The following is a 288,358-nucleotide window of genomic DNA, read 5'->3' as shown; positions in this document are numbered from 1 at the left end:
AGATATTAAGGGGGTGTTTATTTCGCTGTCGCTACAAATTGTCTAATAAAATCTGGTTTTCTTAAAGTGTCAATTGTCAATATTACCTATTTTTAAGTACATTTTTACGTCATCCGCTTAGCTATTGCAATTTTTGTTACATCATCAATAAAAATATTAAACATCCGCGGGCCCAATACTGAACCTTGTGGTACACCAAATGATCCATAGTGCAAGAGCTCGGAAAGGTATGAATTGAAGGTTCCAGCATGCTTTTTTACCATTTTTTTTCTCTAGGCGGAATTTAAAGAAATATACGAGGTGTAAGATGCCATGCGAATACCCCATAACACCACAGAAGAGCTTTGTAAAACTTACTTAGAGGCGATGGGCACCAGAGTCCAGTCGTACCCCTGCAGCACCTTGGTGACGGCGTCATTGATCTCACTTTTATCTAACTGCTGGACCTGGTCCGAAGAACTAGCACTTTGGGACGCCTGTTGCTCCTGGAGCACCGTGACGGCGCTGGCGGCGACGCTGGCCGCAGCCGACGGCGAGATCGTCACTGCGGAAGGCCGCGGTACCGAACCGGACATCATCGTATCGCAGGATTATTGAAAAAAGAATCCGCGGGTCGCGTAGGACGGACAGTCGGTGTTTGTGAACCCGACGGAACCCTCCAAGTTAAACAAAGAAACTCTTGGATGCACACTGATTACGCTCGGACGTCTTCTACTGCGACGCAAATCAAAGAGTGCTTTGAGATGTCTGAGACGGTTTCCATATACCACGCGTACCTCGCTGAGTAACTCTGCCAGCTCGCGCGTCGCTCTCTGTCGCACCGTTTTGCTGGTGAATGGCGCGAGGAGAGAGAGCCGAGTTGAGTCAGTTTGGTCTTGCGGTGGTAGCGAGGCCAATGGGAGTTGCTGCGGCCGGCTTGAGTCCGCCTTTGACGTCGGATTGGTCTGCGGCTATCGGATTTTTAATCGATTCCGTTTTGACTTTTCGAAGACATGTGACTGGGAGATCGCGTTTGACATTTGATCTTTTCAATTAAATGGATGGGCATCGCACAGAAATTCGCGCCATTGGAAGGTTCCGATAGTGGTGTTATCGTAATTGGGTTATGGGAGTAGATAAGACGAGATTATTATTTTTTTACTCACATATAAACATAAAAAATAGTTATTTACACCATAAAGGAGGTAACTGTTATTTACCAGTCGAGGACGATTTTGCGCCCGAGCAGAGCGAGGGCTGGCAATAGAGTCCGAGACTGGTAAATTATACTTGACTGCTGCGTGGTGTATAACATTTTATCTGCTCCCACAGTCCTTTATGGTTCATGAAATAGAGATTAGGTAATATTTTTTGACTTTTCTTAATCAATTCATTTTCACATTATTCGAAATAAGATTTCCTAATAAGATTTCACAGGTTTTGAAACTAGAACGTCCTGAAACATATACGGGCCATTTATTCCGAAGAACATCGGCAACGTTACTGGCTAATACATCAAAAGACATGGTGGACGGAAATCAGCCACATAGCAGAAAGTTATGTTGCTGACAGTTTAAGTAACAAAAATTAAATAGCCCACAGGACGCCACTGGTTTTGATGCCTAATGATCAGAGATGTTTCTAAGCGTACTATTGTACAAAATTCGTACAATTCACATTCAAAAAGTACGACAGTAGTTTTTTCTTCCACCAGGGATAGAAAATGGAAACTGTACAATTTTTTTCAACAAGGAACTGTATCCTACGGATATAACAATTAGTCGTGAATTTGGACAGAGCGTTGGGCGATCTAAACAAAGACATTTGTGGGTTGTAGTGCCACTTATTTGAAGTAGCAACATCATTCATTAAACACCCATGAAAAAGACTAAATCATTAATATAAGAAACAATGGACTGATTATGAACTAGAAACTAACAATTTGATCTTCGATCGGGTCTCTGAAGGTGGGTTGAAAAATTATACATAAGAATTGGAAGAAGATCGATCTAGAAGAACTTTCAAATACGTCATGTTTGAAAATATTGAAATGTTCTAGTTTTTAGGTAGGTATTCCTCAACTGTGTGCTTTAGGGAAAAAGTCCAATGAATTTATAGCAGTTTTTGTCGAGAATTAGAAACCATAATATGTTCAGAGTAAAAGACAGCTTACAAGCTTTTAGAACAAGAAAAAATATTTTAAAAATAAGCTTTTATTAAAATGCACAAAAAGAAAAAAATAAACCCAAAAAGATCATAAAACCCATAATGTTGTGTAAACCCCAAACCCAGAAAAGGGTTGAATACGGCTGCTTTATAGACGTGTGATTGGTTTTTTTCCCATAACTCGTTTAGTTTTTATGCTATCAAGAACTTCAAAAAACCATTTTGTAGGTTTTTTTTCAAGGGCTATTAGATCAAATAAGTTAAAATTTCTTTCACCACTTATTTTTGTAAGGGTTTGAGCTGAAAGGGCTTGAACAAGTTGCTATTTAGGAACATACACAAACTTCAAACTTAATCTTACTTAATTTTTATCCTACAGAAAAAAAAAACAAAATTTTCAAAAAAGCAAAACTTACAATATTGTACTCTACAAAATTTTGGGTATCATTAATAGTGTTTGAGTTATTTTGAAGAAAAGACAATCTTTTCTAAAAATACAAAAATTCTCTTTTCACTTCAAGCTCAACTTTTTTCAGAACTAAGCACTTTAAACCGGTCAAACTTCTAGAGCATATTACAAGTACAAAAATAAAGAAAATTGTAAAGTGGTAACGATTATTTTCAATTGGGGTTTTTTCAAGCACTTTGAAAATGGTTCTATGAGTATTCCCTGAAAATGCATTGGTTTTTGGTTATTTCACGTTCAATCTTTCAATTTTGGAGTTTGACGAATAAGACCCAACCTTCAACAAGCTATTCCTCCGCTTGTATTGGGTCTACAGACACTATAAACACACCATTCTTTTTGTTTTTTTATAAGCCACATTTTTTATAAGAATGATTTTTATGATAAAATGCTTAGTTTTTGAGTTATTCGCTAAAAACCGTCTAAAAAAATGGTTTTCTCGGTTAAAAAATTTCACTCGCGAATAAGTCGAAAAATATTGACTTTCAGAAAAAACCTTATAGAACAAAAGTTGCTTAGAATTAGTCAATATATCCATTCTCCGAGGAGTTTTTTTCAATTAAACATTTTTCACCCCCAAAAAGGGGTGGCATCCACCCCCAGGGTAAAAGCAACCCCCGGTACAAGGTCAACTTTGAAGTAGAGGGTAAGTAGAACCTAAATCCAAAATTTTTATGAAAATAGGTACTGTTTGGCGAAATTATACGGGAAAATGGTCATTGGACTGGACTATTTGACAAATATCGCGACCCAAGTCTAATTTTACATGCGACCGCCACTAAATCTACGCTTCTTTTCGCCTCGGGATCGTTTAATTACCCGTTCGGGGTGCTAATTTGGCAACGGTCTCGCCGAGATCCACGGATACGACCAGATTAATCCTCCAGATGATATCGCAGATTAAGCGCGTTCTATTTAAATAGCAATTAGCGGAGTAGATGCAGGTAGATAGCTGCCCGACGACATGCGTCACGACGCACGTTCCGCCCCATAAACGTCACATGCGGCGGTCCTACAGATCCCGTCCATTTATTTCAGGTTGTACGTTTGTCAGCCGTACGAGGAGGGATGGCTACCGTGTGACTCCAGAATTCCCTTCTGTCTTCCTTCACGTGATGTATGCGCTCAAGTGCCACGTCGAGTTTCACTCTGCCGCCCTGATTATGATTAATACTCGAAACGGGGGACTGTATCTGAAATGGGATTTAAGTGGAGTAAACATGTGATAGCGTCGCGCCACATCGAAGGCTTGAAACCTCTTTACCAGGTGATTGTGTAATTACCATGTTTTACTAATTGCAGTCCTTCACAGGGAAATTTATGTGTGAAAGCTAAGGATGAAGTACAAGTACGTTGGAATTGTTTGAGCGACAATTTGGAAACCATTCTTCAAAGTAAGAAACCAAAAACCAACCTATAGTTTCTAGTATTACTGCCTGGTTTACTCAAGAGCTTGTCACTGTGAGAGAAAAATTAAATTTCTTAAGAGACGTGCATTGTCAGCATCCAACCCCCACGACCAGGGAAACCTTTTATTCCTATCGCAATAAGTATCGTCTTGAATTATCTAAAGCCAAAAAAAGCGCCAACGACAACTATCCAACAAGTTACCTTCCGAGTTTTTGACTGCCCCGAGATCACAAACGACTTTTAAATTCAGAGAGTTGTCTTTTAATGAAGGAAGAACTATTTTAAATAACTTAAAAGTAAAAAAAAGCAAAGATGCCTACAATTTGAATGTTCCAATCTTGTAAACTCTTAAAAACATTATAATTTTTCCACTATTTAAAATAATTAATCAATGTATTGGCTCCAACGTATTTCCTACAGCTTTCAAGTTATCCAGGGTTATTCCTGTTTTTAAGAAAGGTGAGAAAGATGATGTATCTATCTGTAACTACCGACCAATATCTCTTGTTCCCGTTCTGGCGAAAGTTTTCGAAACTGCCTTAAAATTGCAAATTGCAGAGTATTTTGAAAACAATAATTTATTCCAATCTAGTCAATACGGTTTTACGAACAAAAGCTCAACAACTTTAGCTATTAACCAGTTGACTACGGTTATTTTAAACAATTTCGAATCAAACAATGTTGTCAGTGAAAATTTTTATGATTTGACCAAGGCATTTGACTGTGTGTCCCATAGAATCCTCTTAAATAAACTAAAATTTTACAATTTTGATGACAATAGCGTGTCCCTTATTAAGTCTTATCTATCGAACAGAACTCAGTATGTTTCTTATAATTCTTGTTCTTTACACCTAACAAAAATAGTTCATGGAGTTCCCCAAAGCTCAGTATTGGGCCCTATTCTATTTCTTATCTATATCAATGATTTCCCAAATTGTGATATAACTACTGATTTTATTTTATTTGCCGATGATACTACCGCTTTAAAGTCAAATAATAACTTAATTAAACTCACAGAGGATTCAGTGGATACGCTGCCGCTGATAAAGGACTGGTTTATTGCTAATAATAACTTAAATGTTGACAAAACTCAATATTTGCTTTTTTACACTTCGCCATATCAATACTTGTGATAACTCAAATAGCATTAAATTTCTTGGAGTTTTGGAGAAAAGTTTTTATTTTACTTTTATGATTTTTTTAGGTTAACTCGTCGTTTATGCGTCACAGGAAAAACACACTACCTTTCCTAGAATTTTTTTCCTATGTCACCATATTTTTTGTTTCCAGGTGGTATTTTTTGAAAATTTAACATTAGGCCGTGACAGGTCGATTGAACTGAACCCATGACATTCATTCAATATTTTTTTGAGATTCAAGATAACCATTTTTTTGCGATATTGCAATTATTCTTTAACAGACTAATGATTTAATTTCGACTCGATAAATTTTATGAGAACACTTGATCCAATCTAGAAAACCTCTTTCTAATTTTCTCTCTCATTAATATGATTTTTTGTGTGAGGTTACAGTTAATAGAGACACACTTTCGAATTTTTTTGCGCTCAATAACGTGATTTTCGGTGATTTTACACTATTTATTATTATTATTATTATTATTATTATTATTATTTATTTATTTTATTCACCACCATCACAAGTAGTTGCATCGACAAAGACTACCAGGTAACTTTACCGAAACCAGCCAAACGCTACTTACAAAGTGGCGAATATTAAGAAAAGTCGTCCATCCCCAAGAACTTCAGCCGATAAAACAATTTGCCTAATTGGCCTGCCCACACCGAAACCCTGCAACTAATTATCTCGATTTCAGGAAACAACAAATGTGCGAAGTTCCCGATAGTGGTAAATCACGGACGTAGGGGAACCCACACGACGGTATTTGTCACTTGCGGGCGGTTTCTCTCCTTTGTCGGCGTCTTCTGCCGGTCCCCCAGGTGTAAACAGTCAGGCACGGGTCACCGTCGCCGGAGGAATGCGCATTTGTTTCTCGTATCATTTATATTTCGAGCGTTGACGTCGTGACAGAATGCCAACTCATCGCTCTGAGTATTTAAAATTAATAAAACTCATCGGTATGTTCAGTTCTTGGGCGGTAAACTCGTACTCCACTTCCTATTTTGGTACTTTGGAAATTATTTATGAAAGCGGCTGCACACGATTTATGTCATACGTTTGATTTCTATTCCCATAGCAGTTCCGATACCGCCAGGTGATAGTGCGAGATTTCAATTGCCGTCTGCATGAAAATATATTGAGGTCAAAGATTCATTAGCACTCATTAAATATAATTTTGTTATGTAGGCATTTTATTGTATATTCGAATTTGCCGCTCGTTGTTATGTTGGTAACGAGGTTGGCAGAAATGTAATTCGGGAAGTTGAGACGAAGAGGAAGAGAACAAGGTTATTCAGAGAGAGGTTAACACTGAGATTCCTGTAGTGGATTTAAAAGACTTTATAAGAAGTCATATATTAATTCAGAAATACTAAAACAAAAAATTTCACCTAACTCAACCTCATATTTTATTTGTTTACATTAATCTGCACGTATACGTATATATATTACTAAACTCTGAGGCAAATGTACAAGAGTATAGAGAAAAGACACATATCATAGTTATCAGTCAAATGAAAGCCTCTGTTCTGTTATCAAAAAAAATCTTTATCGATATTGGGGAGAAAACTTTTAAGTACCCCTCGTACATAATCAAACAAACTATGCTAAATGGACTTAGACAGGTCTTACACTAAACTAGGAATATTTATATTATTTAAAATAATTAGCAGGTTGCTTTTAAATAACTTTAAGCATTTGGCGACAGCGCAGATTGAGATTATGTTGACCTCAAAAGTTAGGTTTAAAATTTCGATTGTAACGTCATAATACTAGTCTAAATAATAATCGGTAACCAAGTCTACATCGCTAAAAATTGCCTCAAATGGTGGTGACGTCGCACAATTCAAGTTTAGCAGACTACATTAATTATTGCTGGGGACGTTTTGATGCGCATGCGTATTGCGTTGATATCCGCAGAAAGGCGGGAAAGGACGGCGTCGCCTAAATATGTTTATGTACCTATTTGAGGTTTGGGTTTAACATTAGAACATTTATTTGAAGGTGTTGTAATTAAAGCCATTTAAAACTGTTCGTTAGAACAATAGTTATAATAAAATTATACCTAAGTGAAAATATAGTGTTAATTTTCTTGTCAAACAAGAAGAAAATAACTATATAATTGAATTATTTTTGGCGAAAGAAAATAATTGATATTTAGTTTATGTACATATAAACTAACAGAAGTAATCATAATCTATGGACGTAATGGATCATTCTACCGAAATTTTACCAGGAACTTGTTTCCTCTGTAATAAAAAATTTGCTGACCGCAAATTGAGGAATAGGCATATCAAGCGAGTACATAAAATAGCTGTCTCATTATCCAGGAAAAATAACATTTTATGTCCATTTTGCAAGGAAGAAAATGATGAAATCAACACATATCAAAGTTTGAGAAATCATCTTGAAATAAATCATGAGATAACTATTGAAAAGATTAATTTTGAGTTTTCGAGCACACATGAGTATGAGTTGTGGAAAAATACGGAAAAAATCGAGACCATGTATGCAGTTGATAGAAATAACCAGTATAAGGACCACAAGGAAGTACATTACGTGTGTAACAGAAACAGTACTAGAGGTAGGTATACTTGCTTGAACATCAGATATTACTTTTGTAATATCATTATTTTACCACTGTGATATAATGATAAAATTATTATCTACTGGCATTTTATAAACTGTTGTATCTACTTATATACCTATTGTTTATTAATAGTGCCCGATATTATTAATAATAACTTTTTAAGGGTATCAAGCCAAACAGTTCAAAAGAACTGAGAAAGCAGGAGGGACAATAAAAATACATGGAGTTTGCCCCTCTAAGTTAATTGTTAAAATTTACAGTACAGGAAAAAGTATTGTCAATTTTTGGAAAACACATGCTGGCCATGACGAGAAAGAATTAAGAAGCAAACATTTATCAACAACAGAAAAGAATACGGTGATTGAGAAATTGAAGTGTGGTCTTTCAAAAGCTAGAATTTTAGAAGATGCGAGAAAATTGGAAAAGTCAGAACTGGAAAGGATTAATTTATTGAGCAGTAACGATGTAAATTATTTAGCAAGAAAACACAACATTGAAAAGAAAAGAGACAACAATGACATGGTAGCAGTGGCGTTAAAAGTTGAGGAGTGGAATGCAAATGGCAAAAATTTTGCATTTTTTTTTAAACAGGAGGGTAAGATGGTCAGTTAAGGTTTTTATCTTAATGTTTGTAAAGTATAGGTACTTATAAATTTTTTGAGTTTTTTTTATGCCGCTTATATGTACTTAAATGTTTGTGAGGGTTTGCCTAGGTTTTAGTGTAACTGGTTATTTAGTATACCTACTTATTATATATTTTTCCCTGTAAGGCTTTTAAAGGGGGTTTTATTATGGTGGTGGTTGTATTATTTACGTGGTGATGGTTTTATTGTAGGAGAGACTCATAATGTATTGAAGAAAGAAGATTTTGCTTTAGGTTTTATGAATTCAGTAATGGAAGAAAAACTTCGAAAATTTCAAACGATTATTTGTGTGGATGGCACACACGGTACTAATAGAAAAGGAATGGATTTAACAATTATGCTCATCAAAGACGATAAAAACGCAGGGTTTCCAGTGGCTTTCTTTTTGTCAAATCGTTTAGATCAGCAAGTACAGGAGGTGTTTTTAGATGCGCTGAAGAAAAAGATTCAACAAGAGATAGTGCCAGAATATTTTATGAGTGATGACGATCCAAAATATTACAATGCATGGGTAAAAACGATGGCCAATAAACCAAGGAGACTTCTGTGCACATGGCATGTAGTAAAAAATTGGAATATTCAGGGGAAGAAAAAAATTAAGGATGCCGATTTAAAGAAACAGATGAAATACGAGATGAAGAGGATACTAAATGAAACTAATGAACAGAGATTTTTACAAGTAACTAATACCTATTTTGGAAAAGCTTCAAAAATCAAATGAAGTCGATTTTGTAAATTATCTTTTAAAGTATGTGTGGGTTAATATTTATAATAAAGTTAATTATTGTTGTAATAAGTTATATTAATGTGTTTTGTTTTAAGATATTATTATCAAGATAAAGAGAGAATTCAAATGTGGGCCCATTGCTACAGGAAAAATTCTGGAATTAATACTCCCACTAAACACGAAACGTAAATGAAACGTTGCAAATGAGATGTTTTACTAAACATTTGAAACATTAACTAGAAACGTTTCTGTTAACGTTGCGTTAAACTTTTAGCAAATCGGAAACATAAATAAGAACAAATTTATACTTTATAGACTAATGCCATACAAAGATATAAAAACTATTATCATTTCACTTGCTAACCACAAGTAACATTCTATTATGTGTTTGACAAAATGTAATTATACCTCATATAGCTAGAAGTAATTTTTCTAACATGTCAACATCTTTTTTGAAAACTTTTAAATTGAATTTAGAATTTCCCGCGGATATCAACGCATGCGCATAAAAACGTCCCCAGCAATAATTAGTGTAGTCTAAGGTTAGCTGCGTTGAAGTTTGCGTTTGACGTGTTGATGATAAAAATGTATAAATATGGATTTTTCAATTTTATATTAATATTTAAGAGTTAAATTTACCGAAAAAAGTACAAAATGAGCAGCCGCTACAAATCTACAAATCCTTGGAATAAGAACGTTCAGCAGAAAAAAGCGAAACCGAATGCTTATAACCTAGAAAACTCTTCACCAACCCCTTCTGAAATTAAATTCAAAGAGGCTCATTCGAAATTACAGGCAACAGTTAAAAAACATGTAAAAGATTACGAATCTTCTTCTGAGGAAGAAGAATTAGAATCAAGTGATTTAATTGGTGAGTATACTAGAAAAATAATACCTAGATTATAGTAAAATAATTTGATAAATATTTTAAGAGGATATTTTGAAAAATTATAAGAATACCGGAGCAGAAAATGAGAACCTAGTCCGCACTCAAACTTTTATTGAAGAAGCTTTTCTCTCGGGCGCAGCCACTTGCCTTATCTGCATTTCAAGAGTTAAAAGAGACGATGCGGTTTGTAAAACCAACTGTTCGTTTTCACGTGATATTCACTTTATTCTTTATTGTAGATATGGAGTTGCACAAGTTGTTATGGATTCTTCCATATAATGTGTATCCAAAGATGGTCCAAAGACACGATAACTCAACAGAAACAAGCCTTAGAAATCCCTCTCTTGGACCAGCAGGCTAAACTTTGTTGGTGCTGCCCAAAATGCCGATACGAATACAAGTCGGAAGACATTCCAACTAAATATTTGTGTTTTTGTAAGAAAACCGAAAACCCTAAATTTCAACCGTTCCTGGTCCCTCATTCGTGTGGGGAAATATGCAAAAAGGATCTGATTCCTACTTGTGGACATCAGTGCTTGCTTCTCTGCCATCCAGGTATAAAATACTCTACTCAGGTTTATTAATTAATTAATATTCATCCTCACTTCTAGGCCCGTGCCCACCATGTCCCGTTACCGTAAATGTTTCGTGTTACTGTGGTTCGCAACCGCCTAGAACTCAAAGATGTAGTAAGAAGGAATGGTCCTGCGGTAGTGCATGTGGGAAAACTTTGGGGTGCGGGAAGCACTCTTGTACCGAGCCCTGTCATCCCGGTGAATGTAAACCGTGCCCGAAGAAGAGCATACAGAGATGTTTGTGCAAGTCCCAGCAGAAATTGAGGGACTGCGCCACTCCAACGTGGCAATGTGACAAGGTAAACGATAAAACATAATTATTTTTTAAAATCGGTTCAAGTTTTTATTAGTTTTTTAAAGTACTGTGTTTAGTTTGTGAATTTGGTTTAGACGAACTAAAAAAATAATTACGTCCAGTATTCTATGAAATAAAGTTATTCTAGAAGTCCACGCTCTAGTAATTATCCTGTACCGATATTCTTGAGGGGTTAATGTTGCCATTGTTACACTTTTGCATCACGGTCTTATCTGACATATTCGTACTTGCTAGTCAATTTACTGTACTTTACTAACAACAAAACAGTTGAGAATGTCGACATACACTTGACGAGTAGCGCTTTATAATTTTTCTCTGTCTATGGGCTACATATTTTTTTAAATATCACATTTTTAGGTATGTAATAAACCATTACAGTGCGGGAATCACAAATGTCAAGAAGTGTGCCACGCTGGAAAATGTGACAGCTGCGTTTTAAACAAACCAAGGTCTTGCCCGTGCGGTAAGACAACGTACCAGATGCCTTGCACAGAGGACACCCCGACTTGTCCTGATACGTGCGATAAACTCCTCGAGTGTGGCATACATAAATGTAGTCAGAGATGCCACAAGGACAAATGCGGAGTGGTAAGTTTTTTATTCGTTTGTATTTTTTTTGTAATGTTTAAAATTATATGAATTTTCGCACAAGGGGTTCGACTTCCATTGGACGACAAAACTTGAATAATTAACCCAATTTGACAACTTGCATTACAGTATACAAATTTTTATACAATTTCTGCGTTTCCCTTGAGAAAAGTACGCAATAAAAATTTATTTTCAGTGTCTGGAGACCGTAATAAAATATTGTAGATGCGCCCTACACTCCAAAGAGGTGCAGTGCTACAAGCCGTTTTTCTGCGAGACGAAGTGTAAGAACATGAAGGACTGCAACAAGCACCCCTGCAACAGAAAGGTACTGCCGCCGAAAAAACGGTACAATAATTTAACGGTTATGTTTTTATCATTTCAGTGCTGCGACGGTAACTGTCCGCCGTGCGAGAAACCGTGCGGTCGCACCCTGAACTGCGGCAATCACAAATGCAATTCGGTTTGCCACAGGGGGCCTTGTTATCCGTGCGCCCAGACCGAAGAAGTATTCTGCAGGTGTGGGGCCACCAAAATTACAGTGCCTTGCGGACGGAAAAATAAGACGAAGCCTCCGAAGTGCAACAAGATTTGTTCGTGAGTATCCTTTCGTCTTGAAAATTGGGTCGTTCTTTTGCCTCAATGCAATGGTAGATTTTGAAGTTAAATTTTTTTTTCCTCCTCGTTTAGAAAAGGTTCTCCGTGAAAACTGACGAAATCAAGAGCATTCGTTAGTAGAACCACCAGACGTATACCAATTTCGAACGATTTGGTGGTTTTATTAACACATGGTCTTAGGTATTTAATGTCGGTCAGGGCATTAGTCAGCAGAGTAGTTGTTTCTCGCGATATCATTAGATACATTTTTTTTCCTTATCTGTAGCACGTAGAGTTGACGAAATAGCGATTATAAAAATTTGAATCATTAAAACTCAGTAAAAAGCCCTTGCTACTCTCTTTAACCTGACTATTACTGTACAACTACCTTTTACCAGTGCCAAAAAGGTCCATTCTAAATATCAGGCGCCGTGTTACTCCCCAATAACGCATTTGCTTCCTCCGTGCAGCATCCCGCCGGACTGCCACCACGAAAAGAGAGAAAACCACAAATGCCACTTCGGGGACTGTCCCCCGTGCCGCCAGGTGTGCGACAAGCAGAGATCGACCTGTCCGCATAAGTGCAGCGCTTCGTGTCACTCTGCCGTTCTCGTGAAAATCGAAGCACAGCGAGCCTCCATGCCTTGGGAACAAACCAAACCGCAGGTGGAGAAGAGGGCTCTACCCTGCCCGGACTGCGTGGTTCCGGTGCCCGTAACGTGTTTAGGTGATTAATTTCGGCCTGGTAGGTTTGTACGTTGCGTGAAACGGAAAAAATGTGTTTTAGGTGAACATGAAACTGCCAATTGGCCGTGTCACTTAGCTAAACCATCGAGTTGTCACCGTCCGTGTGGGAGAATGCTTGGATGTGAGAATCATACCTGTTCGTTGCCGTGTCACACCGTCGAATCGGCGCCGGACAAAATAAAGGTGCGTAAATACAATTCTGCTTACCGCGTACATAAAATCCAAATCGCAACTTTAATTTTTGTTGGAAATAGTTCTAAATGTTGTGTGGAATGATAATTGCGATATGCGCCCGCTGGAAAAGTTGTGTGTAATTGTTAGCGCAAGAAAATGTGAAAAAAATTTAAAAAGGTGCATTTTTCTCCCTTCGTTCATGTATAATTCGGAGAATATTGACATTAGAGAAAACAGTCAAAGGAAAAAACGTTTCGTTTTGAGATTCTCTTCAAAATAAAAGTGGTCTGAAATTTTTATGTGCATTATTGTTGCTGCAATACAGTATACACCGAAAAAAAATTCGTGAAAAAATATCGTTTTTTCATGAATTTATTTCGGACCTTGACTTTAGAGCAGCCATATAAAAAATATGGTTCTGAGTATTTCATGATGTGGTAGTATTGCAGAAATTTTTTCATCGAAATCGGCCAGGTAGATTTCGCACAATTGATTTGTTAATTCTTCGAAAAAATACTTATAAACATTTAGAGCTGGAGCTACCATATTTGCATATTCTTCAGTAATTATAGGATGAAGCAGAGGAAGGATTGACGATCAAAATGCACTTTTTTATGAATCGTCATCAAGATATGAATTATTTTAATGAATATGTATCGATATATTTTACTTATTACCTACCTTTAGACTTTTTTATAAACTGGTTTCTAATTTCCTCCGGACAGCCAATACACTTATTTAAATGTTTTTCCATCCCACTGGAATTCTTAAAAATTGTTTTTGAACAGAAGCTGCATTTATAATGATTGTCTCAGTTCAGAAAAATATAACCAAATTGATTATGGCGTCATACTTCATTTACAAACTATTTGCGTTTTAAATATTATATTAAGAATCAACTGATTACTATTTACTAATCGTTAACTTTGCCAAAAAGAATAAAATATGCACATATAAAAGAGAATGAAGTTATATTTTTAAAATGTCAGTTTCAGTTAAACAATTGCCAACAAAATTACAAGAAAATGGCTAAATATCTTTAATTTTATGTGTACCAACCTCAAAAATTTTTTGCGGGAATTATGAATGCGTCAATTAATCAAATCAATTTCAATCTTGAAGTGTCGTTAGGACATGTCCGAAAACGATTTTTTTTTTTAATCGATAGAAGAAAGCAAGACTATTCGAATTTTACAATGTCAATTCAAAAAAATCTTTAAATTTAAATTTATATGCAAAATAAAAAACATTTAAATTTTCAAATTAAAAAAAAAATACAAAGCCTCTATTTTTCAAAAACTACATAGTTTTCGTTGATAAATGACCAAATACGGTTGTTCATATGAAACATTATTCATTAATAATATTAACTGTTATTTTAAATACATACATTGAATATATAAAACTATGTAATTTTTGAAAAATAGAGGCTTTGAATTTTTTTTTAAATTTGAAAATTTAAATGTTTTTTAGTTTGCATATAAATTTAAATTGAAATATTTTTTTTAACCGACATTGTAAGATTCAAATAAATCTCGCTTTCCTCTATCGATTAAAAAAAATCATCTATTTAGCTGTTGTAGAAACTGAAAAAAAGTCGATTGAAGTTGCACGAGTGAATTATCATGAACAAATGAATCAATCAAACACACGATGGGCAAAAAGAAGTTAACAACTACTCTGTGAACTATATGCCCTGTCGAGCATTGAATTATACCCCAATATCAAGTAAACAACTAAAATCTTGGCTATTTACTTGATATTGAGGATATACAATGCTGGTCAAGGTATGTAGTTCCAAGAGTAGTTATTTCCCACGATATCATCAGTTAAAAAATAGAAAATATGTCGCATGATTGTTGAAGCTTCCACTGCTCACCGCGTGTGTTTCTAATGAAGCAAAATTTAACCTCAGGCCGGCACCAACTGCGAACAGTGCGAAAACGACTGCACCAAAGAGAGGCCCGAGGGTTGCCAACATTCCTGCCCCAAGCCCTGCCATCCGGGGCCGTGCCCGCCGTGTAAAAATATGCTGCGCGTCAAATGCCACTGCGGGCTCAATCAGCCTTACATCCGGTGTAGCGACTGGATCGATCCTAAGAAGAGGGAGGAACTGCAGAGCTGCGGCAACCAGTGCCCCAAAAATGTAAGTGCAGAACTCAATATTTTTCAAACTAAAATAAATCGATTTCCCTTTACAGTTTGACTGCGGCCACCGATGTAAAGCCATCTGCCACGCAGGGCCTTGCCCGAACCCGGAACAATGCAAGAAGAAAGTCAAAGTCACTTGTAAATGCAGGAGGATCAAGAAGGAGTTTTCTTGCGAGAGCGTGCGTAAGAATACCGCGGTCGTGGAGTGCGACGAAGCGTGCAAGCAGAAACAAGAAGAGGAGAAGAAAGCGAGGGACTCTCTGAACGAGCAGAAGAAACTGGAAGAGGAGCTGAGAAACAAGAAGGAACTGGAGAAGTACCAGAAGATGTTCGAGGGGAAAAAGAAGGGTAGGGCTAGGAAAGTGTACGAGGAAGAGGACGAGGCCGGTTTTATTACGAAGTACCGGTTTGTTTTGTTGCCTGTTTTCGTTTCGCTTATCGCTTTGCTAGCGTATTTTATCTTTAATTAAGGTAGGGAGAGCATGGTAGTTTAGGAGCAGTGTATTTATTACGACAGGGAAAAATCACGTTTTAGGATGTAAGAAATAGGAAATAAATCCGTTTTGCACCGTAATTTTGGGTTTTAATTCCACGAAACGGGATCATTGCCATTTTGGAGGGCGATTATTGTAGCCCGAGGTTCACACTTCGTTTGAAGACAATTAAAATCAAATGCACAAAACAAATGGGCTACAGCTGTCGTACTGGGTATTTTTATTACATGACCCAATTTTTATGTTCAGTGTGTCTAATATTCTGATATATGTGGCAGATAATGAACAATTTTGATTATTTTGGCAGAAATATGTATCTCAATGGTTCATGTTTTGTTTAGTGTCTAGTAGGCATTGATACGAGCCGCTACGTCTAAAGAAACTTAAAAATGTCTGCAAAGAATAGTAATAAAATGTTTTTGAAACAGTTTTATTGGGCTGGAGAATAAAAGACACATTAAAAATCAAATGCGTAAAACAAATGTACTCCTACAGCTGTCGTACTGGGTATTTTTATTACATAACCCAATTTTTACGTTTGGTGTGACTAATATTCCGATATATGTGGCAGATAATGAGCAATTTTGATTATTTTTGCAGAAATATGTATATCAATGGTTGGTGTTTCGTTTGGTGTCTTAGTAGGCATTGATACGAGCCACTATGTCTAAAGAAAGTTAGAAACGTATTGCAAAGAACAGTAATAAAATGTTTTTGAAACAGTTTTATTGGGCTGGAGAATAAAAGACACATTAAAAATCGAATGCATAGAACAAATGTACTCCTACAGCTGTCGTACTGGGTATTTTTATTACATAACCCAATTTTTATGTTCCGTGTGACTAATATTCCGATATATGTGGCAGATAATGAACAATTTTAATTATTTTTGCAGAAATATGTATATCACTGGTTCGTGTTTCGTTTGGTGTCTAGTAGGCATTGATACGAGCCACTATGTCTAAAGAAAGTTAGAAACGTATTGCAAAGAACAGTAATAAAATATTTTTGAAACAGTTTTATTGGGCTTTAGAATAAAAGACACATTAAAAATCAAATGCATAGAACAAATGTACTCCTACAGCTGTCGTACTGGGTATTTTTATTACATGACCCAATTTTTATGTTCAGTGTGACTAATATTCCGATATATGTGGCAGATAATGAACAATTTTTATTATTTTGGCAGAAATAAGTATCTCAATGGTTCGTGTTTCATTTAGTGTCTAGTAGGCATTGATACGAGCCCCTACGTCTAAAAAAACTTAGAAACGTCTTGCAAAGAACAATAACAAAATGTTTTTGAAACAGTTTTATTGGGCTGAAGAATAAAAGACACATTAAAAGTCAAATGCATAAAACAAATGTACTCCTACAGCTGTCGTACTGGGTATTTTTATTATACGACCCAATTTTTATGTTCATAGAGTCTAATATTCCGATATATGTGGCAGATAATGTATAATTTTTATTATTTTGGCTGAAATATGTATCTCAATGGTTCGTGTTTCATTTAGTGTCTAGTAGGCATTGATACGAGCCTCTACGTCTAAAAAAACTTAGAAACGTCTTGCAAAGAACAATAACAAAATGTTTTTGAAACAGTTTTATTGGGCTGGAGAATAAGACACATTAAAAATTGAATGCATAAAACAAAATGTACTCCTACAGCTGTCGTACTGGGTATTTTTATTAAACGACCCAATTTTTATGTTCAGTGTGTCTAATATTCCGAAATATGTGGCAGATAATGAACAACTTTGATTATTTTGGTAGAAATAAGTATCTCAATGGTTCGTGTTTCATTTAGTGTCTAGTAGGCATTGATACGAGCCCCTACGTCTAAAAAAACTTAGAAACGTCTTGCAAAGAACAGTAATAAAATGTTTTTGAAACAGTTTTATTGGGCTGGAGAATAAAAGACACATTAAAAGTCAAATGCATAAAACAAATGTACTCCTACAGCTGTCGTACTGGGTATTTTTATTATACGACCCAATTTTTATGTTCGGTGTGACTAATATTCCGATATATGTGGCAGATAATGAACAATTTTGATTATTTTGGCAGAAATATGTATCTCCATGGTTCGTGTTTTGTTCAGTGTGTAGTAGGCATTGATACGAGCCACTGCGTCTAAAGAAACTTAGAAATGTCTTGCAAAGAACAGTAATAAAATGTTTTTGAAACAGTTTTATTGGGCTGGAGAATAAAAGACACATTAAAAGTCAAATGAATAAAACAAATGTACTCCTACAGCTGTCGTACTGGGTATTTTTATTATATGGCCCAATTTTTATGTTCGGTGTGACTAATATTCCGATATATGTGGCAGATAATGAACAATTTTTATTATTTTGGTGGAAATATGTATCATAATGGTTCGTATTTATATATTTAGTGTCTAGTAAGCATCGATTCGAGCCAATGCGTCTTAAAAAATTTAGAAATGCCATGTGAGAACAGTAAAAAAGTGTGTTCATAAAATAAATTCATTGTTCATCAAAAGTTCATTAAAACAAATAAATTACAGCTATCGTACTGGGTATCTTTATTACATGATCTAATTTTTATGTTCAATGTGTCATAATATTGCAATAAATGTGACAGATAATGAACAATTTTGATTATTTTGACAGAAATATGTATCTCCATGATTTTTGTTTTGTTTAGTGTCTTGTAGGCATCAATACGAGCCACTACGTCTAAATAAATTTAGAAATTACTTACGAGAACAGTAATAAAATGTATTTTTGAAATGGTTTTATTGGAGCGTAAAACAGCGAAAAAAACATGTTGAAAATCAAATGCATAAAACAAATAGACTCCTACAGCTGTCATACTGGATATTTTTATTAAATGACCTAATTTATATATTCAGTATTGTTGATTGAAATATTCTGAAATTATTTTTGATCCAAACTGAACCGTAACATTTTCTCCACTGAATTAAAAGCAGGCCCCGTACATGCATTTCACTGTGTATGTAAAACGAAAGTAAAAGATATAATCAACAAAAATGTTTATTGTTAGTGCAATAGTACCGCTTAATTTGTGATAATTTTATCAGTTTATCAGGAGACATTGACCTAGAACTTATTTTCTAGTACATCGTTATAAATGTGTATGTTTTTAATATTTTTCACAACTTCAAAAGAAAATGAAAAAATTATAAGATAAGTTAAAAATTTTCTCAAAACAAATTTTAAGGATATGTGTTTGACTAAACCTGTTTCAAATTAGGTAATGTTAACGCATTCCAGAGATAAACAAGATATCGTTTCAAGTGTTTTCTATTTAACTTCCTCGAATTTACTGTGAATTGGTTAGGTATGGAGTAAATTTTAAAGCAGTTAAATAAAAAATAAATAAAATAAAATGGCATATGAGGACTTATTGACTCCAGGAACAGAACTTAGCGAACTCAAATTCACTGGGGTAAGTTAAAGGATCAGTAGATCGTATAAAGCCTTAACTTATGTTATTTAACAATATTTTAGTTCTGGGACTGGTTTATTAACGTGTCCGATATCAGAATCCACTGGAAACACGAACCGACCTACGTAATATCCCAATTTGCTTACTTATTCGGCGGTATAGCCACGTTCGTACACGGTACGTGTTCATTCCAAGTTTTATAAGAAAATATCGATAATAACTCGATTGTAAATTTTCAGCACGCATATGGAAAGGGCGTCTTCCGTACCTGTGGATTTCTGTAGTGCTTCACGGCCTTGTCGTAGAAAGCTTGTCTTACTTCCTGCGTCCACATGTGGACAACTTTTGGCACTCCCAAACCCCCGTAATGTTTTTGGGAGGACGACTGCCGTTGCACATTATATTTCTGTGTAAGTGTAAAATCCGAACGCAAACTTTGAGTGAAGTATATTACTTGTATGAACGTTTTTTTATATACACTTTCAAAAATTGAATTCGGATGGTCAAAATAAGAACATATGTAAAGAGAACCCAAGCCCTTTGCCCAAGTTTCATCACTCTGTACCAGACATCTTCAGAGATATTTCAGGAAACGAGAATTTTGTGCAAACAAAGCGTTTTCGTACCGATTCTTATTTCGACCAACTTAAATTTTTAAATGTAGCCTATAACTACTACTATGTACATTTTCAGATGCTTGTTTTCTGTATAACAGTTCCGTCGCCGTGGCAAAAATGCGTTTGCCGAAATGGTCGGAACCATTCGCCGTGGGTCTAGGCGTGGTACTGATAGATATACCCTACGACATAATATCCGTAAACTTTCTTCACTGGACGTGGCACGATACCGACCCCAACATTTACGACAGACATTATTGGGTACCGTGGAATTCGTATTACTTCCACGCTTGTTTCGCTGCCAGTTTCACGTTTTGGTTTCATTACACAAGAGAGAAGTTGTGCAATAGCGAAGGAAAATGGCTGGCCGATAAACGGTATGCACTCCTCCAACATCAACATCAATTTCTCAATTTTTTTCTAACAAAATTTTTGTTTAGTGTTTCGAGAGAACTACTTTGTTCCGTAATAGCGGCTCTTCTAGGGACACCTGGGGGCGTGCTTCTATTTATACCAATCTACCACCCCCTCCACGATGTTTTCAAAATACACAGCGAAGTAACATTCTCTATACTGTTCGCCATATTTCTGTTGCTTATTTGGTCCGGAGACCGAAAACCGAAAGATAAAGTTTCAAATACGGCAGTTCACAAAACGCATTGGTCAACGTGGATTTTAATCGTTCACTTAATAATACACTACGCTGCTTTTATGATAATGCCGATATTTTTCAATCCCGAGGATGAAATTTCAACTGGTTTAAAAGAGCCGATCGGGCCTTGCGACCAATACGAAGACGTGAAAACTGCATTTGGAATGGTAGGTTGGCATAAAAAGTTTTGTTTATTTTTTAAATGAAAACTGTATATTATTGCATTTTCGGACCCCCCCATCCATTTTACTTGTCTGCGATTTCACCGATATAACGAAGTCTAACAACGATTTTATTCCGCAGACTTTACAGAAAAGGAAATATTTGTGCTCCTCGGACTACGACGAAAAATATTTTGACTGGCATTGCTTGCCCGATGGGAGACCCCCGTCCAGTGGCTCCATCTGGTATACCGCCTGTGGCGTCCCGTTTCCTAATAGAGCGGAATATATCTCGATAACCGCTCTATTTTGCCTGATTGCTGCGGTGGTTTTCAGAAATTTGCACTTCAAATCCTATGGGGACGCAGTTTTTACACAGAAATACGAAAACGTTAAAGATAAAAGTAAAAAAAAGGTTTAGATGATTTAATAAAAGAAGTTTTGTGAAAAAGTTATAAATTTTATAAAATGTTACATAATAAAGTTGTTTTATTTTACTTTAAATTTTCTGTCGATTTACCATGGAAAAGTATCAGGTAAGTGTACAAAAAATGCTTAAGAGGGTCCATCTGGTTGCCGCATACATACTACTATGGTGTCACCGTCTACCATTTCAACATCAGCAGGTGTATCCGTTTCTTTTAACCAGTTCCCGTCATAACGGAATTGGATAACATCCGCACTCAGGCCCTACGAGAGATGGAGACCAAAATTATATCTGCATTTCACATTTTCGGTATTAAACTACCTGCTAAACAAAGCTCCTTTTATACAGATTATCCAGTATCGCACATGCCAAAGTTTACCTTGTTATAAAACTCCACAAAAGAAGAAAAGTGAACTTTTGCCTTTAGTAGATTAAATTATTAGAACAAAATAATAGCCTGGATTTTTCACATATCTTTTGACAAAAGTTTTGGAGCTTCAGCTATTTTTACATAGAAGAAAGGTAAATACCTAGTCTTGAGTACCTCCACTATTTGTACATGTTTAAAATTAAGTAAGTAAGAACACAATATCCTTTCTCTTTAGAAGAAAAAACATTAATTTCCATTTTAACCATTTATTAAATTTTATAGTTTTTCAAATTGCAATTCCAATCTAGTGACCATTGATCAGAGATACAACATAACAAAGAAAAAATTACTCAAATCTTGAGGTAACTGGTACTAGTTAATTAGACCGATTCTAGGCCATGTACTCCAAATTTTTATAAATGAACAAATACAAACAACACGTACTTGTGGGGAAAATATAAATACGTTCGTATTTGTTCTTGCAATTTTATTTAATTGTATTAGTGAAAAAAATCTCTGTATAGGTTTAATTTTAGCACTGAATATATGCACAACATATCAATAACAAAGGGGAAAAATAACACCATACCGCTCAATCATGCACATGCACATTAGCCGTGCTAATCTTCCCTGCTTTTTAATTTATTTTAATATGTATGTAGTGTGCTGTGTGTGCGATGTGGATTTTATTAAACTTATTGATGAAGTCCAATTCACAAGTTCCTTAAGCGTTTTTTAGATCTATCTCTTTCTATATGTACTGCCAAGTACCAACGTAAAATTTTGCTTCCCCTATGTAACATAATTTTTATTTATATTTATTTATTCTAAGCCCTTGCTTTTTTTTTAATTACTTGTAGGGTTGACAATAGCCATCTATTATTCTGTTCATGTTACGACGAATTAAAATCTTTCAATCAAGGTAGGTAGGTACTTGAAAACCAAATATAAAATTTTCAAATAAGCCCAAAATATATAATCAAACGAGAATTTTAATAAATATTTGAAATATAATAAAAAATATATAAAAGTACTACTCACGGCGTGCTGACAGTACACTGCCACCAATTTCCTTAGGGGCGTGTGCCTTTTTATTTTAAATTGCACGACAACATTGTTTTGCCCCAGTAGTTTAAGATTAATATGTTCGGTTTGGTTTGACTGAAGGAAAAATAATTGGGTTAATAAGTAAAATGCGTAAAAAATAGGAAGGATGGTGTACTGTGGTTCATTAGACATTTAAAATTCATGTTTACCTTTGTCTCATCACCCATTTTACTAAAATTGGTGCAAATTTCTTTTTACCAACAATTTGTCTGCGAAACAAAACAAAACCAGTTGTAACGAATGAAATGCCACAGCTGTGATGGCCATCTGTTTTAATTTGTATCATTCATTCATAAGGACATCAAAGACGGTCTACATAAGTGAGATCTGCGAATGCATCGAGAATATCAAGATTCAAGAGATCGTTGACCACAGAATAAAGTAAAAAGTAACAATTATTGTGTCGTTGACGTTAATGGTCGTAGTGCTCATAGACTAGAGCAATCCAGCAGGCTCACTCTCCCGATGTTGACAGATCTACATTTTAGTAAGAGAACGCGTCGTATGGCGCGCTTAAGATTTAATAATTCAAACACAAAATACAATTTAACCTGAACCTGCTTTCAATGTTCAATAATCAAAAGAAAGCTTTGCATTGTTCATACGTGAATCGACGAATTAGTACTATAGATTGCGTTTAATAAAAATAATTTTATTTTTTTTTGCTATCAATCCAGCATAAGTTTCCATCCAGATAGATCTTATTTTAAAATTTCTCAGGAACTATGATTACCTGGCAGGCTTCGATGCGCTTTGAAAAGGATTGACGATTAAGTTTAATAGAAAGAAAATTTTGAATAATTAATCATCACCACTTAACATGAAAAAAAGTTGCAAGCGCTTTTATTTTTGAAGTTATCAACAAATCTGCTTGAAATGACTATCCCGGACACCACTGACTTTTAGCAAAACGTTTATAATACAAAAAATTTTTTGTGTGCTATCTACGAGGTTCATTCGAGAAGTCCTGGGCCTAATGAAGGTGGCACAAGTATAACGATGGCGATTTGATATTTAGATTTTAATTAAGGAAGATATTAGCCAAAAATATGATTATATGCATTGTCATAAGTTTCCTTCCCTCGTTTCTAAGATCGCTGCCAGAAAAATCGTTCGTTCTACTCAACGTTTCGACAGAGAACTTTTTGCAAACCCTTGTATATGGATATGAAACACATTTTAAAGTTAGGTATTTCTTTTTCCAAGATATAAGCGGGAGAGTTTTAACAGAACACTCTGTAAATAAAAGAAGTCGTTACTCACTTACGTTTACACTTACCTGCACCTTCTTTTGTAAAATTAGACGATTTAATAAAAGAAGTATTACGAAAAAAGTTTTATATTTTAAATTGTTACAAAATCAGACCTAACAAAAAGGTGAATTTTGATACAAGAAACAAAATTTACATTTAGTCCTTCCTGTTTAATAGCCTAAAAATAAAAAAAATAATATTAGAGTTAACTTAGGTTTATTTTACATAAAACTACTTTAATTTTATATTGACGATATTATGGAGTAATTAATATTAGGGTAGTGTACATTTTAAAAATAACGCTTAACAAAATCCACCAGTCTGCTGCTGGTATACTTCAATGGTGTCACCTTCTTCCATGTCTAGGGTAGTGGGTGTGTCTGTTTCGTTTATGGGATTCCCGTCAAAGCGGAATCTGACAACCTGCGTACTGATACCCTGAGAGAGAAAGAGAGAAAAATTATGCCTGCACTTCAACTTTTTAGTCGTTAACTACGTGCTAAATTTGACAAGGATTCGGAAACTTACAAACTAAATTCATCCTATCTAAATTCCTCTTCGTCTAGGAAACTTTTAGATAATAGCCAAATCCAAAAAGATATCTCTTATTTTAATCCCAAAATCAATTTCAAGTCATTTTCTTTTATCTCAAATAAGCTTCATAAACAAATTTTAGAAATTCTTTGTTCAAAACATGTACCCTTATAAATTTTACTCTGAAACCACATATTTGCATTTAGGGCTTGTGCAAGATATTGCAACTTTTTTAAATATGTTAAATTTAGCTCAAATTAAATATCACTGATGATGACCATTTCCATTTTATTCAGCAAATTGAAAAAAATAACGACTCAAATCTTTCATGTCACACAAAAAGTGTACCGACTTAAGACCGAAATATGTGCTAAATTTCAAATAAATATATCTACAATCACCACAGCTATAAATAAAAATCATTTTCTAAATTTTAATTTTGACACCCTATATTTTGAAAATGGGGATCAAAATTAAAAGTGGCATAAAAAAACTCCCATTATATTAGTCCAAAGAATATGTGGTTAACTGCTTGACCTATTAATTTATAACACCCTGTATGTAAAAATCAATGTTAGTGTGTGACGGTTATAGACATACAGAACATCACTCGATCGATTGAACTTAAATCTACGGATTATATGAGAAAGTAGTTTGAGAAATTTTCAATAGGTGGCGCTGTGTATTTTTACAGACTTCTAACATGTAGATTTATTCAACTTCTTTCAAATTAAAAATAACTGGAAAATGGTTCATGTTTCAGGTGATACGATGTCATGGAAATACTATTTGGAGTTAAAAGCATTTATCCGTTTCCAAAATATTCAGTGGCGTAGAAATTCTATGGTTATTAGTGATAGTTATATTCAACGTTACTTCTAGACTTAGCGGGTAGAGTTTAGTTGCAGAGTTAAAACGTGATTATGTACTTTTACAGTAGAAATTAGAGAAAAAATGACCTCTTAATAAAAAAGATACTATTGGAAATGCGATAGCGTAGCCTTTGGTTTTATAAGCCAAGTTATTGTAAATTTGATAGAATTTTTTATAAGGGGTACACAAATAATCGACCATTACATTTATTCAACATTAGCTTCATTACTTTTTATGACAAAACAATTTGCTGCATCATTGTCACCCATTATAATACTAAATGTTAACGCAAAATGAGGGCAAAGAAAGTTATCAATACCACAAAACTAAAAGTCCACCATATCTTTTAACGATTTATATAAATATTCAAAAAAAGTTTATTTATCTCGTTATTACTCTAATCTTGCCGATAAAACACTCACTGTAATTCGTAACAATCAAAATCTTAACACCATATCAAAATAACACTTATTTCGTTAATAGACGGATATTACATCTCTTGTTACGAAAATCAATAAATACATTTTTTATAACAGAACAAATTATTTTAATTAAAAACATATGAACGTCACAGTTCGCTTTGGTTTCGAGATACCAGGTGTTGAAATTAGGAAAAAAATCATTTTCTCAATATGACTGAGGATTTTTGATGTATTCTAAACGTGAACCACCGATTTATATAACTAGAAGTAAAAATTCGCTAAATTCAGAACTCAGAACTCAACGCCAATTTTGTAAGTTTGATTAATTCAGATAAACAATAACAAGAACAATTATTACTGAATACGGTAAACAAACTTGAAATATTGATATGACTCGGTTCATTCAATGTAATATATTCGAATTTATGATTCATGTTACGTAGAATAAGAACATTTCAATGATTACAACTCGACTACATTCACAAAAATTCTATTAGAACTATTACGATAGTCAAAATAATAATTTTTTTTATAAAAAATTCTTTAAATACACGCAGTCACTAATTATTTTCGTAAACAAATTTAGAAAATAAAACAATTTCTCATTTTATCAAAACAAGGCTTTTCGATAATGCATATACTCAAAAAACACAATACAAACTTACAAACGAACTAAAAATATACAAACAAATGAGGTACTAAACTGGGACACTTCACACGTAAATAACGAAAAATGTACAAAAACTTACAGCACGCTCGCAGTACGCCGTCATCAATTTCCTTAGGGGTGTGTGCCTTTTTATTTTAAATTGTACGACAGCGTTGTCTTGGCCCAGTACTTTGAGATTAATGTGTTCGGCTTCGTTTGACTGAAAATCGGGGAAACATAAGTACATGGGTAAAATATAGCGAAGATGCTATGTCACTATGGTTAGAAATCTAAAATTAATGTTTACCTTTTTTTCATCGCCCATTTTACTGAAATTTGTTGAAACTACTTTTCGTCAACAACAATTTGCTATCTGCTATCACGGCAGCGTCACAAAAGAAAACTAGTTCTAAGGACAACGTCTTTACAAACACCACAGCTTACCGCTGCAAAATAATGATGGCCGGCTCGTTAAAGTAGCGGCAAAGCGGCATAGGAAGGTACCGCGCTAGTCATATCATGAGCGGACAATTACACTTCCGGTTCGCGTACAAAGTTCTATGTATAATTAACGCTACGATGAAATGTATTTTGTAGAAAAAGTTGATGTGGTAGTGATAAAAAAGTTGATAATCTATTTATCATTCACCTTCTTAATACGACACGATTCATATTTTTATTAATTTGAAATTTTGTTGCTAACTTCATGAAATTCGATTGAAAAGCGATAACATAAGGAAGGTTTAATTTTTGGTATTCTATTTTGGAAACTACATGGTACTAATTTAATTATCATCTGTATTTACATATTCGTACTACTATTAAATTTATCGTTTTAAATTAAATTTTAAAACGTCAGTTTATGAGAAAATTAGTTGTCCGCTTCTAAGTTCTATTCTATTCTAGTCTATTCTATCTGGGAAAAAAACTTGCGTAGATATTATCATTATGTATTCTCATTGTTTAAATATTATACAATATTTGAACGATGGTATTATTATAATATAGGTATGCGAATATGCAATATAGATTTTTTTCTTAGTGGTAGTATTGTTAGTTAAAAATGTTTATAGATGTTTACACTTCTTTCTCTAGATGTTCTGTGGTCAGTAATGTCTCAAAAATGTCGATTGTCTATTGTCAATTTACTAAAGTGTCGTGATTTTGGACAAGTTGTGGCGGCTAAAAAATTTAAGTTTCTAGAAAATATAATTTATTTTGTACATTCATATCTTTTGAATTGAGCTTGTTACAAATAGCAGGTATAATACGTACCTCATCTGTAAGTAATTTATTAACAGTTTACATTTTTCAGCCAACAATGATCATTCCAGTCCGCTGTTTTACATGTGGAAAAGTGATTGGAAATAAATGGGAGGCGTATTTAGGTCTTCTACAAGCAGAATATACGGAGGGTGATGCTTTAGATGCTCTCGGACTTAAACGATATTGTTGTCGGAGAATGCTCTTAGGACATGTCGATCTCATCGAGAAACTTCTCAATTATGCTCCTCTGGAGAAATAATTCGCAAATGTGGTTGTCACTATTGAAGTAATAGTTCGATGTTTTATGTAAGTTTAGATTTAACATAATGAGGTTTTAGTGTTTATTGATTGGTACTATATTAAATTAGTGTTTCATATATTTTTTTTTTTTCACCCTTTGCAGTATTGGTTTATTTGTAAAACGCATTGAAGTAGAAAACTTTTTCATCACTTTAAAAGAGATTTAAAATGAAACTGATTTATAAAAATGAAGTTTATTATACATATAAATTGAATATCTTCATTTTCATGTAAATAATTTTTACAGATTTAAGACAAGTGAACCCAATTAGTAAGATATTAATTAACCAGTCTTCGCACTCTAAGTTAACGGATTAGAATTATTAAAGTTATACTTTGTTAATAAAACCACCAACTAGTAGGACGTAAGTAAAAATATTTTAATTTGTTATAATTTAAATTTGATAATAGTAACTATGAGAAATATAGCAGCCTATAATTACACAAAATCGTAAATATATGTATATCACAATGCACGAGAAGCACAACAAATCAATCGTAGGGGAAGGCAACTACAAGGAGAAGAACTTTAGAAACGCCGAGGGTGGTACGGGGCTGGGGGGAGTTATTCCCCCGGCTTCCTGGAGCCTTGCCCGATACTCCGGACACTGATCCGCGATGCAGGGGTGTCCTAGCGACCGCCAGAACAGGCAGCGGCAGTAGCGACACAGCGATAGCATCTCCGCGTATTGTCTGTCTTCGTTTAATCCAAAAGTCCTGAGAACAGAAAACGTTTTATCAAACCAATAAGTATTTCAAAATCTTCTAAAAATGCACTTAAAACTGTTAAGGCTTTGGATATGGATAATGCGCCGAGGTCCACATTGCATTTTGCGAGGGTTGTATTATCCTATAGCACCCTTGCAGCCTTCAACGTTTAATGTGCTATTAATCACAATTTAATTTAAATTTTTTTACATATAGCTGATATGTTTCTAGTAATTTATAAAAGACTAAACGACATTTATCGAATAAAATAGATAACTTACTTTTTCAACGTGTGATATATATTTTTCCAGTCAATTTTCTCATTATCCTTTGGTAACACTAAGTCTATTTGTTGAGGAGTAAAATGGAATTTAGTCAGCTCTCTCCATACCCTCTGTTCTCCGACAATGGACGCCATCTGTTCGCAGCTTTGAGCGCTCGAGATAAGATCTCTGTGGTCGGACAGACGCAGGATTATTTCGCGTATGCACTCTTCGGGCAACTGCAACAATTTCGGCTGCATGTCCGGACTGGGTTCCCGGATTTGCATCTGAGCGGCCATATTTAATATCCTCTCGATTTTAACCGTATGCTGGTGCCACAGCAACTGAGACCCTAGCGGACCTCCCCAACATGCGGATCTTTCCGCCGCCCTTAAGGCCCTCAGATTGTTAAGTAGCTGCCGGAAACCTCTCGGATTGTGTTGACTAGTCGTCGCGTGACTCGCGACCTCTTCTAACATAGCTAGGAGTACTTTTTGGGCACAGCCCGATAGTGCCGTCATTTGCTGGCCTATCAGGAGGTCTAGCAGAGCACATATGTAATTAAACCTACGGACGTCTCTTACGGCGCTCCTGAAATCTAGTCGTTTCACGGCTTCGTCTAATTCGTTAAAGCCGGCAATCTGTAACATAGATTTCAGAAATTGAAATCCAAATAGAGTGTCAAAGTTAAATAGTCTGCAGAGCTTTGCATTGTGGGAAAGACATAACCTATAAAGTTAGTGTCATGTCACTGGTGGTCAATGCCTACTGGTACAAAGTACCTACTGTCAAATAGTGACCTACTGTAGATGCTATGAAAAAATGAGTTATTTTGATGCTAGGCGAAAATTTAACTAAGGAAAATAGCTATTCTGTTTTGTACTGTTCTAATTTGTATTATTTCATTTACCTCTTTCGTGGATTTTATCGTTATATGACAGTGAGGCTGGATGGCAGTCTCTGAATTTTCAGTTTCTTCACAGTTATCGCTTCTTTCTCTGGAAAAAAAATATTAACAAATTAACAACAAAAACAAAGTTTAATTTTTTTAAATAAACCCTAAAGTGCTCTTCAAAATTGCAAGTCCTAAACTCGGCCACAATCTTTGTAGGCATTATTTTCTGAAAAATGCTCTTTCACACAAATGATGAAACTGGATAAATAGACCAGGCAAAAAAAAACTTTAGAGTTTAATAAAACAACACACCAAATTTCATTAAAACCGGTTCTGTAGTTATCGCAAAATAATTTTTTGAAAAAGATTTTGAAAAAAATTTTTGAATTTTCAAAATGTTGCACAGCCTCAAATAAAGCATCTAGATACTTGAAACTTTTTTCCCATAGAAAAGACCGCTCAGCCTTTCAAATGGTTTTTGAAAAATTGAAATCGGTTGATTAGGACGGCTGCAGTAAATTTTTAAAGTTAACACTCTTTTTTTAATTTTTAAACAATTAGATCACATTTATGAATTTGCAATTTAGTTTTTTCAAAAATTATAATTTTAAAGCACTATTTTTTCTTAATTGTATCTGTATTTAACAAAAAAATTAATTTCCAAATAATTTTTTTTTAAATTTGTTTAAAGAAACGTCTTTCGGAGTACTTTAAAATTATAATTTTTGAAAAAAACTAAATTGCAAATTCATAAATGTGAACTAATTGTTTAAAAATTAAAAAAAGAGTGTTAACTTTAAAAATTTACTGCAGCCGTCTTAATCAACCGATTTCAATTTTTCAAAAATCATTTGAAAGGCTAAGCGGTCTTTTCTATGTGAAAAAATTTGCAAGTATCTAGATGCTTTATTTGAGGCTGTGCAATATTTTCAAAATTCGAAAAACATTTTTCAAAATTAAAAAAAAAATAAATTGTTTTGAAAAAACTATCTAACCGATTTTAATAAAATTTCGTGTGTTGTTTTATTATACTCTAAAGTTTTTTTTTACCAAAATTAGAATGCCCTCGGAACAATCAAAATATTTTTAAAAAATTATCCAAAAAAACGTGATTATTTTGCCTTTTTTCATCAATTATTGCTATTTTGCAACATCGGTAATAAATTTAAACAATTTTAACTTCCAGTATATCGTGTAAAATTCAATTCTAAAACTTTTTCTCCTCTTCAATATTCTTCCAAAATGCAAAGGTTCCAAGATATAAGTAAAAAACTTCCAGCAAAAATGAGCTTGCCCCCTCTTACATCCAAGAGTGGGATATTTCAGATGTATGTGGCGTAGAATTAGGATTTAAATTTTCTAAAAATCGCAACAAGCTTATAAATGTATTCTTGGCGTCTATTTCATCAATAATACTTGACCTTCGTTTATTACGTTAATAGCCAAGTTTCTCATTATTTTTAATAATGTTCGGAAAATTAAATTTAACTGATATAATGAATGGTATGAATGCATAGAAGTAATCGTTAAAATATTTCGAGCTACAGCAGAATATATACAATTCTCTTGGAAACAGCATAAATATATATAAACATATATCAACCGCGTATTTTTCACTTTGTCAAATTACTGAATTATTTATCGAAAAAGCATTGTCTTTCTATGAATTATTAAAACTCCGATAATGGCTTGATTGAACGCCGTACCTAAATATATTGTGTACACACTAAAGTAAATGTTTAAGTGGAGTTATTTATTATCGTTAGTTTTGATGTAAATATATTTGTCTCTCTAGCAACTACCACATTAATTTTGAAAGAGAACTTTTGCAGGAGGTAATTATAGTTTGGGATCCGAGTAAGAAACAGGATGAACCAAATAAAGGTTGCGTTAAAGTCAAGTATAAAATCATGCGATTCTTTGAGAAACCGCTAAGTGATATCTGATGAAACGACTGTTTTGGTTATATTTTTTTCTACTATGAAGCTATGAATTCTGGTATCAAAAAATCTCACGATTTTGAGATTCCATTTATTAAAAAAAGTTAAATACTTGAATTACACATTTAAATTTTTATTAAGAGTGGACTCGATTGTATAAATCCAAAACTTGAAGGGTTTCCATCAAGACAATTTACCAGTAAAGCTTTGCAAGAGACACTCTGTTTGTGATATAAAACTACCCACATTTTTTTAATTATTTACTTTATTATTACCCTTTCCATATCCAGCGACAGTAAAGGTATTATTAAATATGTCATTTAAAAAATTATTCTTTTAAATATTTAATAGGCAACATTAACTTTGACTGACAAATCACGTACACGTACAAAATTATAAAATCTTTAATAAAGCGACGATACCTGTAGTGAAACTGGTTTTACCATGCTTCCTGGTTATTTGGTGGTGACTGCTGTTTTAATAATCAGTTTTCAAAACTCGCATCAACTACCGGCCTTCTCTAACACACCTGAATGTTTTCCTAATGCGGATATATGGAAAATTTACTCGAAACATTTCACTTTTGCTACCACCATTACGCTAAAAATCCTGACCGTCCGCAATCACAAAAAAAGCGAAATTAAAGACGCAACAACTGACATTATAAACGGCCTTGTATCGTTTACAGCAAAAACTGTAGAGGTTCAAAACAGAGATATAGAAGCAAATGCCAATGTTAATTGGACGACTATGCCTTGTGAGATTCAAAGGAACGAAGTGGTACATAATTTACCCCCGTCAAATACGTATAAAATCCTACGGTCTTTCTCAGATCCAGAGGAAGTATATTTGATAGTCGCATGGAATCAACAAGTTATTTACCAACACCTACAAGAAAATCACAAATTTGTGTTTCCCAAGTCCAGAGCACTGTATGTGGTTTTGTTGATGTTTGAACAAGCTTGTGGTGACGAAGAAATCGGGTACATGCTGAAGATGATGTGGGAAAAATTTGACACGCTCAATATTATTGTGCAGGTACCGTGCTCCAGCAACTCGGACGATATATACATTTACAAACCTTTCAAAGTAATGGGAGGATTGGTGAAAATTAGTAAAATAGAGGAAGTATTAGCTAACGAGTATCTGATAATCAACCAGTTGCGAAGCATGAACGGTGCTCCTCTCAAAATTTCTTTATTTGAAAGGCAGCTAACTTCGACATCGGTGGTACCGAAAAGCATGGAAGACTATTCGATTTATAAATTCGTGAAAAATACCACAGGTATGTAAAGTATTTAGAAGCAAAATAAAAAAGGTTAAAAAAAATAGTTTTCACGACAGAATTTAAGCAAACAAACTTCTTGTTTCTAAAGATCGTAAGTAATCTTCGTGTAAATATGACCCTCGTTCAAATATACACCCTGTATAATACAATTTTTGTTGAAATAGTATTATCAACACATTTATTGCATAAAACCGATATTTTAGGTTACTACGGTTTTGATGCCAGTGTTCTAGCCGAGATGTCGAATATTCTGAATTTCAAAATTAAACTGGTCCACGGACAATACAGCGACTACGGAAGAGTCTTAAAAAATGGCTATGTAACGGGCAGTTTAGGAAAAGTGGTGCGTAGAGAAACCCATCTTTCTGCCAACGGCAGATTTATTAGTGATTATGGCACCCACCATATAGAATTCACCAGGCCTTTTAAAAGTGAACAAATATGCTTTATTGTGCCGAAGTCAAAGATGAAACCTCATTGGATGTCCATTCTTTACTGCTTGAAAATGTCGGTCTGGTTACTCATAATGGCGGTACTATTATTTGCGATTAGCGTTTGGTATTTGTACCAGATGAGTGTTACTAGAAAACAGGACTTGTCCAAGATTTGCTTACAAATATGTTCGATATGTTTCTCGGTTCCAATTAAAATTTCTACCAACGGAGCAGGAAGGTTGTTCTTGGGATCATTAATGATATTTAATATAGTTTTTAACGGTATATTTCAAGGCAATCTAGTCATGTCCTTCAGCAAATCCGTTTATTTTCCTGATATCAACAGTCTCGAACAGCTCGCAGATAGCAATTTGAAAATTTCGACCAGTTTAAGTCTGTTTGAAGACACCACGTTTAAACTATTCAAGGTGCTTCAAGAGAAAGTTGTGCAGCCTAAAGACGATGACATGACCTCTATGGACAAAACTGCTTACTTGAGAATCTGGGCTGCTGTAGAGAGAAAATCGGAAGCGAGAGTGATTTTGGAAACAAAATATACGAATGAAGAAGGAGAGCCCCTCTTGCATATGATTAACGATTGTCCACGTGTTGAATTTCTCGCTTACATAGTACCAAAAGGGTCGCCGCTTTTGCCAAAATTTAATTCCATCATACAAATGTTCTTAGAAGCGGGATTTATAGAAAAATGGAATGTAGACATTGCGGATGCCGTTATTGTTCAGAAACGCTTAAACACGAAAAGCAGACAAAATATACCGAGAAAACTTACTGTGACCGATTTTCAAGCGGCTTTTTTCATATTAATCGGTGGTTATGCTGTGGCATCAATTATTTTTTCCATTGAAATTTCTTTACATATGTATAGGAGGAAATACTTAGAAGCCACGGAGACAAAATTATGTTTTACATAAAGATGAGCAACTTTTAAAAAATTGAGTACCTAATTCTTCAATTTTTGTGCACTTCGGGCACAGCTATGCTCTAATTTGCAGATCATTGACACATACATTAATTAGCTTGAAAATATGTCTACCACTGATAAGAAACGAGACAGATATGTTTTAATCGATATGGTTGCAATTTTGAAGGCATATATACTTACGTTTGTCTTTTGCTGATATTTTTAAAATAAAGTTTTTGTGCGTCTTCAGTTTTTTTGTTTAAAATCAAGAAAACTCTATTTCAGCATTGTGGTTTTATTAACGATTTATCGTTGTGTCCAGATTTAGACATCTTAATCGACCTTAACTATTTTGTAGCTTATAAAAACAAAAACAATGCTTTAGACCAGGGCGAGATCTGGGCGAGGTCCGGAACATTTTCAAAATTGCAAAACTGTTTAAAAAATTAAAAAAATACATATTTTATCTGAGTTTTTTACTTATATCTTGGAAAGTATGCATTTTGGAAGAATATTGAAGAGGAAAAAAAGGTTTAGAATTGATAATTTATTATTTTTATTTTGTAATAAAACAACACACCAAATTTCATTAAAATCACCAAATTTCATTTATTGTGGCCGTTCTAATCAACCGATTTAAATTTTTCAAAAACTATTTGAAAGGTTGAGCGGTCTTTTCTATGAGAAAACATTTTTAAATATCTAGATGCTTTATTTGAGATTGTGCAACATTTTGAAAATTCGAAATTCTTTTGAGCGGTCTTTTCTATGCGAAAACATTTTTAAATATCTAGATGCTTTATTTGAGATTGTGCAAAATTTTGAAAATTCGAAATTTTTTTCAAAAAATTATTTTGCGAAAACTATAGAACCTATTTTAAGTTATATTAGTTTAGTTTAGTAGATATTAGTTTATATTTCGGAATTATGTGCTCCAATAACCAAGTATTAACCCGAACTAAAAATACCAACAAAAATTCCTTTTAACAAAAGATTTTCCTATATTTTGGGAGATTTCTAAGAAGTTAACAGATGAGAGCGATGTACCCGCACACACCACTTAAATTTAGTCCGAACCCAGTTAAAGTTTGTTGAATTTATACTATAAATACTTCTTGACTCAAACATACAAGTACTTCTAAATTTAAATACATTTTTCAACAAGAACAAATCAGGCAAACGGTATGTAATCAGGGACGTACTAGGGGGGCCAGGGCAGGTTGTGACCTGTTTAAGAGAACATTTTTTTAGTCTAGATGCCTGCAGGCGATACAAGGAAATATACATCCACAAATATTACGCGATCAAAATATACCAAAGATCCAGGTAACAATCACGTTTTTTTTTACCTAAATTTATTTTGTAATGTCCAAGTCATATATGCCTTAAAAACATGAGCGCCGTTAACTCGAAATCCAAGGGTAAATTTAGGCAAATTTAAAATATCAACAAACGACAATGAAATACACGACCAACCTCCCTCAGCAAAAAAAGACAGGACAGGCATTGGGATGCCGCTAGATCGTGTTCGAATAAATTGATCGATGCGAAGCTTCCTCTAGTAATAATAAATACTGTTTAAATTTAGTTAGATTGAAAAATGACTTGGTTTTATCGCAGTTATCACGGTACAGACATATCTGGATCAGGATACAAGATATCAGTGGCGTTTTTTATTTGTTGTACTTCCCGTAAGGACGCCACTGGCGACAAAAAATACTTTTTAATAAATAAATAAACGCGCGAATATCTCACCTTATCAGTATCGTAGGTCTCACTTAAATAACAAAAATAATGATTCATATTCAGGTAATGTGATTACTTTGTGAATTTAATATTAAGATTTAGACAGAGATAAAGCGTTTATCAGTCTTTTTCCTAAAAATGTCTACTATTACGCAGAGAAAAAAATCGCCTTACATATAAAAAATTAGCCTACCTACTTAAAACACTGGAATAATTATTAAAATGCATTAGAAAACTTCGATAAAAATCTGTATAGTGAAAGATTAAAAAAGTTGCAAGCCTTGACATATGAAACGATGCGTATCTGAAATATATTAACGTAATAAATAAATAACAATTAATTTATTAATCTATTTGGATCACGGATTTGATTTTTTTTTTTTATACATGTATATTTAATAAGGTGTTATCTGAAGTTTTGATGAATTTAAATTTAGATAAATGATTTTGTCTGTAATTATCTAAATAGATGAGTAGACACTTAAAATTGGTTTTTGTAAAGGATCCCAATACAACAAAAAAGGGGGAGTTTACATATAAAATTATGGAAAGGGCAGGTTTATATGAATCTCGAGATGAACTCGATCTCAAATAAATATTTTATTTTTTACAGAAAATCTAATCCAGAAATTTGAAAACTTAACATATCGTTAACATATAACCTAAACAATAAAGGCCCCAGAATAGTCCTTTGTGGTAATCCATATTGTTTTCTACCTATATAATCCTTTATTTCAAATCTGATACTAACTTATAGTGTCTTACGAATTTCAATTTCGATTTTCAACAACTTTTCGAAAACATTGTACAGTAAAGGCATTCGTTTTTCAAAATCTACGTCAATTTATTTCACCACATACCGTTGACTCATTTTTTAGTATAAAATTCCCAGAAAATAAGTATTTATTGTAATTAAATAAGCTCTTTAGCAACGTGATGATTAAAAATATAAAAATGCAAGTCTTACAGACTTACTGGTTTATCTGCAGAAAACATCTTTTATCTCTGCTGATAAATTTTGTGTACCTGTTCCACAGGTTCAATGCGGTTATTTTTAAAACGATTTTAAAAATATTAATCGACCTTGCTTGCATTCAGCCTTGCAAGCTTGAAAATGTTATGCCCGTTATTTCCTGAAACCGAATAGCCGCTATTTTAAACATTTACATTGTCTTTTTTTTGTACATATATCTAAAATTTAATCTATTACAGTGGTACAGACAGTAATCATGACTATCATGATATGCAATATTCCCAAAGTGTTAAATAGAGCGCGAGGAAACTCACTTTCGCCAGCAATTAAACAGTATTGCGTTGCAATTTAATTTTTATGAAAACACATTAATCTTGAAGAGGATCTTCTAAAATTGATCACTTAAAAATATGTTTCTAATGTTTGTAAACAACAAAAAAAATGTTTCGCAATAGTCACTTATTATAAGTAGGTCGCAATTAATTATTCCTCGCTTTCCGTTGCTGTGAGGTTTCGAATTAATAAATACACAGCACTACCGAATAATCGTGTACCTCGTTAAGAATTAAGACTGAAATAACAGGACATACGAGAACAAAGAAACCACATCGACATCGCGATCGATCGCTGCGTTATAACGTGGAAATATTTAATTAGGTACTCACTTAATGGTTCTGCAATGTTCGAGCACCTTCTTCTTCTGCCAGCCCTCCTGGGTCTTGACCCAAGCCTCCCCCGGTGATCGCCAGTCTTTGGAGATGAAGGGCATTCTTCGGAGACGAGTTTCAAATAAACAGCTGATATAAACATACACAGAAATCGTAATCGTACGCACTTCCCTGCTCGGTAGACAGGCGGCGCAATCGCAGTCAGCTGATTGGGACCCCATGGCCGTAGGCGAGGGGCTACGTACGCGGATATTCACATGTCGAGAATTTTAAGGAGAATCTAAAATCTCAGTGCCTGTATCCGATTATTTTTAAACTATGAAAGTAGTACAACTCGCATAATAAAAGTAAAAGTGTAGATCCCTAGATCTGGGCGAGGTCCGGAACATTTTCAAAATTGCAGAAATGTTTAAAAAATTTAAAGAGATACCTATTTTAACTGAGTTTTTTACTTATCTGGGAATTTATGCATTTTGGAAGAATATTGAAGAGGAAAAAAGTTTTAGAATTGAATTTTGCACAATATACTGTAAGTTAAAAATGTTTAAATTTATTACCGATGTTGCACAATAGCAATAATTGATGAAAAAAAGGTAAAATAATCAAACATTTTTAACTTACAGTATATTATGCAAAATTCAATTTTAAAACTTTTTTCCTCTTAAATATTCTTCAAAAATGCATTGGTTCCAAGATATCAGTAAAAACTCAGATAAAATATGTATTTTTTAAATGTTTTAAACATTTTTGCAAATTTGGGATATTTTTGTTGGTATACATATTCAATTTCGTCCAAAAAAACAACGCACATCCGAGATTATTCATATTATTTGAAAATAATAAATGAGCTACCCTATTCGAATGCATTAAATAGGAAATAGTCCTTCCAATATGTGATGATCTAAAATTACCACAGCAGTGCCACTAATTGCCAAATTTTTCATATGAAGACATTTTCAATCTTAGAAACGAGTCGATTTGCATAATATCTGACTTTTTTAATAATAAAACGCGTTTACAGTTAAGTAAATCTAAAACAACTTGAAACTGTTCTATAAAAAATGTATGGAAATATACTTTTAAACACAATGTTATGTTAAAAAAATCCTTGTTTTAGAAATTTTTAAGTTTCTAAGGGTCCTAAAATAATATCAAATCTCTGCTCGATGCGATACACCAACTAAACTACATTTTTTGTCGGTTAATTTTCCTTCATTCCCCTTTACCGACGTTCATGGACTACGTCGCGCATGTACCATTTACAAAACTGTTCCGTTCCATGTGTTTCATGTTTTGATTGCGTCTTGTTGGATCCAAACAGCGAAACCCAAGTTCATTTACCTTCATTTTTGTATGTTGGTTGAGGAGTTATTTTCGTAATATATCAAGTAGTCGTGTTGGAAATTTTTTTTGCTGCGATTAAGGACTACTTCTCAGTGATGATGGTTTGTCGCCTGTATGCAAGATGATGTCTGTAAGTAGTGTGATCAAAACTCAAAACGATTCTAATCTGTGATTTTCATAGATTGTCTAAACTAAATTGAGTTCCTCAAATATTATTAGATAAGTATCATTAAATCAACTAATTTGTATAGAGTTGAGTGAACTTAAAGAACCAGTATGTGAAATCACCAACACACTCAACTCCTACGTTTTACAATATAACGCAGCTAATTAAAATTAAAATAATTTGAAAATTTGTCTTTGTAATTTTGTTGATAATTTGAAATATGATTTTATCAAGGTATCAATCGAAATAAACTGTTATGTCTCATGTTATTTTTTCCAACTAAATTTAGTAGATACTGGCTAACTTGATTTGCATAGGATATATGCTTAAAGATAGCCGGCAAACATTGTCAAATTTGTCATCAAATATTGTGATAAAAAGATACCTTTTCTTAAATTATATGACCAAAAACAAATTCTCAAAATATTACTATATGAAACAAGTTTAAAAACTAAATACAAATTAAATTTTTGACTACGTGAGCAACATATTTGCAGTTTTCAATCATTTCTGGCGAGGTTTATTACATCAATGAACTTTAAGCTTTGGCATCCTTCTGAGAGATGGCGCCTCTACTGCTTAATATTGATGTTAAAAATTCTCGTTACAGTAAACTGTAAAATGTGATGTGTATGTACAAAGCAGCCCAAAGAGAAGAAAATAGATGTCCCGATAAACACTAATGTAGAGGACGATTTCAGCTCTCTAAATGAGGCTAGCGTCTAAACAGTAAGAGTTAAAAACCTGTTCATTTTGGCATAAATTACTCTTATCAACTTTTTTTTTTTTCAAATGACCCATATTAATTGTCATGGGTGAATGCAAAATTGAAAAAAGTTTTTCAACACGTAAGATTATTATTAAACGTAGGTCTCAGTATTTCCGAGTCTGAATAACGTAAAAGTTTTGCTTACAGATGACAAGATAGGGTAATTTATGCCCAAACGAACTGTTAAACATTTAAAAAAACATGTACATTTAATAAACTCTACCTAATATTAACCAAGGAATTAAAAAACGCAATAATATAAATAACAAAGTTATGTAGCGCCCCCGCGAAATGGAACACCCTGTAAAGCTGAAAATATTTTCTTTACATGGCCCATATGATTCCAGCCAACGTTTATCAAAACCATTTTTTTATAGATTGTACAGTTGCTGAGTTACAGAAGAATCCCTCTTGGGATGAACATCCTGTATTATATCCAATAGGACAAACAGTAATAAATCGAGAAACTATTTAGATTTTTTTTTTATATTCACACACTTGGCATTTATAACACATGTTTACACAGTTCATTGAAATTGATATTTAGTCTTGAATAACGTAGTCAGAGTTTTCCTCGATCCAGTCCAGGAAGCTGGTAACCCTGACGAACACCGTTGGGAACCCAGGTGGGCAACCTGCGCGTCCGTAAGACACGATACCGATTTGAAGGTTGCCATGAACCAGAGGACCGCCAGAGTCTCCATTGCAGGCCCCCACACCCCCAGCCCCTGAGGTACAAATCTCGTTTTCTCGGAAGATATTGAAAACCGCCCTGCAATTGGGGTTGGGGAGGACGGTGCTGTTGACTGCCAATAAGACGTTTGATCTGCTACCGCCGCCAACTGTCAGACCCCATCCGCTCACCCTGGAGTTTGCATCTGCCAGAAAATAAATGACTTGTATAAACTGATCTAAATGTTCGAAATAGTAAGTTAGCAACAGTACTTTTTTATTAATCTACAGTGGCGATGAATGGATTGACGCGGCATTAGTATACGGGGAATGTTAACAAAACGCTGATGCAGCATCGCATTTGTTTGCCGATTAAGGATAAATGGAAGATGATCAGTATTTTATATGAGCAGATCGATCACTGGCTTAGATTCATATTCAAGAAGTTCATAATCCATGAGGTGGAAGAATTTAGACTAACATTATTCATAACATACCTTCAAATAATTCACCCACGTATTTACGACCTGGTAATTTGATTACATCGACGAAATTACTCAGTTCCACTTCCTGTTCAAGGTCAATGAGACCAATGTCTTGGGAAATAGTGCCAGAGTCATAGTCTGGGTGATTGATTAATCTTGTGGCTACCAATATAATTCTTCCTGGTTCTTCAACTGAAATGTCGTGGGCTCCAATGTATACCTCGACTAGTCCAGCCCTGGAAATTTAAAATCTCGTCAAATCCCATAACCGATGGCGAATTACTCAGATTTACATTTTTCTTCTGTAAGTGATAAGTGTTATAAGCATATGAACTCACCCAGCATTACAATGCGCAGCAGTAAGGACGAATCTCTTGGTGATCAGAGTACCACCGCAGGTCCAACCACCAGATCCAGGGAACAGCCTGAAGATTAGCCATACTTGGGAGGGTATCGAGTTGGGTTCCACTTCCCGTCCGTTTATAATCCTGGGTCCAACTCCTGGGTTGTAACTTGAATCGTCAACGACTCCGTTGCCATCTACGGACATGCGTCTCATTGGGAAATCTTCCCAGTTGATCTGAAAGATCGGAACGAACATTACAGAAATGTGAAATCAATTTTTTTCTTATAGAACAATTGTGTGTTGTTGTGCCATGCCACTACAGATTTGTAGGTCGCTCTGTGCCAGCAATGCTTTATAAGTAAGTAATAAGAAGTAGTAGTAATGACATATGACATTGCTTTATAGGTTATATCTTGCCCACACTAATACGTTCATATTGAGTATAGATTTAAAACTGTATGGGATGACAGAAATAACAGGAAATTAGTTGGTATGGTACAATATTTGTCACCTAATAAAGTTAAGCTTAGGTAACTAGGAAACTAGGGTCTGGTACTAAAATATTTTACCTTAGACAGGCCGGCCTGTGGCAAAGCCCACACCGCTGCGAAAAGTGCCACGAATACGAATGCTGCTCGCATTTTGCAGGAAGCAACTACTAACTGATTTTTCTATCGGAATTAACCAATTTATATATATTGTAAGGGAGGGGACACTACTTTATCAGTAGTGCTTGCCATAAATATAAGACTTTTCTGACAGTGGAAATTAATTTATCTATTAAGGAATTATCTGAATAATGGTTTTATTACTAGTTTCCTTGTTTTGGTTATAACTGAACATTTTGCCTAAATAAAATTTAATTTCACTTGCAGGTATGTTAGTTGGAAGTAATAATTATCTAAATAATTTTAAACTTTTAAAATATTTCCACATATGAAGTTGTGATCGATGATTCGATGGTGATAACTAGGCGAAATGTTTGTCAAAATTAAAAATAGTTCCCTTGAATTGCTTAATTCTATTATTGATATATAAATTAATATTTTGTAAGCAATTGTACCAGTCATTGCAGCAGCTTTGAATATTTTCATAATGAAATTCGTGATGCTAAGCGAGTGTGATACAATACTGCGCATATCTTCGGTCACGCTATGACGTCACTTGGAGAGTAAATAGCGACTTGTGGATATTGTCCGTGTGGCAGTACCAATCAAAGCCATTATAGGTAGAAATAGGTACAGTGAATTAATTTTTTTTTAGAAATATTTTCAATAAAACCTAAAAAAACAGGAAAAAATATAAATAACTAAAAAAATAAGGAAATTCAACGAAAATTATGAAATATATAAAATTGGTGCGTTGCATAATATGTATAGCTTTATAGTCCAATCAATAGGTAGAAGAACTTACAAAAAATACCACCTAGAAACAAAAAAATATGGTGATATAGGAAAAAAATTCTAAGAAAGATAATGTTTTTTCCTGTGGCGCATAATCGGTGAAGTTATTCTAAAAAATGTATAAAATTAAAAAAAAACGGTTTTTCACTAATAAAAAAACCTTGAACTCGATTTGAAAAAAGTTAAATAAGAAAGTTATAGCTATTTAAAAAACCTATCGATTCATACTTTTAAAAATCGACTTTTTTTAATTTTTGCAGTATCTCTTGCATATTAAGGTTTTGAAACTTGTTACTTGCTGTAAATGTAGACCTCGGCAAGCAAAAAAGTGCCTTTTTTAAAATTAAAAAATATTACAAATTTTTCGAAAAGGTCATCTCGAAAATGGGCTCTTCTTGCTCGACGAATAGTCGCGGAGAAACGAATCAGGGCTCATTTTTTTCCTTAAGAATTGTACAATAATGGTAAAAAAGAGTGATAACGATTTTATTCATGTCAAGTGTCCAAAAAATTACTGAAAAAAGCAAAACATTTTTTGGTCGCGTTTTTCTTGAATATCTTTTTCAATTTTCATTTCTCGATAATGTCTATTACAGGAATCGATTGCTGGCATTTTTACATTAATTAAAAAATGCTACAGCATCCATTCTTACAGAGATTGAAGTTGATAATAAGGATATTCATTTATTTATTATTTCCTTTGCGAATTAATACACTTTTTCGTGAAATTTGTTTATTATATGGAGATTTAGAAACTGCTAATCAGACAGTGGCAAAATTTTACAAAATCTATTTAATCTTTATTACACGAAAAATCAAACAATAAAAGTATTGAGGTTATATTTCGAAATATCGGGATTTACGGTGAGTATAAAGATGAAGCAATATAAAACCATTCGATATGAATTTTTGATTCCTTATTACAAATTTAATCTTAAGTTTTCCAGGTAAGATAAAGTAGGTAATAACGTTTTTACGCCAACTAATTAGATCATGTCCTTTAAATTAAAATGGCTGTGTTTATCATTTCTTAAATATCTACCTTTAAAAGATTATGTTAGTTGTAAAAACGAAACATAATTTCAGGAACATTTACTTTTGGCATTTAATTCGGTTAAGTCCAGTAGGCTTTAGATGTCTAGAGACGATCCCGATATTTTTCTCTTATAAGCTAATCAAATAAAGTGACCCCATCTTGACAACAATGAGAATTCCCACATTTTATTGTTGATCCCATTATTTTAATCCTTTAAATTTAATACGTAATTGCGCAAGTATTATTTCTAGTAGGAATTAGTGGCTAGGATTATATCAAATTTGAAAAAGCTGCTTAATATATTTTTTATTAGCCTTCTTTTCTACCTTGAGTTCTTTTATAAATATGGAAAAGAAACTCAAACTGATCTCTCTTTGTAGAGTAGAAAAACATAAGGTCAGTGACGACAAGAAGCATAAATTATCAGGTATCAATTTGCTATAATTATTATAAATCATTTCCTGTTTAAAATATTTCTATAAAGCCGATAATGTACTTTACTGTAATTTATTATCCAACAATATTTATTTGTTTGTCCTGTAATCCTTAAGGGCTTAATAATACTTGGCTTTTTCAAGAGCATAAGAGACTGATAAGACCATGAGATAACTATGTCTCAAGTTTTTAATCCTAATTTATGGAAAATCGTTATAGCCGGAGTTAAAAGTGACTTTTTTAAATGAGTGTCAACATAATTTGTTGAATATTAGAAACCATGGATTAAAATATAATAAAACATGTTATTTTTTATCGTATAACGTCTAGATATTTGTGATGAAGCAGTCGTATAGGCGGAAGTCCGGATTTATAGTCTTACGAGAAAATTTAAATTTAGCAACAGTCTTTTTCTTGAGAATCAGATGTGTTGTTATTTATACACTATGCACAGAATTTAAGGGATATTAAAAAAATTCCAAAATTTGGGTGATTTTCAAAGAGCTGTAACTTGGAGCGAAATGGTCGTAGAGATGATAAAAAAAAGGAAATTGAAGCTTCAAGTGGCTAGTTTTCGGATCTGGAGTTTAAAATTTTCTAGCGTCAGCAGTTTTTAAGTAATCATAAGAAAATCAACGAAAAAAAATTCTTTAAAAAGGCACATGGACTTCAAAAATTTTTTTTGGTAATTTCACCATAAAGCTCTTAGATAATCTAATTCTCTTCAATTTGAGCGGTTTCGGGACCTTGTACGGTAATTTGTCGCTGATTTATCATCCATCAAAGCAAAAAAATCATTTTTGACTTTGGCAATAAACTACTCGGGAAATAATGGTCGTACAGAAAATCCAAGCAGGGTTTTGAAAATTGCGACGTATTCTCTACAAGTCGTAATTATTGGTATTGATAAAAAAAATTTTTTGTGAAAGTGAAAATGTTGGTTAGAAAAAAGGTAAAAAATTGTATAATTAGGGATATTTGAATAACTTGGCATTACTTTGCAAATAACGAATAAACTAAATATATTGACTGTAACTATTCAACCTCAAAGTGTTTTAAAGAAACCCTGATAATTTCAAAACGCGCAATAGACTGTCAACTTTGAAAGCCCATAACTCCGCTGTTTATTAACGAATCGTGAGGAATTTTTTTTCAAATTTTTTTATGCTCTTTTAGTATACGTAATAAAATACTAAAAAATATATAAATTAAGGGCGTGTTTGATTTTGCAAGTAAGGACATTTTTTAAATAATTTCCCTTCGCTATAAAAATGCATTTTTTTGAGAAAAAACAATGGAACTCGATAGCTTTTTGTTAAATGTACCAACAAAAAAATTGGCGCGACCGGGTTAATTTGTTTATAACTCGCGAAATAATCCGCTTACGGATTTCAGTTTTCGCATAAATTATTTGTCTGCAGTGAGCAATGATTGAATGTTATTCGAAGAAGCCTCTGTGATAATATCGCGATTTGTTATTGTTTATTTAAAATGGCATAATTGGCGGTTTTTTGCCAGTAACTTTTGATCGGATTGATATTCTTTGACGCTTAAAACGTGGTTTTGTAGATCTTTTAAAGACGAACAAAAAAGTATTTTACCATTTCTCTGTAGGAAAAAAGTCAGAAAAAACGTTACAGGCGAAAAACGCGAATTTCTAATGGTTGATCAACTTTTAAACAATGTCGCCATTTTCGGTTTAGATTTCCTGGTCTAATATATCAATATTTGTGGTAGAAACAATACGGGAAACAATTAATAAAATGGATTCGATGAGACAAACAACATAATAAAACGAAAAACTACGTAGTCATTTATATTTATTCATTTTTTTGTGTTGAATACATATATATTCGCACAGTTCAATGATAATGAAATTTAGTCTTCAATAACGTAATCGGAGTTGCTTGCGATCCACTCCAGGAAGCTGGTGACTCTGGCGAACACCGATGGGGATCCAGGGGGGCAACCCGAAAAGCCATAGGACACGATACCGATTTCGACGTCTCCGTAGATTAAAGGACCTCCAGAGTCTCCGTTACAAGAACCTACGCCTCCTTCCCCTGATATGCAAATCTCGGATTCCTCGAATATACTAATTACTGATCTGCACACTGCATTGCCTAGGACAGTGCTGTTGACTGCCAATAGGACGTTGGATAAGCTGCCTCCGCCGCTGGTAAGACCCCACCCGCTTACCCTGGAGTTCGCACCTGTAAGAAAATAAAATAAATTAATGGAAATTTAATAAATCAGGTGCAAATGACACTAAATGGTATGGATTATAATGTTGTGACCAAGCAGTCATACTATTCAGATGATGGCCTTTGCTGAAGACAGTGTCATATTGACGAGGACAAAAGGTAATTTACTGCAAAATATATGATGACCAGGACCAGGTAAATTAGATGGATGATGCTGGAGTTACAGTAACTGATAACGGTGAACGGAAAAATGAAATTCATAACTGATAGTAGCAGTAGCAGTAGTAGTAGTAAGGTACAAAGAATAAGGTGGTTGGGGCATGTGCAAGATTACCGGGTTAGGCCGTCAAAACTAGTTTTCACAAGGTGAATAGTAGGTAGAAGGAAAAGAGGTTTCAGAAGGTGGACGGAAGTCTAGAACAAATGGACGTAAGGAGAAGAAGAACAAGAAATATAACAGAATGGAGAAGAATATGCAACCAAGCTAAGTGTTCCAACTTCTGACACCACTAGTTGCCACACGAATAACAAATTGCGTATAAAATTGTGTTGTTTGTGGGTAACTAAGTCAGTTGTTAGTAGTTAAACAGTGAGAGAATGAAGCCACTTCAAGGTCACTCCAGGCTGCCACCGGGCTGCCGCCATCCGGAGCTGGCACCAGGTCTCCAGCAGCAGCTCCAAGGTCACGCTGAAGAAGTGTCAGTGGGGTGCGGGGGTGAGGGATCTGGATTGCAGAAGAAGAAGCCGGGGTCCGTCATCGGCAATGACCACCAGGAGGTCTGCATCGAGGAGCGTGACGTCAGAGGCGGCACCAGGTGCGTGCATGAGCAGCGGCGGGGGGCAGCGGGGTGCAGGTGCGGAATGCAGAAGAAGAAGCCGGGGTCCGTCATCGGCAATGACCACCAAGAGGCCGTCACCGTTGCCACCGCCGCCCCCGCAGCCCGCTGCCGGCTTCCAGCATCGTAGGCCGTATCTGACCGCCTGCTCCCCCCTATGACGCGGGCATCCCGCTGCCGGAAGCCGGCATCACGCTGCTACCCCACACGCCGGCACCCCGCTGCCGCCCCAGGCGCCTGCCCCCCGCTGCCCACCCGCCGCTGCTCATGCATGCACCTGCTGCCGCCTCTGACGTCACGCTCCTCGATGCCGACCTCCTGGTGGTCATTGCCGATGACGGACCCCGGCTTCTTCTTCTGCATTCCGCACCTGCACCCCGCTGCCCCCCGCCGCTGCTCATGCACACACCTGGTGCCGCCTCTGACGTCACGCTCCTCGATGCAGACCTCCTTGTGGTCATTGCCGATGACGGACCCCGGCTTCTTCTTCTGCAATCCAGATCCCCCACCCCCGCACCCCACTGACACTTCTTCAGCGTGACCTTGGAGCTGATGCTGGAGACCTGGTGCCAGCTCCGGATGGCGGCAGCCCGGTGGCAGCCTGGAGTGACCTTGAAGTGGCTTAATTCTCTCACTGTTTAACTACTGTTGTTCAGAAAATTGTACTCTCTTCAAATTAATTGTTACGTTTAACATTACTTTCTGCAGCTAGGGACATTCACAATACTATTAACGCATAAAGCGCAAAGACATACCTTCAAATAGTTGGCCTAGGTACCTGCGACTTGGGAGTTTGATTACGTTGATGAACTCGCTGAGCTTTACTTCTTGTTCGAGGTCGATGAGACCGACGTCGTTAGAGATAGTGCCAGAATTGTAGTTTGGATGAGCGATGAGCTTTGTGGCTACCAATATAATTCTGCCGGGCTCTTCAACAGTACGGTCGTGAGCTCCAAGGTACACTTCAGCTAGTCCAGCCCTGTAAAAATAGAGCAATAGCAATTGATTTGTCTGTACTAATCAACAAAAAAGTTCTTATAATGTGTGTTGTATAAGGGTAACTTACCCGACTACACAATGCGCAGCAGTGAGAACGAATGTTTTGGTGATCAAAGTACCTCCACAACTCCAACCGCTGGATCCTGGGAAGAGCCTGAGGATCAGCCAGGCTTGGGAGGGTATCGAGTGGGGTTCGACTTCATGTCCATTTAATATCCTGGATCCAACGCCAGGGCTCAATGTCGAATCGACGACGACGCCATTGTCGTCCACGTACATGCGCTTCATCGGGAAGTCCTCCCAATTAACCTAAAAGAAAGGAGTAAACATTGCAAATCAAAGATATTGGGAGTATAATTCAATGCTGGACGGGGCATGCGTCCGCAGAGTAGTTTCCCATAATTTTCTTAGTTAACCCCTAGTCCATCAGAACTCTTTGTGTCAATTTTAACCAAGAAAGATCCTATGGAAGAATAGTAATAAGTTTTTTCTAACACACTTTTTCTACAATTATAACTCATTCACTTTTCTATCCGTATCTGTAAAAATTGTGTAAAATATTACCCGAGGAAAGATACTTGTGGAATTGTTTAAAAAAAATTAACTAATATTGTTTCAAACAACTGCTCTGCGGACTACAGTTCCGTCCAGCATTGATTTACACACGCAGCGTCAAAACTCCACACTCAAAAAATGTATTCCTTTTGAACTATAAAAAGGGCATATTTTTTTGTTTGGCACCTTGAAATACAACAAAGTAATGGTTGTATGTTATCAGATGGCTTATCATAAAGTTAAAATTGTTACAAATCTAAAATAATTGACCTGTAAAAGCTAAACTATTGCAGTTATCGGCATAGATGCATATTATTTTGAACATATATAATATTCAAACAAAAACGTTTTCGTAGACATATTTTTTTTTTAACTGTATGAAACAAGTATAAATATAAAAATATGTTACTTTGGATGGTTGGTTCGTTTGTGGTACACCCCACACTGCCGCGAGAAACGCCACAAATACCAGAGCTACCTTCATTTTGTAGCAAGTATTTACTAACTGATTTTTTCAGTTAGACTTGGCCAATTTATATATCTTCCAAGGGACGGAACATTTTATCATCGGTAATACTTATGTCAGAATAAAGCTTCTCTGACAGTAGGAATTACATTATCTTTATCCAGGCATAATTTTACTGTGTAGTCGAAATAAAGTTTGTACAAAAAATATTCACTTTGTACGTCCAATCGAATAAAATGACGCTGCGTATGTGGTGGATGCCTTATAATTTTAGGGGAAGGTGTTGTTTTCAAAATAGAGCTATTACTATCAGTGAAAAGTTGCTTTCCTTTTGAACAAACCAAAGAAAGTACAATTTAGATTTTAAAACTCTATTGAAGGAAATATTACTTTAATTTCTTTAGTCATCTTAACATACTTTTACATCGGTTAAATAAAGGAAAAAATGAGATCGTCATTGATAACTTTTAGCTCAAATAGTTTGAAATATTAAATATCATTTCCTGCTTAACGTGTCTGATAAAAATGCTGTTGCATTACATTGTCTACAAATATTATATTTATTTGTTTTTTAATCTTTGAGGTATTATAGTTTCACTGGAAAGATACTATTTTATTTACTTGGCTTTTTTGGAACATGTTCATAATTTTAAACGGATTATCTGTTTGGAAAGATTATCAGATAATTTTACGTTGTTGAACTATGGACAAAATACAACGAGAAATATGAATTGTCATTGCATGTGTCTACGACAATTTGCCAGAGAACGCAGTCATATAGCCAGGCCCAATTTAGCTTTGTCTGATGATTCTGAGTGATGATTTTAAATGCCAAATAGAATTTGCTAGACACTTTCGGGTTTGGTATTTTCACTGTGTTGCAAAACTACTTCTCTGTCCACATGTCCATTTTATTTATATTACTGAACTACATAATCCGAATTTTCCACAATCCAGTCCAAAAAACTGGTAACTCTGGCGAAGAACGATGGATACCCGTAGACACAGTCCCTTGTCCCGTAGGACACGACACCGATTTGGACATCTCCTGCTACGAGGGGGCCACCTGAATCTCCGTCGCAAATACCCTCGCCCCCAGATCCCAAAATGCAGATTTCACTGTCCTGGAAGATGCTAAAGACGGCTTTACAGTCGGTGTTGGCAAGCACAGTACCGTTGACTGCCAAAAGGACGTCAGAACTGTTGCCGTCTCCAGCGGTTTTACCCCATCCACTCACTCTGGCGTTCTCACCTATTCAAGGAAATATACTTCCAGAGAAATATGAACATAGAAACGTACGTACTCGTATGAGAAAACAGAAAAAAAGTACCTTCGTACAATTCATTTAAATCTCCTAGACCGGGCAATTTGACTACGTCGATGAATTTGTTGAGTTCAATTTCTTGTTCAAGGTCAATAACGCCCACGTCGTTGGTGATATTGGTAGGATTGTAGTCCGGATGACCAGTGAGTTTTTTAGTGGTTACTATGATCCTGTTAGTTTCGTCACTTGAAATGTTGTGGACGCCGAGGTACACTTCTGCTAGCCCAGCCCTGTAACACGCCAACGAAAGTATAATCCAAAAGCTGGACTCAAAAGACCATCGACTTGATGAGACTATAAATATAATCTGCAATCAAAAGCAATAGAAGACATAAGTACAAGTCTCTGGGGAAACACTGGGAAAGTTTCCATCCAATGTGTTCTTAAACCAAGCTTACCAAAGTATACAATGTGCGGCAGTAAGAACAAATCTTCTTGTAATCAAGGAACCTCCACAACCCCAACCGCCAGCTCCTGGAGTCATTCTGAAAATTATCCAGACTTGATAGGGTATTTGGTGAGGGCTAACCTCGTACCCATTTACTATCCTAAGACCTGGATCAAATTTTGGGCTGTCAAGGTTATCGGGTTCTATGAATATCCGTCTCAAAGAGAAGTCCTGCCAATCGCTCTGAAATAGCTAAATAAAAGTAATGACAGACGAAAATTATAATTCACTTTTTGTATCTGTACCATTTCCTCTAATAAAGTTAAACTCAAATGAATTTGTCCGTTGCGAATGCGTCATTTTTTACTTTTATGAACTTTAAATTAAAACTACTGACTCGTGCTTTGAGGATAAGTGTATGTTTGGTTAATTTTATTTTTTTTATAGATGGGGAAATAATAAGTAGACAATATTCAAATACGACGACATAAATTGGGAAAGTAAAGGACCCAAGACCGATCCCTGTGGAACACCATATCTAACTTCTAAGGTATTTGATTTTATATTATCGTTTCTAGTTTCTTATTAAGATTATGAACCAAAAATATTCACAGTACGTGAACAGAAAAGTTATCTATTTATATTTAAAACTGATAAGTTTTGAAAAGTTTCTTTTATATACGATGACTTTTTGTTGTTGCTATTAACTGTTCATAACGTTCCATTAGGGACAATGAAAAACTATTTTATGGTAAAGTAAAAATGTACCTTAGTCTGTGGATAAGCCCATATCACAGCAGGTAATGCGAGGAAAACGAAAATTGGTTTCATTTTGGAAAAAAGACTACCATTCATTTCAAACATACAATAGTCTTAATATGTAGATGGATGGATTGAAGATAATCAGCTATCAAGCGCTAGAAATCTTTTCAGATAGCACGTATCTATTTTTATATACTTATCTGATTTGCGAATGGAGACGGGAAAGTATCTAATTATTCGTATTTCGTTTTACTTCAAAATTATGACTTTATCTCTGATAATCTGAAGGATTGTTGGTTTGGAAATGAGATAATTTCTAATGTTTAAAATTATATATATTCTACACTAGAATCAGTACAGTATTTGAGAGATTTTGAACTTATATCTATTATAGTTGGTGGAATATGATTTTTTAACTCTCGATTTCACTAACTCCCTGATGTAAATAACTAAACATCGGATGATGCGGAAAATGACAGCTATTGTCAGCAATGTATTATTATTGCAACTCCTTGAGGATTTAAAAAAGAAAAGAATGTGGGGAAATATAAATAATGAAGTATGAACATTTTGGGACATAGTTGGGGATAATTGAGGGGGATAATTGAGGGGGATAATTGAGGAGGATAATTTGGGGTAAGGAATTCAGATCACAGGAAATAATTCATCAGACACTGTAGAATTTAATCATTGATGTATTGAACATTCATAAATAATTTATTACAAATACATGGCATTCGATAACCCTATATAATTCAATACATATACACAAAACGACATTCTGTAACGCTCATATAATATTTACATTCAGTCCATCGAACATACAACGACATAAAGTGTATCAATAAATCTGATATGCAGTTATTTCAGATCCATTAGAGTTATATGTCATGTAGGTAATTCAATAATTACATAGAAATATATAAAAATGTTGAATATATAAAAAACTTTGTATTCTTACGTTAAATTATACATAAATAAACGATCTACGGTATGCTTAGCTTAAAACGAGGGCAAACGATAAACATGCGCGCTACTCAAAAAAACATTGTAATGCCATTGTGTCGACTTCGATGATAAAGAGTACAATCGATAAGTAAACAAAAGTTATATACAGCTATTTGGTATTCTGATTACATAAAAAATTTTTACAAACAAAATGCACAACGATGCCTTATACTTATGTTATGACACATAAAAGGTCTATGACTTTTACGACTATGGATGGAACAATAATAATTCACTAAAGCTAAATACTCAATGAATGGAATTAAGAAGACTGTGGTATTCTTCTTCCGTGAGAAGGGCATCTTCAGCTCTGCAAATGAAAGATTACTGTTTAGTTTACTGTCAAACAGTTGTCAAAGTGCTTTTTTACATGTTGCAATAAACCGACCAGTTTTTACAATTAATTACTAAAAAATTTATAATAAAAATGAATAATTAGTTGATTTATTGGGGGAAACATTGGTAAATGTTCTTTCAGCAAAACAAACGTCTCGATATGTTAAAAAAATGACTACTTTGTTTCAATGGAAAGCTGTGGATTCAAACGTTTCCTGTGATGTTAACAGTTTTCTTTCCATTTGTATAATCATTCGAGCAAGCCAGCGCTACGTGGGACATCAGACACCTAAGGACAAATCGGTTAAATATTAACCGAAGTGCAATCTCGTTGAGGGGGTTCGCAACGTAAAGCGTGCGTAAAGACCGATCAAAAGAGGTAATTTCGCATGCATACCTTAATCACCTGCTAGTTATCCCAGATCTTTAGTTTCTACACAGACAGCTACGGGCCTTTTCGAGTGGCTCACACTCGGCTACGTCAGATTTGAATTATACAGAGCAAGCGGGATGTCATTAATGCCGATTCAAAACTTGTGTAACATCGCACGGTTGTTCTAAAACTATCTAATGCGCTTATCGTTTTACTATTATAAAGAATCAAACGCGATCTATGACACATAAGTGGCTACATCGAAGGGCAAGCTCGGGATGTTCTGGGCGTTCGGAGTTTTAAACTTTAAAATTATAGTTGTTCCAAAGTTGGGGTGATTATATGACGAGGTTTAAGTAGTTGTTGGAAGATATTAAAGAAAGTTTTCTGTGCCTTTTACTTAATCATCTGCAAAACTTAGGACTTCGATTCAACTAAAGTCGGTAAAGGACTTGGCGGATTTTTTTTCGAAAACTTGGGTTTTAATACACCGAAATGGCGTACTTTGCCGTTTGCTTCCAGTAAAAACACGTTCTCATTGTTAACACTTCTGTTTTCGTGCCAATGTTTAAAATCTTTGTATCTTTAATAATTGCGCTGGGCGCAGGAGTGGTCCGATCGGAGATTTGAGATTTTGGTGAGTTGGTGATAATTTAAGAGTCAATATAAATAACATTTAAACGATTTCTTTAACTTTTGAACAATGAAAAACATTTTCGCCAAAGATGCAATAATAACGAACTTGAGGACGTGATTTTAATTTATGTACAAGCAAGAAAAATGGTCAAATTCACGACCACTGCAACTTTCTTGATCTTTAGTAATCGCGATCGCTGGGCGCAGGAGTGGTTCGATCGGAGTGATTTTGGGGTTGTTGTGTAGGTTGGACCTTTCTGCTAATATACATAGTTACCTGGTATCCAAATTCCTCCGTCTCCTCTGAACAAACAGCTCGCTGGTGGCCTCGATACACAGCAGTATGAGGCGCTTGTCGCACGTATGAGGCGACTGTTCCAACAGCGTCGGCCCCCTCAGGCTGCCCGCCAGTCCCACCTTGTCCCGCGAGGAGGCGTGCCAGGCGTCGCAAGACGTGTCCAGCGCCCTCTCGCCGTTCACCAGGGCGCCGTGCCACACGGCCTTGTGAGGCCACGAGAGGTCCGTGAGGACGTTCTTGCCGTTGAAGGAGTAGATACGCGGGGGGTGCGGGAACGGGGCTCCGTCGCCGTTGAACATCTCAGCCCAGGAGTTGAACAGCACCTCGCCCCTCAAGTTGGACACAGGCAGCTTGCGGTCGGCCATGCGGACTATGGAGTCGACGTTCTGGACACGCGAGGAGAGGAAGGCGCGGAAGGTGCCCCGCAGGCCAGCTCGTCGCGCTTCCCTGTAGCAGGCGTAGTCGGCCCCGCGGACTCCGTGTACGTCGCCGGTGTAGGCCTCGTTCAGGGCCGCCATACGGAGCTAAAAAGAATAACACCTTTAATGAAACACACCAAAAATGATTGAGGGGTCCAAGTGTCCAAATAAGGACAAAAATAAACTAGATTTTGCCCTGACTTCACGCAGAAAAAGGCAGAATTCTAAACGCCAAGGGGGATCCGGACCCCCTAAACCCCCCCTCATATACCCCCATGGGTAACACAACAAGAAATTGGAAAAAATTAAATCCAGTAAAACTGTTACGAATTCACTTTTTTATATACATTATAATGAACTTATTTTCTTATTTTTATGGGTAGAATAATTTCTCTAAATAGTGAAGCATAATTGTTGAACACCCTGTATTTCTTTCCTATACAGGCTTTTACAAATTCGCTTCTCACTAGAGAGATCTCGGAAACGGTAAGAGTACTAGCTTAAATGGGGGCAAAGTTGCGTAATCAGGGGACCAACGTTATGCCCCTAAAAAATCAAGGCTAATATGGTTAGTTTTCGAAATATTTGAAAAAAAACGAAATTTTGGAAATCCATTTTTGTTTAATTTCAGTTTGAGGTAAAAAAGAAGAACACTTTCTCATTGCCACTTTTTGCCCTCTATCGAATGGCATAATCAATTTTTATGTATGTACCGTTTCGTTCCTCCAGGACCATCATCAACTTCATTTTTTTAAATACGACCCTGTAAATTTTATTACATTTTTTGCAAGCCTTCATGACCCCCAAGACTGTACTGCCTCAGCCCGAACCAGATTCAGACGTTTTGTGCTTAATTATGCCTGTACTTGATAGTAATAATTTCGAATCCGACCAAACCAAATGATAGTTAGGCCACGTTAAGTAAAGGCATTTTTTTCCTCGTAAAAGGATATAGCTTTAATATTACGGTATACCAAGCTCATTCTCCAGATTATATTGGTCGTAATTTCTAAACTATCTACTTGCATTTCTTCAGTGGGCCATTAAAATGATTTATTGTGATGGTTAAATTTAATTCGGCCATAATAATATATAATACGTTAAACAAAATGGAGTATTAAAGATATGTTATAAAACTAGATGTTTTAAGTTAACGTTGTTTTTAGAACTAATTTGCTGCTGTAACTGGTACGGATACTTTTTTAACATAGTTTTATTTTCAACATAAAATATTAATGTTAACTATAAAAAAATTAACTAGTTCCGGTTAGTTTTCAAAATATTTCATTCCTTTAAATTTGGCCTCATTGAATAAGACAGTAAAAGTTGCATTAAACAAAAAACTAATATTTCAAATTTAATTACAAATAACTGCTAGCAGTCTATGATTGCATATCAGCATCAGTTAGAAAAATCCTCGGAAAAATCGTTAATAATATCATAATTATCAAAAATGCAGACATAAATAAAAATAAATGACCTTTTGCAGTTAAGGTAAGTTATTTATTACAAAAGTTATAAAGAGATAAAGAGGTATACAGTTTTCACGTCAAGGCAAGTGTTTCTTTTCATTTTGAAATTTGAAATTTAAATCGCTTTATTACGCAATAAATCGCTAATAAATCTCAATTAAAGTTATCCTATATCTATACAATCTTCTTTCGATCTGTGCTACAGGTTGAATATGTTCTGTAAATGTAAAGTTTTTCTGTATTGTAAAATTCTAGTCTTTAAAGTTTAAAGTAAAACTCCTCCTAAAACAATTTAATTATATTAATAAAAGTTAGCGCTATAAATAACTTCACTAATTAATGCAATTCTTGATTAGGACTATGTAACGAGCGTTCAAATAAAAACGTGGTCAAGTTGGTTCTGAAAATTTGGACGTAGGGCGTAGCGTATAGCAAATGAACTTAAACGTAATCTGTCAAAGCGCTGTATCGCCGCTTTGTTATTGAAACTGACAGCTGCTATACAGCTCGTTGAGAAATGAGGTTAAGTTGGTCGCTATAAGCTACGCCCTACGTCCAATGTGTCAAAGCCAACTTCGACCACGTTTTTATTTGAACGCTTGTTATAACCAACAGCAATCCTTTTGTAAATTTTATTATATTTTTATCATGAGTGAGAGCTGGCAAACTTTGAAATATTCGGTACGGTTCCGCAACCAGTGATACTACACTGCGTGTTGAGAGTTCTCTAACGTGTTGCTCCGCAAACTAGCAAATGAGGTTTTCCAGTTAAGAACTATAGTTTCTGAGTCATTGTGGGCGCCCATCCTATTGAATTTTTCACATCCTGCTTATCTGTCTCATAACTGTTAATCTTACGCCTCTGTAATATATATTTCTTTTGTTCATTTATGGTTAACTCATGCTGAAGTAATGGCAGTCAAACCTCTTCCACCCTGTAGACAGAATACCTCCCGAGACGTCAGAATTTTTTTGAATATACCAAATGCCTTCTCGTGCATGAAAAATGCACGGACGTTATAATAGATTTTCCGGGGGATTACAATTGCTTTGAAGTGTTGTGGTGAATTGCGCGCTCCGTTATATTTCGCGATTTTCTATTGCTTTTCGGTATAAATTGGAACCGGTGAAATATAATGTGCAAGTAGCAGGGAAACGCCATTGAAAACGAAATAGATATCGTGCGTGGAACTTGTCACTTACACAATTGTAAATTCATATGTTTTTCAGTCATTCTCTTAAGTCTATGATTGTGCTTTACCTACAGACAAAAAAACTCGAATGAAACAAAGTATACATGTCTGTAACTGCGCCACTGAACCGTTGTACATTCCCGAGGCATCAATATAGAGCTATCTCAATCATCCCTGAACTTGCACTAGAGTTACCGCCCACGTATAGACTCTTGTAACTATTATTCAAAACATTTTATAAGTATGTCGGAGTCCTGCCAGGAATTTTTATATTCCGGTACAAGAGATATTTTTGCGAGATATGAAAAGTTCGTAAATATCGCCACAACGCGCTTTATTGCAAATAATACTGCGCCACAATTTATTGTTGATATTGAAGACGTTTCAGGTTGCTTACTAGTTTATATACTTACCATTTTTGGGTACCACTGTAACAAAAAGAAATATACGTTAGAAATTAATTACAAACTATTAAGTTAAGTTTTAATTTCTAAAGCTGCTTCTTATAAAAATGAACTAGGTCCAAATAAAGTAGTATCACTTACTTTCAATGTTATACAATTTGTAATATTAGTCCAATCAATATATTTAAAAATAGGAATCGATAGGTTTTTTTAATAGCTACAACCTTCTCATTTAACTTTTTTCGATTGCAGTTCAAGTATTTTTTATTAGCGAAACACCGTCTTTTTTGACTTTTATGAATTTTTTAAGTTAACTTCTTTTTTAGATTTTTTTCCTCTATCACCATTTTTTGTTTCCAGGTGGTATTTTTTGTAAGCGCTTCTGCCTATTGATTGAACTATACTTCGGGAAATAAAAAAATACAAATGAATTCTTTTATGTAGTAAATAAAGTATTGCACAGACAATAAATTTTTATACGACTGTCGGGTTCATATAGTCCATAAAATAAAATGTCCTCCCTGCTTTGCTTATACGGCGGAAAAGGAAGTAGTTTGTTAAAAATAAAAGGAATGTCCAACGTAAAAATAAAAATAAAGTGTCGATAAACCAAAGGGAAGCTCAGGAAATTTGCAGTTGTGCGAACTTCGTTGGGGTGACTGAAAAATGATGCTTTAAAAATTTGCAATGGAGAATTCAAGTTTTCTTTTTGGGTTTATCATTTGAATTGATTCAAAAATCATTTAATCCGCCGTAGAAAAATTCTGAAAGGATTTGAAGAATAAAACTGAACGGCAAATTGTGGGGAATAAATTTGACATATTGGATATTGTTTGGAGCCAGATGAGACATGAAATTATTATTTTTTTACAGTACATTTTAGGAAGAACAGTTCACTTAAATCACCCATATCGAATGAAATTCAATAATATACTGATATTTATTTTTAAGGAACTTTCTATCGAATAAGTAAAAGCAAACATGTTTCCCATATTTTTTTATGCTGATTTATCCAAATGCTCAAAGATAAACAACAACATGAACTTGTGTATATAACTCGGAATCATTCTGGATATTTGCTTTGACAACAAAAACAGGAAGTGTACTCAAAGCCAAACTGAAAATTATATGTTTACAACACAAAATTATTTATTTAGTTTTTTGCGAATAGAAGCCCGAAATTATGTAATTCAAAGTATTTGCAAGCAATTTCTATTTGCACTGTACATTCAGATCCAATTTTAAAATTTTCTCTACACAGAACGTTTGGTACCAAGTTGAACAGCAAATATAAACATTTAAATAAAAATGTTTATTTTGAGATACTGTTTCGAATTATAACGGACTTGAAGGACCTTAAACATTGAAGGTATCACGGGTGTTATAGGATAATAATGACCTCGGTATCAAGGGTGTTGTAGGGTAATAACCTCGGTCTAAACACACTGTTGACATTTTCCGAAAATACAAGAATCTGATATGTACAGTACAATTTTGTCGTATAGAGTAGAAATTCATAATTAATATTTTAATTACGGTGATATATAGAATCTCCCCTATAACTTTTAATATCTGGCGGACTTGGTAGTTTCGTTGCAACCAGTAAAGTACGATTTCCGTTCGGTTGTCGAAAAACCATGACAGACCCGGAGAAATCGACCGATTGGTAACCCTGGCCGGATCATATCCATTTAACTTAATGACTTCGACTTAATGCACACACAGTTGGAGGGTCAGAGATAGTATGTACTTACATTGGAAACATCAGCAGGTTTGGATATGTGATTAATAAGATTGCTCGATTCGAACGGCGGTCTCAATTGCTGTGGGCTGCTCGTCGTAGGTGGCGCTGGAGTCGTCACTGGTAATAGCGATCCCAACTGGAAAGGATAATACATCTTTTATTTTCATTACAACCGCAAAGTCCAACGCGAAGTATAAAAAGCAAATTGGTTTTGTGACGCTATCATTGAATGAAAATTTGAAAACATTAATGCAGGAATAAGTTAATGATGCGCAGTGGCAACGGCAGAGCACATTTTCTGCCTTGCAGTTAAGTTGAGTTTGGTCAAGCGAAATATAATACACATATACAGAGTGATTGGTCTTTGTGATTTATCACCGAATTAGATATATTTTTTGTCGATGTTCTGTCTTTATTAGGCCTTCTTTGTACGTGGTTAAAATGAATGACATGACTGAATCATTCAAATGGAAGCATTCAAGACTGCATTCAATTTAACCATCACCGGTGATTAGCGGCTACGACCTAGACAAAAAAAAAAACATTCCCCGACCCTCGTTACCCGGCAATGGTATGCAAACGTCTCAGCAATTAGCTGGATCGGCCTGACAGCATAAACGTACACTAACTTTGTTAACAATACACGTAGGAGGCCGTGGAACTCACCGCAATGTACTGCCAGCCATTGTTAACCCTCACAAGAAGGGCTTCTTCCTCGATGACGTAGGCCAGCGTCCCCACGGGACTTGCGGACGACATTTTCGTCATGGCATCGCGATCTTGGAAAGTTACCGCTCCCGGCACAATACGGGCCGTGGAAAGTTCTTGCTCCGGAGCTGACGGAATAGGCGGGCTCGTGGTGGCTCTTCCTGGAATTAGATTGAATTAGTCTGGCGGTAGTTCGGACTAGTTGGGTTGGTATTCGTGGGTTTTTGCGGGGGTTCTATTAAGGGTCAGCGTGTTTTTGGTGTGTGAATGTGGGGGGCGGGGGAGTGTCTCCAGAAAGTGCGAAGAACAGGTTCTCTTGTTCCCGACGTCCAACAATGGGCTCGTTCGGTGATATTTAATTTATATCTTGCTCCTATATTCGCTATAAGAACCCCGTGAATATATGGTGAAAAAATCAGGTCGATATCTTTAATATTAATCGAGAATTCGTAATATGTTTGACTACCAAAACTTGACTCACCCTGTATATACTTTTTTACAGCAATTAGTAAAAGTCAAAAACCCACTTAACTATTTTTAAACAATTCTTTGGGAAGTCCTACAAAAATCCAAAGGATACAAATGTTAAAGTTGGAAATAGTTTAACTATATAAAAAAGTTTCCCTCCTACATCAGTTGGCCTTTTTTGCAATTTAAATATTTAATTCACTTCTAACTTCAGTCTCACTAGGTATCTACAATTTATTCAAATTTTACAAGACCGACACTGTAAAAAAATCGGTGTGAGTGAATACACTGAGTGAAATTATTGAATACATTTCCACTCAATCAAAATGCTCAATATTTTAATAATTTTACTAATTTGTGACAATATTTGAACTAAAACTGAGGTAACCGTTAAATAAATTCTGCAGATAAACTCGTATTTCATACACTTGTAGCTAAATCGAAGTAAATGTCCTCATTGAGTGACCCCACCCCATTCTATGGTTGTCGTGCGTTGTCTTTGTTTATCCCCATCCTCCCCATCATCTCGTAAATCCGGTTATTTTGGTGAAAATTATGTTTAAATGCAGTGGTTTGATATTTCAAATTTTTGTTTTGTTTTCATCAATTTAAACGTTATTAGTAAAAATGTGAGAAAAACTCAAACAAATTTTTTTTTCGCGCTATTTAGAATTGCATTCTAAAAAATTTCTACCGATAGATCTAAAAACTAGAATCTTAGAGCTTCAAAACGCTTTTTTTAATTCCCAATGCGGCCATTTTTTACCTAAATACAATCTGTCAAAAATAATGGAAAAATTTTGGAAATTTTTTTGATCCTTTATTTTTTGCATTAGTTTATGTCAACCAATGTTCTTTTTTGAGAAAAGATATTTGAATTCAAATACTGCACACAAATTTTTAGTGTTTTATCATAATAACTTATCGAAATTGAACTATTTTCGAGGGAAGAAAAAATGCAAGCGAAAATTGCTTTAGTTTACCCCTCGAACTACACCCTGTAGATAAGAAACTATGGAAGATATGTAACACGGTCGTGGGCAATTAAAAAATGAGGCTAAGTGCCAAATTTGAATTAAATTTCTTCAGTTGTTTTCCTGAAATTAAAAAAAAAGATTTTCATAAACTGTAACATTTGAAAAAAACTCATGTTTCTAGAAACACTTTTCGTTAATTTGTTACATAAAGACCACCTATAGAGTTTGGGCAAGCATTTTAATTGCTAATATACAGGGTGTCCCGGTACTTGATACAAAAAAGTCGCATACAAATGGATGCGGTCAAAATAATATTATTAACCGATATTATTTTGACCTCGTCTTTTTTGTATCAAGTACCGGGACACCTTGTATATATAAGACTTATTTACATATTACTTGGAATTTTTTTTTATGTATTTTAACAATTTAGAAGATTTTCTTCAATTTGTCTAGATGTATAATGCATAAATCTAATGTGGTGCTCTTTAGAAACAAAATAGCAGCAGTTGTGTTTTGGAAATCAACTTCTCTGCTCCCAGAACAAATTTTCACAATTCGTTGTTCATCCGGATCCTTACATATCGTTTATTAAAGGTATGTTAATTAACATGGTTTTCCTTTCGTCAAATCATTTCTAATCTCACCACATTTCAAATGTCGAGAAATTTCAAGTCAGTGAAGTCAGAGACTTAAAACAACCCTTTGTTGTCTTCATGGAAATAGATTTCGTGTATTTAATAATACAAATCTTGAATGCTTTACATCCACGTAAAATATGCTTTTTGTCGATTTTTAGTAATTATATTTTAATTTCCATGCTCTTGATTAATTTTTTTGTAACAGTTAAACATTCGTTATTTTTTTGTACTGCCTGAAACTTGCTCGAAACTCCAGAATATCCGAATGAACCAGCAGAAATAGGACCTTCCTGAAATAGGACTGAATAACTTGTAGAAGTTCAACTTTTCAGTTGGTTTTTTAAGTTTTACTCGAAAATCAGGCTTTTTTAAAAAAACATAAGAGAGTAGATTTGTAGAAAATAGAAAGACAAATCCGAAAATATCATGGTTGTTACCATAAAGCAGTGGCGTACTATTTTATTTAGAAAAAATATGCACCGACGATGGAGCATGTAAATTTTAGGATAGCCCTCAGATTTTGGACAATGTTTACATAAATACATGTGCCCAATTTCAAATTATTTCACTCACTAGTTTTTAATTATTTAAAAAAATTAAAAATATCTTTTGAAGTTTAACTTTATAGGAAAGACTCTCCTTAAAATTCACCAAAGAATACGAGGTTTCATTTTTGGTCACCATTTCTGAATCACCCTGTATACTACTGAGTTTTTTACGTAAGTATCCTTTTATTATCTTTGAGGAAACATGCAAATTTGTATGCTATAAGACTTTTATTACCTCGAAACTATAAATCTAAGTATTTGGATATAAAAGTAGGCATTATCGTCTGTGGATATTAAAGCTGAAGTGGTCCGTACCCTGAATTAAATCTTATTTTATGTGAACCGTAAATAAAATATTTTTTCAACTTTCATCCCCATTAGCTTTACTGCAGAATTTCATCGTAGATTAAATATATTTTAAAAGTTCAAATATAACCAGGCGCTTTGCACTAACAGCAAAATATTTTTCGATGGATTTTGTCCGAGGTAGTTTTTTGCAGCGTTTTAGTTTTTAAATTAAAACGCTATTACGTAAATCCTTTTTTTTAATGGAAGTATAGACAACAAAAAACATATTTTCATGAAAAGCCCTGTTTGAAACAATCAAAATATAGCATTTTCAATTACTCCAAAAAGAAAAAAAGCGAATGGGTATTGATTCTAGCTCTCGGTTGTTATGGTTCACGACAATTTTTTCCAGAGCAGGGGTTATATTTGTGAGAAAACAAAAGAAATATAGTGGGACAGGTGCAGTGCGTACGAGAAAAATTATGGAAAACGTGAAGCGCTCTTATACGATACTGGGGGTTGTGAATAGGAAAGGAAATATCGAGAATAAGGATTAATATACATCTACATTTACAAGACGGCGACGCGACGCTAGTAAAATGATGCATGTGGATTTATATTGAGATTTAGTGTATTTAGAAGCGAATGAAAGGCAACAAATAATAATTTTGGTTCATTTATAGGTATATCAAGTAATTTTTTTATCGCTAGCTAGGGTTAAGGAGATGAAATGTAAAATTAGTACTTGACGACACCCATCGACCCCTCTACTTCCTTCCCCACGTGATTAATAAATAACTACGTTACACAAAGCAGTTGGTATTTGTATACATTACCTGTTTTTAAATCCTTTAGTTCTTTTAATTCCTTCAAAGCCTTCTGTTCCTCCGAGCTGCTTTTCGTTCCTTTTCCGCAGCAGGAAAACATAATGAATTATTTACACACAACACAATTTTTAATTAAAGAGGATTAGGAAATGCCGTCGCCGTGATTTCCTGCAGGCATGAAGGTAAATAAATGAGGGGAAATAACATCATCGAACTGTCGCGAGACGATAGGTGAACATTTCAATATTTAATATGGAGGTGGGCAAGCAAACCTCCATCGGATTTTTTTACATTTGAATGCAAAAAAAACAACCGCAGTGATTTATTAATCTAAAGTTTGGGATCGTTCAACAGGGTGAGTCACGTTAAACAAATCAGCATCCTTGGGTCAAAACTAAGCATGTACAGGGTGTTGGAAGCTTGACTGCCTCAATTTTAACAGACGACAGAATACATTAAAATAAACAAAAAACTTTATATAACATGTTATGTGAAGTTATTTTCAAAAATATCTATTTTTTTTTGGATTTAAAAATATTTTTTTCAATCAAAACGTGTAATATTTGCAATAATATGCATTCTAAACCGCTTAATCTTGTATACTATATCGTTAGCACATAAAAAATGTAAATTGTAGAAGGATTACCTTTAATTTTAAATCTCGTGAGAAATTCATCAGTTTTTGTACTGATTTTTGTTTTGGAAAAAGCGAATTAACAGTTTTATTTTGATCATAACTGTTAATTTTTATGCTAATGACTTAAAATAAAATTCATTTTAAAGATTTTTTAAAGTACTTTAAAAAATGTTCTGTGCATTTTCTTGAAAAATTGATTTTTTTTAGTTATTTTACGTTAACTGCTTCCAATTTAATTTCTGGCGGACATGAAATTGTCTTCAACCAGCTGTATCTTACCACCTATTGAGGATTATTTTCCAGCATCATGAAATACACAAAATCTAACTCATGTCTCTGGTACAGAAATTATTTTGTGGGGCTGCGTTATCTGTGACTGTTAATTAAGATGCATTATCCTCATCAAAGAGGATTAAACTAGAGAAGACACTCGATCCTGGTTGGTATAATTCCTCCTCTTTGTATTTTCCAAACAGATATTTGATGTATGAATTAAATCACGGATTTGCCAACGCCAATCATATTTGGCATTTATTGGTACGTATTTCATAACGAATTTATTAATGTTTCACAGAAAACAGCATTGTGTGCACAAGGGTATTTAAGCTACTGTAATAATCTGATTAGGATAGAATAGAGGATAAATCAATATTCAGAATATGATTATGAAATACAGAATCCGATAATAATTGGTTTTTCATAAATCGCTTAAATTTAGTTGCCATTTTGTTATTTACAAAAATATATCATTGAACATTTATTTTAAAGAGTACTATTATTACTATGATTACTATACTATATACAAGCAATATTCAGATTTCCCGTTTATAAAAGAACCTTTGACTTCTTCTAACCCATTACTGTCGTGCAGAAAAGAAAATAATGTAATATTTTCAATCACTAGGTAATTAAATTCATTGCTTTTTAAGGAAACAGGGGTGCTGAGTATATTTTTTTATTGTATTGGATTGTTGAGATTCGTCTTCACCTTACAGTGGCATTTTAATTTGATATTTTTCGACTGAAAATTAATTTATTTAGGTCTCTTTCTTCAGCTCGGTTGTTGTTTGAAGGAAACTGATCGAATCCCGATTTATTTGTAAATGTAGAGCATCTCAAGAGATGTTTAAATTTATCTCGTAAAAGCGCAGTATTTTATCAGAGGTAAAAATTGTATCATTTTTCTATACGGAGTTTTTTTAAAAAGTTATAAACATTATTCCATACATATTTGGCACCCTGTATTTTTTTGCCAATACGCTCAATCCCGAACTCATAAACCTTAAGCAAAAAACCCTAAGCCCATAAACCTATAAACCAGTACCAGAGGCAATCGAGAAATTTGGACCACGGACTCGGATTTCAGCGCACCAAAATCCTTTTGGAAAAGTATACTCGCGCTGTTGTCTTAAAATCCTGCGAGCTTGCGTAATTATTTAAAGTTCCCGGGATATTTTAAAGAAAACGGAAACTTCCCGTCTCCATGCGCAATATTCAAGCGCGGATTGGAACGAGGCATGTACGGCCCTAACGAAATGTAAACTGCCAAACCGAAATAACACGGTTAGGGGGGATTTGTCAACACTTACCTGGTCGGAGATAGCGCGTCTCGCCGTAGGCCACGGGGTTGCCGGGCTCCCCTTTGGGTCCTGTTATGGACAGCCCTGGCATGCCCGGGGGACCGGGCGGTCCAGGGGGGCCAGGCACCGGGATGTAGCGCACTGTCTCTTCGGCGGAAATCTTGGGCCCCGGAGGACCCGGTTGGCCGTCTCGGCCAGGGGTGCCGTCGTGGCCTCGGTCGCCCCTGTCGCCCTTGTCGCCTTTGTCGCCTGGAAGCTGAAACAACACATGAGAAGTTGTGACGTAATTTCGTTGTTTCATTAAAGTTGCATCAATTTGTTTTATTCGCAGTGTACGGGGTGGCCCGCGTGCAAACTAAATTTAATTTTAAGATTTTTTTTTTAATTCTAGTCAAAAATCTCAAGTAGGCGTATGTATAGTCCAGTCATTAAAGGTAAAATACGGCGTTACCAAGGACATTTAAAATAAAGGGGACTATGCATGTCACTGTCTATCTCATATGTTGGGTGAAGCTAGACAAGGGGAAAGCAGAGGGCTTTATTTTCATCCAACTAATGTGCGCGATTACATCTCCATTGCCGTACATTTTGGATGGGTCAAAATAAAATATTTTATAGTCCTAAGTCAATATATTTCAACAGTTACTCAGTATTTTTATAATAAATATATATAATATTTTTATAACTTCTTGGAATCCCAATAACTGTAACCATTTCTTTCTTGTTGCACCATCCCCAAGCATCCTAAAAACGTTCACATTTCACTTTTAGAATACTGAGGCAAATTTTCAGTGAGACATAAAAATATATTCCCAAAGGAGAACATCAAATGGTTGAATGAATGCAACTTTCAGTTGATTGCATCTTCGGTATTTTTATGTATAAGTGAACCACCACCATATTTTTGCTGTTGTATTTATTCAGTTTTTATGCTCGTGCATTTAGTAAAATTGTAAATATATTTTTGAAAAGGTTTTTGTCGTAGAGGAAAATGAAAATGATGAATGATTAAAATTTGTAATGTTGGGTATAAGGGATAACATTGAAATACCTATAAATATATTAAATATAAATAATGTCTGTAACTTATTTGTGGTGCAGCATTTTCCTTTGATTTTAATGGCCAAACGTGGTTCATATTATTGTTTTCTTACTATTTCAGCAAAAATTTTAAAAAAATACCAAGTCAGTTTTATAAAATTTTACCGTTATTCAAATAAAAGTTACCCACACGCACGACAATGGCCACAGTTGCATATACATTCCAAAGTCACCTTCAAGCACGCTTACCTGTGGAAGGATAGCTGATGTGGATGTTTATAATCCAATTTCTTACAAATTCTGCACTGTCTAACCATATTCACACCTTAAAAGTTTATCCAAAATACATGTATAAACACTAATCACGTTTCACTTACTAAAATCACAACTATTTTCTAACAAGAGACGCCATATTCTGCCAACCACGGCAGAACGAACGAGGAACACGCTACAAATTATTGCGTAGTTGCCAAGTCTTCAAACATGGCAAATATGAAAAATGAAAAATAGTTTAATATGTACAGAATTTAACAATATTGTATGCATAACTTAATAATACTATCCTATAATAATAATTTTCACAATTGTGATGAAAATTGCGATAAAAATATTAAGTACATTTCCAGTATAATTATACAGCTGACAACAATGATACAATTAGACTGTGAATAGACCAGGCTTCATCTAGAAATGTAAATAAATAAGTCCCCTTTATTTAAATGTCCTTGGGCGTTGCTGTATAATTTTCCCAAACAGCACCGATTTGCACCAAAATTTGGATTTAGGTTCTTACTTACCCTCTACTTCAAAGTTGACCCTGTGCCGGGGGTTGCTTTTTATTTTGTAGGGGTGAAAACTTCCCCTATTCGAAAATAATTGTAGAATTGTATATTCGAGCGTGTAATAGGTTGAAATCATCTTTAAATAGGTTATTATGACGAATTGAAAATCGTCAATCCCTAAAAACCACCCCCTATGACAGTAATTATTAAAAAATAATGTTGAAAAATATTGTTCAGCAACTTGAAATAATTTAATCGTATAGTGATATTAAATTAAGACTTCTTTACTGTTTTAATTTTTTATTAATTATTTATTTATAAGTTTCAACCCTTATAAAAACCACCCCTGCAAAAAAAGTCGAACAATTGGGGTAAATCTAGGAGAGATGACGCACATTTTTTAAAATAATTATAAAACATATGTGAAATTGAAAATAAAGAGCAAAACTTCAGATTGCGTTAAAAGAGCTTAATAAGTTATAATATATGACTTCAAATATGTCAAAATGTCAGAGATTTTGGTAAAAACTAACTTTTTTTTTCTTATGACTGCGTCATCTCACCTTAGGTATCGAGCAGAGATAACGCAGTATGTTAAACGATCGCACATTTTTATTTTTTTCATAAATTTGTATTAAAACTTCATATAATTTACTTTTGATTCATTTTGAAATAATATTAAATATAAATACTCATTTATTATTGTGGTTAGACAAAGAAGCATATATTCTGAACGAAAACGTAATTATTTTCGTATTGTTCTTTATTTCTTCTTAAAAAAAAAATCTAACCATGCATACATAGCCTGCCTTGCTCTCGTCTTCCTTTTCTATTCTATATCTAAAATTCCTATTTCTATTCCTAAAATATAGCTATAATGTGTATTCATCAATGCTTCAATATACATGTTCTGATATCTGCAAAAATATGTGATTGGTTTTTTACCCATAACTCGCTTAGTTTTTATGCTATCAAGCCCTTCAAAAAAAACATTTTGTAGATTTTTTTTCAAGGGCTATACGATCAAAAAAGTTAAATTTTCTTTCAGCCCTTATTTTTGTAAGGGTTTGAGCTGAAAGGGCTTGAACAAGTTGCTGTTTACGAACATATGCAAACTCTAAACGGCATATCTTACTTAATTTTTATCCTACAGAAAAAAAACAAAATTTTCAAAAAACTGAAACTTACAATTTTGTACTCTACAAAATTTTGCGTATCATTAATAGTTTTTGAGTTATTTCGAGGAAAAGACAATCTTTTCCAAAAATACAAAAATTCTCTTTCCACTTCAAGCTCAACTTTTTTCAAAACTAAGCACTTTAAACCGGTCAAACTTCTAGAGCATACAAGTACATAAATAAAGTAAATTGTAAAGTGGTAAAGATTATTTTCAATTGGGGTGGTAGTTAGGGGGTGATTTACACGTTTTTGTCGTCGAAAAAAATACGGACCAACTTTATTTTCATCATTAACTCGCTTAGATTTGATACTAGGGACTTTTATAAAAAAAATATAAATACAGGTTTTTTGAAGCACTTTAAAAAAGGTTCTATGAGTATTCCCTGAAAATGCATTGGTTTTTGGTTATTTCACGATCAAACTTTCAATTTTGGCGTTTGACGAATAGGAACCAACGTTCAACAAGCTATTATTCCGCTTGTGTTGGGTCTACAGACACCATAAACACAATTCTTTTTGTTTTTTATAAGCTAAATTTTTTATAAAAATGATTTTTTTTTTTGATAAAATACCTTTTGAATTATTCGCGAAAAACCGTCTGAAAAGGTTAAAAAATTTTCACTCGCGAATAAGTCGAAAAGTATTTTATCAAAAAAAAAAATCTTTATAGAACAAAAGTTGCTTAGAATCAGTCAATATATCTATTCCCATAGAAAATCGTCAAATAAACAAAAAATAAAGAATTATTTAGGGCTAACTTTCAACGTTACAGGGAAAACTATGTTGAAAAACTGGTCATTTTCGTTCTTTTTTGTATGTTTGTTGTTCCCCTGAATTTAGCAATGTTTTTTTGGAATAGACAAACTCGGATTCTTATTCTACATAATATTTGGGATTTTTCTGTACAACAAAATAGATGACTTCAAGCACAAACCCCAAAGCCTACTTTTACTGGTCTGTCGCCTGGACTATAAAGCGCAGCGCCGAAGCAAGTATACGGCGTAGCACACGTCGCAAGGAATAAGTAACTGCTGAGATTTTACGACGCCTAAACTGCTCAATTTGCACGTTAATCCACTCCACGATTGGAAGACAATAGGCGTTTTGGAACTATTAATCAAGACGCGTTTCAACTAAGTTGTAAAGGGTAACTAAAACTCACGAGCCGACTGATATTTGAATAGCACGTAGCTGATTTGCACTTCTAGTTTACTTGTTCCCGCTCCAGATTTGGGGTAGGTCGTGCATTGTAGCGGCTTATAACGGACCTGCCGGTTTGGTCGTGCTTGCTTAATAAGGGTTGGAAAGTTTATAGTTACGCTGGCGCTTCTGCTACGAAAAATCAGGTCCTTATATCGTTAAGAAATGGATCCGAGCATTTATGTTTCCCTTAAAGACGGGGAAATGTCCGATTGGACCGATTTCTTCTTGAGTGTATTTGGTAGATGATATCAATTTTTGTTGTGTTATTCTAGCAAAGCTTTTACACACTTGCAAAATCAATCACTTTTTCGGTCTACAGTTTACATTTTCTTTTAATCTTGAACTTGTTTCATAAAAATAAATATTTTGTCGCAAAAGCTGATTATAAAGTGGTTGTTGATAAACTAGGAAAAAATAATCTTACTATTGTTAAATTTTTCAAAGAAAATTGTACAAAATAAAACTTACCCCTCCAAAATCTCCCTTTTCTCCTTTCACCCCTGGAACGCCTGGTATGCCTGGTCGACCCTGTGAAAAATTAAAAACTTGTAGCATATTATTTCACTCAAGTTTTGATGTATTTTTTTAGAATTAAGATTGTTTTTTTAAAGCATAAAAACAGTTTTTGTTATGTATAGCGTAACAAAAGTCCCAAATTTCAAATTAAATAATGGTTCATCCACACATTGTGGCACTACAGAAACAAGTATCTTTTCCAGGATTTGATCTAATTAGTAAAGTAATGAACTGCAAAACCTCATAAATTACAAGATATTTCATTAAGAATCACATGTAATAAACATGTTACAGTTAGAGAGATGAACGAGTGAAGAATGTGAAAATTTATTACAAATACGGAGAGTGTGTAGCTGAGATTGGGCGCAAAGTATGTGGAAATTTCGGTGGAAGAACATCTGTGGAAAGATTAGTTGCAGACAATAAAAAAACAAGCAAAAAACAAGAATTATTTGTTGTTATAATCCATAATGATATAGTTTAATAAGTTAAGAAGTTAAAGAACATTTTTAACCAATTAGAAAATTTGTACCAAGAGCTTTATTGAAACACCGAAACATCTCGCAGCTTTGAAAAACCTCATGCGATCTTCATTCCGATAAAAGTAATATACCCGAATCGAACCGTAATTTTCGTGACATACTGATTTCAATAACACCCACTTCTGTATTTTTATCCAGATGAATGTGTGCCGCATATAGCTCGAGCCCAGAGATACAAAAAAATTAATAGTGAACCTCGGTTATATTGGCTGCAAATCCGACAGTTATCTTAAAAAAAAACACTCGCGGTTCGTCAACAAATATTGATTTCGGCGGTATAGAAAAGGTTCACAAGTTAAATACACATGTTTACGTTGTTTGCTCAAGGAAATTCAAATTTATATTGATACGACTCGACAAATACAACTGGAATCGATTTTGTCTGTAAACTTTGTTTGTGCTTGTACAGGTTAACTTTTAATAAACAGTATCGAGAGTTGAAGTTTGGCAAACGATGCTAAATTTGTAATCGACGCTGTTAAAAATCTTTGCTGTCATGAAAGTAAATCAAAGTTTCTAAGAGATATACGAGGTTTGAAAAAAAGTAACGGGAATTTGTCCATTTTTTCTGGACTTGAATTTCTTAAATAGGACGGTATATTAAATTTGACAGACAGAATTGTCCTTTCATTTTATTAACGTATATTAGAGTCCATTTTTTATAGTTCGCGAGATATTTTTTTTTGTTATTAACTTTTACATTAAATAATGACTAAACAACATTTTCAGTTTATTTTCTATTGAAAATTCCATTGTTATGTGGCATTCATGTGTTAATGAGGAAATATATAAAAAACTGCCGATCACTCGCAAATTCCATTAAAAAAATTAAAGTAGCCCACAAGGTAACTAATGGAAATAGACATTGAATAAATTTAAATTTACATGTACCAGTTTGTTGGTTCTAATTAAATAATAAATGGAAAATTTTGCTTAATTCTCATCAATTAAATTGTACATTTTATAGTGTATGTTCAATAATACATAATAGGACAATTGTTTCACGAAATTTTAATATAACATTTACAAATATTCGAATAATTTAAACATTTTATGAATATCAATGTATGGCTATGACATATGAAAATATATTTAAAATAAATCGATATACATAGTTTCTATTTTACTTGAACATATTTTTCTGTCATGCAGCTAGAGTGGCCCGATTATTCTGAGGTCCATGTACACCGTTTGTATACAAGGCGGGTCAGGTAAATCGTGAAATACATAAAATGTAATGGAAATAGAAAAAGTCTATAAAGGAACAGTGAGACTTTATTTGTTAGTATAAAAGTTCGCTACTACTGGTTGTCCAAGTTTTTTTTTACTTTATTTTAGTTTCCTTATTATAACTATTCACTTTTCATGCGACAATGTTTGATGTTTTCATCATTCTAAGAACAACCTTACAACAATACAGATCGATTACGTTATGTTTTAAGAACAATCGAAAATAAAACTTTCCCGTGGCTTCGGATATCGCCTCATATATCGCGTCATAATGGAGTACTTGGACCCGAGAGACGCACAGACTTTTTAAACCCCCTGGTGGTCTCATTTACTTCACGCTGGACTTTTTGTCGGTTTTCCTCGGCCATACTTTCATAAATCAGTCTCGTAAAACAAACTGCCGTCTATTTAATACACAGCAAATTAGGTTTTTAAACTTTTTTTTGGACCTCTGCGTCGCAGTTTGCGGATTATCTTTTCTGCGTTCAGATTACGAAATTAATAGTCGGAATATTCCGTATTCCCTAGGTAGCCACAGGTTACAGTCCAGGCGATAGAGCAGTAAAAATAGGTTTTGGCGTTTGTGTTTGAAGTAATCTATTTTGTTGTCCACAAATATCCCAAATATGTAGAATAAGAATCCGAGTTTGCCTATTTCAAAAAACTATTGCTAAATTCAGGGGAACAACAAACATACCCGTTTTTCGACATATATTTCCCTGTAACATAGAAAGTAAGCTCTAAATTTGGGACCATTAACGACCAACAAATTTAGAACAAAACTTCGTAATCTTTTTAAAGATTAGTGTACGGACAAGTAATTAAAAAGTAAAAGTTAAACAAGCGTAATATAATTTATGAAAGCATGTTGACGTTATGAGTTGAAAATATAAAACAGCAAAGACAGGGCCTCTCTTATTTTATCTTTATCATGTCTGACCTGGAACATTTACTTCTTTTACGAACTAAAATTATTTACGAAATAAACATGTTTCTCTCGCAGCTGTCCTGTTCCAGTACATTATCGAGTTTAACGTCTCAGGTTTATCTGTGCAACAGATTTGTTCGTTTTTATTCAACCTCTTGGAAAAAGGGCGCTGCTTCTCATTTAGCTCGAGAAGGGATTATCTGAATGGTATTAAAATTTTATAAGGTCAGAAGGCTCCAGATGTTTTCTGCTAAAAGATAACAGAAATGTTTTAACTGATAAAAGAAAGATATATTTTAAATTTTTTTATTCAAAATACAACTGCAAACGTTTTTGTTGACACACGAATGATGAAATATTGATAAACTTTGTCGCTTGTGGCAGTGTTGGGAACAACTTCGTTCTACAATGAAAATGAGAGACTCAACGAAAAAATCTCTTACTGATTAAGGCCTTAAAAAAATTAACGAAAGTTGAAAGGAACTCGGCACTGTAAAAAGGGAGATACTTCATTTGTGTACAGACGTGACATTATTAAGGAATAATACCGACTCTTCAACGAGATCTGAGGGCTTTCAAAGAATTATTCCCATTTTGCTTTGTAACCTTTCCATTCGACTTGTGAGCAACCGGGAAACTCCACCATATTTTTGCGGAACACGGTGTTTTTGTTTCTGGTGCACTGTGGAGTCGTTAATGTTTTGTTTGAAATTTAAATAAGTTTCATGGGTACTTGCGTTTACAGGAAAGCTTGTTCCAAAATTTACCCATTCCCCGTTAAAAAAATGTACGCGTTGGACTGTTTAAAAGGGGATTTTAATTCAGACGATTTTTTGCTTTTGTCTAGGACAAAGATGCGCATGGAAGTACAATTTTTTTCTTCACTCGTTGTTTGTTGAGTGTTCACCTATGTATAGTGTTTTGTTATGTGGAAAAGTTTGTTGTATTTTCGTAGAATAGGTACTAATTCTTTTACAAATATCTTAAAAGCATATCTCTCTTTAACAAAAAGGTACAACCAGAATAAGGCTTTCGTAGTTTTTATTAAATTTAAAAACACTATTGCCATTACAAATTAGAAATAATCACACTGTCAAACTGAGATTAAAAGTGTGTTAGTGTCATTCACAAAACACAAAGTTATAATCATAATCAAAGTGTAAGGTTTTCTTGCACAGACTGTGTCAAAAATTAATACCAAATTTTTAACCCTGGTAATTATGTAAAATACTGCAAATTTTGACATAGTTGATAATAGTTGATATTGCAAGGAAAATCCAAGGAAATTATAGCTGTTCCTTACAAGAAGAGACATCTGTAACTTGTGCAAATTCTTCACAAACTTCGACAGATGTTATGCCTTCCGAAAAGATGGCAATAATTCTACAAGGGTTGTTATTAACAGAAAGGAAGTTAAATGTGATAAAACCAAAAACGAAATGTCTATTACTATAAAATGTAAATGTTAATGTTAATAAATAAATTAATTAAATTAGATTTATTATAGGTTTATTATTTTTTCATTATTCAACTAGTGAAATAAAGTTACTTTATTCCACTAGTGGATAAAGTATCACTTTATACGTTTCATATGTGTGGATAAAAGTCCGGTTATAAGGTGGTTGTGGATAAATTTGTTTTAATCAACGATTACTTTATTAAGGTTGATTAATTCATTTGGGTATAAATATTAATATCAATTTTATGGATATAGACAAAATAAATATTGGGATTGTCATCATAGAAATGTCAAACTCAAAGAAATAATGCATTGCCTTTATAAAAAAAAAATCACTCAAAACAGGTCAAAAGTGTCTTACCTTAGTGTTCTGCTTCCGAAAAGTAATGGAAAAAGATATTGCGTTAGTTTTAATTATACAGGGCGATCGTAATTGTTTCTTGATATCTCCAGGGTACATAATACATATAAAAAATAAGGATATCTTTTTCTATAAACTACAAAAGTTTATACGAAAAGGTATCCTTAAATTTTTGCGATTTATTCGCCCTGAAAATTACAAGAGAAAAAAGGGAACTTGCATGAAACTTTAACTTCTTTTATCACTGCATACGTTTACAATTTATAACCGACAACAACTAACGGTGTACAAGTTAATTATAGATGTTTAAAATTGTGTAAAAATTAAAATTCCTCATTGTGACGTCATTTAGTGTGATCGAGGACACAACCAGCTTCTCGACCGTCCAGAAACGCACAAGAAAGTGTTTCCAGACTATTGTTACTTACTGAAACCGTCCTCTCTCTATATCTCGATCGCACTAAATGACGTCACGAATTCGCGCGGCAGCAAACACTCGTTTAAAACACTTATTGTGCTTGCTAAACTTTAATAATTAATTAATTAATTAATTAATTTTTAATACAACGTAAGGTTATATGTAGATTATTTCTAGACATTTATAATAAGGATAAGAGAAACATACCCTCCAACCAGGTAATCCTATCTCGCCGCCTTTCCCCGGCGGTCCTGGCGGTCCCATTGGCCCAGGTTTTCCCCTCCTACCTCTTTTACCCATGTCACCTTTCTCGCCCTGCGAACAAATCAAACGTACTGTTAAACAAATCGCGATGTTCCTCAACGCATCCACTGTCAATGTCTTACCTTCACCGTTACTATGTGCTCGCTGCCTTCTGGCATGATCACGGCACCTGGTGGGCCTCTTTCGCCGCGTTCTCCTTTAGATCCTGGAGGACCGACGGGACCAATCGCTCCTTCTGTACCCAAATCACCCTTTTCACCTTTGGCGCCCGGTGTACCCGGCGTACCCGGCACTCCTGGGATGCCTGGCTCGCCATCTACGCCTCTGTCTCCTAAGAGAAAGAAATTGTTTGAAATTGACTTAAAATAATTCGAATAATTCGTTATACTTATTTTCTACAAACGTTATTCAATCATTTTTGTATTTGTATCGTATAATTTGATTCAGTATCTTTAAATTTTGAGTAGTTGCATATTGTATTTAGACAGGCGTGCATAGTTATTAGCTATTTGATTTATTGATAATTAAAAGCGTAAATTTGAATCAATTTGAAGATAAGTAGAGTAAATGATGCGTCAGTCTCTCAAAATATGACCTCATTGCCTTGACATAGACCTAGAGTCTATGTGAACTGTACTACGATCACTTTACATATTCCAACGAAGTAAACAATTACATGTTGTCACGGTTTGATCATAATATTAGACAGGGACACATTTAGGAAAGTTAAAACGGGTACTACTATAAAGTTTTAAAATTCTAAACAAAATACAATATATTTTTTTATTCAACCACTTCATGAACTTAATCGTTGCTAGGCATCTTAAATTAATCCAATTCTGTGCTGTTCTTATGAAACTAATTTGTACTGTTAATCACTGTATATTACTATACGCTTTTATACGCAAATATCGTTAGGAAACTGTAGTTTAATTTTTATAAATTATACACGCAGCACCCTGTATAGCGCGTTCGAGCCGTAGACACCAATTTTGCTGACAACAGTCACTTGATACGCCATATCCACGGGCGGGAATGTGTAAAGGGATACTTGTTCTAAACCTTTTATCTGCCGGTTATAAATTTCGGAGCCCCTAGTGTTTGCCGGTACGCGTGATACATTGGAAATGCTACGGGCGACTCCTGCGTAGGAAACGCGAGTCCACGCTTCCATTCCATTCGAGTCCTTTAAATAATATCTAAGGATGTCACGTATTTTTTCCGTGACCCAAAACATTGAGCCTTATTCTTTCGAGGATGAGTATTTCCTAAATGCAGCCCTCATCTGAATAACTTCCCCAACGAAATATTGCCGGATGCGGGGAATATCTGATCAGGTTTCTGTTATCCTGCCTGTCTTTATGGGCATTCGCGAGGTAAGAGTTGAAATGGTTTAAATGTAAGCTGGTCACTTGTAAAATAACGTTAAAGTTTAGTTAAAAATAACGTGGAGTAACGGGACAGTTCAGTGATTATTTAACTGAAAGTAAAAGTATTAAAAAACGTTAAACTCTATCAATAAAACTGAAGAAACAGCATGGATTCACCATTATCTCCAGATTTAAGAGTTCAAGAAGAAGATCTTGGAGATAATAACTCTAAAGTCAAAGCTTTAGGTGACGTTCATGATATATTTTTCGTATAGTCTAATGAATGTAACAGAAGGATTCCTGAACCACATTAGTGGAATATATCCGGAAATCGGATTCTCATGAAGTTGTCTATTATTCTACGACCTTCTGGATGTGATATCATTACTATCCTGTAAAAAAAGAGGTCACGCTCAATGAACATAGATATGTATGAATATTTTAAAAGGTCGGTTTCTAAAGCTTCGTTTCAATAGAATTTACTATCTTACTGAAGGAGCAGCCAAGCAACATGCTTTTCGAGTCTACTTGCAAGTACAAAAATGGTTAAGAAACGACAATGACGTAACTATATGGGGATGCAAACTGATGAAAAATGCTCATACCAGTATATACTGAGGAACCGTTAATACCAGGGGAAATATTAAAAAATATATCATGTAACTGCGTCAAAGGTTGCAAAAATAAAGTCTGTGGTTGTAAAAAAATTGTTTGAAATGTATAAAATATAGGAAACGAAACCATGGAAGAAGAAGAAAATGAANATTGATGGGTCGAATTATGTGGAAAATTAAGTTGATTGCGTGGAAAATACAGAAAACGAAACGATGGAAGAAGAAAATGAATCACAATCGAGTGAATTGAAGAGAAGTAGAATTCAAACATAAGCTGTGAAAATAAAAAATGTAATCGACGAATATTTTCATACCACGTAATTTTCTGTACGATAATAATAATAATTAAATAAATATTTTGTAATCTTTTATAATAAAAAGATATAATTACCATGAAACGCTGTGTTACTTTATTTCATAAATAATTATTAAATATTTATTGAAATGTTAACAAGAGGTGATAGAATTTTAGACTAAAGGAAAATTACATTTCTCAAAGGTAATTACACTTTTGAGGCCGTCGTAAAAGTCATGTTTTGGTTTATCTCGTCGAGCTACCCCAGATAGAAATACAAAAGGATTTTTGTACGTGGTCCAGAAGTCGAGATAATGAAGATTTTGAGAGTAAGGGCGTTTTTGAACGCGTGAATTCAGTTTTCGGAGCGGCCGAGTAGTGTTACCCCCACTCCGCCACCCGCTACAGTTAGCTCGCGCCGCGCTCGAATGCCTCGGTTTGACGCACAATTAAAAATATGGCTAAAACAAACCACAGTATTTTTTTGTTGAAAATATAAGTCTTCAACTTCAATCTCTGTAAAAATGGACGCTGTAGCACTTAAATAGTGGCTTGTGGAATTAAAAAAAAAATAAAAAATTCTCGGCTCCAAAAAGTCGTAGAGCAACGTTTCCTTTATTTAAGTTCGCGTAAAAATGCCAGCAATCGATTCCTGTAATAGACATTATCCAGAAATGAAAATCGAAAACGATATTCAAGAAAGACGCGACAAAAAAATTTTTACTTTTTTCAAGGTCATTTTTGGACACTTAAAATGAATAAAATCGTTATCACTCTTTTTTACCATGAAAGTACAACACTTTAGGAAAAAAATGAGCCCTAATTCGTTTCTCTACGACTATTCGTCGAGCAAGAAGAGCCAATTTTCGAAATGACCTTTTTCTCGAAAAATCGATATAACTAGAAAATGTTTTAATGTTTTTTAAATTAAAAAAAAGAGACACTTTTTTGCTTGCCGAGGGCTACATTTACAGCAAGTAACAAGTTTAAAAACCTTAATTTGCAAGAGATACAACAAAAACAAAAAAATGACGATTTTTGACTGCTTTTTCGATATATCTCGAAAAGTAATATAGCAATAGATATATTGAAAAATACAAATCGATAGATTTTTGTAATGGCTACAACTTTCTCATTTAAATTTTTTCGATTGGAGTTCAATTTTTTTTTTATTAGCGAAAAACCATTTTTTACATTTATAAATTTTTTTAGGTTAACAGGAAAAAAACTATCTTTCTTAGAATTTTTTCCCTATATCACCATATTTTTTGTTTCCAGTTGGTATTTCTTCTTCTTCTGCTTCTCCTCCTCCTCCTCCTCCTCCTCCTCCCTCTTCTTCTTCTTCTTCTTCTACCTATTAATTGGACTCACCTTTCGGTCCCTTATCTCCGGGTTCCCCCTTCTGCCCCGGAACTCCCGGCAGGAAATCCGCCCCCTCGTTGGTGGCACTAACAGCCATTCCAGGAGGCCCGGGAAGACCCGGCACACCCGCGTCCCCCTTCTCCCCTCTGTCCCCTTGCTTCCCAAAAACTCCCGGTGTTCCAGGGATACCATCGAGTCCGGGTGTTCCTGTTTCACCTTTCGTGCCCTGAGCGCCTTTCTCGCCGGGCAAACCTCTGTCTCCACGTTCGCCCTTGGTCCCGGCATCGCCCAGGGACCCCTTCGGGCCTGCAGGGCCCCGTTCTCCCCTGGGACCGGAGGGGCCTTGTTTTCCGGGTTCGCCTTTGGGGCCCGGCACTCCTGGGCGTACCATCGAACCGCCCAGAACTGTGTCCTGGAAAATTTTGAACTGGTTTATTTAAGCTTGTGGCTAAATAGGGTTGATTTTAGTGTTACTTTATATTGTTATAGGATGATTCACGCAAATCTTCAAAGTGACAACAAATTTATGGATAAACGTGTTTATACAGGATGTTTACAAACTTGGAGAGGATTTTTTCATAGTAGGTATCAGTAACAAACGTTTTCAATAATCAGAACCTTGAAACCACAAAATGGTATCTACTTAAAATTCATAATAATCAAAATTGTTTAAACTTATTGAGGACTTCTGGAATCGTTCCCTACTTACATACTACATAAAAAGTGGTCAATAGTTGTGGTCGCAGATAACGCGCCGCTTGCTTTGTGTTTATTACTGAACAAATGTTTAAATTTTAAAACAGTTTGTCTAGGGTGTATTTGTTTGTGTTTAATAAGTGCTAATAAACATATTAACATGGCTCGAGATTACAATGTAAACAGTTTAGAGCCTGCAGGGCTATCGGTTGAGTCAGTGGTTCCAAAAATGTTTTATTTTCATCTAACTTTTATAAAACAGAAAATAAATGGCTTTTCCGTGAGCTTACAGTTTCGTATAAGCGGATGTAACTGAATTCTAGACAGACTACTAATGAAACTGAGTGGAGCAAGGTTTTAATTGGACACCCAGTCTACCGGCAGAGGCAAATCGCAATCAAAATCCAATTCAGCTATAAGATGGCAAGTAGTGCAACCAAACCTCGCCTCTTGTGAATTGCAACACATCTAAATCTACTCGTAGACGGCCTTTGTAAGCGTTGGATTATATTCAACCCTGATCTTTGATGCCCCTCGACCTGATATTGGCGTTTTCACAAGGGCTCATATGGTTAAGTACAATGAAACAGATTCTAACACAAGTGTTTTTCATTGTTTTATTTCCATTTTTTTTTAAACTTAATTTTACATTCCTCAGAAATCCAGAATAACGATTTACAACTGACAATTTGCGTTAGCAGTTTTAAAAATATAACCACCCTATGGAATTTAAATCGGTACGGAATAGTTTCCGTGACTGACCAACGAAAGAGATCAGAGGCACGCAGGAGGTTGCTTTTCAGCCAAATTATAATTTGACGTGTGACGACGGTATCGGAACTAACTTCTTCGATTGATTACATCATTTCCCTATTACTATATAAGTTCTAGGACTCTCGAAAACTTTTAGGAATGCTGAAATTCGAACCAAGCTACGGAATGAATTTTGTTAAATTGCGCTTTAGTAAAATTCTAATGCATTTATTAAATAAATAAAGGTATTTACAAACTTAGACAGTAAATACATCGATGTACCAAAACTTGATTGGCAGGAATATTTCTTGCAAATACAATATTTCGTTTCAATAACTACTGCCTTACCACAATAATACAAAGAAACATTTTTGGAACCGCTTCGAGTCCATTGACTGGTAGAAATATTTTTTGCAAATAGAATATTTTATTTTAATATCTACCGCCTTTTCACATTAATAAGGAGAAACATTTTTGGAACCGCTGATTCCCTCGACAGCTCACGTGTTTGTACAAATCGCTTTACATAAAAAGGTCCATTAATTCATTTTTACATGCACATTTCCTAGATAAACTTTCATTTCATATAAGTCAACCACTGTTAACAATAAAGATCCAGAAAAAAAAATTACATACATATTTTCACTCATCTAGTAATTACACTTTCATTTTTTTTGCTTAATGTTTTTGAGAACTTGTCGGAAATATTTGTAGCATTTAATTCACTTCAAATTGAAAGTTTTACAAAACTGTTTTTTTTTTAATTTGATACCCGCACACTATGTTAGGCATCTACGTGATAGATTAACGTTTTTAGTGAGACATCTAAAAGGTTGGATTAACCTTTCCCAGAAGCAACTGCTACATATGACAAAATCATTCCCATTATCAGTCCAATGAGAAAAATTGGCACACTTACGGAAAAAGGCGTCGCGATTTGTTTTATTGAAACAGTTCCATATGTTTAGAAAGGCGGCTATATTTCAAACGAATCACTCAATATCGCCAGGAAAAACTGGGAATAAGCTGAAAGTGTGTAATAATTGTAACAGTTTTGATGTATTGCTCAATCATTAAACAGGATTTTTTAAGAACTGATTTAATTTCTTGTATCTAAAACATACTGAACAGATCACCGGGAAATCTATCCGTACAATGACGTTTATTGGAAGCTAACGACATAAAGCAAATCAATTAAGCTTATTAGCAAATAAAGGCTTTATCCTGAGCCGATATCTTCCCGAATAGATTTCCCGGCAATCCATTAATTAACTTGGACGACTTGGTCTGATACATCAAACGACCTTTCTTTATAAAATACGCTTTTGAAATACTTCCAGGACGTTTCAGGGACCTACCACCATAACATCCTTGCAGAAAGAAGGATTTTGTTTGTAGAGATGTTGAATAAGCGAGATGAAACAAAATTTAAATGAAATTAAAATTAATTCTTGACTATTCAGCTAGAAGTGTGGTACGGACTTAATAAAATTTCATTTTAGTTCCACATTGCAAAATATGAAAAAAGAGACAGTAACTAATGTTGGAGTTTTTCGTTTCTATTTGAATATAGTACTGTATTTTCATACCACGACTATGAAAGAGAATTGCAAGGCCTATAATTAAAACCACGAAAATTTGATGGACGGGATCGATCGTGAGACATAATTGTTGTATTTATTACCATCTGCCTTCGTGTAGGAAGCTACTGAGCTATAAAAGTGTAGGTTTATAAATATACCCGGAGCTAGAGGAATGTTTGAAGCTATTTATCTTTGAGCTTTATTTGAATGTAAATAAGATAGTCCTTTAATATCAAGTTAGAGCTTCAGGTTATGCTAAACGTAGGTCGAGCTCCGACAGTTTAATGAAAAAACTGCTTCGTGTCTTATTAACGTTAAAAATATACGTACAGTGTCAATAAGGAATGTAATCTTAAACATAATTACTGCTCGGGAAACTTGGACCAAAAAATGAATTATACCTGGTATTTATCAAAAGAAATTAAATGATGATACAAAATTAAATTGCAGCGATCAACAATATTTAACTTTTGAGAATCTCAGTTTTATTTTGATGTCTATTTGCAGTTGATTTGAAAAACAGATGCTGTTGTCCAAAAAATAAGGTGAATTTGTCTAAAAAATAAATAGTTATTTATTGTATAAGTGTTTTAGTAGCATTTTATACATAATCACATCACAATCATATTTGTGGAGTCAGAATTACTGGAATTTAATAAAAAACATTGGCACGACTTGATATTTCTTACTAGTATCCAATGAAACGTTTTTTCCAACTCTCGAAACAGTCTGAAAAATCCTTTTCCGGTATGCCTGTTCGTCCTTAACGCTTTATCTGCCTTCTTTAAAGTCTTTGCACCGCTTGTAAATATTTTTTTTGCGACATAACCTCGTCATTAAAGGCCTTCTGCAACATCCACCTTATTTTTTGGACAAAGTAGATCTAATGTTATTATAATTAATTACTCAGAGTTCTAACAAAGGTCAACTGCATATAGATAAACAGATTTCATTAAAAAGAATTAAGCCTTCTTTATGTTTTAGTCACTCAAGTTAATGTATATTAATCTTTTCGTAAACAAATGAAGCTTCTAGAAAACAGTGCTTTTAAATTTAGTAAATTTAGTAGTTGGTTAGTAAAAAATATGTCATAAAACAAGGAATACCTTTCTATATGATCTTTTGATGGTAACTGGAATACCTACATAATTCGACTCCGTCCGTACCTTGCAAAGTATCGTTAATTCCTGAGGTGCAAAGTGTGCAAAATTTGATAAATAATGAAGGGCTTGGGTCCCCGACCCTCAGCGATCAATCAATGGATAGTCTTTAATATATATATTTAATATTTTTCCGACATTGCTATGGAAATATATTTCATTTGCGTATTCGAAATACATTCTTAATTACTAATTCATTAGCGAATGAATAATTTGTAGAAATTGTTACATACTTCAGAGCTAAATGGATACGTAGCACGTTTTACAATTCAACACTTTAAATAAAACAGAATATGCACAGATTAGACGTACGTATTTGTGCATTAAACAACAATGTATAACATTGTGACAATATCCGCGAGTCTGCCGAACGCCACCTTTATCAAAACGTTGGAAAACTTTAAATTCGCTTCCATGCATATTTATAGGTCTATAAATTTTAATAGCAATAAAGAAGACGCGGCCTATATAAAGTACAAACTCTGTTTTAAGTCGCAATCTGGTGATTTATGTACTAATGTATCAGCAAATTTTCGTCACAGCCGCTCCAGGGATAGCTTGCGGGTGTTGGACGACCGCTTTGGTATTATTTATAGCGGTGAAAGAATTGCTGCGGATTTATTATATTTTGTGTACAGGAGAAAGAGTTGTCGAGATGTTTCGGGTTCGATTTTCGAGAAAAATCGATAAGCGAAAACCGCATCTCGATATCTTGATTGGCTTTTTTATTTTTGGTTGTTTTTTTTTATGACGTTGCATAACTTTTTTCTAACAATTACAAAGAAATAATTTTTGTAGTTATGCCGTCAATATTTTTTGTATGTACTAATATTGAGGGCATTCCATTTAAAAAAGACATAAGTTTGGGTATAACTCGAAAGTAAATTTAAAAAAAACGTAAATAAAAAGTTGTTGGGTAAAACAAAAGGTGGCCAAATGTGAAAAACGCCCTGTACATTTTTTAACCTCTGTGTATCTTCTACAGAAAGACAATAAGGCCCTCAAAAATGCAGAATTTGTTACATCTGGCACATATTTACCTTGAAATAACAAATTAACTTTTTAAATTTTTTAAATATTTTTCTTTTTTCTATAGTTTTTACTTAAATATATTGCTAAGTGCTTAGAACGCATAGACCAACTGAAACGGGAAGAAACGCAGAAAAAACGCATTCGATTAGAAGGAATAAGACGTGAGCCTTTTTTGGGGTAGCGGATATACGAATACACTAACTGGAGCCTTTCCGGTCGTACTTGCGAGCGGAGTTACTCAGACGCAAACTTAATTGTTTTGTATCTCTCAAACTTAACAGTTTCTTCAGATGACAGCGGTAGTATTACTACTAATTTTTTTCAATTTATAAAATATTTTCTGAAAATTAAACACAAACATGTACAGCGAGTGAAGCAATATTGTTCATTTAATTAATTACCTTAAATTGTCCTCTGGGTTTCCAGCTAGGCTATAAAGCAGCAGCATTAAACATAAAGTATTAATATTAAATTCTAGTCAGATTTTTATCAATGTACGTTTTACGTTAATGCTTCAGTTTAAATGACAAAGAACGATGGTCGAATACTGTGTTTTATATAAACTAATGCATTGGGATGTGTGGACTTGTAAAACAGTGTATCCTAACAATAAAAAGCAGTACTGTATCACCGATTTAGTTTTCTAAATGGAAAACACATTTCTTGTAGTCTCTGAAAAACAGTTTTCGTTTTCATCGTATAAATATCAAAAAAGAAAAGGACACTATGAAAATCATTTAAAAATATACCTACTGGAATTTGATGAACTAATATAGTCGATTAAATGAAAAAGATTTAATTCCCCCTATTGCTACATGACTTAAAACAAATGTTAATTATATCTCACAGTGTTCGACCAAAGAATTTGAACATTTTCCACGTTTAGTTATGTTTTTCTTTTGAACAAGGTTTGAAAACTGCAGTCATAGTTTTTTTTTTTTAAATTCTACTTTGCATTATTACGTATCGCAAAAAGATACCCAGTACTTTAGAGGTAACGAAAATATCAACCATTAACCCCAATAACTTAAAAAGGGTGAGAAAAATACAAACAGTGCAATCCAAATCGCATAGGAAACGTCTCGACGTACACTCGTGACGCTATGGCAGCATTTTGATAACATTCCCTGTATACTAAACGACGAAATTATCAGAGCATTGTTTAAAATCCAGATCACCATTTCTCCTCGCTACAAGACTTGGCTACCGGTACAAGACAAAAAAGAAAATACAAGACCTTAATTTATTGTTGGACTTTCAGCTGTAATATAGAAATTGAGTATAGTGATAACACTTTTCACATGCATGTATTGGAAACCTACATTTAGCGAGAATCAGGAAAGAACGACATCCACGTAGCAGGATTCTGTTCTCTTTAAAGTGCTTGGTTAACGTGAGTTCTCACGATTTATTGTTTGATCAACGTGAGTGGGGGACTCACTCAACCAAAAGGAAATTAGAATGCAAGAGAAACTCTTTAGTCAAAGTATACAGTATTGAGTGTTAATAAGATGAGTGACAACCTCACATGTATGCAAAAATTCCTTTTTTGCGCTTCTGAAGGTTCTGACGTGGTAAGATTCGGATTCAGGACGAAAAAATAGATTAGCAAATACTATTAGACTCAAAACAGCCGAATAGTGTTGTGTAGTGTACTCAGTCTCACAAATTTTCAAAAAATGTCACCACTGCAGGTTCCAAACCTTTCAATGAACCCATTTGTGTGAATCATCCTGTGGAGGGAGACGAATATGTCCCTACTTACGTCTACGTTTTCGAATTCTACCGGCCCGGGGGGTCCCGATGGGCCGGGAGGTCCTGGTTGTCCCGGTAGACCGTCCTTTCCCGGCTCCCCTCTAGGCCCCTGCAGTCCAGTAGGGCCCATGGGACCCCTTTCCCCTCTCTCCCCCTTGTCCCCTCTTGGCCCAATGGGCCCCCTCTCCCCCGAGGGGCCTGGTTGTCCGGGTATTCCCGGAAGTCCTGTTTTACCCTCAACGCCATGGGCGGGCGTAAAGGGGAAGTTGTTGTTTGCTCCCAAGGAACTTAAGATCGAGGTAAGGTTGCAAGTGCATACGGCCTGGAAATAAAAAAACAGTTTTATTGGGATGATTACATACTATGTGTTATTTAAATTTAAAAAAAAATCCTTTTTTCCTTTAATAGCGTAAAGACGCGTAAGGTTTTTAATAGAATTGTTGCTTCGTGTTACAAGTATTTGTAACAAAAGAGGTCTGGAAACCTTTCAACAGGAAACGGATATGCTAATATTAAAAAAAACTGTGGTAGGTTAAATATGGCAAAAGAAATAAATATTTTGCTTGAAAATTGAAAAATGATACATGTGTAAGTTCAGAAATACATTTTTCAGGACTTTAGGAATTAATATTTATGAGACTTTCAAAACTGTGTGAATAGAATCAAATTGTAGCGGTAGGCGTATGAATTTGTTTGTTGCTCAGTGTGTTACAACTGTTACAAGTATTTATAACAGAATAGCTCTTCGGTACTATGGGAATAACATTATAAATAATATGATTATATTTACTGTCAAACACATATAAATGCCTATTTTTATCTTATCCATTACTTAATCTTTACTTTAATTTAAGACATATGAGGCTCTTAATAAAATTATTGCTTCATGTATTAAAGTATTTGTAACATAATAGCTCTTCGGAACTATAGGAATAACATTATAAATAATATGATTATATTTACTGTGAAACACATGTAAATGCCTATTTTTATCTTATCCATTACTTAATCTTTACTTTCATTTAAGGCTCTTAATAAAATTATTGCTTCATGTATTACAAGCATTTGTAACAAAATAGCTCTGGGAAACTCTGGGAATAATATAAATTATTTTGTCTCTCTTTCACAACTGTTATTTGAATGATCCCAATACTCATTTTAGGACTTGGAAAGCGGCATTGTTTTGATGAAATACCGTTTTGAAGTATATCACGATACGTATAACAAAAGGAACTTATTCGTAACTCGTTTTATTAAAAAATATAATAAAATTAATCTAATTAAAAATTATTTAAATTACATTTTGAACACATAAAATTCTTAGTAAATGTACAATCTTTATACACAAATAAAACCGCCGATCGATAAAGATAATTGTTCCATTGTACGAGTACTTTTACGTTGTAATTTACTTGGATGACTGGTATGTACTGTGTTTGAAATCGTCCTGTTTAATTATGTAAATTTCCTTTTATTTAAATTTCCGACAATGACGGAAGATATTGCTTTAACTAATTTTCAAATAGCATTCTAAACAAACTCACTTGGGGGCTCCCTATCTATTTCACTTGAAAGAAGTAAAAGTTACATGTAGGAAATTATTAAATACCTACTTATTTTTGTATTTTTTTTATAAATGGTAAAAGCTTTGCAAATTAAATAAGCAATGGTAAAAGTATGTCACAATTGTTTTGTAACAAGATCAAAGATAGAACTAGCTTCTAAAAACAAACTTATAGAACTGTTTTATATACTTTTACTTAGGTTAGTTATTTTGTGCACTGTATTTGTAAATTTTAGCTATTATCTAGCATGCCTCTACAGTTTCATTCGAAGAGTGCTCTTACTTTTAACAAAGGAAAAAGTCAAGTATTCATGTAACACAAGAAATAATGACTCGTGTGCCTAACTTGAAAATTTCCTTTATAGAATTTTGCGTATTGTTCTACTAACCTTTAAAATTTTCTATCACTATGTCGATCTTTAAAATAAATTTTCCAAAGGAGTACCTAAGTAAAAGTACATATTTGAAGAACAGTCATCTACGTAAAGTATATTATTTTACACTTACTAGCATTTTAAAACTTACAACATGAAATTTACTATAATTACAGAGAATTACTATAATTACAAGAATTTTCTAATTACATTAATATTTACAATAAGTTGTATTTCTTTCAGCGCAATATCAACTTCAAACAATACAGGAGCCTATTGCTTTCTAGTGTATGAAATATTCATATATTTTTTCTAAAATGGAGCGAGCTATTTCATCAAGTTCCCAATCGCCCTAATAATTGGAAAAAGAATTACAAATTCATAGAATTTTACCTCCGAAAAGATTTTCTATGGAGGAAAGTTCCTACAATTAATTAAAAGTTTTTACCCAGCTCCACAGCAAAAAATTTACATGTAGAAGTTCGTGAAATATATAACTACCAGTACCACAAAAAACTTAAGCTTTAGCAAAATGTAAAAGTTGGGTAAGGTACGACAAATTAGTGGCTTGAAAAAGTGTCATAAGCCTTGATTAAAGTAATAATGCTAGCTAGTTATTTATTACTGCTGAGGGTAATTTAATTTAATGTAACAGGAATAGCACAACTCCAACTGCTATTAAAATATTTATTTTTTAAATGATGAATAAAATCAAACGGGAACGAATTCGTCCATTCTGGTTTCTACATAACCAGAATTAACATCGTATCTGTGCGTATCAATCGCGGTTCAATTTTGTGTCGTGTTATGTTGGTTTGGATTAATCTAAGATATGTAGGCATAGATTCGATTGATGAAGAAAATAAGAAGAAAACAAGTAGAGGCAATTTATTTTGTGTGGAATTTTATAAAAAATAGTAACAAATACTTTCTAGGTATTAAAAATTCGAATTTTTATATTTTAATTTAACAGTGGAGTGAAAAATAGTATAGGAAAATATTTCATACACAGGAACCAACTTTATTGATGTACCTGTTTCATTAAATATGTATTTCTGTGAAAAGATAAATGTGTTCTATTGTTTTCCGTAAGAATTTACCGGCACCCTCGTCATTTTGTTCAATTGCAAACGTGAACGTTTCTGACATATAATAACACACATACAGCTATCTGAATGTAATACATATAAATTGAAATTATACCCTTGAATACAGTTGAATATATTAGTTGCCCCGTTCTTAGCAATATAATATAGAACCGTTGTTCTGCTGACATTATGCACGATACCTAAAACGTACGTACGAATGTATAACTGATATCATTTTGAATTCGCGCGGATGAATATGTTACTTCGGCATTTAATATCGAAATATATTCAAGAAAGACTCATTTCTGTTCAGTAAACAAGACACAAAAAACAATACCGAATATCTGATAGGGTTAATCAAAAATCAGTTTACCGAAACTGCTTTGAATTCGTTTTGTCTGCAAACTTGGATACCCCCCGGAGAAAAATGGGAGAAAGTTAGAATCCGATTTGTTTTTTATTGGCAATAGAATTGATTTTGTATCGTATTAAGTTAAAGTTCTGTATTGAATTAATGGTAAAGTTTTCTGTTAGCGTTTTTTAAGACTACGTTAATTTCTCAATATATCTGTTGCCAAACATATTTTTTAATGAAAAATACACTTTCTTGTGTTCCAAATAGAACATTTGGCAATGGAAAGTTATTACTGTAAAATGGAATATTGTTGCTGAAACATATGGTGTGTTTTATATTATTTAGTATAGTTATATACAATACGGCGTCCGTATATCCGATAAATGATATTTTTTTGGGAGTATATTACTCTACGAAGCTTAGGTCTTTTTCTTCAGAATCTTTAGTGTTTAAAGATTTAGAAATGGAGGTTTTTCTGGTTGTTATGACGTAAAAATTTTTTATATACCTAACTTGTCCGTGTTTTATATTATTTACATAGCTATATACAATACGGCGTCCGTATATTCGATAAATGATATTTTTTTAGGAGTATATATATATATACGAAGCTTAGGTCTTTTTCCTCAGAATCTTTTGTGTTTAAAGATTTAGAGATGGGTGTTTTTCTGGTTGTTATGGCGTGCAAATTTTTTATATTTCTTCTCTGTGTTGGTATAAAACTTATACCTAAGTACATAAGTCTGTCTTGAATTTCTACTTGTTATATATTTGCCCTATTAGATTTAGATGTCTACTTTGACAGGTGATTGAAGCAATATAAAATATTTATATTTACAGTTAGATAAATAAACATAAACACGTTGATTGAAGTACTGGTGTGCATTGTATTTCAAGTTTTGAACTTCAGACACCGAGTTCCATGCACTCCACTACCTTCGAACGACATATCTGAATTAGTGAACCATAGAACATCAATAGCAGTTACGTATAATCGGAGCAACGTCACTTTTCGACCTTATTTATTGCTTTTCTAAGCACAGCATTATTAGACTACGTAGAATTCCCCCAACGTTTATTTAACCGTATTTGTACGATATTATGTAGTTCTCCGTTTTTATTTCTACCCGGATTTCGACAATGGCGAATGCCACTGGTTATTTCAATAACGCCGAACCGAACTCCTTTTTATTATTGCGATATGAATAGGACGCCGCGGTGGATCATTAATCCTCTACACAATGTTATTGACTGAAGTGCAGCCTTGACCCAAAAGGCCCCACTGTAGTCTGTACAGGTCAATATGTCGATATCAGCGTCGGATGAGAATGTTTGTCTCGAGAATATTAATTTTCCGTCAGTAAAGTTATTAATGATATTGTGGGGAACAGCTACTCTGCGGACTAATGCCCCGACCAGCATTGAACTACACTGGTGATTGTGGATAAAAGTGATTTTATTTTGTTCGTGGGAATAAAATGTCACTTTTCACACTTATATCATAAATAACTGTTCCGTTCAAACTGACTGAGCGACTCGTGAAACATATTTAAAATGTCAATACTCAATTATTGCTTTGGAAATAACTGCATCTTGTTATTTTTGGGAGTTGCAGTGGGTGTATCTTACATTAAGTCGAATGACGCACGTTTTTATTGTAAAACATCCCCTACAAAGATGATCCGGATTATATTCGTTAAAGAATTAAATTTGTTGCCCTAAACAGCTCACAGAAACGTAAATTGTGTAACAAACTAAAGTTTGTTCCCAGAGCGTACCAGTTGTCGAGCTTCCTCTTTCGGAGGTACGCGATAATATTATCTTTACATACATCTGAATATTGCAGAAACTTCCAGACGTTTTCATTGTGCGACTAAGCTAGACTATGAGTGGAAATAACGACCTTTTTGGAACTGTATAGGTATACACGCGTTTAAAATCGTCGACTGCCGACTCTAATACCAATGTAGGTTTCGTCTCATTCTCTCGTAAGAGCATTATCAGGGTTTATGAAGAATTTGTATAATTTATATGTCTTTCGTGTTTGTAGGAGGAAATCTAATTCTGCAACATTTTTATGAGGTGGGATACTCGGAAACCACGCACAAATAAATCGGTTCCAGCTTGTGGAAAACAGTGTGGAAGACTAAAATAAGATCAAATAAACGCCCTACTCATTTTTGCGTTAATTATTAAATTAGAAACGACAAAATCCAAACAACCAAGGCGACTTTGCAAGATTTCGAATAATGTCAAACTGAATTGATTAAGAAATGTCAAAAAATAAAACCTAATCTTTATTTCATGAATCATAAACAACTGTGGGAGCAGATAAAATGTTATGCACCACGCAGCAGTTAAGTATAATTTACCAGTCTCGGACTCTATTGCCAACCCTCGCTCCGCTCGGGCGCAAAAGATTGGGACAATTAAGATATAAATATCTACGTTTTCTTTCTATTTAAAATTATCAAATTATTAGCGACATTTTTTTTTACTTACCTCTGGAGCAGCTGCACCTGGAAGTCCTGGTGGGCCCGGAGGTCCAGGGGGGCCCCTTATAGATTCTCCTGGTGGTCCCTGTGAACCAATAAAATTTAAATGATTTACATTTAAGACGTTATTTTTTACTTATAATATTGCGGGGAAAAACTACTCTGCGGACTAATGCCCTGACCAGCATTTAATTCCACCCACTGTAGTATATTTGTGATTCTTTCCTTAATATTACTCTATATTAATAGTATATCTAGTAGTCGTAACTGAAAACAAAGTTCGGAAAAAAGAAGTACAAGAACTAGTTTTGTTTTATTTTAACATATGTTTAGGAATAAAACAATATTTTTATGTGTATTTTTTGAAATTCTAACGAAAAATGAGCTTTTTGTTTGTAAGTCACATAACTTATTTTGTTGTGCATATACAGTGATTTACAGATTATCGAAAAAACTTTGGTGATATATATTCTCGCAATAAAAAAAAAGAATCCATGAAGCCATTGATTTTTTTTAATTATAATTTTTAAAGTATCTGATATACTTTTTTTATTATACCTAATCCCAAATTAAGTGACCAATACTCTTTCGAAATTGTGACAAATCGCCCTGTCCGGTATTTTAATAAGAGCTAGTTGTGTGAGATCCCAAGAATTCATGGAGTCTATAATGCATCGAAACCGATTCTGTGTGTGTTTTATGCATCCGGATCTCCACATTATTCCCCATTCCGGACATGCGAAATAAATGATTCAGCGGAAATTTAAATTGGTTGTAATATATTTGTTCTCGTTTAAAATTCTGAAGACGCCAGCCAAATCTCTTAGACTTGGAAAGAGAAATAAATGTATTAAGCTCGTTCATTATAGGCTGAGGTGTCGACGTTTCGGTTTATTCTTAATCGTTAGGGCTTATAGCAGTTTTACATCAAAAGTTTGGTTCAAAAGATATATTTTTGAAAACTTAACACCCTACATTTCCTGAAAATATGTATTTATGACATTTCTTAAATAGTTTTTCTTTTTTTTATTTATTTATATAAAAAATACACATAGGTCGTCACATTAGTACAGAGAAAAGTATAATTTAAAGTTTGTACGATAGAGAAACATTAATTTATTCCAGAAATGAAATTCTTGTTATTTATAATTCAAATCTATCAGTCTTAGAAGATAATAAGGGAAACCCGACTAAAATTCCATATACAGGGTGTGAGACTACAACGCGTCAAAAATGTTTGTGAAATTGCTAATTTGTACTAAAACAGTAAAAGTTATGCAAACAAGTCAATAAATAATTTTTATTCAAAACAGAATTGGCTTTTCAAAAATGTGGAAAAAGTATAGTAGCATGCCATAACTTTTGAAAATTTCGTGGAACATCTTTATTTGTTGAACATCCTTATTTGTTTAGAAAATATTTAGTCCAGAACATATAATTTTCTAGAAAACCCTATATCTCAAAAATGAAAGATTTAAGGGCAAATGATTTACAAGAAATTGTTCTTAAATTAGGACATCCTTCATATTTGACATGTTGCATGTTTGCATTTTCTGAAAAAATTATTTGTGACATTTCTTGCGATAGCAAATAAAATAAAAACTTTTTAACACCCGATATCGCAACAACTACTTCCACACCGTGCTACGCCTTGTATGTATGACCAATTTTTTTTTTATTTTAACAACATTTTACTTACCCGCTGACCACGATCTCCCTTCTCGCCTCTGTACCGTCCAGCAGCTTGTTCGGCGTCAGAAATAAAATTACAACAATTCTCTTTACCACAAAAGCAAGTCTTACCATCGGGAGGGGGTGGTGGTGGGGGGAACGCCCCCAAGTCGTCCGCACCGCTGCCTTCCCTTAAAGACCCGTCGTAATCCGTCCTCTCCACCTGCGAAGGAAATCGGATCATTAATAATTGTTGTACCCTCTTACACAAGACGAACTAATGAATAGGATGATTAGTTTTATTTAGTAATAGCCAAGAACAAAACCCTCACCCTCTGTAAAAATGTTTTTCGAAAAAATGTAGCGCAACCATATGCTAGTAGTTGTAATTTTACATTCAAATTACACTTACGGATATAAATTTAATAATACAAATGTGATGTAATTTTTTTTTTGATGCCATGTCTGCTTGCCATTACAGTTAGGTTACAGATATAAATATTGACTGTACAATTGTAGTGTAACTTTACAATGTAATTTTACACTGAGTGCTTTGACTAGTTGATTTTTGATTTGAAGGTCTAAATGTAAATAAATAAATGTAATGTAACCTATCATGCACTGGTTCTCCGATTGCTGTGACTAGTTTTTGTAATTTTACATTTAACTTATGTAATTATAAATACAAATGTAATTCTTCCGATTGTTATGATTAGTTGTTGTAATTTTACATTCAAGTAACAGGTATAAATGAAATTATACAAATGTAATGTAACGTTCTTTATATTGTAATTTTACATTAACAATTACTCTTTAGCTTAACAGTTTAATTTTACACTGAGTAACTGCTTTGATTCTCTGATTGCTATGACTAGTTGTTTTTGTTACATTTGGGTACATAAATGTAATTATATAAATGTGCTTTCGGTTAACACTAATTTTACACTGGCAACTGCTTTAATTCTCTGATTGCCGTGATTAGTTGATTTTGTTACACCTGGGTTGCAGCTATAAATGTAATTATACAAATGTAATGTAATCTTACACTGTAATTTTACACTGACGACTACTCTGATTCGCTGATTGCGATCTAAAGCAACACTTGAACTAAATGTATTTTTCCGTTATCGTTAATTTTTAAAACAAACTTGAAAACGAAATTTTTTGCTACTCTCTGTAGACATCTGAGATTGAAAATTATTTCCAGCGTTCTTCAGTTCTCTAGTACACATTCAATCAAAACCCGGTGACGGTAAAATATATGTTTTTTAATATAAAAGCACAAAATGAATACTCTTTTTTTTTTCATATCAGTTCTGAAGTTCTTTCCTCGTGCGTAGAACCCGTCACATATGAACTGTATTCATCTTAAGTGATGGAAGGTAACAGATGAAAATAAATGAAACAATATACATGCGAGGTTTTGAAGGATAAGCGTTTTAAATCGTAATATGAGTAAAATTTTTCTTTCATAAGAAAATTCACGCTTTATCTACGTAAAAGATTCCTCAGTTTCCACCTGACGGGAGCCAGTGCGTGTCATAAGCGTACAAGCGTTTACAAGTTTTGTGTAACAACACAACAAATAGATTTTCTTTAAAGTGATATAAGCGGGAGATTCCAAAGCAATACAAAAGGGCCGTGCCCATAAAACATAACCGTTATAATAATGGGAAGGGACGGCGGAGGAGCATCGTTTAAAAAAATATGCCCTTTATGGCCTCTTCAAGTGTACATAAACGTTACTATTTAATTCGACGTCGCAAAATTGTCCCTCGGGACGAGATAAAGATTACTTTAAGCAATTTGGCCTGTACTGTAACACAAATAACGAATTTGAGAGATCCTTAGGGCTCCTCGGGGCAATAAGGCAGTTTTATGTAAATCGGTGCAAGCGGTTATATGTTTCGAAAACTACACGCTAGGGTGCCCTGAATTTCCGCCGAATGTAGAAAGTTACAGGTAAAGACAATGGGAAAAACTTTTTATTGACAGTTAATTTTACGGGTCCGAGGTGGCATGGGATTATTCCTAACTGGTTTGGGACCTCTGAATTTTAATTATTACAAGCCCATTTTAATGGGATACTTATCTTAAAAAGTCCGATTATTGTCGTAAGTAATTTGTGGTTAACAGTTTGATCTACAAATCTGCGATAATCTATACATTTTTTTAAATATAGCGTTGACCAATGACTTATATAGAAACTGCAAGTAGGTACTTTACCTTGGAATTAATTGGCAGTTAAGTACACAACTCCATATCAAATACGGCTCAATTTTTTTATAAATTGATGAACAATGCAATTTCTGGAAAAATGATGGAAAATATTAGAAAATATAAAGACGTAAAGTTAGTCACTACCTGATCATGTAGATACGATGCAAACCATTATATTTTAGAGCCAGATTTTCACAGTTGTACAATTTTTGATACAGATACAGTTATAATTGAAATGAAACGATTAAACATTACGTTTAATAAACCTATATATGTAGGATTTACCATATTAAATATTTCGAAAATAATTGTGTGTTAATCCTTTCATTAACACATTATTTTTTAATGTCAACTAAAATAACTGTCTCAGTATTGCTGTTACATATAAATGTTGGTTTGGTGAAGATTCCGTATTAACTGACAAATCTCTTATGGAAATAAATAACACCCAGAAAACTCTAAAACCCATCTATTACAAGCATAAAACATGCAAGGTGGACATTTTTCATACAACGTTCTTAGAATATTTTCAATTTGTGTCGTGGGAATTTCCAAATTAATTACATTTTAATGGCACTTCCGTTAGCCTGGACTAAATTTAGATTTCACACGTTGACGTCGATATATTAGGGTACATTTTTCCCTCGAATATTAGCTAGGTAGGCTTTACTATTTTTTTATATCATTCTGAAAAATTAACAAGTCATTTGTGGAAATTCCAAAGACCCCGTAGTACAGTTCGTTGCAATTGATAAACTGTCCTTATTCAAAATTTATCCCGGTCAAATAAAAAGTGGCTTGTACTACTGATTCTTTTTTTTCACATTAAAATCTAATCATTTTTAATAAATTTCTAATTCACCATATAATTATTAACTATTTGTTACTCCGAACGCTAGGCATTTTTTTATTATAAAGGAATGGCGTTGTATTAAGCGGGATGTATAAATATACCTAAATACGTATAACCTCTGGACAACAAGTAGAATGTTGAGCTTTCTGTAATGAATAACGATTTTATTTCGAGTATGTACAAGAACGAAGGTAGGAGGCAAGAATATGATATTTTATTAGATATCAACTTGAAATGTTGCTTGCTTCTTTAAGTCCAACATTACCAGGCTTTTATATCATAATGAACATATTTATTTCACTAAAAGGTAAAGCTCCAGACGAGTTTTTTTTTATTAAAAATCCGTTTTTTGATGAAATCAAAGCAAAAAGTTTTCTAATAACACTGTGATTATATGAAACGCTATAAACGTAACACGTTTCACAAAAATCTGTAATTTATTTCAGTAAGATATTTATTTATTTATTTATTATTTCCAGACAGACATTGTGTGGAAGACACAGCAATTGTAGCATATGAAGTACATACACGTATTACAGTCCGTCTTTTTTTATTTTTCTGAAATAAAGCTACAATTGGAGTCATGCACCAGATCATTTCAAAGCTTCCCGCCTGGAATAACGTATGAAATTTCGCAGATCATTAATAAAGTAAAGAAACAGTAGCGGTCTCAATTTGGAACCTTGGAGAACACCTGAGTAGTATCCTGTACACTTAATACTAGGGAATACCTTGGAAGAAAAGAATACTTTGGTAAGTCAAACAAGTTAAAGAAACAAAAGTTTCCATAGAAAGTTGATATTCCCCACTTTCCCCACCTTGTTCCCGTTTTGTTTTTATTCCGGGTTTTTGCTTGGATTAACGAATTATTTTTAATAAACCTGGAAAATCCCACTTAAAATTGTTATCTGGCTGCTCGCCGTATAAAAAAGGGTCACATTTAATTAAGATCTATTGGAGGCAATTAACGCGAGATTAATGGTCCCCCCACGTAGGAACCGGAAATTCGTAATGATTCAGTAAGATTAACGGAGTGCGTTTTCAGAGAGTTAATGGAGAAAGAGCCTTTAAATATTTTGCCTAGTAGTACAAATTAAATTTACTAACGGCCAATGACGATTAACGGCAAGATTAAATGCCACTTGATTATGTTAGCAGCCGTAATAGCCGTAAAGTCGTTATATATTTTTCCTTGAAGATTTGGGCCAGTGGTTCCCAAACTGTTTTTAAGAAATATACAGAAACTTAACCTAACCTATCTTTTTAAAGGAAATATTAAAAGAACACGCTGAGTAATTATATATTAATATACAATTTTTAATAGTTAACGATTAAAACCAAATTACATGCTTTAAATCGTCAACTGACTTAACATTGTTAATAGGGGGTTAGTAATCGTATTAAATTTCAATAAATTACTTACATCTATTTCGTTATTATAGTCTTCATCGAATGACTGAAAACCCTGGTTAAAAAAATAAAAATAAAATGAAAATAAAACACTACTCAAGTAAAAATAACTAGTGTAGTTAAAAAAATAATAATAAATAATATATGAGTGTCAAGCTAGGTACAGTCCAAAAATAGAAATAGTATATATTTTTAAATACGGGGGTCACCTAACGAATGTTACATACTTCTAGAACCCTAGTATGCAGTGATTATGGTTCAATCTTACAGCGCGTTCATTTTACTACGGCCCTTTGTGAATATTCTTCTGTAACTTTTTTGTACGTTTAAATTTTTACACGCAACTATCAGAAATGGGTAGAGAATTTTATACTACACAAAAAATATTTACCTATCAAGTCGAAATTATGAAATAGAGGAGATAAAGGATCAAGAAGAAAAGAAATTAGTGTATTAGACAGTGGTAAAGAGGTATAAACCCCTTATATAATACAGACTTGTGTTAAATTGAATATTTAAATCCATATCTTGGATATTGTTATTTAGTTTAAGTTAGAGTAGAGGAAGTAACGTAGGTTTCAATTCAAGAATACTTCTATTGATAGAAGATTGAAAAATTTTGGATAAATAGTAAAATAAATTCAATGTTAGCCAATCACATAATTTTTATTTTAACTTGAAATATATTGGATCAGAGCAATTAAATGAATTAAAAATTCATTTTTACGAGAAATAACATAACTGTGGTCAGTTAAAATTCAATTATAAATTTTTTACCTTTTCCTTCTCAAGGTTAAGTAAGTCTCTAAATTCATTAATCAGTATAATATTTTAAAGTCAAAATACTAATCTTCTCAGGACCTTACCGTGAGGAAGACTACTCATATTAGATAAAAATTTGCTAGAATCTTAAATTATTTTTTTTCTCAAACAAAGACTTTCTCGATAATCATAACAAACAAAATTTGAATTAAATTACAACGTAATCTGGGCGCCAGCTCATGTGAACTGAATGAAGAAGAAAAATAGCATACAAAGAAGAAGAAGCGAAGCAGAATAAGTAAATACAGATAAGAAAATTACCATCTTACATGAATTTGTAACAATATGTAACTTTTTTACGATATTTTTCGTGTAAGCAATTTTGGTTAAATCGATATCATTTCGGTTCTAGTTATACCCTTGAAGTATGTAACATTCTGTAGGTAACACCCTGTAAAATGCAAAAAAAAAATTAAGACAAATGAAAAGTTATTTGGGAAAAAATTAAAAGCTTGTCGAAAAAAAGAAAGAACCGTTAGTAAACTTTACAAGACTGTCTATTTTTAGTCTGCAAGTAACGATTTACTCTTTAAATTAAGAAGAGAGTAACTAGTACATCAAAAAAATGTAGTTTACGATGTTTACATTAACTTTATACAAAAATACAAACCTGAAAGTCCGTTTTGCATTGCTCGGAAGCCATGTTGGGGTCCAGGAAAATTTTCACTTGATCCAAAGCGCCCTTTAAAGAAAATCCTTGCGATTTATACAAGAACAAATGTAAGCCAAGCCGTCGCTCCCGTTTCATTATTTAAGAGCTCGCCAGCATTCGATTTATCACATCGCGCAATGGTATAAACGAATGTATTGCCGGCAAGAAATATCCCGGAAGCCAGGATACACGTTGCTATTGATTTATAACTTTGATGATAAGCAATTTATCAGCTTCAGCATCGGTTACGCAAGTAGTTTCAAATTTTTTTCAGCCGACGTTCTGAAATTTTCAGTTTCAGGTATTTATCGTCGAAGTTCGTACCGCTGATACGTTTCTTTCAAAATGAGGAAAAATAAGAGACAAGTGGAATCGGCGCAATTTTGTTTTGTGAAAGTTTTTCATTTGATTTTGTCAGGTCTGGGGTTTTCAGCAGGTACATATTTTTACAAACTCAAAAACTCCAAAAACAGTTGGAATTAGAAGGCCTGTAGTGATACATCTAATGAGATAACTAATTTTTAAAATAAAGACATGAGCTTTATATAAAAAAAAGGTGAACTAGTGTCCAGCTCATTAAAAAACACACTGTAAAAAAATCGGTGTGAGTGAAGGCAAGAAGGTGCAGAGTGAAGTGAAATTATTGAGTAGATTTTCACTCAATATTGATCATTTTACTCATTTGTGATTATTAGGGTAGCCCAAAAAAAACGAATTTTTTTTTTCGTTTCTCTTGTGAAAATATGTTAGTTCATCATATTTTAAGAGCCCCTCAAAATATCTGCTCTAAACAAATTTTTTTTAGAGGTCGCTCAAGAATTTCCAAAATCGTCAGAAATTGAATTAAAAAAAAATGTTTTTTTCGTTATTTTATCATTTTCTAGGTTGAAAAAAATCTCGATTCTTAAAATTTCAAATCGATTTCAATATTAACGAACTAATATTTTTTTTTATTTAATTTCATGATCAAAAGAATAGAAATAAATCACGAAAATATATAAATACTTGACACAGTGCGGTAGTAAATTTTGCCTCAAGTGTCTCTTGATTTATTTCTATACTTTTTTTCATCAAATTCAAAAAAAAATATTGGATGATATTTTTTTAGAGATCGCTCGAAATCCTTTTAGGTACACTACTTTTAAAGTTAAAATAATTATGAATGACCTTTAGAAATTAAAAATCGATTTGAAATTCTCAGAATTGAGTTTTTTTTTCAACCTAAAAAATGATAAAACGAGAAAAAAATAATTTTTTAAAAATATATTTTGACGATTTTGGAAATTTTTAAAAATCTTGTAGGACCTATAAAAAAATTTTTGAGCTGATTTTTTTGAGGGGGCTCTTAAAACATGATAAACTAACATATTTTCACAGGAGACAAAAAAAATATTCGTTTTTTTTGGGCCACTCTACTATGTAGATATGTTTTCAGCCACGAAAATTGAATAATTCCAAATACTTCGAATTTTCACCACCAAGAACGGCGGTGACCGCACTTTTAACATTAAGGCGATGTTTCGAATTGTATTAGCTATGACCTGTCCAAATTTTGTTAACTCAACTCTGTTGGTTCAACCATGAAAATTGAATAATTCCAAATACTTCGAATTTTCACCACCAAGAACGGCGGTGACAGCACTTTTAACATTAAGGCGATGTTTCGCATTGTATTAGCTATGTCCTGTCCAAATTTTGTTCGTGAAATTTCAGTCAAATGGGGCGTCGACAGAAAATGATACATTATTGAGAAAATTAAGTGATTTTTTTACAGTGTAAAATGTTTTCCAAAATGTTTCGGTCATTTTCAGCCACTTTTAGCAATTTCCTCAAATCGTGCGGTTGCTTCAGTACAACAAATGAAGGATTTGCATCAATATACATATAGACATAGTGGGGTCTCAAGATCAGGCCACTTTTTAGAGTAGAACCCAAATCCAGCTTTTCTTGAATACGTTATCCTTAATACTGGGAGCAAATTGTGCCTAAATTCACTCAAATATAAACGAGCCACATACAATTTCAGTAAAAATTAACCCCGTTGCGTATACAAGATAAATTCAATTTTGGAAAACATATCTTTTAATGTATGTCCATAATATCGCACGGATTTATTCATAAGCCCGTTATATCATACAAACCCGTAATGGTTAATAAACAAAACCGAATCAGCGATATTTATGCGCAGACAGTATTATCTAATTTCCGAATTAATTCGTACAGGCGGCTCCGGTTGCATAATAAAGCTATTACATTAAAAATCGGAAGTAATCAGGTCTCGTGTCGCTCTAGATAGAAGAATATGACAGGAGTTATGTTAATCAGCACTTATCTAGTACAGGCTGCAGGGTGTAATGTTTAATGGGGATTATTTTGGTTTTTAGGTCAGATATGGCGCAGTTCTGTACCCATAAATTTTGTATTTTGAGGCCGTATCGACAGTTCGCTATGCGCTCGGCGTTTAGTGATTTTTGCGGCGGTTTTAAATTATATACAAACATGTGTACGCGTCTATCGATTACCCAAAAGAATTTTTTTAATGGAACTTTCTTAATTACGACGTAAAGCCACAAAATACGTCGCAAAATCAAGGCTGCTAATTACCCCCACAAAAAAATGACATTAAAATCCACGACACCCAAATCGTCCGCGATATTCTCACAACCAGGAAATTTATATGGATTTTCCGTCCTCTCGGCTAGGCGCAATATATCATAAAATGCAGAAAACTTGTATATATGCAGGGCCCGGTGTAAAAATGAACAAATAGCGACGGCGTCGCCTCGTTTAAGGAGGGAAAACTGATAGCATTCATCTTGTGCGATTTAACATGATTCAATGGGATTTTTCGACGAATCCAGGTGTAGGTACCCTTCATATGTAAATTTGTAGGTTGGCGTGGAAACGTCTGTATGGAAAAGTCGAGTCGGACGGCCTTCGGGGTGAAAAAGTTAGGTGAGTGACAATTTATTATTCCAATAAACCACAAGCTCGACAGACAAGTATACGTAACTATTACAAAAGTCGTAAATATCTAAATTTTCACTCTATAAGTACGAGTACAACTGAGTGAGTTTTACTCAAATCCGAATTACTGCTAACTATCAATTGGGAGACGTTTGACTCTATTCCGAGTATACAAAACCAATTTAGAGTTGACTTTTACTCTAATATGCTTTAAATTTAACTATTATCGAGTCATTTTTTACTCAGACTTGGTTTTTGATTAACTAAATACAGAGTGCAAAAATAAATCACTCATAAATGAATAATTAGGGTATACAGTGTTGAAATTAATTCACTTCGCGGGGCCTCCTCCTGTCCTGGCTGAGACCCGCCAGCTGAGACCTGCCGCCGCCGGCTAAGGCTTGTTCTCCTGGCGATCACGTTTTTCTGGAGCATCTAATTGGCCCCTATTGACTGTGGTCGAGATTACAGAAGCAACATGTAAGTGGTGCCATCTTCATGGCGCCATTCAAATTACTCGAAATTAATATACATTTAAACTCGCTCAGTAATGAGGACATTTACTCTGATTTAGGCACAAGTAGAACTTGGAATGGTTTGTTCCATATTTTGCAAAGAATGCATGGGTATCAATTGTAACAATATTCAAGAAGTCGAAGTTGCAGAAAACGATGTACTTGAAGACGTAGCTATTGATTCAATTTGAAAGTGTAAATGTTAAATAAAAAAAATGTATATATAAATACATTATTAATAAACTTTATTGTACTTAAATTCTCAAGTTTTTGCTAAATTATTTTATTGTAAAAAAAGAAACATCTCCATATTTCAGATAAGTAATAATATATGATTAAATGTAATTTCATTTGAAAAATCCCTCATAGTTTCATACAGTTGTGAAAATCTTTAACAAATAAAACATTTGAAATATTTTTTTTATTAAGTAAATAACCAATTTGTTGTAATTTGTTAAAAACGACGAAAATATAAAAAAAAAATATTTAAGTTTGGGCGGTTATAACTCAGTCAATATTAGTCCGAAAACTTTTGAAAACGCATCATTATGAAGGTAATCGCATTTAATTTTTTTGTAGTACAGCAATTTTCAATGCCTACTCCTACTAAAAAAAAAATAGTCAAAAAAGTAAAAAAATAAAAATATCTTATTTTTTGTTTTCTTTAAAATTGTTTATTAACGATTTTTTTGCATAAAATTTTTCTTTTAAATTTTTTAAATGTCATTTCTGGTAAATTTAATTCTCTACAAAATTTTTCCTATGAACTATACCGAAATTTTGCTTCGTTTTCGTGTTATATTTAAAAAACTTCAAAAGTCATGTGATGAAAATCCTTGAACGTCTTATTTTCTTCGTATTTTGCAAAAATGAGAATTAAAGGGTAAGCGCGACGAATATCGAAAAATTGGCTAAGTTTGAGCGGCCATATATGTCAATTTTCATCCAAAAATACTTTACAACCTCTTACTTTGAAGGAAATTTTATCTACTTTTTTTATGAACTATAGCAAAATTTCACTTCGTTTTCGAGCTACAATTAAAAAACTGAAAGGGGTGCATTTTTACCCCTATCTCCAATTTCTACCCTCTAATTTAATAGCACTCCGCAGTTTTTTCATCTAAAATGACCCTTTGAACGATTCATGCAATAAAATTGCTCATAGTTCCTTTTAACCTTGTTTTTTTTGGGTATAATCAATAGCCTATAACTCCTATTCTTAGGAAGAATTTATTAAAGGAGTACCTATACTTGAGTGAAACGACTCAGTCGTAGTTTAAATATAATCACAAAAGAGTAAAATGATCAAAATATCCAATATTGAGCGAAAATGTACTCACACTCCGAACCTTTATCACACTTACACCGATTTTTTTACAGTGCAAATTTAACCTTCTTCGCTTCTGAATGTGAGATATTTCTGGTAGGCAAAGACCGTTTATAGAGAGAAGAAAAAGCATAGGCCCGAGTTCTGATCCCTGAGGCACCCCTAAATGTTAAATATGACCGAGATTTAGAGTCATTGTGCTCGCCGTATTGTTCTCTCTGGCCAAGAGAAAACGAAATGATAAAGTGAAATAACTTATACAGGCTATTGCTCTCCACATTTTATTCGACAGTTCCCGGCACAATTCACACCTTACAAACGACCCATTCGCTGCATTTTAATTGAAAAATCCGTCTCGTCATATATCGCACGTGTATAATTTATGTGTGCGAAATCGGAACGAACAAGGAAATGACATTTATTATGTTTCCACCAAGCGTGAAATCTCCTCACCGGCCCAGCCATTTCGGTCCGTGTTATGTAAATTAATTTTGAATGACCTGTTTTACGTCCCATATCAAGATTTATATCACTCCAGTTTAGTTGCACAAGATTAATACAATACACGTTATTTAGTCCCAAATTGTTTTCGGGTGCTCTGCTCCAGACAATGGCTTTGTCCGAGAAGTGCTGCATTTTAAGTAAAAACCATCCAGCAAACTTTGTTACACTTAATGTTAAACTCTTCGAGACATAACGTATGCATGAAATGCATATACCAGTGAGCCACCCTACATTCTGAAGGACAAACTATGACGATTTTGAAATTGCATAGTTTATTAATTATGACTAACGTTTATAGCCCAGTCATTATAGACAAAAAATCAACTCGAGGCTAGTTGGGAAACTTTGTTTTAACAGTGGTCAAAGTTATGGAAAAGTGATTTTTTGACTCACGTAAAAAAGCTATTATTCATAGCGAAAAAAAGTTTATACAAAAAAGGTAGGTATTAAATAAGCCTATAAAATGAAAAAAGTCCGATTAAATTCCGATAATTTGTTTATGCACAAGAGCTCAAAAATGGTCGAAAATTGCCGTTTTTTTCAATTGCTAATAATTAATGCAATTTTCATCGCAGACACTTGTAATTCAGGATTTTTGAGGCTTTTTACACCCTTAATAAGTGGTAAAAATTTCAGCTCGAAAGCTTCATTGGTTTGGCGTTGGCGGAATTTGTTATCTAAGAAGATGCTATTTTCAATTCATTTTTCCCAAGCTCACAGGCGTTGTAGGGTTTTGATCATTAGTTGTTTTTGTACCTAAATAGTTGTATTGACATAGGCATTTACTGAGAATTTAGTTTTTCAAATTTAATTTGTTTAAAATTGACTGAAAAAATGTTAATATTTATTAAATTGTTAAGATAGGTAATTATTATAAAATAAAATAGTAACCTCTTTACTTTAGTTTTCTTCGAATTTAAAAAAAAATCGTTGTTGTAAGTTGATTAGAAGCTGAGATAATTTTTTTTATTTATTTAATCGCAGTGACCTTAATTATTAATATTAAGAGCCGAAATTTGGAGAGAGTATACATTAAGAGCTATATTTTCATGTCCTACATTAACATTAAGGTGAATTCAACTATTTAATTTCGAAAAAGAAGATAGCGGCGATGCGTTCTATTACTTGGTCTAGCGAACGAGTGGGGAAGGCGAGGCTTAGCATGCGCGCTTAACGATGTAATAAATATTAACATTTTTTCAGTCATTTTTAAACAAATTAAATTTGAAAAATTAAATTATCAGTAAATGCATATGTCAATACAACTATTTAGGTACAAAAACAACTAATGATCGAAACCCTACAACGCCTGTGAGCTTGGGAAAAATGAATTGAAAATAGCATCTTCTTAGATAACAAATTCCGCCAACGCCAAGCTAATGAAGTTTTTGGGCTGAAATTTTTACCACTTATTAAGGGTGCAAAAAGCTTCAAAAATCCTGAATTACAAGTGTCTGCGATGAAAATTGCATTAATTATTAGCAATTGAAAAAAGCGGACAATTTCGACCATTTTTGAGCTCTTGCGCATAAACAAATTATCGGAATTTAATCGGACTTGTCTTATTTTACAGATTTATTTAATACCTACCTTTTTTGTATAAACCTTTTTTTCTCTATGAATAACAGTTTTTTTACGCCAGTCGAAAAACTACTTTTTCATAATTTTGACCATTGTTTTAACAAAGTTTCCCAACTAGTCTCGAGTTGATTTTTTGATATTTTGTTTATAACACGTTTCTGAATAATATTCCGCAGAAAAACTTCTAGTAGTATTTTTTTCCCGAAAAAAAGCTATAATGATTGGCCTATTATACGTTTTCGGAAATGACAGAAATGATTGTCAGGGAATGTTGATTTTTTTGCGATTAAACGGTATGAGTTATCAATAGTTTAGAAGAGACAAAATTTATATTTAAAAAGAGTTTAAGAGTTTTAGCATTCATCAGAAAAAATTGTGAATAGTTTATTTGCGAGGGTGGGAATGTTCAGAACATGGCGTTTGATATTTTGAAGCGAATGGCACAATTACGCGTTACAACTGGTTTTGCATAAACAAACACTAGTTTTGTCCCGCACCAGGTCCGAAGCCACAAATTAGTTATTTAGTTCTCTACAGAACCGAAATATTATTCCCAAATCGCGGCACATTAATCATGTTATTATCACACGCGTTACGCTTGTATTCGTATAACATCCCGATTTACCTTTCGAACAGTACCAACATTAGCGTGTTCGCTTGCATTCCAGATTATTCAAAACACCTCTTAGGTCATTAAAAAGTTTGTCATAGGGCAGAGTTATCAGTCGCCTGGGTATAATTTAAAGGTTGCGGTAAACAAGGGCTTTTATCTAAATTTTGTGAACGTTTAGCGTTCCCCAGCTACGCAATACGGACAAATGAATTTATGGTCTTCAAATTAGCATATTTTAATATGCATTGCGTTTGTCGCATCACTATCGTCGGTCGCTCTCGAGGGTCCGTCCGTGATTGCGAGGAATTAAAAAATTCGGCTCGATGGCTAGCGCTTTCGCCTTTTCGAAAGAAATAATTCGCAGAGAGATGAAATAATGTACGAGGTGTCTCAAACTCGATAGTATAGGCCTACTGTGATACGTGGTGTTAAATGGGCTGAGGTAAGCTCCATTTTCAGTAGAATGTATTATCTTTGGGATTTGGAGTGAATAAAAGGAAAAACTTTGATATTTTGCATTTTAAGAAAAAAAGCGTAATTTTAAAAACTTTTGACTTTTTTTTAATGAAGTTGTCATGGGAAAGTTAACTTTTCAACTACTTTTCGTTGATTTCGTGTATTACATGTTATTTTTTTAATCGAAGGGTAATCAAAATGGGGCAATTTTGCCACAAATGTTACTTTCGTAACCTTTAATTCCGAACAATTTTACCTAGTGACCCTTTTTCAAAGGAGTAAATTTTTTTTTATTTTCTAGACACTGTACATGAAATTTTTACTTCCATTAGAATTTTTTCTTGCTCCAGCGGATTTAAATTTGAATATAATCATGAGAAAGCTAGCCTTCATTATTGATCTCAAAAACTTAGAATAAAATTGTAATATCAACTGACGTTTACATAATATTTGTACAGAATATTAATAGGCTACCCATTCTCCCCACGATTCACCGATTTTCGAAAAAATCCTTGTGATTAATAAGGAACGGATATAATTAATCATTATTATTTATTGCTGGATTTAGTCGAAATAAGGTAATGGGAACAATTAGAATACGAGTCTTAGCTGTATAATTTATTGCGACGTCTGTGTCGATTTTGGGGCGTAGTAGTTTGATACGTACTTTAATTAATTGTAAGGACATAATGAATGATTGTATTTGTAACACTGGTTTCCTTTATCTCATATTTAGGTGTTAAAACTGCCACTTCTATTCCACTGATTTGTATAAGTATAATGAACATAAAGTAAAGTTTAATTCTAATGACACCTTTTCATTCAAGTTTGATATGTAGGCGGGACTGTTATTTTAACGATTTTTGTTAAATATTACATAGCTATAATGCGCTACAATTTGTATCAATATATTACCACCTCCTCTAGGTTATAATAGTAATTCAATGAAAACAATGTTTTAACAACCATTTTAGTACAAAAAATTCTTATGGTGGCCATAGATAGGTCGCCGCTCGCTTTTTTGTCCCGTTTTTGCAGTAAACAAAAAAATTTTTAGCTCAATTTTAGTCGATCATCTTCGTTTGTTAGTTTCAGGCAAATTTATGAGTGACTCATGAGCATTCACGAATGTTGTAGAAAGGAAGAATTACTAAATATGACAGTAGACAGATATAAAAGACAAATGTTATGTGGTTATCATTAAAATCTGTCGCCACTGTTTCACATGCTCTTCTGCTAGGTACGACTTTAATTGATTCTGGGGCAGATTTACCTCCATCAAAAGACATGGGGGTTCGAAGTCTACTTCAGTTCCCAAAGCGCGTGTTGAAGACTATTGAGAATACAATTCAAGTTTGAAATAGAATAAGCTTGAAAGTCATCAAAGTTTCTGAATCAGTTGATCCATCAGCATATTTGATTCATTAAAAATAATTCTTGAACTATAGTTGGAGTTTTGGAACAAGATATGGTTTTAAGAGATGTCTTGCCACCACGTCTGGATTAATCTTGATCTATTGTAATATTAGGTACATTAATTTACGAATTCCAACGAAGAAAATGGTAGTAGTTGATTGGTTTGAGTTGAAATTTGTTCGATTAAAAGAAATTCTCAAAAATAATCCTTCAAAGGTACCCACCACCAAAACTGCTTTATGTAAGAGGTAAATCCTATGTGCAGCTTTATTAATAAAAGTTAAAACCTGATGCCATTCCGATCCCTTCGGAATATTACTTTCGTTAACCATTAATTTGGATTTTATAACGGAATATTCGGTCCACCAGTATTTGGAGAATTTGTTTGGACCAAAATAAAAAAAATCAAACAAATCATGAACTGAAATCAAATTAAATCAATAATACTACCACCTACTGGATTTGGCATTTAGGATCAGAATTAAAATGCAAACATCTCGTGACAGTTTCAGAAAAACTATTAATTTGGCATCACCACCCCACAAAGAGCGATGACGACCCTGGTTTCCAAGATTTATCGTGCTAGTACAAATATGTTGCAAAAGTCATAAAGCTGAAAGGTAAAAAATGATCTTCATTTGTGTTACCTACGTTTTCTTTCTATAAAATCAGCCCGGAAGATCTATATTGTATTTCATCCTTTCTTATAACGTTCGGAAAAGCCCCTAATCCCATCGAATTTGATCCACCTTCGGTGGTGAACAGACCCCGTCACACAAATTTCGACTGCTGGAAATGAAACGCTCGGCACGCTTAAGTGAATTTACATAGCAATTTTCGTATGTTTGTTATCGATGCCTACGCATCTGGACTTACTTGAATTTTCCAGGAAAACAAACATTTTATATGGACAACTATTATAATTATTATTATTAACGTTACGATCGATTACAAAAGCGTCGTTTACAAGTTTGTGTCATCTAAAATAACGGAAAAATATTTCTGTTATGTAAATTCACTTGCGTATTGTTTGTTTAGTCACGCAAGAAATTTTGTGTTGCCCTTTTACGCTTTTATTTCTGTGTTAAGTTGGTTCTATTTTGGTCCACGGTCGTATAAAATTACATACACTGTGAAATTTGTACCATGTTGGTTAAAATTTTGAGTCACTCGAGTCACTTTATATAGAGATATACATTTAAGCTTCGTGTAATATGCGCCACACTGTTGATTTTCTTCCACAATATTTAAAATTTGTTGCTAACTGAAACAACCCATTTTGAACGCGTGTAAGACTGACGTAAACAAGTGACTACGGTAATAAGAGCACCGTAAAAACCACGGTAATACTGAATAAACATGGATGAGTTACGAATCAATCAAATGAAATTTGTTTGGGAGTTGTGAAGCGAAAGAGAAACGTACTTTTATAAGTAGAATTGGAAAAAAAATTCTCTAAACTCAGTAGCATATTGATGTGAATTATTTAGGGATTTTTTATATCTTAAAAGGAAAGGAATGGTATAAGTGGTGTGTTCTGTTATGAATAATAGATGTAATATCTAAAATGGGATATCCGTAATAACAATATTGCCCCGAAGTACCTTTATACAAGGTAATGCGGATCATAGCAAATCTAATAATAATTGATGTCGAGAAGGGAGATGGTAATAAGATACTATGAAAAAATAATGTAATACAGAATGTAAATCAATGTGTTTTACTTACAATCTTTACTGGCGCAAGTAGATATTAGAATATTAATAATAAAAGCTAACGTTAATAATAATTTAAGTTTTCAAAATACAAATAAAAACAATAGAATTACTACTAACATTATAGAAAAGAAAAAGAAAACTTTGGCGACATAATTTTTTATTAAGTTTACATTACATACATACATACTCGTACATACTATTTATTTGGGGAAAAGGTACTGCAAAAGAAAAGCTTAGTCGTAGAACTGGAACTTACTGCAAACTATTGGAATATTTTCCTTACATAAAAACTTTCTTTGCAGACAACCCTCTACTTTATTTCAGAAGAAGTAATGGTTTTCATAAGCACATAGATTTGAAACTTTAATGGCCCCATCTTGGGAAATACTTAATTAAGTACACTAGGGATTAATTTTAAGAACTCTCACAAAAATTATACTTTATCCTGGTTTTATTTGAGCCGCAGTTTTCTACTGGTGAGTGTTCCATTAAGATATTCTTTTAATATTTTTTATCTCGCTGTTCCCAACTAAACCAAAAAGGATTTCATTAGTTTTCTGTTGAATTAGATTTTCACCACATCGAAAAGAAGGAAAACTTTTGTTTTACAATTAATTTCTGACCCATGTACATCATTACTTACTGCAGTTGTGCAGTAAAAAACATGTGGTTACATTGAAGTATAATAAATATTAGTGCCTTCCTGTTCAGCTGGTAGAATATCGTGCAAAAAATCTAGATAATGTACTTAAAGAGTTTCAAGACAGGATTAAGTTGCTCCGACCTTGAACCTCTAGCTTCTGCGAAGAGAAAAACTCAACGCCTTGCAAAATGCGGGTATTTTGCTATAAGAGGCAGGTTGGAATTCGAGTTTTGCCTTATCTGTCACCCTGTTTTCACGTATTTTTAGTGACGAACTGCTAGAGCTTACAAAAATGTAAGCAGATGCTTTATATAACAAGCAATATTTAATTTGATGCAATTAGCAATAAAATACGATAGAAACCAACTAGAAAAAACTGTATAAAAGAACTAGGTCTGTCCTGAAGTTTTAAACGTAATTCCAACTACACTAATTTAAAATAGAAAGTCCATATCGTGAACAGGCCACATAATCATGTTAGAAAACTATTCGGAGCACAGGTAACACATTTAACACTTTAGACCCGCCCAAACTTTAAGGAATTGCGAATGAGGTTGACAACCATCAGCCTCAGGTGTAGTACAAGTTCTAAACAATACTAATGATAATGTAATTGCCCTTTAGGTAGATTGGGATACAGTTTCAAGAGAGTCGTGTAATTTTAAACGAAGGAGGTAGAGACACAGCGGAAGGCTTCCGAAACAAATTTTTACCTATTCGAATTGATTAGGTACTTTCTAATGGGGATCGGGATGATGACTATTTATTTTTTAAATTTCTTAAGGGACGGGTCAATCTAATTAGAACTAAGTTACCGCCCTGATGGGCAATGGGCAGCTTGGCGCCCATATTTAATCACTATTTGTTTCTTCACATAATGGTCGAGGCAGTTTTTGCTTCAAAACAGCTACAGAAAAATTTTCTGTGCCAGACACATGAGTACATAGATTCTGCAAACTCTTAAAACCAAAATGAAAAGTAGGTGCCATAAAAATTGGTGTTTAGGACCCAAAGAAATCTACATTGGCACAGAACTTTTTTTGTGTGGCTGCGTTATTATTTATTAGTGATTAACATTTTTTGTAAATAACGTGAAAATTTGCACCTCGCTAGCCAGTACTCAATCAATCTTAAATTGAATACAACAAAGGAGTGTATAAACTCTAGCGCTGTTAATAGAGTATTTTCCTTTGGCAGAGCGTTTTCATGTGACGAAATTGTTTCGCTGTCTATTGTACAGTTCAATAAAACTCTAACAAATTGCTCAATTTTCCATTTTAATTCTGAATATGGCTTGAAAGAGTCACGAACCTCACTTGGCATGAAATGAGTTATGAATCAAACGATATAGTTGCATGTCCCGACACACTGGTACAATTATAAAATGGGTTAGAACTACCATGCGCGGATCAAAATATCAGGAATATTGTAACAGTAAAAAGTGTGAGAAATAGGCAAATATCTCTTTTACGGTTCATAAATAGAAAACGTTTTTATGACTACCATAAATAAGACTGTGGTATAATCAATTAATTGCATTTTTGAATTCCTTGGTTAATATTAGTAGAGTTTATTAAATGTACATGGTGTTTAAAACTTACCGTTTTCGAGATAATCAGTTGTTTTTGAAAAAAAAAATCACAATTTCAGTTCTCTAAATGAGGTTAGATAGCGTCTAAACAGTAAGAGTTAGAAACCTGCAGTTTTCACAGTTCGTTTTGGCATAAGTTACTCTCTCTCTCTGTCATCTGTGAGCAAAACGTGTACGTTATTCAGACTCGGAAATACCGAGACCTACATTTAATAATCTTACCAGTTGAAAAACTTTTTTTTTTCAAATGGAATGGCCCATATTAATTATCATGTGTGAATGCAAAATTGAATGCTCTTTCGAGTGATATAAGGTTATAGATACTTATCTTTAACAGTTTTCCAGAAAAATCCAGGTTCTTTTCTAGTGGAATAAGAAGTGGATCTTATTTGTGGAAGGGCAAAATGGGCGGTGACTATTAGACGCCTTCAATATAGCCATCTTTCTCTATCGTACGGATTTCTATGACTTACTTTATCGCTCTCACGTATCGGCCGATGAACCATGGGGACTTTCCGACCCTGTATATAAAATAAATGCGACTAAGTTCCCATTCTTAATCGTCATATTGTATTTCCAAATTACATTTAATGTAAATTTGTCAGCAATAGTTTGGACGTTATTTAAGGAACTTGTATCTTGTTAAAACCAAATGTTGTAACTATTAAAGTTAGGCTGCTCTTCGTTTAACGCTGCTATTAGAAGTTTTGGAAACTAATATAACCGACCAGCCACTGTAATACTGTATTTATTGTGACAATATTTATTTTATTTCATTGGTAACAAAATATTGAGGTTTCCCTATTCATTCTCAAGACCATGAAAAGTTTAAAATGAACATTCGACATAGTTGAATAAATCGAATATATCTACAATGCTGTTGGTGTCACAAAAAGTATACAATACGAATTTCTGTTGGAAATACAATTTTAAATATAATTATGAGAAGTTCAAAAAAATCAGTGGTTCTGGAACTTTTCCAACAGTTCCTTGCAAAATGTAAATTCTTATTCTAACGATTGGTTGATTTTTTAACTTCTGATGAAACATTGTATTTAAAATTACGTTTCTATAAAAAATTCTTCAATTTTGTTTTCGATTTTTCAACTATGTCGCTGACTTATTTCATATTTACATATTTTTTTATATCGACATTATGGTATTAATTATTGGCAGAGCATGTCAGTAACATCCTGTATATTTATACAAGAGGACGTGTTACTTTAACACCGTTAGATCTAGACAAATAAAAAAACATTATAAGGCATACGTAGGTACTAATCTTAACCATTTTGTAAATATTATCATTTAAGTAAGAGGTAAAACTGGGATAACTTGCACAACTTGGCTACGTTGTATTACTGTGGGCGCCTATCCTGACATTAGACATTGACATACCAATTTCAGTACTTCTCCAATCATTTGTATTTATTATTTGTAAGGATTTAACTCTAAAATACAAAGATAACTTAAATTTTGTTTGCGTGAAATTTAAATACGCCTCTGGTTTCAAGTTTTTGTAACATATCATTTTAAAATCGTCAGTCATCTTTTTCAATTAAAAAAATTAATTATTTTTCTCAGTTTTTCTCCCTAGAAGGGAATTTTAATTTCGAATTCTCAGTAACAAAAAAAATTGTTTATATCAAGATCAATGTATTGATTATAATAACTATAACGACTCAAAGCTTAGTATGATTTTAAATGGTGTAGGTATATTGAGCATTCTTTTACTTTTCAATATTTTATCTCAAATATTAAATATCTGATCGAGTAGGTAACCATTTTATAAAGAAATATAATACATACAGCAATGCGATTATGTAATTAATTTACTTCCTTGTCGATCATATAGAACTCCATAACCTACTACTCTGCGGACTACAGCCTTGTCCAGCGATGAATTAAATCCGCAATTTCTAAGTAATTTTACTTACCGACATGTTTTGAATGTGGGTGAGATATGACATCTACGACATACTTTGTATGATATAATCACCCACATCTATTTCCTTATTCGTCCAATACGAAAATGGCCATTTTTGCAGCAGGCCCACGGCGCTATAGACATCCACAAAGCGCCACGCAGTCTGCATCAAAGGGAACTAATATGCAGCTACTTTACTCATTAATTCATACGTTTAATTAACGAAACTAGCAAACGCAGGACAAAGCCGCAGTAAATTTTCAATGAGTTCCATGTGAATAGATTAAACTTGTTTAATTTCATATGTGGCGCGCTAAAACCCCCCGGATAGTCCGAATTATCTCGGGGAATTCATAAAATTATGGCAATTAGCATCACGGCTAAACATTTACAGTGAAATAACATTGTAATCTCGCACAACACGTGTCGCGTACTGTAAATACTAGGCTGCCGTGTCGTTAATTCGGAGGGAGGTTACTATGGGACGGCGATAACTGCTGATACTCGATTTAATTTGCAGTTTGAGCCGCCGAACTTCAAGTAGTTAGTCAGTTTGGAAGTAGAGATCAACTTTTTGTATTAAATGGGAACAGAAATATGAAAAATATGCACTTTTGTAGGGAAAAGTTTTTCTGTGGGCCCCTCATTGCCCTTTACACCTTCGTTTGTTCTTTATTTATGTCAATAGTTTGTTTATGTATAAACAATAGTTTAACTATTAATGTAATTAGCCTGTGAATAATTAGAAAATAGTTTTCTCTGCCCTTTTATGAAATCCTTCTCCCAGCCTGTATAATCCATTGCAAATTTCGATCCTAACGTTTAATAAAGTGGAATGTTTGCTCTGTACAACGTAGTTAGCAGTCGATAAACACATTGTGCTTTTCTTCCTCTCTCTATATACCGGATTTGAGGTTTGCATCGCCCTAACATTCTAATTAAATTAATTGATAATACATTTGCACACATTTCTACTTTCCCACGCTTTAAGCGGGGGACAATTTTGCCACGGTTAATCCAATTTTTAATCAAATATCCTCAAATGCTAATGGCCTATATGGCTACGCTTATGTTGTCCCTATGTGGATTTCAATGATTTTTGTACACAAATATGTGAGTTAATTGTGTATAATTGCAAGTACGAGTATAATACTTCGATTTTTCATGTCTATTTACTATATTTTGTTTTCAATCTATTGTTCTCAAAAGAAATTACCACGACAATCAAACTGGTTCAAAAATTTTACTCAATACAGACCTAGAAACCAAGCCAAATTTCTAATTAAGACAAAAAATCGTCTCTTGGTGGGAAAACTCAATATATTTTTTTTTTCACGGGGAAATAAATGGGTTATGTTTGTACTAGTTTGATTATTTTAAGTTATAGTTAAAAAAAGCCTAAGATTAATTCAAGCTTCAATACAATTGATTCAATTTTTAAATTAAAAATTGTGTACTTTTGGGACTATTACATTGTTAAAGTCCAGTCCTAGGAACACTATTTTGTCATTTAAATAAGTTGTCGACTTTGTCATTGTTCTAGTATATTGAGAACTGTTTTATTATTTGTCTAAATAATTGGTATTATATGTGTTTATGTAATTCGAAAATTTATATTTTAATATACAGGGTGTTGTATATTACAGGGGCGTAAGATTAACAGCTTTCAAAATACAGCGAGTATTAATATTGGGGAGTTTCATCACAACGTGGCAACAGCGCTTAACCTAACGCTATACAGCTGATGCATACCACGTGTGTACGCGGCAGACTTGTTCTGCGGAAAAAATGTAAACAACTATTTGTATCGATTTTGTAGTACGAAGATAGTGTTGTGCTTAAATTTTAGCTCGAATTTTAGTAATTATGAATCTCTTAAAACTTTTAATCAAATTATGATATAATTATATTATAGACACATAAAATCATATTCTTAGCCGAACACGTATTTTTCAATAAAAAAATTTTTGTCGTTAAACTCATCCCTCGAAAGACAATAAATAACCTTTGCATGTTAAAATAATGACTTGGCTTTCCATTCTCCAAATGGATCAGCTGTAATCACATTTTTTTAAAAGTAATTTGATTTATTATAATTTATTATCTCATTTTATGTGACTTAACGTCGCAAACTGTAGATTTAAGGTGAAGATTGCCCAAAAATACGTCCGAGAGAGGATGAATCCCGCCGAGCATATTATTTCCGCCCCTGAGCCAGGCATTTTAATTTAATTATACAAAAAAAAACGGATCAAATTTCACTAGTAGATTTTCTCGATAATGATTATGTATTTCTACTATTTTTACGTATATTAAAAAGCACAAGTAGCTTCGAAAGATCTCATTTAACAAAAATACCTAATCATTCAGTATTACTGCGGGTTTTATAGCTCTCTTATGACTGCGGTTTACTGTTTACATCAGTCTTACAAGTGTTTGAAATGGTCTATGTCTGTAGGTAAGCAGAATTAGTGGGTATTGTTTTAAGCATAAAGAAAATGGCTCGACGAGTGCCTGGACGGTCCCAATCAACAGTGTAGCGTATATTAACCGAAACTTAAATCTATCTGTTCCTATAGCTGTGATTCCAATGAAATTTTTTTGACATCCTGGTATTGACATAATGCAGAATTGATTTTTTAATGTGAGTGCTAAGATAGATCTTACCCCACGTTCCCCTACTTGGAGTAAAGGACGTAGACGGCTTCAGTCTAATCTGGGAAATTATACCCCATTATTTATTACGTGCACGAAGCGTATTTCGTAGTCCCAGAAAGCCCTAACATCAAATTAATTAAAATCATTAAGGACTGCATAAGGTATTCCGCTTCGACGTCAACAGCCTTGCACAAGAATATAATAATAGGATGTTAAATAGGAACTAGCCTAGAAGGGGTGTGAGAGAACATTACTTGGTTATTTAAAAAACTTCCCCCTGAATTTTTCAGTAGATTCGCCTCAACTAACCCCGTTGCACTCGTTCTGTCAGGATGTACAAAAAGAAAAACTTAATTAGGTACCATTAACTTCACTCTCGCCCACAAAAATGTAAATTATATAAAGTTTTAAATTAAATAAAATTACCTAGCTTGTTCGAGCTAACGACTTTGTAGAATTTTCTTTCCCGCTAGTCACTCTAATTGACGTGAACTGAAATATGACCCGTTTTGGAAAAAATCCTTTGCTTCGTTAGTTTTTAATTCGTTAACTCAATATGTGGGAACTTCAAATTTGGCAAATAATATTTTCACAATTGTTTTTTTCCGGGCGTTCCTTCTGCCGAAAATTCCACGTATTTCGCGCACAGTCTCAGCTACATACTCTCCGTACTCCATTTTGCCAACTCTTCGGAACGAAAGTGGGGCACAATTCAAATCCTGCGTTATTTTTATATGTATTTTATAACACCTACGCCATTGTCATATATTTTTATTAAATCCCACTTTTGCTAAAATGTTATACAGTGTTACGGGGATTAGTTCCATGTACCTATGCTCTAAATTTTTAAATTTCGCATTTATTAATTTCAGAGTTGGTCGAGCAATTTATTTTTTTTAATCCGGGCAATATATATTTTTAACTGGAATATAAAAATAGTTGAATAGATAAACTCCAATATATTTGTCAGGTCGCAAAATGCATATCGCATAAAAACATGAGATTAAAATTAAACAAAACCCCTCATTTGTAAAGCTTTTAGGAAAATCGGAATAGGTAATTACAGTGGATATAACAAATTTATACCTAAAGTCCTTAATATCGTTGCTCTGCTGTTTTTTTACACCTTTTTTGAAGCCATTCTGTTTTTCAGATTTACCGAACAGATTTATTAACAAATATTTCACCTGAAAATATACATATTTTAATTAACTTTAGACAGTACCAACACCGGCTTCTTAAATATGGATGCGGGATAATACGGAGAAGTTGGAATTTGTAGCCGAAGTTGTTTGCGTCTGCAGAACACCCATTTGACATGTACGTGACTGCTGCTCTCGACAACTTCCCCGCTGAAACTGTACCGAGTTTTCAGGCGCTGAAGATAATACATGCACACGTAATTACGAATCTCGCACAAACTTGGGCGCGTCGATGTTTACAAATCACTTTCGCTAATATTCTGCCGCTGTATTACTTGGAAACTATCTTTCTGGAACACTATTCCTAGTGTTGTTTGGTCTATTTTGTTTGGTTTTCCACGAGAAACAAACTGGTTACATGAAACAGGGAGACAGTCATTTATTGGGGTGTTCCAGCGAGTTTTTGATACTGGTAGTGATATTCCTCGCCTCGGAAAACCGATTGCTTTGCAGGTGGAGAACTGTCGATCAGTTTGATGTATCTAAAATAGAATACAACCTAAGAATTTTTATACATGAAGTTTAAAAGCAAATCGCAATAATTTCATAGACAAAATTCTTGGTACATCCTGGATAATCTGAACCAAGTGGTACAAATTGACTTTCAACACAAATTTTCTAGTATTGAGTGCTAGTGTTGTGTAGAAGACTAACGGTAGAACACTATTGATATATTTTTATGATTTTAACTAGTTTAATTTAGATTTCCGTTCAATGAGTGTGCTACACATACTCCCTCGCCCCTACAGAAACTGATCACGTCGCGATATCCTAAATAATATATGCGTGTAACGTTTGGACCTTATTTGCGCTGAAGATAATCAGAAGTGGGATATCCATTAGTAAGTTACAAAGCACGCTGTCGAGCTAGGTACGTGCCTGCGACGCACCGACGTACTGGCGTCATATAAATTAGGAGAAGAATTTAGTGCACGGAAGTGTTAATTCCGTAGAGCGGACTATAGCTCCGCCTGCATTACGGGACTGAGATGGTAGGAAAAAGTTGCTATCTAGATGAGTCGAAGCGCAGCGTGAATCTTAATTCGCTTTATGTGTAGCTATATGAAAGACAAGTTTAATATCCGTTAGAATTTTTGTTAAAGCACGGTATCTTTTTATTTTGTAAATAAAGTTTGTCTAATCTAGTTGCATGGAAGAGTTAGGCGCGCTTTTATGCGATTCTGTGCTATCTACAAACATAAATCTATTTCGGGCTGCTGTAGATGTAGACGAACACCCTGTACACGCACTCCTTAGTTATGGGACCCGCGTCAGTTTTAGAAAAAGTTCGAAAGTTACGTGACGCAACATAATAATGACTTCGAGACACGCCGAGGACTGGGTTGTTAATGGAAATGGCAAACGATGAAAAAAGAGCTGCTATGCTTCCACACTTGTGGAATAAGTCAAGTCGCTGACATCCCCCAGCAGTTGTCGCGAAAGGAATCAGATATTTGTGTTAAACCTAAAGTTAATAACAAAGTACACGATTTTTTAATGGGGGATATGACAATTGAAATAGAATTGAATAGTGTTGAATAAAAAAACATCAATTTATCCCAGGTGTATGATTTTCTTTATTAAATAGTTGATCAAACCTTTGATTGACATGATTTTCAGTTGTTTTCAAAGTTTAGATATGAAAAAATAAATTAATTTTAACTCAGAAATACATATTTATGAAACAGCAAAACCGAATCAACAACTTGGGAACTCGGGAATGCAATTATAAATCTGAAATACACAGGAATGAAATTTTTCCGTTGAAAAATCATATCCTATCACATTTTTCGCATTGTTACGCTGAAGATATTTGTTGCCTGCAAATACCGCATTCCTCGTAAGGGGTGAAATCGGGAGAACAGTTTCTGTCACCTTGTTTAGCCTCGAATGAAACGTATCACACTTCTATTACTCGCTTTTCGCTTGTGACCTTAACCTAGAGGGGTGATTTGAATCGATGTCGTTATATCTCAAGGACCCGAACATTGTTTAGCGCAGAAGTAATTGAAGTTCTATACAGGGTGATTTGATTGTATGAGTTAAGTTTATTAATTTAATTCAGCTTCATTATTAGTTCACCTATGCCAATAATGAGTCTCTCGTGGTATTCGTGATATGAATGTTTAACAGTTTTAAGATGTGAAACATCTTTGTTTTAACGATTCATGAAAAATTTATCATATTTTTTATTGGTAAAACAGTTTTCTTTAATCGCGAAACGCATTTTTTTACTATTTATTTACGTAAGTGGTAATTATTTGCACAGGTAGGTATAGGTTTCTCGAATGTTTACAAGAAGATGCGGATTCAACGTGAAGGGAAGTAAATCAAAAACCTCCGACTTTATTCAACTTTATGCAAGCAGCGGAATCGTGCGCTATGAATTATTTCGTGAGCGTTTCTCACTCGCAATCCGAAACAAATCATTCCGCTTTGTCATATCCTTATTTGACGCAACGTTTATCATTTCCTTATTCTTTAATTAATTGGTTTTTATTTCCATCGCAGAGCTCGCGGGGATGTTTATTTGTTTGTTTCTTTCGGTTGCTAAGCAGCTTAATTATTCGATTGATATTAAGGAAGAATGGAAACCAACAAAATTAAATAGGAACGGAAGGAATTAAATGTTATTCAAAAACAGTACCGAATATTGAGTTTCCCGTTTTTATGAAAATGGAATTTTTCTATAGCTGCGCGTTATTTTAAAGTTAATAAATATTCAAAAGATCGGTAAATCATAACAGACAAACGAAAAATCTGTATAGATGGCGTGAATCGGGACTCGCTAAGGTCAGTTTTGCAATTGAAAAAATTTTTTTCAAAATGCAAAAAATAAAAAAATTTCCATCAACTTTTTTTTCCACGAACGTACCCATTTTTTTTGTGATAACTAAATTTATCTGTTTTTTTATGAACATTTTTTGTGCAGAAATTTTTTCTCTATCTCTTCTCCTTAAAAAGTTACAATAACAAACATTATACAAAAATGTATCCTATTGTACTGGAATTAGTCGTGATTTAATCAACATTGCTGTGAAAACAATGGCTGAAACTGCTGTCACAAGTCTGTTTACATATTAGTTTCTGTCAAACGCTATTTCTTGCATGATAAACAAACTAGTAAGTGGTTGATAAACATTCAAAAATGTTCACAAATAATGAAAAAGTTGACATGATTTGGATTTATGGTGAATGTAAAAAAAATGTCAGAAGAGTTGCTATCTTATATTAGACCAAGCAAATTAGAGCAATTCAAATTGATTACGCGCATCAATAATGTCAATAATGTAAATTTTGCAATATTCGAGATATCTTCTATTCATCGTAGAAACGTATTTTTATTTTAAACAGGGGTAGCTCGACGAAAAAATAACAATGCGCATATTTACGAATTCGTAGAATAGCCCTGAACCCCAGAAAAAAATGCATCTTTTATACTTAATTTTTTTTTAATTTACAAAAATGTCACAAAAATTATTGTTAAACGAAATATTAATTAAAATTTCAATTTCGGAATTATTTTACTATTATTAAATAAATAAATGAAGTTATCGTTCATTTAAAAAGTTATTTTTTACATATTAAGGCAAAGTAAACTTGTTTTTTCAATATTTTGTTAGCTATTTAATTACGATTTAAATTCATAAATTATTTTCAAATTATTATTTCTCATAAAAATAGAAGAAAAAAAAATTTAAATTGTTGTATTATATTGCTTATATCTGTTATTGAAAATTGTTGTGATTAATATTTATTTAATTAATTTTGATTGTTACAAAAAATTTTTTGTATAAAATTAGTAATAAATATAATAAAAAAAACTTTATATATTAAAATTTCAAAAAGTTAAAATTGTAATTTTATCGACCGCATTATTTATAGTAATATTTTTTTAATTTTGAGAATTTTGCAATCAATTCAAATGCTTTTTATTCTTTTTTAAATCTTTTAACAATAAATGACTTTTTTGTTTATTAACCGATTTTAATTTAACAAATCTCATTTTGTAGATAATATTATTCCTATTATTTAAGCTGTCTGTGAGTCACTTTTCGCTAAAATTGATGGTTTTCCCTGCAAAGTGAAAAAACTGTTTTCCTCACTTATTTGTTTAAATAGAAAAGTTAGCTATTAAAATTTTTTGACTCACGAGATGAGAGATGTCTTGTACTATGTTCCTTTAGACAATTTTACAATAATTTCGCGGATAGGACTATTTTCGAGTTTCTTTTTTATTTTCGCTAATTTTCCTGGTGTATATCATGAGAGATATCCAGAGTGTCAAGCTGTTAACATGAAAATATTTGCCAGATTGGAACAAATTTTGCGTGCTAACGAAAATACATTTTCATCAAGAAAAGAGAAAGGACGTATTACAATATTTTGAGGAAAATCCTACAAGTTCTATACGACAGGCCACTTTTGCATTAAACTAAAAAAAAAGCTCTGCGAAGTATTTTGAGCTCAAATGGTTACCAAGACTATAGGCTAAATAACTTATCTAACATTATTTAAATAGCTTATTATTTAAATAGTTCTACCAAGATGTTTTTTTTTTCATAGAGACGACTACATTTGGACCTCTTCCTTTCGTTTGACCTTGGCGCCATTTTGATTAAGTAGTCTACGAATTAGGACTTGACTTTATGTTGGTTTACGTCTTCTTTGTGTTATCCTCCTTCAAGGGTATTTATAGAATAGAATACACCATCACGGTAATTGCTACTTTTCGCAAAATACCCCCGTCGTTATTTCCCCAAATTTGCTTGAGCCTCTTCTATTAAGTCCGTCTTATTCCGTAAAAGGTACCTAAGCCTCGGTAAGATTATTTAATGTTTACACAAATACCTGCTTCAGAACAGAGACATTCCGCCCATTAATTATATTCAGGGGTTTATATTTGCGGATGTACACATTTTAAAACCGCATACGTCGAATTTATACCGTCTTTCATCTAGCGACGACTTTACACGCCTTAATTAATGAATGTTTAAGGAGGACGTCGACTTTGAGGAGCCGCGTGGTAGAAGAACTGGAGTTAGCTTTGTAAAGCTGCAATTTTCTAGCTACAATATAAAAAGCTCGAATCTTTCCACCTTACTTCGTACCGGTGCTGGTTATATTCAGGAAGCGGTATGTCGCATTTTTTAACTTAATTCTCTCCAGTCGTTAAGGCGGCAGTTCATCCCAAATCACAATTAGAGTTAGCGGAGCGGTTTTTCAAAAGAACAAGCACCACACGCAAATAAAATTCTTTACAAAACTATGTGAAATTTGTAGAATGTTTGAAAATGAACGTAGATAACCGATACAGGCATAAAAATTTAGAGAAAATTGTGTAGAATCAGAATATGCAATAGTTATGCTGCAAACAACATGCATAAAGTCATAATTTTCAATTAAAAACTTCAAAAAAACTTTAATATGACGTCTCCATAGCAGCAAACTCTTTTGTCATCAGTTTATAAAATCCGGTATTTTACATAAAAATGGCTTTTTTGCAAAAACTACGCAACTTAGGTATAGGGAAAGCTATTAAAAAATTGTAGGGTCTACAGAAAGGCATTTAATGAAATCATAAAACACAGGGTGTTCTATTTGAAAAAGTCGAGATTTTTCAAATTTTATATTATCAGGTTTGGCACGATTTTTTTTGCCCCCTGTATATCGCAGGTCAACTTTTGATACGTTTTTTGAAATAGCCATCTTCACTCCACAGTTCCTGAAAAAAAAAAATAATTTCTAGCTGTCATACAATCATAATTATGTCAACTACGTGACGAAAGATAAGAAAAAAAAAATGAAAAGTCGATTATCTCGAAAACTATTAATATTTTAATAGGGATCATAACACAAAGTCCTGTTAATTTTTCACGTAGAATTCGATAATGCCATAAAAAATATGTTTCCATTTAAAAAAATTAAGTTGGTACCTGCCCAGGAAAAACTGAACACCCTGTATATGCAAATGTATTTTCATTTTGTGCAGCTCGGGAAAGTAGGCAGTTTGTCATAGAGTTTGTAGCTTGCAGCACCCTGTATTTATGTGACTACTTAGGTACCTAGCGCAAAATATAGAAACGAAATAATAAATTTTAATGAAAAAAAAAAAATGCCTAACTCCAAGACGACTTTTGGGAAATGATTCTGCTCTGAAAAAAAAAAATATCATGGACTTGCGGAGGACTTCCGATAGACTCCGACATTCGAAAAGAAAATAATAACCCCGGATTACCCCGGACCCTGTGGCGAATACGGACGCAAGAACAGACACAGGTTTTAATATATATTACAATTTCATTTTTTCGCGTCGGAATTAAACAAACCAGTCCGTCGACGGCGGTATTAATAAACGATGTGCGGATGGCGCCTAAGGCAGCAGGAAATCATTCGAGGACCCGCTCGCATCGGGACGGGATTACGGGACATCGATCGCTCGATTCAGACACTGATTAACAGGGGTCTCGCGGAGGGCATGTGTCAGGACAAAGATGAACGGTCAGAATTCGAACGTCGAATATCTCTGAAGATATTCCCTTTGAAAACTTTTGATATGCCGGGCTGACTCGGGCAAAAGTAACCGAACGGTGGTTACTGATTACGGCAGCTCGACAGTTCGGTGCGCGAGTAGGGCGTCAGGGTGGCCGGGGTTGTGGTGTTTGTATTGTAGACAGTACAGTGGTTCGTCTCGCTCGTCGTTACAACTAAAGAATTTCGTCAGACAGTTTCTCCGTGTGAAAACGCTCTAAAAGTCGTTTGAGTGATAGGGAACACACCAACTGAATATCATTCCACCAATTTATGAATTACCGAAATTGCTTAAAAGGTATCTAATAACTTTCTTGATCTTCTAGCACAACCTCAGATAGAGGTAGGTTTGTACGACTATCTGACTAAAATTCTGCAACAACTCTACAAACACGAAACATCGAAACATACTGTGTATAAAAAGACAATATTTATTTTAATCATCACGTTACTCGAAATTGTTATAAATATTTTCTAAAAAGTTTTAGAATTGAATATTGCACAATATACTGAGAGTTAAAAATGTTTAAATTTATTACCAATATTGCAAAATAGCAATAATTGATGAAAAAAGGCATAAAAATTAAGATTTTTGGATAATTTTTTTAAAATTGTTTAATTGCTCCGAGGCATTCTAATTTTGGTAAACAAAACTTTACAGTATAATAAAGCAACAGGCCAAATTTCATTAAAATTGGTTCAATAGTTTTTGCAAAATAATTTTTTGAAAAAATGTTTGAAAACAAATTTTCGAATTTTTAAAATGTTGCACGGCCTCAAATAATTTAGATACTTGAAAATCTTTTCACATACAAAAGACCACTCAACCTTTCAAATGGTTTTTGAAAAATTGAAATCGGTTGTTTAGAACAGCCACAGTAAATTTTTAAAGTTAACACTTTTTTTTATTTTTAAACAATTAGATTACATTTATCAATTTTAGTTTTTTTCAAAAATTATAATTTTAAAGTACTATTTTTTCTTAATTTTATCTGTATATAACAAAAAAATTAATATCTAAATAAAATTGTTTTTTTATAATTTGTTTAAACAAAAATTATTTAAATAATTGGAATAATTATAACTAAATCATTCATATTCAGAGTGTTGAAATATATACGTAAACAAATTTTTTCATTGAAAAAATGCAGTAGCATAAGGTAAAATATACAGTATATTTAATGAATAAATAATAAACTTTGTTTATAACAAAATATGTGCAAATTAGACATCGAATTAAAAAAGAAGATCGAAATTTGTCGATTAGTAGCCAAGATAATGCAATTTTTTTCGTACCTTCGCATTTTGAAATTCCGAATTCAGTCTCGGAGCGAAAGCCCACTCCCCCACTTTTCGTGTTTTGAGTCACTTTTCGCGCGTGCGAGCTACAGCTTTCTGCTGATTTATTTATGTTACCGATAACTTATGGATATGAAATTTTTTCCAGCTTAGAACTCGGAAAAACGAAGTCCCTGGATCAAAGATTATTGCTAAATTGTTTATAAATTAACGGTAAATGCCGATAAACTTTGACCGCTTATATCTTGAGAACCAATAAACGGAATTTAACTTTTTTTTAAAAAAAAGCGTCTTTCCGGGTACTATAAAATTATAAATTTTGAACAAAACTAAATTGCATATTGATAAATATAATCTAATTGTTTAAAAATAAAAAATATATACTGTGGCCATCCTAATCAACCGATTTCAATTTTTCAAAAACCATTTGAAAGGTTGAGAGGTCTTTTCTATGTGAAAAAATTTTCAAGTATCTAGATCCTTTATCTGTGCAATATTTTGAAAATTCGATTCAAAAAATTATTTTGCGTAAACTATCGAACCAATTTGAATGTTTGGTGTGTTGGTTTATTATACTCTTAAGTTTTTTTTACCAAAATTAGAACAATTAAAATACTTTTTAAAAATTATCCAAAAAACTTGATTATTTTGCCTTTTTTTTCATCAATTATTGCTATTTTGCAACATCGGTAATAAATTTTTAACACATTTTTAACTTTCAGTATATAGTCAATTCTAAAACTTTTTTTCTCTTCAATTTTCTTCCAAAATGCATAAATTCCAAGATATAAGTAAAAAACTGGGATAAAATAGGTATTTTTTTAAAATTTTTTAAACATTTTGAAAATGTCCCGGTTCTCGCCTAGATCTAGGGATCTACACTTTTATTATGTGAGTTGCACTGAAGGTATTCTCGCAAAAATTAATTGATATTTCATTTTAGCCTCCTAAAACGTAACATTAAAAAATACTCAAAGAAAGGATAAAGCGTGGTAGGATGAAGTAGATTGAATTTCTTTATTACTTGTTATAGGAAGCAAGAAACACGACACCTCCACTCCGTATTAGCTTTTTCTTGGAGTAAAAGGTAAAGGAGAAGTGGCAATTTAGCTTTTTTATCGTTTTACATAAAAGCCAGAAGACATTACCACTAACTACCGCTCGACTTCAGGACTATTTCTTATATAAAGCGCTCTGTTAAACCTATTAAGAGGGGATTGCAATTTGAAAAGGAAAATTGATAATGGACGGGAATCCTTTTTATAGACTTTTCATTGAAAGAGTTATTGATACACTGAGTGAGGACTTTGTACTCCTACTAAAACAAGTTTTTTTCTAGAAAAAATACAGCTACAAATGACAAATTGTAACATTTCAATCAAGTGAAACAATCTATCGAGATGAATCTTTCAGTTGACGAAAGATAGCAAGTAGATCATAATATACGCCATTTTCAAAAGAAAACTTGGAAATACGGCTATTAAATGTACTCTCAAAAAATAACACAGCAATCACTACAACAGTGTATTACAAACTGACTTTCGAATACAGTCCGACTCACAAAAAGTGTTGCTGAATGTTTTGTAAGTCGCGATAAAATGCATTTCAGCAGTTCCAAAACAGTTTGTAAAATTAGCTTTTTTCTCTATAACCTTAAAATTCCGATACAAGTTTGTAACATCAATTAACTCAGTTTTTGCTCCTTTTTCCCCTCCTTGAAATTTTTGACAAATTTATTAACACCCTGTACAGTCGGCTGCAATGTATTGTTCACTTAGTTGAAGAGGTCTACTAACTCCAGTTTAAAACCTAAAAAAATGACATTTTTTCTATCGAGGTGGCTATCGCCACTGTTTTAAATTACTAACAAAGACAGCCGAACCAAATTTTCGTGCCAAACAACTTCCGTAACAATGAATGGAGGATTCATTAAAAATTAATTACGTTGAAGTATTTGCAAGGGCCCTGCTTCAACAATTATGTTTGTTGGAGTTAACAGAGGCACTTGAAGTGGAAAGAGGAGGTAAAATAAACCAATTTTGCTAATAAAACTAAAATAAACAGTACTCGAAAGGGGTATTCAGGCCGCTCTTTGGAACCTTTCTGCCGAGTGCAACAGGGTTAAGTGTCGGTAGTTTGTTTAATACCAGGGACTGGCGTCATTTAATTGATTTCTTAATTTTTGAGCGTTCCCTGCATTCAGTTCGGCTTTTGGTCCATTATTTCCAACTTGTTGATTGCGGGCGGAGTGCCGTGCGGTTGGTATGTTACAGTCCATAAAAGAATTAGGACGATTTTAAACAATGTCTGAATTTCTGGGTGGAAAATTGACCCACACCAACACTTTATTATTTATGACATCGATAAGAATCGAAACATAAACGACAATGCAGCCAACACTGTTTTAGAGTAGATTTATGGCATTTATGAAATATACCCAAACCAAATTAAAAATCGAATATTAAATTTATGGTCGTTGCGCAAAAATAAGCGTCATCGAACCGAAAATACTTTATTATTATTCCACTATCACCTCGATTTCCCTCGAAGATGGTATAACAATCGAATTCGCGAACAAATATCCGAAGAAAGTTTTTCAATAACTGGGACACATTGCGGTTCATTGCGGCGTTCAATTTTTGTGTTATTTGTCGGATATGACGTCAGGGATTTGATGGGTGCACATTCAGTTTCATTTACCAAATTCAGTGTGTAGCTCATAGCCCAATATATTTCTCATGGTCCAATAGCCGTCGTGCTGGGGACAATTCACGCTACCCGATTTAATAAAACGTCAGGGATTTTCTTTCTGGGACCGGCAGTTTGGGTAATTGTTGCCCCGCAGGACACGGATAATACTGCGGCGACTATAAAATAGTGAAAAAATGTAATACGACTTGTGTCGCTCTTAGCGAATTTTCTGGCATTGGAGATATTTGTCAAAGTAAAATAACGCCACCAGATGCCAATATTTCCTTTGTTTTCTGAAGAAAATTGTGTTCGATTTAATTTTTGCAACAAAGAAATGCCTGTTCAAACGCATCGCGATATTTGCCTTCGGATTTACTTATACATTTCTTTCCTAGCTGTTAAATAAATAAAAACTAAGCTTCATCCGTGAAACTGTAGTGTTTTTCAGACTATAACGTATAACGATTATTTATCGAAGCTATAAACGGAGCCCCATATATCTCCTCTATAGCCCTTAAACAAACACGACTAGAAACAAAATCCGTTCCGGAATAGCGACAGAAATCGAATACTTACCTAAATGATCAATTAAAATTTTAGATATAGCGAGCCGGGAAATAAAATTGTGATTCTTTTCAGTTTATAACACTCACATGAACGTATACAATGGTCCAGAAGGGTGCCGTAAACTTTTTATGTTATGAAACGGTGAATTTTGTTTAATCAGCCGGTATACGAAAAATAAATCGCTTTCAGTAATTGTGGCAAAGGTTACTGATCCAGGTTATAAATAGAGAGGTAAGGATTTGTGAATTTTCGTATATATATTATAAATAATGTCCAACGAAATCTTCAGTTATTAATTAATTAAAATAAATATGCACTTTTTTCCCTAGGTATAGGGAATATTTAATAAAGTGACCCTCTTTCACGTAGAATAAGAATATGTAATAATATATAGGGTGTCCCATTTAAAATAACGAAGTTGGTTGTGGAAGTGCTGGAGAGTTCTAGATATTTTAGTTGTGTTCGTCTCAGGGACATTGCCATGTTGCCAAATTTTTAAATTTGTCGGAGCAGTACTTTTCTAGATATCGATCGATGCAGTCCCCAGTGGGACACCCTATATAGTACATATAGGGTTGTGTTTGGAATAACATACACCCGATAGTTAATAAAAATAGTGGGAATAATATGAAGACTCTCCAACAAAATCTTTAGTGATTAATTCATTAAAATAAATATGAAGGTTGCTTTCGGCGTGCAGCAAAATAAAACACTCTCTCAACGGTAAAAATAGAAGTATTTTTATTGAAAACAAAGTTTCCGGGCGAGTGTTCGCTGAAAAGTGTGGAATCGTTCGCAGGTATAAGCATCTGGTCCTTTGCGCCAATCTGCCATGGTCGGCTTCCGGGAACAATATCCCGCGTTGAACATTGTTTCTTGTCGCTTGCAACGGGTAGACTGGTCCGGGCGTGGGCGGCGTCAAACTGGCGCTCTTGACGTAATACTTAAAATGGGTCACTTGCAGACATGTGTACCCACAAATATACACTTTTTCATGTTCAAAAACAAATGATTATTGTTTCACAGATTTAGTGAAGTATAAAATATAAGGCGGAATATATTCTTTGAAAAGGAAACCAATGAAAATCGCGATATATCAGCGCTCTATTATATATCAAAAGCCAGTGAAAAATTCGTCATTCGTCACAAAACAGTTTTTACGGGCAAGCACCAGTTTAACTGTTGGTTAATATTGGATTATTGCAAGCATCATTGCAATCGCAATACCGGCGTAATTCGATACATACGTAACAACGATGAAATTCCGATGAAAAATAGGGCGATGGAAATTGTAACATGATTAAGAAGCATGGTGACAAATATTAGGGTATACGATCGCGCTGAAATTGACTAGTATTTTGAGTTTTCAGTTACACAATGTTAACATTTATTCTATTTCTCACAATAATCCAGATAGCTATATCACTGAAAATTTATAACTGCTGATTGGGCGGTCGAATCTTCAGAAAAAAATATAAATGCCGTATAAGATATTGGATTCATTATGCCGCTTCTCTATATATCAACATTCTCAGTCCTTATTCAGATCCTCCTAAATTGGTATTTTATGGAGAGCGATTTGTTATTACCATTTAATTATCCCGCACAGAGATTAGAACGGCTTTCAGCGTCTGCAAGTAATTTCAGTAATAGTTACTGCAAACTAACTGCATCAATGTATCCGCCTAATTGTCGGTATAGTCCATTAATTTTAGTACTGAAGAGCTGCTGAAATTCACGGCATGATTAACTGCCATACATAGTGCCTATTCCGTGAAACAGGAAATGAGTTTTCCGTTAATATTTTAATATATATTATCAACTAATATTATTTTTATGACAGATATACTTATGCCATGAAGGAAAAGTAAATAATAAGGTAATGGATATTTGCAAAATTCTGTAAATCGGAGGATCTGACAACATTGATTTTATTCAAATATAGTGACGCCAGGGTAAATCTGGCAACAGCGTTGCCTTCTTTGGAGCCACAGAAGCGGAGAGTGTAAAAAATCAAAGGAAATTCGCCGTCTGCTTCTCTTTACCTACATTTCCAACGTTTTCATATAATAATGATATGGGGCGGAATCAGTTTTTTATAAAGGGAATGTATTACATAAGGTTTGGTTGACAATGTTGTTATATTGAGCATATAGGACTTTTTATATATTTTTATATTTGAACTGAAGTTCAGAAAACATCATTAAAATACTGAAAAAGTACGTTTAATATTGGATTGTAGTGAATACGCGAAATGTTTCAAAGAGATGCCAATAGTGGTTAAAATTAGCAGAATAAACTGCAAAAGAAAAATACTTTTAGTTACCAATTTCCTAACTGAAGTAATTCGTAATCACTGTTCAGAGTGTTAATAGTGTTCAGAGCAATATATTTTTATTTTAAGATAACTCTGTCGTACTACACCTGATCACGGCTAAATTATTGCTTAATAACATATCATTATTTATTTTATTTAAAAAAAGTAGACTTATTACACAGTTCTCATCAATTGTATTTGTCTCCAAAGAACTACCGATATTATTGAAAGTATGATTAGTAACTTGGCCTATTTCTTAAAACACTGACAATCATCTTGCGGCCAAGTGAACATAGCGGAACAATTTTTAATCTAAAAGGATCGTAATTAATCGGTACTAACAATTGCGCTGAAAAAGCGGACAACGGAACGGAATTCGTTGATGAAATTTCCTCCCTTATTATTATCCTTGGGCGCCTCCAACAAGCAGGACAACGATGATCCTTACGGAGTGCAAGCCTTTTCGACATGCCTCTGTCGCGAACTTTTGCTCCGCTCGCAAGTTGTTCGCGTGTTGTTGGAAATCTGTGGGGAATTTTAACAGGCTGTGTCGAAGTGATTACGGATCCTTTGGGTTATAAATAATTTATATACCTAAATAAATAATTACAAATTTATTAATCTATGTTTGGTGATTCTGCTGACGAATAATCTTAACTTTTACTGCAACGCAAAAAATTAAAGTGTGATTTCAAAGCAAATTTCCATATTCTATAAAATCATTTAATTTATTGAAAGAAAATACCGTTTCTTAGAAGTTTATCGTATGGATAATTATGTAGTTGCTGTAACATTGCTGTCAAAAACTTAACATTAATAAAATAAATATTCTTTGTACAACAACTGCAGTTATATATTTGTTTTTACATTAAAATGAAAAGTTGTATTATGCCTATGTAATATATTGAGGTCAACATCATCATTGCTGTCGGGTGTAATTTACGTTACTGTATAAATACAAGTAAAACAAGAACAGGGTCCTTAATTGTTATTTACTCATTATAATTGAAATGTCCATTTACCCCTAAAGGGCAGGTCTCAGTGGACACGCGTTTTCTGTCGACAATGAGAAGCTGCTTTGTATGATAATTGAAGAAAAAGGTCAATATGCTGTAGGTGCTGTGTTACATGTAGAATAAAAGCAAATTGGCATCAGAGCAACTCTTCCACATACCAGATAAGTTGTAGAAAGATACCAACCGTGTTCCAAAATGATTACCAACATAGTAATTTAAATCTAAAACGCCTGTAACGAAAATAAACCGCTTATAGAAACACAACTTCTCTGTACCTTATTTATGGAAATTTGGTGTAATCGAAATGCTTACAATTATTAACGAAACAATTCTCGAAAATTTTGGCGCAAAACTGCCTACAATAATTCACACCTTCTTGCAATTCACCTCGATTACCCATTTCGCCACTTAGCTGCTTTGTAATAACACTTGCTTTGTACTTCGACACCCTTGCAAAAGAGCGAATCACTTCATTTGTAACGGAGGACTTGGAAACGCATTAATGAGCAGTTTGAATGTCGCCCGAGTTTGACTCACGCCACGTCGCTTCTTCAACTTCTAGCTGTCAACCCTAGATAAAATTATAGAGTGGGAAACTGGATGAATACGAACTAGTTAATACTCGAACGGTCTTGGTTCGGTTATTGCAGCGAACGAGAATTATTTCAATTATCTATATTGTTTTTGAATTCTGCGACGATTCTGAGCAGATTTAGATGTCATGTAGCCATGCCAGGGTCACACGTAGCACTAAGGCAGCTATAGCGTCTGTATTAAAAATAGGTACTACTGTTTAATGTAGTTAGACTCATATTAAGGTCATATTAGCTATGTTCGCGATGTACATTAAAATAGTAGCTATTTAACATAACATAGGCTGAGGTATTACCTATGTTCACCATGTGTATTAAACATATCAGCTATTGGATGATGGTGGTGGTACACAAAGCGATATTTTAGCTATGTTCGCTATGAATACTAAGAATAGCTATACTGAAAATAGTTGTTTAACATAACAGATCGCTGTGTTCGCTATGTTCGTGCATGAAATATAGTTACCATTGGATAATGCTAATGAGTAGCGCTATATTAGCTATGTTCGGTATGTACATTAAGAATAGCTATGTCGAAAATAGTTGTTTAACGTAACAGATCGCTGTGTTCGCTATGTTCGTGCGTGAAATATAGTTACCATTGGATAATGCTAATGATAGTGCTATATTAGCTATGTTCGGTATGTACATTAAGAATAGCTATGTCGAAAATAGTTGTTTAACGTAACAGATCGCTGTGTTCGTTATGTTCGTGCGCGAAATATAGGATAATTGGATAATGCTAATGAGTAGCGCTATATTAGCTATGTTCGTTATGTATATTAAGAATAGCTATGAGTTGCACAGAGCGGTATTTTACCTATATTCGCTATGAGTACTAAGAATAGCTATATTGAAAATAGTTGTTTAACATAACAGATCGCTGTGTTCGTTAAGTGTTTTAGCGTAAATAGCGAACATAGCTAACACAATACTCTGTGTCCTTTTTGAATTCGCTTGACTGCTTTGTCTTTGTATCTGTATTATTAATCCTATAATTTTCTTCGCCCTGCCGATAAAATCAAATAATTCAAAGGGTCAGTAAATGTTTTCTTCGTGTTATGGACTGCAATTAGATTAATCCAGGCCCACCTCATCCCTTGTGGGTAGTAAATTCACTCCGTCGATACGCGGTCAAATATTGATGTTTCATTAGCTTTTCAGATTTCGCGACATTTATGGGCGAAGGCTTCGCTCGGCCGGAGAAAATTAACGATCACCCTGTGTTTTATAATGTTCTAATCGATAAACCTACCGAGCGTTGCTAGAAAACTTTCTGAATGCCGCCATTAATTCGACTCGCTCTGATAGAAATAATGCCCCGCTAACTATTATTAATTAGCATTTTTCTTAAACTCCGCTTATGATTCAGAGACGAACGGTTGAAGAATTACGGGCATTGTTGGAGATTTCCGAAAGAATCGGCTATTGAAGGGTATTCTCTCACTACCTTCCTATTGTTTCAGGTCTATTATGTGTAACAGCCATGGGAAACGCGTGCAATTCTAAGCGTCTTTTGTAAAATATTATTTGTAAAAGAAATGGTTATCCTCTTTGTAGAATAATTCATTGTTTTATAGTGCGGAGCATTTAAAAAAAATATAATTTCGTATTTCAATCGAAGTAGCCTGAGAATACCGACGAAGATACCCAAATCGAGGTCAACCTTATATTTTTTAAAATGCTTGTGACTTCTAAACAAAAACGAATCTGATCCATGTTTATATAAAAAAAATGTTTGAAATTAAGCCAGACGCCATCCAAAAAATAAGAAATTGAAAGGTTCTCGTTAGGGTAAGGCAAAAGTTTAGCTGGGCTAATCTTCCGGGCTTCTGCTAAGTGTCTGCTTTTAAAATTTGTTATAAATCGTTTAGGCCAGAAATTTTATTTGAAAATATTTAACTAGGAAAAAATGTAGACTAAATAAAGCAGTAAATTTCATCTCGCGCTGGGAAAGTTTCAGCAAGCTCTGCTGAAAGTCTAGTCTCCTTCTTTTTATCAGTAAATTAAGTTTTATTAGCCACATTGGACAAACTGTTTTACTGCGAATGGATTTTGTGTATATACAAAGTTCTAAGTCTACTGTATCTGGTTCTGATTAACCAACTGTTTAGATTCTCTATCCGACATTCTGGAATGGCTAATTGCATTACCTAATCGAAAATTTTACATCTAAATTTAAATGAAATTTAGTGTTTTTCATCAAATATACTGTAACTTTATAAAGTCTCTTCCAAAGCTCCGTTCACACTGTAAGCGACACTGCGACAATTTTTCTTAAAGACAATTTATACCTCCAAAAAACTGTTCAGGTCCCAACTTTCTATGTGTTAAAGGAAGCGGCATATTATTATTCTATGCACTGCATTCGAGCCTGTCACTGAAGGCATTCAGAACAACGTCGATGACTCCGTGACCTTTTCAGCTCGTAAGAGACATACTTTTCCACATCTGACGTCTGCCTGTCTAGGTACACGGGTCATAAAACTTATTGCAGGTTCGACTGTAATAAAAAATACACTTTTATTGTGTTATGAATTTCATTTCAAGACATTAACGAATCATAAAACGGAGACGTTTCGAAGCGAAACTTAAAGTGACTCGCTCTCAAACAGAGACAAGGATCGTTTACACGTACATATAATTGAAGAGCAGGGAGCAAATTACAGAACAACGATGTTTGTAGGCTTAAAATTTAATGGCCCGAGAAGAAATTGCCTAGTTAGATCTCTATCGATAAAGTTAAATGTAGATTTTGCCGAGGATCGAGCTGGCGTTTGAAAAAAAATCCACTCCCAACTTTTCTCGTACTCTTAAATTGAAGGTAACGACGAATTTTCGTCGGTAACTGATATTTTTGTTTCTAAGCGACACTCCAATAGCAGCCGTTTTTTTTTAATATCGGCGGTATTCGTCTGCTTCATTATCCACTCGTTCTTTGGTGCAAATAAAGAGACAAATGAATTTCTGCAAACATACAAAAGCTTCTAATAAAAGTACTAGAGTCTCCATTCGTTTATTTAATGGAAAAGGAAAAATAATAAATTCGTACGCATGAAAAATGTAACTAAATTGAATATGTGAATATACAATATATTTTTTATATATCGTTTTTTAAATATGATTACTATTACTTTAGTAGCAGAACTTGGATAATCTATGCAACTTAGCAACGTTGCATTACAGCGTGCGCGTATTCTGACAGGTAGTAGTACGAGTCGCTAAATATTTTATTTATCACCGTACCTATAAAAACCTATTCATATTAGTTAGGACCTATTATATGCTGTCCAAATTAAAACCCCTCTTTCAAAAACACCGCGAATTTTCAAAAGAGACGGGTAATATTCGAATTTTCCTCTTCGTAAGATCGTCAAATCTCAACCCTATTGTTCTGTGACTCACTTTCAATCGCAGAGAGTCGTAGATGAGCTTAAACGCGTTGCCCTCGCTAATCCATAGATTTCGTGGGAACCACCGGGTGTTATCTAATGAATAGATTTAATAAATTCATTTACCGTTGGCAATGGGTTATAAATGGCGTCGTTACGCCGTGGCATATTCCTAAGAAGAAATATAATGGGCGGAATCCGGGAATGTAGGTTTATTGGCAAATTTATCACTTCCATAATTTTTTTCCCTTTCTCATTAAGGTTGCAGGGGATTAATAGCGAGTTCAATAACCGGAGGCGAAATACTAAAAATTCGATGAAATGGAAAATTATTTAAAAGATAAAAAAATATTTCGGGCCTATTTGGACTGTCAAAAGAAAGAGAGTGATTATAGGTGGATATGAAAAAAAGTTTATCTGCTCCCACTATAGTAAATATACTATTAATACATTGTTCTTAAGGAGGTAAGTGGATTTTACAGTAGAAGTGGAAGTTGCTATGGACAACGGGAGGTGAGGTAACTTACTTCCCTAGGGAAAAACGCGATTTCGAGTTATAAATCCATTTGACCCCTCCGTTTCAGTCAACGTTGCCGATGTTCTTCGGAATGAATGGCCCGTATATGTTTCAGGATGTTCTAGTTTCAAAAACTGTGCAATCTCATTAGGAATCGTGGAAAGGGAAGCGTGAAGTTTCAGTTTTAATTTCCAAGCTAATCATGATATATTTTTTGAGAATGTCTAGTTGAGAAACAGAACCCAGACAAGAAGTAATTGTAAACGTACGTACCATAGGTACGTAGGTAGCCATAGGTACCATTTTTAGAATCTGGAATTGTAACTACAATAACGTCATCGAAATTTTTGAAATTGACGTTGTCCAAAGTAAGTTTGCATAACTCATCAGAACGGCATGCTCCTGCAATGCAATATAACACATATTTGCTGATGAAGTTGGTGACGGTTGTAGTATTTTCAAGCCTTACATCACTGGGCTATTGTAGTCTCTAGCGTCATTCACTCCTTCTCCACGTGGCACCAGGGAATCCGCATACTAAAATCCAATTTTAGTAATAACGTTTCTGCGATAGTGTTTACGTTAGTTTTTTAAGTGGCAAAAATGGCTTACTTGTACAATAACTCTTAGTTGATGGATATCGGTTTAATTTATAGTTTCCAGTGCCGTGCAAAGGTGTATTTTGTACCCGTTTTGATTTTTTTACAAATTTGTTTTTGTGTTTCCGGTACGTTCAAAAAAAATTTCTAGTTCTAAATCACCCTGTATATCGCTGTTTAGAGTATATATGTAAACATTTACAATTCGCGCTGTATAATCTACGCGTGGCTTCTCAATTTATTAAGAGTGTTTATTCAATTACCAAAGAAAATATTGGTTGCCAATTTCTCTTAGACGCTTTATGTATTTTTCTGCAGTCCGTTGATTAAAAATGTTGCGGACAGAAAATAGGTATTAAATTAATGAAAACAAGTTTCCGCGCCACGGAACGAAAATTATTTTTTAATATCCAAACAACTCGAGAGCCTTCATCTACTCCTGTTCCAGTACCCCTTAAAAGTGTCCCCCTATATTTTTTTAGCGTTTCGCTTTCATTATTTCGCGTTAGCATCCCTTACAATCCAGTTCCTGCACCCCGAAACGAGAAAACAATGAGCGAAGAATAATAAATAACAAACGACGCATACATCAAGGACTCTTTATGTCGATCGCAATTTAATGCGTACCTGAATATGAAATTTTAATCCCGAACTGACAACCGAGTCCTTTTCTTCAGCAAATTTACTCTCAATGAAAAAGTTTGAGTCCAAATCGGCCATCGCCCATCAATAAAAAAACTTCGATCGTTAAAAACTCATTACCGAAATAAATATAATTAAAGGTTTCCCGCAAAAAAAAAGATTAAAGCAATTTTACAGGTCAGGAAATTAATGCAAAATTTCGATTACTCGTAAATCTATATTTAAAAGCGGTTCTGTGTTTAAATTATGCCACTTTTATTGCATTGTTGTGTTCGATTTTCAGCAGGGGAAGAAAAAAATTAATGTGTAATAAAACACGACAAAGTAAGTCATAGAAATCCGTGCGATAGAGAAAGATGGCTATAATGAGAGCGTCTAATAGTCACCGCCCATTTCGCCCTTCTACAAATAAGAAGTGGATCTTAACGGCCGATGAACCATGGGGACTTTCCGACCCTGTATATAAATGGCCTTGTTCCCTAAAATTTCCGTAACCATAGGAAATATTAATTGTAGAGAAATAGAACCGTAAAATTAATAGATCAGTCTAAGCTCTGCGAATTCGCACCTTCTGTTTACTCAGCTGCCGGTTCAATTTCGAGATCTACGAGGGAGATATGGACTGAAAATGGCAGATTATAATTAGATGAGTTACTGTTAGTTTTACATGAAATAGTTAATAGATATTTTCTCTCCTTTACCCTGTAACTTCAGAAAATGTCTACATTTGTATTCCTGTTATATCTGGATTTTATTTTGCAATGCCATCTGGGCAAAAATACTTGAGACGAGTAGAAGTTTCCTGTTTAGTTTATTACATAACATGCAGCAAAGTAATAGACGTTTTTATTATTGAAGGAAATTTCTCAACGGGTGGCACCACTGTTAACGAAAAGCTTGTCTTCCCTCGTCTTCCTCGGCTGTCAACTTCTTGAGGCGGGGTACCTTTGACTTTATTAAATGTGAATTAGCGACGCAAAAAATAAATAACTTCGATTTCGATTTAAGTATTCATCAGAACCGTTTATATTTTATTTTTTTCTTGATAATTATAATGATTTTCACCTGAAAAACTCTATATTTCATGATACGCGCGTATCCGATGAAATTTTACAGCGGTAAAGCAGAAGACCGTAGATGAAAGAGAGAACAATAAGCAGAAGGATAAATAATGGGGCCATTTTTTACCTTCAATCTAATCTTGGCATCTGTAAAGAAGTAAAAAGGATACAACGCTCTTACCATTCTAAGTTTGTAGTGGGTAACTTGTTAGGGGTGAAATAGTGTAAAATTTGAAATTGGACGGACGTTGGATAAAGGAAAACGTCTTTCAACGAAGAAGAATTGAAATTTTATGCCCTTCAAATGATATTTTGTTTATTGGGGAAACCTCTCGTGAAAGTACGTTTTTTTGTATCCTTAACACTGTTGTTGCATATAAATATTCTAACTTAATTTTATGCTAACCACTGTGTGCAACTTACATAAATATTAAAATAATAAAACCTATCTTAAAGGTAAAATATTTCCACTGAAAGTGGCTTTTCTGATTCAGCGGGACTTTAATTAATTGATAACGGCTTCAGGCATACTCCCTCTTACGTAATTGAAAAAAGTATGTGGAGAGAACATCTTTCATAATACACTGCTGTAATATACAAGAATACTTGTAGCCGAAAAATTATTCTTTCAACATTGCCAGCTCATGATAATAAATTTGTTTTAGCTTAGGAAGGCAATATGTTATAAAACGTAAAATTACAATGTAAGAAGATAAAAAGAGCGTAAGTAATAATCTCAAGCGCAATAAACTAAGCTTTGTCTTAACTTTAAAGTCCTAAGAAATGAATAAAAAAAAAGTAATAATTGAAATATCTGAAAAACCACCAAATATGTCTAAATACCTTAAAATCTTGGAGGTTAACAGTCAGTGATCGCGAGTCAAAGGTCCATGACCCTTAATGACCTTGAGGAATAAAAGGTCGATTATCCCGGGCAGTAAAAGGCCAATGAGCCCAAGAAGTGAAAGGACAATGACGTCTGTGGAGTCAAAAATTATTCGACTTCGAAATTAAAGGTCAAAAGTCAATGATCTTCCAGGTCAAAGGCCAACGGCCCCGAGCATAACCCTGCGGTCAAAACTGATAATTTTTTAAGGATTCTAAGATATTATGCATTTCAAGGTTGTTTTGGGTAATTTTGTTTTATTCTGGAGCTTTTTTATGTGTTTTGAAGCATCGTAAAACTATTTTGTTGTATTTCCAGGTATTTAGAAGTAATTTCGAGCTTTCGTAGTGACACCCTGTCTTCTAATTCTAATCAGATCCCAGAATTAAATGAATAACGATAGGGATCTGCTAAAATTTTTATTCTTTTATGAAATCTTTCCGTTTCGACATATGCAGTAAGTTAAAAAATTCAATGGAGTATTCGTTCTTTCTACTCGTTATTCTCCTGTAGTTGGTCAAAGTTAGTTTCGGCTCATTTAGCGCACCAACCTTAATAATGCAGAAATGTATTTACGGTTTCGCAGGCGTTTGATTTATCGACTTGTGCGCTTTTGCAATCGTCGGTAATGGATACTTCATATCATTATTGATTCCGGTTGTACCCAGATTGAGTTCACTGCCACAGATCTGGTATTTCTTTCCGAAATGTACAGTTCTTACTGTATTACCGTTTCCCGAATTTTTTTTCTCGTTTAAACAAACAATTCAAGTTCCTTTAGATCCCAGGGAAGGGATCTTTGAAGGGATACTTGAAATTTATTCTTATCATTGTTCCACTAACAGAAGTATGAAAGAGGTCATCGAGCAATTTTTTCCTTATAAATTCTATATCTGCGATATACAATGTTATAGTCAAGTAAAGAAATTCAATGGCCAATGTGTTGAACTAATGCTTGAAAAAACCGCATAAAACGTGGATTATAGCCGACGAAATGTTTGCTATGAGTACAATTGAGGGGATAACGGAACCTGTAATGATTACATATGTGGATCTCGTGTTGATAAGGTAAACCTCAGGATAGGTCACAGAATGTTACTATAAATAAATGTAACGCCAGTTGACCAAATACGTTTGTTGAAATAACGTTTCTCCGTACACATAGATCTGTTTAATATAGAGGGTTTGTATACAGGCTCAACACACCAGGTAAAATCGGATGTTTGAGTGCATGAATACGGAATTTGTTATTGCAAATTTGATACTTATGAGAAATGTTGACTAATCTCTTCATATAAAGCTCTTGTTTTCCTATAGGTATAGGTTCTTTTTTGTTATTTCAATCCGAAGAAATTTTATTGGACGAATAATATTTATCCTAAATAAAATCCTTATTGTTTAAAAATATTTTATCAAAAGAAACACGGGAAGCAAAAGCAACACAGAAATTTACGTATGCATAAATTCAAATCAAAAATGCTAATCAAGTACTTTACTAGGTTTATACCTTCGTAATGAAATACATTTACTACCTTTTAGTGTTAAATGAAAATATAGGGCGTATGTGGTTGTATGTTAATGTTTCTGTTTAATAGGTGCTGTAATATTTCAACGAATATAAACTAGGGTAAGAACTTTGGGGTTAAATATAGTATGTAGATCTCAGCAGTTACAAATGTGTCTGTGCAAAGACAAAGTCTACTCCCACGAGAAAAAAAATATTCGTAAAAAATCGTCTGCATATCAAAAATTTTATACTTAGCATAGATAATGCACCTTGTGAGTTTCTCAGAATGCCTGTTGGTCTAAAAAACATATTAGTATTTTTAACATAATTACTTTGATTAAGCGGTTTAGAACATTGTAAACATTAATTGTATTTTTCAGCGTCGTCCTCAAAATATTGTTCTATTTACGCCCAAATGCAGCTATATACATTTTTAATCGACGTGCGTTCGATAAATTTAAAGCAGTATTTACCGATTTTGTTTATAAACGCTACGAATACTACTTTATTTCGATGCACGAGAATGTTACAGCTGTCAATTTAAATCGTATTTTTAATTTGAACACGCGCATAAAAACCAATGACACGTTAAATCAGCCAATATGCCCGTCCAATCTGTTCCTGTTACACAAAAAAAATGTCCGGCTTCTTTTCCTATTCCATGGCCCTAAATACGGACATTGAAGTAATGTTCTTAAACTTAAAATAAAACATCGAAAGTAATAAAAAAATTGCATTATTTAATTTAAAAGTAAAAGCTCCTTATAAATAAATATGTTATCATCTAAAATTGGTATGCGTAAAATTTTCCATATTTTTTTTGTGTATTGACCTTTTAAATTAAATTGGTCCAATGTTAATTAATTAATATTTTTGAATTCAAGACATAGTATATAAAAACACACGACAAGGGTTTTAGAAAATAGACTGTTTCGTTAGGTACAACATTTACAAAACAAAATTTCATATTATTAAACAATGTTTAAATTTGCGATAACGACTACATTTTGTATAATATTATTATTATTAATATTAGATTAAGTAAAAGCAACTTCGTAAACTTAACTTTAATATACACTCTTGGAATTCATTTAAATATTTATTTGCAAATTGGCAAAACACCAACAATATAACTACCATAAATATATCTCAATCTAATCGTGAGTGCATTTCTGCAAAAGTCCTGTTTAGTAATGATCAAAGTAAGATATTTCTGGAAAAAACTAACCTAAAAGTTTGGCACCAGTAGTAAGATAACTAAAAATACTTTGTTTTAACTCGGAGAACATACGAGGCTTGCTTTTGATCTATTTATCAATAAAATCAGCTGCAAATGTATTACGTCAAGGCACTGACGAAACCGTTTCCAACGAGAAGCTGGCATATTTTTCAAACCTAGTCTATAAAACTTTCAGCTAGGAACTTCAATCCTAAATTCTACACCGAAAGTAAACTAAAATATTAATCAAAAGGAATCTTATGTAAACCGAAGTGTTAATCATTTAAAAAATTGCTTACATAATAATAAATGTGATTAAGTACCTGATGATGGAAGCAGTTAGGTTACAAATATGTGTAAAATTTTATTTTAATACGAAATTACTTAATTTATTTATCGCCAAAAAAGCATATGAAATATGATTGAGGGTTACTTTTATGTGTTCAATTTCAATTTTACGCATTTATATTATTATTAACTTGTTCGTTTGAAATATTTCTTTTATTTTTGTTGAATTTGCACTTTCGTTGCACACAAAACGTACTGTTAAGATATCTACCATTTCACTATTCCTTTAAGCCGCCTTATTTCCCTTGAATACATTTAAAAGTGCTTAAAAGAGATATACCGTCCGTGAAAGTAACAAATCTACACAAATACGTCGATGAGTCAACATTGCGTTGTCCGTTCCGTCTGAGAAATGGTTACCGCATATTTTTAAACTATAACTTCTTGAAAATTGAAAATCGGATGCATATTACACAAAATTTCGGTACTATTTTCAGTTTTTATTAATTAAAAGAACGATCAACTTGTAGTGTTAGCAAATTACACCCCTAACGAGTAATAGCCTGCCCTAAATCTGTTAAGAAAATAGACATTGTACTCTGTCTGTTCCCAAGACAAATTGTAGACTAAGGAGTGCGAAACAATTAGAAGCAGACGTCGACTTAACAAACTTATTTAAATATCAGGCAAGTAATTAACTTTCTTATGCTATATTAAGCCTGTGTTTTTTCAGCGTATTAGAAAGTGTAGCGGAAAGTTTCAGTAGCATGCAACGCGGAAATTAAGGGAAACGGAATAGTTTGTTATATATATAAATCATAGTTATAAATTACTGCACAGGACAGGATAGATTTTTTCTAGGAAGAAATTTGAAAAAATTGGGAAATTTCACGCTTTTTTATGCGCTATCAAGCAGGTAGATGTTATAACCAACCAGTCGGCAAGAATACCCTTTCTATGATTCCTGATAGGATTGCACAGTTCTTGAAACTAGAACATCCTGAAACATATACAGGCCATTCATTCCGAAGAACATCGGCAACGTTACTGGCTAATACAGAAGTTGATGTATTAGCAATCAAGAGACATGGTGGGTGGAAATCAGCCACAACTGCAGAAAGTTATGTTGCTGACAGTTTAAGTAACAAAAATGTAGTTGAAAGTTTTTAATATCAACATTTAAATAGCATATCAGTAAATATTTTTGCTGGTATTAGACCATGTTATTATTAAAAATAAATTACCTACCTGCGAATAAAATTTAGAGAAAGGTCTGGATTATTTTTAATAAATGCAGGAAGTATTACAGCATCATGCATGTTATTCATTAATTTTCTGTCTGATAATTGTAATCTCAACTATGTGTATTACACATGACGTCGATGCATTTCGCTGTTGATTATATTCATGTTGCGAATGCAAAACAAACTTTTTTAATCATTGCGCGCTAGATAGTATTAATGCGAAATAAATTAATATGTTTTAACTATGTTTCTATGAGAATTATTATATTCAACAAATTATTGTCTAAAACGAGTCCGTTGCAAATATATGCGTACGAAAAAGGTTTATTTGAAAAAAGCTTTCCTATTGCATATTTTTTATTCAATTAATTACCTCACTTTAAAGTATCTGCGTATGCAAAAGTTTGGTGAATGTCTATTCAAATAAATGAAGTGCGTTAAAAATAAATATACTTACTCGTATCTCGCGAAACGTTGTCTCTATAATAAAGTAAACCGTAGAATTATTTTCTTACCGAATTTTTAAAATAGCTGACGTATTTTTAGCCATGGAACATTTTTTAATTATAAGCTAAATACATTTTATTAATAATCGCTAGAGTATGAAGCGGTTATTGATTGACTTTACCTCATTATATCTTTGCATGTGCGATAAAAAGCTTGACTATTATAAATTAGTTGCTTGAATTTCAGTAGGTGTAATAGAATGAATATTTTCATTATTTTGGTGTTTTAGGAAAGAAAAATTATCCTTAGTCTAATAATTACTGGTAAAATTACTTCAAGGTTCGCAACTTTTTTCAAATTATTTTTTCCCTGGATTTCTCAACAATAAAAATTTTGTAGTTCAAATTGATTTCTATTTTATTAAAATAAAATAAACATTTACCTAATAACACAATATAAAATATCTAATTTAATTAATTACTTACTTTGTTACCACAGAACTCACACACACAGAGTCAAATCCAGATATAACGATCAATGAATGTTAGTTCCTATGATATGTAATCATGTTTAGGTATATTTTTTAAATAAATAATAATAAATATTAGTCTTTTGTTGCATCAGAGTAGATTCATATTTCTCTTCTTACTACTATGTACAATAAAAAGTTTAAAAATATATTAACGTAGTATTGTCTCTGAATATACTTTTTCCAACGCGTTTGAATAGCGGCAATAAATACAAAAACGTATTTTTAAATTTATTCAAACATGCAGCTGCGAGACTGCAATTCCCACAAACCGCAACAAACATACCCTCACGTATCATTCTGCCAAAATATATAAACAGTCAGTGAAATGTATATTTTCACCATTGTAAAATTACACCACCACACACAAAAAAAGTTGTCTGAAATGTACATGCGACATATGATTTCCGATGTATTTTCGCCCGCTGAACACGAATCCGGAGTCAGAATTGCTCCATCACCCTTCAATTTGATGATTTGATATTTTTGTTGCACTTTCGTTGCACACAAAACGTACTGTTAAGATATCTACCATTTCACTATTCCTTTAAGCCGCCTTATTTCACTTGAATACATTTAAAAGTGCTTAAAAGAGATATACCGTCCGTGAAAGTAACAAATCTACACAAATACGTCGATGAGTCAACATTGCGTTGTCCGTTCCGTCTGAGAAATAGTTACCGCATATTTTTAAACTATAACTTCTTGAAAATTGAAAATCGGATGCATATTACACAAAATTTCGGTACTATTTTCAGTTTTTATTAATTAAAAGAACGATCAACTTGTAGTGTTAGCAAATTACACCCCTAACGAGTAATAGCCTGCCCTAAATCTGTTAAGAAAATAGACATTGTACTCTGTCTGTTCCCAAGACAAATTGTAGACTAAGGAGTGCGAAACAATTAGAATTTCCGATGTATTTTCGCCCGCTGAACACGAATCCGGAGTCAGAATTGCTCCATCACCCTTCAATTTTCAGCAAAACGCTGAAGAATCTTCTGAAAACGGAAAATTTTCATTTTTGCGCTTCTTATTTTTAGGGGATGAAAACCACCTCTCGTGCTAAACAACTGAATAAATATAAAAATAGGTGTTATGTAGACTAAAACCATATCTTAATATTTAGAATAAATATTGTTTTATATTGTGGGTTAAAATTTACGTTATTTTTTGTAAAGTTTCAACCCTTAAAAACCATCCTTAATGATAAAAATATAAAATTAATAGTTCCTTTGACACTAAAATATTGTTATGGCGCATATATTATAGATAGTTTATGGTATAAATAATTTATTACAATATTTCAACCCTTACAAAACTACCCCTAATAACAAAATATTTCAAAAAATAGTTTTTAACAGTTTGAAATGATTTGATAGTACACACGGGATAAATTAAATTCTATTAGCTGTTAATAATACAATTTATAATTTATCGCATTGTTTGAACCGTATTAAAAACCACCCCCAGTGACAAAATATATAAAATGGCTTTTAAAATATTTGAAGTGAATTATAACGCCCTTATAGTGTTTATCAGATCACTGGGTTTCTTGGACATGAAATTTCAACCAGCCGTATCTCAGCACTTATTGCACCTACGTAAATCGAAAATTACACAATTTTTGTCTTTTTCTATAAGCTTCATTTTCTTCATGATGTTTTTTTCACAGAATGTCTATTTTCCGAGTTATTCGAGAAAAACTATAGAAAAACGTCTGTTTTTTAATAAAAAATTTACATTTTCAATCACCAATAACTCAGAAGATATTGACTTATCGAAAAATGTTCACAAGATACTTTTTACTTAAAATTGATTGTTTTATCGATTCCTGGGGTTATTTTCAATATTTTACTTTTCACCCCTAGGCAAAAGCGCTCATCGGCCTATATACCTAAATTTTGCTTCTTGAGCTATTTTCGACTTATAGTCCAAATTTCACGACAATCAGTTCTATCCGAAAGAATTCGGAGGGGGAAACCCTTGGTTCCCTGAACTAAAAAAGGAATGGCACACAATAAACACTTTTTTGGAGAAGTAAAGATCGCTATTGTTTTACTAAACAGGAAAAGTATATCGTTGATTACAAATACTAAAAAAAGTAGTGTAGTTTAGCTATGGAAATAGATAAACAAACAAATTAACTGTCAAACGTAATGAGAAAGAAAATGTGTTTTCAGTATTGCTGACGGAAATTGGATGATTTTTCTAAACGTTAACTGTAGTTAAAGTGCGTGATATAGTAAAGCTTATGTTATTTTTTTGTCTGTCTTTTTCAGTGTCAGGTTTCTGATTGGACAAAAAATAATCTGCGACTTATCTTTTGGTTCCATTTTTCAATTTTTCCGTTTTCATACCAATTTAATGGTACAAGAGCAGATCAAAGCTATTTTTCGCTCGACCTTCCTTTGAAGATTTGCATCGTTACTTCGCGAGGGTTGTTGCGCTTTGAACGGCGAAAAGTAAACAACTTTTTTACAGTCCGGAGGGACACCTACCTGTCTGAGTTTGGCCGGTATCGGCTCCGACGAGTTGCCGGCTTGGAACCACCCCGTTAAAGAACCAACGGCGAGGGCACCGGCGAGCACTAGCAACGTGAAGCACAGAGCCACCAGCAGCCTGCTCTGGCTGGAAAGTACCATCGCCATCGCGAAGTAATCACATCACACCTCGCCGACGAGAGGGACGGTTCCAGCAGCGTGGGAAAAACAAAGGGACTCGGGCCCCGACCGAGAAATTAACATGCAAAGTTCCATAGCGCAAGAAGTTGCGAACTTTGAAAACCGTCGCCAGCGCTGCTGGTGAGCGGGCCTCGTACTAACGGCGTTAAGCGTCGGACCGCTACTGTGTCGAAGACGCGACGACCCACGCCGGCATCGCGACGCCCGCTCCATCCCGTCTGCGCACTACAATGATACGTACAACATCGAAATAAATTAACTAATTATAACCGGAGTTGTTTCAAAAAGTGTTGTTAAGGCCTGACGACGCTGGCCCGGCGCAGATAAAAGGACGGGGGGAAGTTTTCGAATAAAATAAAAGATCCAGGCCGTTGCTTGGACAGTAAAAAGTTCAGAGGGCGTCCTCTTATCGTGGAGTTTATAGGATCTCATTTCCCGGCGAGGCCGGCTTGATATCGGCAAACGCTTACGTTTATCTGCAATCAAACCGGGCTGGTTCTGGATGTATCCTGGATGGCCACGGGACCGCACAGCCTCCCGCGATCTCTCCCTTCTTGTCCATTTCGGACGATGACGGCCGGCGAGCGTTTGGACTGCACTCAAGTGCAGGCCCTGCGTCGGTGCATTAGCCAAATCGACCGTCAAAGGGATTGCCTATTCCATTATTCCGAAGGTATTGGGGTGTCTCATCCTCATTTGTAACTGCATGGATTTGCATGAAAATTTAGAATAAGGCTCATCTTAGGCTCAAGTTCAAATGTGACATAAGCCCGATTGACGCTTTTTGTTTTTTAGGGGTAAAAACTACCCCAAAGTGAAAAAAATTGAAAAACTTAAATTTTAAGCATTTTATTGATAAAAATCTTGTTCAAGAACAAAGATTTAATAATGTTCCGTGTTCTCGAACATGTTTTATGATATATTCGATCTTTTCGACCCTTTTTTAACCTTTAAAAACTACCCCTATGCAAAAAATAATGATAAAAAAATTACTTTTTAAAGATTTGGAATGATTAAATCGTGTAATTATGTAAAATAAAAGTTACCTTATAGCTAATAAAAGAATTTTTCCCTTTCAACCCCTAAAAACCCTATTGACAAAAATGATAAAAAATTACATTTTAAAAACTTGGAATGCTTTAACGGTGCAATTATTTAAAATAAAAATTCCCTCATTGCTTATGAAAGAATTTGTATCTCATAACACTTTCCAACCCTTATAAATCACCCCTATGCTAAAAAATTATAAAAAATTACGTTTTAAATCTTGGAATGCTATAATTGTGCAATAATTTAAAATAAAAATTCCCTTATATATTGTTTATGAAAGAATATTTTACTTTTGCCATTTTCAACTCTTATAAACTACCCTTTTACCACTATTAATGTAAAATATTTTTATTATAATCGATTTTTAAATATAATCAATCATAAAAAAATTGCTACGCTGCATATAAACTTTTATACATGCTGACGCACACTTGATCCTAACATTTTGCTCCAAAAATGAGAAAGCCTATAACACTAATATTCATTGATATGGTGATATTTTTTTCGAAACTCCCAGCCCAAAAGCAAAAATTATATAAGCGTTTTAAAACTTGAAAAATTACTTTAAAGAAAAATAAAAATACGGTTGTCTCGCAAAAAAATGTAATGTGTATTTTTGATCAAAGTTTTCCCCTGAATTTTTTCAGATTTTTAAAATTGGTGGAACATGGTCAAATAAATTAAAAACTGCATTTTTCGACGTTTTTGGGTCTTTTTCGGCCTAATTCGGTAGCAAGAGCGCTCTACCCCACTAAAAATGAGGGTTTCTTCTCCCTTTATTAATAAAAAAAAGTTTTCTGAATGTTTTTCAGGTTTTTAAAGTCGATGGAAAGTGTCGAATAATGTAAGATGGAATAAAAATTTGAATAACCACATTTTGTGGACGGACGAAAGTCATTTTATTAGTCGTGGCATTACAAACCGGAAAAATACTCATCATTGGTCGGACGAAAACCCACATAGTATTAGAGAAGTTCAAAGGCAGGGTCACTTTAGTGTCAATGTATGGTGTGGAATTGTAGGGCGTTATTTAATAGCGTCCCATCAGTTTTTTGATCACTCTGTACAATACTAAGTGACGACAAATACGATAATTTATAACTCCAAGAATCTAGAATACACTCTAAAAAGCTGTTTCCTTAAAATTATTATTTTTATTGCTAATATTAAATTTCTCCGCTAAGCCTGCATTTTCACTAAAATTGAAACAAACAATAGTCCTAGGTATGCGGAACCTTTAATAAAGTTCACCTATTTTTGTGGTGCTTTCGAAAATGCAGGAAAATACAGGGTATTCCATTTAAAAATATGATATGGTACATTGATATGGTACGCTTTTCCTGGACACCCTGTATATTTAAAAATATCTTTAAATTGTAGCCGTAATCAACCTATACATACCCATCTAAACAGGTACAGGTATAGACACTTTTTGAATAGCAAGTTTCATCGCCTATCTACCAAATGCTGAATCGTAAGTGTGTGTTAACAATTATTAGTCAATTTGTTGCCATATTTCAAAGTCTTTTTCATGTTGCAGTCCTTTTGTGCTACACTTTTGTAAAATAGTGCGTGGACATACCTTACAGCGAGTTAAGTGTGAACAAATAAAAATACAAGCTGAATAACTATTTGTAATTTCTTTGTACTGTTTAAGTTAAACGCAAACACGTGAACAAGTGAAACAAAGTAACAGATAGCCAGCAACTCTTCTTGAATATTCGTCTTTAGTCAAACATCGCGAGATGCAACGTTATCAAACATCAAAACAAATAAAAAAGTTTTGGACACTTCAAGTCGTCTAAGCAGCCGGATCGTTCGACTGTTGTCGCACCCACGGCATACTGATGAGGGCTAACAAGTCCGAAACAGGTATATGTGTGGTGTAATTCACGGGGGATATAGCCCGTGGAAGTAGTTGTTTCTGGCAATATCACTTACCAGAGAGATAAATTATAAAGTAAAGATAAAATCTTATAAAGTATTCCAATCTACTTCCTTTTAATACTGTGTCGCAAATTTAAAATAACTTTCTGCATAAACATTACGTGTTACGAGCAATGAAATAAAAAGTACTCGGCTAAATTTGAGAAGCTTCAAAGAAGTATATCCGCAGAGAGGACCTTCTGGACGACTTGCTAAGTATAGTATTTTCCTACGCCATTAAGATAAGTGAAAAGTAGGAGGTATTTACATAATTGAAACTTTAAATGAACTTTAAATATTTAAATTATTTTAAGATTACGTTCAATCCCGGAAACGTACACAGGTTTAATACCTTATTTTTCTGTAATTTATGAAAACGGAACACGGATACATTGAACTGTTAAAGTAAAATCCGTTTTTTTACGGTCATTGTAGCAAATACAACATTAATTGACTATTTTATCTAAAAAGTCAGTACTTTGATGAAGAAATGTACAGGTATTGCATTAATATTTCATAAATTGCTACTAAAAAGCAACGAAACTCCTTTACGACTCCCCATTATCATTTTAAAATGTATATTCTGGTTTTACAACCGCTGAACTGCAATGCAATTTTCTTTTTCGTTCCAGGGAACACCATCAAATTGTTAGTTTATTGTAACTCGTTCAGTGGGACCCGCACTAACTGAGAGGCGTATTACGCTTTTCCAGACAGAATAAGCTGCTGCTTCGACGTAAATTCGAAAAAAATGATTGTCAGTAGACTGGGATACTTCCAAAGGTGAGAAAAGTAAAACTTTTTGTAGTGACTCGTTTCAAAACCGTAATTAAATGTCGTTCGGTTCGTCGTCCCAATATAAACAATTGCCATCATTCCCCGCCGAATCCTGTCGGCTTAAAGGAGTCACGTCTTTTTTGGAGAAGAGACCGCTCAACCTTTTCAAATATTATAATTTTAAAGTACTCGGAAAGACGCTTCCTTAAAAAAAAGTTAAATTCCATGTATTGGTTCTTGAGATATAAGCGGTCAAAGTTTGTCGGCATTTACCGTTAATTTATAAACAATTTAGCAATAATCTTTGATCCAGTGGCTTCGTTTTTCCGAGTTCTAAACTGGAAAAAAATTTCATATCTATAACTTATCGGCAACATAGATAAATCAGCGGAAAGCTGTCGCTCGCACGCGCGAAATGTGACTTAAAACACGAAAAGTGGGGGAGGGGGCTTTCGCTCCGAGACTGAATTCGGAGGTTTAAAATGCGAAGATACAAAAAAATTGCATTATATCGGCTTCTAATGGACCAATTTCGATCTTTTTTTTAATCCGACGTCTCGCGAGCCAAGGAATTCGAATATCGTAATACCAACTGTCTAGTTTGCACATATTTAGTTGTAAACAAAGTTTATTATATGCTAACGTCCGTTGCCCTTCGTAAGAGTTCGGAACAGGATTGGATTCTGCTTAAATATCCATTAAATATACTGTATATTTTATCCTATGCTATTGCATTTTTTCATTGAAAAAATTTGTTTACGTATATATTTCAACACTGAATATGAATGTATTTAGTTATAATTATTACAATTATTTAAATAATTTTTGTTTAAACAAGTTAAAAAAAATTATTTGGAAATTATTTTTTTTTGTTAAATACTGATAAAATTAAGAAAAAATGGTACTTTAAAATTATAATTTTTGAAAATAATTAAATTGCAAATTGATAGATGTAATCTAATTGTTTAAAAATAAAAAAAAAGAGTGTTAACTTTAAAAATTTACATTTGAAAGGTTGAGCAGTCTTTTCCGTGTGAAAAAATATTCAAGTATTCAGATGCTTTATTTGAGACTGACAGAGCTTAAATTTCATTTCCAGCAGTTGATAATACATGGGTCTTTAGACAAACTAGAATCTGTACGATACTAAGAATCCGAAAGACTTCAGTTTTCTTCTAAAAATTTGAACGATACTGAAATCCTTAAAATTAACACACTTTTGCCGATGTTTTGAATTCATAATCTGACACGTAAGGAAAACATTACGTTAGCATCAACTCTCTAATTGTTTCTTGACTGAGATACTTCAGTTTTGGTAGCCGAAGAGGTATTAAAGTATCGTTAACGGGGTAAGTTTGAAAAGTCGTTAATCGTAAATATGAACTGTGTGAAAATTGTACCGCGCTCGGCACTGTAAATACCGCTTAAATACAAATAATCTACCGGTGTTTGCGATATTAATTAATGGGTCACGGCGTATAATCGATAGATAGGTTTTCTAGGGGCATCGTACCATTGCACTTTATTATTACAACATTTTTTACCTAGTCTTTAAATGAAATACTGTCATTATTAGTTTTTAAAGCTAGATTTTACAATAAAACAACTCTGGCATTCTTACTACCAACAGTTTTCTTTGCGTTGATTTTTAAAGCATGATGTTTTATGAAGATACCACATCTTTAAGTCTATTAACATTCGTATCAGCGTTAAACACATCACAACGTTTAAAAAACAATGAATTTTCGTACTGTCTGCATACATGGATAAATGAATGATGTCAAAGACTTTATAATATTTGAAGCGTACGCAGAATACAATAGTGGACCTAATATGGTTCCCTGTGGCACTCCAAATGGCATTCTGAAAGGTCACCGTCAAGTATAGTTTTCCCTAATTTGTATATAATGTGTAGAAAATGTCTATTATATGTTCATTTGGCCAACAATATATTTTAATTATTTATGTCCTCAAACAATTTTATTATATCGATGGTAAATTTCGTTTTGTTCCGTTTCAAAAGGTCTCCAAAATGCCATGTTGTAATAATATTAATAAACAAAATATCCCTTTCGGAGAGAACCCTTATAATTTTCTCAATAAATACTACCAAAGTTGACACAGGTCCATCTTACGCGAACTTAACAAAAAATCGGGACCAATTCTATTATTCCAAGGACAGTCTCCAGAGTATCAAAGCCCTTTTGATTATAAACCTTAACTATCAATTAATTAACGTTTATTTGGATGATAATTTGGGTACCAGGTTATATGACTTGATTCAATTAGCATTTGGGCCCATCAAGGGTCAGTCTATTTAGAAAGGCCTATGCGGAGCGGGCGGTTTTTCCATTTCTGTCTGATGATATCTGACAGTAATACGTCTGAAGTTTCCCTCGGTTAATTCGTGGGGGTAATATTCATTTAGGGTGAATATGAAATTACCTCGTTGGTTCGGATACTGCCCAGAACGTCGCAATCGGTTATCGATTGAAGAAATTAAATTGTGGATGGAATTATAATATTCAACGCGAGGATGAAATAAATTCGGCGTGTGGGAGTACCTTAATTGGACTACTGGGTGTTAATTTGTTAAAAGTAACACGAAAATTCAGTACAAATTTTGTAACGCAACAAAGCCGTTCCCGTTTCGCTGAATTAACGTGGCTAGTTTTCTACCCGTGTACCATCCCGTCATATCACACCAGGTGTGATGTCAACTGGCAGTAGCGACTTTTTGGAGGCTAACCTCTACTGCGCTTTGTAAGCGTTTGGAACAGGATCGGATTCTGCTTAAATTTAAACTGTTCACGGAGTAATTTTATAATTTACTAAATTATTTTCCACTTCCGTTCTGTAACAATTCAAAAAGGTAACAACTGGCAATTATATTTTTATAAAACCATTACTTCCTACTAGTTTCAACAAAAACGTTTGCTTCAGTGTAATAAAACACTATTCTTCGTATTTCACGAATGAAATAACTCCCGATTTCGAGAGATTTACTTAGAATCGACCTTTTTACTTCTTTCCGCGTAAAATTACAAATATTTATAGGGAAAGTTACACATAATCGAAAATATCCAAACATTTTTTTAGCGCCAGATGGCGTCGTTGAAGTTAACCGATGTTATTTTCAGAGCGCGCGATCTGGGGTTTGTTTAATATTACGTACTGAATTGATTATACCTGTTCCGTTGGTGCTTCTCTTTCTGAATCCGTAAATATGAATTTCCAAATCAAAATAAATACATACTTCTGCATTAGATCCAGTGAATTTAGTTTTGTTTATAAAAAGTCTCTTATATGCGCAAGAAATGTTTTTAAAATAAAAATATACACAGTAAAAATAGTATGTAGTAGTTTTAATATTCCATTTAGGAATAGCTAATGGAACACTACGTTGAGTGATTAAAAAAATAAAATTACTGATTAAATGAAAATCAGACTCGATTCAATTTCCACAATTTCAGATCGCTGATAATCAAGTTAAAGATTGAATGTTAAAACCCATTTTAATGGAAAATGTTATGGTGTTAACGGACATGATTGGATAGAGAGTTAGCAGCTTAATGCGAATGTCCAAAATTGCGAAAGGTCTTATTTAAAATAACTGCAAAAATTCGTGCGAAGTGCAAAATCTGTATAGGGTCTAATACTTTTTTTAATAAAGCTTATTCCTTTAAAGATATTAATTAGAGAAGCAATTTTGAACCGTTTCAAACAGTGAAACTTTTGAAAAAAAATTAAAGGGTCATGCTTTTTGAGCTTCATAATCTTTGAGCTCATAATCATGATTAAAATGGAAAACATTTTTTTTTGAGGTTTTCTCACATTTTTAGAGCAAATAACGTTTAAATTGAATAAAAAAAAAATCGAAAAATTTTCGAAATTTTTTAAGTTTTTTTTTGCGTTAGTTTATAGGGTTTCACGAATGAAATGGAAAAATTATTCTTGGTTAATTTAAGTGAGTTCACATTTCGCGGTATTATGTTCATAAAACTCCATATTCACTTCCATATGATGTTATGTGTCGCATGAAATAATGGAAAGCACACATATAACATCTGACTCTTGAATAGGAATAAAACACGACTAGAAGTTGGAACAAAACAACATATATTTTGTATATTACTAGCATGTATCAAGTCGAGTTTACTAGGAATATGAACGGCAAGTATTATTACGATAGATAAATTTGAGAAGTTCGCATTATTCGTTAGATGCTAGCAGATATGACGTCCCAGCAGTTGATGCTAAATAAACTTCATTTGCAGAAGTCAGAAAATTTTATTTCTGATAAAACTAGATGGAAATTTACGCTGTTGCCAAACGATGTAGAATGGCTGATACAAAATTGACCTCTCTGAATAATATTGCATGCGTACGATTTGGAATTCTACGGAAATACAGTGAAAAACCACTAAGGGTTGCAATTTTCAATCGAGGGTCATAGATGATTTAAATTATCGCTACAAGAAAACCTTTAGTAAGGTAAAGTAACAATCCAAACGGCATCTTTGTATGATCCTCCAATTGTGTGTTATGCACGTTCATAACTCATGGACAACGCCCCCCTAACCCCCCCCCCCTCCCCGAAATTTTATTCCATTTATCTTTCATGCTAAGTGGTATTAGTTATTTAAGGCAGGACACGGTGTGAGGGGGCGTGTTATCTGGGAAAGGAGCTGCGAAAACAAAACATTTATATCCCCCGTTTTTTCCGTCTTGTCACTTTTTATCGTTTGGCGCCCAAACCGTTTCACAGAAACAATGCAGGCCTATTCTCTCGGGGTAAGACGCAAGAAACAGACATTCTTAAGGATGTATTTAGCAAATTTAAAATTTTATGAATAAGGCTAAACACTTTTGTGCAAAGCCCCGTGTCAAATTTAACAAGATTGATGGTAGCGCTGGCGGGAATCATGTCAGTGGATCTAAATTAAAAATATCAAGGGAGACGATCACTACCTTCGAAGGGCTTACAGACATTTTTTCGTAGGGAAGAATTAAAAGGCGTACTGGTGATTGGACGCTCAAAGGATGTTTCAATGAATCTCTGCAGTCTGCAATATTTCCACTCTCTTTTCTTATTTAGTCACTTCAGCACAAAACAGCAATAAAATTAAATCGTGAACAGTTTAAATTTAAGCAGAATCCCATCTTTTTCCAAACGCTTACGAAAGGCAACGTTCAGTTAAAATGACGTAATGCCGCCTTTGCAAAGTCGTTATTACCACCCTGTGTACAACAGATTGTTTTACTACATCATACAAAAATTAGTTTAGTATGAAAAAATAGAAAAATACCTCCCAATAATCCAAACAATTTAGGAGATATTATAAGATTAGATATGAGGTGCAATACAGTTTTCATTTCGAAGCAAATAAAAGGGAAATATACTTCTAGTTGTAAAATCCGCAAATCTATAAATCCCGGAATTTCCGGTTATGAAATGCAGGTAAGCAATATTCTACGAAAATTTATTTCCCCACATAAGATATAAACTGTATTTGAAAATTTGCACATACATCAATAGCCTTCTTGCTGTTGGTTCCGGTTTAAAAGTGCATAAACCAGGAGAAACAAATTTCGTGTTATTTTCTCTTTCGAATACAATTTAGCACAGCAGGAGAGCTCCACTGATTGCAACTGGAAAACCAAATGAAAGAAAATAGACAAAATTAAATGTTAATATATCCCTTAAATTTTTTCCACATACTATTTACTGTAAATTAACTAAATATATGCCACTTTTCGAAACCTTAATAATAATATCGCAATTATCTCTGTTCTTCTTCAACATCATTAAATTTTATGTAAACGTTTTTTTTAATATGAAAATAAAGCAAAAAAATCAAGGTATTACACGAAAAACACTGTTGCAATAATTAATAATTATTAAAATGACCATAAAAATAAAAAAAATGTAAATTAAATAAAAATTAAATATTTCCAAGACTCTTTTTTTATTCATGAAAAAAAAAAAAGTCATTTACATAAAACAAAAATTGAAACAATTATTTAATAAAAATATGGCTAAAAAATGCAATTTTTTAAGTCAATTTTTGATGCTTAAAATTAATATAATCGTAAAAATTATTTAATAGCATAGAAATACAACCCTTTACCAAGAAAATAAGCCGAAAATCGTTTTTTCGATATATCTCAAAAAGTAACAAAGCAATCGATACTTATAAAAAACCAGTCGATAGATATTTTTAAAACCTACAACTTTCTCATATGTAATTTTTCGATCGGAACTATAGTTTTTTAGTTATTTGAGAAAAACCGTTTTTTGCAACTGAGAATTTTTTTGCCATGTTCGCCCTTTTGGATCCAGTTTAAAGAAGAAAAAGCCCAATTTAAAATGTAATTCACTATAGAGTCATTTTTTTCAGGTAATAATTTCTGTAAGCACTTCTCTATATTGCTTGGACTATAGTTGCAGGATATAAAATGACAATAGTGACGTAATAGGTTTAAAAGCTTTAATTTAATTCGTTCTTATGCAAACAAAAGCGATTCAAGCGCCAGCTATGACCAAGAATATGCATGGTATAAGAGGAGTGTTAAAGGATCAAAATATAAAAACATGAAAAATATATATTATCACGTTAATTCTAGACACGCAGACAAAAAACCACAATCGAAATTGCAGTAAAATTACATTAAATCCTGCTTCAATAGTAAACTAATTCTTTTAACGTGAAAACAAGTATGTAGTGAGCTGGATGAACACAATTCCACTTGGTCCATAATAAACAATACACGGATTGAAGTATAGGTGGAAACCCCGATGGTAATTTATATAATATAACAATATGGAATTTCCGTTGCATTCGTCAAGAGTTCACAAATACCTATTCTATTATCTTCGCCTTCGTTATATCTGCAGTACATTATCTATAGGAAAAGCCCAGGCTAAGCTCCTGAAAAGCTTTAGCCAGAGATCCTTTATTTGCACCGGTATGCAAACAGCATACGCATTAAACAGTAGAACAGCTAACAACCTAGAGCTTATTAATGAAAATTTACATGCGCGATATTAAATATAAAGTGTTGCGTCGGAATTATTTGAACTTTAGAATAATCTCGCTTGGTCTTTAAATGGGAGATATTTTAAATTAGCAAAGTTTACCGACATGTTTCAGTAGCGCGGAGGAAGCTGTTTATCATCGTTCACATTTGTAAAGTTTTATTAAACCAAGACAAAGTGTTTTTAAGTAACTAAAAGTTTAATAAATTAAAGTACATTTCAAGAAATCTGCGCCATTGCTCTTAAATTGTCAATTATAAGACCGCAATTAATGAGATTTGTAAAACTAAATCATGCATGCAATAAAGAAAATCGTTGATACAAATTACGAGAAGAACCGGACCTAAAATTGATCCTTGTAGTACCCCTTCATTAACACCAAGGAATTAATATGATGACATGGATACTGTTGACTATGATATGAATGCACATATAAGAAAGCTTATGTAAACGATTTAGACTTTGAAGAATTCAGTAAAAATTCAATTCATATCAACTTTTTTTAACTCATTTTTAAATTAACATTTGAAACTAAGGTCCTTAGAGAGGTAAAAAAAATTGACCAAAATATCTTTGACTATTGTGAAGCATTGTAGATGTCAAAAAAAATTGAAAAAAAAATTTTTTTTTAATTACATTTTTTTTTTACAATAATTAATGGTTTTTGATGAATAAATTATGGATTATTAAAAAACCATTTTTAGATTAATAAAATGAATAAAAAAAGTCGCGAAGTTATGCAAAGCTATTCGAATATCCCTAATTATGCAATTTTTTACCTTTTTTCTAATTTCACTTCGAAAAATTTTTTTTTATCAAAAACCTCTAATTTTGACTTGTAGAGAATACTTTGCAATTTTCAAAATTGTACTTGGATAATCTGTACGATCATTATTTCCCGAGTAATTGATTGTCAAAATCGAAAATGACTTTTTTGCTCTGATCAACAATAACTTGGCGACAAATCATCGTATAGGGCTCCGGACCACTCAAATTGAAGGGAATCAAATTATCTAAAAGAGATTTATGGTGAAATTACCACAAAAAAAACATTCTTACGTCCATAGACCTTTTTAAAGACAAGCAAAAATTTGGAAATTTTTTTTTTCGTTTGTTTTCTTATAATTACTCAAAAACTGCTGTCACTAAAAAAAAATTTACTACCAGATTCGAAAATTAGAAACTTGAAGCTTCAATTTCCTTATTTTTTTTTTCTCTCTAGGACCATTTCCCTTTAAGTTACAGTTCTTTGAAAATCACACAAAAATTTGAGATTTTTTTAATGGTCCCTAATTTTGTGTCTAGTGTATTAGACTAACACTGTGAGTAATTAAATCACAATAAGATAAGTGTTCTATAAGAATCGTATAAGAAAACAAAGATCAAGTAACTGAAGACATCATATTCTTTTTGCTCAAAACCTTTATCAATCCCTGATACCTATCTGTCTATGACTAAAGTAACTGAAAGAATTGTTGTCTAAACCTGCATTGATATTAATAGAGTTGTAAGGATCATGAATATGCTGTTTCACACATTAGAATACGACTATTCATTTCGTTAGATATCTTTACTTTTTTATTTTCCAAGTTATTTATAACCAAGGTTGCTAATTTATCTGCAATATTCAAAAAATCTGCAACAAAAATTATAAAAAAAAGACATACATATTCACACTCGACAAACAAATTTTAAGTCCTCGTTTAGGTATAGTCCAATAGTATTCTATGACTTGCAAGCATATTCGTTGTGATCTTATTAGCATGGCGCTATATTTATTTTTTTAATAAATCCCAATCTTTGTAAAACTTTAACATAGCTGCGCTTTGGGAATTAAACGAAAAAAACAAACCTACTTTCTGATATGAAAACCGGAGATAAGGAAGGGAATACTTTTATTTAATTAAAATATATAAGGTACAAAAATAAACTTTTTCAGAGTTGTTTGTAGCCAAATGGGCCCCTAAAATTGAATTTAAACCCTGTTTATCCAAAAACAACATGATAGCCAGAGAAATATTTTAAATATTTCAAAACACTTCGCAACGTGAATTAAGACAGACGACAGTTTGGATAATAAAAACAGCTCGAAGACATTTAGGTTATTTATAATTTATTTAATTTCGCTGGATAGGAAACTTATGTTTCTACGAGATTAAAATTAATTAGTCTAGTTTCTTCAGAGGCAGTGAACAGTTCCTTGAGTTTCTTTACTAGAGTTGATTAAAGATAAATAAGATGCGATTCCGGTAATTGCAGTATGAAATTCATAGAGCGGTAGAGCGGATATTCTCCACATCAATTTTGACTCATTTATACAAAGACAACTTTAGATTAAAACTCGCTGTTTTCGTCACTAAATGTATTGTTATAAAATTGTAATAACTGAGACAAGAACTCATCACCTACCGACCAATCAGTCCTAAATTCTTTCGCAAAAGGTATAATCACCCTGTGCAGGTACAAAGATAAACTATGACACAATATTAGCGCGCGGTTTTTGAAATGGGGGTCATTAAATCGAAGATTAATGAGAATTCTCGTTTAAACTGAATGTATTTTCTGTGTTTTTGCAAGGAATGAATAATTAGAAGTGTATGCACTAGTTCGGAAGCTCATAAATATCTCAATTAATCATATTCACGAGCTTCAATTTATTACCATTGGTCAGCATCGGAATATTATTTAAGCCCCAACGTCAAACCTTTTTGTCTGTGACAGGGTATGACTTCCAAGTTATTTTAGCGTGAATATTTGTTTTCTAAACTCGACTGGACTTGACTTGTCCCCTCTTCCTGAGTTATGATTAATAATTTTTCAACTAGGCGAACTTTTAAAACAGAGATTTCAGATCAGTTAGCGGTAGAACATATTTTGTGGTAATCAACAATTATCAACAGTATAATAAAGTTTAAATCTTTGTATATCTCAGAATCATAGACCTTCGTATATGGCACAAGTTAAAATAAAATGCCAATTTCTCGAGAACATCATTTCAAGCTTACAATTAAATGCAAGCGAGTGTTGTCAACATGACGACGTCGTTGATAAATTTTACAAACAAAAGAGGGCCTAATATTGAACCTTGGGGAACGCCACACCTCTGAAAGAGGGATTATTTTCATAAAGCAATAAAGTGGTTTAGTTCAAGTTTTGTCATATAATATTTATGCCGTAGATTTTAACTACAGCCAATTTGATGGAGCTGAGGGAGCTTTACGACTGTTTCCAATTTAAATTGTTTCAAGTTTATGCTTCGGAACTATGAAATCTCGGAATGGTACGTTCCGGAATAGCTGAATATCTGTAAACGGCGAGTTATTGGCTCTAACAACTATTACCGAGATTTACGCAATTTATCAAGCTGCCGTACAAAATAAAGTAATTGCCAATGAACTGGTGTTGGCTTATTGCCAATAACATACTTTTTTGCACTGTTAATTACTATGTACAGGTGTAATCCAATACGGCTAAAAAAAGCTCTAGAAAATTTCTTAGACTTGTAGGTATTGCAAAAAAGGCTTGGAATAATTAATATTACGGTTTTGTAGGTTAATTAATAATTGTGTACAAAAGTCGCAAACAAAATACGCGAATACGAATTTGCTAATTTTGTAAAACTGGAAATAATCCTACGTTCTTATATCGTGTTCCAAAATTCACGCAAGATTTGAATTTTGACAGCGTGACAGCTGACAATTCAGGGTAGTTAAAAATGGAGTGCTAGACGAAAGAACAACGCATTTTCATTGTTGATCAATATTTTTAGCCCAGACGGTATTTGTTTCAAAAAGTCCATATTTTTTCTATGCGCATAAAAAAACGTGGGCTTAACTTTTGGTGGTACAATATTTTAAAAAAATTCGAGAAATGTCATATTTTTCTTCCTATTTAATCATGTATCTTTTCAAGAGTTGATTTTAGGGGAAAATGAAAGAGGAAAAGAGAAAAGAGGAAAAACATGTTTGTAATTAAATTTTTTACAAATTATGACTACAAATCGAATGAATCATGATTATTATTTTTTGGGGTCTTTAAATTGGGTATAGGACCTTCATACTTGAAGAAAACTTCATGTTATGTAGAATCATCACACCATATTTCATCAAAAACGGTTCTATAGATTTTGTATAATAATTTTGCAATCTAAATTTTGAAAAAAAATTTGCAAATTTTCAAAATTTTGCACAGCAAAGACCAAGGCCCTTAGATACTTGAAAATGTAATCACATATAGAAGGGCTCTCAAGCTTTCAAACGCTTTTTGAAAAATTCGAATCCGTCAATTAGAAGAACTCCGACGCTTGTTTAAACATTGGTCGAATTTTTGTACTTATAAACAATTAGAATAACTTTGTGAATATTCAATCAAATCAAATTTTTTAAAGCAGGTTTTAAAAGTTATTGGAAAGAAGCTTCTTTAAAAAAAAAACAGATCGATTGGTCAATTATTATTGATTATTGGTCAATTCGACGTAGTTAAAAGTTACTTTGGAAAATTTACTCTCCATTGTAGACATGTATGAAAAGAAGAACAAATAATCTAATATCAGCAACCTCTTGTATCCCAAGATTTTCTTAATTGCCGTATAAATTACATTCCATAGTACCACCGTACAAACTCGTTTAGCTCATTTTCTGATTTAATAGGGCTCCATTCATGAATTTATTTTTAAAAACGTACCGTGAACTAGCTTAAATTCTCATCAATAGACGTCAGACGCCATTGAAAATTTATTTTTACACTTCTTATTCCAAAATTAACCTTCAGAATGAAATAAACGCTCATCGTAGGGCCTTTTATCCATAAAAAGCTATTTAAAGATCGCTGAAAAGAGACCCGTTGAACAATTGAAAAACGACGGCCATACAATTTTTTGTATTATATATACCGCGTGCGTTATTTTGGTGGTTAAATTAAGAAAATTTTCTTTCACAACAACAGTAATATTTAAATCGATACAACCAGTACATTCTGGGGTTCCTCAGGGCTCAGTTTCGAGACCATTGTTATTTTAAATGACAGAAGCTTCTTCTAAATCTAGTAAAGGCAATACTCGATAATGAAACGGTTGTTTGGCGGCTTGGCTTGGAAGTTATGACGGAAACGAAAAAAAAAAACACTACTCACCTCATAGGGTTCTCCAATAGTAGGCCCTGCCTGAGCTATATACAGCGTGGATGCCGAATCAAAGACCAACTCCAAGGGCTTCCTCTGCACCAGCATCGTCTCCGTCTCATTGCAGTTGAAGAACAGAGTGACGTTGTCCAGCGACACCCTGAAGGCGAACCTCATCCATTTGCCTAGTGATGGGAAACACTGGTTATTTTACCAGAATGATACCGGTTTAATTGTAACCCCATAATCGTTCGTGTGAACGAACCGTAGAGTCATAGGTAGCGAATGATTCGATTATTATTAAGGTCCGGGCAGTAACCGTACATACCAGGGCCGTACTTGATTTCTAGAAGCGTTATTTTCACAAACTGCAACACGTAAGGAAAAGAGACTACACGTATTTATGGAATATAAAAAAATCTAGATTTGGGATTTGGCAGACTAATTTGGTGACTAATGACATCATCAATTATATTGTTTTCAGAAACACCCAAATTTTTTCCTGTAATTGGTAATTCTTTTGAGACTCTTTAGGGTGATATTGCTTACAACTTTTAAACAGGCAGTAATACAGAAAAAAATCTCTAATATAAGTTTATTAGAAGAAAGAGAGCTTTTTAACAGAAAATTTGGATGTGTTTTTGGAAAAAAAATAATTGATGACGTCATCAGTCGTTTCTGTCAAATCCCAAAGATAATACTTTCGGTTGAAAATGGAGGTTACCTCATCCCATTCAACACCACGTGTCCCAAATTTTATTTAAATTTTTTGTATCCTCACAGTAGGCCCATACTATCGAGTTTGAGACACATTGTACAACGGTGTACTGAATCCGCCCCTGGATTTTAATGTACGGATCATGTACGGACCCTAATAATTACCAATGAACCCTTCACGAACCACACACACTCTACACTTACCGTGAAACTTGGGAACTGTGAAGTTCGCTATGCTCTGCGAATTGAACTCGGACGAGTCGGTGTAGAAGAGCGACAGCGCCGCCGAGCTGGCCCCTTCGGGCGCTATCCTGACGCCCAGCTCGACGACCGTGTCGTACGGGTTGACTACGGCGAAGATGAAGCCGCCACGTTTGGATCGCGGCTTAGCGCTTATTAGAATCGAGAACTCCGGCGACAGCTTCTCCGGCAATATTTGGCGATGGGCTATCTTGACGTCGGATCCGGTGCGGAAGCCGAAGGCGGGGAAGCCGTCGTGGCCGTCCTCGTCGATGTACTGCGTCTTGGCGTCCTGGAAGGGGATCTTCACGGCCCTGAGGATGTCGTATTCGGAAACTGAAACACAAATCAACACGAAAAAATGAAATTTACGCAATAAAACAGTGAGAAATGCCATTAATTTTACTTAAAAAATAAAGATTATGCAATCAGACAACATAAAGAGACATCTTTTTAGATCCGCGCCAGCCAGTAATTTTGTTAAATTAAAACAATAAGATCAAGATTGAAAATGTTGATTTTTCATCTAAAAATGCATGTTTTACCATTTTTTAAAAATAACTCGGAAACCTTGCGTTTTATCGAAAAACTCGTATATAGCAAAAATAAAGCTTTTGAAACAACGAATCGATACATTTTTTGCTGATTACCGTAGATGTAATAATAACCGAGTTATCTCCCTCTAAAGGTGATTGTTTATTTTTTGGAAAGAAAAATCGAACTTTTTACCGTAAAATAATGGCGAAAGAACTAATTTTTCGAAGAAAATGAATATAACCTTTTTTAAAGTGCTTGGAAAGACCTTTAAAGTGCTTTTTGAAACAATTTCGTAGCTCAAAAACTCGCGGAGTTATGAGGAAAATAAAATGGTCATCTCATTTTTTCGAAGAAAAAATCAACAATAAAATCTATGGCTGAACCATAAGAATAGAAATTAAGCGTAATCCATGTACAGTTGACTTTATTTACAAGTTTGACCGGTTTAGAATGCCTAAATTTAAAAAAGAGTTTCAAATAATGCTAAAAAATATTAATTTTTAAAAACATTTCTTTTTTTTTCGAAATAACTCAAAAACTAGACAAGATACGTGAAAAATGCAAGAGTTCAAAATGGAAGGTATTTTTTATAATATTTTTGCTCTCTTTCGATTTTTTTGTAGAACAAAAATTAACAGAAATATTACGTTTTTTAGTTTGCACTTGCGTGTAAGGACCACCTTCTTTGAGTCCTTAAAACCTAAAAATCTCGAAAACGAAGAGTTCAAGACCCTTCAACTATACAGTGTGAGTCAGTTTTTTGTGGTAGGATTTTAACAGTTGATAGAGATTCATTTTTTAATAAGAAAAGTTCCTATAAACGTAGGTCTTAGAACGCTTCGTTTGTGAGATATAGGGTGTTGAAAACAAACATTTTTAAGAATTTTTCTCAATATCTCTAAAAGACCAACAGATATTAAATTGAAATTTGGCATGAAAAAACAAACACAGAACTTAAAAAAAGAACTAATTGACACACACGTTACACAATGTTTGCGTTCTTATGTCAACGTTATCACATTTAATAGTTTTTGTTGATTTTCAGGGTCATCATATTTTTCTTATTACAAATGTACTACCAATATCGTTGGAACAGTTTCATGCCAAATGAATTTAACCAAAAACCGTTCATTTTATAAAAAAAACTGAAAGAGAACTGTTTTGTTCAGAATTGATTAAAAAATTTAGAAATTATGTTATTTTCCAGAAAAATCCACGGGCGTACGATTTGTTTTTTTAAAGGGGGCAGTAACCCACCTCAGGCACGTCACTGGTATGCGAAATGGATAACAGATATCTTTGTTTTATTCACCATAACTAATGTGTTATTAATACCAAATTTCAGTTCAATACATATTGGTCTTTTAGAGATATTAAGAAAAATTCTTAAAAAAAGTTTATTGTCAACACCCTATATCTCACAGACGAAGCGTTCTAAGACCTACGTTTATAGGAACTTTTCTTATTAAAAAATGATTCTCTATCAACTGTTAAAATCCTACTAAAAAAAACTGACTCACCCTGTATAGGTTGATTTGTAGCTCTTGCAATTTCCTGCTTTTTGGAGCGATGAAACGTATTAAAAATTAAAAAAATTATCGTGAAAAAATGAATTGGTAATGATAGTATTAATCCAACTGATTGGGGATGGATTTTAAGGGTTGAAACGTTGCAATAAATCATGTAGGTATCTATAAACAGTGAAAAATAATCAATTCTTCATTATTGCTCCATCAAAACATTTCAGAGCCGCGAAAACTAATATTTGTTTTTTTTACCCATAAAAGGTGGATTTTAAGGGTTGAAATGTTACTACAAATCAAAAATTATTTTTCAAAATATAAAAGAATGCTTATTCTATTGACATAACACTTAAATCTATGGTTTTTACATTTTTTGCAAGAAGGGGTAGTTTTCACCCCCTAAAATCAATAAGCGCACATTATGGATATGTAACTTTTGTAAAAGAGGGTAAAATGAGCTTACTCACCAATTTTCATGAAAATCGGTGCATGTGTCAAGAAGAAGTTTTCCTGGTTTGAATTTATTGATTAAATATCTCTATTTCGTGAAATTTCACAATGTTCTTTAAACGTTATAATCTTACCGATGTACGTGTAGCGTGACGCGAATTTTCCGTAAATGGAGGAGACACAGTTCACATGGCAAATTCAATAAATAATTGACGAAGCAAGAGGAAGTTTCTATTCAGAAAGGAACTCCCAATAAAGCATTAATAAATTTTTGATTATACCATAGCAAAGTTATTTTATTCTTCGCTTTTATTATTTTAAGCTTCGAGAGCCAAGATGCTGAAAACATGAAAAAATATACAATGCACGAATCCATGCTTGGAGCTACTTGTCGTAATTTGATTATTGTTGTCTTGAAAATAGGTATTTTAAAATATCCTATATTCAAACCTTTTATTTAAAAAGATGTTAGAAATACTTACTACAACAGGAAAAACTTTTTCACCCCTTTCAATTTTTGACATAAGTTCATTAACACCCTGTATAGATATTTATCTATCTGCATGTAAAGACCTGTTTTGTAACGACAAAACCGTATATTTTTCCAATAGAACTAGAAACCGGAAATATTTACAGTGTCAATTAAAGGAACTTTGAAAGGTTTTTTTCTATCGATATTATGTTTAACATTTCACTATAGTGACATACTCATTTTACTAGAGGAAACTATTTTTCATTTCTGTCATTTCCAAAGATCAGTCTAGGCAGACGGTAAAATTCTTGTAACTTTCCCGTTTCCAGCAAGTTTTCCTGAAGCGGACCTGATTGATTAATATTAAATTAGTTTTATTACGTTTTAAGAGCAGAACGACGGGATTATAAGATCTGAAAAGAAAGATTAAAGTTAAATTGTTTCTGTTCTCTGACACCCCAAGCTCCGCGTATTTATTAAATTTTAAGGGTAACTTTCATTGGAACGGCTTTTCTATTTTGTTTTTCTGAATGTACACTGCGTTTAACTTTAATGTAAATTGCTAATACAATTGTCCCTCCAAGGTTGATTATAAATATGAGGAAAATGGAAGGTACGCTTAACCGAATTGTGAATGTATTTCAGGCAAATGAAACAGTTTGAGAGTAGAAATTGAATCCTCGCTTCTCCCAAAGAATAGTGGAAGAGGAAGGGGTATATTGGTTTGTTTCTTACTATTTATAGTGTGGAATAGATGGCGCTTTTGATAATTGAAAGCGTGTTCGTTCGGATATCTGAAAATTCTCGGATGTTAGAAATACTTGGAATTAACTTAGTTGCAACGTACCCCCTCAGTCCAAGCTTTCAAACAAATATTCCAACTTCCTGCAACAAACATAAGATATACCTACATCTCTCGATTTAGTTCTCTTATATTTCGCCTGACGCGCGCGAAACTTTTAAGTTTATGCTATTGGGTACGACCGTTTTCATAAAATAAGAAACCGCTTGCTGAAAATTGACTTTGTCATATATCAACTAGATAATAGCAGAAAAAGTTCAGAAACTCCAAGTTAGTTGGACAAGTTGGAATGGATACGTTTTTTCGGGTTTCGGGCAAGGTGGAAGGTTATTGTTGCGGAACTGGAACTTTTTAAATATTAACTTCGCCGGAAACCCATTTTATGCACAAATTTATTGTGGAAGCTATAAATTTATAATATTTCCGTAAATAATACAGCGCTTGCAAAAATTGATGCATCAGATGATGGCACTTGTAAACTACATAAAAACTTAATATTCATTTAACTTTTTATGTAATCGACTTACGTCTACTAAGAAAGATCTAAAAGCAATGGCGTTTCTTTCAGAAGTTGGGGGGGCAATAAATAATAAATAATATGTATAAATGGAAATGGAATAGTCTCTTACTTCTTCCGAGGAAAATATGTTCCTGAAACTCAAGAATTCCGCTCCGCCAGGAAACAATCCCTACGAACTCTCAAGGGGGTGTTTTCTCTCCAAGGTTAATAGGGTTGCGATATCGTATAAAGTTTAACTATATGGAATTGTGAGAAGGGGAATTTTCCGAACTTGGCGTATATATATCAGCGGTAATGGCGTATAATTACTAAGGATATATGAAATTTCCAAAGCGAAAAATGTAAATGTTCTATTAATTTTGTGTTTTGCTACAGCTGTTCAAGACTGGAATTTAATTAATAGTAGAAATGATTTTTTCTCCCTTGTAATTAGAGCCTCTTTGCTTCAAAACATTAGAATAATCCTCTGACACAATTTTGTTTGTTCTGTTCTTACATTCTACATATCAACGTCTGGTGCTTTTAACAAAGGATTTTTAGCTTCGTTTCTAAAGTTTCTTTTCACATTTTCATTTTTAATTTAGCTCAGCAAGTTTTTTTTCTCTGTACTTAGTATCTGTTAGCTGGCACCAATCTGCCGTGACCCTTTTCCGGGAACCATAACGTGTGTGTCCCGCGTTGCAGATTCGTCTGTTCTTTGTCGCTTGTAACTGTTAGACGCGCTCTTCCATTCCATTGAGTGAAATTATTGAGCACATTTTCACTCAATATTGAGCATCACAACTTGCATATACTCAGTCTTATTCTCGGCGATCACAAAACGTCTCCACCCTCTACTTCCCCGTTTCCACAACACGGAGACGTCTTCGTATAACTCATTCCGACCACAACAGGCTATAACGGAATGGCTAATGAGCTGCAGTTATTTATTTATTTTCATTAGCCGTTAATTTGTTGCCCTTGCTTTATCCACGCTCATAGCCGGCCCAGAAATAATAATGTTATCTCCGTTTAGTTCCTAGGAGGCCGTCGGCACGTTTTATCTCATTATGCCATATTTAATGGGGATGGTCTTAATGTAGATGCTGCGGAAGTGAATAATGGAATAGGTATTTACAATAATAGAGAGATTGTACAGTGGATTCGCATCACTTCACTTTCGCAACTTTCAAAGTGAAATTAAATTTATCATAATAGAGGAATGAGGGTTTTGTGTCAGTCGGAGCGCTCAAATTAATGCCTAGGCGGATTGGTAGGACTTTTTATCAACAATAGTATAGTGGTTTAGTCCTCAAATGAGGAGAAAAACTCTAAGTAGCATGGAAAACTTTATTCTACTAATTTCGCTGGTAACACGAGACACAACCGAGCAGGAACTAAGCTTCAAGACTTCTGGTTCGTGCCTCGAAATGTTTTCGGTTTTATCCTTGTCACCAGGTACCTACTTTTATTACCCTATCCTAATTAACACTTATCCGGATCATTACCTACTCGGTTTGTGCTTATGTACCCTAATAAACAACAACTAATTTATGTTTACAGTCTACTTATTCTAATCTCATTTGCTAAATACATTTATTTATTTATGGCTCGTAAATTCCCAGAAAGCAAAATATTTTTATTGGGGCAGGTACTAAATGTAATTGTAGCATACCGCTACAACAGTATATTTGTTAAATGCGTGTTTATTTAACACTGACTATATTAGCTCTTTAACACTCAACAACACAACTAAGTTCGGATCGTACTGGTCATGGTTACATAAGTACAAGTTGTCGAAGTCGACGTTCGATCGCCTCACTAATGGGAACGAGTCGAATCCTGGGCGATCTTCGGTGCGATGTTGGCTTTCGGTAATTTGGCGTTGCCCTCAAACGTCGCCGTGCAGTATTTCTACATGCTAATGTGTAGTAGCTTAATTCTTCAATAGCTGAAGTTCTTCAACGTACTGGCCCATATTTTTCTGTTCTCATATTTCAAAGACCTCCATACGTATTAGTTGTCTGAACATTACACTGATATATTTCAAATAAATGCCCCAAAATATGATATACTTTTCACATTATAGAATAAAAAGAATTTCCCACCGTTTGAACCGGTAGAATTTGTCATTTCCGCTAGAAATACGTGGGAACTGAGACGAAATCGGGCATATTCAAATTTGTCATCGTCTTTTAGTGACTCCTTATTGCTTGGTTAGATTAATACAATTCCATTGGGGAATAATAATTCGAACAAATACTGGTATTAGTTCCGATAATGAATGAGAATCGTTAGAGTTCGTGGAACCAGGTTTGCAAAAGGTAGTATCGCTAACAATGTAACCTACTTGAAGTAATTTTTCTATATCTCAACATCTAATAGGTACTAAAATAACGCAGAAAAATTATTAGTGCAATGAATAATCCACTTGGTATTTTTTTTTTAAATAAGAGACATCATGTTTGCTAGTTCTGCAATTTTGTTTTATTTTGGACTGGTCTTATTTGTTTCTATTTTGAAGTATAGGGGTTGCAGATTTTCCGTCAATTTATTTATGATTTTCTTGTACCTTGTACCTACTCAAATAAAATTTCATGGACTTGTGGGTCACTTGGGATCTTCGTGATCTAAAAACTTTCTAGAACGACTGCATAACTTCACTGGAGGGCTATTTAAACGACATCTATTTCATTAAAATTAATAACAGTTCCCGAACCTCTATCTCTGATTTAACAGGTAGCATTAATTCTTGTTGCACAAAGCAGTTGTGCACAACAATGTGCATGGATATTACGATATGGTAATATTAAATTTAAACATAATAAATTCAATGAGAATTACTGTTTATTGTTCAAACTGTTCGGGGACTCATTTGCATATTTTACCATGCCGAGAACTACGGAACTGCAAGTAAATATGTCGGGACAATAAAATAGATTTATTTAATGCTCAGAGTACGGCAGTTTGGCCTTACTTAGTTGCTGAATTCATGGATATGATTTAATTAAATCGTTTTATGTTTTCTAATTTTTCCGCAGCATTCATTTCCACTTCACGTCGTTTTTGTTGTATTCTAAAGTTGATTTGTAATACATTGTTGTAGTGATTGCTGTGCTGTTTTTCGAGAGTAGTTTAATAGCCGTATATCCAAGTTTTGGCAATGTTGCAACGCATGCGAGCGAATTGGATACGTCGCGCTGAAGCTTGTGTGCAAGTAAATGGTGGGAACATCTATGAAAGTCAGCAGTTCTCAAAAGGTGGCTCCTTGCAATGTTGAGGTAAGTTAATTACATTTTACTCATTACAAATCCGTGTATTTACCTCATTTTGACGTAACGGACATACATATTTGACATAAGTTCATTAACGCCTTGTATACCACATATTCATCAGTGTTATACTCCAAGAAACAATACTTTACAAGTGTGTCAGTTCACAGCAAACCCGTATAGTTAGAGCACCACAACTTATCGATTATAGCGTGCTCTATTAGTATAAATAGAGATCACAGCTGGATATACAGGTACTGTTTCTACAACATAAGAATAACACCGTTTCGAGAGCACATCCAATATTGCCGTAGATCACAAGGGATGGGGGTTTGTTATTGACAGGTAATGATGTCATCAACAGATGTTCGAATGGCAACGAGATGAAAGGACTGGAGCTGTACGAAGTCGGGGGCAAGTTGTCCGGGAGAAATTTCCAGCAATTATAACTCAAATTTTATGTACTAGTTCTTAGTATCCCTTACACAACATTGTTGTAAAAGTAAAATATAAGACGATGGGGAAAATGGAGTAGTACATTTTTAATGTAAGCTTAATGCATTGAACAATTGATTACAATCTGCCGTTGTTTCGAGGAGCTCTCCAATTACAGATCTCTGTAAATTACCCCGCATATTTCCAAACTAATGAACGTGGGCCTGGCAGGATAGTTTACTGAAAGTATACACGTCTACGCGGCAGTTCTAGTTTATCACCAACATTAATCGGTAATTTTAGAAATACCGATGTATTTTTAATCTCACAAGTATCTACTAGTTACAAGCAAGTATACACGCGAAAGGGGTATCAAAGGAAGTGTTCTAGAAGCGATCAGACTGGTCCGTAATACTTACAAATCACCTTAAAATATCCGAGGAATAACGGATACCCGATACGAATATCTGATTAGATGGAATCAACAAACCGTAGTGTCTGCTTCATGTATGACTAAACGACAAATTTAATTATCGTCATTAGACGAATGCTATTCCCGTAGTTATAATAAACAGCGTTAAGGTGTTCGTAACTACTTAGTTTTAATGAAATACCTGGGTAATTTTACGTCATTTATCTGTCTGGTGTAATAATTACATCGATATAATTACTGGGATAGCGTAGCAGTCCTGCAAAGGCTTTTTAGCATGTTTTATTTTAGTTTGAGATGGATTCGAAAGGTGGGTGACTTTCGAGATTGTTCTTGGTATTCCTGGTACATATACCTATGCTGATGCATGGAACGAAGTGAAACCTCCAAGTGTAGAATGTATCTTATCTTAGCTATAAATTCCAAGTAGTCTGCCGTACGAAATATATGGGCGGAATGGCCTCGAAGATCACGAAACTACATATTATGACCATATTTAAAGTTGTTTTATTCTTTAACCTATTTTTATTTAGATGTATTTACTGGATTCACTTAGAACTTGAAGTTTTTAAAGGTAGTTCTAAATTTTATACAAAATACCTGAATTATTATATTTATTACATTAATTTTCTGTTAAATAGAACAATTTCTACTGCCGAATGTACAATTAGTTAACAGGTTATTGCAGAATTATTGAGAAAATTACATTATATTTACATATCGGTCGTGATAACGAGTTAAAAAATTATAGTCCAGGCGATAGAGCAGGAAAAGTAGGCTTTGGTGGTTGTGTTTGAAGTCATTAATTTTATTGCACAGAAAAATTCCAAATATTTATTTTGTTTATTTATTCATTTATTTTCCTTTTATGATAATAAAGTTATTGTATAGGAATGGTCATAAAAAAAAACCTTAGGTCTAACACTTAAAACAAAAAACACGTATATTCCAAACACATTGTAGTACTTTGTTTTATATTTGTCGGTAACAAATTCAATATTCTAGGCCCTATAAATCTGGTTGAGTCACTAGTTATTTTTGATCTGGCAGAAGGCTCATATAGCTTATCCTTTCGTCTAGCCATACCTTAAACGTGAGTCAATTTGTGCAAAATATAACATTCTAATTTGTCCCCCATTTAAAAATGGTCTAATATTTCGAAATAAATATGTCAAAGAAGAAATTCTCGATATCAAAACTTCACAATGGTACTTTACCAATTTAGACATTCATCTAAGCGAATTCCAAGAAATTTAACAGTTTGAGTTTAGTGTTACTAAGATTGATATCCAAATTGTCACACTTCTTTTGTCTGCTATGAAATTGAATAACTTGAATTTTTTTAGGATTCATATAAAACTGATGTTGAGAGAAATAAGTATTTAATGAAATCAAAATGTGCTTGCTGTTTCATCAGCTTTGTGCAATCAAGTTTTATTAGTTTGTGTTCATTAATGCATTTCACGAAATTCACGTTTTAATGATTAAATTAAAAATATATATATTTTCTTATTTTAATGATCACTTTGTTAATTCATTGAAGTATATATAAATAATTGTTTATAGAGTAAAATGTAGAAAATTTAAAAAGAAAATCTAAATGATTATAAATGTGTAAAAATAAGTATTTTTAGTATTGATCATTTTTTATTATGACAAAATGTATGTCTATAAAAGTTGTGTGCCCTTTCTAAACCTTAATTTAAACCCACGATATGCGATAAACATTTTGAAATTTTTTTAATTAACAATTCTATCAATCGAAAACCACGCGATCAATCGTTGCAAAATTTTTAAGGTGTCATAGAATTGACATATGTTTTACTATTTGTTCACAAAGTTTCATCAATATTTATAAATATTTACTTATCTTAAAAATTGATGATTTTCTACTATTTTTCGCCCATTGTTAATGCAAAATTAACTTTTTTGATTCGCAGTTATTGTAACTTATAGAAAATCGTTAAAAAAACAAAAAATAAAGGATGACCTTTTTATTTAGGGCTTACTTTCAATGTTACAGGGAATATATGTCGAAAAACGGGTAATTTTTCGTTCTTTTTGAATGTTTGTTGTTCCCCTGGATTTAGTAATGGTTTTTTGGAATAGGCAAACTCGGATTCTTATTCTACATAATATTTGGGATTTTTCTGTACAAGAAAATAGTTGACTTCAAATACAAACGCCTCGAATGCTCTATCGCTTGGAGTATTACATCAATTACATCAAATTGCATTGAAACACTGTAAATTTTGAATGTAACTGCAATAATTACATTTTGATTTAACATAAATATAAAATGATATCAACAAATTTAAAAAAAAACTTCTTTCAAACGTATTGCTTAATGTCTTTCAATGATTTTGCGTGTATATGTAGACTTCAATTCTGTGGTTTAAGGGACCTCGACATATCTACTAAACACGCATTTTTGGTTGCTGTGCCAATTTATTCACCCGATTCGAGATTTTGCGACAGCCAGCTCGTGAGATTTAGTTATTTAATTACTTCTGCTTCTGTGTTTTGGGTAAGTTGGTGCAAATACGTGAATTCGGCGACTTTCTATACGTGTAGGCATGCAGAGAACGCACGACGTGATTGTTTTATTACACGCGGTGGATGCCAGACTACGTAGGAGGATTACACAAGCGGCAGGTTCCGCCCTTATTTTTAAACATACAGATACATATGTCGCTGTTCTGGAATAAATTCCGCAACACGATATTTTTCTGGTAAATTATTTTAGGAGGGTGCGTTTGAACTCTTTTAAGAGGGTCTGGTTACTGTGTCTTAACGTCATCGCTACATCATTATCATTACTTGAATGATATCACAGTTCGTGTCGCAGTTTGAAAAAAAAAAACCTGATTATTTTTGTTTGGTTTGTGAAAGCGTACCTAGTACAGTCATTGAAGCTGAAAATCAGCTGTAACCTCCGAATTCTTTGAAACTGCATGGATTTGCATGAAAATTTAGAATAAGGCTCATCTTAGGCTCAAAAGTGACATAAGCCCGATTGACGCTTTTTGTTTTTAAAGGTAAAAACTACCCCTAAGTGAAAAAATTAAGTTTTAAGCGTTTTATTGATAAAATCTTGTTCAAGCACAAAAATTAAATAATGTTCCATGTTCTCGAACATGTTTTATGATATATTTGATCTTTTCTACCCTTTATTTAACCCTTCAAAACTACCCCCATGCAAAAAATAATGATAAAAATTTACTTTTTAAAGATTTGGAATTATTAAATCGTGCAATTCTTTAAAATAAAAGTGACCTTATAGCTAATAAATGAATTTTTCCCTTTCAACCCCTAAAAACCACCCCTGTATGGACAAAAATGATAAAAAATTTCTTTTTAAAAGCTTGGAATGCTTTAACGGTGCAATTATTTAAAATAAAAATTCCCTCATTGCTTATGAAATAATTTGTTTCTCAGAACACTTTTCAACCCTTATAAATCATCCCTGTGCTAAAAAATGATAAACATTACGTTTTAAATCTTGGAATGCTATAATTGTGCAATAATTTAAAATAAAAATTTCCTTATATTGTTTATAAAAGAATATTTTACTTTTGTCATTTTCAACTCTTATAAACTACCCTTCAACTCTTATAAACTACCCTTTTATTAATATTGATGTAAAATATTTTTATTATAATCGATTTTTAAATATAGTCAATCATAAAAAAAATTGCTACGCTGCATATAAATAATCACACTAAATTTTTTTTGTATAATATAATAACGAGCGTTCAAATAAAAACGTGGTCAAGTTGGTTCTGAAAATTTGGACGTAGGGCGTAGCGTATAGCAAATGAACTTAAACGTCATCTGTCAAAGCGCTATATCGCCGCTATCAATTTGAATATTTTCGTTTTAAAAAGCGTTTAAAATGGTGTTTTCTCAAGAACAAAAAGTGTTTATCATAGAGTCCTACTTTAGAAATGGACGCAAGATTGATGGAATATGGAAGTATTCTATTGAGGAATGTTTCATAGAATTTCAAAATCAATTTCCCGGCGTTGTTGAGTACAAAATTTTTCAAAGTGCAGTTCAGCGTTGTGTTAATGTTTTTCGTGAAACGGGCAGTGTAACAAGAAAAGAAGGAAGCGGCCGACCTAAAAAGCGGACTGAAGAATTAAAAGAAAATGTCCAACAAATAATGGAAAATGCGCCAAGAACTTCTGTACGTGTTTTATCACAAATGGTGGGAGTATCAGTCGGTACCTGCCACACAGTGTTAAAAAAAGATTTGCGTTTGTTCTCCTATCGTTTAACTTGTCAGCAAGAACTTCATGAAGTTGATTTTCCGCGACGGGCTGTATTTTGTGAATGGTTTTTAAACAACTACGGTGAACTTCATAATATCACCTTTTTTTCTGATGAAGCCTGGTTTCATTTAAGTGGTTACGTAAACTCACAGAATATGAGAATGTGGTCTTCTGAAAAACCAGATAACTTTTTTGTCGAGGGCCCTCTACACGCTCAAAAAATTGGAGTTTGGTGTGCTCTCAATCGAAGGAGGATTTATGGACCTATTTTTTTTAATGGTACTCTTACTGCGCAAAGGTATAGAGAAGAAATTATCGCTCCTTTTGTTAACCAGCTGGAAGAAAACGAAATTACAAACTTTTACTTTCAACAAGATGGCGCAAGGGCACATACGGCAGGCGAGACGATGAATATGTTGAGGGAAGTTTTCCAAAATCGACTAATAAGTCTCAATGCTGAACATGAATTTCCACCGAGGTCATGTGATATTACGCCGTGTGATTTCTTTTTGTGGCCTTACCTTAAAAACACTATTTTTGAATTGCCCATTCCTGATTTAAACCATCTGCAGGCTCGACTTATAGACAAGATTCGTGAAAAGGTGTGGAAAGTGCTTGGAACAAGGAGGGGGACACTTTCAGCAGCAGATTTAATTTATTGTTATAACAAGGAGGGGGACACTTTCCGCAGCTCCTTTAATTGTTTGTTGTTGTTATCACGATTATTCTTTAAAATAAAGTTATATAGTCATTAACGTTATTGAAACTGACAGCTGCTATACAGCTCGTTGATAAATGAGGTTAAGTTGGTCGCTATAAGCTACTCCCTACGTCCAATGTGTCAGAGCCAACTTCGACCACATTTTTATTTGAACGCTCGTTATATAAAAATGAGAAAGCCTATTTTGCTCCGAAAAAATATCATTGGTTTTTTTACCATAACTCGGTTAATTTTGAAGCTATAGTATCCTACAAAAAGAAAAACATTTTAAAGATAATTTCAAGAACTGTAAGATCATTTGCATATGAAGCCTTTTAAGTCCTTCATTTTTTAAAGGGAAAGGATCGAAAGGCTTTCAAGTCGATCGGTTCAGTTTCAAAGAATTCGGAGGTGAAAAGCTTCAATAACTGTACTACTACCCTCAAAGTTTTTAATACATTTTGATACAAAGCGTACAAGCATACAGTTCCTGGTTAATGAGTTTTAAGATACCGGAGCTGACGTTCGATCACCTCCTATGATGGATCCGCCCTAGTTTTGAACATTTCCGAATTCTCGAAACTCGTATGAAAATTTTACTTAGTACTGGAAGCAATCAAATTTCTATAAGCTGACAGCTTATCCACAAAAAGCAGAAGTTTCTTGTTTCGAAATATAATCAGGGACAATATCAGAAACAACTAAGTGTACTCAGGGAATGCAAGTGCAGGAAACAATTTCTTCGGTCCTGCTTGTAATAATTCGCTGGGAATACAACAAGAACCTGCACGCTCCAGGATTTGCAAAGTAATATCGTTGCACACAAACTGCTCCTTATTCGAAATTAAATTGAAGTCCAAAGACAACGCTCGTCTTTGTGGCTGTGCGACGTCTTACAGACAGATAAACGTGCACGAATGATTTGTTTGGAGTGTTTAATATAAGAAACGACGAAATTGCCTGGCGGCACCGCTTCGCTATATCATTCCACCTGCTGAGACGCTCTTGTATCTCGATTCCGATGATGAGTACGTACGGCTCCGCCGCCGCCGCCGCCTCCTTCCCTCGTATCGAATCTCCCGACTTCCACGTAAATACGTATTCTTATAACGGGGCGCTTTTACAAATTAAAACTGACAGAAACAAGACGTCATTTTATTTTTATTGGAGCCGCCGGCGCCGTTTCTGAAATTACAAACGGCCATTTACGGAGGAGGGTTCATTTTAATGATAAAAGTTTTTATACCGAAGCGGTTTGGATATATGACGCCCTTGGAGAAACGTATTATTCCGCTGGTACACACGCCGTTTTAAAAATAATGAAAATTAACTGAATTAAAGCTGAAAGAAGTGAAAATGTAGCAGGAGTTTAACATTTTATTTCTTTATATCAATTTAAAACACATATTATATTTTGAGAGTTCCATGCTGTTGGCAGAGCGAGCGGTGTCGATTCCCGCTCAGAATTTCTCCCCAGGTTTCAACTTTTCTCCGAAAACGCCAGAATTGCACGAAATTCGAGCAAAGGCACACCGAGTTTCCTTACATGAATCTAGAATAACAGCTAGACGGGAAAGACAACAGCCATGAATTGTCCGAATCCGGAAAGGCCAGATAACAGGAACCGAACTCTTCGAGAATTCGCGGATCCACCAATATCTGTGATTGAACGTCGACTCTGGGATGTCTTAATGCGGAAATCAAGCGGATTCGCTGCTTTTGGATATCTTGAGATCATCTTTTCTTATTTAGAAGCTAATAGGTTTCAAGGCTATACTGAGGGTTCCACATATAGGTACTAAAATCCTGAAAAATTATAATTTTATGCAAAATTACGTCAAAAAAATGATACAAAAGTGACATTTTCTCTGTTAAGCCGGAGTAAAAGTGTTTCCTAGCATTTCCAACTAATAAAGTAATTTTTTATCCAGGAACTTGTCACTTTGATCAGTCACGAAATAGTTATTTACACAGTTAAAGGAGGTAAATATTATTTACCAGTCGAGGACGATCCTGAAACATATACAAGCCGTTCAATCCGAAGAACATCGGCAACATTACTGGCTAACACAGGAGTTGATGTATTAGCAATCAAGACATGGTGGCTGGAAATCAGCCACAATTGCAGAAAGTTATGTTGCTGACATTTCAACTCTAGGTTCTAGTATCTAGTACGTCGCATCATGCTGTTTTAATGGATACAGGGCGTGCCAAAATGAATATCGGGGTTTTAAAGCTTTGTAGAATTTATAGGTAGTGACCTTACCATTGCAAATTATACATCGAATTAACGAGCAACTCAAACAGTTTGTCCTACAAGTGTTCAATGTGAGCACCCTCCGTCCCAAACCTTGCTCAGTGTGTCTGGAGTAATTGATGTAACTGCAGCTTCAGTCCTATGTCGTAGGTCGTTTAGGTCAGCTGGTAGCGGAGGCACATACACCCGATCCTTTACAAACCCCCGAAGGTAAAAATCGCATGGTGTCAGTTCTGGTGAACGTAGAGGCCATGCGAAACAAGCTCTGTCATCCGGCCTCTTGCGACCAATCCACCTGTTGTTTAACCAATCGCGTACGAAGGCATGCCAATGAGCCAGCGCACCATCTTGCTGCCAAGTAAAGTTCTCTGGTTCAGGTTCCTGTAATTGAGGAAAGAGCCATTGTTCTAGCACATCAAGATAAGAAACACTAGTTACAGTTGCTTCAGCTTCAGCAACATTTAATTTAGGGGAGTCTCGTTGCAACCGTACCATCTCATGGGGACTTGCAGCCCCCAGAGTTGCTCGTTCACTTGATGTATACTTTGTAATTGTAAGTTAACCGTAATAACTTCTACAAAGCTTTAAAACCCCGATATTCATTTTGGTACACCCTGTATTGAGCCTCCGGCGACTGAAATGGAGCGGTCAAATCATTGTTGAGAAAAATGTGACAATTAGTAAACGCGAGGGGAATAATTATGCAGATTTTATAAACGTTATACTAAATGTAATAACTGTACAATTATTATAAATATTCATTCATAATAATTAATAAAATGTAATGTTCGTCTAATATTTATATTTATTTGTTCATAAAATATGCATTTATAACTCGAAATCAACTTCCTACGGCAACTTCCATTAATTAACAGTCTATTATACTATAGTGGGAGCAGATAAAACAGCATTATCAACGCGTAGGAAAATATATTATTCCCTTTAGAAATGTGCAAACCTTTCTGTAAAATACTTGTAAATAACTTAGTTTTTTTTACGTTCAGACCCTTACACTCGATGAACTCTTTCGCGTCGAAAAATTCTCCCGCCACCGCGAAGAAATAAACTCATCCCCTCGCCTGCTCTTGAATAATAAATAACGCAACGGAATAACTGAGCTGTTACCGATGATTTTAACAGTCGGAAAGTTTTCCAAGGTAAATAAATTGAGCGCTTCCCATGGGGAAATTAAAGGAAACATGTTGTTACAAGTTGAGCGTTGCGGAAGCAGTAAAGGAGGGCAGGTAGTCTGTTCCGGCGGAAGACAGATTTTCAGTCGTCATCAATAATTACGCGATGATCCGGGCGGATAGCAGTTTTATGTACCCCGGAATGATGAATTGTTGATATAACGACGGAGGAACGTCGCAAGCTACTTGCTCCGCAGCCTTCTGTGTCCAATCACACGGACTATACCCCGTGAAATAGCTTGCGAGCTGTAAAAAAAAAAGAACGCTAACGCGCCGTTTGTTCAGGGGGCCTCAGTGTAAGAAACGTCTTCACTAAACAATCTCAGTGTGAAATCTCGTATTTCTTGAAGCACAAAAAGGCGGTTGAAACGCACTTTCATACAGGATCGTACAGTAATTGCTTTTATTTCGTGCGTATCATCCGCGTCTTAATTTCGTTGCTGCTTCATGTTGTTCTGATACTTGTCACACCGTCATGCATACTGAGGAGCCACTCTGTATGTAAAGGAACTTTGCAGAAGCATCATTTATCTGAATTTCGGTACTGCCTTTTATAGTCCGCGTAAATTTGGACCATTAATGGAAAAGAAACGTTTTGCCGGGTAATAAATATTAATTTTCCCCCCCGTTCAAGAGAGCAATGTTTATTAACGAAGAAAAGTTCTCAGGGACGATATTAAAATACATAAATTTCAAAGATCCAAAAAAAAAAATGAGGATGACGGTCGCTAGGCACCCATCCGTTCCGGATTACCATAATCTGGGCCTTATACATTTAAAAAGCTCGCCGGATTTTCAATCCCGGAAATAAATGTAAACATGACTTAAGTTTCGATTCGGCATGAAACCCGATATTGAAATTTTGTTTAATTCTGAGATTTGTGCTTAGTTTTATATTCGGATTGGATTCTCCAAATCAGATCGAGCTGTCCAATAAAATTTACCTACGCCTGGGTGTAATCGCTTGATCCGGTTATATCTGAGCGGCCTGGCAATACGGCGGGTTGAAAGAATACTAATTGTTTACGTTTATCATCATTGCGCGCGTTTATAGTGTCACGCTATGTATAATACGCCCAAAATTGAAGTCAGACCACCAATTCGCGAGATATTCGAGAAAAAGTGATTAATTCATTTTTAATTCGGGCATATTTCTTCATTTTATAGTCGACATAAAGCGTTGCCAATGGCTTTTCCAGGCGTATTTAAGAAAGCACATTTATAGAAAAGAACACAATTTTTTAATTTATTTTTACACTGTTTTAATTATCTTAAGCATGGGAATTAATAATACAACCAAATTAATTAGATCCGAGCTCATCTGTTTAATTTCAATATTGTAATAACGGCACATTAATTAAAATTATTCAATAATTTAAACGCGACTGGTTTAATTAATTCACAAGTTGATCGGAAGCTCCAATAACCCGAACAGCAAAAGCTTAAATTGATGAATACAAAGCACGTCAATAACACAGGCCAACAAGGAAAAAATTCCAGAGATCAGACACTACGTTTCCGAAGGCATTTGGCGCGCTGAATCCGAATCTGGCCTCAGAATTGATCCATCACCCTAGGTTTCCGAGATATTCTAACCTAAAAGTGCAAAAAACACGTATTTTTGCTATTTTCAAGGTTATGTAACTTGGCGAAAAAAATTTTTTTTCTCAAAACTGAAAATATCATTGGAAACTACTATCTTTCCCCTTCAAAACGCATTTTTTTATTTGTAAAAAGCTTTATTTTTCGCGGAGATATCGTCGATTAAAGATGATCAGTATAGCTACCTTATTAAACCATGGCTCGACCTATAACACAATTAATGGGTATTATGGGTTATTGGGTAATAGGGCTTGAAGTTAACCTTCCTGACGATTAGGGCTCACAGCGCTTAGTGTTGTGGGGTTATAGGGCTTGGGATTAACCTTCCAGACATATAGGGCTTGGGGTTAACCTTCCTGACGATTAGGGCTCGCAGCGCTTAGTGTTATTGGGTTATAGGGCTTGAAGTTAACCTTCCTGACGATGAGGGCGCTCGCTCCGCTTAGTGTTGTGGGGTTATAGGGCTTGGGGTTAACGTTCCTAACAATTAGGGCTAGCAGCGCTCAGTGTTATGGGGTTAGCCATGATGTAATAATATAGCCATACTGGTTATCTTAAATTGACGATATCTCCGCGAAAAATAGAGCTTTTTCCAAATAAAAAAATGCGTTTTGAAGGGGAAAGATAGTCGTTTCCAATGATGTTTTCAGTTTTAAGAAAAAAATTTTTTTCGCCAAGTTACATAACCTTGAATATAGCAAAAGTACGTGTTTTTTGCACTTTTAGATTAGAATATCTCGGAAACCTAGGGTGATGGATCAATTCTGAGGCCAGATTCGGATTCAGCGCGCCAAATGCCTTCGGAAGCGTAGTGTCTGATCTCTGGAATTTTTTTTTTTTTTGAAATTTTGTCGGCCTGTGTAATCTAACAGGTTTTATTATATTTTAAGAGAACACACAAGGAATTAAAAAAACGTTCTAAGTAATAAGTGTGCTCGTTAAAATCAGTTACAGTTAATTCAAATATCAAAAATTGGTTGTTAAAAAAGTCAAACGATATTTGTCTCTGAAGCTTCGCATCGATCAATTTATTCGATAATGCCTGTCTTGTCGTCCAACAATCCAGTTTTTTTTGCCGAGGGACGTTAGCCGAGTTTCACGTTTTGCTTGGCCGAGTGTATGTCACGTGTTTTTATGGTAGTCAGTAGCATTGTGTATTTCCGATGTCTACATGCAGATTTTGTTACATTTACACACTGAAAAGTAAACAGTTTCAGAGCAATTAAATCACTGTAAGAAAAAACAAAGAAAAATTACGAGACAGTAATTTCCCAGCGCATTCGCCATTTTATAGAATCAGCTCCATGTTATGCTAAAATCATATTTTTTAGTATTTCAATTATTTTAATTAATAGAAAACTACTTACTTTGTAATTATTTCTTGGGTGTACATTGTTACTTACGATCTTGTATTTCTAAATAGGTACAGGCTAAATTTTCAAATCCGCAGTGATCGACAATATTATTACAAAAGCTGCCTAAAGGGAATGAGATATCAAGCGTTTTATTATTGTAAAAATGTCGTGAAAAGGCTTTACGTGACTATAAAGGCCCTTTATAAAAAATAGCTGTGTGCTTTCTTATTGAAAATAACTTTTATGTCGGTAATAAGGACTTTTATCAATTTTTCAAGCATGATAAAAATATTTTCCGATGAATATAATACATAAAAATTGTATACACATATATTTCATGCAAATCTTTGCCTCGGTAAACAATTTCTTAAATCTACAACCGAAACCAACGGACTAACAATTTAAAATTTCAAGTATTTAAGCACCTTTTACTTATTTTATTGAATATAAAGGCTTACAAACTAATTTCAAATGCGTCCAATCAACCTATGTCGCTAGAAACATAATAAACACCGCGCTCTACATTCATTAACTCCAAATGGAACTTTTCGAAATTCGCAACGAATCCCGGTAATGAGCAAAGCTAAATTCAGCTACGGCCTTTAAGTTGCGACGGTAATTAACAGTCAAATTGGAACGTTTCATGGGCCGGTATATTAAAAAACTTCACTTTGCAAAAGCTTCGATAAACTCTGACCGGAATCCATATCCCACTTCTGATAACTTTCGTAAAACGAAAATACCTAAGTACTCTAACAGTGGTGTGTGTTGAAGAGGAAACGTGGATTTAGTTTTCAATTAGCTTGGTCAGCTCGTGTATTTTCGTGTATACGCTTTGATTATTATTAAATATACGTGCAACAATGTTAAACTTGACAGTTACACTCACCAGTTATGGTCTTCTCGATGATGAGGGTTGATTAGGTGATTAGCGCTTGTAATGCAACGACACACACTACTGTCCCTGAATCATAAACGTTATTGCCTTATAAAGTTTACAGGTGATGTAGCGTCGAAACCTTTAATGCGGTTAATGATGCAAATTTCAATAACTACTAACGCTTAAGCGCTACTATGTAAACTTCCAATTATTTGCCTCAAATGCAACACAAAAGTTGCTCGAAAAAAACCTAACCAGTCCAGTACTGCCCCATAACTGAATATACTACAGTTGGTCAGGTCCAATTTAATCGATATCTTATTTGTTTTTGTCGTTGTCCCCAAAGATGTTGAAATGCTGGGAACATAAACGGAAATATCGATTCGGCGTCGGCAGCGTATGACATCAAATCATGTCCGCATAAATAGGACATTTGCCAGCATTCTATATGGTAAATAGCCGGTTTTGCCTTGCATATGATGCACTTGGATATGATAAGGTGTAGGTATGAAAGGATATTAATCTGTATTTAGGACATAGTAGCTACCAGGGGTATTCAGATAGAAACTATAAAGCCAATACACTGAAAGAAATGGTTTTTAACGTATAAAACGCGTCTTTTAATGGTTAAGTGATCGTCACCTCTCGGTGCATAATCGGTTACAATTGTAGACAGTCCGCTGTGCATCGGCTATTACGCTTCTTCTAGTTGGATGCGGTTAGTATACTATAGACACGATTGGTGGAAAGTTATAATAATTAATATGCAATTTAATGTGAAATCTAAGAAATTTGACTCCTTCTGGATCACTGATGACTGTTTCAGTCTTAGACAATCTATTGTGAGTTTATTATTAGAAGTCATACTGAAGAAGTACAGTATAAAGCCAGATATTGTAAAAGGCAAGTAAATTTACTCGTAAGTCGTAACAAGACTGCTATTTTTTTTAACAGATATCTATAGATACTTTCAAAAATGTCATAGGCGTAGAAGTTATGTTTTAAAGTGCAAAAATATTTACATAAACTTTCTAGCTTGCTATGTGAGACTGTATACTTTAATAACACAGTCAGATTAAATTGAAAGACGTACTAATAAATGCTAGCTGCTCGACTGTCCCTCGTCAGCAAAAATAAATCTATTTCTTCCAATTCCCCCCATCCCCATCCAGTCAGTTGGTTTACCGATGTCTTCCGATAGGTCATAACGGCGAAGATATCCGACAATATAATAAAATGTCCAGTGTTTCTTTCCTCAATCCGTTTTCCTTTGCAGCTTAGTGGCTGGCCGAAATAAATCGTATTACCGTTTGTTATTCCTAACAGCGTTAAAACGCCGCCTTTTTTCTGCTTCCTTGCCGACTTGGGCGCAAAATGCACATCAACGTCTCGAACACGGTTTGGCTGGAGAGGAATCGGCGATTGGTTATTTATTTTGCCATCGGGGGTGCTACCGTACAGATGTAACAATCATATTGGTAAAAGACCTTTTAATAGATGAAAGCTGTTCAAAACAACTGTTCAAACGAAATTTGTTGTTTTATTTTTTTTTTCAGCACAGATTCTTGTATACACAAAATAATTCGCAGACTAATATCGCTTTGTATCAAACTGTGTTTAAATCGTGGAGCTTTTCAGAGGTTCAAACAAATCTAGTAAATCTTCGTAAATTTCCCCTTATTAATAAACATTCAGATTCGGTAAAGCTAACTCATGTTCTGCAATAAAACAAACTACGACTTTTTGCCATGTTTTCCTAAATGGAAAGGTAATGTTATTCGAATAATCCTGTGCATAGAAGGACTATAAACATTTTTATGAAGATAATCCATAGTTTTGATGTTTGATTCCTATGTTTTCACAGAAAAATATTAATTACATGCACTCAGTTTAAGATTAACCCTGTATTTTGATGGAGGGTTAATGTTACAAGTAAAAGATAAGTAACATGATTTTAATTTAACTTTTTATTACATTCTGCTACAAAGGGGACGAATTAAATTGAAATGTAAGTGGGTGTCGAGACGTTTTTCATTAAATTATTGCTTAATAGATGTGAGGAATCTCCGATTTATTTTCAACTGTACTGCGAGGAAGAAAATATATTAAATGCTTAAATTGTATAATATTAGGGACTAAATTGCTAAAATATATAATTATTAAGGAAAAAATTCAAGACCTGTAATGAAAAATTTAGTAATCTTTACTCGCCTTCTCCATAAATATCAATTAAAATCCAAAAAAAATATTAAGGAAAATTAAAACCTATTTTATATATTTTAAAAATAAAAACTACGTACCTAAATTTTCATTATGTTGAAATTTTTTCATAGGATTATAAATTAGGTCCTCTGCATTAATATAATTAGAAATTTTCATAAAGATTTAAACCCACAAAGTAAATATGAAACAAACTTCAAAACAAACGAACAAATTAATTAAAAAATTCTGTGTTTGGTTTTATATTAAAATTACACAACATATAATTTATTTTAATGCATACAGAGTGTGGCGTGTATAATCTATAAAAAATAAACTACAACCTCCTAACGATATTTGTAATAGAAAAGTCTTATACGAAACAGTTCTATTTTTGCGTTTTTTTTTTCGTAAATTAAAGTTCAATTATGGATCAAAATATTTTCTCTGGAAGAAAGATACTTCCTAATTTTTGGGGAATTTTTCAATGCAAAAGTGTAAACTAAGAAGAAAAGAAATAAGAGTCCATTGGAGTTAGATCGGGTGATCGAGGTGGCCACGGCACAGGACCAAAGCGCCCAATCCATCGTTGAGAAAACATTTCATTCAAAAATGTCGTTACTTCTCGAGTACTGTGTGGAGGAGCCCCATCTTCACGATAAAACAAAACAACCGGTTCTCCAAAAAGTCAGCATATGTTGGTCCATTTAGTCGTCCTTCTAAAAAACAGGAACCCAAAAGTACATCGCCTATTATGCCAGCTCAAACATTTACCAAGAACCGAGGTTGAAAATGAGTCTCCCTAATCGCGTGAGGATTTTCATCGGCCATATTTGCAAATTATGGAAATTCACTTCATCACGGGTAAATGTCGCCTCATCTGTTACACATACATAAGCAGGAAAGTCACCACTATCGTGGAATTATAAAATAAACTTTTGTCTGGAATCTTTCCCTTTTTAACACTGATGGGTCTATGGATGATGCTTAATATTTAATAATTAAGTGGATAATCAATTCAATCGGGTCGCATAAAAACATTTTCAAAGTTTTTAATAAATAACAAAGGGTCGACCTTCACTTTTGTCGAATAAGTAAACTTTAATTTACAAAAAAAAAACGCGAAGATGGAACTTTTTCGTATAAGACTTTTCTGTTACAAATATCATCAGGAAGCTGTAGTTTAATTTTTATAGATTACAAGCCACACCCTGTATAATAAAGTGTTAACGAACGTCTGTCGACACTGCTGTATCTGACAATACTAAACAGTTATAAACAACAATTTTTTAATAAGTACCGCTCTAGATAGCGACTCAGCTCATACATCATTTTAAAACGTATCAGTTTCAAATAAGTGTCCACCGACTACATCGATCAATCTCAAACTTCTTACAGTTTTACAAGAAGGTATAATCTCCAGTTTTATTACGTTATTTTTCAATAAAGGACGATTTGCCAAAGGCTGTTGACTGAAATTGCTTGAAAAACATTTTGGGTTCAAGTATACATATATACAAACAGTTTTGTACTGTTGCAAACAGTTTTTTAATCATTGCGAATAATAAGTTTCTGGAAGCATATATAATTATTGTAGCATACAGTTATACAGGGTGATTCACAAATGATGACCAAAAATGAAACCTCGTATTTTTTGGTGAATTTTACGGGGAGTCTTTCCTATAAAGTTTTTATCTAGAAAAAGATACAGGGTGTTGAATTTCAAAAAATATTTTTAATATTTTTAAATAGCTCCTGAAATAATTTGAAATTGGGCACATGTATTTATGTAAACATTGTCCAAAATATGAGAGCTTTTCCTAAAATTTACATGCTCCAGTGGCGGAGGGACATGCAGGGTATCGGTGGCATATTTTTCTAAATAAAATAGTACGCCACTGCTTTACGGTAACAACCATGATATTTTCGGATTCGTCTTTCAATTTTCTCCAAATTACTACTCTCGGGACAAGCCTGATTTTGGAGTGGTACACATGAATCGTTATTAATGGAAGTACTACGTTTATAAATTGAAGGACTTTCTGACGCATATTGTATATTTACTATACATTATTTACATACATAGTTGTGAAACATATCGCATTTGTCTTATTTAGTCACATTTTATATCTGCTAAGAAAAAAGGGGATTGCCAGCTTTCGTAAATGATCACAAACCACGCGACTGTCGAGCTTAGACAACCAACATTGCACGATTGGTACTATCGCTAAATCTTAGTGGAACGGTTAAAAATTCCAGAGTATCAAGAGTGAAATAATTAGTACTCCGATAGGCGAAGCGGTGTTTCGAAATCTGTTCTTAAAATTACTGTTTCTCTCCAGAATCTGGTAGTGAAATATGCGCACACGTAAAAACACACACATTTTTACAACGGCAGTAATTAGTGTCGCAATTTGTTACGGAAGTTAAGGCACGTTCTAAAGCTCGTTATACATATATAATTAAAATAATTAACTACATCAAATAAAAAAATGTATGTTTTCGTTATTCGCGTGGATTTGCCGAGCAGTAAAACAGGTTCGGGAAAATTACATTTTAAAATATTTTAATTTATTCCAGGTGCGTTACACTTTTGTTATTGTACCCTGTTTTTCAATGTCGTACGGATTTATTTCATTACTTTTAAATTAATTCGGTCTCCGCGAAATACGGGCAAATAATGGTAAATTAACTGCAATATTTCTGCCATTGTTAATTATTTCGTTGTAAACGGAGAATATGACATTAAACGTTTTGGCAAGTTTTTGAGGTGGTTGTACTAATGTTTGGAAAGCCAACCATTAAAAACGTTGGAAAACTGCTAACAATGTCGGTATACCCCAAAAATGTACTTACTTCAGTAGTCGCTTTTGTAACTGAAATGCCATTTTCCGATCGATATAGTCGTTAAACCAAAATCATTTCGTTCCCTTTAAAATCCAAATTAAGGCCCCTCCGAGTATTTCGCCCTACTTAAGCACCTCCCCCGAAATGCCTTAAGAGATTAATCAAAATTGAATAATTAATTACGTAGGCGAGTCGGTTACACCTCTAAAAAGCGGCAAGTATCTTTAGTAAGCTACGATATTCATCAAGTAGTTCGTGGCTGTAAACCCCTGGATTATTGGTGCAAAGTTAAGGAATACGTATACGTAAGCCCCTATTAAACAGATTATAGGTGTTAGCTGCTTAACGAACAAGTTTTGTTTTGATACTAGGGACCAATTACCGCCAATATACACACTTTCGGTTCATTAGCACGACATGTTATTATTGGAGATACGAAAAAAATGTTCAAACAAAAGTTGTTTTAAAAAAGCAGCAGCATTCCAAATTATTACTCGTCACAAGGACGTCTATATTAATGCAGATTAATTAAAATTAAATACGGGTTAGTTATCGTGAAATACTTCTTAAGGGCTTCAATCAAACCAAAGCTTGTCGTTGAAGTTAGGTTTAATTAAATTATATCAGATACGTCTGTCATGGAATTGCAATCGATCACTTACCCTTGTCTTAAGAAAATAACTCCAAGTTTAAAAAAGTGGTTCATGGTTGAGATTTAATTGAAACAGAGTACGTAAAATATAAATGTATAGTAACATTCCACGGTTGTAACTGGCTTTACTTTCAGGTGAAAGGAATATACTTCTTTAACTTGGCTTCTTTTATATCGAGGCCAATAATTTCAAGATTCCACAGTGTTTGGACATAATAATCTTCTCATTAGGATTTTTTCGTTCTTTTTGTACGTTTTGCTACTTTAATAATATTTTCTTGAAAGCCTCAAAGGAACAATAACAAAGCAGTATCTATTCCAGATTTTTTCATTGTATTAATATATAGGGTTACACCAAAATGTTTGCTTACATGGCGGATTAATCCACTCTAGGAATGATAATTAATATATGGTTTTTGTGATAGATCCTCTTCGCAAGAAGAATTACACTGACGTCAAAGAAAACTTCTCCACTTAAATTACATCACTGAACCCTATATGTGTAAGGTACACATAAAGGACAAAATACCCGTGTGTCTCCTTCTGAAAAAAGCTAACAATGACAAGTATTAGCGGCGTCTAAGGAATATAATCTCAGCCGGGGTTAGACCAAAAACAGGACTTTCTTGTGTTCTCAGAGTTAATTGAGTTTTATAGCCAGACTTGTTCTTTATTTATTTTATATCCCTTACACAAGACGGTGTTGGATATGTCGCGGTAAAATATCCCAAAGGAAGGAGGGCCGGAAATAAAAGAAGTTCGCCAATGTGAACGGGGACTTTTAGAAAGCCCCATCTTGATAGCGACCTATAGACAATAACTGTTTTTCTTTTAATTGGACGACTGACTATGCTTTGGATGAGGGTATAGCTCGGTAGTTTTTATGCCACAATGTTCTTTCCTAACTTCAATCTTACCTCTATAATTTTTCTTTTTTTTACTTCCACTTTTTATACAGGATGTATCATAATAGGGCAAATGGAAACTGCTGTAAGTACACGATGTGCGCTATTAATTATAAGATACCCTGTATAACATAGACGATTTGGATAATATTTGGGAGAATCGTTTATTGACCAAAAACACAATATTTTTTTAATAACTACGTGAGGATGGTAGTAAGCGTTGGAATAGTATTAATACGTTTGTTATGCACATGTAATTGTTAGCATCCCATCAGTTATGAGTAATGCGGCATATTTTGCCATAGGTCCTGGTTTATTTTCTACCGGAATTGCGATGTAGTCTTGTACTATTCCGACTGTTCCGGCAAACACGATCAAGCACAAATTGCATTGTGTCTGATAAATGTATTTAGTGCTCCCAGGAGTAATAAGGTTTATTAAACGTTTAGGATTGTTTCGCATGATACACTCATATTATGTGCGCCGTGATTCCTTTTGCTGTGTTGCGACATAGCTGAGTGACATTATTAGTGGCAATTTTGAAAACCCAAGTGAAAGGAGGTTGTTTAATGTTTATGTGCACAAAAAGGGTTTGTGTATATCGACATGTATACCCACGTAAATCTTGTCGGCTTAAAACAAATAAAAAGTGATTCAAACTAGTTCAAATAAGGGTCAAAACCGATTTTTTCCTAAATTTTGTCCAAATATATAATTTTGGTAGTATAAAAATGTACCCATGACCTCTATATTTATCAGAAAATTCACTATTTAGGTGAAAACTGTCCCAAATGTGGGTCAAAATTTCTATAAATTGATGAAAAATGCTGATTTTGGAAAAACCATGGAAAACATTAGAAAACATAAAGACGTAAAGGTAGTCACTAGATGATCAGGTAGATAAGATGCAAACCATTATATTTTAAAGCCAAATTTTCTCAGTTGTACAATTTTTGATAAAGATATGGTTATAATTGAAATGAAACGATTAAACATTACATTTAATAAACCTATATATGTAGGATTTGGTATATTAGATATTTTGAAAACAATTGAAATTTGATTATAATTAACAAATTTAATGGTAAAGCAAAATTACTGTATACGACACTGATTACACTGATTCTTTAATATAATATTTCTTTGTTGACGACATGTGAACATATTAAAGGTGATATTAATAAATTAGTAGTAATTACTTTTTTAATTTTCAGGTATGTAAAAAAGCTCTAATGACATCGTGTTTAGCGCCTCAAAATGATATATTTGGACACAATTTCGGAAAAAATTAGTTTTAACCTATGTTTGGACTAGTTTTACCCAAAAATTTCACATTTTTCCGAAATTTATTATGAACTCATCAATTTTTACTACAGAATCGTGTTCCGAATTCCTTCGGAAATGATATCTGGCTCTCTTGAGTTTGGACTTGCGTAATCGTTCCTTAAACTTTGTCGACGCACTTAAATGAACACCCTGTATGGCCGAAGTGGTTGTTAAAATTAAAGTGAACACCCCGCTCTCCCTCTGTGAAATATAATTTTTATGGCGAACAGAGACGCGAACGCTCCTTCTTGTGTGTCGCCCCCCTTCCCCCTTCCAGTGCAGATAAAGAGACGGCTTATGACTGCCGTTTTTCACGCCGCGGCGCAGCTGCTTTGCCAATCTCGAGGAAAGCGATAACAAGTACATGTTCATATGTTCCAGTTCCCGAAAGACCGGCGCTGGCTAAATTACTTGCTTATGTTAAATCACGGCTCTGCGAGCGTCGCAGATAAGCCCCGGTCTCTGAAAAACAACCAGGAAGTAGCTTAATTAGGAGGAAGATTTTCTGGTATACGAACAAATGCCTTAATCGAAATTATGAGAATAATTTAATATAATGGACAACATATATTTTTTTTTAATGTCTAGAATTAATTTATCTATAATCTGTTATAAATATTATAAATATCTTAGATATTGTTAATTAATAACGAAATTTTAAGTTTTGGGGCGCGAAAGAAATTATTTATTCGGGTATTTTCTGCCACGCTAATTCTTGACGTCATTAAGTGCGATCGAGAATACATGATAGAGATATGTCGACCCAACATATTTTAGAGGCATTTATAAGTTGTTATTTTTTTCAAGTTCCGTCGTATTTCTTAACCTTTTTCAATAGCCTTAGCTTTGCTTCGACTGTGACTCCCAGGTATTTCACATCCGACGCAAAGCTTAGCGTGGTGTTTAGGAGAGTAGGTGCTTTTATCGGCCCTAGTTTCCTCTTCCTGGTGAAGAGAATCATCTCCGTCTCCTGGGGTTGACTGACAGAGCATGGTCCTCACGCCACTTTTCAACAGTTCTTAGGGTTGTTTGCATTCCTTGGCAAAGGATCCCTTCCACTAATCAGCATAGTGGGGTCATCTGCATAAGCGATAGATGCCGATTTCCCAGTTGACGTAGCATAGGAGACTGTCTAGAACCAGGTTCGATAGCAGTGGTGATAAAACACTCTCTGCAGGCATCCCCTTGCAACAATTCCCCACACTGATCCATCTACAGATAGTAGGAGAAACTTCTTTCTCCACAATAGCTGAGTAATTTTTTGAGAAGGTCGTTTTGTCAAACGCCCAATACCTCGAGCTTGTCCAAGGAGAGCTTTTTCTAACTTGTATAGCTAACCTACTCTTGGTGCCGTTATGGAATAGAATAATAATTACTTGTAAGCGTAGTATATGTTTGTTAATGTTTATTTCTTTAATTTTTGTCGAGGAAAGCAAACGCTCACTACGAATTACTGCCCGCCAAACAAACCCCCAACCTTAATTAAATCAGACTTTAAAATATTCAGTTGTGCAAACGGTGGCGAGCTTTCGCGGGAATCGCTATGACCGTATGTAATTCCGAGATTCGTGTGCAGCGGCAATACTAAACGGGGACAGGGCATATTCCAAACAACCCCGTTGCGGAAACACAACCGAGAATAAACCTGCCCGGCTCGACTCGAACTTTGCAATCTTAAGTAAATTCATAAAGCGCGGATTTCCCCTGGGCCGGGCAACGATGACTCGGCCCCGAAAGGCGGCGTAAAAAATAACGATATTGACGTAGGTTTATGTATACTCTTGTAAATAGCAAACAGCCCGCCGTTATTATTATTTTAATATTTGATGTGCTTTCGGGTATCTCTCCCGCTCAGTCGGCCCGTGTGTACATAGATGTAATTAGGTTTCTATATTTGTCCGTGTGCTCTCTGCATTCCCGAATTTGGGCTTTATTTTGTGGGAATTAGGTTGGAAAATGTGTGACTGTTGTAGTACTGTTTGGTGTTATATCTAACCTAAAATGTGGCCAGGAAGGCCAATAACACTAGGAATGGTAGAAGTGGAAGAGAATGCGCTGAATATGATACTATTCTACTCGAAAAACTACAAATACTTTGAATGTTAAGTATTGGGACTGTTTGTTATACCCATACCACATACAACGCTACCTCAGTTTCTGGAGGAGTACCAGTGGCAATAAGAAATGCAATGTGGTTTACACATGAGCCAGCACTAGCGGATTTTAGTGGTTGCTCGTTTTTTACGGAGATCGCTGGATTGGTCGAGGTGGACCTCACTTATGGCCTGCTCGATCCCCGGACTTAAACCCCCTGGATTATTTCCTATAAGGCTATCTAAAATCGTTAGTTTATACCAATTCAGTAGAAAATTTGGAAGATTTAAGAAATCGGATAATTGTTGGGTGTAACTCAATAAGGAACGACCCTAGTGTTTTTGAAAGAGTTCGGCACTCAATGAGGGGAGGATTGAATCCTCGCAACCTAGCTAGAGGTCACTTTCAACAGTTCTTGTAGATTAAGTGTATATGTATGACAAAATATTCTTAGAATAATCTAGCATTTCTTCCACATACATTTTCAAGGGCTTTCCGCAGATTCCTCTCTATATTGATGTCACTGATTTACAAAAGAACTGGCTCTAGTAACTATTAGATGGCGTTGGTGCGGTTAGACTAGGGCAAATCTGTCGAAATATTCCACTTCTTTAATTAGATAAATCTCTTTATAAAAAATTATACCAGGGAAAATGAGGTGCTAATATTATGGCGGAAGTCCAAAACCCACTGCGTAAGCCGTTAGAGAAAACATAATTTTAATTAATCAACCTTCTCCTTGTAGCAGAATTCCCAAAGCAAAAAAAAAGGAATGTCGGAACAGCCGTCGCCTCCAAACGACTTGAGTTAGAACCCTGAGACCGCAGGATAATTTGTCCGATTAAACGAAACCTACGAGCTGGGCGATTGTGATATTTTCCTGTACGCCTCCTTGCCGATGCCAGGAAATTGCAACTGCATTTGCAGTAAACTAAATGCACATCAGCTAATTCGTTCGGAGAGTACTGATTGGAAGCGATTTTATGGAGCGGTTCTACTTGAAAGGAAGCCGCTGTTAAAAATTGGGAACGGCTGCCGTCATTTGTAAATTTCTTATTTAATTCAAGAGAGAAACTGTTAAAGCACGATTCTTAAAGGCACCGCCTTTCTGGATACTCCCGAAATGGGTATAACCGACAACGTCTTAGTATTGTTGTTCAAATTTTCAGTCAAAGTTAACTAACAATTATTAACTAATTTCATACTCTATTGAAGTTTGTGAAAGAAACTAAGACAGTGCACTTAAATCGAAAGAAATAAACCTAATTGAATGTTAATCAACAAATAGCGTAGATTAACTGCCAACAAAATCTAATAAGCGACGAACCATAAAATAGCAGTAAATCTAAGCGCCAGTCATCCATCTACTGTTAATGTAAACAATCGACTCGATAATGGCACAATAGAAAGGAGCCAAGCCTGTTTTCTAGCTGTTATACTCTATAATTTCGATACCGGAAATACATGATATTATAAATCAATTTGATGATTGATTTAAAGTTAATAATACATCTTTCATCGATTTGAAGTCACGCATGGGAAAACGTATCTTTGTTTTTCTTATTCTTTTATTAAATCATTAATCATAAGTCAGTTTTGATGAGCGGTAATGTGTCATTGAGTATTTGCAAAGGAACAAGTATTGAAATTTGCAATATATCGATGTTTGAGCTTGATTTATTTCCTGCCTCGATATAATAGGCTGTTGATTATATCCAGCTAAAACAGGGTTAAAAGGAACTATGATGACGTTCAAGCAATTTTATTGTATGAATCGTTCAAAGGGTAATTTTAGATGAAATAAATCGCGAACTGCTATTAAATTAGATGGTTGAAATTCAAGATAGGGGTGAAAATGCACTTTTGCAGTTTTTTAAATATAGCACGAAAACGAAGAAAAATTTCGGTATAGTTCATGGGAAAAATTATTTAAAGAATAGAATTTCCTATCGAAATGGCTTATTTAAAAGGAAAATTTTATGCGAAAAATCGTTAATAAACGATTTTTAAAATAGCAAAAAATAAGTTTTTTGATTTTTTTACTTTTTTGTCATTTTTTTTTTATAGGAAAAATTTGGTAGAGAATTTAATTTCCCATCGAAATAAAAATTTAAAAAAAAAAATTTATGCAAAAAATCGTTAATAAACGGTTTTTATAAAAAGCAAAAAAGATTTTTTAATTTTTTTTTACTTTTTTAACTAATTTTTTTTTTAGTAGAAGTAGGCAAAGAAAATTGCTGTACAAAAAAACTAGATGAGATTCCCTACAAAATGATGCATTTTCAAAGGGTTTTGGACTAATATTGACTTGGTCAAACTTAAATATATTTTAGATTTTCGTCATTTTTAATATAATAATGATTATTTTTACAACAAATTGGTTCTTTATTTAATAAAAAACTATTTCGAAAGTTTTATTTGTTAAAAATAAATAAAGATTTTCATAGTCAAAAAAGTAAAAAAAATTAAATATTTTTTCCTTTTTTTAAAATTGTTTATTAACGATTTTTTTGCATAAAATTTAAATTTAATTTTTTTAAATAAGCCATTTCGATGGGAAATTCAATTCTCTACAAAATTTTTCCTATTAACTATAGCGAAATTTTGCTTCGTTTTCGAGCTACAATTAAAAAACTGAAAGGGGTGCATTTTCACCCATATCTCCAATACCCTCTAATTTAATATCACACGGTTTTTTCATCTAAAATGACCATTTGAACGATTCATGTAACAAAAAATATCTTGAGCGTCATGTTCCTTTTAAAATCCTATAATCAATAGCCTATAAATACATAAGAGACATACGTTTTATGAAAAACTAATACCATATTTCATGTCGACAAAAACATAAATCCATTTTTTCTGGGCAGTAGACTATGGTTAATGTCATTATTGGTTCCAATAAATGAATCATTATATTTTATTGTTCTATCGATTCTTATAAGTAAATAATTATGAGTTTAATCGTGATACGTATACAAAAAGGTAATGTACGGAAATTAGATATCTGTCTTCATAAATAATATACGAGGTAATGATTGACATTTATAGAGACAGAAGTATCATTATCGTCAAAGTGTATCGACATGATAATTGAGTTCATTTTTTTTTGAAAATCGAAATAAACGAAATTATACTCGGGTTATATTTTTTCGAGGCCGGTGTTCAGTTTGAGCGCAAAAGATTCGTTTGACTTCTTTCGGTGTTATTTTAATACTTTGCAGACGATTTGGTTTATCGATTTTTACATTTTTGTTTATCTTTTTGTACAACCTTTATCTATTATGTCGCGCCAATAGACACAATTTTTTATGGTGCCGTAACTGTAGAATAAATTATTGTTTGGCAGACACTACATTGTTTTTTTCTGGGTCTAATCAATACTTATATGACGTTGGTGGCAGTCACTCTGAATATCCATTACACGATCGTGTTCACGTATTAAACTTTCAGAGGCCTTGGGATAATTTCATTACCCCCATGTTGTATTCCCTGTAGATTGGTGCAGCAAATTTCCCTTCTAATCAAGCACTACTCCTTCTTCCACTTTAGGGAGCTTGTAACGGTTACACAGCTAATAAATCAGTCACAATTTGGGGCCACAATTCATTATTGCCGAAACTGTTCGGTTAACGTTAATAAGTCAGGCTTCTGAAACAGGGCTTTGACTACAGAATGCCTCATTATAAGAAAAGTTCCTGTAAACGAAATATAAATGCAGAGCTCTCATAAGTTATTACAAATCGCGTGACCGTAGAGCATAGGCAACCAACAGTGCACGATTGGTACTATCAACTAAAAGTCCCTAAACCATAGAGGAAGGATTTAATTATATTGTTAGTCTTACTATTGACATTTTAAACATGATTAATAAATCAATAACTCAATAGTGACGTTTAAAATCTACCTAATTTCTTATCACTTGTTGGATTTGCTTAATTCTACAGCTTGTCTCTATATTGACTATGTCACTAATAATATTCCGGCTTCCCCAGACTTGCGTCGACATTGTCCTCGCACATTTCGATAGGGGGTGACACGCTGTTTGATTTCCGACTATAATTTATTCATTATGGACATCAATACCGGGTAGTTCCCTTATTTTCGGCGCCATCGTTTAACAAAACAGCGGCAATTTGCATTTGTGATGGGGTTAAATTTGATTTAGGATATCGTCCGTGAACGGTGTTCATTGTACCTCGTACGACTAAAAGAGATGTTTATTACGCAGCTAATGTAGGGTGTAAATAAATCAGGAACAATTAAGGGGGTTGTTTCTCGTTATAAATTAAGAGATACAAAAAAACTTACGTAACTTTCCAGTTCAGACAACGCGGTACGATCATGTACCCCACAAAACATGTGTCTATACTGTACTATCCTCATCCAACTAGAAGAGACGTAATAGTCGATACACACAAATTTTACGATCATGACCGATTATTCACCGAGATTGAAATTGGAAACATAATTATTATGAGAACGAATAATTCAGTTAATATAGCTGTTATATAAAGCCATAACTTGTAAACTATTCAACTTACCGATTCCAGATTTCGTGTGAGTTATTAGACAGTGATAAGGAATGGGAGGATGCGATATGCCAAAACGTTCTGGTAATAATAACGCAGTTTATAAATGTTTAATTCAAAAGACAAATAAACTTCTTCTGTTTATAACTTTTGACGTTATCAATATTTTTTGACGCTCGAGGGCTAGTTTTGTAGGTCTTTTGAAGACGAAAAATAGTACCTTACTGTTTTCTCGTGGAAATGAACGGAAAAAAGTTATAAGCGAATAACGTGAATTTACGTAAAAATTATACAATTAACCACCCTGTAAACAATCTTCCCCCATTTCCATGACTGTGGAAACTGATATGTTATTGTACATAATATCTAATAATACATCTATAGTGAAAAATTCAGTTTGCCGAAACAAAAAGTCGTGAAATGGTCATTTTCCAGCTTATTTTCCTGGCCTATATTAGCAATTTCAGATATGCTCTAATCATGTCTCAGAAACAAATACGTGATCAAAGAACCCATAATTAACCAATTTTTAAAGCAAATGTTATCTTTGTGCGAGCAATTTGGTTCTTATCGGAAATAATGTGACTATAATTTCAATTTATTGTTAATAAATTAGAAATTACAGACATAAACACGCAACATATGGATGTATATCAATGTATTTGGCTTTATAACAACAAAACGATAGTTTTTTTGTTATTTTTTTGGTTTTATATATGTTTAAGTATTAGTGTTTAATTAGTTCAAAATTATTAACTAAATTTATTACTATAATTCGATGTACAAGATTAGAAATGTATGAAATTCACTGTTGTGTTGACAAAAAAAAGTCAGAAAGGCCGTTTCTGAAAAACGAAGCAGGCGCGCGTATGAAGTTTAAATTATTCTAAAGTAATCTCATTTTTGGGGAAGTAAGTAGACACGTGGAAGTAAATGTACCCAATTAAACTAAGTTGTAACAAAATCTCCTCATATAAAGTGGAGGTTAATTAAAACCCGGAACGGTGGTGGAGCTGGCGCGGCAAATATTAATAAACTAAGTTAAACGATTACTTCAAATGAACCTCATAAAAAAGGGAAATTACGATATTAATTGCCAAGCGTCGTCAATATTAACGATTTATTTACAATAAACAATGGCAAACCGTTGCCTCTGCATCGTGAAAAATTATACCAAAGCTAGTTCTTGTTCAAGAGGGACGAGAGAATCTCCAGACAAAGCCTTTTATTTTTTCCACATGTGGTTAGTTTATCTAAAAGTAGTAAACCCTGTAGTAAATCCTTTCCCTTTGGGATATCGTAATTGCCCAAGTTAAGCAAAGTAAATTTCGGAACAACTTCTTTACCCACCCTTGAAAATAAAGTAAACCAGATTGAACCCGAAACTTAGGAACATTTTTTTATGTGTTTAGCTTTCCTCGAGTATTGTCCGAGCATTGATCAATGAAGTAAGTGGATATTCACTGAAATTAGTGATTTTTTTTCACGAAAAGGTTAAATTTAAGGTAAAAGCGATTGTTGGATGAAAGAACATTTGTTGCGCCAGCGTGAGAGATTATTGGCCTCGCTTACCCTTTGACAGGGCCCTGTTTAATGAGATTTTCCGGTTTACTGGATCGATTCATTGCAGTAATAGGATGCGGTGATTCAATTTCTGTATATTTAAATTTGTTCCTGAGTATCATGTTTCAGTTCTTGGGGTCGTTATCGGAGGTACGAAATTTCGAAAAAATTGTGTGAAAAAATGTTTTATTTTCCCTAAAATTAAAAAAACTGAATTTTTATTCAAATCTAGGATATAAACGGTTTCAGTCACTATTTCCTTAATATATTATTAGGTATGGGTGGTCCTTTTTTCATGGCTTTCCATTGGCTTCTGGGAAATCGTAAGATATACAAAAGTTGCGCCTTTTCAGGGCCATTAAAATAAACCAAACAGGTCAAAGATATCAAATATAGATTTTGGCAAATGCCATCTTGCGTCCTTATTTCACAACAGAAAGAGCTGAAATTTGGTACTGTTTGTTTTACGTCAAGAACAACTAGATTTTATTAATTTTTTAAATAAATTATTAAGTTTCTTTAATTTTATTGGTTATTCTTCAAATAAAATAGTAGTGTTACATGTAGACGTGTTTGTAATGGTATGTTACTGTTAAGATCCACATAAAAAAAACAATTGAATGTGCAAAACTGAAACTAGTGGCGAAAATGGATTTCTCGTATCTTCTGATCCCCCAGTACCAAGTTTCAAGTCTTTCTGATGTGAAATAAGGACGCTAGATGGCATTTTCTAAAATCGCTATTTTCAGTTTTTCACAATATTTCAGGAACAGTAACAGATATCTTTGATCTGTTTGGCTTATTTTAATATATCCTGAAAAGGCGCACACTTTTTTTCTAGTTTAAACCACCCTGTATATCTTACGGTTTTCCAAGATGCCAATGCAGTGGTGAGAAATGAAAAATGGACCACCCTGTATAAAAAATTACCCTCCAAGTATTCTCGCCCACCCAAACAAGGGGATTTTTTAATTACTTTGGAGGTATCGAAATCTGGTGCAACATAATGAGTCAACAGTATGATCGGTATATTAATGTCTCGGCCTCAAGGAGACCCGTGTTTGTGGCAAATTAAATCGTATTCGAGTCGGCTTTATCGTGTGACGAGCCTATACAAACACGCATTGTGTAGAAAAAAGCATCAAAGGGAGCACATACATATATCCGCCTCTGCTTTAATTTAGGACTCCCAGACGACGACCTGCCTTGAGATAAAAGCGAAAAAAAGGCAGCAAGAAAAATATTTCGTTACGGTTTTTTTGTTGCGTAGCAGGGACTTTATCCGAAAGATTCTGGTAGGCAGGTATAAACATAGGGGCGGACCCAAGTATGTTTTTTTATAAGCGAACATGTGACGGTGATTAGAGGAAAGGAAAAAAGTCCACGCACTAACAGTGGTTTGTATAAATCAGCAGAAATGTCAGTCTTTAAGCCATCACGTTAAAAAATTTGATTATGGAACATTCCTTAACTGGAATTTTTTTTTGTTGCCATATTTTCATAATATTTCGGTTTGAATATGAAAAAATACATCGTTTCTTTGAATTTATTTGTATTTTGTAATATATGCAATAGCACAATCATTGTATTCATCATTTTCTTTTCCATTATTTAATTTTACATTTTATAGCCGTAAGATAAAATTTATGCATGTACAGTTAGAGGGAAGCACTTGTTGGTGCTGTTTAAAAATAAAAATGGTATTTTTAGATTGTATATAACCCGCATCAGAGATTCGTTTCAAAATAAACAGTATAATCGACAATATACAATTGTGTAAACATGTATACAATTATAATAAAGTATGAGTCTAATGCAACAACACAAATAAATTGGTGAAATGCACACCATCTGGATAGATCCGTAAGATAAATACCGTTTACTCAGCTAATCGACGACTAAATATGCTGGAAATATATAAATAAAAAAGAGTAGTCCTAATTGTTGTTTGTTTATTGGTGTTGATTATGCCTGCGAATAAAATTGTATTCTACAAAATATATAAAACTACATTAAATATAAAAATAAGAGGAAATATATGATGATAGTGGATCGGCCCCCACAGCTTAGCCCGAGAACAATAAGGGCAGGTCAAATATTCCTATATTATTTTTTACATACAGAGTGAACTTACGTCAAATATTTTCAAAACTGCTAATCTTTATAGAAGATGTTCGATGTACCCACCATTTGCTTGCACACAAGCTTCAGCGCGACGTATCCAATTCGCTCGCACGGGTTGCAACATTGCCACGTCCTCTTGAATCGTATTAGAAGCTTCGGCAATACGATGTCGCAATTGGTCGATGTCATGAACTTCCGTGGAGTACACAACACTGTATAGCTGACTAAATCGTTAACATAAATCAATAACGGTACAGGTCCAAGTGGAGATCCCTGTGGCACTCTCACATTGAGGGAGACAAATGGGTTCTATAAGAGCTTTATTGCAATTTCTTTGTAAGGATTTTATGAGAGACAGAATCGAATGCTTTAGTCAAATCCTAAAAATTGGGAACATAAAAATTGTTCCCGTGGTGTGCGCGAGCGAAAATTATAAAATAGGCCCACATATTTAAACACGTATATCTGTGTTAACAGATTATCCGTCGCGGCGCGTCGTGTCCGAGGAATACATAATTCTGGCTGCTCGTGTGTCTTCTAAACCGAATTAAAAGGTAGCCCGCCGCATACCAACTACGTATGCCGGTGTAGATTGGCTGCCTGCTATCCGAGGCACGCCAGCGAATCCGGTTCTAATCAGGACCCGGGAACTAATTAGCTAATTATGAATCCTAATCCAGACAATGCGGGCTCAGGGTAAGTTTGTGGGCTATTGAAAATAATTGGCTTGATTACCTCTCGCGCGGTGAGATTTGACAAATTACGCTCAGTCTGGCTAACTCCTTGAATTCAACGCGTAAGTGATTAATCTAATGATCAGAGTTCGGGGGCGAGCGGCTCGTGACAGAACCGGACTCGGTTCGTTGATGTAAATGTGAACGTAGTTGCTGTCGCTACACGATAGTGCCAAAATTTAAGTATCGGAAAAAATTAAATACATATCGGGTTTCGTTTTTTAGATATAGACCAATCAATAGAGCATTAAATCAGTGATTTCGTGACAAAAAATGCTAGTAGCAAAAGGGCTGTGCCATCATATGAAAGACAGTCTCTAGACAGATGCCTATATGTTTCCTACTCCAATTTACCCTTAATTATATGTTTCCTACTCCAATTTACCCCTAATTAATTTTTTATGCATAAAAACGCATTTTTTCTTAGTTTTTTGCTTATAAAACCTAAACTAACGAAACAATCTGAATGCTATAAAGAGAAAATTTGTAGAGAATTGAAATATAAATAAAATGAGAGATCGATCGATCCGATCGGATAATTAGAAACGACGAAAACCCGGAAAAATCGGAAAAATAGTTTTTAAAGTTCAATACTCCGCCATTTTTTTAAGTTGTAGAGCTGACCCTGTGCACAAAAGTAGTGAATTATATGTACTTTAAGTTTTGGAAAACTTCTGGATGCGTTGGAGGTGGTCCGATTTTAATTTTTCAGTCGGATTTTAAAAGTAGATAATAGTACAAAACGTATATTCTAATTTTCTGATAAAATTATGCGAAATCGGTCAAAAATTTCTCCAAACATGCTCAAAAACGGCCGTGTTATGTATTACAGTATAGTGTTTTTATTGTAAATTCGCTCGTAAACAACTTACAAATGTGCTAACTACTAAAAAACTATTGTAAACAATATCGCAACGACGATTGTAAAATCGGATTTCAGTATTCCCTGTCGCTGAAGCCACGTGGCTCTCCATGCGTATTGCGAATGGCGCTACAGACTACATTTGTCCAGCTATGTAATGGTTGAAAGTACTACAAATTCAATAAGTTTTTTCTCGGAAACTATAAGGATTTTACAAACATTTTACTCCATTTCTCATGTCCCATCTATTCCCAAATATTTTTGGATAAAATGTGAATCACCCTGTATATATATCCACTGCCCCTCATTTCCTGATCTTCCCCTACTACTCAAACCGATACAAAGTTGCGATCTGATAACAAAAAATTAACCTCAGAAATGTAGAATTTAAAAAATCAACTCTATATGATATCTACACTTTCCAGAAAATCACCTTTTTAAAATCTGTTTTCTAAACTTAACCTAACTCTATCCATATCTTTTTAACTATTGATATCGAAAAACTAATTCCTGGACCCCTCTGGAATTTATTGAAGATTTCAGAAAAGTTATGGATAGTGCCTTAATTTAAAAAAAATAGATTTCTCAGTTTTTCTAAAATAACTCAAAAATTATGACAGATACAAATAAATTGATAAAGAAAAATGCACCGCACAAACACGAAATTAAAAAAATCAACACGATATCTACTACCGTTTTTGAAAAAAATAATTTTTTTTAAAATTGCCTCTAAACCTGACTCAAACCACATCTTTTTAGCTATTATTAATCCGCCTCCTTCCATATAAAAAAATTAAAATGTGTAGGCCAGAGCATTAACTTGTTGCCTTTTTATCTTGTTCTTTATATTTGTGTTATTTGTAAGTTTGTACTATTTTTTTCTCTGTTTTTTCATAGTTAATTTTTCTCTTTTATCTTTTTTTTTATATTTTATTACTAGACTTAACATATCCTGTTATTAGGCATCGCCTATTGGATGTGTATTTTAAATAAATAAATAAATAAATATAAGAAATTTTGACTCTTCAGTTTTTCCAAAATTACTCAAAAACTATTATAGATACAAAGTTGCGATGTAATAACGAAAAATGTACCTTAAAATTTGTCCTTGAAAACTGTCGGTCTTGAACGACGTTAAACGAAGGACAGGACTTTTTTGTCTAAAATTGGATTCTGAACCAGATTCTTCACTCTCCGCCTTCTGGTATAAATCGCCCTGTATACAGCCGGAGTTACTCACAACTTATAATAAAAAAAATGTTGGCGATTATTAAAACTGTTACTGAAAACGCATTAAAAATTAAAAACAAAACCACTATTACCAGAAACTTTTTCTAAAATAATTACATCTACACCCTATACCCCTACCATGAAACGATATGATCCTGTGTCACCTTTTCCCTTTCACTTTCACGTTCACCCTCTCGCAAAGCTACACATGTTTCATCACATTCTTAAGCTTCTGCATACAGCGCGTCCACACGCTTTTACACGAGCATAGGGCGATTAGTTCGTACTTCGACAGAACTCCTTCAAATAGAGCACCATCCTCACGGCGTAATTCGTGTTTATCTTAACCCCCCAGTTCCTCTCGCGAGCTAATACAATTCATGATGACTGCAACTGCTCCTCCTCAGAGCGCGATGCCATAATCTTACCGCCGTATTCACGACCCTACTTATTTCTTAACCCGGACGTTCCTGGGGCGCCCCTTAAATATGCTTTTTAGGTCTCAATTGCATTAACACTCTCCGGCTACTGTAGTCTGAATTATTTTACGTGTTTTATATATACCGTCGCGCTTTTGTTCCTCTTTTCTGTTAAAGCGGGCTTTCGGGGAATTTTTTCGCAATGAATTAAATTTTTATGGTTTTCTTTTATACTGTACACCGTTCAATTACGGTAGCAATAAAAAATGCTTAGTGGCTTTGCGTAAGTGTTTTACTTTTACGAGGGGTGCCAGAAAAATATCCACCTACGTTTGCAAAAGGTGAAGGTGCAATTTCTAGTCAAATGTTATATTACTTAAGTTTTTCCGAGAATAAATTAGTAGTTCGTTTATAGAAATAAGTAAATATTCTTTAACTGTGTTTATTTTCGTGTATTTTTAAGAACTAACAAATTTCCCGACCTCTTATTCGGACGTAAGGTTTTTCAAATTAAATTTTCTGTTTTTTGGCCCCTTCTCAAGTAGTACGCCTATGGAATCTTGTCCTCTGCACCCCTCGCCTCGCTTACTCGTCTAAGTGCTGGATATGAATCACTGCCCATTATTATGGAACACGGGTATAGCATATTAGTTTGATATCCTACAATTTTTATCTGAAACTTTTTTTGATAGGACTCAATCGTGAAAAGTTCGGGTCTTTGTGGGACACTCTGCTTATGTCTATAAAGTAACAATAACACCTTAAGAAACGTGTAAAATAGTCCAGTTACTGAAGGTGAAAATAAGGTAAAAGCTCCCAATTTTTTCGGATAGCATGGATTTTCCTGAAAATTTGCATACAACCTCATCTGACCCCCCCAAAGTCGCATATTTACGTATTTTAAAGAATCAATTCATCTTCAAATATTTTACCGAAAAAATGCGATTAATTTTTTTACCATAACTTTTGTAATTTTATAGTTATAAATTTACTCAAAAAACCATTTTGTATTGAATTTAAAGCACTTTAAGTTCTGTGATTTGCAGTTTTTTGAGTTCTTCGTTTTTTAGATTTGTAAGCTAAAAGGGCTCAGGAAAGGCAGTCTCGGAGCTTAGTTTTGAGCTTCTAATGATCATAACTCGAGTCAAATTTTGTCCTATAAAAATTAAAAAAGCAAATTGTTCAGTAAGAAAAAACCTACAATTTCTTATTATATCATTTTTTTTATAACTGTCAGTTTTTGAAATATTTTGAAAAAAGGCGATTTTTTTAAAAAGTGAAAAATTTTATTCAAGAGTTAATGAAATATTTTTTTAAATTTAGGCTTCTAAAATCGTTCAAATTCCCAGAATCTACTGCTATTACATAAATAAAGTAAATTGCAGAAGGAATATGTTTAATTTTTTTCCCGTCAAGTAATTAATTTTAATACCGATTTTTTTTCCCAAAAATCGACAAATCATTTTTTTGATCGTAACTTCATTAGTTTTCATGCTAACGACTTTTACCACCACTCAATTTAAAGGTCGCTTCAAGAACTTTAATAAGTGTTATATAAGTTTTCCTCGAAAAACCTTTAATTTTTCCGCCACATTACGTTTCGATTATAGCTATCTTCGAAATTGACTTCAACTTCTGGGAGTCATAACTCGGGTTCTATACCACCTACAAAAATAAAAAAGCAATCTCTTTGCTATTTAATTACCTTCATTTTTGCTTGTGATCATTTTTTTGATAAAACTTGTAGTTTTTGAGATATTCGCGAAAAATGGCTCAAAAACATGCATTTTTTGGGCTAAAAACGAACATGTTTAGGCGAAAATAACTCAAAAAGTATCGACTATACAAGAAATTCTTATAGAACATTTTTTGCTTAGAATTCGGCTCTATCGAATCGTGAGGTTATTTTTAATAAAAAAAATTTCCACCCTCCTGAAGGGGTGGCATCCACCCCTAGGGTAAAAGCACAAATCGGCACTATGTAACTTTTGTTTCTTGGGCTATTCCCTGACTACAGGTCAAATTTCACGTCAATCCATTCCATCCAAAAAAATTGGCAGCCAAAATGTTTCAGTGACTGGACTAAAACAGTTTTTTGTTTGGCCGCGTGAAAATACTTCATGTGCCATTATTTTTAGCGTTTTGTCGATATTAAGATTTCACCTGTAAAACTTAGATCGCCCTGTATAAAACAAAAATTCAATAAGCGGCCGTCGTAAGGAGAAAATGAGGTGGGGTCCTGACTGGAGATAATAGGATTTCATAATAATTGTTACATTGTGTGGAAGTAATTATTTGCGGTAATGAACTTTCAAAATAATTATTAAATTGTCTGGAAGAAATTATTTATGGGACTGTACTCCTTTGTTTTGTGTAACTCAATCAGAGGCGGTAGAAGGGGAGCAAAATAATTGAATTTAACAGATGCCACCGTTTGGTATTCGAGTATTACGAGCGCAAGAAATTCGGTAAGATCTCTGGTAAAATTGAATACAATTTTACATTCGGTTCTACGGATTCGGATTTTTATATGTGTGGCGTTTTGAGACGACGATATTATGAAATTTGCATTTATATTAGTTTAAAAATGCACAGGTGTGCATTTCCAAATGCACGTGATTTATATTTTCATATAGCGGATACATTTTAACCGAAATCTACACCACCTTCCAAAAGTAAAGGATATATTCCACAATAGAACAGGGAAGATCTGTCGAAATATCCCTTCTTGAATGTAAGAGGAGAAAAGATAATTTTTGCTTGAATATCTTCAGTACAATTCACGTAATAAAAGTGTAGATCCCTAAATTTTCAAAATGGCAAAAATGTTTAAAGAATTTAAAGAAATACCTATTGTATCTGAGTTTTTTACCTATACCTTGGAACCTATGCATTTTGGAAGAATACTGAAGAGGAAAAAAGTTTTAGAATTGAACTTTGCACAATATACTGTAAGTTAAAATTGTTTAAATTCATTACCGACGTTGCTAAATAGCAATAATTGACGAAAAAAAAAGGCAAAATAACCAAGTTTTTTGGATAATTTTTTTAAATATTTTAATTGCTCCGAGGGCATTCTAATTTTGGTAAAAATAGCTTTAGAGTATAATAAAACAACACACCAAATTTCATTAAAATCGGTTTCATAGTTTTCGCAAAATAATTTTTTGAAAAAGACCGCTCAACCTTTCAAATGGTTTTTGAAAAATTTAAATCGGTTGATTAGGACGGCTACAGTAAAGACAGATCCGCTCTGGTCTATCTACGGCAAGAATGTACAAGTACTAGCATACCAAATTTCATTTAGATCGGACAAAGCGTTTTAAAGTTATTTGGAAAAAACTAAAAAACTGTGTTAATTTTTGTTTGGCTCTGTTTGATTCATTATTAGTTTATTTCCTAGACTTAAAACGATTTAAAAAACATACCTCATTTAACACGGACAACATTTAAGTAATCTAATCAAAGTTAAGAAAGTTTGGGTTAACTCTGCTTTGCTAGTTCTAGTTAGTTTACTAACTTCATACAAGTAAGTTTACAATAGATACTGGATCCAGGAATAAGTGCGGTGATGCAAGTATTGAGCCAAGCTCTATATATAGTTTTTTTAATACAATTTTATTAGTTAGAGGACACTAGCAATGCGAGTAGACAGAACTAGCAAGTGTACAGAAAAATGTACGGTGGATTTTATGCACTTAAGAACTGAATAATAAACGGTGTCTGATTAATGAACCCTAATTTTTATTATCGTTATACCTTCATCAAAAACCATAATTCAGTATATTAAATTAAAAAGGGCGATGCTTTAAATAGTATCATTTTAAAGTAAATTTAATTCTGCACATACAAGGTAGTGGAAGCTGTTTACAGTTACACACTTTTACACTTGAAGGAAAGAAAATTATATCAAAAATTAGGCAATTAAATTTAATCACAGTCCATTAGACATCCTTAAAAGAGTTATAGACGTGATTAGCTTTTTTGGAGAATATGAGTTAGTTTCGTTTTGTATTACACGTAACTAATTATGATTAAGGAAATCCCACCCCGATAAAACACTGGCCTAATAAAAATAGACACCAGGAACTGGACGATCTGGTGAAACCACAATAATTCCAGTTAGGCGAATTGTATAAATAGCTCTTGCACACGAAACAATCTCGAGCGAAGCCTTAAATGCAATATTTTTAGACGAGTTATGTTTAGGGTTGGTAAAAGTATAGTTCACATCTTTGCTCCAAGCCATAAAAGTATATGTGCACAGAAGTATATTTTTAGGTTACACCTTTAGTAACCTCAAATTACGATACTGCCAGTACATTTTATCTGAAGATGCGGTTTTTTAAATATTTGGTGGTTCTATACAATAAACCTAAATAAAACGTAGAGCAAAATAAGTCTTAATTTTAACATGTCTCGGGATAAGTTTAGCTTAAATATAGAATATATGAAATGAAATATTTTATATTTTCTGCTGCAAAATGTACAAGTAGAGTTCCAGATAAATAACTTGAAGTGTATCTTGAGAGATGAATATTAAATAGGTTATTAACTCGAATGAAGTTATGAAAATTACATCTTTGCATTCTTGAGAATTTAGGTTTCTTATTTTCTTCATTAAAACGCCGTTAATAATTACAAAAAATTACGGACTGGAGTCGAGTTTAAAGATGATAAATTAGCTCAAATGTTCTCTCATTATTTCAAGATGTTTTAATATTTTGCCATAATTAATTTCGTGCTTGTGCTCGCATTCTTAGATTATATCTGACAAAAATGTAATTCAGTTGACAGGTAGGTTAAGGGAACAACGAATAATATCTGTATTATTCTCAGTGTTATTGTCTGTACTCGCATATTAATAAATATCTTCAAAGTTATATGAAAATATTAATTAACAAATTTATTGTAGAAAATTAAAATCAGCTGGTATTTCTTTACCTTTGTTTGTGGTAAATATTAATAAATTCAAAGAATCGAAAAATCCAGATAAGTTTTCAATTCAGTCGTTATTATTATTAATACTGGAGTTACTTTACCTTCTGGATTGCCTCCTAGGGCGAAGGAAGGTGGCAAAGCAAACGCATCGTCCTCTGTTAGAGCCGCCCAAGCGGACCATATTCGTGAAAATATAAAAAGTACTGCTTCTAATCTGTAACAAAAACGTACGGTTGAGTTGAAATTCCTTATTAGTTCAGGTGATAGAGCAGTAAAAGTAGGCTTAGGGTTTCAAGTCATCTATTTTGTTGTACAGAAAACTTCCAAATATTATGTAGAATAAGAATCCGAGTTTGCCATTTCCAAAAAACCATTGCTAAATTCAGGGGAACAACAAACATACAAAAAGAATGAAAAATTACCCGTTTTTCGACATATTTTTCCCAGTAATATTGAAAATAAGCCCTAAATAAAAAAAAGTCATTTTTTATTTTTTGGTTATTTGATGATTTTCTATAAAATTGCAACAAATGCGAATCAAAAAAGTTAAATTTTGCATTATCAATGGGCGAAAAAATGTAGAAAATCGTATGTATGTTTGGAGCAATTTTTAAAATAAGTAAGTAAATATTTATAAATATTGGCGAAATTTTGTGAACAAATGGTAAAATATATATCAATTATACCCTAAAAAATTTGCAATGATCAATTGCGTACTTTTCGATTGACAGGATTGTTAATTAAGAAAATTTCAAAAAATTTATCGCGTTCCATGGGTTTAAATGAAGGGCACACAATTTTTTAGAGATACTCGTTTGTCATAATAAACAATGGTCAATACTAAAAATACATATTTTTACACTTTTATAACCATTTAAATTTTTTTTTTAATTTTTCAACATTTTACTCTATAAACAATTATTTATCGCCCAGGGAATTTTCTATGCAATCGACAAAATCCTGCACACATAAAAACTACGTCGCAATCCCTTCCTTTTTAGCCAAATATGACAGTATTCTACTGTGTGTACTACTAAGAATGACTTTTTTTTATTTAAGGCTTACTTTCAATGTTACAGGGAAAAATATGAGATTTTTCAAAAATTGGTAATAATGGCATGTTTCTGTATTTTCCTTTGGTGTATCACATTCTTTCAGACTAGTGATACAGGGTGGTCACTTTAAACGTGTACACCATTAGTATCTCTTGAACTAGAAGATATACAGGGTTGGTTAAATAACAAAAATGTTACATATTTTCATGTCAATTCTGCAATATGTTGAAAAAACTACGAACACATAATAAAAACACTTGAGCACTTACTTACAAAAATAAATAATAGTTTGTTTACTTTTAAACAAAATTTTCATTTGTTTTTCAAGGCTACTACAATCGAATTAAATAAATCATGAAATTGACGTTTTTTGGTCCTTTATAAAATCTTTTCGTCCAAGTATTATACATCGTTGAGCTCGAAATTTAATGTTTCATCTAGCGCAAAAATCCAATATGGCGTTCATAAAAAAAATCAAAAGTTGGTTACGACAACATAAGGATTTAGTAGGCCTGGATAGAGCATATCACCTTATGTTCTGTACTTTTAATAATAAAAAATATATTAAATAAGAAATGTCACGTTTTCAGTTTTTTCGGCTTATTTCAGCAACGGAGCAGCTTATCTCCAATTTCTTTTCAAAATTGGATATGGTATGAAAATATGCAACTTTTTCACCCATATTTCTTATCTTAAAATTATGTACACGAGAATTCTAAGGATTATATTGTCTTACACTTGTTCTCTAGCTTTTGAGAAATAAAGAAACGGATTAAAAGGTAAATCGTGACTGTTTCTATTTGCACAAGTTTCAGAATTATACGAGTAAGTCAGCGAGCATTCTTTTATCGTTAAAAATCGCGCAACTAGATACATAAAAAATAATGCTCGACGTAGTACACAACCGACTGCGTCCAAAAAATGTTTATTTCCCTTAACGCTAGATCCAAATACCAAATATAGCAATAACTATAACACTGCAGTTGGAATTGCCGGAGTAAACTGACTCTTTCAAAAATAGAAGTAGCAGATAACAGCAGTAGACACGATTGTATGTGTATTACTCCAGGTACAGGCTCTGCAAAACGCTCCGGAATTAGCTTTGGTTGCAATAAAATAACGGCGGCGGCCCAGTATTCTATTTGAAATGTAATCCACCCTTGAATAAAATCAACATAAATATACGGCAATGCTATCTGCAAAATAATTTGTTAAAAAAGTTTCGGTTCGGTTCAACTTTTTATCCAAACAATTTATGTGTATACATACACGTTGCAGATGTGCGAGATGGGACCGACTCTGACAGAGTGGTCGTTGGAAATCGTTTGTATTTTTTTTAGATGAAAAATGGCGGAGATCTGTTTCATAGGAATCAGTTTTAAATCTGGTTTATTTAATTTAACGTATGACTGCCCAATAGCAATAGTTATTTACACCATAAAGAATGGTGCCAGAACAAAAATACTGGTGTTTCTAAAATGTCACTGCTAGCATTTTTCATGGAGAAATTAAGAACTTTAAAGTCATCGGCTAGTGTGTGGAGTGAATTCCCAATGATTAAGTCAACTATTTTCATAGAGGAGAATGTGGATATTAGTATGTACAATCATTGAAGCTGAAAATCAGCTGTAACCTCCGAATTCTTTGAAACTGCATGGATTTGCATGAAAATTTAGAATAAGGCTCATCTTAGGCTCAAGTTCAAAAGTGACGGAAGCCCGATTGACGCTTTTTGTTTTTTAGGTGTAAAAACTACCCCTAAGTGAAAAAAATTGAAAAAATTAATTTTTAAGCATTTTTTAAACATCTTGTTCAAGCACAAAGATTAAATAATGTTCCATGTTCTCGAACATGTTTTATCATATATATGATCTTTTCGACCCTTTATTTAACTCTTAAAAACTACCCCTATGCAAATAATAATGATAAAAAATTACTTTTTAAAGATTTGGAATGATTAAATCGTAAAATTATTTAAAATAAAAGTTACCTTATAGCTAATAAAAGAATTTTTTCCTTTCAACCCCTAAAAACCACCCCTGTGTTGACAAAAATGATAAAAAATTACTTTTTAAAAGCTGGGAATGCTTTAACGGTGCAATTATTTAACATAAAAATTCCTTCATTGCTTATGAAAGAATTTGAATCTCATAACAATGTTCAACCCTTATAAATCACCCCTATGCGAAAAAAATGATAAAAAAATACGTTTTAAATTTTGGAATGCTATAATTGTGCAATATTTTAAAATAAAAATTTCCTTATATTGATTATGAAAGAATATTTTACTTTTGCCATTTTCAACTCTTATAAACTACCTTTTTACCAATAGTAATGTAAAATATTTTTATTTTAATCGATTTTTAAATATAATCAATCATAAAAAAATTGCTACGCTGCATATAAATAATCACACTAATTTTTTTTACTTATTTTATTTGTATAATATAATATATAATACATACAAATGAAAAAGCCTATATTTTGCTGAGAAAAAATGTCATTGGGTTTTTTACCATAACTCGGTTAATTTTGAAGCTACAGTATCCCACAAAAAAGTATTTTAAAGATAATTTCAAGAGCTGTATGATCGTTTGCATATAAAACCTTTTAAGTACTTCGTTTTTTAAAGGGAAATGATCGAAGGGCTCGAGACAGGTCGTTTTTTCACTAAAATGGATTCTTCAAGCGGCGATATCTCTTTTATTTCTTATGCTATAGGAATAAAAAGAAAGCAAAATATTTGTTGAAAAAAAAGCAACATTTTTGTTGTCTATCATTTTTTACGTATCTTTCATAGTTTCAGAGTTATTATATAAATAATGCAATTTTTTTTGATTAATGAAAAATACGTTTTCAACTTTTACCGTACATTACTAAAAAAATACGCATTCTAAACCGGTCTAACTTCAGGATCGTATGAAAAACACTAAAACAAAACTAATTGTAAAGGGTCTACGATTAATTTTAATTCTGATGAAAATGGTACAGCGTTTACTATTCATTTTTCCTTAAAAAATATGAGCAACCCATCTGTTTTTGACGATAACTCCTTCAATTTTGTTCTAATTAACTTTTATAAATGCTTATTTTGAAGGTCTTTTGAGTATTACAAAAAACTCCAGGAGCGTTATACACGTAAAATTAATCCTTTTTCCGTTATTTGACGTTGAATACATCGATTGGAGTATTCCCCCCAAAACAAGTCCCCTTCCACTAACCATATTTCGCTTTGTATAGGACGTACATTTTTTAAAAATTTTCTTTTTTTATTTATAAGCTACATTTTTGTTCATTACACTTTTTTAAATAAAATGCGTAGTTTTCGAGTTATTAGCGAAAAATACTTTGAAAAAGTGTTTTTTTTTCACTTAAAATTCAATCGTGAATAATTAAAAAACTATTGATTTCTCGGAAAAATTCTTCAAATATTTTTTGCTCAAAATTTGATCCTCTATTTTTGAAAAAAAATATCCACCCCCGAGAAGGGGTGTCAACCCCCAACAGGGTGGAAGCGTCAATCGGCGCTGTCACTAATGTTCATTGACCTTTTCTCTAACTATCTGCTAAATTTCAAGTCGATCGGTTCAGTTTCAAAGAATTCGGAGGTGAAAAGCTTCAATGACTGTACTAAAGGTCAATAAAAATTGTCAGAACGTAACTCATATTTTATTAGATAAATCGTACAGTAAAATCAACCTGACATTTGGTTGGCAATTAAATAACTATGTACGTACCCATATTTAAGATGAATTACAAAAATCCCAGGATCTTTTGTAATAGACATGTATCTACTAATTATTTCAATTTACTTTTGAACGCAAAAAAAACAGGAAAAGCATTGAGCCAATACGAGCTACGTCAACTAACCAAATGAATGTGTTTTGTAGACGTGGCCCAACATCGATCCCTGCGTGGTGTAATGGTCTTGTTTTAAGTGCTCAAAACTCAATTAATGCAATTTGCTTCCATTTAGTGAAGTTGCCACGTATTTCACAGTGAATGTGTTGTTTCCATGTTGTTGCACTGGGGCACATGAAAAGCGTTTAGTATAAATGGGAAAATTACTGGGGGGGGGGACTTCTCAAATTGAGCCTTTTTACCCGAGTGAGACTAGTTTTAGTTCGTGTATACAGGATGTAGCGGCAACAATTGTAAATTTTATTTGTTCTTGCACATAAGAAGAATCGAAAATCACTTCTGTAAAATCTTTGCTACAGAAATACACCTGCGTTTGGTGATACATTTGCTTCGGATTGTAAGTTCGAAACCGGTATATGTCTGGTGGTTCCACCTGCGATCAGTGCCGGGCGGGGTTCATTGTTTTTTCCGAGCGTTTCCCACAATATCATCAGTTAAATCTCTAAGTTTTATGTACCTACAGGTACCTACGAGACGTAATTGGCCTACCAGGCGTTCATACAAGGGCCCGCGTTATTAAAAACTTCACGTCAGTCGTCACCCTTCGACCCCCGATATGTTTACAACAGTAGATGGCTCCTAAGATAATATTTCCCCCTACGGAGCTTCCATTATTTAGCGTTATGACCGGCTGGATAAAGATCACCATAAACACCGACACTAAAACGTACATTATTTTCTGTCTCCTTGTGACATAGGAATCGCTCTCGGCCTTCCTCGGCTATTATACCCAGATAACTTAGTGGGCAGGCATCCAATAAATTCATCAGTGTCGGTGCTTAATGCCTTTATGTTCGCGTGGCTCGTGAATTAAACAATAATTTGCGCGATTTATTCACGAAAGTAAACAATGAATCACGTTCGGTTGTTAGCGGTGCCACGATCGGTTTTTGTCTCTTCAATCAAATAAATAACAAGGTGGTCGAGCGGTGTGCCGCTCTATGCTGACAATACACAATGCTACCGACTGCCATAAAAACACGTGCCATACACTCGGCCAAGCAAAGCGTTGAAATACAATCGCTTTCTTTATGAATAAGACATTGTGTGGTACTTATTATTATGTACTATACCTATATACTTTATGGTAAGTTCCATGTGAAACGTATAGTACAGAAAAATAGGCAGTGCCCCTTTTTAGTTTCATATTATTATGCAAATACTTACAGGATGTTTTTAAATGAAGCAGCAAAAATGGTACCAGTGAATGTAGAGCCAAAAATAAAAGGATATTTATTGGGAAGACTGATTTATTGCGCAACTTTTTTACCGTTTGTAATTTTCCGATAAAACCGATAGTTTTCTAGTAAAAATATTAGATGCGTCATCGTTCACTAAAGGGGTAATTGCGAAGATTTGTAAAAATAAAGTAGGCGGATGTCATAACAAATAAATTGTTATTCATCATATTAATAAATTGACACTTTCTGTCAATAAGCTGGTAATTTAATAATAACATTAAGAATAATTTGCTATTAATTAATTAAAAATGTTTGATAACTTATGACTATGGGACATGTATTAGGTAAAGTAATTTATCTGAAATAAACTTTAATACAAACGAAAAACAAGAAATGCAAAATTAAATTTAAATAATACTCGAAATAATTTCCATTTTGCTGCAAGCATAACCTAATATCATCGGTGAAAAGTATATTCACTAGGAAATTTAAAAATTTATAATAAAATATTGCAATGGGGTTGATTGTTTCACTTCTTTATAAAATACGCCAATGATCGAACAAATATTGAAAAGCTGTCTCTTTATTAGCAGGATTAAAGAAAGCTACAGAAATTGGGAAAAGACAGCAAGTAAATATAGAATTGTTAAAAAGTAATTACCAACATCTTTTTTTTATTATCCTGAATTTGCAAAATTTATGAATCGTCGGAGCGCACGAATTTCGCCATTCCATGTCCTGTAAAGAGCAATCAAATGCTACATGTATTTGCATTAATTGATAGCGAATATCGGCGACATAAATTCGTGATACACAGTATACAGATACAATTTAATATAATCCGCGACGTATATTTATGGAATAAACCATTAATAAATAATTGTAATAAATCTCATTTATATTCTGCTCTATACGCGGTAGAAATGAATACAGTCGTCGATGTGATATTTATATGTTAATTGCAAAATTGTAATGAAAACAACGGTCCCATATATGATTTCCAAATATTATTAGATTTGTTGCCCGCCGAGTTTTATTGCACGTGTTCAATTTGCGCGCGTCATATTTTAATAATTTCGGTAATATGATTCATGTCTGCATTAATTTACTATTTTCAACAACAGTTGAGAGTTATAGCAAAAGGGAAAGGTAGTATTGTGCACGTCTACGAACCAAGAATATTCAAATTTCACCTATGTTCTGAATCCAAAGCCAGAAATCGTCCCTATAACCCAAAAAGCTCAGGCAAAGTAATTTATATTCCAGATCATCAAAAATTATTAACCGATATTTCTATAACTAACGAATAATGTGAATGACAAAAAACTAGCCACATTCGGATGAATTAAAACAATGCCGGGGATAGTCCAAAACAAGAGATGCCAAGGGCAAGGAACAACAGCGAAGAGTATGTCGAGAATTAGCGGAGCTATCAATAGGTGCGAACGAACGTCGACTTTGTTTTTTTTTTTGTAGTTAATCAGGGCAATATTCTTTGTCAGAATGCAGATCTACGATGGAAACTAATGTTTTATGCGCAGTTTTTTTAATTTCAAATCAAAATTTAAGAATATATTATTTCATTGAAGTGAAAAAAAGATAAATGTGTTATCCTCGTTTACAATTATTACTCTCGACGAAATAAGTTCAACACCGACTGGTTTATTAAACCGCAATTTTTCGGAACAGCGCTATCCCCGCAATTGAAACAAACGTACGTATCTCATTGCCAACTAGAATCGGAGGCAAATATTTATTTTCCGCCACCCCTGTGGGATCGGACCCGGTGATCTCTTTGAGGTAGCATCCACTGTGGTCTGGCGCGTCCATCCACGCGTGTAATAGGGAAAAAAACGTTATTAGAAAAAAAAACACTTGCCGCCGGACGTCCAAGGTAAACATCGGGGGTCCTTATTTGCATACAAAATATATGATAAATTTACATATGCCCTCAAAGGACATATAATGTAACGGGTTACACGAGTTTTTTGGGGGTGTCATGTCGATGATAAAAATCCGCTTCCTAATAACGGCACAGTATGTTGAAAGGGGGAGCGTCAGGATCAAGGTCAGTTAGAGGTCAGATTGAGAAAATGTGCATTAAATCAAAGGATCTCGGAGTTTTCCTTTTTTGTGTCGCTAAGTCCGAATCGGTTTGTTGTATCAGGCCATTTTAAGCTTGTTACAAGGTCATTTCAAGATCATATTGAGAAAAGCCGAGCAATCAAGTCCGACCAAATGTTATACAGTATTTTGGGGCCGGTGAATGCGAATATGAGATCAGTTTGTCTGTATCAAGTTATTTGAAGGTCGTCTCAAGGTCATTCCAATGTCAAGTTGAGAAAAGCCAAGTAATTAAGTCTAACCGCCTCCAAATACACGTATTTGGAGTTGCACAGTTCAAATCTGAGGCCAGTTTGTGTGTGTCAGGTCATTTGAAGGCCATTTTAAGGTCATTTGAAAGTTATTTTATGGAATAAACCCTGGAATCATTTACCGTTCTTAAGGTCACTGCGTCCGAATATGAGGTCCATTTATATGTATTAGTAAAGGGTCAAGGTTATTTCAAAGTTGATTTGAGAAAAAGAACCAATTCAGGCAAGTTCATCTGAAGGAGCAAATGAACAGATTTTTTATCTCGAAAACTACTTATTTGACACAAAAATGACCTGTACAAGGGTTGTAAAATTTCGCATGGATTCCACATCAGTGATCTCTTGACCTAAAACTTGGCCAATCCTCCTTACCTTCGGGTCACATTAAGCTAATCGACACAAATCAAGTAGTGGATGACTAAATCGTCATATAATTGGACCTTGGATTCAAACTCAGAAACTTCAAAAACGGTAGTCGATTTCTCGGGTTTTCCTATATTATAAATGCGAATGTAAGTTTGTTTGTTACTCTTTCACGCGAAAACTACTTAACCGATCATCATGAAACTTTGTGCACATATTCTTGGAGGTATTAGAAGTAACATAGGATACTTTTTATTAAAAAAATTGTTTTTTACGAAAGTTTTTGTATATTTATTGTTTCAGGTTAGGTGTCATTTTTGTGGTTAATTCGTGATTTTACCCTTGATCTCTCATACTTATTTAATGGCTTCAATGCGAGCGAAGCCGCAAGTAAAAGCTAGTAAATAATATAAACAAAATTTTTCTTTATTTTTCCCTCCATTGCTTTCTAATAACAAAATGTCCCGCCTCTGCCTTGATTATAAGATTTGACAACAATGCATACCGCAGCTCCCAAGTGTGGATGCGCTGGCGCACTAGTCTGTCCAGCAGCGAGGTATGAAAAATAGGATTAAAAATCCGTTTTCTGGACAGAATTTGGGAACACATTTCTGATATATGTTTCTAAAGATCAAAGATAGTGTCGTGGATTGTGATTGGTTATATCCCTCGTCTGAATTTCGTAGAATTTGGAATTATTTTTTCCAAATATCCGGAGCGTCTTTGTGGGCCGTCAGCGATCAGTATACGAGTATCTGACGTTTTCCTTTTAATCTAACAATAATAATTGAACAGGAGATTAATTTGCGAAATATTTATTCAATTAGTGGTTCATAATACGTGTGCCTGGTTTGGGGGTAGGAATTTGCGTGTTCCTGGTTATCAAATATTCCTGTTCCAGAGGTTATTATTACATTAATAATTCCCGTGAGTGGAGTGAATAATGAGAGCGAGATAATTGAAAAACGTCGTTCTGGAGCGGTGGCACTAAATTTCAGCGGAAATAAGAAAAAAAGGCGCCCGCTATTGACACACCATCGAACTCGGCATTTTCATGTAATTTCCTAGTCAATTTGTCAAATCATACAATTTTAAAAAACCAATATTTCAGACGCGGAATGTAACACTGCAAACGCATTTTTCCGTGATTTATTTCGAAGTACGTGTAAACGCCACGCGATATTTGAATTATGATATATGGGCTCCGCGAGCACGGGGGGGGGGGGGGGGGCGGTCGGGGAACTTTTATATACTATTTATGGGCTGCTAGTCTAACAAATCTTTGTTGACAACGACATATTTCAATTAAGCTGGAGACACTTGTAAAACGCCGGGGCTTACAATAAACTTGATGACGATTCGTGGTGGTTTATTTGTCATTTTCCGCGTCAGCTTTCCAAAGTTATGGCTTGATACCGTACAGCCATTCTTCATCCTCGAGATAACCGTACCTTACTTTTTATAAGGGGGTGCCGTGCCGTCTGATGCTCGGTAATGTATCTACCGTATTCTGAAGGTCGATTACGAGGGCGAATTAAATACAAGGCGTTAATGAAAAGATCTTCTTTGAGCTACTCTCTACTCGTTTCCATGTCTGGGCTTGTTTGAGCCACCTTATATTTGTTTTCTTTTCTGAATTTGTTTGGACCATGCTGTATTTCTCTTCTATTTGAGATGCACCTTATTTGTCTGCTTTGTTACATTTTGCGCAACTTCTGTCGCGACAAAATTTCAAAAGATGTTATTTTACCACAAACTGTTTGTCACTGGATTTATTTTCATCTTCAACTCGTCTTCTGGCTTATTTTTGTTCAATGGCCTTTGCATCAGGCTTACTTTTCGAGATACAGATAAAGTTACGAACTAAAAAAAGGAATTCCAGAGGAATTGGTTGCATTTTACGGATCGGATTTTATAAATTATTGTAACCGGAGGAAATTTACTAAATTTTTCGTGAAAAGGTATTTTAAAGATAAATGAGTACTAAGTTGGATATAATAAAAAATCATTACCAACGAAACTTTTTAAAATTATACCCGATAAATATTAACGCGATTGTTAAAGTAATAAATTGTTAAGTTGTCTGCACATCCTGCCGTTTCAGAATATTTTTGAACCAATAGTAACAAAATATATGCACGAAAACATATACCTAGATGAAAGACCGCCGCCAGGCTTGGATTTGAATGGCTAATCTGCAGTCTAAAATTTTTTAAGGCTGTAAGTATTTGAATATTAATCACCAAATGATTCATAAATGTGAGTAAGCAGAATAGTAACTTGTACATTTCTATGGTCTTGACATAGACTGATGTACATAGTTGATTTGTTCTGTCAATTAGTTAACATGAGCTTTTGTAGGAAATAGTTCCACTTTCATGGCCGTGGTTTTATTAAAATATCCCCATAGTTTCGCATATTATCTGCCTAGCTCGAGCGTTTGTTCTGCCTTTAAATAAAAAGACAGATTTAGATTAAATTAAGCTGCGCATGTTCCAAGCACATATTTTTATTATTTGTTACTTTTATATACTATACTGTACTCTTCGAATCTGTTTGTTCAAATTTTTCAACTAATCTTTTCAGTTTTTTGTTTCCAAGCGAAAATTCCATGTAATTTACGCACAGTCTCAGCTACATACTGTCCATACTTGTAATGAATCACAATCTTCACTCGCTCATCTGTCCTATAGCGCTCCATTTGACATCTGTTTATTTTAGTTACATGTCACTAATTACATTTCTTTCGTAAACTTTCACTGAATGAAATACGTATTATGCACGTTTGGAATAACACGTGACAAATGCATATAATTGAACTATATAATTAACGGTAATCTCTGTTAACCGTATCAATTATTTTAAATGGGTGGTATGCGTGAAGCATATTTGTAAATAATTAAATGTGACAGAGAGATATGAGTTAATGAACTGATAAACGTATTTATTTAACCGTCACTTTGAAACGGACACGTTGATTAGTTACAAACATTAATAATGGCACTGATTATAGTTTGGTTGCGAAAAGTAAATCGGCGGTTGGCTGCATTTCACACAACCGCGGGGTTGGATGATTATTAATTATCGATTAAATCTCGTCAAATAATAAATATTGCCATACAGCTGCTGAGTATTTTAATCCCTTCATACGCAGGGTGGGCTACCAAGCCTGAATTTGCCAAAATTTAAATAGATTAATAATATTTATGTTGAATACTGACATTACTAACATGTGACGTGTTAACAAATGTCAACACATCGCATCACAGCGCATACTGTGAAAAAACCGATTCCATTAATATACTGAACAGGCTTTTCACGACATTTCAGAAAAGTACACTCCAATTTAAAACTAGTGTCAACACATATTAACACGACACGTGCTAGTAGTGTATCCCAAGATTAACATTTGCGTCGTATGATTACTAAAAACGACTATATTTCAAAGTGTGATGCCACATCACGACACAGCGGATATACTTCACTTATACTGTACTAAGTGTCAACGTATTCCTTAAGTACTTCACTATAGATCTTGCTAAGACGTGTTGTGTTGTATTTAAAAGTAAGTGCAACACATATTAACACGACACGTGCTAGTAATGTATCCGAAGATTAACATTTTGTGTCATGATAACTAAGAACTCTACTATATTTCAATGTATAATGTCACAACACGACACAGCGGGCAAACTTCACTTCTTATATTCTAAGTGTAAACATGTGCGTTAAGTAGTCATCTATAGATCTTGCTAAGACGTGTTGTATTTTGTAGTTAAAAGTAAGTGCAACACACATTAACACGACACGTGCTAGTAATGTATCCTGAGCTTAACATTTTGGTTTTTCCTAAGAACTGTACTATTTGTGTTGTATGTTATAACATAACACAGCACACAAACTTAATTTATTATGACGTTACACTGATATTTCATAAATATATGTGTGTAAAACATGTACCTTGTTCACTACGGAATTGTCAAGACGTGTTGTGTCATGTTTAATCGTATTCTCGGTTTCTGACGTAATAATAATCATTCAACTGAAAACAGTATAATAGTGTTAACACGACACGTGTTAAAATGTACTTATGCCTTAACATTTCGCTTAAAAAAATTCCTACACAACACGACACAGCGGGCAAACATTATCATATTATTCTAACGTTGTACTGATATTTGTAATATATGTATATAAAACATGTCTGAAATTGTTCGCTATGGATTTTTTAAGACGTGTCGTGCTTAAGCGTATTCTCGGCTTCTGACTTCAACTTACAATGATAAGTATCGTCCAGTTGAAAATATTGTAACAGATAATTCTACAACAAATGTTAACATACGTTAACACGACATGTGTTAACGTATGTTAACACGACATGTGTTGGTCCTAAGACTGATATTTTTTCAGACGATTCCTAACGACTTTACAGTATTTGAAAATGTGTATATTTTGCAATAAGGAACATCCATTATCACGCTGAAGGATTTATTTGATCTCGGTTTCCCGAGAAATAAATTCGATTTGTAAGATTATAATTGATCTTTGCAATATCTCTAAAGACAAACATTTCTCACCGAGACAAGAGATTTAATAAAAAAGTAGGAGCAGATACCTGTCATAAACTGGAACGCAGTTATAAATGGTTTGGTCCAGTTCATTGTAAACATGATATATTGTTGATTGGAAACATAAATCTAAAAGTTACGTAATACAATAAACCAAATCTTAGATCAAGGATACGTTTATTAAACTTTAAATTAAAGGATTCTCTAAACTCTAATAATTATTATTAGTGTTAATAACCCTTATAACTATGAGATGAATGTATGTATATGAAACAGCACTAACGCCATCTAATAGTTACTAAAGCTAGTTATTTGTGAATCAATAGTATCGATGTGTAGAGGAATCTGCGGATAGCAATTTATAATTTATAGATAGACTCCTTTGATGTCTCGCCTTAAAGTTAAATATCATTTTGAGATATAAAAACTATATCCTAGATATCCTTTTAGGATCCTTCGTGAATCAACTTGCTCACGAAAACCTTACTGCACTGGTACAATCGCGACGGCCTTTTCGCCATATTTATTCTGCACATTATGTTAAACTATTCCGGGAAACTCATGCCGATATATTACATGTCATACGCTCAGGTTAACCGCGGCATATTCCTAAAATTGAGGAAGCGTAAAACGGGAATACTTGGGCAAACAAACGAAGGCGCGATCCTGACGAGCGCGTCGAAAATAGAGGCTGCTGGTTGCGTATGCTAATGCCTCCGTACACGTAATTATTCCCTACGGCGCGTTGCGCTTTTTCCAAAATAAATTCACTCGGTGTGTATGTTTCTCGAGTGTCACGCTGGAGGTTAAACACGTCGCGCGACACGGAAACGAGAATAGTTGGGCGTTCCCAGCGAGATTTCATAATTCTGCAACGAATCCGTCGTCTTTTAATAGAAATAGGAATCTAAAAATACACGAAACGTCGCTACATATTTTGTATGTAACAAAATTAAATAAGTCCATAGAGGTGAAATGTCCAAATCTAGGGAGACGATCGCTGTTAGACCTCCCCCGGGCCATCATAGGAGGTGTTCGAACGTCAACTTCGGTACTGTACAACTCGTTAACCAGGAACACGGATACCTGTCCAGTATATGTAGTACGCTACAGATTATTAATATTTGCATTCTGTAAAAGGTAATTGTTAATCCATTTTATCTATAAATCCACTTTTTTCCTTCTTTTCCTCAGTACACATGCTATAATGATGTGTATTTTTTAATTGCATGTTTAAAATTAATAAAAATAACTCCTGACTAATTATTTTGAGACAGAACAGATGATATCTGGTATTTAATTAATTTTTTATCATTTTCTTTCACAAAAATCTAAAACTATGCCACAAATGGCGTATCTTCAGCATACAAACCTGTTTTTTATGCTGTAATGATGTTTGAAATCAATTATATCTGTTTTTATACGTATAACAATTTGTTATAACTTTTTACGATGATTCTATGGTCTATAAAATTTACTTAATTTGTTATTTTAATCGCTAATAAAATGTATAAAAATATGATGCATCAAAGTATATAAAATACAAGTGAGAAGTGAAAGTAATATTGATATAACTCGGTCTATCAGAAAGCTAATTGGAGTCGTATGAAAAGTTAAAATTGTTTTTCTGTGTTATTTATTTTTCATCGACTGTGAAATGGTTGCGTTATCATAGATAAATTAATTTTCTTTAAATGATATTCCACTAAAAGTAACGTGATACATTGCAAAGTACCCCTGTGTCATTTCAGTTAAATATTGCCCTTAAAAACATATATTAAACCCATTTCAGACTAGTAGCCATAAGTAAATACAAAGTTATGTATGTTTACATTCTAAAAATATCTCAGTTCTCTGCACAAATCGTGTCCTGAAGGATATAGGTGAAAAATAGATCCAATTTCTGTAGTGACAAATACTGGCAGATCCCAATCGTAGTCAGATGACTACGATCGGCGATTTTTTAAAGAAAAATTTTGGTTACTTTGCCCGGAAATCTGGGCGACTTCCGCAGTGATATGTCAACGCAAACGCAGTATCAGATTTGGCAGAGGAAATATATTCCAATCTCGATAAGTGTCGTCCGTCGTTAGGTGCTTTATTAGAGGCACTTGACAGGATAAGTCCCACATTTAATACATAAGCCGTAAAAGAATTGAAAAAAAGAATATGGTGTTCTACCCAATAAGACATTTCATTTCAATAAATTTGTAACGCAAATAATAATGATAATAATAAATTATAGTGCGTTTTTGCCTCATGTATTTTTCTTCTAAGTAATGTAGGGCTAATTATTTTTTATTATAAACGTTTTCGTGGAATTGTTCGGCTGCTTATGTTCCTTTTATAGGCTTTAAAATACACGCGGTTTTATGGTTCTTAAAAATATTTTATAGACCCCAAATATTTCTTATTTCATTACATGTAAGAAATACTTGTGTGTACTCAAGCACCATCAGGCCATTTTTAGTACATTCACCGTTGAGCATTGCGAGAAAACGAATATTAAAATGCCTCTTATGATTATGTTTTCTATTTCCCTCACATTTTTATTATTAATTGGACAGGGTATATTAGATTATATTCAAAATATTAAATATAGAATAAAGGGTTACATTAATTTACATCGTATTAACAGTTGAATTCTATAATGGGCGGTGAACTTAGTTCGACGCATGTGACCGTTCTCTTAAATCTATGAATGTACCTTACTAGTCAATCCTTGAACAGTATCTGGAAAATATCGTATGTGTGGCGTCAGCTTTAGATAATAAATAAGAAAAAAATTTAAATACCCTTTCAGATCCATAACCAACAAGTATAGAACTATTATATATCCATCTATTTTTAACTGTTGCCTATTTTCAGTTTAAGGACTTTACCATAATTGGAGGTATGATGGAAAAGCTGTAAACAAATTTGCATATAAATCTAATATAAAGTATATTACTACGTATATTTTATAGGCAATTTATGAAACATAAAAGATCGGCGTCATTAATTAAATTATCCAGACATGTGACCCAGACAATGCTGCCGACTCTTCGGATTGAAAATGGTGCAAATCCCTTTATTTCGGTAAGACAAATCGTTCAAATGTGTTCAAATAGAGCAGGAACAAGTTTGGGCTATTTATTTTATACCAAACAGTGCAACTGTATTACAAAATGTACATCGAACAGCGAAATTAATCAAATTCGGTGCAAATCGCTTTTTAGTATTTATTTATAGCCAAACGCGATCTAAGTAACACTAACAGAAAACCAACATGCATCTGGGGAATTTGAATTTGATGCTACTACGAAGCCAAATGTGTAATTCCTATGATGTAGGTTTATTACTACACTGCTTCTAAATATAACAATACCAAAATAGAATCGCTTATAAAAATGGGCAGAGCAGGGTTTATTGCTCTTTTCGAATTAATGTGGTGCAATTTAATTATTCCCCATTAGTGTAACGAGATACTTTTGCCGAATTATAATGTACGTCTAGAGAAATGAAGCAACATTTCACATTTACATTTTGCTCATTGTCGTAATGCATTTATGTACTTTCGAGATGTTATTGTGGCAAAAAGGGCATTTTAGTAATAAACCAACAGCATTAAAAAAGTATATTAAAAAAGAAATGATTATTTAGCGTTCTCTGACCTTTTTATACACTGAAAAAAAAAGCATTTGGATCCAATGAGCGGATTAAAACTTTAAATGGAATTATTTGCCGTAAATGTTATTTTATTCTATTCAAATGTATATACTTTCCTCAAACTATGTGAAATATTTGCTGTAATCTATAATTTTTCTTAGAATTTATATTATTTGTAAATATATACAATTTAATTCAAATCTTTTATTGTTTTCAAATTTATTATCTCGAACTTTTGCTACAATATCTCTTACAGTTCATAATAAACTGTAAACATATATGTTTCAAAACTACCAGTTCCATAAAATATATAAAATTTAGTATTAATGTAAGAATTATTCAAGACAAACGTAGCATATTATAATCAAACTTATGTTTTCTTGAAATAAAATAGTAGTAGGTCACAGAATGGCGTATACGCGATTACAAAAAGGCAAATATTGAAGAGTTCGATGCAATTTAAAAAATACAGTAGCCACTTAGTCGCTCCATAATTACCCAACTATTCTGGTACGGTGGTCTTGATGTAGCCGCTACATTGTAAACGATTATATTGACGACCCGAAAATGCTTTTACGGTCGTTAAAAATTAAATTAAATGTCAAATATCCAATATCGGGATACAAAGTGCAGCCCAAAGGACATGGAGAAGAAAACTTGTTTATTTTCGCTCACCAAAACTCATACATTATCAAAGAGGTAGTAAAGAATTTCAATATTTTTTACAAGAGTTCATTGTACGATATAAATACATATCCACAGAGTTCTACACAACGACGTGATGCTTCTGCAGCGTTTTGCCGACGTTCACTGTAGATTAACAACGTATCAAGTTCAGTACTCTCATATACAGTGTGTTAGAAATTTGACAGCCTTAATTTTAACAGACGATAGAATGCATTAAAATAAACAAAAAAACCTTATATGACATGGGCCCTAAACTCAACCATTTCCAGAAAAAAAATATCAAAATCTCCAACTTGATGTACAAAAGTTCGGTTAATTAAGGAATTTTGACATAACTGCTTGCATAGAATACCATAAAATACAATGTTTATCACTTTTTTTTATGTAATAAATTTAAAATTCGGTAAAATTTCTTCTCTTAATTATTTACAAAATATGCCTGCGGTAGTTTTATCTCCGCAATACGCCATATTTAATTTATACCCCTAATACAATTAACTAAGTTATTTACGGACTGTTACAGAGGTCTGGTGGTGCCCTTTCCCGATTAATTCTACGCCTACTGGTGTTTGTTCAGCAAGACCTAATTAATAATCGCAGTAATTATAACAGATATTAAGCTAATTATTGTCATATTGTCATATTTTTCGTGTGGACCACATTTTTTATAAGTCTCGAGATGTCGGGCTGCAGAAAGTCCTGTAATACGATATGCACATTCGCCTAACTATCGATCGTGCAAAAAATTCAAATCCTTGTCCACCTGAAGACCAGGAAACGTTTTTTTGGACCGAAATCACTCCCTCCCATCCTCAAATTGAGACATTAAAGCTGTTTCTCCCTCGCCAGCAAAAAGATAATGCTGGTAAGGCAGCGGACGAATTAATTGACCCAAACGAGTACCTGTCCTTCGCTGCAAGACTTCTTTGCCGTCGCTACATCGATGCAGAAGGCGAAGACTAATTGCCGGGTCCGCGCAATAAATACTTCTCCATGAAATTTAATTTAATATTCCATTAATTTTTTTCTTCGAGGGCTTATTTTAATTTAAGCGAAGTCAGCGAAAATATCACAAACTAATTACCCGCCTGACAAAAATGAAAAGCGCGATCTTAAGGAGCCTCGAGTATCGAGTAGGCGACGGCGACTGGTAAAGTACATTCGTAGATTGAAGAGAAATACGAGTTCATCCACAAAACAACGAGACACGACTAATAACATAAATACACGGAATAAAACAATCGTATACATTAGAATATCAGTTTCAAGATCAGTACCGCCACGTACTTCGATAATAAATCTGTTATATTCGCAATGTGAATGTATATTGAACGGTATTAACACAGTTCTTCCAGTTAGAATTTAATTATTGTACATGTTCTGTGGGACTGAAAATACTTACGTTTAGTCAAACAAGTCATTCTCTTAAATCTATTAATGTGCTTTAGTTACAGTTCTTTGATTCCTCGAGTGCGTTTAATGAGGTTGTTCGTTAAAATCAACTTTAGAAGTGGGTCTCTTTAAACGTACATTTCGCCGAAATTAATCTTATGAAGAGAAACGTTGAATAAACGAATGAAAGTACCGAAAATCCGACTCCGAAAGCTTCTTTAATTTGTTTGGTTTCAGCCAGAGGGCGTCACCACAATACATCAAACGGTTTGAAACAGAGGCGAAACGTCAAATTACAGACATTAAATGAGCTTATTCACCGTTGGTTTGCCTGCAAGGTCAATGAAAACAGACTAGAATTCATTGGTCTCGCCGTAGGTTCTTACAATTCTGGCTTGTTTCTAACCGCAAAATTAATATGTTATTGTACGAAAACGCATTTGAACCATACAAATGCATTCAGTTGTCAGTAAGACTTACAGTTCTCAAATACAGCGATTATTAATATGCACAATTGATCTTTATCATCGATCATCTATTTGTTCATCAGTTCAGTTTCATCAGGACTTGAATGTCCTTTTTTGTTACTTTCTGTACAACTTTTCAGGATATTTTCAATTTTGTGTAATATATGCCGATTGAAGTATTCAATGACACTTTTTTTCTTATACCTAAAAAAGCGTTCACCTTTGCCCCTCTTCCCCTAATTGGTATAACGAAACAATCCGTGTAGAACTGCATTTTTTATTTGCAGCACGTTGTCTTTTTTACGCGGTCTCCGGACGTTGAAATCCAATCGAAGCCGTACGCTCTGGCGTAGGTCTTCGCTAGCGTCGGCCCACGAGACGTACCGAGTTACAGTACATCCACCAGATACATTACAAACGAGTCGTTTTGTTAAGCAGAAACAAAGTGGTTAAACTGGAAGGCTCGAGGGGGCATTAATCATTTCGGATGGCCGAATAAATATCGGATAATTTATGCGGACAATATTCACCTTAACATATCGGTAGATAAGGAAAATTTATTCCGCCATCAAAGCTACCAATAAAAGTCCGGCAATGAAAGGTACACGAGCTGATAAGATTGTGAATTATGACCATTTGGCAGTCGAGGCGGGTAATCAAACTCGATAGATTTCCGTTTCTTGTTAAATTGGTGACAGACTTACAAATAAATTAGTTGTCTTGGTATTACCTCATGTAAGATGAGTTTAGTTTAGTTTAGACTATACCGTTCAGTTTAACTGAACCAATTATTTTATATGGATATCTCATAACTCTTATACAGGGTGTTAATGAACTTATGTCAAAAATTTAAACGGGTTACCTCACCCCTTTAGACTTCTTCTCACGAGAGTTCGTGACATTGACAAACAGCGACATGCCGAAGTTTATAATACGATTCGAGAAGACGTGGCATGTTACAACGCGTGCAAACGAATTGGATACGTCGCGCTGAAGCTTGTGTGCAAGCAAATGGTGGATACTTCGAACATCTTCTATGAAAATCAGCAGTTCTCAAAAGGTGGCTCCTTGCAATGTTGACTAAGTCGGACTTTAAAATTACATTTTACTCAAAATATTTGACATAAGTTCATTAACACCCTACATATCTCTTATTTATGTACCTAACTACAGGGTAGCCCATCGAAAACGTACCGATGAAATGAATCGATTTTCAAAAAGTAAGAATCGATGTATAGAGAATTAAAAGCTCTTTCTAATGACCCCCCACTTGAACCCCATTCCCATTTAAAAAAATTTGGGGGATGGCACCCCCACTTAGTGGGTTGAAGATTTTGCTATGCTTTTTGCGCCAAAAGTTGTCCCCCTCAGAAGCAAACTTTACCTGTTTTTGGATTTTGCCGAAAAGTTCATTACTACCCTTGCGGTACGTTTTCGATGGGCTACCCTGTATAAACACGTAATATGATTGCGTATGTGTATCTGTATTGGCACTGGCTTTCCATCGAATAGTCAGTTCCTTGTCTAAGAAACGACACTCGACGAGAAATAGTGGGCACGTGAAGTACCACGTCCGTAAAATAAACACCTGGGGTACACCATAATTACAATAAAACCTCAGATGATTGAATTAAAATAATTACAATACCCTGCCTTACCGACACGTACATCAATTTTGCACGTATGCCTTATATGTGCAGGAACAAGCATTATTACGTTCCAGCCTGCCTTAATACCTGAAGGTGTGGCTGAACATGACTGCATGCCCTCGAAATTCACTTTAGCTTTCAATTTACCACTTAGTACTTTTATTTTGCCACTCGATATGTCCCGATAGGTTCTGATACGTCATTTATTATCCAGTCAAACTCCACCCCATCGAGATGCTTTTAAATTATACCGATGCGAACGTTTTTTGATAAAGATGACGCCACTAGGATCAGTGATTTATATCCGTTGCAATTGATCCATGAATTTGTGTGACCAGTTGATGTAAATGTCACACTTTGTTCCTATAAAGTTAGCAAAACATTTTATTGACTACTTAGTGGATGAGGGGTAACTTTAATTTATTTAAAAGGCCTTGTTTGGAATGAAATATATTCCGTAATTATGGAAAGTAGCTGATGTAACTTGGAAAGTCAAACTTAGTAATTTCACTTTCCCAGTAGTTTGCTAGCTTTTCGCAAAATTATCGCTTCCCAAATTAAACTTAACATAAACAGAATATAATGTTAATCAAATGTTAATGAATTGGGGAGTCAGAGGTCAAAAATCAACGCCAAAATTTTAAAACTGAATGGAGGAAAGAGACTGTAGTAGAGTAAAATTCTTCATTTATAGATAGAATATCTAATCTAGATGAATACAACAATGTTAATACGTAAGCAAGTGGCAAATATTTGATATATGGATTGCCCTTGGTAACAAACAACTTCGAGTTTTGTAACTCTATTATCTTTGAATAAAATTACTAAAGTAAGTACCTGGATTCGAAGCCAGAAGATAAACAAAACTTTGTTTTAGATGAATGATGTAGGAAAATAAAAGTTGAGTAGATACTTTTATACAAAGTAAAGTTTAAAGTTCAGTATAACTTAAGTTTAACGTCAACATTGCCATACAGTTTCAAAACTTTGTATTTTTCATAAATAGACATGGTAGTTAAATGATGCAGCTCCAACGAATGTTTGGTCTTGATAGATAAATATAGTTTCAAAACATTTCCAAACTTCCAATGCCTGGTAATCAATTTTATACTTTTATAGAAACGTATTTATTTTTGCAGACATTTTTACTGATTAACACTTAGCTCTCTCAACAAATAAATAATAATTTTTAAATAATATAATCGGAACGCGGTAAGAATTCTCTTCGCTCACATTTCCAGCGTATTTTGTTAAATAAAAAACAGGAAGTCATCACAACGCTAGTCACGGAGCTTCTGCTGGAACACATTCCAATTAGAACGCGACAACTTTTCCCAGAAAAGTTTATAATTCCTGCGGAATGATTTATAATGTCCATAAACATCCTAATACATTTCTTCTTTAAGATTTACGGCTGTTTAGGAAGTACCGCTAAAATAAACGAGTGAAATTCACGCTAGTGGCATATGGTTGGGTTTACAAATAAAATAAATAAATAAATAAATAAAATGTAGCATAATAGTAAAACCGCAATAAACACGAGTTGGATGGAGTCTTCTGGAGAAAATTGAGTGAAAAAATCATTAAAAACATATTGCATAAATGCTAAATAACAGAGGCCCAAGTATGGGTCCTTGTGGAACTCCGTATGAGTGTTTTCGTGTACACGCGTTTGAAGATTATTATTATCACATAAACATATTAAAATAATTTCAATATTCAACTGGAATAGCACTAGCACTAAATACTGTTGTTGATTCCGACGCTTCTCATTAAAATACGACGGTCTCGGTGTCAAAGAGCGATCCTCATCGGGGGGCCCATTAGTTTAAACAGCGAGGAGTCTTACGGACATGGCGGAATGTTGCATTTATGCATGTATCGTTCAGCAGAAAGATAAATGCCTATGCATTGCATCACCCACGCTTTGTTCGAGAGCCTTCCACGGTACTCCACTGTAAAAGGGCCATTATGCTGCCATAAATACCGTTGGCGTAAAAATGGAGGTGATCCTAAGAGGCACGCGGTGAAGGAGGTTACACGGCTGTCAAAATAATCATGCGTTATTCTCTCGAATGTACGAAGTACGTGTTAATTAGTTTAACGTCAAAAATGAATCAAGAGTGAGAAAGTGATAAATTATAATATTCCAGTATCAAAAAAGTAGACAGTAGAGTCATTAATGAATCAAACTGCAATATTACTACTCCTCGCGTGTAAAATCCCGATGTTGTGCACGTGCACAAGATGCACAGGGTCGACTTGCATTTATTTAGATCACTAGTTGCTTAGAAAACGAAAATTTTATTTGGATTAACGTTTTGCAATATATTTGTTTAACAACAGTATTTATAATTCATTACATTTTTTGTACGTTATTATTTTTATAATTAATAATAATGATTAATTAAAAGTTTTAAATTTATAGTACCTGTATTTTTTCTTTGTCCGATTGGTACTTGTTTTCACTTTCATGGCAATCTTTGACCTGCTTATTATAATTTTTAGGCGTTTGGTACCCCCATAAAAACACTCAATAAACTTTTATCATTCAAATTTGGTATATAGGTATTTGGATGGTCTGGTAATATTATCTTTTTGATAAAAAAAAGCCTAATACCACTTTTAAAAAATTGTAGTAGGCCAGGCTTTTGTTACATCAATGAAATGATTAGTAGAATATAACCTTCCTTCAATCAAGGTGCTACATATTTGTAAAAAAATTGACTTGCGGAAAGTCCACAGCCTTCTCACATTTCCAGAGGTGTTAACCTGAAAAACGAGCCACACTGTATAATCGCGCCACAAAAGGAATTTTTTCGTAACTTTTAATTCTAAACAACTTTTCCAATGGCATTTTTTCAAAAGAGTAAAAGTGAAATGTTTTGTTAGCTTTTATCTAGTAAAATGTAAAATAAAAAAGTGTTTTCTTTTGTTCACTCTCACCTTGGACATCCTGTATGTGATCGATTGCTATATTACGGTACATTTCGTGCACCTCTCTCGCGTTCTTCATATTTTAAGAAGAGGTTTCGGTAAGTGTCCTGTGACAACTTCATTAATTTTAACATTTATCTAGGAGTGTTGAGAATGAAAAAGTAGCCTTCGGAATAAAATAATCATCGTGAAAGACAACTTTCCTTAGGCCCACACACAACTTTATAATTATATCCTAAACAGCGGATGATCATTCTGCGCATTCCAACATGCAGAAACTGTCACCTAAGATGTTGTCACCGAGCACGAGCCGTTACAAAAAATAATTTATACAAATGCACAGCATATTAATCAAGCCGTCGTTATTGGGAATCAAAAAATTAACGTTGGCGGTATAACGAGAAGTGTCATGTAGCAGACAGGTACTCTAATCATAAACATGTGATAAAGAGACAAGCTTTCATGGAGTTTCCTCTGGCAAGTCAAGAAACACTCATGGACTTCATCGATCGCACACAGAACAATGGACTTGTGCTACAACTCGATTTTTATGTATTTAAATTTTATAACAGCTTTCAATAGGTTAAAATACGTACTCTCGAGTAGTATTATAATATTATTCTTGTTCGGGTACCGTAATAGTCATATAAGTCATAAAATCTGTTATTTATGATACATATGTTAAAATGTCGTTATGCTTTACTAGTGCGGAAGCAAAGGGTGGTTATGCAATGCGAAGAAAATAGATTCGCTTGTAAATGATGACCAATGCTACGAAATTACTGGACATATTTCTCTCAACGCACGTTTCATTAGTCAAGTTGGCATCATGTGGTAACCAATCCAATTACCTAATATAATGTAGAGTACTTATTTATAACGTGTACCCTGTTTGAAATTTATTTCTAGTTCCGATTTAAATTATTCGAAATGGCAACTTTTTTCCTGATCGATGCAGAGAATGTGTTTTAAAATGGTTACTTTTTCAACCAAAGTGAAAAATACCTTTCCTCTAAGAATATGTTTACGAGAGTAATGCACTTATACAGTTATTTGTTTCAGGAAACTCAAAAAGTGAGAAAAGATTCAGAAATTATAAACACCGTCCAAGAGGGTCCCAGGACCAGTGCTAGAAAATTAACCACAAGTATATCATATGCTGTGAAAACCAGGTGAGTAAACAGATTATTTACTTATCTTTATATATTTAATTAATTTATCATTATTTAATGATTACTGTTTGATTTTTCTATTGTATACTTGTCATTGTAAAGAATCCTGTTGGCTATTTCATTTTTGTTACTTAAACTGTCAGCAACATGACTTTCTGCCATTGGCTGATTTCCACCCACCACGTATCTTGATTGAATACATCAACTCCTGTATTAGCCAGTAACGTTGCCGATGTTCTTCGGAATGAATGGCCTGTATATGTCTCAGGATGTTCTAGTTTCAAAAACTGTTCAGTCTTATTAGGAATCATAGAAAGGGTACTCTTGCCGACTGGTTGGTTGTAACATCTACCTCCTTGATACCTACCACATTTATGGTGTAAATGTCTATTTTGTTTATGTCGGATTTCAGTGATTGCTTTACATTATGAGGTTTAATCACCAAAAACCACCCCTAAAAACTAAAAAGCAGTTAAAACCAGTATGTTTCTCTAGCTAGCAACGCACGATACCACTTTCTTTGTGGGTCTGTATAATTAAACTGGTCTTTCAGTGTAATCGCCGTAATTTTAATCACTACTCGTTACCCGTTAATGAGTTAGGGAATTAAATGGAATATTTAATTCCATTTAATGTTAAGGTAAGGACCTCCTTACCGTGTCAAACCGCGAACACCTTGAAGATCTAATTACGTTTATTAGATACGTATTACTCTGCTTAAGCATTAACATCCGCAGTGCTCGAGAGCACTGCATATCCTAGACATCATGTGCCACCCACCGCTAAGGTATAATAAATGGGGATTTAATAAGGACAAAAAGAAAAGTGATCGGCACGGGGTTAAATCGTGTAATTTGCGATGCCTTATAATTTAGGTGTGTACCACCGAAGAATGCCAGAGGAAGTACATGCTAGTTCTTGTCTAATAGGCAGTAGTAAGAGATCGCAAAATATTTTTCAGCGACAAAATTATAGGAAGATGGTAGTGGAAAAACTAGAGATTAAGTTCTTGGGCAGGATTCTCATCACAAACGTAATTATTTCGGTTCCTTATAAAAAAAAATAATATGGGTGTGCTTCAAGGATCTAATCCTGGGCCCCTATTATATTTTATAGTTATTAATGACCTTACAGAAATTATTAAATGTAAAATAAAAATGTTCCACAATTCCTCCCTATAGTACTTTTGTGAGAGTCCACACTTTACTAGTAAGGGAAACAGAGAGTCTTTTATTTACTAAATATACTCATAGTAATTACTTTTCTTATCATCAATCCCTCCCAAACGTAGATAATTGGTGTCAAAGAATATACAAATACTTCATCGTTACATTCGAAGACATACCCGTAATGAAAAATGGATTATAATTGTCATATTTCCCTTAACGACGAAAGGAAAAAATTATAATGATGATGACGATCATTAAAAAGCGAATCGGGGAATACTATTATGTACCTACTATTAGCAGCAAGCTAATAATTTATTAAAACGCTAGGTACATCAAATGCACGACTTATTTTTGCAAAACTAGTTCATTAAATGATTTAATTGCAGTAGCAAGCATATACAAGTATAACAAGCGGTATGAATAATAAATTGATATAGGTGCTCTGCGATATCGATATTATATTTGTCGCTTGCAATCGTATACGAATTTCTGGTATGGTCAAACAATTACTTTTCTCTTAAAATAGTAGATATTTTACAAAAAAATGTACTTTCAGATATTATCTCTAGTTATTTATCTGTAGTATAGTTTTTTCTATTTATTTGGTATTTTGCCACATGTGAAAATAAATAAAAAATTAATTAATCCAAAAAGACTAGTCAAGGGTTATTTTTTATGAAAATAGTTTTACCTAACACTGGAAAAAGGTGGACACAGAAAATATAAAATATTTATACATCACTGTTTCGCTCACTTCAACAAGTCTTCCATCTTCAGGCATTTGCAAAGCCTGTTAGATTTTTATACTAAAATTGAAATATCATAGATTTAAACTTCTTAAAAGTCTGTAAAAACAAATTCTGCATTATAAATCGATGAAATTCGAGATATAGTGATTGTTTCTAAAAAAAATCACAGTAGGCCATGGATTGCAAACAGAATCATCACTGGTTTCATCACTGTGTTCTTTTTTATGAGCCTATTTTATTAAGAACTTAACTTTGTTGAGATCTTTTGAGTAAAATAAAAACAATTTAGACTTGTTTAAGGGAAAAGTAATGTTGTTTAAAATATTGTTTTTCATATTGCGGTTATGTATCTGTTTCTCCATCAAATGTCTTGTACTTGTAGCTATTTCATTGTATTTAACTGTGGATGATATTATTATCTGCACCATTTCTTGATACTATCCTAAAGTGATGTATACAGACGAAAAGAATATAATATCTAAAGGATATTCGGTACAACTGCAAGTGCTTTGTTTATGCTAAAATTCAATTATAAAAAACGAGCAAACGTTGTCAAATGTTGGTAACTATTTCCGGTAAATGCACAGAATAATAAATAACATATATAAATATTAAATCTAAATGTTGACTATTACAAATCCATTTGACATTTCGGCAGCGTTTGTAATGGTTGTTATAACCACAAATATATGTTTTACATTAGAGTTTTTTACTTAAGTATCGATTCTTCATTTCATTATATTACATTTTCTGGAGTGATTCATCATACATGTATGTAGATAATAAGCAACATCAAGCGATTCTAAAATTGTTGTGATAAAGATAAGTTAACAGTTCGATAAATTTCTTCCACAGAAAGCATGTCAATGTCAAGCCAACACAACTAGTGGTTTCAACAATATCGATAAATGTAACACAGTCGTTGCATATGATAAAATGGCGACAAAATAAATGTAATCTTTTGAAAATGGAATACCTTAGTTTCCTTCAAGTAACTGTAAAGTTTGTGGCACACGGCTTCAAACATTTTTATTGGAATTTTATTAATCGTAAAATATCGAGAGACCAGCTACGCGACTGCCATATAAGGAAACGGAAATTAATAAAATGGCCTTTACGTTGGTTCATTTTATTATTGATTTATAGTGTTGTAAGTAAAGGACGTATGTATCAAAAGAAACGCAGGTTTCATATGAGGGAAAAATATTTTATTAATTAAAAAGTTGGTAAGGCTTTACCTGTTTTTAAAGGGCAGACCAGAGGTCCCCAAACTTTTTTGCTCCTAGGCCACGTGCCAATTTTTTCCCTCCCCTCACTTTTCCTATATTGAATTGTTACAAATTCATCAACTACAAATGTGTTTTTGACAGCTGACACAGTGCTGCTCACTTTGATTGTGGTAAAAAATACATGTTAAGTTTTATGCATTTGTTAATAGTCCAGGCGCTAGAGCATTCGAGGCGTTTGTATTAATCTATTTTGTTGCACAGAAAAATCCCAAATATTATGTAGAATAAGAATCCGATTTTGCCTATTCCAAAAAAACATTGTTAAATTCAGGAAACATACAAAAATAACGAAAAATGAGAGCCGATTTTCGACATATTTTTCCCTGTAACATTGAAAGTAAGCCCTAAATAAAAAAATATCATTCTTTATTGTTTTTTCTTTATTTGACGATTTTCTATAAAGTTACTTATTTTAAAAATTGCTCCAAATATACTATTTTCTACTAATTTTCGCCCATTGTTAATGCAAAATTCAACTTTTCTGATTCGCAGTTGTTGTAATTTTGTAGAAAATCGTCAAATAAACAAATAATAAAGAATGACTTTTTTTATTTAGGGCATACTTTCAATGTTACAGGGAAAAATATGTCGAAAAACGGGTAATTTTTCGTTCTTTTTGTATGTTTGATGTTCCCCTGAATTTAACAGTGTTTTTTTGGAATAGGCAAAATGCGATTCTTATTTTACATAATATTTGGGATTTTTCTGTACAACAAAATAGATGACAAACACAACCGCCAAAGCCTACTTTTACTGCTATTAAAACGACACAAAATGTAAATCTAGTAAAATTTTAATATAAAATACAAAATATACAAAAAAATAAAACCTTTTAATGGGGGGAAGGGGCTTTAATAACAAATTTTCAGTATTTGGCTTCAATCCAGTTAGGTTTAACTTAACTCCTCGAACGGCGATTTCTAATCTGTTTTTTCTTTGTTTGTAAAATTCAATTGTAATCCAGTTTTGGAAATATTTTAACTTCTACAATATGTGCATTTTAGTTTTCAAATAAGGGCTTTGATCAACGCTTCCCTCAATATATAAAATACAATTAGAGACAGTTATGCAATTGCAAAATTTTATGATTTCAGAATAATTGTTTTCCATTTCAATTTTTACACCTATACATAAAATATAATCAAACAATTGTCCTTTCACGTTTATACAAATACAACTTCATTCCTGTATTAATTGCAAATTATAATTTCATAAACGTAAATTTAAATTTCCCGAATTAATTTTATTTGCATACATATTTAAGTTACACTTTAAATATATTGTGAAACTACCGCATTTAAATTATAAAAAGAACCTCGACTATTTCTAGCATCCGTTGAAATTATTTGTTCACACGCCTAACCAATTAATTAGCCACCTAATACGATGATTTTAATTAGATAAATCCAAGTGAAATATTGTGACTACTTTCAGACTTCGACTGATTATCTAGGAACGTCTCCAATTCAAAATAATTGATGTTGACAAATACGGTACAGCATTTACAGTTTTAAAATGCATACCTACTTAGAACGGAAGTTTTATTAGCATACAAGTCAAGAAGTTGTGTAAACGTCAGTGTTTAGTGCGTAGTGTTACAAGCAAAATTAGTTGTTTTTTAGTCTAGGTTACGAAATATCGTTTTTTGTATGAGAGTTTTTTTTACAAGCGCCAGCGAAAATGCCTTGAAATATAGAAGAATGTTTCTGAGAGCAAGGCACATACCCAGAAGACACTTGTCACTTCTCAAACATAAGCAGTCTAGTCATATTATATTTGGTATAAAGTAAAGTATAGTAAGCTAATTTAAAACATTTTTGTGTTCTTGTCTGTCGTATTTCTAATGCCACAATACACTTGTATCTCTATTGTTAGTTTATATAAGCAGGTATGTATAAAAAAGAGTATGTACATTATTTATTTTTAATTTCGAGAAATTATTCAGGCTGGGAGTAAGAATGCCGCGCCTTCTTCCGTCTACGTGCATTTAGACAAAAATTTCTTGGCCTATCAACAAAGTAATAATAATTATTTACAGCATTGTTCAACTTCATGGTACCTCTTACATATATATTCTTAGACATCAAACCATACAGGATATAACTAATACCATAATGAGAAAACACACTTTTCACAACAATCTCATTTATGAATACCTTTTATTTTATGGACAGTGACCGAGATGCAAGGGTTAAGAAAATAAATTCCAGACTAAAGAACGGTGTTCAAGCTTGGATCTAGAGGAACTGAATGATTTACTTTTGCCTTGACAATATAGCCAACATGCTGTGAAAAGTTTAAAGTTTTGTCAAATATAACCCACAAACATGTGGTAGAATTGTGTCGATTGAGTGTTTGTTAATCAATATAACAGTCGTATAGGACACGATTGGATTTTCGGGTGTGATTATTTTGCATTTATTAACATTTAGGTTAAGTTTGTTTTTAATAGACTAAGCTACAAATTGATTGAGTTCCTGCCGAGACCTCTCACAATTATCATACTGTCAAGGTCATTAATAAATAGGAGAAAGTTTAGCGGACCCACGTTCGAACCCTGAGGGACCTCCGACGATAAGTCTCGGTACAAAGCTATGTTGATTTATTGAAAGCAAGTTATTTGCAGGATAGTAGATGCGGTTTTTCATACGGTAACATGACGATATAACACAAGAGTATTGGGTGGAACATATACTTCTTAATTTTATTCATTTAAAGCGATAATTTTCGATGAAACGATCTTCAGGTACCCAAAGCGCTTCACGTAGCTTGCACTATTTGGCGGCATTTATTGGACGAAATTACGCCATTTTATATAAAATAAACAAGATAGCGTCCTCACGTTAATTCCCACTCTTAGGACCCTGACAGGGATAACTATTATCCGAGCAAATAATCCTTTGTCAGTGCCGGATTATCAAATAGAGTTCCGGATTAACGTAGTCTCCTGCTGATATGGGTCAGCTATGATTGAGGCGTAGGCGAGGGCGTTTGGAATTTTGCACGTCGAATTTGAAGCCTTATTTTATGGGGGCGATTAGAAGATATCTCGTCGAGGGGCGATTTGATGATAATTGATAACTACTAATTGGGTTTCGGTGGTTTCTGGTGGATGTTCCTCTCATTTCGAATTCATTCGTTATAAAGGGCCAAACTAGAACTAAATGGTTATTTAGACACTCTTTTTTTCGGGATTCGCGCTCACGAATTATGTTTGTGGCATTGTCGACGGCTTGCACTAGGTCCTGACTTGGTCTGTAGCAGAAATACTCGGTGAAAAAAAAAATTGTGTCTAGTTAAGGTTTGCCTTATAAACCAATAGTACTGCAACCGTTAAAAATCTGAATAATAATTAAAATTAATTTGCTCTTTGACTTTTACCAGCTGACAAGAGATATCTAAGTCTTCCCTATTGAAAGGTCCCTCTTTAGAATATCTATTTTTTTCGATGATGGACCAAGGATTACCAGCTTTTTAATCACGTAGACCACAAATTCTCGCCTAAGAGTTGAAATTATGATGAGTCAACGTGATTTTTCTCTGCGCCTGTTTACTTTTATACGGTTTGTTTAACATCTAAAGCTGAAGCACCACACAGAACATACCAATCTTGCGGTATCCGGGCCAGAATTTGATACGGCGTTTTATTAAGTCCTGAAATGTCCCAGAATGTTTTTCTATTTTTATTACTTGCACAAATACAACCAGATTTTACTCGACGACAGGGAGGTAAGCACAGATTTTTGGCTTTCATTGTCGCGAAACATTTTGTTGTTATTAATCAAATTTTTCAATCGAAAGTGAAACATAAATATCTTTTTGTGTGTGTGTGCATTTCATTCTAAATAAGTACTAATTTTATGATTTCGGTCATTGTGTATAATAAACGATAGTGTAGTAGCAAGATTCTATGATCTACGCTGGGAGTCGTCCAGATATCAAGCATTCAAACGTATACGTGGAATCTCATTAGATTTGCATAGAAATGCTCGAAAAAACAGCTCTAAACGTATATTTAAATCTTCAAAGAAGCTTGTAGGATTTGATAAGCAATACTGATAAATTGCCTGTAAGGATTTTGTTTTATACAAATACGTGCTTTGTCTTCGTCTGGTCGGAACAAACATGTGTGCGATGCCACACAACAACTGGATCTTTTAGATTTCATGTTTCAATCGCATAGTTTAATCGTTACTTATAGCATCCAATTAGAGCACTTTACCTTATAATAAATATCTGATATGGTGGACGAATATATTTAGCATGCATTTTAATAAAAGATAATAATTCAATAAAGTTTTATCAGAAACGTGATTAGAGCAATTACAGGTTCAAATATTGTTTAGAACTGAAAGTTTGGTCAGCCATCTTGGATCCGCCATTTTGAATTTTTCAAAATTAACCTCAGATCCGTGATCAGCTACCCCGAAACATACACCCCCGAAGCGAAACGCTGGTAAATTTATTTTAATTTTAACAGTGTTAGGTTTCTTTAAAATTTCTTGTGACGCCACTGACTTAGCACACAAATGTCAAACTGTATAACACGAACAGCGCACTACTTTTATTACAATTCACTCACTTGTGGTATATAGGAATGTCGTTAGTATATTCAGTTACAAACATTTAAGTATTAATATTTATATAACATATTTTTTACTTATTTATGTAAATTGATTCTACGAGACAACTGACTGAAAATGGATTATAAATACGAATCAATCCATTATAATCGTGATGAAAAATTAAATCAAAGAAAAAATATACATAACGTCATTCAAACATTTACATTTCACAGCCCATATAGAAAACTCAAGTTGAAATAATCTTGAACTAAATAGGGGTAGTCGTACTCTGAGATTTTGAATTTGATTTTATATAAAGAGTGTTCCAAAAGTATCGCGCCATTTTCATTCCGACAAGTTGTCGCATATTCCTGATTTTTACAACATGCTACGAGCATGAAACACATACATTTTAAAACTTTAACTTTGTGTATATAAAGAACTTTTTGCTACACATGTAAAATTGATTATACTTTTCAGTAAACAAACACATTAAATATGAATAAAACAATTCGTACAGAATATGAGTAGCATTTATATGGAAATGTCCTCTTTAATACTTTATATTTACACTTCACACTAGTTGAACACGGGGGTTTTGCATTTAACGCAAACAATATGAAGTGCCAATTAAAAATAATTTACTGTTCAACTGGATTTTTGCGCAAAATTTGATTTGATATCGCAAATTTGTTTCCACGTAAAATGCTGCCACAGTCGACAGTCTGACTTATTAAAAAAAGAACTGACCGGTACCAGTAACCAAAATTTCGTTGTCGCCTTCGAGCAAGTGTTGACGGTAATGTGTTTAACCAAGTAGATCCTATACGGATAAAACAGTGTAGTTAAAAGATATTTTGGATGGGTTTTAGGTAGGCGTAAGATGTTGATTCTTGATAGATCATAAATCGTCTTCAAGTACAGGTTATTAACGCGTGTAAATGCATATTCACAGTGGTTTTTACCGGTGCAAGATAATGTCGGTCGTTAAGCAATATAAAATAATAGCATTGTCACAGAAAATAAATTGGTCGGTTTAAGTTTTATAAAAATTTAAATTCCAATGTCTTTAAATTAAAAATCACTTAAATAACAAAATTACTGGATTGTTTCTTTATTATATAGACCAGGGCGGATCTGTTTTGAGGTGGCAAGCAAATTTTTTCTGGATTACCTTCAGTACAAGTCACATAATAAAAATGTAGATCCCTAGATCTGGGCGAGGTCCGGAACATTTTCAAAATTGCAAAAATGTTTAAAAAAATTTAAAAAATACCTTCCTTCTTTTTTTTAAGAAGCTTCTTTCTGAGTACTTATAAAACCTAAAATACCTAATTACCTAGAATTATAATTTAAAAAAAAAACTAAATTACAAATTGATAAATGTAATCTAATTGTTAAAAATAAAAAAAAAGAGTGCTAACTTTAAAAATTTACTGTGGCAGTCCTAATCAACCGATTTCAATTTTTCAAAAACCATTTGAAAGGCTGAGCGGTCTTTTCTATGTAAAAATTTTTTTAAGAATCTAGATGCTTTATTTGAGGCTGTGTAACATTTTGAAAACTCGAAATTTTTTTTTCCAAATTTTTTTCAAACATTTTTAACTTGCAGTATATTGTGCAAAATTCAATTCTAAAACTTTTTCAGAAGAAAGTCAGATAAAATAGGTTTTTTTAAAATTTTTTAAACATTTTTGGAATTTTGATAATATAATTAATAAAAGAATTAAATTTTTTTTTATTGAACATTTTAATCCAAATATTTGAATCTTTTTAATTCGCATTAATTTATTGTGTTGCTATTTATCATGTCATCACCACAGTATTTCCCATCTTAGAATCCAAGTGTTATCCAAATATTATACAAACAATAAAGTTTTTTTATGTCTCGTAAACATTAACGAAAAGATTATTTCTACACGTGTAGATTTTTAGGGTGATAAAAATTAAATACAGTATCCGCCATCAAATTTATGAATGGTAAATCCAAATTCGTTTTTATGGCATAAATATTTGCAATTTCACTAATTATAACGGGCTAAAAATAAATTTAAAGCTGGAAAAACCATAAAACCGTTTTACCGTCAGGAGTAGGGCGCTGATTTAAAAACAATAATGATTTGTAATATAAATTGAACTACTCGAACCAGTCATTCATTTTTTTCCGGGCCCATATTTTAAATAACCTGTTAAACAACGCTATTGTTTTTCCATACCACAGCCCACTACAGAAATAATCGTTGTACCGAAATATTGCTCTAATTTTTTTTTAATGGCGTTTTTAATAGAATTTATTTTGCGGTGAAAAGTAAATAATACAAACGCATGCCTTTTATGTGTATATATCCAAACTATTTATTTTCCGTGTTCCGTTCGAACAATATTGACTTACCGGATCACAGCTGACACAAAGTAAGCAATTGTGGTTACCAACCACGTAGAGAGCACACACAGAAATGCGGCATAAAAACTATTTACAATATAAATAACGTACACAATCACGGATATACCTTTGCAGGTGTTGTTGTAGGCGTAGGGTTAAATTGAGCTTAGACACACTTCAGTAAGGCTTCCAAACCTCATTTGGATTGTCCATTTCATCCATAATAATACACGCTCGCATCCACGTGCGTGCACAGTAATGGTCGATGCTGTTCTACTCCGCATGTTCCGTTGAATGTTCGCGAACGTGTTAATTTCAAACATTTTTCATTTCCTTCTCACTTGTATGTTTTCCAGGTAGTCTTGTACCCTGTACGTTGCCGCAAGATGAATATTTGCTGCAAACTACACCGAAGCAGAACTACAAACTTTAGTTAATCTTTGTAAATTCTCAGTTCAAAATATATCCCGTTATCTTGACTCATGGGGTTACACATACAATTCCACCCCCAACGGCAATTTAAACTTTTACAGAGCGAAGGTAATAAATATTCCGAATATCTGATTGAAGTAAAATGAGGCTTTGGCCTCTACGGAAGAGGAACTAAGACTTTTCCCCTCATTTAACTGCTATCACTGGAGTATCGCTTAATTAAATATTATTGTAGTAAGGTTTGCACTGGCCAACTGATCGGGCTCTAGAAATGCAAAGCACCATCCGACGCGACGATAGATTTTTATTGCAAGCGCCCGTTACATCGATATTTCCAAAAAGGAAGCAAATCGTGCACAAAAGTCATTGGACGGAATGGGATTGGATCGGGTTTTGTTGGATGTGTTTTTGCTGTGTATAATGGTCGATCGATTTTTATAGTTGTAATAAAAATGTTCCGACTGAAATGAGACCATTTATTTCGATAAATAAGTACGGATATGTGTATCCGCGCTAAATCTCGACTGAAAATGCAGCGAAATACAGGGTGTTAATGAACTTATGTGAAATATTTTTAATGCTGATTTTCATAGAAGATGTACCCGCCATTTGCTTGCACACAAGCTTCAGCGCGACGTATCCAATTCGCTCGTACGCGTTGCAACATTGCCACGTCCTCTCGAATCGTATTACAAGCGAAAAGAAGTCTAAAGAGGGGTTATACTTGGTACATAAATTATGAGCATATCATAACATTCGCGATTGCTAAATAAATGCGCCATTTCCAAAAGAAACCTTGGAAATACGGCTATTAAATGTAGAAGAAACCTAGAAACTCGCAAAAAGTGTTACAGAATTTTTTTGTGCGGTAAAATACATGTATTACTATTTCTAGCAGTTCTAAAACAGTTTTAAACACATTTTTTAATTAGCTTTTTTCTCTATGACCTTAAACTCCCGATACAAACAAGTTTATGACATCAGTTAACTTAGTTTTTGCTCGTTTTTCACCTCTTTGAATTTTTGACATAAGTTCATTAACACCCTGTAGAAAGTATTTCATTTATACAGCATGTTGATTCTATAATTGACGCGTTTTGTCATTTCATTTTTATATCAAATATATATCAATAAATTTATATCGAATGGACTCCGCTATGTACTACACAAATTGATTCGATTTAAATAACGTCTCTTAACATTTACATAGCCAACCAGATAATGAAGTAATTCGTAAGCAAAATCTAACACTAATGGAACTGTCTCCCATACGAATGCATTACTCTGTGTTTCCAGGAAATTATACTTTAAAATTTAAGTCCATACTTGAAAGGGGGGAAGGTACGTCTGTTACTGCCTTTTTTCCTGAAGACCAGATACAGTCGAAGTTTTTAGATACAGAAATAAATAGCGTTCTATAAATCCGCAATAAATTATATTGTTATTAGTTACAAACACGACCATTACATCTATACAGAAAACAATAATAATTTTATATATCAATTAAAACGGTTGTATGTTGTTTGAATCACCGCTATTTATTAAATTAATTGATCGATGCAATTAGACAGCTAACAAAATATTTACATAGGCGAAAGTACACTGCGTTACATGTTGTGATCTACGCGCGACATCAAAATAATTCCAAACCAAGACCACCTATGGCATAACTAAAGATTTCCCATTAAAATCTGCTTAGTGAACCGTACAACACCGGCAATAAATCATACGTTATTGTCGTAAATCTTACTACTTGTTAAATGCACCGATAGGTAAGTTTAAACTTTCACAGTGGGCAGAATTTAGCTCGTTGCACAGTCACCAGCCAGCGAGATGTTTCACGTTTTTTAATTTATCCATTACTGGGCCTAGACTTTTACGGATTGGTACCGATTGCAAGTTCTTAATAGCCTATTTTCAACAGGAACTTAATAAAACTGTGCAAATTTTATGTTCTGTCAATATTCTTTGTTTCAACGAGTTAGAGGGGTTATACACCTGTTAGAGGTGAAGCATCTAGAAGACCACCAAAAAAAAACATCAACGGTAAAAATCAATTGTTGATGTTGATGATTTTAACAAGAGCGCGTTGATTTGATCATAACGCTGTTAATTTTTATGCCCTCTCAGTCAAAAATTTATTTTCTTAAATATCCAGAAAAAACGTACAACCTGGCAACACTGTACCTTTTCGATCTATCACATCACTGCAAATTTATCGCAAATGGGCTACATCAAAGAATACAGTAAAGTGGAAAACAACTGGATTTTTGTCCGAATAGACGTAAAAATGCATATTTTCTTGTTAATATTACTGGTGTTTGTTTGTATCATTATTTGTGAAGTAATTCCTCTTCAATAATAAATTCACATGAATAAACAAGTCTGCGTACCACTAATCATAAGGAAAACGATCCCCAATCCCCATTTTCTTATGATAATGTGTTGGTATCGAGATTTATAAGAATCATAACGATGAATTTTTGAACGCAAATGAAAATATATCATGCGGTTTGTGCCAACGCTGCCTTCTAGGCAATGGGGAACTGGTACTGGTATAAAGGAGTAAAATTAGTGACAATAAATAATATCGTCTTGACTCCTTGGTATAGTTATTAGTCCCGTATAAATAGCATACACACGTTTTTGTGTCCAGTCTAGAAATACAGCAAGCGAAACATGAAGAAAACATTCACAGTATTATCGAAAGATGTAGATTTAAAACATTTGAGATAGCGTCCTTTGGTCGAGAAACAATGTCGTAATGTTCTGGAAATATGAAATGTCACAAACCGTGTAGTATGAGTGAATATGGAAAAATCGGACTAAAAATGTAATTTAGCAAACTTTAAGAAATATTTTCAAGTAGTTGTACTAGAAACTTGAAGAAGATATAATAATCTACGTCTTCGTTTTCTATTAAACTTCAATTTATAATTGGCAGCTAATTAAAAGTCTTATCAACCAACTATCTAAGAACATCTCATTTCCATACCGTTGGAAATCTTCGTCCAATGATTATCGTGTCGTATCTATTAAAAGTTAAATAGGGGAATTGACAAATCAGGAGCAGAACTGGATAGGAAACGTACTTTTTTAAGAAGTTTCAGGTTTGTTCCCTTAGAAAATGAGCTAAAATTTACATTAACACTTCTCTATAAAGCAGATAAATTAATTTTTGTTTAATTAATTTATCTGCTTTATAGAGAAGAATAATTATAATAACATACCCAAGGCTGTGCTATTTTCCTTCGTGAAATTACATAGCTAACGACTTGAAAGGTGATCAGAACGAAGATAATTCTTCAATGAAAACATTTAATGACTGTTATTACAATTTTAAGTAACCGATTGCGCTTCTATTTACACATTACGAAACGCTACAATTCAAGAAGCAATCCGTCAGGTTTCGATATTCTCAATTACTTTGAATTAAATTTTGAGCGTTAGTAACAGTTAGAATATTGATTGAATAAAAATACGATGGCATCCTGTATGAAGCAGTTGCGTAATTATATATTTACATAAGGTTTGTTGACCTATCCGTGTGTCACGTGTGGTCGTGTTGGCAAATGCAAAATAATAGAGAATTATGCAAGAAAATGGGTAAACAAGTTTTGCATTTTATGAATGAATACGAGGTGAACGTAGCTGGATCTTCAACACCTTGACTAATTGATTGTTAATTGATGTTTAATAATGTGGGGAAAATTTAAATACGTACTTACACCTTCACAAAATGAAAAGACTGATAAAAAGAAGAAAGATATAAAGAGAAAATTATGACGTTGCAAAAATAAGTTCATCGAAGAATACTCCTTAAAAACACATTGAAAATAAGGAGGACTTCATTTTGACCTGTAGTCACGTATATCATATATTTCTATCTAGTCTAATAATTATTACTTCCTCTGTCATCTTTCGTTGTTTTTGTTGTTTCCTTTCCACTTCATGTAGACATTTGCCAGATCTAGGCAAAGGTTCATTCGATGCACTGTTTTGCCATTCTCGACTTCTGCGGTCTGTTTTCAATGAAGTTCCTCCAAAGCTTCTTTAATAGATTTTGCTCCATCCAATTGCATCACTATTGGTGGGTACGACGATCAGCTTGAGGAGCTTTCTTGAGTCACATAGAATAAGGTCTGTACAGTTTGTTAGATGCTCGAATTATTTTTAATCTTCCTGTAGTGGGTTTACCACTATGGATATGTATTCTGTTATGATAATTGCAACTGATTTGTAGGCAGAGTTCCTCATTTCCCGTAGTTCTTTACTGGCTTGGATTTCCTTTCTAGTAAGATTCGGCCAATATACTAATTCAGCCCTTATTTCTTCAACAACTACTTGGGGGGGGGGCGTAGTTCCAAAGCACTAATTCATCTTTGGACTTGTCCTGGGTATCATGAGGAAATTTAGGCATTTGGTATGCATACAAGTAGCATCATCATCTAGGTGCTAGATTAATGATGACTTGATTCGACCGTATGGAATGTTTTTCCAGAAGCAGTTTCTCTATTTTCCTCTTCTCTTGCAGCTTTTCTCTCCTGTGGTCAGTTTATCCACTGGATCGCATGTCTTTCTGTCTAGTTTGGGTGGTAAGCTAACTCTTGTTGCTCCCTGGTGTCTCTAGTTTTATTCTTTATGCCACTACCATTCTATTTTGTTGATTGCCTTCAAATGATTTTCATACCTTCATTTTGCTGTCTTTAAAAATCATTTTTATAGTTCTCTTTATGTACCATTTACCTTTAACTGTTTTCTAAAACTTCTTCTTTTTGTTCTTTTACAATTTTTCATCCAATTTCTTATTTTAAACCTTGTAGCTTTCTTCTGATCGTCAATGTTTGTCAATAACGATGAAGGGGCAGTCAATACATAAATAGGTACTCAAAATCCGAGTTCGTAGATACAATTCCATTTAGTCGCCTGGTAACCGGGTGAGGTGTATTTTTAATAAAAACGACACAAGCGTTTATTAAAACAATTACACCGAATTCCATTGGCACTATAGAAACTACGTTTTCGCATTTTTCCTGTCCGAATTGAACAATCCTGGGAAACGTTTCAAATTCCAACGCTTAATAATATCGTCATCAAACGGAATGGTGCCTAGCAAGCAGCGATGCATGTAGGGCATCGCATGTGTTCTAGTCGAGCTTCTGCCGAGAAAGGCTCGGCTCGCGGAATAGATTAATTAGAAAACTGCTAAATGGGGCTTGTAGTGATAATTTGGGAACAGATGTAATGATTTATTCGAGGGGTTATTAGATTACACGCGAAATTTGGGGGCGTACGTCTTATCACGTTATTCAATAAGAATCACCATGACACCAAATGTTGTCTCGCCTCACCATAAATTAGAACAATATCCAGCAACGTTTGACACTTGAAAAATTAATATAAACACTATCGCAAATTTTTTTTGTAACATAATTTTTAGTATAAAGAATTTGGCTTTCGTAAGAGCCATGTGCGACAAAAACTATTTTTGTCTAATCAAAATTCTCACACTAAAGAGAACAAACGAAAAAGTCAATCACTTTTAGATAGTGGCAAATGATAAATAAATATGTGTATTTTGTCTAGCGTACTGTAACAATCAATGGGCAAGCATATTGCATGCTTTGTTTGTTCTTGGTAATCTAAAAATATGCATACTCTTTGAATTGGCAGACATCAAAACGATATGAATCGTTAAATGTACTATTTTCAGCTACTACTTTGCTCAAATCGTCCGTGAAGATAAAAACGAATCTCATATTAACCAGATGTTGTTTTCTGATAACACAACAGCTGTAGGTACTAAATAATTGTAATTATATCCAATGTTGTAAAATATATGGATTCAGTCTCATCTACATTATCAACAAACTAGTTTCAAAACGTTTTTCCTGATTTCGCAGAATAATTTTTTAATTCATTTTTCTCCGTCTTAAAAAATGAATCAACGGAGTACATTTAAACTTAAAAACCCACACCATCTACAAAAAAAATTCAGATCTAATTAGCGAAATATAAATTAGACAGCAAACCTATTTAATCTACCATACACACAAAGCAACAAAATATTGGGACAAAACGTGGCCTCGTCTGAAAAAAGTATTTGCCGGTGTAAATCTCTATTTACTTGACATAAATTCAACAATATATTTATATCGCTTAACAATACTTAGTCGGTATGACAGTGACACTTTGTAAAGATTTACACCTACGTGATCCATAAAAAACTTTAGACATTTCAAAAAACTAAATTTAATGACGTTTTTGCTTTATTTTAATTGATTTGGGTTTTCTAACATTCAATCGTCATATACTCGAATACTTTCCTATGTAAGATGGCAACATTTTAATACTGTCGGATCGACAATGAAACGATTTTTCAGAATCAAGAAAAAAAAATAGGGGGTTGCTATTTAAAAAAATGCCGACGACGTCATTACTCGAAAACAAATGACGGTTAAAAATCGTATTTTATGCTAAAATATGTATTTTTTAAATTAAAAATCGACCTGTTCGAGGATTTTTCCCCAAAAAAAATTGTTTCGTTTTTACTGAATTTATTCCATACTTTAATGCATATGAATGAGTATTTAATTGTGATATTTATTAAAATTCACGCAAGAAGGGTTTTTTATCGATATCCTTTTCGAGACATATCAAGATTCCTGAAAAATGTTACTGAAATTTCCATTGCTATCTCGCATCGAACATCGAAGACCGCCAGGAGATTCGAGCCATGAGGCTGAAGCGGACAGATGGATAAGGATCTGAGATGGAGATAAAAACCACGAATGCGTTGGGTGGCCAATTTATAGCACTTATTTTTTTGTTGAATACATTACGACGCACGCCTCTGTCGAACTGGTGAATCCAGAATGCCGAGGATTAAAGAATCTTGTATCTGTTACCTTAATACTCATCGGCAAGCTAGTTCGATAGAAACCGTACCGTAGTAGGCTTACTTTAATTCCCGCTGTAGGTGTAAGTTGACAATAATAACAAGATTAGTGTCACTAAAGTGTACACGAAGTCGTTGAATTAGGTTACATCTGGGGCAGCTACAAAAAATGTTGTTTGAAGGCAATGTCTCTTAAAAAAGTTAACCCCTTTCCTAAAAATGTTGAGGTGTAGGGCAAGAAAAATGTTGCATTGAAGTAGCTGAAAGACTGTGGCGTGTTTACTAAAACGTATCTTCAGTTTTTTGCATGTGCCTATTCAGAGGATTTGATTTGATAAACGCCTATGTATTCAGTATCACTGTGGTTTTCTCAGTACTCTTATTACCGTGGTTTATTGTTTACATCAGTCTAACAAGTGTTTAAAATTGTATATGTTTACAGAAATGCAGAATTAATTAAGGGACATTGCTTTAATTTATGCCGAAGCAAGACAAAACGCATTAGCGGCGTCTCGCTTGGGTGCAGGATGTTTTAAGGGTGTCGTGATGGTGGTGCATTGTGAGCAGGTAATGGGATTTCTATTAACATTTAATTTCATTCGTAAAGAGGCAACCTGTTGAAACAATCTTAATAAAATACGGATATAGCAAGATCTTTCTATAGTAGTTGTTTTTACAAGTTGCCTTTTTTTATTAGAACAAAAATACAAAAGATTTATAATATTTGAACATTTTTTGGATATAATACACGTATAAAATTAAATCAATAAATAACGTAATAAAGACTAAAATCGAAAACGAACAAGATCCATAATTAATGAAGCCAACTGATATTGTTAAATATTTAACAGCAGGTAGAGATATCTTTATTTGGCAAAACGCGAACTAACGGAACGTTGATTTTCATGATAAATATTTAATATCCCATTATGGATGTAACTGGGTCAAATGCAATTCCAATCATTCCACGAGAATTAAATTCAATATTATTTATTTTAAATCGAAACGGTTACATATGCTGTCTCTCGTGTCCAAATCAAGTGATGCTTGTTTGATTTTTGAATAATAAAATTGGATACCGGTACATCTTATTAACTTGTCGGAATGCCAGATAATTTAATTGCAGTTTTAAATTTCAACAGAAATAGTGCTTAATAAAATAAAAATAAGTCCAATAATTATGCTTATAACTGTTATTAACAGCGTTGGTTTTGCGCTCATGTGGCTCAACCCTTACGTTTCAAGTTTATATTTTAAATGTTTATGCCATTTGCATGCAAATATGCCATTTGTTAATAGAAATACAGGGTGTTAATGAACTTCGCCATAAATTATGAGCATATCATAATATTCACGATTGCTAAATAAATGCGCCAATTTCAAAAAAAAAACTTAGAAATACGGCTATTAAATGTACTCGAAAAACAGCACATCAATCACTACAACAATGAATTACAAACTGACTTTCGAATACAGTCTGGCTTCATAAGAAACCTACAAACTCTTAAAAAGTGTTACAGAATTTGTTGTAAGTACTCGCCGCCGTAAAATACATGTATTTCAGCAGTTCCAAAACAGTTTTAAACGCATTTTTAATTAGCTTTTTTCTCTACGACCATAAACTTCCGATACAAGTTTGTGACTCAGTTTTTGCTTCTTTTTCACCGCTTTAAATTTTTGGCATAAGTTCATTAACACCCTGTATAGTAATAATAACAACTTTTAGTGAAAACCAACAACGTCCGGTTTATTTTTAGGGAGTTTTCGTAACGCCTGTATTTTTGGCAGCAAACCACGAAACTTCAAAAGACAATTTATTGTCTTTGGACGACGAAAATAATTTTTCGGATGATTTACTTCAGTCGGGTTTAAGTGGAACAGACTGGAGTAGGTAAACCGGTAGGCTATTGAAAGCGAAACCTAACAATGATTAATTGCCCGCAGGACCTGAAGAAACAGTTATTTTTACTACACGAGGCCGCAAATACTTTTTCCTGCGCCACAGACGATACAAAAACCAGAAATTTATGTTGGACGAACGGTTTCCGAACGTCCAAAGGAAATACTTTTAATTTGCTGTTAACTGCGTCAGTAAAAAATATCTTTAGAGAAACGAGCATAACTCTTATTAATTTTGAAGTAAAAGTAACATACAGAGTACAACTAAACAGAGCCAGTCCAGATATCGATGGAGTCAGCAGTTCCAATAACGTTTTCTTCGTATTGTTGTGGTAAGTATGTAATAAAATATATATTTACCTTTTAAAGTTAGTAAACACTCCGTATAATGTAACATTGTGGAGAATGAACGATACCAGTATAGCTATTAAACTCCGCAGAACAAGCACTTAAAACTACACAGTAGTTTTACGATCTGGCAATGTAACCCTAAACCGACACGCGAAATTAAAAATTGATGTATTATGTTACTGCATCGAAGTCGATTTAGCGAGAAATTTGAGGCTTAGGCAGCGGTTAAATCCGGAAGCAGCGACGCCAATGATGTTCTCGATCGGTGCGTTGCACATGAGGGATTTTGACATTAAAAAATTTTATAGGGCAAACTTCAGCGTTTCCGATATAGAAGAAGGTTTTGCTAAGACTATAAATATGCAAGGGGGGAAGAAAACGTTATTATGTTTTTATATGTTTAAGCTTTTAGAAATATAAAAGTGAGGATGATACAATTCTTTACAATGGATAAGAATGTGGAGTTTTAAAAAGCGTATTTGAGCAGCAACGTTAAAAACGAACCTAAAAACATGTTTTTCATTTTACTTAAATCGATTTGACTTTATTTAAATATTTTGAATGAAAAATGGTACCTACATTTTTCTTTATTCTGTGTAAATGTACGTATGGAGCTTGCTTATGTACTCGTGATGGCATTGGAAGCAATTTCAAGAAAAGTGAAAGCACAAATTTGATTATATGTCTCTCACATGTCTCTTTGGTACGATTCTCCTTTTTTTAATAGAAAAAATTAATACGATGCAACCTAACAATAATGATAAAAGTTGGATTTGTTTTAGCAGAATTTCTTTCTCCTTTAACTTCTCGAAAACTAATCTGTTTCTTTTAGTACAGGTGCATATATTTTTTTATCGCCATTTATGAACGTAAAAAAATCGCAGTTTCAGTCCCATGCGTTATAATTCAATCAGTCTGCCACGGCCTAATGTTAAATTTACAAAAAATATGGTGATATAGGAAAAAATCTAAGCAAGATAGTGTTAACCTAAAAAAATCATAAACGTCAAAAATACGGTTTTTCGCTAATAAACTCCAGTCGAAAAAAGTTAAATGAGAAAGTTGTAGCTATTAAAAAAACCTATGAATTCGTATTTTTAGATATATCGATTGCTATATTACTTTTCGAGATATATCGAAAAAACCGTCAAAAATCGACTTTTTTTGTTTATGCTGTATCTTGCAAATTAAGGTTATGAAACTTGTTCCTTGCTGTAAATGTAGCCCTCGACAAGCAAAATAAGTGCCTTTTTTTAAATTAAAAAATATTAAAAATTTTTCGAGTTATATCGATTTTTCGAAGAAAAGTTCATCTCGAAAGTCAGCTCTTCTTGCTCGACCAATAATAGTACAGAAACGAATCAGGGATCATTTTTTTGCTTAAGAGTCGTACTTTCACAGTAAAAAAGAGTGATAACGATTTTAATAATTTCAAGTGTCCAAAAATGACATTGAAAAAAGTACAAATTTTTTGGTCGCGTTTTTCTTGAATATCTTTCTCGATAATGTCTATTACAGGAACAGCGACAGTTTTTTTTTACTTTTAAGAATTTTTATTTTTATTTTATGTTTATGAATTTTTTAGGTTAACTTCGCCGTTCACGCGCTACAGAAAAAAAAACACTATCTTTCTTAGACTTTTTTTCCTATATCACCATATATCTTGTTTCCAGGTGATACTTTTTGTGAGCCCTTCCACCTATTGGTCGGACTATTATCGAAAACAAAGAATTAAACATAAAAATTTATCTTACTTATCAGACATTAATTATGATTTGTATTCACAAGCCAAAACGTGACACCATTATTTGTAAAACCACATAAACATTAATCTCTCGGGTCGATTTTATGTATGAAACAGCAATAGAATATGAATAACAGCGTTTTGGTAGTATGGTATTTTTATTGTATTTAAATTTGTCACTTGCCCATTATTTGACTGTAAGCCACAAAATTATGGGGCATACGTGGGTGGGGCAGTAAAAATTCTTTCGGAAATGCAGATCAAAATATATGTTCTTTGTCTCGTTCGATAAATTATGGATTAATGATTATTGTTCGAAATGTACCCGCCTTAATAAATAATACATTGACGTACATTAAGGGGTGGACGATAAAATCATTTTTGTGACGTACCTACTTTTTTTGTTCTAAAATTAATGGATAATAGGCGTGTTTCAAACTAGAAATGATTTATCGGATTTGCTAATACAGGGTGTTTCGTATTTAACATTACGAACACACAACGGAAAAACTTAAATGCCTTTACACCTGCATAGCAACATCTACACCCATGTTGTGGCATTTTGTTATGAAACGGAGTTTCGATTTCAATTCTTAAGTTAGCCAGAAAGTGCAGTAACTGTCACTAATTTTAACGACAGAATCTAAGTAGCGTAAAGTAAATCATTGACCTTTAAGCTTACTCTTTAGGACCGTCGTTTTATTGCCAGTTTTATATCGCGCGATATTCGTGATAGATAAAGCGCACATATTTATTGCACAGAATATTAATCAACTGTTAAAAACAAAACATTAAAACAATCAACACTGGCCACGGATAATCGTACTTACCGGCATATTATTGCAATGCTCGTTGAATAAAACGATAAAATTTGTCGAAATAGCAGGAGTAATATTGGCACAGGCATGTCAGGTTTATGGGGATAGGCACTGTCCGTAGCAAGACTAGTTTGAATGTCGGAGACCGTCTTTGCATTAACATTTTTTAGTCGAATTTCGTTCGTTAACAGCACATTTGCTTATCAGAATATAAACCAACTCCGGGTGGATGGTTCAGGGCCAAATATTTTACTAATAGATCAAATGTGCCGACAGAGTAAGTGGCCGATGTATTTGGGTTGTGATAAAAGTTATAGTCTGTTATGGATTAAATAATATGGTTCATTAGACGTTTCTATTACACGCACTCTTCAGTCTACAAAATATTTTGCCATTAATTAGAGCCATTAGGAGTATAACATTCATTTAAAGCCTTTGCTACAACTTCTCTCGCGGCGCTCGCTTTAACTTTTACTCTTTGCTTAAAGCAAATGCTTCTGTTTTATTCATAAGGCCCGATGATTCGCAAATAAACGTCGTTTTAAATAAGCGTTACTCGACATAAAAAACATCAATGACAAACCAGTAGCTAAAACACGACAAGTCACTTTCCATTAAGTCGAGATAAATATTCACAATCGTTTGCAGTTTAATAATGCACCCGTATCAGATCCACTCCTACGGATGCCCGTCATAACTAACTGAAATTAATTAGGAGCCGAGTGATTAAAACGCTTTTAAGGTTCGCCACAGTTGTTAATGTGACGTTAATTCGATTTTACCTTAAACGTATAAAAAGAAAAGCAACAAAGGAGTGGCCGGTGTCACAGATTTCTGCGTGGAAATAAAAAGTGGTAAATCCAACGCGACAGCGGTAATTTATTATACCGTAAAAAGACGTGGTATGTCTTCGTTAACGCATCTGTCACGAGCCAGCAGTATTTTATGCACTGTAATAAAAATAACTGCATTTAGTTTTTGTTTTTTTTTTTATTCGAAGCTTGCTCTCTCCAAATTTTAATTTCCGTCGCACATGGTTTGGCGTAGGAATGAATAAAATATTCGGAATTGGTGAGGATTTACTGTCGTAAACATGACCCGCTTAAAAAAATCATCATCTTGATTTAACATCTCAAGTGGCCACTGACAAAACTCCAGTCTCCGCTGAAAGCCTACTTTTAGTAACTCTTCGTGTAATTGGATGCGATAAGGATGTGCTGTGCTGTGCTTCTGTAAAATCCTATGTATCGACGTTGTACTAATACAATTGCAAGGCCTTCTTAACCTGTTACATAGCTACTTTTTCGGACTTTAGAAAAGAACTTGATTTTCTGGAAAACTGTTAGAGATAAGTATTTACAACCTCATATCAGTCGAAAGGGCATTCAATTTTGCGTTCACCCATGACAATAAATATGGGCCATTCCATTTGAAAAAAAAAGTTTTTCAACTCGTAAGATTATTAAATGTAGGTCTCGGTATTTCCGAGTCTGAATAATGTACACGTTTTGCTCACATATGACAAGATAGAGTAATTTATTCCAAAACGAACTGTGAAAACTACAGGTTACTCTTACGATTTAGACGCTATCTAGCCTTATTTAGAGAGCTGAAATCGTGATTTTTTTTCAAAAACAACTGTTTATCTCGAAAACGGTAAGTTTTAAACACCATGTATATTTAATAAACTCTACCTAATATTAATCAAGGAATTTAAAAACACAATAATATACAGGGTGTTCCACTTAAAATAACAAAGTTATGTAGCGTCCAGGCGAAATGGAACACTGTAAAGCTAAACATATTTTCATAAATTTTACAGTTGCAGAGTTACAGAAGAACACCCTGTATGTGTATTTTTTTCCATCTCACACGCACGTAAACAATAATTACCAGTAAATGACATCGTCTGCTAATAACAATTATTACAAAACCGCGCAAAAAATTAATAACATCAGTTTTCTATTAGCCACACAGGACGAGGTGCAACAGACAGTTGCATGACGACCCCCGGCGTAATATAACATGTACAAATTGAACATATCTCATACTTCGAAGTAATTTTCAGTTTTTAGAATAAATAGTGCTCATATTTGGATTATTATTTGTATTATTTTCTTCGTAAAGGTCAATGCACAGCATCAGATTGGAGAAATATCTATCCACTTTGATCTTTTTGGTAGTGTAAAGTATAATAGATTAAAACAGAAAATTATTGCGCGAAACTTGAAATAATTATGTATTACAGCATCACTTTTTATTAATTTTGTTCCCTATAATAAACGATTAAAGCGTATGTACGTAAAACACCATGTTAATTTTAAAAATATTTATATCTTCCGACAACCTCACAAGATATCACGTGGCGTCGACTTTACATTCCTAGAAGAATATTCAGTTGTTTCTATTTCTAAATTATCTACTTTTCTTTGTACTTAAGAATTTAATCATACTTTGAAGTAATATTATCTTAATTAACGTTCGGTGTAATTCTGACGTACTGTAGATAAATACGTTTTATGTTGGACATTAAGCTTATATTTATTAGTTACGTAAGATGAAAATTAGGTTTCAACTAATGAAATTTTTATTTTTCTTCGACACCAATGTCTGTATTTTCAAAGGAGATAATTATAAATTAATTTCAAACGTCTTGCCTATGAAATATTTGAAAGATATGTAGATCTTCTGATGGTAGATTATTAGATTTTATAGCATATAAATACAATTTAGTATCCATTATTTTACTTAAAAATTCCGGGCGACATAAACGCTTGCATCTGTCACTTATTTCAAGTTTTCGTAACTCAAAAACGTGTATAATCCTCAGACGACATAAATTCCAAGCAAAAAAAAGTACATAATTTATCCAGCACCCCATGATCCAACTCTCAAGTAATCCCAAAACAAAAATCCTTATCGCTTTTTAAAAGATAAAAAGTTACGCTTAAAAAATAATGCTCCACCAGTTGCTGTCACTCCTATTTACACAGTTTTTTTTTAAGTCGGCCGTTCATATTACGGATTTCGTGTAGAAAAAATCATCGGGGGAGGGATTTGTATTCGTCGGCGCTTATCTTTCGGTCAGCCTCAAAGTTTTTTCCTACCGCGTAAGGACGTGTCGCGGGAAATTACATTATCAACCACATCAAAGATAAATTGCTGTAAACCTGTCGTCGTGCATTAATGTCTTTGTCGATGTAGGGACATGAGCCTGCTTACTGAGCAGAAGGTTTTCATCCCCCCCACCGTAGGTCGAAGAAAAAAAAACATCTGTTCCTCTCGAAATAAAAAACTTTTGTGGTATATATTTATTAAGCTGATTATAAAAATTGCTTCGGGTTACTAAGAAGGTCTGTCAGTAATAAAATAATGTGAAAAATGGATAAAACAAATTTTATTTCTGTACAGGGTTACTCATACTCCATAGTATGGGTCTACTGTGAGGATACAAAAAATTTAAATAAAATTTGGGGCACCTGGTGTTAAAATGGGATGACCTAAAAATCACTTAGCGGTGGAAGGATCAAGTAGTCGTTGGAAAAAATTGAATGTTTCTTTGTTTAAAGTGCATAAATGTCACAAAACAATTGCCAATTTGTTGGCACCTTACTTAAACATAGAGGTTCATAACAACACAGTATTTTATGTTTTACTCTACCTTTTTTGTAGAGGGGTACGAGTAAGGAGAGTGTGTAGCTGAGACTGTGCGCAGATTACGTATAATTTTCTGTCAAAAATCCCGCAGTTTATCATCCTTCTGAAAACGGGAATTAAACCGGTTTCTTCGCTATCACTGCCCTTTTACTTAAACACCTGCAATTGCCGATCTCGTTACCCATTCGAGGAAGTTATCGCGGATAAAACAGCACAGCCGTCTCCATTATTACCTAGTTGCGAATGGTGGGGTAATTGCGGGGAAAAAAACAAGTGAGCACGAAATTCAGAGCTTTTAACTTGAAAAACGGTGCCTGTGGTAACTATTCCGCACATCTACATTATAATAGCCGGCAGTTATCCGATTCATGAAGCGTAAACCCTTTAAAATACTCCCATCAGCATGAAATAATAGACTCGCGTGGTCAATATTGAATGCCCGTTCGGTGGAATATTTCCGACGCCGCACAAACAAGTTGGCGGCGGTAACAAGCTTTAAATTGTTTTATTTAATAAAACTAATTTCGCGAATTGTTCGCAGCTTCCGTTAGTGGCTAACTGTTTGACGCTGGGAACTTCGAAAACAATACGGGGTGCTGAAATGGTGGGAGATAATTTAATTTTGCAAATCTCATTCGTCTGTTAGTTTGAAATTGTCTCAAATTACGAACTTCTTTTACTCAAAAGTAACGTAATCGAATTGACCGGAAGGTGCTAAGCTTCATTATTAGAAATCGTCCAATTTAAAGTGCCAGAGATAATAATCCTGCTTCAAGTTACACCAGGTATACCACAGGGCTCTTATTTGGGGCCCTTACTCTTTTCTTACTCTTTTCTCTATTTATCAATGATATTAACACCGCTTTCGCTCATTCACATTTTTTTTATATATTCTGGTGGGTACACATGTCGCAAGTGACCCATTTTTAAGCATTACGTCAAGAGCGCCAGCAGGACTCCGCCGGACGCACCAGCGTTCCAGGAAGGGTCTACGGCGGACTGGCGCCGACGACCAGATGCGTACTCATATACCTACGACCGACTCCACACACAGGGAATCACCCCGTCAACACGTTTTTTTTCTATACAACTTAGTTTTCAGTAAAATACTTTATTATTACCGTTGAGAGGATTTATTCTTGCTGTACAGCGAAAGCAACCCTCATTCTGATTACTTGAAGACATTCAATCTTCTCTGCGTATTGTAATACCAAAATTGATATCGAAAGTAGCTATCTCTATCTAATTTGGGACTTATTCTTATAATTTGTGACCCCAGAACTTGATTTATTTGATAGAATAGGTACATTTGTCAGAACAAACTTTGAATTTGCGAGTTTGTCAACTGCATCGAGAAAAGTGAGAAAAAAATGATTCAACGTCTGTGTTAACGTTAATAGCAGCCACTTTCAACATTCAATGTAATTTCGGAAGAAAAATATTTGTTGAAATACCTATTTCTTTTTCTGTATGGAAGATCCTTTAAACAGCAATGCCTCCATTCCTGGTACACACATTCCACGTAACGTAAACATATCTTGACTAAAGAAATAACAAAAACTTAGATGCACAAGACGTTCAGTGTAATGGTTTACTTATCTCGTGGATTACAAAGACCAGCGACATACTTGCAGCTATGCAGGCGGCGGAAACTTTTTACGTGCTGCTCAATTTATTCAGCTTTTTACCGCTTACGCTCAAAGGAATGTTTTTCACAGATAGTTGCTCTTTAGAAGTGTCTACATCGAAGGAGTTTAGTAAAACTGAAAATAACTATATGCACGGGCGATAAGCTAGGCGAGGTGTAATAGAGAGCATACAGGGTGCGCGCAGTTACAGAAAGTAATACAATAAACAGGAAAGTCATATGTGACAGTAGTCCCCAGAGACACTTGAAAAAAACTCCTAAGTTTGGTCTCGTTGAACATTTTAGGGGTATCATAATAGTTCAAATATTTTATGTATACCAATTTGATTAACAATCAGCTTCTAATTAACTAACAACTGAGAACAGTTTGACAAGTCTACTTCTGCAAATCGACAATTTGCGATGAAATCGCAGTTGAGAAACAATAAAAACAACAGAAAATGAATCACAACGGAATATCGTTCATACCGACAATGCCAGATAGGGTTTGCTGCCGAATCTGTAGACTTGAGTTTGAAATGATCAAAAACATCATAAACTTCCTCAACTTGCGCTTGTTCCCACCACTGCTGCCGCACCCGATGCCACGCCCTCTGTCCCCACTCCTCAGGTCTAAAGGCGCTCGTGGTGGTAATGAGAAGAACCTCCCACTCACCTCCCACTACTGCACTGTGTAGGTACTGCACAGACGCACGCGGTTGTGTCGGGGGGCGTACCCGAGACCACACCCTCTGCCCTACTCCAGGATTAGAGGCGCGCGCGCACCGGCACCGGTTCTATAAGAGCGGTGGCGAGCTCGCAAGCGGCCTCAGTTGCCGCGAAGCATTTGCAGAGTCTTCAACGAACAGCGAAACGTTTGGAAGCATTGGACGTGATCATAAAAGACTTAAATATTTAAAATAACGTAAAACAAGATATATTAAGATAAGTATTTAACCGTCATGATTAAAAAGTGTTAACTCATGTCGAGTAACCTTAGAAATACATGTTCATTCATAATGTTCGACGAACTAATCACCCTAGACATTGGGTTAACCCTTATGATTTTATGCACTATATTTTATACTTAATTGCATACAATCTAAAAAAAAACTATGATTAATTCATTATAATTTCCAAACAAGCATTAAGATCGTGTAATATATTTATAACCTTAGGTCTCGATAAGTACTGGTGGTTAGTTAAGTACGTCTTTTTGTTGAAATTACTCCGGTACAGTAAACTAATAGTCAACAATTTGTTTAAGCACATAATCACAAAATTGCCCTAACGACCGATGCAGCGAAGATTCTAAAATAAATATAAAATTTAATTATCTCGAAGAGAAATCTCTCGAATTCGTGACACTAACAGTCTTACGTATTCTCAACGAACAGCTTTCTAGCTCGATAAGAGGCAGTTGTCCCGAACATAATGAGACCTTTTAATGTCTCATTAAATTATTATTTCGTATTATTACGAGACGCGTTGTTAAAGGAACCTAGTAATATAGATCCTAAGCTGTTTCCTGCATCTAAGCATATTTAAAGTATGAATACAGTTTGTTTGATCATTTTAACAGATTATAAAAGTGTTTAAATTTAATTATTATTTTATTTTTATTACTTCATGGGTTTTAGTAACACTTAATTTGTACATCTGTACACTATAATCACTCTCAAGTAAAACTGACTTTTTATATTAGTTAAATCAAACATAAAGATGTCTTTGGAAATACAATAACAAATCCACTTGATGTGTTTAACACTCATTTACTACTAGCTTCGTTACATCTAAAATCGTTGCAGATATGTAATTTTAGGCAAATTATTGTGTTCAAATCGAATTAGCAAGTTCCCAGGAATGCATATCAGACCTCTTGATCGTTGCAACTCCCTGTGTGAGTGGACAAACAACATTATTAACCCAAGTAAATTTCAAGATCTAAGTTTCTGGATAGACTCAACAGTTTAATTGGGGTCGTGCGACGTACTCAGATTAGTTTACTCTTAAATATCTAATAGGGGTTGTTTGTTAAGCATCAAAATTAGTCCAGTTGCTGCTGAAAGTATTTGCGAATGTTAATCTCAATCCTTTGAAATTGAGCTGAAATGAAAAGTCGCACACTGTTCTCGCTCTTTGAAGCGATTCCGAATACTGATCCGGTTTTAGTATTAACGTTTCTGCGATAGTGTTTACATTAGTTTTTCGAGTGTAAAAAATGTCTTATGTGTATAGCAACGGAGTTGACGGATTCACCAGGGGCTTTTACAAGGTCACCACATTCGTCGTAGTTTCCAACGGCATACAATTAAGGTGAAAGGAAAGAACAAACTCAATAATTAGAGGACGTATAAAGAGTGTTTTTATTTACAACCACGAAAAATAATCATCTTTGTTTACCGTAGCGTCGCAAGCTGTTCGATTCAATTATTAAGACAAGAATAATTTTTACCAGGATGGCAAGACAAACGGCATAAAAGATTCCCCAGTAATTTTAAATGCAAATACGAATGAAGTGTCTCGTTTACGGAATCAGCCATTATTATCATTTTAAATTACAGCGGCTATTTAGGGGAAGGAAAGCTTATGAAAAAAGTTTCCCTCTCAACTCTCAGCCAATTTAGATAAAGTTAGAGATGTTTCTTTGTCAGTAAGGCACTTAGAACACAAAGTACAAACAAATTTTAATTACAAGTACTACGAGTTGATAAGTGGCAGTTAGATAGTAACGATTGGGTATTTACGAGAAAATATTACAGAGCGGGGCCCTTAGATTGTTGCGTTGTTCAAGATAGAAGCTTGTACTATGTTATTTAATTGCTTATTTAGGATGTAGAGTACATAAATATGCTAATTTAATTAGTGACACTTACCGATAAGATAAGACGACCATAACTTTTAACTACTGATTGAAGTTTATGAGCTGTTAATATATTTAGGTGCTCTTAATTATCTCTGGTAAAGTGATTTCCAGAAAATAACGCGCAAATTCGATTAGATATAATTAATGGTTTGGTATTTATCGCTAAAGATGGAAATGTTTTTTACCTTCACGATATCCAAGCGATTCGCCCACTACTTTATGTAAAAATCTGGGGAAATAGGAAAAACGCAGATACACTCCAAAAATCTGTAAACAATTATGGACTGTTACCAGTGGATCCTTTTGAGGTAAATAATTTGCCCGGATATAGAAGAGGGATGATTTTACACGAACAGGATGAGTTTCATGATGTGAACATCCTATTCGGCAAAATGGACAATTGCTCGCACAACAATAGCGATATGCCCTTTACACGCGAGTAATCGATGTTGCAAATTCTATACGAGTGGATTTATTAAGGTCTGCGGCGAATGCATTTCGATGTAGTATGATGGCATCAGTTATGTTGCCCTAAAAAATTTCTACAGTGGAATATGTAATATGACGTTAAACAACAAAAATTTACTGGAAAAACCTATAAAATTTTGAAATGCAAGGGGTTTTCAACAGTGCTTGTCACAAAAAATCACTTTACTAAAAGTTTTGTAATTATTAATCATGTAAACGTTTTGTAAATGTTTTGTAATTATTAATCACGAAAATCGATCACTGTTCACTGTTCTTTGACGTTATAATCTATTTTATTCAAGGTTTTTGATGGTTTGGTGTTAGTGTAAGTTTGTTCTGATTTTTACTTGCTTTTAGAAACGTCTATTTCGAATCTGACGCATTTTCCTGCTCAGTAAACGTCTTAGAAAGAATTATTATCCGCTTGTAATGTGCCATTTCACATGTATATGCACCTTGATTAAAATCCGTAGATTCACAGTTCTAATTCAATTAAAATGAACCTAAAATGATCTATAAATTAAGTTATAGATCATTTACCTGTCTCTGTAGTAAATTTAATATTTTGGCCAACATTATCCACTTTGTCTCTATCATATTTTTCGCTGTCCACAGTGAGATTCTCAGCTTTCTATCTTCCAGTTGAAAATTATACAGAATTAAAATTAAAATCGTTTTAAATTCAACAGTCTCATTAATTTCGATTAAAAGATTACTACTTGAATAAATTTTCGATTAAGCAATGTGATCTGTGAACTTGACCCATGAAGCAACAAGAGAAATTCCATTTTCGATTAACAGAATATCAAGCATGCCCTCATAGTTTTCGCTTTCATGTTATCAACTATCCGCAACTAGTTTTGCATAATCTAATTATCAAGTGTCTAATAAAGTACTTTAGTACATATGTAAACCACAACGGCAATTTATGGCTAGTTTTTCCATGTAAAGCGGGGTACGCAGATGTTGGTATATTAAGTCAGAAGATGTTAGATGATTGAAAGTGAAAGCAGTTTAGTTTTCTTTTGGAAAGTATAATAGTTTTATTCTCTTATTAAAAGTAGCTGTTTTCTAATTTCTAATTATTTCATCGCCAAGTCTTATTCAAAGTCTGATAAGACTACTCCCTTACATGTATCATCAAATTATTTCTCTGTTTATTTGTTTCCTTCATAATATCCAACTGCTCATTTACTACCTTAGGACAACGAAGGAAAAATAGTAAGAAAACAAACCAAATTTAAACAGAGAAGGAATAGCAACGAATTACAAACATATTTGTGCATATAAATGTTAGAATGCTAATTAGACAAGAAAACAAAACCTGACACTAAATACATTAAAAGTAGTAAATGAGATAAAAAAAATAGGAAGTACATTGTAGTATGGTTGGGCAGAGTATAGTCATAACTAAGCATCTTCATCGAAAGAAGGCAGAGCAAGATGTGGAAAAACTTATTTCAAATACTTATAAATCCAATGCAAACATACATGTTGCTTCAAAGAACTATCAAACAGCGCGAAAGTCTACCCGTACAAATATGGCAAGCAATATTTATGGGCTCCAAAAAGGTCAAGGACAGTGTGTAAATACCACCAACGCCTACACAAACAGCATTTTTATATGTGGGTCAAAGGACAAGAAGTCAATCGAATCGTTCTTGTTTCCAATCCATCTGAATAACATGATTAATAAAAACATCGACAAGCAATTTAAAGAATTGTAATATGAAACTATCAGTGACGCTATTATTAATAGAAGCACTTTCGTGATTTAATAATACAACTCTTTATTGATGCGACAAAACCAGTTGAGACGTTTTGAGGCTGATGCTAAATCACCGATCAATGTAAGGAACACAAGAATGTTGTACAACTTTTTTGGAAGCAAAAATAGTACAAACATATCGAATAACTTTGTAGCTAATAACTATTTCTGTCACAGATGTGGTCGAAAATGGTGCCTCAGCTATTTGTGAACGGGAAACAAGTCGATTTTGCTGCAAAAATAAGCCTTCTAGTCGAGATGAGTCAAAGATATAATCGATGTTGTTCATTTTGAAATAATATAAATATAGCATCGCATTGAAAATAATCAAATCAGTATGCCATATGCTGATCACTTTTTCAAAAGAACAAACACAAGTAAATACAAGAATGAGTAATGGCAACTCACATCTGTGACATTTGCTAAATATTTCAGGATCTAACAATTTTTTACCTATATTAGCTATTAAATAAACACAAGAGACATAAAAATGCATCAATGTTTTTAGAACGGCTTCAGTACAATTGTCCGTCTGAAGCACGATTGAAAACTGGCACAAATTTTTGTTAAACTTCATTAAATCTCCCGCTAAGTGGTTTAGTGTACTGAGCAATTATAATAATCCGGTACCATTCACAATTGTTTAATTCATATGTAGTCTTCGAGTGTCCACATTGCCTCAGTTAAATGATGAATCAGACCAAACAATTAAGGATAAACGTTTGCTTAGACAGATAGCTGTCATCCCTATAAGAACTTTAATGCTCTAAATTACCCGCCTTAATATGTAACAGTAATTACTGTTAAGTTTTGAGCCTTCAATTGTGGTGAGATACCAATCAGTTATACATTCATTGACATCCTCAAAAATAAACGAGCGAACTACGACGACTCGCGTAACACTGGTTCTGATTTACCGAAAGCTTAGTAGAACTTAGTTCTAAAGTCTACACGGAACAGTGATCGAGACAATTGTTAGTGCGACTGGGAAACTTGGTTTTCATGGAGTGAATATGAATCTCGGCGAGCACCGACCTGTAAAATGATAATGAAGTTACTGAAACAATAAGTTCTGCTAATTCGTAAGTTAGCAGACGCTGTACGAACATATACCTAAGCAATCATTAATTAGCACCGACTTCAGTACAGTACGTTCAGTCCACAGTTATAAATAAACGTTTTTGTGGTATCAGTGACACACGCGTTATTTATATTATCACTTTTGTTTGGAATTTCTTATTAACACCACGTTTAACCCAGACGAGATAGCTTCACTCGAAACAACTCGAAACATTATGCAGATATACGTGTATAGAACATATCCCGAGGTTATTTAATACGCTTTGCAAGTCTTCCAAATGGATTGGTTAATTATGCAGAAATTATGCTATTATAATGAATAATTGCTTTAATTATGAGCTCTACCGCTTAGTATGCATCTGCCAGAGCACGAGAGCAAGTACAAGCACAAAGAATACATTACTAAGCGAGAATTTGAGAAATCAAAAATTTGCGGTCATATAATACAATGGGGATCAGCCAATACTTTGGAGTAGGAAAATAATACCGTCAAAACAAATAGAAGTCGTGATTATTTTATGGAAGGATGATGAAAGATGTGTTTCGAATTATTGTATGACCTTAGAGAGTCAGTAGTTTTTTGATTAGGCAAAGCTATTTTCACAAAAATAACCGCTGATTGATCTTTTTCATGAAATATCCAATAAAAAAAGAAGGGACAATTTCGATTTATTTCCTTTTAGGTTTTATTCAACCTATATTTATTCGGTTTCAGTTTTGGTTTCAATTTCAGTAAGTGTACTTTTCTTTAAACAGTATTAAATAATTATTTGAAGATACCAAAACGGTGGCATAAATCTCCCTCCAAGCCAGGCAAATATCAAATATCTGGGCGATAATTTCCGTCAATTACATGTGTTTCCCACTTCAAACGGCCTGCGTCGATTTGTCAACCTTTTTGTGTAACAAACAGATGTCGTGTATTTAATAGCTATCTCGAACATAACATAATTAGAGATAAATATGTGAAAAGTTCGTTACCTCGGCAAAAAAAGCACAAGTAGGGGTATTTTGATTCGAGTTGTATTAAAATATTTTTAAATTTATACTCTACACTTTATCACGGGAAGGAAATCATAAATAAATAATTAGCTTGTCCCCTCTTACAGAAGTGGGATATTTCGACAGATCCTCCCTGGTCTATCAGTGAAGGTAAATTTTTAAACACGAGTTCTGTCTCATTTAACATTACCAAATAAAATGTATACTTCGCGGCGCGACGCTCTACAACATCTGGCGATATATGTCACCATACTATCTGGCGAATTAGGACGTTGTTCGCTATTTTTATTTAAAAAAAAAACTGTTTAGATGAACTATATGAGAGCACGTTTTTCATTCCATTCTCGCAGCCTCCAGTCGTATGTTAAAGCGAGATTTTTCATACCATCGTTAAGAAACGATACAAGATTATTATACCAGTACATGCCTAAGATATATGTTTCCCGAAGAAACATAAACCTAAATAGATAGGCGCATAATTAGTGATAGGCTCATTATCAAAGTGTTTTATGGCGTTCAAAAATTTATAAGGCCTATCACCACTAAATAATATTCACGCGGCACCTCTTCCTTACCTTTACCGTGTCTTATGACTTAATCTATAGATAGATAGAATGATAAATTATGTAAAAAGACAGCCCACTGTCATAGTTATATTATTAATTGGGTGCTACACAGAGAGCTTCATCCAGTGGCCAAGGAATCTTCAATCTTCACTTGACCAGTTATTCCAGTACACCCTGTATGTTATAAAGTGGAACGCGTTTTCGAGTTTGGCAAAAGGAATATCACTAATAGTTTCATGAGTGTTATTTTTTAAACTGAATCCAAAAAAACACCGTTGCAGCATTGTTTGTAACTTTTTAAATGACTTTAAATTAGAGTGGATATAAGCTTTGATAATATGTGTACGTCGCCCAGCTGTTATTTCATATAATTTGTATTTCCATAACAGTTCGCTCATTAAAATCTGGATTTATATTCAGATAGTGCATTTATTTCTTTTTTGAGCGGAAAGCTCTGTTAACCATAAAGTAAAACCCTTTGAAGTTATTCAAAACGCGGAATAATGTTTAGATAAAACACTCTTGCTACGCTGCATCATTTTCATAATATCCCCGGTGTTTATAACAATATTACCACACATTTTGTTCGAGAGAAGTGCACATACTAATGGTTCGTTTGTATTTAGGTCAAATTAACTTTTAGGAAATGTTTATACAAAAAATTTATCGAATAACTTCGAAAAGTTGCTAATTAACATTTTTGACATGCGACAAATGCCAAACTTACCATCAGCCAATTTCACCGAGCCCACATTTTCATATAAACCTTTAAACTAAATCTGTTTTTACTCAAAGCTATGATTGTTTTACCTATATTCACTGAAAATTGAATATTGGTCCTATATACAATTATTACAAATATGTAAGAAGTCATAAATTTCTATATCAATAATAATAGTAATTATACATTTTCGTAATTTTGTTTAAGTAATGTCGGCAACATTAATTAATTAATTTTTTAAATTCAATGCAGATTAGTTTAGTCCATAGTCAATGCAATTTAGTCCATAGTCAGTGCAGTTTAGTCCATTGTCAGTGCAGTTTACGCCATTGTCAGTGCAGTTTAGTCCATAGTAAGTGCATAGTCAGTGCAATTAAGTCCATATTCAGTGTAGTTTAGGGCGTAGTCAACAGTGCAGTTTAGTTTCGTCACATAAGCTGACCATAAATCATAGTCAACAGTGCATTTTAGCATAAACCACAGTCAACAGTGCATAAACCATAGTCAACGGTGCAGTTTAGTCCATAGTCAGCGCAGTTTAGTTTATAGTCAGTGCAGTTTAGTTTAGTCCAGTCAGTGCAGATAAGTTTAGTACATAGTCAGTGCAGTATAGTTTAGTCCTGTTTAGTTTAATCCATAGTCAGTTGCAGTTTAGTTTGGTCCATATTCAGTGCTGTTTAGTCCATAGTCAGCGCAATTTAGTCTATAGTCAGTGCAGTTTAGTTTAGTCCAGTCAGTGCAGATAAGTTTAGTCCATCGTCAGTGCAGTATAATTTAGTCCTGCTTAGTTGAATCCATAGTCAGTTGCAGTTTAGTCCATCGTAAGTGCATAGTCAGTGCAATTTAGTCCATATTCAGTGTAGTTTAGGCCGTAGTCAACAGTGCAGTTTAGTTTCGTCACATTAAGCTGACCATAAACCATAGTCAACAGTGCGCAAACCATAGTCAACGGTGCAGTTTAGTCCATAGTCAGCGCAGTTTAGTCTATAGTCAGTGTAGTTTAATTTAGTCCAGTCAGTGCAGATAAGTTTAGTACATAGTCAGTGCAGTATAGTTTAGTCCTGTTTAGTTTAATCCATAGTTAGTTGCAGTTTAGTTTAGTCCATAGTCGGTGCAGTTTAGTCCATAGTCACTGCAGTTTAGTCTATAGTCAGTGCAGTTTAGTTTAGTCCAGTCAGTGCAGATAAGCTTAGTCCATAGTCAGTGCAGTATAGTTTAGTCCTGGTTAGTTTAATCCATAGTCACACAAGCTGACAAATCATAGTAAGCTTTTTTATGAAGAAATTGGCATAATATGGAAAATATGGTCAAGAGGATCAAATGTTATGTTGTTTAGAGTAGAGTTTAGTTAAATAATGAGTCTTAAACAATGTAAGTCACATGAATAACACTTATCAAGTTAAAGTCAGCCGACCCAAAACACCGCTAAAAAACAGGTAAATAATGACTAAACGAATAAGAATGTAAATGGAAAAGTCGGAAGCCTTGAATGTTAATCGTCTGTTGATTGTCTGCGCAAGTGAATAATTCAGACATAAAGAGTTGTCACTGCCACCGATGACGTTAAGCTTCACAGAAGACCCAAACATCAGGATTCCTGAATAATGGGACTACCTTTCGATTAAATTAGTTACATAATTTTTCGGAAGCGTTCGTTTTGACTCCACGTCAGGCTATCACTGGCGTTAGGTAAATCTAATCGCAGCAAAGGGTACCCTTGGATTTTTTTGTCGAGATGGGACGTCTTGATAAAACAAACTCTTCCTTAATTTGCCGAAAATATGTTTCACATTTTCTGTGAAGCTTCCCGCTGTCAACTTTCATATTTTATGGCAGACGAAAATGCACAATATTAAACAATGTTCTCAGATTTTGCTATTCCTTGTTGTCAGCTAGAAGAATTTTAGGAAACGTATAATTTTCAATTCTTTTCTTAAAAAAAAGTTTTGAACATTATTAACAACTAGTGTGTTCTTTCAAAGGTGATATTCCACAATATTATTTAGTGTTCTTCTCTATACTGCCTCTGTTTTAATCTAGTCGATTTAAAAGTCTCAAAGTAGTAATAATAATAATAGAAATAGAAAAATTCAATTTTTTTCCTTGCATAAATGTGCTACAGCTTCTATGCGGTTAAATATTTCATGGAATTTATGAATACATTGGAAACCGCTATGAAATCACAATTGATACACCTATTATCATTTTTAAAAGAAATAAATAATCTGTACGGAATTTTGTAACCACAAAATGCAGCGATATGGTATCTGTAGCCAAAATACAGGAAACAGTTAAATTTTATTTTTAAATAATCTATAATACTACTCTAAACTAAAAATATATAACGATGAACACATTGGTAAAACTTTGCAACTAATTTTGAAGTAATTTGTGCTAATTAAAGATGTTAATCAAAATTTTTATGTTGTAACCATAAACAGAAAATTTTACAACACTCCTATAACTTTTTACCTTGCTTTTTAGTTTTATATTGACGGGAAATTTTGTCGACAATTGTTTATAATCTTCCAAACTACATGAAAATATTTACAACCTATTTTTGTACCGAACAAATGTCAGAAAAGCCGTTTTCTCGATATTTCCATTGAACCGTTGGCACTGCTTATTGGCAACCGTACAGATTTCTGTCTGAGGGTGATAAAAAAAAATAAACGAAACGTATCATGTGCGAGGTTCACTGACACACATGTTTTCGATCCGTAAACGCATGTCCCATTCACGAGTGTGCCGAGACCGACTGTGAATGAACAAATATCGTACGTCCTAGATGAATAGATTATAATTAATTAATGATTACAGACTCTTTGTACAGCGGTTTCGGTTGCGCTATTATGGTAATTTGTTTTACGGTATTGGTGCTTTGTCTGGCAACGCCTGTACCTCGGGTTCGTTGGAGAGGCTGGTATAGTTTGGTCGGGCGGAAGAATGTAAAAGGGCATAAATTCACTCACAATGATGCATAAGATCCTTCTTGAACAACCCTTGCCGCCCTAAACGCTTATTTAGTCATGCTGTTCTTTCAATACATTTTACTTAATCGCTCAATCAAATGCGGGACATTAACTGAGCAGGGGCAGAAGGCCAAAGGGCAAAGCTGTTTTTTTATTTCAAATTATGTTGTGTCGTTGTTGATAGAATTTTTATCAAAAACCAAAAAGATGCAACTTATTTTAATTGTTTTTTAAAAGAAATTTCATTGATACGCTTTTTTATCGATTTATCGAATAAACAGTCGATCTATAAATTCGTTTCTTAAACTCTTGCCTACGCCGACACTGAACAGTTACCAAACTCTGTTATATACAGGGTTTGTAGAGGGTCACCTTGAGATGACCTTAGAGTTGACCTTGGCCCATATTCTCAAGGTCATTTGATTTATTTTCTTAAATAGAAACATCTATTTTTCACTTCAGAAATAGAAAGAGTGGAAAAATTTACGCTTGAATACCTGAAGATCATCCCAAGGTCAATTTTACGTCCCATTCATAATTCAAAAGAATAAAGAATTGTTAAGAGTGATTTTGACTAGAATCAAGGTCATTTTGAATGGGTCGAGATCAAATTAAAGGTCATCACAAGGTGACCCACAACAAACCGGACATCTTTTGTTAATGTTTCTTTTCACGAAATGAATTGACTGGTGAAACTAAAACGACTCACCCTGTATGGGTATTTATCAGTGTTGCCTATTGTAATTTTTTTTAAACAAGTGTATGAAACAAACGGAGTGGCAGATAATGAAACTGAAAATAATTTTTTTGTCAACGCGAACGAAGCATTGAAAATTAAAAGACATTGCGAGTGTTTAAAAAAAATTACATTTTTGGCATGATCTATTATTTTAACAAATATTAAGCATACTTCAACGGTAATCGAAACGAATCTATTTTTTAAATGAAATGTTTTTTAAAATCCTTTGAAATTTTATTTTTTTACTGTTTCCTAAAGCACTGTGTTTAGATTGTGAATCTGAGTGGTTTCTTTCATTGATCTAGTTTTAGGTGTACTTTATAGTATTACAAATCAATCCACCTGATGTGATATTAATTACTTAGAATTGTGTATTCAGCTGTTTCATGGCCTGTTTCCCTGCGTATCCTCTTGCCACTTGATAAATAAGTTAACATTTTGGGAGTGCTGATTAATGCGTGGTGAGCGTTTGAAATTTAAAATTTAAATTCCGTACGGGCATTAGAAAGCTGGGAAACTACCTTGGTGAGGCGATCCGATAAGTGCCCAAATCTGTTTAAGTGGATAAGGAACGTTTACGGTTTATTTAGGAATCGATCTGGGTAATCCACAACAGAAGCTCTCCAATTTCGATATTGTGTAATTTGAAATTTGCATTTCCGAATAAATTTCTTATTTCGTGACCGGATATATTGTTTCTAGATTTATCTTCTCTGTAGCTTTACTTCTTTCGTGTGTTATGTTGATTCGTTGATTTTTATTGTAAATTTTTTGTAACAAAGTTATTAATTACTTGATGTTTTCTCGGAAAACTACGGCGTTGCTGTCGAAATTCGGCGAAACGCGGATAAAACCAGCGAAAAGATTTAATTAATCACCAACCTCCGTCCAATTGACACAATACAAATGCTCTAAAATCTGAGATATAATCACTTAAAAGTAACAAAAGGAAAACCAACAAAAAGCAATATATCACTTCCTTTAATACAAGACTCTGGTTCCAGTGTCTATAAATCAACTCGAAAAAAAGAAAAGTCTCGGTCGTAGGCGAGTTGGTTCGATTATCTAAGCCTTGGAGCCATTGGAAGGCAATACAACCTGATCATTTTGTAATACGTGTGAAGAATATATAAATATGCTAATGCTAAATAAATAACTTGGACTCATACCTGTTCCGGTAGATTTTCAATTCGATACTGTTATCGACTTATAAAACTAATAGCGAATTTAAATCGACCGGCTTAAGGTTAATGCGACTGAACTTACAGGCAACCGAAATTGTCTATTCACTTTAAATCAATATTAACTATAATCTACTTTCAGTTTTATTTCGGTTTTATATAAATTACATTCCACAACATAGTAACACAGTAATAGTAGGTCCGGTGGTCGAGGCGAAATATTTTTAAATTTCTTTAATTGTAGCGATCCGTATGAATGCCTAAAAGACACTAAGTACGCACTAGACAACCAAACGATTACCTTTGCGGTTGAGACTGCTTCATCGTTCTTAGTTACAGGTAAATTTCTTAATGATTTTGTAATTACCGTCCGGCAAGTACAAAACACACATTTGAACAAGTAATCAAGGCATTGTTGCTGTAAGTATGGCAGGCCTGCAGCAATTAGCAACCGGGAGATGTAAACATTATTCATTTGCATGGCTCTAGCAGTTAAAGTTTGCGTTGATATATAAATAGCTTCGATTCGTGAGAAAATCTCTCTGATCTATATTCATCCGCATTTTATAGCTTCTGATTTGATGATTCATAAAGTTAAAAATAATTTTTGACACTCGCTTTTCATTGGATTGTCAAGAATTACTTTAATTGTGAAGTAATTGTATTAAAAACTAAGATAATAGCATTTTAGAAGTCCTTACCAACAGTGAGTATTCTTTTAAACTTTATATGGTAGTAGAAACAACAACTAAACCATCAAGTACTTTCCAGATATACCACAGAAGACCATAAATACAATGACAATTAAAAGATCGGGATATGGATATAATATTTTTGATTAGAAGGAAAGTCAACGTTAACTAGAACGCAGGCCAAACCCAAAAAATCTCGTGCGATCCGACATTCCCCTGAAAATAGTCAGCATAGACACCGGCAATGTAAAATTAATCAGGAATTTAATTAAACTCGATGCCGAAAAAGCACGAATAAAACCAGGGGTCCTGCTGTTACATAACGCCACATATTGCTGCATTAGGTAATAATTTTAAGTACCTGTAACACATTTACTGGCAGTTATGTGTCAATTCTATTTGCGGCTCGAATTTAGTCACCTCTAAATGTAACTGCTAACAGAGACACAGATCAATTTCCTGGAATGGCACTATCATTCCGCAAAATAATAAGCGACCCACATATTTAATCTTATTACTCAATGCTGTGACACCAGCTGTTAACCTATTTCAACTCTAAAGTCAACTAGCGGTAAAAATGTTCGTCGTAAGAAAACATTGTGAAGACAAGCAAGTGGTGTTGATGTTAAATTATAAGTATACTAGTGTTAACTTAGAGATAATCTTTGGGACGCTTGTAGACTGCCTACACGTTGATGCATTAATATATTCATATATTACTAGTAATTAATTTACATAATTTACATGATAATATATGAAGGTGCCGTCGATAAAAATGTAATATTATTGTTCTGTACCGTTTCCTGAATTAGTATTTTTTTAACTAATTTTATTAGATGTTATTGGTCAATTAGATGAAATACTTGCTTTTCTCATATTAAGTTAAATTTTCAAATTTATTTCCTAAAATCAATTACTGCATGTAGAGTAAAACAGCGTCAGCCATTACTGTGCACGTTTAGCGCGCGATGTGAATGTGCATTATTATGGATAAAATGGAGAGTCTATAGGTTTGGAGAGCTTCACTGAAGCAATTTACTTTACCCGATTAATTAAACTAGTATTATTTTTTGGAGCCCAGTATTTTCTGTTATCTTTTACGTCCAAGAATGAGTACGGAGACACAACAAATTCACGCCACCCTTTGAAATTACTCATCCATCGTTTCGAAGGATCTTCCGACTTAATAGTCAGGACACAAAAAATTCTGTATACACTCCCGAGCATCTGCATTCTAAAACAAACATCTTGTAAACCCGAACTATCTTAAAACGTTTTTTTACACGTTGGTTACGATTTAATGCGCCTCATGCGTAAACAAGACGGAAACAAATGATACGCTCCCAAAAAATAATATTAATGGAAGGCACGACAGACTTAATGGTACCAAAATCCCGATCGGAGTCTCCCGTTTCGGGTCGTATACCAGACATTCTAGGCAGAGCGATAAGTCATCGATTAAAAATATCCTAGACGAGAAATAAAGTTTATAATAATTTCCACTCCGATCTAAATATGCAGGACGTCTGGTTATCTGAATAACAAAATTAAGCGAGTATTTTGAATAAATTACAATATTATTACGGCAAGCTCGGATCTGATCAACGCGTCGATTAGTACAGAAGCATTTTGTGCTGATATAAATCGGTGTGTAATGTCCGTGGCGTTTTTGACAAATCACTTAAGTGCGTTTAAAAATATATACGTATTAGTCATTTTTTATCTTCTATTGAAAACGTGAATATACTTAATAGGCATCCAAGGCGAGCAAAAAACCTGATTGATGATGTCCAACACATTTTTGCATAATTGAAAGTTATAATTAAATGTAGATTTTATTGAAGTTACAAAAACTTTACTGGAAACATTATATGAGGTCTGTTCAGAAAATTTTAATTCTGTTGCACTGAGATAACGAATAATTATACCAAAAATGTCAGGTAGTATCGAAATATCAGGTTTAAATCAAAGGATTGTTGTGAGTCTGTGTCAAAGTTGTTGTTTGGTTCAGTTTTACTCAAAACTGCATGCCTGGGTTTTGTTTAATGAATAAAAATAATGTAAAAAAAGAAACAAAAAAAATCTGTTATTAGAGATACACCAGGTGACTTTGAGTACTCAGATTAATATCTTTGACCTTGTTATTTTTATGGGCAGGCAATAATGTTTATTGATGTATGTATTTTTAATTTCTGTAAACTGGTTTTATATTAAATAAGAACAACATGTTCTAATCTGTCACACAGATCATTCTGGTTTTCTGCTTCATCTGAATCTACACCATTCTCGAAAAATTCCTCAAGGTTTCCGCCAAAAGCAACATCAAACAAAAATTGCCACAGTTTGGATAAATGTGTGTCTAAACTGGAGATTTGTTTGCTGCATAAAAGTTCTTCGTACTTGCTACGACAAAGGATTTCTCATGTTTTATAGCAAAACGTGCATTTCATGACCTTGGAAACAGCGTTTTATTTTTAATTTTACTTAAAATTGCGTTTTGAATATTTTATAATTTACTTAAAGGTTACTTTTATTAAACTAACCAAAAATACCACACTGAAAAAATCACATCGCTATCACGAACCTCGATTTCAGAAAAAAACAGTGTTTGGCAATAAAAATTACTGATATATTTTTTATTTCAGTGTGAAATTTTTTAATTAATTAATGTTTTAATAAAAATTACCCTTGACAGAAAGAAATCCTACATACCTACTGTTCTAGCATTTTAATAATCACCTGCTTCTATTCAGGGTAACAATAAAACTTATTTGCATACAACAAACCAATGACCCCAACATGAGTTAATTAACTAAATCGTAATATACATTTAATATAATCTAAATAAATGAATATTCTTCCCACTTTTTAGGTTAGGTGATCTGCCCTGACGTCAAACGTAGGACATTGAACTGTATGAATATTGACTTTTAAATTGTTCGCAATATTAAATGCAGTTTAATTGTCTTATAACAATATACCATGTGTTGTTAAATAATGAAATACTTAAAAATATTTTTATACATTTATGGAACAAATAAAATTTGCTATAAACTTCATAGCAAATTTTGCTTTATAGTACAAACATATACAGGGTGTCCCGGTAGTTGATACCAAAAAGTCGTGTACAGATAGATGAGGTCAAAATAATATCAGTTCTTCATATAAATTTTTTTCATACGGGCCTTACTATCTACTAATGTAATTTTCACTAACAAAACTTGACAAACACATTTTACACATAACACAAAACGGAAAAACAAAACAAGAATAAGTTAAAGTAAGTTTAGTATTCAACTCCAAATATCTACCTATTAAATTGTTACTAACTATTAATGTATGAGCAGGAATAGTGGGTAATAATTTAATAGCTCCATAAGTTTTTGAGGAACGTCTGAATGGTCATCGATATTTGGAGTTTTTGCAAAATAATTTGCAGCCACTATTAGACCATGTTCCATTAGACACCTGTAGCAGATGCTGCAGAAAATCCATAAGAAATAAGTGGTTCGGTGATTTATTTTGATTATTAGGATGCAATGACTTGAATGTACAAATATAATTTAGGTATAATTTAATTAAAAACGCATAATTTTATTGTATAAAATATGATTTTGTTAAATGTCACTATTTAAATTACGAGCCAGGTTATTTTGCAAATTTTTGGCACCGTTTCATGGTTTTTTGTAAAGAACAAAAAACTTAAAAAACTCTCCAGGAAAACACGCATTGTAGCCGTCTTCAAGCAACTAAATATTAAATAGGTAACGTCAAATTTTTCTTACAGTAGCTTGAATGATTGTATGATTCGGATATTTGTTATTGAATATTTCATATTATTATTACTGTGTTTGTACCAAACAAATTAAAATTAAGAATTAAATTAATTAGCTGGGCTTAAATATTTGAAAAACACAAAATGTAGGTATTTAGCAGAAAGTACTGACTTTGACGTTACAGTCCTTACGTAGGTATCGAGAGTAATTTTTGAAAATTTATACAGGGTGAGTCATTATTAATGGTAATAGCAAATTGTTAACGTCAAAATATAGCGATTGAGCCAAACATGCCTTAATCAATTGTTGCTCATTTTCGTTCTACAGGGTGTTAAAGTTGAAAAAATATTTTCTTTTTTTATCTATATTTTAAGTATGTGTGGACCGATTGTTTTGGAAATTTGTAGTTTTACGTTTTTTGAGGAGGCAAATACGGATATGCAAATAGTGTTGGGCTCACATCTGGGCACTAGTTGTACTATCCTGTCAATGTAAAAATATGTCTTTGTATCTCACTTTTTATATTTTACAATTTTGAATTTTTTAATTAGAAATTGTTGAACTGCGTTCAATTCTAAGTAAAAAAGGTATACTTGTTAGAAATCGATAAACTCCACTGTTTTCGAGATACAGACATTTTAAGTTTTTGAGATTCGACGGGAATTAAATTAGAAAATTATGTTTTCCAAAGTAGTAGGCATGGACATAATAAATTGTCAGCTGTCTCTACAATACCATGTTGTTTTCTACTCAATTTGATTAAGAAATAGTTTTTCCTTGTTATTTTTTAGAGAAGAGAATACCTTAATAAAAGGCTAATAAAGTGCATTGAAGTTGCTGGTAGTTAATAATTTGTTAAGATATGCATAATAAAATCTTTAATTGCTGTAATGTTTGTCTTAATTCTTAATTCAGGCTTGGTATCTTAAGACCTGCCAATTTTCTAATTTAATACCCGCCGAATCTCAAAAACTTAAAACGTCTGTGTCTCAAAAACGGTTTAGTTTATCGATTTGTAACTAGTACAATTTTTATTTAGAATTGAACGTAGTTCAATAGTTTGTAGTTAAAAAATTCAAAATTGTAAAATACAGAAAGTTAGACAGATTTTTACATTGATAGGACAGTATAACTAGCGCCCTCTAGACGTGACCCCAACTACAAATTTTCAAAACAATCGGTACATACACACTTAAAATATAGATAAAAAAGAAAAATGTTTTTTTCAACTTTAACACGCTGTAGAACGAAAAGGAGCAATAATTGATTAATACATGTTTGGCTCAATCACTATATTTTGACGTTAACAATATGCCAATAAGCTGTGTACCATTATTAATGACTCACCCTGTATATATTCCATATTTAGACGTTATTATCTCGAAAACGGTTAAAGATAGGTATAGGTTATGTTACACAAAAAATGATCAGAATTCTATGGAGAATTGATTAAAAATGCAAAAAAATCCGTCCGAGCGATTTTTCAAATAACGAACGTCTGATTTTTAAATAAATATATTCCGTACTTTTGCCGCTCACGGTGTATTTGACATTGACATTGATGCAGTTAATAGAAAACTATATCTAACTAACTATTTTTTATCATCGGTTTACGTGACTGATTGTAAATTATATTTTATATTTAGAAATCCAAATATTTTATGAATAATTAAATAATTAATGACCAGAAATCTGTCAAAGGTCGATAATAATCGCAAAAGTTTCAATGTAACCGGTTTTTTTATTCTGCGTTTCGCAATAAGCTCGGCAGTATGTAGCTAGTGATTTTTTTTTAAATAGAGCGCAACAAACTCTCGCGAATTGCCGATCGTGGCGCAACAAATCGCCTAATCCGCCGGGACAGAAAAAGGACGAAAGTCGACGAACTCACCTACGAAACATGATGCCGCCCTTAATCCTCTATCACCCTCATGCGCACAACACACTCACCATGCCGCCACCGTCCACGTGTTCCCGGTGCACGTGCAGACAAGCTCACGCGTCAAACTTTCACAGACTTCCCGTGTGCTGGGCGAGATAGGACTGCCGCGAGATTTGTACTCACGCTCTGAGTCCTCAGTCGGTCATCTTCGGTATCAAAGACGCTCCTTCGGGAGGGGGTCCTCTTCATTTGCACCCATTGTTGTTTTTTTCATTGTTTTCCGTTATTTAATCAGCCCCGGTCGCGACGGCAATGGGGATTCGCCGCGCTGATCGCGGTCGCCCGGTTTTCAGGCTTTTGTTTTGATTTATTTCCACTTGGTGGTTGCCTTTCAACGGCGACTCTTTGTGGGCATCCGCTGCGTCGGGAGGGAGGCGGCAGCAGAGTAAAAAGAAAACCATCGGCATTACGCTGCAGATTAGTGAGGTCGTTAACAATGGGAACTGGCTAATTGGAAAATATTCGAAGACATGTCAAGAGAGTTAAATATTAATCAGACGGCCCGAGTCGATTTGAACTTGATCGGTTGGTCCACGAACTGCTTGTTAACCCTTTACGAATCTGTCTACGATTGTTGGAAAACGCTCCATACGGGGTGTTCCAGGATTAATTGACCAAACTTGAAATTTGGTTTGAGGTAGTCAGAGTAAGAGTCCTATGAAGAGATGATTCTAGATGTAGGGGGACATCTTTGAAGTCGATTGGTGTAGACCAGTGGCGGCTCCTCGTATGAAGCAAATGAGGCCGAGCCTTACTGTAAAATTTGCCAGAAATTCTTTGCTTGTAGACGCGTCACACTTGCCTACAATATTAAAATAACGTGATTCACGGCGTAACTGAGGCCCGCTTAAAGCTGCTTGTACTTGTAGTTTCAGTTCGCGGTTAATGCACGCGTCGCATAGTACGCGGGTACTGTCTGATGTCAGTGTGAGGGATAGTACAAAGGCTTTAAAGATAAGGACAGGGCAGGTATCAATTTAAAGTCAATAAAAACAACTTCCTTACAATAAAACAAATTAAGATTAAATTTAACGTAATTTAATACATACCTATTATTTTATCAATATACAGGGTGGTCCCGAGGTAAAGGGCCAAAATTCATGGGTAGATTCCCCAAGTAAAAATATTGCGATTTAGCCGAACTTAACGTTAGTCCAAAAGTTGATAGTTAAAGAGGTACAGAGTGTTAAATGTTTTATCACTTGAAACGCCTTTTTCAAAACGTAAAGACAAACTATTGCTCTAAACAAATTAAAATCGCTAGTTAAAGAATTTCTGAATTAAGAACAGAAGAAAAATGTAAATATATTTTTAATTTTCGAAAAATATTACTGGACTACCAAGGAAAAGGTCAAAAGTTGAATATTACCAATAAATATAACAACTACTAGCATGTGAATTTTTCTATCGAATGATTCTTAATACAAAGAAATATTTATTCTCATGACTAAAATAAGCATGTTGAATTAGAAAATCCACCCTTAAGCGCGCTCAAGGGGTGGAATATCCCCAAAAATAGATAACATCAGAAATAACTGTAAAAATTCCAAAAAAATATATATTAAAATTATTCAGGACTAGGACAATATGGATTAACTATTCACCCCCTAAGTGCGCTTAAAGGTGGATTTTCAAATTCAACATGCCTATTACTGTAATGAAAATAATTCTCTCTTTGTATCAAGAATCATTCAATAGAATAATTCACATGCTAATAGTTTTTATATCAATTGGTAATATTCAAATTCTTCATTTTTTGGCATTTTTTCAACCCCTACGTAGGGGTAATTTTTAAAATTTACAAAATACTAAAAGCTATGCTCACTTCAGTTTTTTACGACAAGTAATTTGCGACCAAAAACATATTTTTATGTATATTTTTTAATTCTCTGCGAATTGTGAAAAAACGGGCGAAAATCGCAGGTTTTTCGCGGTCACTCTTTGGACAGGACATAGCTAATACAAAGCGAAACAGCGCCTTAATGTTAAAAATGTTGTCACCGCCGTTCTTGGTTGTGAACATTCGAAATATTTGGAATTATTCAAATTTCGTGGCCGAAAACGTACTGTATTTTTGAAACCTAGAGAGTTGCACGAAACTAAATTTGTACAAGACCT

The 288,358-nt window shown here is 33.8% G+C and overlaps 11 protein-coding genes across 14 annotated transcripts in view; 3 read left to right on the top strand and 8 right to left on the bottom strand.

The window, feature by feature from the left end:
- Positions 1 to 709, bottom strand: part of LOC108911726 (transcription factor Sox-9-A) — a 31,928-nt gene extending 31,219 nt beyond the window's left edge. The window contains exon 1 of the mRNA XM_018716725.1: positions 358 to 709. Coding sequence (XP_018572241.1) covers positions 358 to 578 — 221 coding nt within the window. The 5' untranslated portion in view covers positions 579 to 709. The remainder of the gene's footprint in view (positions 1 to 357) is intronic.
- An 8,936-nt stretch (positions 710 to 9,645) lies between these two features.
- LOC108911699 (NF-X1-type zinc finger protein NFXL1) lies at positions 9,646 to 15,721 on the top strand. The gene is made up of 11 exons (XM_018716693.1): positions 9,646 to 9,990; positions 10,052 to 10,191; positions 10,248 to 10,563; positions 10,620 to 10,882; positions 11,257 to 11,487; positions 11,684 to 11,815; positions 11,873 to 12,084; positions 12,555 to 12,811; positions 12,872 to 13,014; positions 14,921 to 15,151; positions 15,207 to 15,721. The coding sequence occupies exons 1-11, from the start codon at positions 9,774 to 9,776 to the stop codon at positions 15,624 to 15,626; spliced, it is 2,562 nt and encodes an 853-aa protein (XP_018572209.1). The 5' UTR covers positions 9,646 to 9,773; the 3' UTR covers positions 15,627 to 15,721.
- A 3,080-nt stretch (positions 15,722 to 18,801) lies between these two features.
- LOC108911701 lies at positions 18,802 to 20,995 on the top strand. 2 transcript variants are annotated; one of them, XM_018716697.2, is made up of 6 exons: positions 18,804 to 19,088; positions 19,151 to 19,265; positions 19,328 to 19,498; positions 19,782 to 20,082; positions 20,146 to 20,524; positions 20,661 to 20,995. In XM_018716697.2, exons 1-6 carry the CDS (start codon positions 19,029 to 19,031, stop codon positions 20,937 to 20,939), a joined length of 1,305 nt encoding a protein of 434 aa, XP_018572213.1. In that variant the 5' UTR covers positions 18,804 to 19,028; the 3' UTR covers positions 20,940 to 20,995. The 2 variants fall into 2 exon arrangements, with proteins under 2 accessions (XP_018572212.1, XP_018572213.1); XM_018716696.1 differs by having other exon boundaries at positions 18,802 to 19,088; positions 19,782 to 20,524.
- Positions 20,958 to 22,838, bottom strand: LOC108911702 (small ubiquitin-related modifier 2-like). Its single transcript, XM_018716698.1, has 3 exons — positions 22,572 to 22,838; positions 22,357 to 22,476; positions 20,958 to 21,208 (listed from the first exon to the last, which is right to left on the bottom strand). The coding sequence occupies exons 1-3, from the start codon at positions 22,587 to 22,589 to the stop codon at positions 21,074 to 21,076; spliced, it is 273 nt and encodes a 90-aa protein (XP_018572214.1). The 5' UTR covers positions 22,590 to 22,838; the 3' UTR covers positions 20,958 to 21,073.
- A 1,057-nt stretch (positions 22,839 to 23,895) lies between these two features.
- LOC108911708 (small ubiquitin-related modifier 3-like) lies at positions 23,896 to 26,645 on the bottom strand. The gene is made up of 3 exons (XM_018716704.1): positions 26,461 to 26,645; positions 26,254 to 26,373; positions 23,896 to 24,113 (listed from the first exon to the last, which is right to left on the bottom strand). Exons 1-3 carry the CDS (start codon positions 26,476 to 26,478, stop codon positions 23,979 to 23,981), a joined length of 273 nt encoding a protein of 90 aa, XP_018572220.1. The 5' UTR covers positions 26,479 to 26,645; the 3' UTR covers positions 23,896 to 23,978.
- Positions 26,646 to 27,283: 638 nt separating this feature from the next.
- LOC108911704 (DNA-directed RNA polymerases I, II, and III subunit RPABC5) lies at positions 27,284 to 28,054 on the top strand. 2 transcript variants are annotated; one of them, XM_018716701.1, is made up of 3 exons: positions 27,284 to 27,415; positions 27,469 to 27,725; positions 27,967 to 28,054. In XM_018716701.1, the coding sequence occupies exon 2, from the start codon at positions 27,475 to 27,477 to the stop codon at positions 27,676 to 27,678; it is 204 nt and encodes a 67-aa protein (XP_018572217.1). In that variant the 5' UTR covers positions 27,284 to 27,415; positions 27,469 to 27,474; the 3' UTR covers positions 27,679 to 27,725; positions 27,967 to 28,054. The 2 variants fall into 2 exon arrangements, with proteins under 2 accessions (XP_018572217.1, XP_018572216.1); XM_018716700.1 differs by lacking the exon at positions 27,967 to 28,054 and having other exon boundaries at positions 27,469 to 27,796.
- Positions 28,055 to 28,075: 21 nt separating this feature from the next.
- On the bottom strand, positions 28,076 to 37,716 carry LOC108911703 (F-box only protein 25). The gene is made up of 4 exons (XM_018716699.1): positions 37,554 to 37,716; positions 29,601 to 29,688; positions 28,709 to 29,331; positions 28,076 to 28,436 (listed from the first exon to the last, which is right to left on the bottom strand). The coding sequence occupies exons 1-4, from the start codon at positions 37,655 to 37,657 to the stop codon at positions 28,232 to 28,234; spliced, it is 1,020 nt and encodes a 339-aa protein (XP_018572215.1). The 5' UTR covers positions 37,658 to 37,716; the 3' UTR covers positions 28,076 to 28,231.
- Positions 37,717 to 40,302: 2,586 nt separating this feature from the next.
- On the bottom strand, positions 40,303 to 42,018 carry LOC108911693 (chymotrypsin). The gene is made up of 4 exons (XM_023456375.1): positions 41,908 to 42,018; positions 41,331 to 41,572; positions 41,005 to 41,228; positions 40,303 to 40,713 (listed from the first exon to the last, which is right to left on the bottom strand). Exons 1-4 carry the CDS (start codon positions 41,977 to 41,979, stop codon positions 40,379 to 40,381), a joined length of 873 nt encoding a protein of 290 aa, XP_023312143.1. The 5' UTR covers positions 41,980 to 42,018; the 3' UTR covers positions 40,303 to 40,378.
- A 3,997-nt stretch (positions 42,019 to 46,015) lies between these two features.
- On the bottom strand, positions 46,016 to 49,328 carry LOC111691313 (chymotrypsin-like). Its single transcript, XM_023456373.1, has 4 exons — positions 49,216 to 49,328; positions 48,319 to 48,560; positions 48,008 to 48,231; positions 46,016 to 46,425 (listed from the first exon to the last, which is right to left on the bottom strand). The coding sequence occupies exons 1-4, from the start codon at positions 49,288 to 49,290 to the stop codon at positions 46,091 to 46,093; spliced, it is 876 nt and encodes a 291-aa protein (XP_023312141.1). The 5' UTR covers positions 49,291 to 49,328; the 3' UTR covers positions 46,016 to 46,090.
- A 413-nt stretch (positions 49,329 to 49,741) lies between these two features.
- LOC108911723 (chymotrypsin-like) lies at positions 49,742 to 51,841 on the bottom strand. Its single transcript, XM_018716721.1, has 4 exons — positions 51,754 to 51,841; positions 50,996 to 51,237; positions 50,604 to 50,827; positions 49,742 to 50,524 (listed from the first exon to the last, which is right to left on the bottom strand). Exons 1-4 carry the CDS (start codon positions 51,838 to 51,840, stop codon positions 50,193 to 50,195), a joined length of 885 nt encoding a protein of 294 aa, XP_018572237.1. The 5' UTR covers position 51,841; the 3' UTR covers positions 49,742 to 50,192.
- Positions 51,842 to 52,426: 585 nt separating this feature from the next.
- On the bottom strand, positions 52,427 to 286,326 carry LOC108911727 (collagen alpha-1(XV) chain-like). Of its 2 annotated transcripts, XM_018716726.1 has the most exons (20): positions 286,190 to 286,326; positions 213,573 to 213,685; positions 166,330 to 166,701; positions 165,421 to 165,593; positions 100,310 to 100,381; positions 98,891 to 98,932; positions 94,423 to 94,617; positions 92,731 to 92,808; positions 86,858 to 87,169; positions 85,494 to 85,523; positions 79,878 to 80,280; positions 76,350 to 76,558; positions 76,171 to 76,278; positions 70,978 to 71,037; positions 66,314 to 66,560; positions 60,297 to 60,499; positions 59,641 to 59,766; positions 57,896 to 57,910; positions 54,378 to 54,922; positions 52,427 to 53,065 (listed from the first exon to the last, which is right to left on the bottom strand). In XM_018716726.1, the coding sequence occupies exons 1-20, from the start codon at positions 286,198 to 286,200 to the stop codon at positions 53,005 to 53,007; spliced, it is 3,375 nt and encodes a 1,124-aa protein (XP_018572242.1). In that variant the 5' UTR covers positions 286,201 to 286,326; the 3' UTR covers positions 52,427 to 53,004. The 2 variants fall into 2 exon arrangements, with proteins under 2 accessions (XP_018572242.1, XP_018572244.1); XM_018716728.1 differs by lacking the exon at positions 85,494 to 85,523.
- Between the last annotated feature and the right edge of the window lie 2,032 nt (positions 286,327 to 288,358).

This window comes from Anoplophora glabripennis, unplaced genomic scaffold (assembly GCF_000390285.2).
Source record: "Anoplophora glabripennis isolate ALB-LARVAE unplaced genomic scaffold, Agla_2.0 scaffold149, whole genome shotgun sequence".
Lineage (NCBI taxonomy): Eukaryota > Metazoa > Arthropoda > Insecta > Coleoptera > Cerambycidae > Anoplophora > Anoplophora glabripennis.
This window is presented reverse-complemented; position numbering and strand designations above follow the sequence as displayed.

Excerpts from the sequence above, each read along its gene's own strand:
- LOC108911702 (XM_018716698.1), bottom strand. Across the intron at positions 21,209-22,356 it reads CAGTGTACTGTCAGCACGCC|GGCCTGAGTGCGGATGTTAT; the intron begins GTGAGTAGTACT and ends CATCTCTCGTAG.
- LOC108911708 (XM_018716704.1), bottom strand. Across the intron at positions 24,114-26,253 it reads CGGCGTACTGCGAGCGTGCT|GGTATCAGTACGCAGGTTGT; the intron begins GTAAGTTTTTGT and ends TTTCTCTCTCAG.
- LOC108911699 (XM_018716693.1), top strand. The coding sequence starts at position 9,774 with ATGAGCAGCCGCTACAAATCTACAAATCCTTGGAATAAGAACGTTCAG. Across the intron at positions 11,488-11,683 it reads ACAAGGACAAATGCGGAGTG|TGTCTGGAGACCGTAATAAA; the intron begins GTAAGTTTTTTA and ends ATTTATTTTCAG. Across the intron at positions 15,152-15,206 it reads GCAACCAGTGCCCCAAAAAT|TTTGACTGCGGCCACCGATG; the intron begins GTAAGTGCAGAA and ends TTCCCTTTACAG.
- LOC108911704 (XM_018716701.1), top strand. The coding sequence starts at position 27,475 with ATGATCATTCCAGTCCGCTGTTTTACATGTGGAAAAGTGATTGGAAAT.
- LOC111691313 (XM_023456373.1), bottom strand. The coding sequence starts at position 49,290 with ATGAAGGTAGCTCTGGTATTTGTGGCGTTTCTCGCGGCAGTGTGGGGT. Across the intron at positions 48,561-49,215 it reads AAACGAACCAACCATCCAAA|GTTAATTGGGAGGACTTCCC; the intron begins GTAACATATTTT and ends CCTTTCTTTTAG. Across the intron at positions 46,426-48,007 it reads CCTAGGCCAACTATTTGAAG|GTGCGAACTCCAGGGTAAGC; the intron begins GTATGTCTTTGC and ends ATTTTCTTACAG.
- LOC108911703 (XM_018716699.1), bottom strand. The coding sequence starts at position 37,657 with ATGCCCTTCATCTCCAAAGACTGGCGATCACCGGGGGAGGCTTGGGTC. Across the intron at positions 29,332-29,600 it reads CGATAAAATCCACGAAAGAG|ATTGCCGGCTTTAACGAATT; the intron begins GTAAATGAAATA and ends TCTATGTTACAG. Across the intron at positions 28,437-28,708 it reads ATATATCACACGTTGAAAAA|GACTTTTGGATTAAACGAAG; the intron begins GTAAGTTATCTA and ends TTCTGTTCTCAG.
- LOC108911701 (XM_018716696.1), top strand. The coding sequence starts at position 19,029 with ATGGCATATGAGGACTTATTGACTCCAGGAACAGAACTTAGCGAACTC. Across the intron at positions 19,266-19,327 it reads TATAGCCACGTTCGTACACG|CACGCATATGGAAAGGGCGT; the intron begins GTACGTGTTCAT and ends GTAAATTTTCAG. Across the intron at positions 20,525-20,660 it reads TGAAAACTGCATTTGGAATG|ACTTTACAGAAAAGGAAATA; the intron begins GTAGGTTGGCAT and ends TTTATTCCGCAG.
- LOC108911693 (XM_023456375.1), bottom strand. The coding sequence starts at position 41,979 with ATGCGAGCAGCATTCGTATTCGTGGCACTTTTCGCAGCGGTGTGGGCT. Across the intron at positions 41,573-41,907 it reads CACAGGCCGGCCTGTCTAAG|ATCAACTGGGAAGATTTCCC; the intron begins GTAAAATATTTT and ends CCGATCTTTCAG. Across the intron at positions 41,229-41,330 it reads GCTGCGCATTGTAATGCTGG|GGCTGGACTAGTCGAGGTAT; the intron begins GTGAGTTCATAT and ends TTAAATTTCCAG.
- LOC108911723 (XM_018716721.1), bottom strand. The coding sequence starts at position 51,840 with ATGAATGGTAGTCTTTTTTCCAAAATGAAACCAATTTTCGTTTTCCTC. Across the intron at positions 51,238-51,753 it reads GGGCTTATCCACAGACTAAG|CTATTTCAGAGCGATTGGCA; the intron begins GTACATTTTTAC and ends ACTTTTATTTAG. Across the intron at positions 50,828-50,995 it reads GCCGCACATTGTATACTTTG|GGCTGGGCTAGCAGAAGTGT; the intron begins GTAAGCTTGGTT and ends GGCGTGTTACAG.
- LOC108911727 (XM_018716726.1), bottom strand. Across the intron at positions 166,702-213,572 it reads CCTAGGAGGCAATCCAGAAG|TTTCCGAATACGACATCCTC; the intron begins GTAAAGTAACTC and ends TTTGTGTTTCAG. Across the intron at positions 92,809-94,422 it reads AGGGAGATCGTGGTCAGCGG|GGACCACCAGGAGAATCTAT; the intron begins GTAAGTAAAATG and ends ATTGGTTCACAG.